The sequence below is a fragment of the Zosterops lateralis genome (assembly GCF_965231275.1).
Source record: "Zosterops lateralis genome assembly, chromosome: 2".
Lineage (NCBI taxonomy): Eukaryota > Metazoa > Chordata > Aves > Passeriformes > Zosteropidae > Zosterops > Zosterops lateralis.
In genome coordinates this window covers 60361592-60602283 of record NC_139763.1, presented here as the reverse complement: position 1 = coordinate 60602283, position 240692 = coordinate 60361592, and the positions used below count along the sequence as shown (strand labels likewise).

Genomic DNA, 240692 nt, shown 5'->3' with positions numbered 1-240692 from the left:
GGGGGCGGCTGGGCCAGTTAATGCCAGAGGATGACCCCAGGGGAAGGGCAGGGGGCCGGGGACATGCAGGGAATGCTCAGGCACAGGAGTCACGGCCCCGGTGAATCAGCCAGGGGGTTCTCTGGAGGGCTTCCCTTGTTCTTAGGACGAAGATTCCAGCACTTATCCTGCAGTCAGGTAAATCCGATGCTTGTACATGCCACAGCTATGGAGTGTTGCTCCTGTGCTGTCTCTTGTTCATTTTAAATGTGAGCCGCCTGAGCAGCTGAAATACCAGCTCTGTTAAACACTCATTGGGGAAGACTCTGTCATATTTAGTTCTGGCCAGAAATACTGAAAACAGACATCAGGTGCTATTCCATGAGAAAGCATCAGGAGTTATGATTATGTTTGTGTGCTGATGAAAATATTTAGAAATAGAGGAGTCAGGGAGAGGTAAGAAAAACATCTCTGAAACTTTTTGACATTTTCAGACATGCTGTCATCGCTCCTGCAAGATACAAAATGAGAAAAACAATGTTCTAGACAATAAAACAGATTTGTTCACCTCTCCTTACCAACTGATATGGAGGCATTTATTTATTTTTGCAGTGAATCAAAAGAAGTTCTCATGGTGAAGTTCAATTGTTATTTATTCTGTGGCTTCCTCCTCTCTGTGGTCTTCCTCTGTTTTTCTTTCTGCTAATAAAAGTGTCTACAAACAATCCTTTTTAAAGAGCACAGTGACACAGATGGAAAGCAAGGTTAAAAAGTGGGGGACAGGGAGATAGAAGGGCATGACGTCAATAGCACGAGCAGGATGGAAGACAATGGATGCAAGACAGAAAGGGGAATGTCGAGGACGTGACCAGGCACAGCTCACAGCCCAGAAAGAGAAGGACCTGGCCCTGCAGCTGATGTCAGATCTCTTTTGCTCAGTCACATCTGATCAACCCTACCTGTACCACACACACCCACCAAGCACTGTGCTTGGTCTATAGCACAGCCTGGCTTAGGGGCAAAAGGTGTTTGAGGTTAGGCTTGAATCTGAGGAGTACATTTTCTGAGGAATACAGCCAAAATAACCAAAGGCTAGGAGTACTCCTGTGCCCTTCCCCTTGTTTCTCATAAAGATGGTCAAGCAATCTCACAGCCTTTTGGGACAGGGTCTGAGGTCACATCACAAAGAAGGGCACAAAGGGGGATGAAGCTGTACAAGGCTTGCCTTGCTTGGGGCCTTGCTGCCACAAAAACGGGAATGACCTCCCTACTTCTCTCCTCTTGTGATCCCGGCCTAGACCTTCTGCATGTCTTTTGAGCAGGTTTTTCTCATCTGTTGCTGGGCCAATTCAACACATTAGAACAGCAGAAAACTAATCCAGCAAGAAAGTGAGGGATTTTCTGTTGAATTGAGTTGAATGGGCTCAGCTCAGGGATCTAATAAAAAGAGGGTGTGGATCGGTAGGGGAAAAAAACAACTGTTTCCTTGTAGTGATGTAAGAATTTATCCCTGGCATTCTCTTTAAATTATTATCTTACACTCAAATCGACCATTTTCAGAATAATTTCTAGGCATGCTGAAGCAATTATTCTATAAACTTCACTTCTTTACAGCCATGTGTTTGGGAAGTCTTATTTCCTTAAGAAAACCTGGGCTTAAAACTACTTAGTTGTGTTTACTGTTCCACAGACTAATCTCTTAATATTTTTTTCAGCAAACACTCATGTTTTCTCCTAAGCAGCCTTGATTCTGCTGAATGCAACTGAGACAGCTGGTGAATTTCAATTTTCCACATAAACCATTAGCTTATACAAGAGGAAACAAAGATTTACTTTTATGTTTCTTGGTTCTATGGAACCACGTAGCCATGCACATCCATAAATATTCTTGAAAAGCCCCAGCATGCTCCAGCTGAACTGGCTGCACTTTTGCCACAGATGCCAACAGGAGCAGCCCACATCTGGCAAAATGAAGAAGTCACTTTTAAGTGCAGTGCCCTGAAACGCTGCAGGCTGACACGCCTGGCTGCTCATGTTTATGGGGAGAAACATCCAACACAACTCCTAATGTAAACCTCAGCTACTGAACCCCTCTCATTTTCTAGGCAGCCATCCAAGCTGTACTTAGAGTGAATTTCTTCTTGAGCATTCGACACAGTGTCTCCAGATCCTCCTCAGCTGGTGACGTGATGTTTACAGTGATTTCCTACTGCATTTTTAACCTCACAAACTTGTGAGCCACACAGCTGTTTAAATCAACAAATCCTGCCTGTAAATACACTTCAGGGAAAGGCTTTTAAAACAGGCACTTTGATATAGTCAAGCTGCAAGGCTCATGAAGCACTGGTTTTCCAAACAAAGCATGGAGTAATTTGGGACACAACATATTTTGTTGCAATATCAAAGAGACTCTGAGAATGGGTTTAAAAAGGCATTGATGCTGCAGGTTGAATAATCTAGTTGCTTTCAAGGCGTGGCCCAGAGATGCCCACAGATCCATGAACAACTTCTGAGGCATTCATATAAAACAGAAAAAAAAAAATTTGAGTGGAAATATGTCAAAATTCACAGTACAGGTGCAACACCATATGCACATACACAGAAACTGGAACTGCAGAAGGGGGAATTTGCAAATCTGAAATGGCTGAAAAGTTTTTGTCTAATAAGTACCATATTCCCACAGTTAAAAACAGATGTATTGTGAAACGTACACCTGTCTTCTCATTGGTATTGATACTAGACAAAAGCCAGAGTGCCAGATCCCTGCCCCTGGAAGCAGCCTGGAGTTTTGAATATTTAATTTCTACAAGTCCTTTAATATATTAGTCTGTGAAGATAGTAATTCTTTACATAAGTAACAATACCAAGTTGTTAAAGTAGATAATTTAAAACGTGTGAATGACAAACAACAGCCCATCATTGCCAAACTTCTAGCTGAAGGAAGCAAGGAAACCCAAAATTAAGACAGCTGTCAAAGAGAAAAACGAAAACTGCCAGAGGATGAAAAAGCACAGGTGCCAGCCAGACTGACACACATGGAAACCCAACTCCTTGGGCTGCAGAGCAGGAATAGACCAAACATCACCAGCACAACTTGTCTCCCTGTGCAGCACATCACAACCCTGCCCTCAGGACGCTCATTTGAAGGGAGGCAGTGGTTGACACTCCAGTCTGTTTTATCCTTCACACTGCAAGTGGAATTGCTTATGTGAGTCAATTGCTAAACTTGTTTGTGATGAGGAGACCTGCCTAATTAAACCTTGTCAGAGATGAGCCATGCATTTTACATAGGATCAACTGCCATCCAAGGTGTTTTGCTACTTTTGCTGCTAGCTGGGCTAAATAAAAGCCTATGACCTGTAGCTCAATCCACACCACCAGTGGGAAGAGCGACTTACAGTGATAAATTAATCTTGAAAGATTGTCAAATAAAAAATCTTTTGCCAGAGGTCTTTCATAGAATTTTACCTCCTCTTCTCTGAACACGCTCTGTAGACCTTGAACTGGAACCTGGAGTTATTACAGACTGATGCATTTCCTTTTGGATTTCTCTGTACTCTTGACTGATGCACAGTGGATGCAAACTCATGGACCCGCTCAGAGCCATTCACAGCTGTGGCCTTGTGAGCAAACCATATACCTTCCTGCTGAATTCTGCCAAAACCTAAACTCACTTTCTCTGACCCATTTTCCTTCTAAATTTGCTGCTTGTCAAATTAACCTCCTAAATGTAAATACAATATGGTCTGTGTCTCTTTCTCTGTCTTTCAGTAACTAGAGGCAGAATCTCTTGGAGTTTTGAATGGATGTCTTTAGATAAGTTAATGAGGCTGAAACATATTTATGGCAGTTTGGATTTAATCACTATTGTTGTAGCTGGATTGAAAGTAATTTAAACTGATAAAGTAGATTTGTAACCTATATTGACATCACTGGAATGCAGAGTTGAATGTTGAGCTTCTGTCCACAGTAAAGTGACACACAAAACCACTCAAGACTGAATGTTCTGGGTCAAGGGACTTTGGCTGAGCACTGTATGGGAAAGGGAGAGAAGTTCAGGTAAGGAGAGGGATGGTCGTGAGTAAATAAGAGGTAAAGAAGTTTCAAAATAACTGTTTGCTGCCTTTTTGAGAGAAAATTAAAGGATTTGTGTCTCTTATTGGAAAATACGTTCATACTACCAATTTAACTTGGGACCATAGTAATTTTATCTTCAGCTGTCTTCTGGTGATTTCAGTTTCTGTGGAATTTTTTTTTTTTTTTTTTTTGCTTGAGCTGATTTCTTTCAGAGTAAACTGAACTGGAAGGCCAGCCCGAACGTACCCCAACTCCACAAGAGACATGTAGGTCCCAACTAAAGTCTTGGAACTGAAAACATGAGGTTTTTTTCCTTTTGTACTCAGGAAAGTACTCCCAGAATGCATGCTGTTCTTCACATTAGTGTAACTTAAATTTTAACTGTTTGGGTCAAAAGAGAGAACTGCAGACAACCTAACTCCTGGTCACATTTGCAGAAACACCCTTTATATCAGGCTGGATGACAAGACCTTTTCTTCTTTCCTCACTGGTCACTTTTTTTTTCCAGTGATGCCTATATTTGCTTAGTTAGCACAAAACATCAGCCAAATCCTGAAAATAGAATGTGTAGGAACAAAGCAAACTGAATAGATTGCATTATAGAATTGGAGATACAAGAGTTAGTGAGCTGTTACAGATACTACAGCTAGGTTTGAGGCAAGCTCCAATCTTGAATTCACTAGAAGTCACAGTAAAGCTTCATCATCAGAAAATCCTCAAAATCCAACTGCACAGAGCATGCACTGACTGTAAAGTATATAGGCAGTAGATAATACAGGAGTGGCAATGGAGAGAGGTAAGAAGCTCCTTTTCAGAGTGAGATCACATCAGATGTTGGAGAAACCAATGAAAACACTGCTTGAAAGCTGTACTAGTGTTTCTGGATCTCAGTGCAAGGAGGTGGATGTTGCCTGGTAGTCTTTTCCCTGCAGTGCAAAGGAGCCACCAGAGAACAAGCAGAGAGAAGAGGACGAAAAGCCAAGAAAATGTATGCAAAGGGAGACCACGGCAGTAAGCCAGGAGGGGGAGAGAGCCTGGCATTTGGAGTGCTGTGTGGCAATCAGAGGTGAAGAAATTGCCTCCATTCTGGCTCTGTTTTCGGGAAAACAAGGCTGTGCACATATCCTTTCCACAGGGAGGTTGCACATGAGACTCTGTGCAAGGCTGAGTGGAGGAAAGGATTTCCTCTTCTTCCATTGAGTCCTCTCTCATCAGAAGTCATACAAAAAGAGTCCAGTAGCAGTAAATACCTGTTTTAAAGGGTAGTGTGGGGAGAAAAAAAAAAAAAAAAAAAAGGAAAAAGGATACTTACAAATGCAGGGTAACAAATTTATTTCCTGTGTTATGTTGTGGACTCAAGCCCAGGGCAAACCACTATCTCTACCTCTACTTGATGTTGCTGCCACCACACCAGGGTCCATATGTATGGATCAGGAACTGGAGATGCTGAATTCTTTACTCTTCTGCCAGTTTTGCTTCAAAACCTTTCATGACTACCACTCCATCAAGAAACTTGTATTATTTCAAATACAAATGAAAAACAATTGTTGTTTTCCACCTACTTTGACTCTGAATTGTTGATAAATGGAGGAGTTAAGATTACCGCATACTCTGCTACTTTAGAAAAAAATGGCAATTCTGTCTAAGGAAGAAGGAACGTTCACTCAACAGTGTGTGATTGCATACAAGAAAAAAAAAGGCTTAAGAGGCTTGTATTTCATGAAAAATATCTGCCACACAAACCACATTGGAAGCAAATTTAAGGCCTTGCAAAAGCAAAACATGTAACAGAGCTCTTATGTATTGAAACAATAAGACATCTCTCCTAATTTGTCTCCTCCATTAGTAAAATAAAAGGCAGTGATTTTTTTTTTTTTGGTAGATTATATTGCACATAAATTCTATTTGCTGTGACTAAAAATTACACATTTCATATTTTTTCTATTATATTTCACACACGCGCACACACAGAGCCTGTTTGGCTCAGTCATCTGGTACTTCCTCTTCAACACTGTTTGTGGACTCTGTCTTTCCAGAACCTTAAATCTGGCAAGGAAATAGAGATTCTAAATATATGCAATTAATAACTACAAGGATAGTAAAGAATACATGTGGCCAAAATATCTAGCCAAAAAGATATTGACCACATCTGAAGGAATAAAAACACTTCTTGCCAAAAAAATTGGATTAGATTTTCCTGGGAACACTGAATACCCTCTGGGTTTTGTGGCAGCTTTTTGGTTTGTTTTTAAAAATGTACATGGATTTCCATTTTGTTGTTTCTGCTTGTCCCTGTGTTATTAAACAAGTATTTTGAGTGTTCTATGGTGTATTGCATCAATCTTGAGGAAACTTAGACCAGTATAGCCATAAGAACAGGGGAAATTAGGAATGGCAGGAGGTGTTGGGTGTTGTTCCCATCCATCCCACTGAAGCAAGCTACCAAAACAAGCTGAAAAAAATCAAGACTTACTCTCCCTCCCATGCTCTGTTGGCTGAAAGGCAGTAGGAAGCAAAGGGAGAAGCCAAGAGTGCTTGTTTGCTGAAGGCATGTGGGTGCAGAGGTTAGAACAGGAGAACTCTTCAGTTATTGGTGTTGCTATATGCCAGTCATAGACCAGGGCCCCATTGAGTCAGTCACCATACAAATGTGGAACAAATGCAGTAATCCTTGAGCGTTAGTTAGTCAGTAATTCACACTCCTTTAAGGGATGGGAATTTGCATGTTTATGGTTGGGAAATAAAAATGTTTGAGTCTATTGGATCCTCTCCTGTTACTGGTGCACAGGGGATTGTGTAGATGGGAAGAATCGGTGTTACAGCCAGTGACCATGTACTGCGTTCAGTCCTTTCCTCTAAGTGAGGAAACTGCACTTCATTTTAGGAATAATTATTGAGCCCTGGGTGTTTTCCCCATTTTTCTCAGCTTCAAATAATTTTTGTGACAAGCCATAGCAGAATCCTGTTTTCGTCACAAATGGAAGCTAAGTAAACCATGCTCTAATTCTCCCAGCCAGAGGGAGGATCTGTGACAGCAACTTCTTCCATATGCCCATTTTCTATTTTCAACTCTTATTTCATAAATAACAGGCTTTCAGAATTGCTCACTCCATACTGCTCAGCTCTACTAGCTGCATGTCTACATCAGAGGACTTACATCCAAAACTAGAGTTCTGAGCATTTACACAAGAGGGAGGCAGTTTAAAAAAATAAAAGAACACAAAACACCACTGAAAAGCAGAAGCTTTGCCACTGTAGACACTTAAAAAAACACACCTCTGCACAGCCAGATTTATCCTGCCATGGCACTGAGAAACATTTGTATTGTGCCATTGTATCCAGGCTTACTTGGGCTGTAGGTCTCCCTGAAAGCAAATTCAAGGAGCACACATCTACTCAACACTTCCACAGCAGGGTGCCATACTTGGCACTTGACACAGATGTGAGGTTCCTGTTATTACAGGAAGGTCACAAACCCTCAGTGAGTAGGAAGAGACAACAGAGGAAAAGAGGTGGTCACCAGAAACAGAAATAGCTTATGGTTTTTGGAGGATCTCTGCAGCAAATTTATATCATGGTAGGTAGGCCATGTAACTGGTCAAGCCAGCACAGCCACTGCCCCTTGCTCCTCAGGCAGGTCAGGGCCTCTGTCAACATGGTCAATGCTCATGACAGTGTCTCTAGTAATAGAGAGCCAAATGCAGCGACGACTTTCTTCTGATCAGTTATTTGTTGCTGCCAGTTCCACAATGCCCTTGTCCCCCAGCCTGGCTCCTCTGAGATAGCCAGGATTGTGAGAGATTACCTGGGAAACATGGTAGGAAGAGCCAGGCATAATCACAGCAAATACAGTAGGATCACAATTTCTTCTAGAAAAAACATACTTTCTATGAAGGAAGATGATTGAGAGGAATTTGTACCTTCCTTGAGTGGAAGGCCATGTACAAAACAGCCTGATACAGCTATGTGTGGACTGCTCATCAAATACTTGATTAGCCATTGATGTCTTTTCATTGTCTATTGGTTTGTAATTGGTAGACAACAAACCCACATTTGCCAGGTAAAGCTCATGCTAAGCTGTTGACTTGCATCTGTTCACAGAAGCAAACAGCAATTGCCAGAGCCTGAAGTGGAGAGAGAGACTGGAGAAATACAGTGAGGAGAACATAAAAAGCTTTTAGCAACACATTGTCAGATAAGCTCAGGAAATGACATGGATATACATCTTTCAGCACAACTTGTTACAGTCTATGTGGCACTTCAGAAGGAAAAATAAAATCAAGAAAGAAAATCAGCCTTCCAGATCTCAGTACTGCAACAACTATTTTTAGATGTCCGGCATCCTGAGGTGCCCATAGCTTTGCACTGGATATAGAGGTGCCCCTTTATATCACAGAGTTGTCCAGCCTTCTGATTTTTTATGAATTCTTTGCCTATTAAACCAGAAAGTCTTTAGTGAAGGTGTAAGCTCCCAAAGAGAAGATTGACTTCAGCTATTGATAACATTACAGGGCTGTTAGTTTTTCATTGCCTGTCCCCTAGAGAATCACCTTCTGGGTCCTTCAGTGTTCCCAAGTGACACAGCTGAGTGCCGTGGTCCTGAGCAGTGCAGGAACAGCAAGGGACTGCTGACATTCCTATACCACTTGGGGGATGGATGCTCAGCGATGCCTCAGCTAATCACCTCAAGGCTCACCACCTGGAGTAGCCCTCCAACCGCCTGAGCAAACAAATCATGCTCTCTCTTATGGATGCCAAAAAAATTTATCCATCTAACAGCTTCATCCCAGCGGTCTGAATTTCCCTGGACAGGTATTTAGACAAGCAGGGAATGTGCTCCTAATAGAAAAGTTCCTCCAACTTCAAGAACTCTCAGAGCTCATTTTAAACACAATCAAAGCATGGATTAGCTAACATTTGATTAAATGTCTCCAGTGACAGCTAACAGACTCCTTTGGAGCTTGAAGCCTTTTGTGGATTCCTGGATGTCTCTTGCACTACTGTTTACAGAGCCTGGCCTCAAGCAGGTATAGTTTGCATTTACAGATAGGCTTTATGACAGTTTATACCCTGTGGAATAAACCCTTGTCTCAAACTAGGAGTTCTCTGTGCCAGGCATTGTATGGGGAAGAGAAAGACAGCTCTTGCTCAGGTCCTTGCCATGTTGCTTTAAACATGAGCATTTATCATATGAAATCAGTCCTAAAACTACCATGTATTAGTTCTTCCATCTTACTGCATACCTAAAATACATCTAGGAACTTCTCAAAACCTGAGCCTCCTCCTAACTGCTAACAGCACCTTCTCAAATACTTTGTCTAGACTTGAAATATGTTCAAGCAGCAAAGTTCAAGTGGGAAACAGACATGTTTAGTTTACAATAAATTAACTGGAGTGAAAGCTAATCTTCAAGGCTAACACCTTCTGCCTCTCTTCAACAGTCTGAAGGCAGGAATGGGGTTCAGTGAAACTTTTTGCACAGAACATGGGATTTCCCAAAAAGGCCACTCTGATCATCTGTGGCTCAGACATCTTTTCCCAGTATATGTATTCTCCAACGGTATGAAATAAACCCAACCAACTGTGCTCTCAATGTGAAATGCCCACATCAATGTCTACAGACAGCTAGGTTATACAAACACCAGTCTAATTCAGACGTTTAAGCACATACAAAACAACAACCTCTCTCCAATGCCTGAAAGGAGGAAAAAATATAAGCATTTTCCTACACTCTTACTTCAAAATAACACCTACAAGACTTCAGCGTTTTAGTACAATGAAAATATTCCGGATGCAAGGCTTCCCTCTAGTGGAAAATCCACGAACTTTTCATTAGGAGCTGCAGTTAAGGCAAGGAAAAACAAATGCCGTAAATACATTTAATGCTGCTGTTGAAACAGCAAGTGGCAAGTGCATTCACACATGCCAACACGATTATGCTCGAACCTTCTATGTCACACTTTATGCTTGACCCCTTCCTAGACACTTCAGCTGCAGATATGTGAGAAATTGCCCCTTTCACCTTAATTCCTAATTCAGGACTACATGTTTGCTATCCATACACGTAGCAGGTCAGGATTTTCCATTAGGGCCTGTGTTTTGGAACAAGCTTATTTTCTTTCTCATTTATGATGAGAAGTTCGTCAGCCTTAGGGTATGCCTGCCTGCCTGCATGAACAGAAGGAAAGAGCGCGTGCTGTGTGAGATTGCAGGACTCTATGTGAGATTAGACACTGAGTCAGTGAGTTCTCTTGACATTTATGCTGTTAACATGATTATTTGGTTGGTGCAGGGATCAGCAACAGGGATTTTAGAAAAGCCACAACAAATCAGCTCAAAACAAAAGGTTTTCAAAGATGTAGAAAACAAGACAGGTAAGTAAATAAACGTACTACAATTAATAGCAATCATTATCAAGGCATCTATAGCTTCACATACAGCCTGTGAAGGAAATTTGAAGGTGTTGCTAAGACTAGTAAAGACCTAAATAACCTATATAGCAACAGACCACAGAATACTTCACACAATCATAGGGCTGCTGTATGAATGCAAGGGCTCCAGAACATCTGCTGGGGGTGGGCAGCAAAGCCAAGGTCAAGTCATTATTGTGCCCAAGCCTTGTTGCACACATACCCCACTTGCATTGGTCCTACATTCATCATTATGTATTCAGGAAGCACTGCTGCTACTCCCATTGTTCTCAGCTCCTCCTTACATGGTTTCACAGACCCCCAGGAAGGGCACAGCCCCAGCAGATCTGACTGAAATGCCAAGCCAGAGAGGCAGCTTCTTACACCAGAGGTGCAACATGCTTGATACCCTGCTAGTCAGCATGAATAAATCTTGAGCCATGATAGTTCACAGTGCTGGCACAGTGTCCCAAGCAGCAGCAGTGCCTGCACTAAAAAGGAAGAGGAGCTGCCCTACCTCAGACCACTGCTGCCACACTTCCCCTGCACTGGGTTCTTGCCATGGTCTGATGAACTCATTAACCACCAGGAATCAGAGCAGTCAAAACAAACATTCCTATCAGTTCAACAAGCTCAGTTTAGCTCTTCTCTCTGAATGAGCTAATGCTGCCAGGCTTGTTTAGATAAATGAGATCCTGCATTCTGCCAGCAGCCCTGTGCTGCATTTGCATCTTTTCCTTCTTTCTGCCTGGACACCTTAAGGTAGCAGTAGGTAGTTAGGGTACACAGCATGCCCTGCCCATCTGCAACAAAAGTAAAATCTGGAGATCAGATTGCCAAGCATTTGCTACCCCAAGAAGTTGACACCTGCAATGACAGTCCTGAGGAAAACTGCAGGCTGCATGCCTCCAGAAGTTCTAAGAGAAAACCAAACCATGCGCTCTACATTATCAAGGAATCTACTGCTGAAGAGGTACTCTGGGTGTTTTTGCTCAAGTCTGACTTCAAGTATCAAGCTTAACAGCACAGGACTGGATATGCAGTCCTATCTAGAGTGCCACAGCCTTCCTTTGAAGGCCCGAATTAAATCTCCAGCAAAAGAAGTATTATCACTAAAAAAGGCAGAAGACACTATCACTTCATGTCTTCACTGTATGCTGCCAATAGGCAGTTCTCAGATGCTGCTGAGCCAAAACAATCCCAGTATGGTCCACTACCTTTCTCTGCATCTTTGAGCAAGTTGTTTCACAGCAAAAGGCATATGGTGAACACTTAAGACAAAATCACATCAGCATTTCTCAGAGGAGTGTGTTACTATCACAAAAATCACAGAACAGTTTATGTTGGAAGGGACATTAAAGACTATCTGGTTCCAACCCCCCTGCCATGGCAGGGACCCATTCCATTAGACCAGGTTGCTCAGAACTCCATCCGACCTGGCCTTGAACACTGCCAGCGATGGGCCCTTCAGGGCTTCTCTGAACCTCTTCAAGTGCCTCACCACCCTCACAGGAAAGAATTTATCCCTGTTGTCTGATCTAAACATACCTAATTGCAGTCTGAAGCCATTACTATTTATAAATACACATTTCAATCTGCTACATAGTAATTTTTTCTTAACTACTTACAGAGTTAATGGTAAACCAGTGAATGTTGCAACTCAATAGAAAAAAAAAAGAGAATGATGGGCCAAAGTTTGATGTCCATAAATATGCAAAAAACCCAAACCAAAGGCAAGTGTGTACAAAATAATTTATTACAGCATAACATATGTTGGCAATATTTTACAGTGAATTTTCCATTCAACATTTTTTTAACCTAAACAGATGACACATAAAGGAGAATTTTAATTAGAACAGTTTATTCATCTTAATAAAATCCCCTCTTCATGAACTGGTACTTGCCTTTGAGGGGCTAGTTAATACTACTGAAATTATTTATACTGCAGTGAAATAAAAACAAACTGAGATTGAATAATTCCATTACAGTTTCCAGAAAACAGATTTTCTGTACAAGCCACAGTATAATTATGTTTTGATAGCAGTTCTTATAGAATGTAAAGCTGTCATGTGATATGTAGCCATTTTGTCTAGCAACGCTATGCTTTAAATAGGTATATTAGATTTAAACTTCCATTTTGATGTGTTGTATATTTAACAGTTAATGCACCAGAATACAAAGTAAGAAAAAGGTTCATTATGATCTGTAGTCAGCCTCTTTGTGCTCCCTTAAACAGTTTTAAAATGTAAAACGTATTTCTCACACACTGTTTTGCCTTGCAGCACCTACAGAAATAGCATTTAGGCAGGAGAAGTTCTGGAGTATTGGCCATAAGTAGACAACTAAGACTTTTAATGGAGGTAATACAGCACACCCACCAGTGAGTTTTTATGATGTAGAGAAAAACTGTATTCCCCGTTACTGTACCTTCTGCATTTGTCCAAAATTGGAGCAACTTTTTTCAGCCTAAGTGTCAATGGGTGAACAGATGGGGAGAAACCAGAAGGAAGAGAGGAAAGGAGAGATGGAACTAAGGACAAACAACAGTATTCAAACTCATTATGTCTTCTCAGGGAATTGCTTCAGAATATTTAAAACTTTAAATTGTTAAAATAAGGATCATAAAATTAAGGAAACAATAGCTATGGAACACAACGTAGAGGGAATAGTTTTCAAAAAGCCATAGATATTTGTTGTTTTGGGTTTTTTTTACACAAACCTTATCTTCATAACTGTCAACACTGGTTCCATATAAGACACACACCTGACAAAAACATGCAACCCCCCAATGCTTTCATTGTTGCTGTGCTTCAAAAGAAACCAAACTGACCAAAGATTAAAAAAGAAATCCAACCAAAACAACCCAGAAAAAAACCCCTAAAGAACAGTAAAGACAAATAGGGCAATTCAAGCAGCACTTCAGTCTTAATCTGCTAAAAACTCTCAAATGATAATTTATTAACAAGATATGTTCACATATATCTGCATATGTGACAACACTTAAGTGAGAGCAGTCTTTAATATCCATATTATTGTGAGGGAGGGCTGATGAATTATTAAAAGACTTAAACCTGTACAAGTATAAACAAGAAAAATGCTGATTAAAGATGTTTACATAAATATTGGCAGTTTTCATTGGGAGGGGAAAAAAAACCCTAATAGCATACTCCATTTAACTATCCAAATATTTTGTTTTAGATACTTGTTAAAGATATTAAAATACAACCTGGAAAAGTAACCCTGATCTGTATCCAGCCAGCATGTAATGAGAGTCAGAGTTTCATATACATGTGTGCATGTAGGTATACACACACACAGGGGCTTGCACAAACTACTTCAGATTTCGTTGGACAGCAAATCATGGTTAATGGCCGTGTGATTCACAGATGCAATGCTGCTGTTGTCCTCGTTTGTGGCAGGCATGAAGGCAGACGTAAAAGGAAACAGTTTATGACATGCTGCTTGATATTCTTCACATTGAGCATGGCAGCTTCCAAAACTGCCATCAAGCAATGCCTCAAAAACCTTTGTTAATGTCTAAAGAAACAAAAGCAACAGTTAATAAATGCAATTTACAATGGTTTTGTTTTTAAAGGTACATACTGTTAAACAATACTAGTTGAGCAAACATGTTGCTATGTTGGTATTTACATATCTTTTACTTACAGGACAAATTTGAAACCTTGTTCTTTCAAGTATTAATTTATCATGATAAATGAAGCATGCACATTATCCTATATTAAATTATACACTATTTAAGATCCCACACGGTGGCTTTATATACTGTATCTTTTACCTTCACATTTTTGTCTCTCATATTTTTATCCAATCTAGTTGCAACAGCAATTGCTTTTTCTTGTCTTGATTTGTCCAGGAAATACATCATCTTTGCACCTTATCACAAGACAAAACCCACAATGTTTAGTTTTCCTAAATGCCATGCTGCATATACAGACACAAAAAACCTGAAAACTTACACATAAACATGAATTAGACTTCTTATAACTTCCTCCCTGATTTGTAACTGAAAACTAATGATACTAATGCCATTTTGAAATTTATTGGAAACATAAGGATTGAATAATACAGGAGACTTGTTCCTGCAAAAGGGACATGCCTCACTTGACTGACAGATCTTCAGTAGAGAACAATAGCACATTGATGACAAACCCTTCAAATCAGCAGGTTAAATGAAATCCATCCGACAAATGCAGAAGTGAGTAGTTCTCAGAGACATATGAACCCTCTTTAGAAGTACTGGAGGTAAGTGAATAACAGTTAGTAAACAACTGTGGAACATGGCCCAGTAAAGTCCAGGCCAGTCCATAGGGCAGAATACAGGGCCATGGCTGCTCACTCGGAGCTAAGGACACAGCTCGGGGACAAGGAAAGCGCAGCACAAGTTTGGTGCTTTGCCTGGACCAGACTACATTGCTGGAAAGCAAAACACTGCATTATGGAACTACACAGCTTCTTATACCACAAACAGTTTACCAAAACTGGCCTGGGCATCTCTACAAAATTCTGCTCCTGGTTTCGTAGCTGCCTTTATTTAAAAGCTCATTTTAATGATTGTGCTGGCATTTCATGGACTTTCCTTTGCCCGAATACTAAGTCCAGACCCACCCCACTATGTAATCTACTGCAAAACCCAAAAAGCTCAATCATTTTACTGGAAAGAGCTGTAAGAGGAAAGATGATAATGCTTCAAAACATGAATATCTATGGTGGTTTGACTGCACTTTTTGAAGATAAAGAGTAAGTTCTTTATGCATCTAATAAAAAAGTGAAGTACATCTTAAAAAAATGGTACAAGCAAATAGAAAGCCCCCCCAACGTAAACATGCAATTTTACATTGCATTAGAATTTATGTATGAATTCACAGAATGATTTAGGTTGGAAGGAACCTTAAAGATCATCTAGTTCCACATGCCCTGCTATTCCCAGGGACACCTTACACTGGACCAGGATGCCCTAAGCCCCATCCAACCTGGCCTTGCAGACTACAGATAAAGATTCTGGATTTACATCACTTAAATCCTTCTCAAGACCACGAAAACATTAGACAAACCTGACAGTTGGTGCTGAATGGAGGTAGCATTGTGTTTGAGAAATTCTTCATTAAAACTCTCCAAGTTTTTATAAACAAAGATTTTCTGCATTTCTTGAGTTAGGACCTTGCTCACAATTTCTGGGAGGTTACTATGGTCAGACACTGGAAAAGGGAAGGCAGGGGGGAGAGAAGCAAAAAAAAAAAAGCCATTTAAATAAATGTAGAAAACACTGAAACCACACACATCACTGCTAAAAGTCCCAGTTTTAAAATTTGTGCATAGAAACATGAATCTCAGATCAAAATGTGTCAACACAAACAATGCTGATGCATTACAGAGGAAACGTCCATAAAGGGTGCTCTGTCACGCAAACTTTCTATTACAAATTCACCACACAAATTGTTTCAGTCAGAATCTCTCTCCTGTATCTCCCACTTATTTTCTTAAAACTGAAGGTTTTCCAGGATCCTCAGAACACTCACTTTTCTGTATCTAGTCAAAATGAGTTGTTGGGTCCACCTGGTGGACTGATGGAGGAAGGAGTATAATATAATACATACACAGTACACTGGGTAGCACAGCCTGTGTTTTCCTTGGTATTGCCATGGAAAAAACACCATTTGGTTTTTTTTTCTATGTATCGGTTTGTGTTTCAAGAGTATACATCACCAAATACGTAATTATGTCCTTGCAGAATGTAACTTCTTGTATCTTTATAATTACATAATTCCTACACACATACCAGCTTTAGAGAACTTAATCAAGCACTCATGTAGCCATGGGTTATTCCTGTTGATAGCAAAAGCTCTTTTGACAGATTGTAACATTAACAGAAACTTTCCTGTGGGAAGGAGAAACAACAAAAATTAGGAAATCAAGACTACAAGACTAAGAATACAAAACTTTTTCTCTTCATTATCAATTACTGTTTTCTTTAGTAAATCTATTTAAAAATACTAGAAACATCAGATTCTATACAGAATTAGAAAGGAAGTTTATTTTCCCATTCAAATGGCTTAATAAAATAAGTTCTTGCTGCTCAAACTCTGGCAACACTGCACAGATGTTGCCACCTATTTACCTTTGGTTTCCTCTAGATAATTAAAGATCACACCACAAGCACTCTTCCACAGTATTTATGGGTATATATCACAACATAGTCTGCTCTTAGGGGTTTTTTTGTTTAAGCATGACTAAACAAAAACACTATTTACTCTATTATTATTGGATATGATGCACACCTCAGCTTCAGTCAGGTAAGTATTTACTCCAGATCATTTTCCACTACACTTGGATAGCACAGGCTGCACTGAAGGACTAATATTTTGTAGAGCAAAAATAAAATTAAGCAGTACTTTACCTTTTCTGAAGTATATTTCAAATGCTAATAAATGTGTTTCTATATCATCTCCAATAAGATTTTTAAGTGGTATAAGGAACTTAATGGCTTCTTCTAATGGATTTTCTACCTGTTTTAATAAAAGAACAGTGAAATGTATGGCTTAAAATAAATGTCAAATAAACCCCATCAATAGTTTCTGTTATTCAGAGCATTTAAATAATCAGAGGTCAAAGGTGAACTGCAGCTAGCTTTCTGAATTAAACTACACCACAACATTTTTATTTAAACAGCAAGATTTTTAAAAGTGCTTATTCCTCATTTTATGTTGATGAAGACAGCATCACTGCTAACTCTGGCACTGCTTGTGCACTCAGTGTAATTTAGGAAACGAATAAATACAACCATCTTAGACAACAAGCCTGAAGTTTACTGTGGTAATGGAGGTAGTTCTTTGTGCATAACAAAATGCTAGCTCATGTCTTCAAACTTTGTAAATTGCAATAATTTCTGTTACTTTTTCCTCTATTCACTGTATGAAAAGCAGATATCTTCAGGCCAAAATGCATCTTTTTGTTCAGTATTTATTTTAACCAAGTATGGCCTACTCTTTGGAAAAAAAACCTGGAATTTAAGGAAAGTAACAATATTAACTTATAGTCTGTATTTATTGAGGAAAAATTCTTCTCTTTACTGTAAAAAGAGATGGGACTACAAAAAGGTACCTCTGCATGCAAAAATGATTTTATAAAAATATCTAGACTCTTTTAGGAGAATCTGACAGCAAATCCATATTATAGCTTTTTATGATAATCACAAGAGTTTAACATGAAAGACCATGCTAACCCTTTCCAGTTTTTCAGGAACCAGCTCTTCCCTGGGTCCACTAGTTTCCTCTTCCTCTTCATCTCTTTTTTTCTTTTGATTTTTTTGCTGTCGTTCTCTTTCTGCATGTTTTCTTTCTTCTTCAAGTTTTGCTTTCTTCTGTGCTCTTCTTTGCTTACTAAGCATTTTCTTCAATTCTTTGGCTGAGAGATTTTCTAGAGATAACAGTAGCAGGCAACATACAAAGTACTTAATTCAAAATCTTGTCTCTCTCAAACAACTCAGGTCATTATGCTTCTCCCCGTGTCAATATGGCAAACTTTTAAGTGATTTCAATAACTACCATCAGTCACCAGAGTATCACCACTACACAGGCTACACTACACTGCTGCTGGATTACTATTTACAGCCTAACACAACACTTAATCTTGCATATCTTCTCTTAAATGGCCGTTACAGAAACCTCAGTGATTTCAAAGGTTAGCTACATAAAGTTGTTACATCTGTCACAGGTTTTTACCGTAGAAAATCAACACTGGTAATGCTAAGCTCTCATTTTGACTGTAGCTCAGCTTGTTTGTAATGCCACCTAGAAACATCCAGATGGATTTACACTCCATCTGAAAACATGCTAAACTTGCTATTTTTCATTTAAGTGTCTGACTAATATACAGCCATGATAACTCCACTGATTTAATGCAAATGCCATGGGATAACTAAACAAAAATGATTGCTTTAGCCAGAATAATACTGCAGCTTCTAGTCTGTTTACTGTGGTGTTTCACTGAGAATAGGATTTTTGCTAAACGTGGCAAGGCACAGAAAAATGGGCTCCCAAGGGACTAACACACCTTTTCTGTGGCTATGGCAGCATGAGCTCCCTGCTTGGGTCATCCCTATTCTGACACAGGGAAGCAAGTGTTCCTTTTACCCCAATCACACAGTGCTGCCTCCTCCTCCTTCTTCTCAGAGAAGCCTACTGAATCCCAATGAGCAGCAGGCACATGAACCAACATAACTTCTTAGACACCACCCACCTTATGATACATTGGTATCCTCTGTGACAGACCCTCTGTCACACACTGATCTTACATTATACACAAAACCAAATTAAAGTTGGAGAGAAAAAAGGTGCAAGTTTGACTGTTCAAATAAGCCTCTTCATTATTCACAGGCAGGTACAGAAAAACTTACCTCTGAATAAAGGTAAGATTTTATTTGCAATATTAACAGCATTTTAGGGTTAGCTTTCCTTTTTCTCCATACCAAATATTTTTCCCTTTGCAAAAAGCCAGGCATGAATTTCACTGCTTTAGTCAACAGCCACTGCAAGGCTGACAGTAACTGCAATTCCACTAAAGGAGAAGCAACTATTTATCTTAAAGTAAAAAAATTTCTTAAATAATCTGCTACTGACTCCTCAGATTTCCAAACCACGCCCCACTGGCTTCCTAAGAATGTCTGTTTTCCATTTAATACTAGTTTTAAATAATGTTCTAAATGTATTAATATTGCTAATACATTTACCCATTTATTCTTTGGTCCTCAACTTGGGTGAAAAGTGGTAAAAGTTAATGCAGTAGAAACTAGTATTACCATGTAATAAATTAAATACAAGACCAAAATTAAGTTCTTACAATTCAGACTGCTTTTTCACAAAATCTATCCATTGCTTCATAATTCATTAGTTAATAATATTTATTTTATGGCTGAACTGAATCTGATTTTAATGTTCTGAAATGTCACTCCTCCTCAAGTACTCCAAAACTACAGCTAGGTTCATTCATGTTCTAGTTCTATACAGTAATGAGATGTGAACAGAGAGAACTGTAGCCTGTTATCTATGATCTCTTTTCAGCTATTGTCACAGAAAAAAAGAAAAACTTGTGTTCTATTTACTCTGTAACACGTAACTTACTTAGCTTAAGCTTTTACATGTGTCATAGACATATGAGCCTTCATTAAAGTGTAGATACCTGAATTCACTTCTTGCTCTTTGCTTTCATTGGTAAGAGGATTATCATGGAGCTTCAAGTAAATTTCAATTGCTGATCGGGCAGCCTTGAAGTAGAAGGCATGTTTCCTGAGCACATCTTCTAATCTCAGAAGGTCTACATAGGCACGGAGAGTCATCTTTCTCATGCAGTATGTGTGGAAGTCAAATTGATCATCTGTTATCTCAAAAAAATGCTAAAAAAGAAAAAGAACACACTCATATACTCATCCTTTACTTAGTCTACATTTTATTAGATAGAGGTGAATAAAGTTACAATTGCTATTATTTACAGAAAACATTTAACAGGTATAGACATATCCTTATAATGCCAACTGTTCAAAAGAACCTATCAGTAGGGAAAAATCCCAGTTAACAAAGCCTATAATGTGATGATTCCAAGACTCAAGATACCCTAAAATGTGACTGTTCTGATTAGAAACACAATCGCCAAAAATCAGCATAAATTTAATGTATGAATAGCTGCTTAGTTAGGAGATACGGTATTTTATATTGCAACCTTTTCACTTCAATCATAGTCTTTCACATAATAGAGGAGACATCTCCTGTTACAATACATCATCAAGCATTAACCTGTTGTTAAAAGCCATTATACAAGTTTTGTATGCTTCTAGCATACAAAACTGTGCTGATTACACCAACAAGTATCTTCCTTTGCCTAAGAGAAATACTGGGGAAGTAATGGGTGGTGTTTGCACCTACTCACCCTTTCTACTTCATGGCATTTTTTCAAGGCATCACCGTACTTCCCTAGCCTTTGATAAGCTGCGGCACATTCCGTCTGGAACCACATACACTGCATCTCATTAAGGTTCTCCATAGCAGAAGTTCCTTCCTGAAATAAGCATTATCATCAGGTTTTGCTGCTGTAATTTACAAGCTGTGTCTTTCAACTGTGGCTGGTTTCAGGCCATCAGGAGCAAGCAATCAATCCTTCAACTTATTTGGAATAGAACAGGAAATGAACACCCAGTGACCAAGAATAACATTTGTGATGTTCAATGCTCCCCCAAGTAGAAAGTAATAGACTGAAATGATTAAAAAAACCCAATTATCTGAAGATTAATGTCTCAACAGGTTTTTAAGATTAACTCATGCTTGTACTGACAGTCCCACTTCTATAACTTGGTGGCAGAAAAGAAGATTATTGAAAAAAATTCCTTGAGTTCAGCAAACAATTTTAGGGGTTTTTTCCCCACCAGGTAAGTGCCATCCACCAGTCTGAAAACATACTAATATATTCACTGCTTTATCACACAGTATGAGCAATTATGCATTTCTTAGAATGTTTGTCTAAATAAGCGAAGTTAGATTTATACTTGATATTTTGGCAAGAAAAAAAGTCCTAGGATTGAGATTTTATAATACAGTTATATGGTAATGCTCTAAGTGAACTGGAAAAGCATCCCAAATATCATTAAATTAGTCATTAGGTTTTCATAACAGTTTTTACAGTAGAAAAAAGATCCAGTCACACTCAACATTTAGTTACTGAGGATGGTGTTTATCCTGTCTTTCCAGATATCTATGATAAAGCTCTGTCTTTCTTACTTTAACACTTCCAACAAGCAAACATGATGAGTTTTAGTAATCACATTTTCAATCACTCCTAGAAATACCTAGCAAGCTTGAATCCAATTTCAAGTGTTACCACACCTAAAATTCAAAAGAATGAAAGAGCCTAATTTATGTACTCCAGGATATCTCACAAAGTAGTCCTCATGTTTAGTTCCATAAATTATACAAAAATCAGGTATTTATAAATTCAAATTTTGTCCAATGTAAAAAATACAATTTAAAGTGGCTATCCCATCTTTTAGGGATAGAATATGCTTTGACCAAAGTTTTGTGTGTAATACTAGCTTAAAGGAAGGAAATGTTCAAGTCTAAATTAATTTAGGTTAATATTAAATCATAAAGAATATAGTACACACATGTGCAGTTAGATCAGATGGTATCAAAGGGAAACAACAAGGTATCCATCAAATGCATTTCAAAAATGGTATTTTGAAGTATGGCAATAAAAAATGCTCCTGGACAACTACATTTGAACAACCATTTTTTCCAGTATTTAGTGGATCTAGACACCTGGAGTACTGCATCTATCTCTGGGGGCCCCAGCAAAAGAGGGACATGAGCCTGTTAGAACAGATTCAGAGACAGGGCATGAAAAATCAAAAGGCTGGAACATCTGTCCTGTGACAGAAAGCTGAGAGAGTTGAGGTTCACTCTGGAGAAGAGCAGGCAGGCTCCAGGGAGATCTTAAAGCAGGCCTGCCAGTATATAAGGGAAATTTGTAAGGCAGAAAGGAAGAGACTTTTCACCAGGATCAGTAGCAACATCAGCATAAGCAAAAGATTTGAACTAAAAGAGGGCAGCTTTAAACTGGATGCAAGGAAAAAAAAAAAATCTTTACTGTGAGGATGTGGCAATACACTGGACTGTAGTTGCCCAGGAAAGTTGCGGATGCACTGTCCCCAGAAGTGTTCAAGACTGGGATGGATGCAATTTTGAGCAACCTGAGTTAACCAAAGATGTCCATACCTATGCAGGGGCATTGGACTATTCCTTCTTTAAAAGGTCTTTTTCAGTACAAACCATTCTATGATTCTGTGTAGGTTCTTACCACCAGGCATAGGAGCATCATAATAAAAATGGATATTAATAAAAAGATATTTGATGAAAAGTTATGAGTGAAAAACCACCAGAGGCAAGCAAAACACCTCTTAATTAAAGCAATATACTTGCCCTTGTGAATTTCGAGCACATCTCCTCTGCATCCTTCACCATATTTGCTCGCAGCATGTATTTAGCACACTTAGAATTGATAAATCTGTCTGCAGTATCCAAAGACTGTGCTTCATCCATCCATTTGGCAGCTTCCTTGATGTTACCTACATGCTGTTAGGGAGAAATTAAATAGTTAACTTTCAGTAGAGTCCTGCTCTAGACCATCTCCTGAAATCTGTATTTGTAAATGGTATTTCTCTATCAGAACCAAAAGGCAGTGCTATTCTCACTCCCCCCACTCCCAGATTTTTTTCAGAATTACAATTCGCTCTAAGTTGTGACTGGCTTTGCAAAACCCGAACAAAAGAGTTTTCATTTTCTTCCTGACTAAACAGTTCCCAAAAAGAAACCCACATGAAAACTGATGCCCAATAACCACTGCTAACTGAAATATTACCCACACATTCACACCAGTTTGATGGGTTGATTTTTCTTTTATACACTAGGTACTCCACATGTCCAAATTCCCCTTTTACCTTGTAAATTTTTGCTTTTAAATAGAATAGCTCTATTAATGTTGGAGTGCTTGCAATTGCAGCATTAATGTAATCCAAGGCCAAAGAACACTGGCCAAGTTTGTCAAAGTGCTGTGCCAGGAAATACCGAACCCAAAGCAGTGTTGTTGGGGGCTCTTTCTCTCCATTTTCTGCAACAAAATGGGAAAGGTTACAATAACCAGTAACGCTGAAGACTGCATTTGAAAAATGAACACAAAAACAAAGCTTGGCAAATTCAGCAAATATTTCTTGCAATGAATTTTTTTTACTAAAAAATATATTAACTATTTTTTTTGCAAAAAGTATCAGCACTTCAACAGTTCTTGATAATGTCCACAAACAGTATTAGTAGTTACAGGGTAATTAAGGTAAGACCATAGAAACTTACCACACGTACTAAAAAGGTCACAAGTTTTCAAAGAGGCTTCATAACCAGTAACAAGTTCCTGGATTGTAGAAACCTATATATAAAAAATAGTATCTGCTTAATTTTTGCTTTACTATCATTTTAACAGAAACTAATACACTGAAAAGAACACTTGAGCAAGTTAGAGAAACCATACAAAAATCACTACTTAATTCGGAAAAAATACTGGATATATCTTCACATAGTTTACTTCACCTTTCTTAAGTATTTTTGATCACCCATTTTAACTGGTGATGTGGCAGGGAAACAGAATTCATGTCAGGCAGCTTACAACAGAAGGCATTCAAGTGCATATGATTAGAATCTTCCATAAAAAATCCAAAATATAACTTATTTTGTGCTATTAATTTTTAAGCATTGAAAGTGAGCCAACTAAAAATAGGGTGCTCTGAAAAAAAACATATGCGAACTTCCCATAACAATGACGGAACAGAGACTTCTGTTTTTTCAGCAGGTTGATCTGTACTCTTAATGATTTCTATTTTGTTTGAAAGGCATTGTTGCCTAGAATGCAGGTTCTATCTTTTGACAAAAATCTATACATTGATTGACTGAAGGCTAATGCTGAAATTAGACCTTGTCAACAATATTGGTTTTATTCCCAGGTTTAAGACTCAAAAGTCATCCATACAGTTTTTAACTCATACTATACAGGTTTGACATTTACAGTAAGTACAAATGTTAAGATCTGTGCATTTCATGACAACTATTCCAATTCCAGGTCCATGGCTCAAAAATGCCACTTCTTACTTCTAAACATTTTATGAAGTTCTCAACCTGTTTGCAGCTTTATTTGAAACATGCCTGCTATATCCAGCAAAAAAACCAATGAGCCTTTTTAGATAACAAGAACAATATGACAGTAAAAATACAATCTATTTTGAGTATGTATATACTCAAAATACAGAAGGGATTTAAAAACGTAAGACCTGACTGTAAGCAGAGCAGGATAATGGTTACATTCACCATTAGGTAAAATCTCTAGAAGTTAAAAACCTAAAACTTCAATGGTTAAAAGTCAGTTGATCCTACATTTAAAAAGCTGATTGCAAGAGTAAAATAGAATTGTAGGGAGACAGTAAGATTTAAAAAACTACAAATTGACAATGCATGCATTCACTCCAAGATATACTTTGGGAGAGAAGGGAGAAGAGAATAAACCTTGTTCTAAAAGATCAAAGTATACAATTTGAAGGATACCACTTTATTTAACCTGATTCAGTACAATGGGCAAAAATGGTTTCAAAGAGAGCAGAGAAAACGACACGCCCAAGTCACACACAGCCACTGTAAATATCTCAAAAGTGTAATAAAATGTATAAACACACATTCTGGAAAGCTCTGGGCAAATCTCATAAGAAATGAGTTTTAGTAGCAAAATCTCAAAATATAATAAAATGTTACTGGACTTCAAATAACTACAAAGTGATAACGGAATGTGAAGAAGTCACAAGTAAATGAATGAAGGCAAACAAATGCATTAAGTTGTTTTCTGGCCTGCCTCAGACATCTGTTCACTGGAAGAAGTCAACACCTTCAGAAAATATTTGAAGATTCTTCTCGCTGAGAAAAAGTTTAAAAGCAGAAGCATCTGCTTCGGGTAGCAGGGTTGCAGTGTGTATATCCAACTGTGTAAGTGTTACTTCCCTGCTGATTTTCACTGCTATTTCCAAGTATTCCCAAAGTCATCCTCATCTGGCTGGCATTAACCCCATAATCAGTGAACTGTGTGTAAAGGAAGAAAGACTGCTTCATTTCTTGAATAAGCACACCCCACCACCAAACTCTACATATAAATGTTTTAATAACTGCACACTTCAGAGTACAGCTTCACATCTGGACAAAGAAACAAGCTACCACCAAAAAGAATGGTATCACCATCCCTGAGCCAACACGTGCCTAGTCCCTGCTTTGGCTGAGTGCTAGTGACTCTATCCAGGGTTACAAGTGATCTCCTCCCTGTTTCACTTCTGTGAACCAATGCCCAATTTCTCATCCCATCAGCAGTGGGTACTGGCAGTGGACAGACCTCGGACACTCTCATATGAGGGTCTTCAATCAGCTGACATTAACAGTGAAATAAAATACACTGAATCTTGAGGGAATGGAGAATACCAAAATGTATTCTGTTGTAAAAGATGCTACATTCTTCCAAATTCAGAAATCGGCAGAGGTTTTGGCTTTTGCAGCTCAAGAAAATACACTGTAATTGTCATTCTGGAAGCTACTATGAACAATACATTTGGAACCAAGTATTCAATGAAAGCAACAGCTAAGAAAATGCAAATGGAATAGCTGGATTATTGCAGACATACTTAATGAAAATGGCAGTATCTTTTCCCCTTACTTTTTATGCTTCAATCTCTTGCTAGCAATTTAGGAAAATAATTCCAGGTTTTTGTGCTGCTTTAGGGAGCAAATGATCTGGAAATATGAACCATAATTTCTGCGTCCATATGAACTGCAAATTTAGTTGCAAAATCTGTCTCTTGAATTTGCTATTATCTGTATTCTAGAATTATAATTGCCTTCTTCAGGCAACAATATTTTACTGTTTCTAAAAGCTACAGCATTCTTCATAATTTTATAATTTGCAAAAATCGAGCTGAGGTATCTGGAAATACCATGATATTGACCAAAAGCTAATTTCAAACAGAATTATTCTAGGAAAACAGTGTGTTTCTTCTCTTGCCATTGAGTTGAAAAAGCTTAAGGTATCACAGAAGTGTAGCTGAAGACATCAACACATCTCTCATTTCATTACAAAAAGACCGAATTAATTCCTGGGGTCACCAGTTTCAGAAGCCTCTTAATCAGAATTCAAGCCTCAAACCTTTTTATAGATCACTATCTACACCTTTCATTCATTAGGGAAGAACAATGAGCTGAGCAGTAAGAATCCAAGGAGGAAATGGGCTTTAGCCTTCCTCATTTTTCGAACAAGTGAAGTGCTCATTTTTCTTCCTATACTCTTAAAGATTAAAATTGTACATGCTTGCAAACCATTATATATTCTTGTCAACTGCAGTAATCTTGAAAGTTAAAAAGGCATCTTCCACACTTGGTACTACTTCAAGCAAAAACTCCACAAAGGTTGCAATGCTCTTCCATTCCTGTGTAGTTTATTTCTATTGGAAAGGACAATTTTGTAAGCAAACTTTGAATCAACGCCTTAAAATGAACAGCTGGGAAATACAAACGGACTGGAATAAATATAATGCACACACACCTTAATTTCTTTTTAAATTATAAGTAACAAGAATCCAATTGACTTGAAGTTCGAGTCTGAAATATCTTTTTCTGTGAGCACTAGTTGGTAATTATCTGATTACACCAATATGTTTTGTGTCCTCTTTTGTAAGGGACAGCCTAAGGGAAAGTGAGTGTTTTCTAGGTAAATAGGTGCTGACCAGAATTCTTCTACCATCTTTTGTAGCTATCACAGCGGCACCTATGGGCCAGTCATGAAATGGAAATCTCTGCTGCATGCTATACCATACACAAAGTGACTCCTGCTACACAAATTTTTCTTTAGACAAAATGAGGCCTATCAAAGGTAAGAACAATAAGTAAGAACTACAGTAACCTAAATTTTAGCTTGAGGTTTTTTTCTATATTCCATGTTACTACCTGGAAAGTAAGTTGAATGAAATGACAAAAGGAATAAAAGTAAGGAAAACAGCAATACAGAAGGTTAAGAAATATCTGTAACAAATGTGAGGTCAAATACATAATGGAAGACCAACTCAACAGCCCACTATCACAAATCAAGGATGCAAATTTTTCAAGTAAAAGGCTTATGTTCTCTGGTTTATTTATGGAACTTAAATAACTACATTGATTCCATATCCTATTAAAATTATAATAGACTTCTGTTTCAATCAGAACCTTCCAAACACCAATACAGTATTTCCTTCAATGAAACAACTTCAAGAAAAGGAACTGAATTATTGTAATGTACTATGAAGTGGTTAGACTTAAGCTGCGACAGTAGTAATTTTTTTAAGACTTCAGCTTGTTAATTTACCAAGTTACAAACACTTCTTTTAAGTATTTTTGTTTTCAGTTGCTCCTATTAGAATTCAGTAAGAAGTTACCAGCACTTCCAGTGCAGACACAAGTCAAAAGCTACTGTAAAAAGACAGTTTGGGAAGCAATCCACGTATTGACATTCGGCACAAGTTTGGGTCCCTGCCTTTTGATTTCCTGAGGACACATTTAGTATGATCTGCTCCGTTTTCAAAGCCAAATTACCAAACGGGAAACTTTGAATACTGGTATTGAGATGTAAAGTTTCAAGGTGCACCCATGTAGCTGCCCAAAAAAGAGAACATGATACTGATCTATAGATACAGATCCAACAGTGATCTTAAGCTTAGAAAAATTGGTTATGCACCAGTATAGGCAAATCTTCAGGTAAATCCCAAAAATATTTTAAGATTCGTGTTCTGGTATGTGCTTTTATAGAAAGATTTCACTCTTGAAAAATTCATACATAATTACACTACTGATTCAGGCAAGGGGTACATTATTGTGCCTTGAACACCATCAGCAGTGAGAAGGACACAAAACCGTGAGTGACGCTTCAAACACTGAAACGGTCCATCACCATGCATCAAATGGATCACTTCTGGGTATAATCACACTGTAGGAGACTGATGCTGTACAAAACCACTTTGAATGTTTCCTCCTTATGGAATGCCTAATAATCACACATACCAAAAGGTAAACAAGTGCATGTTGTGGGCTGTTTTGGGATTTTTAAAGAGAACTGAAACTTTCTAAAGACCAGCTATTCACAGTTCCGTACTGCTTCCAGAATAGTTTTAATTGTTCAGTTACTCTAATGAAAGTCACTCTATTCTCTTTCAAGCACAGTTCACTGAAGGCTGCTCCTAAACAGAAAACAGTGTCTCTAAGATGATGCTGAGAAAATAGTCTCATCTCAGTGTCAAGTCTACAAGTTTCTGAAATATCAGTGTCTCAGGTTGTACCTTGTTCTTAAAGAATTCAATGGATTCTATAAGTTTTAAACCCCATTGAGCTGGAGACTCTTCCAGTGGGAAAACTTCAGCTAATCCTTCTCATAACCTCCTACAAAGGGCTAGAGAAGTAAAACTAGACAACAATTTTTCAGCAGGTGACCTAACAACGCTTCTCTTAAGCGATTTCGGGGTACTTATTTAGCAGTAATTAGAGTAGACAGGTACTAGAAAAATAAAAATTTCACAAGAATCTCACGTACTCATGTTCATCTGTCTCACAAAACTCCTGAATAAAAATGTAAAAGAAGGATGACATAGAAGAATCATTTTACATTGAAAAGCCATCTAGTATCAGAGAGGAAAAAACAGAATGAAAGTCTGGGGGCTTCTTATTCCCCACCTACACAACAGAATGTGTTTGAGACATCCAATCCTGAAGTATGTAAAACCTTCAGTTGCGGAAGAAGACCTGTAACATGCAGGAATCAAAACTGCCTTGGTATTACTGAACAGGTATCTTCCAGATTGTTATGAATCTGAAAGTTCAAATACTAACTATATTTTGGCACAAGAATCATATATTCTCTATGGACATGTCCTTCATTTTGGGGACAGTGTTAATGGAGCATTACCTTTCTGAATTTCAATATGCAGATAATTTTAAAGACAACTGTAGCGCTTCCTGGTGAGGGCAATGTTTGCTGCAAAACTTATATTGATAAAGCACATCTACTGTTCTAGCAAAAGGATAGCTAATGCAGAGAAGCCTGAAAAAGACAGGGAAAACAACTGGAAGGACAGGATACCCTCCATGATCTTGCTCATCCTTTACAGGATGAAGGTCTACTGTGCTGGAAAATAAATAGGATGATTCCTAAAACAGATAAATGTTCTCTAATCTGGAATGTGACAGTCTGACTCAGATGGCAGGCAGCTTTTTATGATCCAAAGTGTTGATATGGGTGGTCTTCACCACTGGGAAGATGGATTTTTCAGGTGGTTCTGAAGATCTGGAGCAGAAGCAGCACTGCAGAAACCAACCCACAAAGGCAGTATTTCCGCAGCATTTTCACTTAAGGCAAAATGATGTGTACAGGGAAAAAAGAGCATGGGTACTTGCCCTTCAAGGAAAGGTTATGTCATCTGTCCTTGAAATTTGGGAGTGAACAACATTTCTCCTTAAATAGAGAATTCTCCACAGAAGCATCTTTCCTGACGAAAACTTGTTTATTGCAGATAATGCATGGTGCTGACAACACTGGCCCTGCTGGTCACAGAAACTGATCCCAAAGCAGCACTTTTTTATCATCAGCAGATCAAACATCTCCAAATCAAATGAGTACTTATTTGAAAAACCAACTCCTAAAGACGAAAAAACTCCACTTTAATAGCAGAAAAGTACATCTCAAAGCCGAATAAATCAATCCCTTGATTTACATCTCAAAGTACAAATGAATTTTTACATTATCTCCCTTCACTGGCTTTGCTGAAATTGAAAGCTGTCTGGTTCCAGAAGAACAGTATTCTTTATTCAGGAATATGGGATTTTCTTGAGTTTGTGACACCACTCTTCCAGCCCAGCAGAAGCAGCATCCATTACATTTATCAATCTTATGTCTATTCAAGAAATTGAAAAATAGCTGTACTTATCTAATAAGAATATCTAAACCTCCTATATCTAGATAGCTCCGTATGGACAGATTGAGGTTAGAAACCATTTGCAAATGACTTTGCTACATAGTACCCAAAGGAAACTGATGTTGTGCAAGTTCAAAATAGTCAGTCCTCATCATGTAGAAAAACGGGATACCTAGAGACTGAATGACAAAGAGCCTTTCAACAGCAATTGAGTGCCATCCTTGTGCCAGAAATCCATTTTGACATTAACAGAAAGTCCTTGTGACCAAATTAGGAATATCTTTTACAACACAAAGAAACATCTACTGCATGCCCTGAAGCAATACTCTAAATACCTCATGGGAAATAGAGAAAGAACAATAAAAACAGTCCACAAGAGTACTATGTCAATACTTGAAGTCTTTGCTACACCAAGATTTTATCTAAGAGAGTGATGAGAAGGTGCATGAAGTGGTGTCAGTATCACATCAGGCAGAAGTGGTATCAACACACCCTGAATAACATTTATGAGCTTAGTACCAAATAAATTAAGACCTAAAAAAATAAAATGCGATTGCTGGCTCAGTTCTGGTGAAGGCCTTTGATGACAGTATTTTGAACAGGGTTTGCACCTGGTCTGTGGTACACAGCACCAAACTAAGCCTTTCTTGAGCTGTCCCAATATCAGTCCATTTCTCAGACATTGGTAATCATTCACGCACACGCAAAGCCAGCCAAACACAACAGAGCTGAAAGCTGGACCCACAAAACAATGAAGATTACCACTATAATAAGCTGGTTCCTTGATTTTCTTTTGATTCTATGGTCTCCACACTCTTCTAAGCAGAACCTTCCCCAGAAACAGCTTAGCACTACAAAAAGCTCTGACACAATGACAGCACAAACAAGAGTGTCTCCCCTTGCTCACAAAGACACTTCCACAGCCTCCCTGAGAAGGGTTACTTGATTGCTTGTGATGAATGAGCCAGACTTACAGCCTGGCATGGAACCTGTACTCCCTTCTTGAGAAGGTTCTCTAGAAACACTGTGATGGAGGATCCCAGGTTCAGACCCAGGTAAGCTCTGCCCATATGGCAAATCTGCAATCTGAAGTTCCCATTCCCACAAAAGCTGATGATTAGATGTGAATTTTCAGGCCTGCAAAAATACTTAAGAATGGTAGCAGAGGCACACTTCTGATAATCTCTATCTAGCATAGCCTCTTGACATGATTAATGGTATTTCAGTCCAGGGCATTTTGACCATACCTTTCTGAATGGAAAAGGGAAGCAAGTTTCAAATACAAAAGCTGCCAATAGACTGAAAAAGAAAAAAAAGCTCATAAATTCCATGAGCTACATGGGGTGGAGGGAAAGGACAGGAGGAAAGGGCAGCTACACTTCAGAAAAAGTGTTTTACTACAGCTTAATGAAGACAAGAAGCATCTTCATCTACAGCCAAGAGGTGACTGGCATGAACTGAGATCTACTTTTATCCAGACAAAGAACAAAACATGCCAAACACATGAGCCAGCTGGCACACTTGCACTGCGCTAAAGGTCTGAGTTCTTGCTCTCCCAAATGTAACCCACACAGGAAGGTGTTTATGGGCAGCCACCCAAAAAGTTGCATTTCCTATGACTTATAATTCTATGTAAATTAATATCTACGATCACAGCATCTATAAAAGTTTAGACAGTTTACAGAAAAAACAAAAAACTCTGCAGCAAGGCTCAGACTGGTTGATTTTGATTTTTAAAGCAACATTTCTCCACTATTTAAAAACATGCCCCATCTACCTGCTTTCAAACATAAGATACTAACATTCAAATTTATCAGTGTAAAAAGTAAAAGGTGTAGGGTATGCAAATGACTGAATATTTCCATTTTTAGTCAGAGCAGCTGCACACTAACTTACTTGCAACTGCTTCTTTTGTCACACTTGAAAAGTTTCTGCTCCACAACTTTTTATCTAACAGATATAGATTTCCCCCACCCAGTGTGGTGTGTATTTTCACCCACAGAAAATATTCAAATAACTAACTCCAATTGTGAAAGCCTAGTCAGCCTCATACAGAAAACTCCCATTGCTTACACATTAGGCTAACATCTGAATGCAATAAAAAAAAAAGTCACAATCAAAAAAATATTCTACAACCTTGACACCATGGAAATAAAATCAGGAAAACAGGACAAGCAGCCTTTTACTTAACACAATTCACCCTAAATTTCTTGTTTATCTTTGACATACTGAGATACAAGGATGAACCTTTACTGTTTTGTGTAACAGTCAATTAAAGAGTTGTTTTAAAACTAACAGCAGTTCACATGTAGGTACATATCTGTTTTAAAATTTATTCACCTGAACCATCAACACTCTCTTCTGCTTCCTAAGAAAGCCATTCTTTAATGTATGCATATGCTCATGTTACACAGGGAAAGACAAAGACCTGTAAACTGCAGTAGAACACACATCTTATGGTATCATGGTTACTCACCAACTTCAGCATTTCTCAGAGTGTGGTGGTTAAGCAGGCATTTATTCTCAGGAATTTTGCCACAGAGCTACCAGGCTGCAAGGACTGGCTAACAGTCCTGGACAAAGCAGTAATTTTGCACTACCAGTTAAAACCACTGATGTCCATTAGCACTGCTGATGTTCGCACTGCTAACAGCTAATCTTGAAATAAAACAAGTGATACTTTTTCTAGTGTCAATAGCCAGAAATGAACACACAGGCTCTCTAAAACACTAAACTCCAGAAGAAAAAACTTCCTTCATTTATCTAAGTGATTGTATTTTCCATATGTCATTCAAAAGTAGCTTGTAACAGCTGTTCTATATGCTTGCTCTGCTGAAGCAACATGCCCTCAAAAATAATGCTACAAGCATAATAAACTGGAAAGTTTACAGCAGCTGTAGAACAATACAAACACAAATTCAGAGCAAACCAATACTCTATCTAAGATGACAGTGTGGTCATCACACAACTCATTTAATGAGAAACTGCAAGCTTTTGGACAAGTCTGGGGACTGCACTAAAGAAAGCAAATCCCTTCATGTGAGCCAAACATCAGTAGGAGCAACTATAAGCAGAGGTATCTAGAGCATTTCTTGTGGGTCTCCAAATGGGTTATTTGGAGCAGTTAATCCCAATATAGATCACTCAAACTAAAAAAGCTCTTTTGATAAAGTATTTCATAAATCAGCTGCTACACCTGTCAGCTCCTGGCTTACATGTTACCTCACAGACCTAAACTGTCAGTCATCAGCATGTTTTACATTCCCCATTCTCACTGCACAGTGGAAGCATCATATCCTTGCTGTACCTACAATGAAATTTCCAAGCCTGCTCCTTCCTCTCCTTATTACTCCTCCTTATGATCCAGTTGCACAATACAAATGCTATCTTTCACTATGAACGTACCAGTTGTCAGCCAGATCACCCCTCCTGGAATTTTAACTCAGAGACACTACTTCCTAATGCTTGAAATGATGGAGCCAGGATGAACAAAGGGTTGTCCTTGGTTAATCTTACTGAACTATTTCTTCTTAAAATGCAGAGTTTCCTAAAAGAACCAATGTTTTTTTCCTTCCTTATGTAATCCACCAACAATCTGCAGAGAACATCTAACTAAAAAAAAAAATAAAAAATAAATCAACCAACAGTGGCAACTTGCTTTATACTGCTTTAGCTTTCCACATTAAGGAAGAAATATGCCTTCTTTCCAGAAAGGTTAAAGAAAGATCTTCACTGAAGACAGCCTACCTTCCTGTGTAGACAGTCTTACACCTTTTTTGAGACTGTTGTTTCTGATGTTTCTTCCAGCCAGACATTTTCTCTCATCCAGTACTTCCTCACAGTCTCCATGATTTTAGATACTCAGAAAAAGGGCACATGTGCACTAATGTCGAGCTTCAATGGAATCAACCAATGCACCTGCAACACAATCGACGTAAACCTTGATGTTGACTAATTTAAGATCTTCACTCTTTGGATTTTTTATCTCATGGATACAGAGACCAGCATGTATGGGGAACCAAAGAGGATTTCTGAGCATTGATCAAGTACAAAGAGAATTTTCTAGGGAGGAGGTGAAGGTAGCACTGCAAGATCCATTTCTTGTGAGGAAGAGTAACAAATGAGGCTGTTCACATATATTTCTAATACATCTGGACTGTAGCTTATAGAACGTGAATATTACTTTATCTCATGTAATTGCTTATACTTCAGGTTATTAGCTTCCAGCAGAAACATTCTGCCAAGAGCCACAGTTACATTCACTCTGGGCAGTAACTTTGTATCAACAACAAAACTCATAATAAACTGGCACTCCTAAATGCTAGTTTTTGCTTCCCAGACGTACAAAGCCTAAAGCTTGCTCCTGACATAAGAATTATACCAACTGTGCAAATTTTATTCAAGCAGAAAGATATTAGTAGGGCAAATGTCATTTAAATAGTCAAGTACTCTTGCTAATCAGAAGCTAAAAAAAGACTGATAAAAAGATTTAATAATCCTCCATATTATACAGTAGGCTTTTTAAATTAAAGATTTCATATAACTCAAGGCAACTCAAGGAAAATGGCTATACTTTGCTGATATCAATATTTTAATAATAACAAACTTCAGAGCCTAAAGAACTAAGCAAAGCATAAAAGCTATGAAACCACTTGTAACATAAAAGAAAAGCCCAGCAGCTAGACAGGAAATCTCTGCCTGGACACTAAGATACCCATATCACAGTACTTAAATTTACACACAGACTATATTGTGTTGAGACATTTTCCTTGTAAAAGCTCCATGTTTCTTAGCATATAAAAACCCCCATATATACAGTCACATTTCAAAATCTTTCATTCACACAGTAGTAATTTAAGTGATTATTCCAAAAAGTCTCCACAAATGATGAAAATCAAATTGTTCATACCATTACAGAAATACCAATTGTAAGTAAAAAAATGTACTATATTTTTAAAAGCTCCATCTAAAGTAACATTTCAAAGTTGTAGAGGAAAGCAGATTATCTTGTTAATAAAACCCTCCAAAACACAACCACATAAGTTTCTTTATGTTGAATGAAGTTTTCTTTATTATAGCCCCACTACTATCCTCCCATGTATCTCTCCTGCTTAGAATTAGTTCACTGTAATTTGCCACCTACAATTCCTACAACTTAGTCTTTGGTTAAAAGTCACAAAGACCAGGAATTCACTTTAAAATACACGTTACCTTCAAGTATGTTTATGACTTGATGATGTAAAAACCTTAGTATTTTATGGCAGGATCAAGAATATCAAGTGAATAAATCTCCAATGGCAATATGAGAACTACATGTCTTAAATGTTCTTAAACTACTTTTTTTCGGAAATAACTACAATCCTTTAAAACACATTATCATAGTTGGCCCCACTACACACAAGCACCTCTTGTAGCATGTGATTTTTTAAAAAAATCGTTCTGTGGACTTTGCAAATTAGTTCAGCAAGTATTTTTTTTTTTAATTTTGCTATGTTTAATCCATCCATCTTCTCTAGTTTGGCATTGCAGAAATGCTTTGTCGAGCAGCTCCTCTTTTAGCTTAATAGCACAACATACAAAGAAAAAACTGAGTACAAATGTAAAGCTTTACAAACTCAGACACTGGTACTCAACCACTTGAAGTGTTCTTTCAGCAAAAATGGCATGGTGGAAAGACAGTGAAATGGACAACTGGGAATGTGAACCACTCTGCCCACAAGTCAGGGCTCTTAATCCATTCTGAATTGCATGACAGACTCATAAATCAGTTCCCTAAGAATATAATCTACTAGAGCTCTATAAATTCTGTGTCCTTTATTCTCCCCTTCAAAATACACAGCACAGAAAGAAAGTGTTTCTGATGCATAATTTCTATATATTAAAACCCCAAGATGAGGATGACAGCTCATAGGACTTGTTATCACCTCACATAAAGCTAGCTATTTTTGGGTTAAAGGCCATCTTCTCTTTAAACATATGCCATTGTAGCTGTCACTGTAGATCACAGTAAGGCACCAGGTACTGGGAATAGTAGATATAGGTAACAATTGTTAAAAACTGATCTCCAAAGCACAGCACCTCATTTATAACCTTGCATATGACATCTGTCAAGCCTTAGACAACCGTGCCACTGAGCACCTCCCAACAGCTGTGCACTTACAGAGCACAAGGGTAGGGGCAACAGCACAGTGACCCCCACCAGGGTCACACCAATAGTCCTTGCTGCATAATGCTACCAACACCAGCAGCTTTGCTAGAACAAACTGACTCCATCAGCAGAAACCTACTCAAAGTGAACATGAGCTATCTGACCTGAGAAATTTATCTGGATGCAATTATGACTTTACTAGACTTTTGTCAGTATTTTGTCCGCCACTTATCCTTCACCATCTAGATGGGGACAAACTCATCTTCAGTGAGCATCTACATCAACTGCCTGGCTAAGTGATTGATGATTTCTAAGCTGGAAGTAGTCATTACACAGCTCTTTTTCTCTAATTGAGACTACAAACAGATGATCACTGACAAAATACCAAATGCACAACACTTTCTATTAGAATTTGCATTGTGAAATTTTGCAGAAATAAAGATGGATGCCATATGTGCCACTTCGAGAGCTCTGATATCAAGACTGATAAAGGACTGTACAGAAACAATCATATGTAATCTTCAGACCACATCCTCAGCCTAACTGCAGTGCATTCTTTAATACAAACAAGCCATTCTTTGGCAAGTGCCTACCTTGAAGCATCAGTTTCACGTGCTTCATGTGACCTGTGGTGAACCATGCATTTACTCACATTTAACATAAATCTAATGTGGGTGTGCAGTTACCCAGCCGTGTTTTGAAGTTAATCCATCTTTAAAAGGCAGATTCTGTGACAAGTTTTTCCCTTGGTGAATAGCCTGAAGCAAGAAATTCTAGGAAGTGATTAGGGCTCTGCTGGCAAATCAATTTAAAAATCACAACTGGAGATTTCAAATAACAGTATGTGGGTTAGGGATCTCAGTGCTTCTGTCTACAGGCATTCATGTATATCAGCATGTCAGTCTTTACTGCGCCCTTCTGCAATATTTGCTGAAGTGTCTCAGTGCTGCCAGACTTACATAAAATGTACTTGCCCTGGCACCGCAGTAGCAGTTCAGATGAGCTTGCCTACTGCAAAGTAAATGGCTACGAGCTGGTCCTGGACTTGAAGGTGAAATACAGTAAAAAGATTAAGAATCATGAAGGTTTGAAGAGACATCTACAGACTGCCTAGTTCAACACATTGTTACAGAACATTGACTGCTGAAGCAGAATATTCCCGGCCATGTCCAGTCATATTTTGACCATCTACCAAGAAGGCAACTTCACTATGTCTCAACAACATGTTCTCATATTTGACAACCTCGATGACTCCAGTGTCTCTCTTTTTCTCAAATATTCTCTTGTATTTTAACTTGTGCATATAATACCTTGTCTCTGGGCACCAATGAGAAGCACCTACCTGTCTTTTTTCATTCTTGCCTTCAGTTAGTTACATACACAAAATCCCATCTGAGCCTTCTCTTCTCCAGAGTGAACTAAATCACTAACAAAGATATTCCCCACTAGTGGCCCCAGTGTTATCTACTTGGGGACACCAGCTGGAGCTCATACAGCAAAAGACGGCACTGAGCCTGGCAGTTCAGTTAGTTTTCAGTACAAATTACTGTCTAAGGTGTACTTCAATACGTTGTCTGTGTCGTCACAGATGGTGTCAAAAGCCTTGCTGATACACAGGATCAACTACTGTCCCCTTGTATGCTGAGATAGTAATTTTGTTACAGAAGGCTATTAAGTTAATCAAGCATGAATTCCCCTTCATAAATCCATCCTACCTACTGTCCTTTGTGTGTTTGGTAATTGTTTCCAGGACTGTTTGCCTTACCAGCTTCACAAAGATTCAGATCAACCTGACTGACTCATAGCTCCTCAGATCCTCCTTTTTCTGCTTGAGAACAGGAGACATTCACTCTCCTCCAGACCTTAGGAAGCTCCATCTATCAAGATGATCTCTCAAAGACTGAGCAGAAGTGCAATTACATTGTCTAGCTCTGCTAAGAGTTGGAGATGTAGCCCACAAGTCTGATGCGCACATCCAGTACATTGAGACATTCTATCCTCCAGTACCAAGACGTGTGTATTTAAGAAAGCAATTGAAGTGACACATGCATACCCTCAAAAAATCACAAAAGTGGTGTACATTCTCTGCTGCCTTGATATATCAAACTTGCTACTTCATCAGCAACTCTTAGAAGGCTACCAGAAGATTTACAGAAGTGTTGAGCTTGAACTGATAATCTTGTTAGAAAAGATGACAAAAAACAGTATCACGGAAGGTGCTTCAAATTACTGGATTCTGTCTCATGAAGAAATGTGGAGTTGTATTTTCATTTTTTGCCTTTTTTTTTAGCATAACAGTAAAGTTGTCAATGAAGTCACTGACAATTGGTATCTCCTGCTACGCCTTGATACGTAACAGGAATCCACTCCTGGACACACGAAAGAACAGACACACAAAACATCAAGACAGCACTACACGCACCAACTAGACATCAGCCGAGCAATGCACTGCTGTTCTGTTGAGCAATGCACTACTGTTGTGTTGTGTGCAGTCGATTACAGAGTATACACAGGTGCCTTAACTGAGTCTCCTGATTCAAGAAGTGTCCCATCACAGGAGAAAAAGAGTCCTAGAAGACGAAAAACTAGGTATCACCATATCCAGTGTTGCCTTGGTGCTAGCATAAATGAAGATGCAGGTTGAGAAGGTAAAAGAAACTTAAGTATCTGCTTGGGACAGGTCTCCACCCAGGAGGACAAGGCATGTGCTGTACATATCAATTAAAGCCACAGATGCAATGCATGAAGAGTAAAGGTTAAGCTGCAGATTTAGTGTCAACATCACCATGATGCTGTTTATCACAGAGTGCTTTGCCTTTACAGGTAACTCTTACCCCAGAATTCTTCCATTTCATGACAGAAATTATCCAAATAAAGGTAACAGAGGGGGAAAGGTCTGAGAAACAAACAAACACAGAACAAACTTAGAGAGTTTTTGTAGAGCAGTAAGACATTCATAGGGTTCCTTCAGGATATCTTATACAATAGCCAGAACCAAGAATGTGTTTCAAGAGGAACTGTACGAACAAGCAAAGGCTGGTGTTTGAGAAGGTGACTGAATCTCAAGATTAGGTGAGAAAAATTAGTATCAAGCTCAGAATGCAAGTTCTGTAATGCCAGTAACCACAAAGAAGCTCTCAGCTCTTGTTCAGATCAGCCATTTCCCTTCTCCAAAATTCATGGGTGAGTAGAATCTGGTGAAATGCTTTTTACACTTGTGAACTTTGCCTTTATATAGCCAGACTCATTTACACTACTTCATTATGACCATGGGTTTTCACATTTAAAAAGCCTCAGGCTTCCATATAATGAATAGAAGGAAAGCATAGCTAATTTCTTCACAACATACATTGGTTACTTTAAGAATCATCTGAAACCAACTGGTAGTGATGAACATTACACTTGAAGCATTTTTTAAAACACAAAGCCATCAAGACAGTGTTCTATAAAATGATTTCTCTAGTATTTTGCAGATAAAAAGTGATCTATGAGTATCAGCAATGATGTACCACTGAACACAGTCTGTATGGTATTATAAACTTCCTTCGAATGAGACACTGAAAAAAAGTGTAAGACTGAGTCTGGCAGTCTCTATCACCCTCCAACTGACCTTGTCTTCAGTTGGCAAGAGACAGAATCTGGTTGTGTACCAGTGTAGCAAGTTAGGAAGTGATTAGTGCATGCCTTTGGTATCTGCAAATAGGGAGCACAGTAAAAATTATCACCTGGAAATAACTTGAACTCTTTATATCCTAACTCCTTTTACTCATTCATGCACATACCCTGCACAAAATCAATTGCCAATAGTATAAAAAAGTAAGTACACATTGACTCAAATGGCCTTTGTCCAACTGTTCATCCTGCAATTCAATGCCCCTCTCCTTATTCCAATACTAGAGTAATTTTTTTTTGCTACAGCACGGTATAGAACAGCACTCAGGGTACTGAACAGCTGGTATGATTTTCTTAAGTACACAGTATTTTTATAATCAAAAGTTCCATCCACAGCACAATACATTGATCAAGTTAAAATCACACTACAGTTTCTAGGCAAAAGACAATTGTTATCTCCTTTTCTTATGGCTTCTACACCCTTCAGCCTGAACTACTTATGTCTCCTCCAGCCTAGGTGGCTTGACAAAGAAGAAACAATAAAAAAGGAAACCAGTTCACATAGTTAACTTTCACACAGTTCACTTTATCGCAGCAGCAGAACAGCATAAAACCTGAAGAAATCACAACCTCATCTGAAGAGCTTTGAAGGATGTCTTGTGTAACACTCTTCTAACCATGGAGAAAAAGCGTATGTCAGATCACTGACTTGCAAGCAGTGATGGACCACAAAGTCTTAAACTGGGTCTTGCTGCAAAAGCATGCACAGTAATTTACAGCAAAGCCAGCTTAACACTTTCTACTTGTCACGTTCTATAGCTCTTTTAAAGTCTACTTTAACATAATCATCAGTGGCTTAGCAATTTCCTCCTAAGAGGCAACAGTATTGCTGGAAGTGATGAAATCCAGCACTGCTTGTCCCAAGTTTCACCACACCATCTCTGTTACTTTCTCAAGCCTCCAAGTTTCACAGCTACCAAATCTTGAACAGTTTCCTTTTCAACCCAATCGTGTAGTCAAATATAAACCTCTGCACACCACAAATTGAACACAAGGCCAACACACGCATAATTTCTTCTCCTCCAGAATTACAGGAAAGACATAGATTGCATAATACAATATGAAGCATATTTTAGCTCATGAGAGACTTATTTATTAAGGAATTATTTACCTCAAAACAAGTATTTGAGTATAAATAGAGCCTTATTGCTTTTTGGCAGTCCTTCTTTATTGAGCATATTTCAGATTTTTGTATCTTTGGTTGCTGAAAGAAAGTCTCTTCCTTAAGATTATTTCTTTTATGAAACAAAGAGCTTTATATTTCTCACTTGTGGCACCCCTCTGAGACTTCACCCAAAGGATCTTAAACAGTTCTACTTACACTGTGAAGGAAGATTAAAATCACCTTTCCTACTTAACCAAAGTAATGCTTATTCTTTTATGAAGTGATGAAGAGCAAGTTATAACCCACACCCTTCACCGCACCAATATTCACACAAATGTATGCAAACAAATTCCAATTCAGTAGCAGAAAAAAGAACATCCCATGCACCCAGTTGGCACTGCAATGATGTCAGTTTTATTTTTGGTGGGGCATTCATTAATTTTTTCCAGAAGCAGCTGGGAAAGCTTCCTCAATGTTAGTTTTATAGATATGAAGTGCTCATGTAATAGATACTTTGGGAAGAAACCTACCTAGCCCAGCCTAAAGGCTGAGTACCAACTTACAGCAATTAGATCATAAACATCTTCCTGAACACATTAGACAAATGTTTGCCTTCTATACAACCAGCCTTTCCTCCGTGCTGTCCATGAAAAGTCACAGACTCACCTGGAGCTCTAGAAAGAAGGAACTTTCTAGGCTTAAATACCAACTCTTTCATCAAGTCTTCATATCTATGTCACTTCAAAATCCAACTGCAGTTGACCACACCAAACTACACTGGTTTCCAAAGAAACACAAGGGGAACTTTCTTCCCAACTAGTAGAGAAATCAGATTTTTACTAGGTATTTTCTAGAAGGCATAACACAATACTGACTACAATCCTCTTTCAGTCAAACTATACAAGTAATTTATGTGAGAAGCTAGTACTAAGCTTCAACTTCAACAACTTAGATACCAAAGGAGAATATTTTTCTGAAAGATGTAGCACACGTTAGTTTGTTATAATTTTCTGCCCTCAACCCCCAAATTTTAGTAATTCTAAAATTAACTGTGAGGGACTAAAAGTTTTTTTTAGTTTCAAAGATTGTTCTGTCACACTATAGCTATATGTAAACTCAATCAAGTGAAATGTAAAAGACAGCCTGTCTTGGTAAGGAAATTATTTGAAATATGACAAAAATGCTTTTGCAGAAGTTAGCAGCACAAACAAATCCCAAGAATGTTTGGAAAAGGTGAAGCTCTTGATTAGAATTACTTTCTAGGATAAAGCTCGCAGTTTTGAGCAGCACTGATTTGATATAATGAAGATGACTATCAGAAAGGCACCTTTCTGTGTAAGTCTGCCCCAAAATATGGTAGCCCTCCTTTTTTACCCAACATGTCAAAAACCAAGTGCTAAAAAATCTTCTTCAGATGCCAAGTGAGTTTATACCTATCTTTCAACATCCAGATTCTTCACACTTCAAATAGCAGAGGTAAAATTTCCCTAACACTGACTGACTGTACTTGTATGTAGGTACCCTGTGAATCACAGTGTAAAAAATTTCAGTTCCGTTTTGTTTACATTGATAAGTGTGCATTAGCAATAAAAAGGCACTGCAGAAAAGCCTGTACTATACAAGTGTCCTGTTTTCAGCTGGGATAGAGTTAATTTGCTTCTTAGTAGCCAGTACAGTGCTGTGTTTAGCATGAGTATAATGCTGATAACACACTGATATTTCAGTTGTTGCTAAGGTGTGCTTACACTGTTCAGGTTCCCATGCTCTGTGAGGCAGCAGGGCCATGAGAAGCCAAGAAGAAGCATGGCCAGGACAGACGACCTGAAGCAACCAAAAGGATATTCCATACCATGCAGTGTCATGGCCAGTATATAAATGGGGGAGTTGGCTGTGAGCTGTCAACCGCTGCTCAGGGATGGGCATGGCACTGCTTAATGAATGGAGAGTGACTGTTCTGTGCATCACTTGTTTCTCTTGAATTTTATTCCTCTCTCTCCCCTTTTTGTTACAATTATTAGTATTATGGTTTATTTTGATTCAACATTGAAGTGCCCTTATCTCAACCCACAAGGCTTATGTGTTTCTGATTTTACTCTCCATCAGGCAGGGGTGGAGTGAGAAAGCAGCTCCGTGGTACTTAAGTTGCCACCTGAGGTTAAACCGCAACAGCATGATACCAGAATTTACTAAAATTATGTTAACCATGGAAAAAGTAGAAATTACAGAAGTTATGTAAGGACATGTTAGGACACTAGCAAGGAAACTCTTTGAAAGAAGAATAATTTTAGTCCAAATAAAGGAGTATTCACTTCTCGTTGAAAAGCTGCATCACACATTTAGGGTTTTTCCACATACAAACCCCTCTTTTTACCTAGTCATGAATGGATTAGAATACCCATAGTGTTTGTAGCAAAGATAATACCTGAAGAGACTGATCTTAATGATTCTGTTTTCTACACACTTTAGTAATACACTTTAGTTGAAAAATTTATTTTTGGTATTTCTTACTGTCAAGTTTGGAAGGAAGAACTACATTTGAAACAACAGTTCTTATGTGACACGATTACACAAAAACTGAGTTTAGAAGCGCAGAAATTATACATTGAAGTTTCAGCTAAAGACTGAAACAGGAAACAAGCTTTTGTGGTAAATACTAATGTATTCATGCAATTCAGAAATGAAGATAGAACAATAGCCACCTGTTATCTTAAAAGCATTACTTCTGGTGACATCATAAACCATAAGTTGAAAGAGTCCTGTAACACTTGCACACAAAGTTAATGATAATTTTTGATTTTTCAAGAACCTCAGTGCACTCTGCACCAATCTGACTTCAAGCATTTTGACATCAAGTGATCATTCACATATGACAAAACAGCACATTAGGGAAAAAAATGTTCAACAAGTCTAACTAATAGGTTACAGGAAAAGCTACATAAAAACTCTAAGGTAGTCTATTAGAAATTCAATACAGAAGACTTCATTAAAACCAAATAAATACTAAATTTTACCTTTTCTGGATTGTAATATAAAGATTTCAAAGTGGTAAACAAGGGTGGGCAGCCTTTACTGAAGTTAACCCTCAGGAACTTATCCGTTAGTTCTCTAAATTTTTCACCTAGGAACAAAAGCGTGTTTGGTTATATGTCAGCGATTGCAAGTGTTATATAAATATATGCACTAACTGTTCTGCAACTCTGGATAACAGAGGAACTGAGAAACTGCAATTAAGGGCTTCAATCTTTCCTGTTATTTAATAAGACAAATATGCTCCAGATTTAAAAAGAGAAATAAAAAAATCAGAGTAAAATGCTTCAGTTGCTAGTGTTCAGGATTCTGCTAGCACACATGGTAACAGTCATCAAACCTGCAGTCTATTAAAAAGAGAAAATATTAAATGCTGACTACAGAGTATGTAGCAAAAAGCTATTTAAACTAACATTGGAAACACTCTATAATATTAAGTATAACAATGGAGATCTTACAAAAGCTCCATCGTTGGAGGTTTTTATAAGTAAGCTAGACAAATATGTGTTAGGTGTAGTGCAGATATAAAGTATCCTGATTTGAGGAAGAAGGATGGATTAAATGAACCCTCTGCCTCTCTTCTAGTCCTATTTTTATTATTAGGACATGACTTGCGATATGATTGTTCCTGGAACTAGAAACAGGACTTATTGTTTCAGAAACAAACTCCTTATCAGAATCACCTGTATCAAAATGTACTGCAGAAAGCTAAAGATCTGATCTAATTATATTTTCAGTTAAAAATTACAATACTTGCAGTAAGTGCTACCTTTCTGAGAAATGCTGGTTTCAAAAAAAAGGAAAAGCAGTACTTCAAAGAGAAGACATTCAACCAGGAAAATAGCTGATTTTCATTTTTTTTCCTATGATGAAAGTGATTGTGATTCAGCTGGGGCAGGGAGTGGGCTGGAGGGGGGTGGTTGATATTGTTTGGTTGGGGGTTTTTCCATTATTTTTATTGACTTTGTTTGCTTTGCATAAGGATGAACTTTTTCCCCACTTCAGTGTCTCCTCTGTTGTGGACTTCTCTAACTTTCTCAACAAGGAAGTAACACACCCATAAAACTGACAAAATATGAAATAAACTTAACTTCAATAAGAACACATTAAAAGTCTGATTAACAGATTGTTTTTAGATATTCAGAAAATGCAAACAACTACTGCTCTGTATACAACATTTTCATTTATTTCTACCACTTCTCAATTGTCCTTACTGTTACCAGTAGTGTTGCTAAGAAACACTGAGACTAATGAAAGCAATTCATGTTCTCACCTTGCTGTATTAACCAAACTGCTGTATATAGAAACTCCTACTACCTGTGGATGGGGATCCATAACTGGACTGTAAGCACATGCTTTATTACAGATAGATTAATTAAAATGTGCTGTCTCACACTACAGAAACTCCTATTTTAAATTAAAGTCCATCTCAGCTTCTCCTATTGAATTCTTCTAATTATTATCTTGCTGGAAAAATCATAATTTAGCATTTAGGAAAGCAAGATTCAGGTTTCCATTAAATAGCTATTTACTTATAGAAAGCAGAACAGTTTTAAAACAGTAAAAAAAAAAAAAAAAAAAGGCACACAGCTGGGACCCCCACCTAGACAAGAAGCCATGTTACAATTTAGCCAGGAGCATACCCAAATTTAAAACTGCATGCACACAGACGTGATCAGTGAAATTGATGGTAACAGCCTTCCTCCACAAAGGTGGTTTCCAGCTCAAGCGAGGAGCTGATTTGTATTAGATACAAGGTTAGAATCCAATGTATGGCAAGATCTGGACAAGAACTTGTCCTTTTAACATAAGCCTGGGTTTTAGAGTATTTGAATTTTGAAGAGTAATTTAATTCTGAATCAAACAGTGATGGCTGTAACTAGTCAGTGACCAGTAATTGCTTTTAACCAGAAATTCTGTCCTCTTGAAACTTGCAAATATTTTTCTGTAAAGATGTTCCTTTCTACACCTCCACATTTTTGCTATCAAATTTCAACCAAAATAAGTTCTTGTCTCCTGTATTTGTAAACACAGAAAATAATTTAGTAAGTAGAATAACCTCTACAGGATCAAAAACAGTCTTACACATTAATGCCTGACAGGCTTAAAAAGTAAGTTAGCAGAAACAAGTTTTAATTTTGAAATATTCTTATTTCTTATAAAGTGCTACAGAAAGTAGCCAAGATATTTTTTGACCAATCTAATAATGAATTTTGCTTTATCCTATTGTTACAGCATGAGCAATTCTTATTACTATACATATTTCTACTTAAATGAACATAAGCTGTGAAACTACACTGTCAGATATAAGGCAACGTAGAGCAAGACACAGTGAAATGAAGTCAACAGCAAAACACTATTAGTAAAGATACAGGAAAGTGTTTTGCAGGTTATTTCCTTGATTGCTGTGTTACCATAACAATCTTATTACATTAAAAAACCCCAATTACTCATCACCCAGCTTTTCAAATCTAGCTGAAATGCCTTAAAATTTGCCCCTGTATCTTCAAAGAAACTGAAGTATATAGGATGATAAAAGGCACAACTGGCAACTTCTTACGAAGCAGCTAAAATCTTTTGATTTTATGCAGGAAATGTGTATGCACATTCACACGTGAGCAACGACAGGGGAGTAGGCTAGACGTGCTCTGGAACATTTTAAGGTACCAACAAATGTTGTGCTCAATAAATGAACTAAACTAAAAATTAACCTTATAAATTTAAAAGGATGAGGAGGTATGCTGGGAATTTGCAGCTGATCTCAAATGTGTTGACACTTGATATTTAACTTACGTATTTTCTTAAAGTTTTCTACTGGACTTTCAGCAGCTAGACAGCTACATATTAATTATATATTTTTATGGTATTTACCATTTCATTTAGTCTCCTTCCTTCTATTTTGAAAGAACACAGTTTTCTATTTTAACAAGTACATAGACCTTTTTCTTACAAAATTGAGGGTATTTGTGCACTGTATTTCAAAACAAGTTTTGAAAGGGCAAAGTCACAAAGAACTTAGCAGTAAAATGAAATAATCTGGGCTACATAATACTGCAGATCTTTTTGTTCCTTTTCTTATGAAAATAGCAGCACAAAGGTAGTTGTTGCCAAATTAAGTTCTTATGGTTCTACAAGAAAGGAGGTGTACATTTTTACAGCAAAAGTATGCATATTAAAGATACAGGAGGAGGTATGCATATATATACACTCACACCTAGAATTAAAGTGTACTATACCCTACATTTTAACTCATGATTCTTAACTTGCATAAGGAAGAAAAGCTATGCACAGGAATTCCTACAACCTACATACCATTCTGTACTATAGTTTAATCAACATAAATAGTACATAGCTCATATAATCTTATTTGAGTGTATGAAGCTTTTCTATCAACTCCTAAAACATAAAAGAATTTAGTCTAATCCAAGAGAAATGCATACAGTTGATTTGTCTTCATGTTCAAGTAGGTATTAAATACACATTAAACAACCTGATGAAAACTTCAGAAAAAATAGAAAAAAAACGATTACAGAACAGATATGCAACTTGTTACCTGAAACAAAGTTTAAAGGTAATCTTCTAGGTGAAACTGCTCTGGGATGTCTTTTACTAACTTCTTCATAAATCTGAAGCCTCTCTTCTAAAGTGCCTATTATCAGCAAATACAATAGATATAAGTAACAGACATAAAAACCTATTCTTTTAAATGTCTTTAAATGTTGAGAATTTAAGTGTTGATAATTAATTGAGCTAGACTCTTATGTGGATTTGGAACAATGTGAGCATTTCAAGTTACTTTTTTCCAGTTAATAATAAACAAAAACTGTACTGAGAACACACCGTATATACAATACACAACTACCAGCATTAATCACTCTAAGGATAAACTGTAAACAGGACCATTACCATGCACATTCAATCACACAGAGCTGGAGTTTGGTTTCTTTCAGCTACATGCTGTTCAGAACCATTCACACATTGTATTACATTCACAGCTTCAATTAACCCTTTTTTTCACTAAGCATCCATTTCAGACACACTTAAAGCATTCAGAGAAACATGGTGCATTTCTAAACCACAGGTATACAAACAGCACACTATACAAGCACACCTCTATTATAGGTCCTCTGGTGACAGCAAAACCAGGGTACAATACTGCCAGTGTAAGTACTGCACACCAGAACTCTTTATACCTCAATGTTTAACAAAAATAAAGCTACTTGAAGATTTTCTGCCCACTCCTCCCCTTTCCCCCATAATATGCTTTGGAGCTCCAATGTGGTTAGAACGTAAATAACACTAATCTTTTGCTTTAAAATGCCATTTTTTATATAAATAGAAGCAATTTTGTTTAAATATTAAATTCAAACAATTTAAAACTGAATGTACAGATCAAGGCTACAATACATAATATATTAAATAAATCTGTCTTCCTTTAATAAGAAGAACAGTTTATCTTGTCACTGAGCTCAGATGTTGGGGAAGGGGGGGGAATCTATTACCCAGTGTCTCCAAGAGATGTAGAGTTATAAAAGTAGTACTAAAATATTGTTTGGACTGGAACTAAAGCATACAAAATCCCTAATTGAAGTCACAAGTTGGAGCTCCAGAACTTACCATGGGGGAGGAAATAGTCCTAAGACCACCTAAAAAATAAAGTAGCATTATTAGTTTTATAGAATTAGTACAGTTTTAGTCTACATAGGATTTTAATATGTCAAAAACTACTGGACTGGTTCTTTGTTAAAAACTACATGCTTTCATCAACATACTTGTTGTATCAGAGAGAATAACTGAGCTCCTGGGTATTTTAATTTCTGAGACAATAACCATGTGATTCAACTTTGTGAATACACCAGGAAAACCACTCCAAGGGGAACATTACACCCTGAATATATGTAACAAATTAAACCCTTTTCATTACCCAAGCACTAGCTGTGTTTTCACACCTCATGAGACCTAATGGTAAAACTTTCTAGAAGAAAGTTGGTTGAGAAATGTAACACAGCTATAACACCTACAAATAATGTAATTGTAAGCTTATGATTTATGATGTCATCAGAATAACTCCAATAAACTTTCACTAAGTAGTGAAAACCTAAATACAAAGAAACCATTCCTGTATAAATGTAGACACTCTGGAAAGTTATCACTGTAAAACACTTAATATAAATAGTTGCAATATTGTAGTTTTGAAAAATGAACTATTTTTTCCTGGAAAAACACACTAGCAGACACATGAGCTGGCATTGGAGTAACAAAGGTTTTAACACATTTATCATCTTTACCTTCTAAAGTGCCAACTTAAAAAAAAAAGGGAAAAAAAGAGGGGTTTTTTCAGATGGTCCATCTTAAATGGCCATCTTAAACAGATATTTGAGTATTTCCTACATGCCCCTAGAAAGAGGTACCATCTAAACAAGTTTCAAAATTACAGTTTTATGTTGTGGCATATGATAGCACTCTGACAATCAACTACTAGATAGGAATTAATTGCCATTTGGTCTCCAAGTTCATATGTGGCAAAGGAATGTTCTCTGTATAAGCATTTCAGCAAATGCCCCCCTTAATTCCAAGAAGATAAATACTTGCCGTTGATAATTTCATGCAGACACGTTTTTCAGTGAATATTTTAAAAATAAAAGAACATACTACGTAATATTCAAGATCAGAAGGTACATAATTTTCTGCCAAGTAGAACTTTCTAATCTAAAGCAGTACCATATCAAACAGGAGCAGTAAGTGTATCCTGTATCATACATATTTTCACTGTATCTGTGCAGCTTAACTTACTGGGTTGTAGGGCCTTTTCCAAGCCTTCATAATAATACCAGTTTTCTGCATTACGCTCGATCAGCTCTTTGTACACTTCACCAGCCTCTTTCAGTCTTCCTAACTTGAGTAACATCTCTCCTAGAAACAACACAGTACAGAACTATGAATTACATCAGAAAGCACTTGTGAGTAAAGTTTACAATACTAGATATATAAAATTGTTCTTAAGCATACAAAGATTCTTAAAGAGAGGCCTTCTTTTCCCAAAGGCATTTGCTGTGTGTTACAAATGCTACTTGAAGCTACCACATATAGAGCTCAGAACATCCATCACCTGTGAAAACAAAGACTACCTGAATGTCTGTATCTGAGTATCTAAAATAGTTGTTGGGAATATCAAACAAACAAGCAACATCTCCTTCCAGGACTTCATCACACAACTAGATCAGTTTTTATCAAGCTGTATACAGAGGCACGTTTTTCACATTAAGTAACCAGTTTTTATCTGATTAAATCAGACTGGTTTGCTACAAAGTAAATGGTTCTACCAGGTCTAGCTTGCAGGGAACTAAATTTCTTCACAGCAGGCAGCTCATGCTGAGCTTTGGGATGTTGTGTTTTGGGATTTGTGACTATATGTTTATAAATACACCAACATTTCCACAACTGCTAAGCAGTACTTGTAGACCATCAAGGCTTTGTCTTTTTACTACCACTGTCACCCAACCCAGCAAACAGACAGACCAGGATGGACAATAAGGCAAGGAGTGGACACAACCCAAACAGCTGATCCAAACTGGCTAAAGAAGTATTTTATGTCATTTAGTTTCATACTAAGCAATAAAAATTGAGGAGGAGTGTTGGGGCAGGTAGCCATTGCCTGGAGACAAGCTGAGCATCAGTCTGTGGGAAGTGTACAGAGACTGCATCAGTGGAGGATCTGGGTTTCATTTTCCTTCCTTCCCCTTTCCATCACTCCAGTTATCTTCATCTCAATGCACAAGTTCTCTTGCTTTTGTTCTTCCTATTCTCTCCCAATGTGACAAGTGAGGCTGATAAAGTGAGTGGGCAGCTGGGTGGGGCTTACCCCACTGGTCAGTGCCAGCCCAAACCTATGCAAGCAAGGAGTAGCTGAAGAACATGTGCCATTACTCACACATATTCAGAATTCAGTATTAGCATTTCACATCCACAAAACAACTGTACATTAGTTTTAACCAAAAAAGTTAACTTCAGTATTCACTTCTGTCAGTAAGTGCATTAGGAAGCTCGAAAAGGTAACAAGAACTTGATACTTCCATCAAAAAGGAAGAAAAATTTGTGTTTGTACTTCAAACAGTATTCTTTATGAAATTCTTTTTCATAACATTAAAACTAGGTTATAATAGTTCTGATTAATGAAAAGCTACTCTAGTGTACCAATATAATCTGAGATTTCCTCTATTCCTGTGTCAAACAAAGACGGAGTACCTGCATTCACAACCCACTTTGGCAGGAAAAGTTATTTACTTGTGCACAAAATTGTAAATCTGTTAGTACCAGTTTTCCTATAATAATTATTATAAATAAATTAAAGACTTTACATGCTGGGGTTCTTTCCTTTTACGGCTTTATCGTATCTGAAAGCCATTAAAAATTTCTAACAAAATTGGCTAAGGGAATAATAATAGTGACTTACCTTTGATTTCTTCTACTATTAATTTATCACATATTTGCTTTTCATATGTCTCTATATGTTCTAGAGACTCCTGAAAAAGATCTGCCTCTCTCATCACTTGATTCTGATATAAAATCAGTTCACTATATTCATAATCTATTTTATTAGGAGGAACCTGGGGGGGAAGAAAACAATATATTGGTTAACATTTACCTGCACCTCAAATTTATGCAGTATTACAGAATACAAGATTTAAGCTACAGAACATAATCAGGTCTGTTTATATACACCATCTAAACATTCAAAATATACAACTCCATTACTCACAATCAAATCAGATCAATTTAAGGATATCCTTTGTAGTTAATGTTTTAGAAGAAGTGGCAAGCTAATTAAAAACTGAATTATATGAGAGAAAGCAAAGATCTTCATATGTTTTCTTTCTGAAGCACTTATGCACTACATAACAATTTTGACATAAGTCCTACAGCAGATGGCTGGGGTCTAACAACATCGTTTTCAGTATACCACAGTTCTGGATCAAACTATTTTCAAGAGGAATGACCCATCCATAGCTTGACAACTGGAATTTTTCTGACAGAAAACTTAAACTATTTCTCTTACCAAGTGTTCTCTGTACTAAGCTTCAATCCCCTAGAAAAATACAGTGCACAAACATACCGAGTTTCTCAAACAATTGATAATTATTTTTAGGTCTGCCTGCAGCTGCACACCCAGGACTTCCCAGAGGCTACAGTAGAACTAGTGCCTCATCCACCTTGCAGTGCTACAGCAGCCAAGGAAGCAGGGTGACATCCAGAATTATTCCTTTCAGAGATAAGCCCCTAAAGCAGATTTAGGCAATGAAAAGTCTTGCCAGAGTTAGAGTAATTCTTTTCATACTAAATGCTCTTCACTAATACACAAAACGCTACTCCAACTGCAAGACTGTTAGAGAGCAAATGCAATCAATCTCCAGAAAATGCCCAGCAGATCAATAAAACTGTATGAAATGTACTGTCCCAACAGAAATTGTGAGAGCGACTTACAATCTAACATGATTTTTTACATAATAAAAGATGAGCAGTTGAGTTGACAAACGTTAATGGTATTTTTCCCTCTGACACTACATACTTTGTTTCTTCCTGAGCAACCAACACTTTAAAGTCACATTGGTCACTAAACAGTTTACTATTATTTTCTGTTCCCTGAAAAAATATTTTCCTTGGTCTTTAGAGACAAATAATTTAATAAAAAAATCCAACACAAAAAGCCAAAACATTACACAGGCTGAAAGTAGCATTCTCATTAAGACTACTGTCCTAAACCACTGCTTCCAGCCCTTCCCTAAGCACAAATCGATTTTATAGGATTTAACATGTCTGATTACATGCTCTTCAGATTTTGAGTTAACTTCTACAGTATTGTTGGGCATTTTTAGGAAGATTTGCTTTTACATATAAGCAGTCTGAAAGATAGTATAACTAAATAAAATAGTATAAAGATATGTGTATCTGACAATGAACATTACTATGAAAATAGTATCATTCAAGTACTTTTTTTAGCAGTAATACAGTATAGCAAACGATCACTAATGGAACAAGACTATACTTTACACACACTAGTCAGCAGGTAGCATGAAATTCTACCCACTTCTCAAAGTAGCTCTCGTATCTACAGCTCCACTTCCATTTCCACCTTTGCTCAATTTTTAGTCTATATTATCCACAAATAAAAACATTTACCAGGAAAGCATTTTTAACTGCTTCACAGAACGGACTGACGGAACAGGGGCTAAAGCACGTCTTCCTGTCTATCTTTACTGCAATACCACAAAACAAAACTACAAAGCACCAATTTAGTTCTTTCTCCTTCACCTCCTCCTAAAAATATCCTTTCCTCCAACACAATACACGTATCTAAATTCCAAATTCCAGAAGCAGCACAGCTTTTTGGCACAACATGAACTGGTTTTAGGCCTTCAAAACAGAGATTACCCAAAAGCCCATAAAAAATATATACACTATACACAAACAGCTATCAATTGACCTCCTCATAGCTGTTTTGGCTCAGCAGAATAACAAACCCAAACAAACTCAAAAAAAAAAGCACCAGAAATTCAAATTAAATTATTCTTACACATAGAGTAAATCTACTGCACTTACTATCACTCTATTTAAAAAGCTATTTTTAAAAGTAATTTTAAGAAAAGTCTGTCTTCAAAGATATTTTGGAATGTCATCAATTTAATGATAGTTTAAGTCTGTAATTCATCAGAAGGCAAGCAATTAATAAGCCCAGTAGTTAATCTGAATAATCAGATTGTTTTATAAATATTGTTTTAAAGAATGAGATATTCTATAAAGAGAATGTCCACACCACTGTTACTACTGCTCAATACATCTTTACTCCTCCCTCCCTCAAGAAGAGTTACAATTCTTGAACAGAGGATGTCCAACTTTCTCCTGAACTCAGTTCTGCTGTTTCAGAATAACTTTCTCCCTCTCCTCCTGGATCAAAGAAGGATCAATTCTTTAACCACAGGTCCCCTAACAACTGTCACTTAAAGAATGTGACAAGATGCAGCCAAAACATACCTAAGAGCAGACCCCCAAAACTCCAGAGGTTTTCTGTCCATATCTGTATTTGTGGGCCTGATGTGAAAATTAGGAATAAAATAAAAATTAAGAATAAAAAATTGTTCTGGAAAAGAAGAAAGGAAAAATGGGACATACAACAGTAAAGCAAATTGCATAGTTGTTTTACACCTTGGTTCCCAAAATTTAAATTCTGAACTGACTCTTACATAATTGTGACTCAACTTGGGACAGCACAAGCTGTTACATTTCCTGCAGTGATGTCTACCTTTAACCTCATAACCTGTTTTAGACTGAAATACCGTGCATCTGGCCAATTTACAGCTTTCAGATGACAAGCAACATTGATCTTAATACATTAAGAGACAGAAAATTCACCATTTCCAGTGATAACTTAGCCACGAGAATAAAACTGTCAATGACAAAAAGCAATTTATCACTTTAATTTGTTGATCAGCTTCCTGACACTACTCCTTCCTTTATTTTCCCTGCTAAGTAAGCTTCCCAGTTATTATTCTTCCCAAACCCAGCGTACAGTTTGTACTAAAACCACCTAGGTTTTTTTCTGTTTATGGTAAACAAAGACCCTCTGCCCTTCATAGACAGCTTTTGCTCTAATCAGCTTATCTTGCCATATTGTTCTTTTCATTTTCTAACTTTTTTTGACAACAAGCTCATCAGTAAGTCTTGACCTCTCAGTAATGAGGGCTTTATAAATAAAATCCCTGCTTGTCAGAATGAAGAGTGTATTTTACTTTTCACCCATAAGCTTGCCCCGAGGGATAGTTTTACAGTAAACTAAATCAGACTAACTGCAGCCTGGATCAACAAAGGCAGCTCACTTCCCTCAATTATTCTCCTTCCTCTTTCCCCTCTCACCTCACAGTTGTTCAGTTCAGCCAATCAATCCTTCCAAAGAGTGATTATCTTTTTGGCACTTAGGCTTCCTGAACCAACCCTCCACTAGTCAGCCAGTGCTGCACAAGGAAACGATGCAAGCACACAGGAAAAACTCAGATTGCTCATTTTGGCAACAACTTGTAGCGAGATTAGCTGCATTACTTTTTAATACTGCATCTTCAGATATTAATCAACAACCACTAAAATGAGAGTTCCTTGATTTTTTTCTTGGTTTTACTGCTTGGTCTTGGCTGTTTGCATTCACATCTGAAAGGACAGAGCTGCCTGAGTAATCAAGTACATAAATGCCATCTTACATTACCATTATTTATCAATTATTATGACAGCAGTGTTTTATGTAACATGTTACATTTCTTTGTCTATTCATTAACATGAATGGTAAACAGTATCAGGCCTAATATAGATTGCCATAAAACTCCTCAAAAACATCTGTTTGTTGAAGAGTCCCATTCACAAGACATTTGGATACCCTCCAGTCTTCAATCCTCCTTTTAAACTACCACTCTTCTATTGCAGTCAGATGCAATATTCTGTGAAGTCCATCACAGACGTTCATTTATCCACTTGAATGCATACAAACTACAGGCCAAGAAGGAAGATTTGGGAAGGAAAGTAAGCAAGATGTGCACCTCCTCAAAGATCCAGGCAATGTCCTGAACTAGATTATTTTAACTGCAGGACTGAAAAATCCAGACATGCAAAACCAGTCCATTTGGGGAGTACTGTGGAAGAGCCAACACATGGCAAAACTGAGCTGTGAGTTTGCCTGGGCTCTCCTGACCGCTCTGAATCCAACACATTGATTCTCTCTTCCAGGGTCTGGGGTTCCACCTGGGCCTGCACTCATCAGGGAGCTGGCACAACAAAGCACAAGACTATTTTCAAGAAAAACGGAACGAATGTGTTCATATGTATTTTTAGTGTTTTGGAGGAGAAAAGACAATATACCACTTAACTGTCTCTAACAATCTCAAAAAAAGAGGACAGGCTTGACAGGACTAATTTCCTATAAAACCATGCTATCCAACATTTGTAGCATATTTCTGTCCTTCAATGCTTAAGCAGCTTTTCCACCACTTGTCTCTGACTAACAAGATGCTAATCAACAGTTAAATCAGCTCATTGCACAAGTACAAGCAGTCTTCCTATTTACAGGAATTTCCCAAATATCTCCACTTTTATCAGAAAATGGCATCAGTGCTTGCGCTCATCTTAGGCTCATCTCTGTTTTAGGGTGAGATTTGAGATGGTAGTAACTTGCACAGCTGACTCTGATATAAACTGATATAAATGCATTCATATACAGTATTTAGATCTGGCTTAGTCACTAGACTGAACAGTATATCATGACAGCCCTCCAACAACTATGCTTACACACAACCTTTTAGAAAAGACAACACCAACAGCATCACCTCCATTCTCTCCAAGGGGCCAATACCACTAACTGAGCTCTCTTAGTCCTTGAAGAGCCTCAGTTTTTTATGCAACATGTGCTGTTTTTCCATCTACTATATATTCCTTCTTTCTAACTTGAACAGTCATTTTGACACTAAACTCAGACTGGGTGCTGCTGACTCATTTGAGAATGACGACTTTTTGGTTGTCAAACACTCACAGATGATGACCCAATTTTGATTAAAACTTAATTCTTTTCAGTTTTTACTCAACACTGAAGTTACAGCTCTTTTGAAATATCAAGCTATGTGTACACCCAGCATGCAACATCCTTTTTTTGACCATGATATGCGATCAAGACAAACACTGGTCTCTCGAGCCATTTATTTCCTTTCTTACACTTAATCCCATATATAACAACTCAGACAGGATATGAGATTTTTGTTTTAAAAACACACACAGTCTAGAGGTCAGGTAATACCTGAGTATTTTTACACAGTGCTTCCAACATGCCTCCCCAGCTGAATGGCTCTATAAACATGTTTCTTTCCACATTACAGAATAATCAACACATCCACTCTGTTCTGCTAATTTAGACTTTATAGCTCTGCATTACCACCAACAGAACAAGGGAACAGTCTCTCTCAAAAAAAGGCTATACTCAGTGATGTTAGGATTGTACCATTTGATTTACTAGGGTCTCAGTAACATCAAGTCTGATAAAAGAATTTTCAGCTGCATGTTCATGTTACTCTGAAACCAAGCATTGATTTTAAGTTTACTATATACAGATACACACAAACCATTGACAATATTTCATTCTGTGTAGACACGTAATAGAATCCAGACTATAGCAGGAGAAATGGCAAATAAACACATCCAAAATATAAAATATTTTCTATACTTTCACCTACTGTAAAGAGGCAGGATCATCACAGGTTTTCTCTAGCTACAAGTCTCACAAACCTGAAGTTACTGCACATGAGACTATCATATCTTCAACCCTAACAGTTTATTGAGAGGGGGAAAGCTATTTCTGTATAATTTGTGTCTGCTGCTAAGCTCCTGGAAATCTTTCTGCTCAAAGCAAAAAGCTCCACAAATAACAAATTTATTCCTAATTCACAACTGATTTCTATTTCCAAAGAACTAATTCCTCAGATTCAATCCCTTATACAAAAACGTGTTCTCTTCCCAGACCAGGAAATCTTACCTGCTGGGTTTTCCTGAACTCTTCAAGTAATTTTAAGGCCATATCATAATCTTTTAGTAAGTGGTATGCAATAGCATACCCAATCCAGGAAGCACGTTGTGTGGGGCGCAGTTGAAGCAGCTGGTATCTTGTCTCCTTCAGTAAAAGAAGAGCAATTTTAAAAGAAGAATTTTTAACCAGAGTTACTACACATTTATCATGATTTAACACTAAGACAGCTAATATTTTAAAATAACTTTTAAAAGGCTTAGGCACCTTTGAAATGCTAACAGAATAGGGAAAAGCAGCACATTTCTGTTTGATAAATTTGGAGGTTACATTCTAAATACACAAGTCATAAAATATATACAAATATATTTGTATATATAAAAATGTATATTTGTATATATAAAAATATATACAAAGCATAAAATCTATTTGTGGAGACACTGAAGGTGTCATTTTCAAAAGCACCTCCTCAGGGCCTAAATTATTTCCAAAGATAGCGCTTTGAAATCTCAGAAAACCCCTTACACCAGAAAGCAGGAGCTCACTGCCACTGAAAGAGTGGCATTCGCTCTCCTAGGCACACACTACAGCAACACTTCTCAGAACTTCCTCCTGAGTCAAATGATATCCTTGGGTCAGTCAGTGATTCCATTTTCCCTTCGCAGCAGCAAATTCATGGGAATTAACATCCTTAGTAAGAAGACCAACTAACGTCAAGCCCGCAGTCCTGTCCTCTACTTCATGTAAAACAGACAAATCCGTTCAGCCATACTGAAAGTACTCACTGTTTTTGGACAAGTTTTAAGGTTTTATTTATAATAATAATAATCATCACTGAGATTCCAGAATCAGTCATCATGAGGGCAAGTTACTCACGTGCTAATAAGAAACATGATAGTGTATTTCTTACCAAAACCACCTTCAGCATTTGCACTCAAAACAGTTTGTAGGGTTCATGATTGCTTAGTAAGTACTACTACTGGCTTATTTAAGTATTGTCTCCTTTTCTTATTATTTTAGTAAAAAATGGGTTAAGAACTATTTTACAAAATGACTGATGAATCCAATTGCACAGAACAAATATTTCTAGTTCTGTTCTCTTATATAGAGCTTTACTGCAGTATCTCTTCCTGCTTTCCTAAACAATAGCTTCAAACATTTTTGAAACAGAAAAAGAGTGGCAACAGAAATACTACCAATGAAAGGCTTCATGGTGGAATAGAACAAGAGAAGACTGACAACAATAAATGGGAATTCCAAGAGAATACTTACTCTATACCCTTCTAAATCCCTCATCTGAATCTGCAACAGAGAGAGATCTCTCAAGATTTGTAGGTTATCTTTATCTAGTTTGAGTGCATTCCGGTAACACTTGATGGCTTCATCATATTTCTTATCCGAACGCTGCAGAAGACCATAGACATGCCAACCTAATGCAGGTTAAGGAAGACACATTAACAATTTTCACAAAGTCACTTCAGTTACAAGCCAAACAACCTGACATCTTCCTTGAAGATAAGTATCTTTACAAATGAAGATGGATTACTGCAGCCAGACTTTACTAACACATTGTAAAATATTAAATGCTTCCAAATATTTTTGTAATGAGATGTTACTGCTTAAGTCACATTCAGAACCCCCTGAGCATTATTATACAAATTAAATTATTCAAACTCCACTAGACTGTAAGAGTTAGTCACAGATTTATTGTTTAAAACATGCTACCATAATTACAGTAGGAATTCTTACTCACAGAAGCGTTTCATTCTAACAATGGAATTTGTGCATGATTTCTACTTTTCCTCTCTTGCCTATCAGTAACCTCAATTAGAGACTAGATTTTTACAGTAAGAAAAAAACACAGAGCTCCACTTGATTCGTTGACAAAAGGGAAACTTAGCATTTTGTGCATCAGAAGTCTTTGTCACAATCTCAGCATCTTAGATTTCCATCACTAGTGTGCCACAGCAGAACGATCAGGTTCTGTACTCCAAAGGATACAGACGTGACTCTTCACATCGTTACGAAGTCCTTTGCGAACAAATTCATACGCTTCCTCCTTCTTCCCTAAGCAGTTCAAGGTCAGTCCTTTCATCGCAAGCGTCTCTGTAAGAAGTATCAGATACTTATGTTTCTGACTTCCCATATGCCACTTCACAGTGCACATATCCTTTGAAGCTGTTAAACAGTGAAGTCCCCCATTAAAATATAAATTTAGTTTGGGATAGCAGCCTAGCACAGCTGAAGACTATTACATGGACGCATTTCCTTCCTTGAAACTGGTCTTAAAAATACCACTTGTAGAGCATCATACAGATGTGATGAACACAGACAACACAAACTTTTACTAATTAAAAAAAATACACTTAGCTGACTTCGAGGGAGTTAGCATTAAGCTAAAGCAAACTTAGAGAGCTCCTTAATGTGTATTAAAGTTCCAGATGCAAAGACCAAGGAAAAAAGCTGTATCACACCACAAGAAATAAATCTCTGTCAGAGTCAGTTCCCCTGTAACAGACTTCTTACAAAGCATTAGTTACGGGAAGCATATTTACTGCTACCATATTAGGAGTGTAAGAGACATCAATGCAATAACATTTTAGTGAACATTCTGAGAGAGATAGGGTTTCAAACAGTACATTGGTATGACTACTGCTCTCCCTCTTCGCCCATTCTTCAAGGCACACAACAGACAAGCAAGTTGCATGTAATGCATGCACTGTGCCTCAAAGCTGTTCCAGATTTGTATTTCAGGTTTTTTGTTAAATAAGAGGCCACTTGTTTTGGTCCCTGCCAGAAGATTAGTCACTTTTTTCACCATAATGCTCTGGTTTTCCTCCAGCTACCACCTCTTCCCCAGTATTAATGGCAACAGACTGCGATCTCAAAGTCAGCTGTAACAGCAGTTTAAGTTTTATTGATAGACTCATTTAACACTTTTTCTGTACAGTACACTTATAAGTGAATGATGATCCAAGATTAGTCAAGGGTGGGGCTGGGGGTTGTTGTTTTTAAGTTGTCCTACATCCACACTGTAAGAACAGAGAAAAGCCAGAATGATACCTTACAAATAATATTAAGATGCGTGAAAAGGAATATCCACACAGTGGGAATGGGAGCAAGCTAATCCTGCCTTCACATGCAAGGGAGATAACTGCCCAGCCACACCAATCCATCTGTTTTGCCACCTTGTCACTAAACTTTTGAAACTCCTTTTCTCTGAGGCTAAGTGTGACAAGTGCAGCTTTCCATCAGATCATTTCACTGGCTTAGTTCTGCTTCAGCTGTTCATTCCAGGCTTTAGTCCCAAGCTTCAAAGCCATTAATGGCTCAAATCCACGTAGTATGTGGACTGCCAAGGCAGCTAGCTGTCCTGGAAAAGTTTAAGAGGCAGCAAGAGGAGAAAAGACAGATCTGTATACTGAGATGTTATAAAAACCGAAGTGCTAGTGGAGACAAATGCATTAGGTCAGAGCTGAACAAACCGCTCGAGCTTTGAAGCAATAAAAAAACTGCTTTTATCTCTACGGAAGTAATGAAGACAACAAAGAAGCAGCAGACATGGATGGAAGCATGAAAATGATTAGTCAAACATTTTGACAAGATTCGACAACATCAAATAGGAAAATAATTTTAATGACACAGTACATGCACACTCAGTGTTAGGTTGCTTCAACAGTAAAAAAAAAACCACAAGAAAAATTCATGGTATCAGAAGGAAGCACTGTCTGAATAATGTAACAGAAGCCTGTAATACAGTAAGATTAGAGTATCCTATTGAGGATGTAAATAGAATTTAATAGATGTAAATAGAAGCAATATTCTGCTGCCCTGTTTCCTACAATATTTATGAAAGCAGGATCACCAGGTTCCGTCTTCAGCTTCAAGTATTAACAGCAACAGTAATGCACTCAACTCTGCTCCCTTTAAGCAGCAACTTGGAATGCAGTACAGAAAATTTAAGATTAAGAACTTGACACAAAAACCCCCAGATTTTTAATTTATTGGCAGAACACATTCCTATAATATTAACAAAAAAAAAAAAAAAAAAAAAAAAAAAAAAAAAAAAAAAGCTGAGCTTGCTTTAAATAGGAATATAAGAAAAACCACACTAGCATTCTGACCCAGAAACCTAGAAAGGCAAGTTGGAAGCTTCACTGAAGTGTTGCTTCCACCATATATTTTCATATTCAGCATCTCACCTCACAGGAGTGTTTGACCAAGGCAAAGTGGAAATCTGATCTGAATGCACAAAGACTGAAAATCCAGAGTAATTATTCAGTCATAACAACAGAATCACACACCACAACAGGCTCTTCTCTTTCCCAATATTGTGATATATATATAGACTAATAATACATTTAAGCCCTTGACAGGACACAAAAAAAAATCTTGAGTCTGCACTTACCTCCATGTTCAGCAAATTTTGGGTTAGAAAGGATCATCTTGCAGAACTTGAGTCCATTTTTGTACTGTTTTTGTTCGTAACATTTCTGTAAAAGAGATGAAATAGAATCACTGAAATGCATTTAAAGCCACAGTATTTAACATACTATTACAAATGCAGTCATTCATCCAGCAAGGTATGGTGATCAGATCACTAACAAACTCTAGGCAAATATACCTATTCATATTAAATTCTTCTTAGCATTCAGAACGTGCAATCAATACTCTCATGGTCTACTTTTTTATAAAAAAGTAATTCCTTTTCAACAGAAATAGGAAAGGGAAGCAGCAATATCTACTTCAATTCAGAAATTCTTAAAACAGAAAGCACAGTTAGAACTCTTAACCCAACAGAACTTTTGAGAAGAATTAATCTCAGAATTTACACACGCCTTTCAAAATCCCATTTCCCTGGCGTGGTGACTTCCTGGAAGAAGACATCTCAGGACAGGAGACTTTTCTAGTTACCAATACAGACTTTTGGAAAGAAGAGAGAAAGCATGAAGTAGGATAGACTAATTATAACTTCAGAAATTGATATAGGGGTATCAGGGTAGGAGAATTTACCTGGGTATGAAAAAAATAAAACATTTAATTTCTACCTGGAATAGTACAGCTAAGGGCTGATTATGGATTTACTTAGAACACAATTTACATAACTAACTGGCAAACAGTGTGATTCAACTGTGGGAACACATGGAAGAAACCAAATGGGAACATAGGTCCCTTTTCCTCTTTAGAAAGGTATTTCCTAAATCACTAAGGTTTTAATAATTTAAATCAACTACTGATCATTACAGTGGATCACTAAAACAAATCTGTTTAAACCAGTTAAAGACATGCTTGTGTCAGTAAGCATGAAAGTGATTTGAGGTCACTTAAGCTTTTTCACTGTAGAAAAACCACCAAACCAGGCTTAACTTGGCACCATGTTTGGGTAATAAGGAATACTGTCCTGCTGTAATTTAGATCGCTATTCTCAGGGGAAGATATGTCATTTCAGTTATGTGCTTGAGTGCTTTAGCAGTGCTTTCTCTCATGGATCATTCCCACTCCATCAATCTTCCAGGATAAAGGCAAAATCTGTGTTAAATTAATACAGAGATAGTAACTCCTTCGCAATCAGAGCAGATCATCCCATTACTTCACAGGGTGAAAGCAATACAGAAACATACCTATGTTCACTTTGGGGTAATTGGCTAAGGGGGCAAAACAAGGGTCCTCCCCCAGCCTGTGAGGAAGGGCTTAAATGCAGACACTTTTTAGGTTCTTGTTGCCTGAAACTCAAGACACTTGCAGTTAACCATGACTAAGTGCATATTAAATCACAGAACAATTTAGGTCAGCAGGAACCCTTGGAGGTCACCAAAATCAACTCTCAAAACAAAAGAGAGTCAACCCTGATATTAGATCAGGTTGATCTGCCTGACTGACTTTTGGCAGGATGGCCAGAGTTCCCATCAGATGCAAACAGTTATACTATGGGAATTCACATTTAAACAGCAACAGAAAAGCTCTGAGATTTTTTTTAACTGAGAACTAGTTTCAACTAGTTAGAAATAACCTAGATTGTGGCAAAACTTGGGAGTCTCCTCTAGGGGAAGGTGAAATTCTCCCTTTCATCTACTTTCTTTGTTAACTTACAATGCTTAGTATCATTTTTAAAGAATCCTAGGAAAATACCAACAATGTGCTAAGTATGCTTTCTAAACTTATTCAAGTATACCTAAAAATGTAGCAATAGTGAACATTCATTCATGGTTTTACAACTCTTGCAATGCTGAGCGAGACCTCAAATATACAGCAGCGCTTAACCAGAAGCTATTTGAGTCAAGTGTGCACTTAAAATAGATTAACTACTGGAGAAAATTAAATCCATTATCCTTGTTCTGACATTTTTATCCTATAGAGTTCAGTCTCAGACCTAGAATAAGAACTGAATTCAAGATAATTAGAGACAAATGTGATTTTTGGAGGACAGACAAGATCACATTTTCTAAAACCCAACACATGAATGGGAGAGAGAAATTAATGCACTCCACACTGAGAGGAAATGTAAGTTCAATATTCAGTTTTTTGGCTTGCTGATAAGACAATCAGCATCCTTAGTTTAGGTTGAGAGAAGACTCAGAGCCCCAAGTCCAAGCTTTAATCCAGTACTGCCAAGTTCACCACTAAACCATGTCCCTAAGTGCCACATCTACACATCTTTTAAATATCTCTCAGGCTGGTGATCCAACCCCTTTCCCTTGGCAACCTCTTCCAATGCTGGACAACCCTTTCAAGTGAAGAAATTTTTCCTCATATAAATTTTAAACCTCCCCTGGTGCAACTTGAGGCCATTTCCTCTTATCCTGAAGCTTCTAGGAGGAAAGGCCAACCCCCCTATGACTAGAGTCTCCTTTCAGGTAGTTGCAGCACAGATGGACATTTCACAGTTGGGAAGCTTGATGTCTCTATGTGTTCTCAAGTCTTTTACTTATCAGGACAAATGTGGCTGAAATGCATCCACTAGAATCTGGCCCACTGCATTAAGTCTTTGGTACACTAAAAGCTCAACTTAATTTGCTGAGTTTTTTTGTTTTTTTTTTTTTTTTTTAACTGTCTTATCTGTAGTGCATAACGTGATGCTCCCCATCACCCCTTTATGGCAGTCATTTCCTGCTAAAGCTAAAACCAAATCATGAATGTTTACACATTGAAACCTCAAAGAGAAATTGTGGCAAGGCCAAAATGTTATCCAGAACTTCTGCTACGCAAAGGATACTACCACATCTGGCAAAAATCTCATTTATTCCCTTTTTCAATGACATGATCTGCTTGTAGACTGCCATGCAATTAATCTAGATACTATTTTGTGTATTTTCAGGTAAGTATCAAGTGCCTCTACAGATGTCAAATTGGCACTGCACCTGAAAAGTAATCGTAATCATAAAGGTAAAAAATCCTACTATCAAGGATACAACAATGAAAACCAAGAAAAGACTTGATTCCTGTATTAAAATGCTTTGCTGCATCTACTTAGCAAAATGCCATTCATAAATTCAATTTTTTTTTGTACGATGTCATTTTTTAAAGACCTAAAATCCCTCGCACTACTAAATAGAAACAGAATCAAGGATCTGAATCACTAACATTACTTGTAAAACAAAGATTTCATATATCACTACTCAATCATGTAATTTACATCTGACTTATGTTTAACTATTTACAACATCAGGATAGTGCAGGGAAGAGTTTACAAACTGTATCTCCCTAGACAGAGCATCTGCAGCTTTGAAAAAGGCCCCACATTAACAGAACAGTTCTATTTTTCACATACATAGTTTGGCAATTTTATGGCTGAAGAACATCCCATCATCTCAGACATTAACACTCATTTCCAAGAAGTCATCTGAACAAAAAAATCTCAGCTGGCTACTCGAAGAGAGACTGCAGCTGCAGCAACCAATTCACTTCCTCACTCCAAGGCCTCAGTGCCTCTGAAGGTATTCAAGTGATGTATTATTTCACAAAGCATTTTTATGTGAAGACTAGATAAAGAGCAGTATCACATTCAAAGACTGAGGACAACTATTGTGTCGAACCAAATTGTGTTAAACACAGCAATCAGACTTCCCTGATCAGCTTAAATGTTTTAATAATTTCAGGTTTTTTAAGATGGTCTGTAACAAAGATGCAGTGAAGTTCCACCCAAATTGTACACTGACCTGTCTGATGGTGAGCTTGTGTAAAGGAGCCTTGTAAGAAAGATGGGGACAACTCTTTAGCAGGGCCTCTTGTGATAGGCTAAGGGGTGATGTTTTTATGCTAAAATAGGTCAATTCACACTAGACAAAAGTAAGACATTTTTTATGATTATAGTGGTGAAACACTGGAAGAGGTTGCCCACAGAGGTGACAGATGACTCCTTCCTGGAAACATTCAAGGGGTTCTGAGCCACCAGATCTAGCTGAAGATGTCACTCCTAATGGGCAGGGGTTGGACTACATGGCCTTTAAAGGTCCCTTCCAACCCAACCTACTCTACAATTCTATGTGAAATTTCGTTCACAACAATACTGCAATTTAAAAATTGGTTCTGCTGTCTCTCGACAAGAACTTAGCAAACACAAAATCCAAACCATCACCAACACTTTAACGTTATTCTGATCCTACTTGCACATTGACATTCTGTTAAGACAGGTCTGCACATCAATAGGCTGCCTTGCCAGAAACATGATGGAGCATCAGAACCACCAATAAGAAAAATAAGCATTTCAAACCAGCTGAGCAATTTCAACATAGCTGCATAAATACATCTTCAAGTTTTATTAGAAGAACAAATGAGAGAAACGTTAGGTTGGAAAAGACCTCTCTAACTGCTAAGTCCAGCTGTCCTGTTCTCATTGAACCATGTCCCCAAGTGCAGTATTTACATGCCTCTGTAAATACTCCCAGAGTACTTCCCTGGGCAGCACGTTCCAATGCTTAATCACCCTTTCAGTGTGAAATTTTTTCCTAATATCCAATCTAAACCTGCCCTGATGCAACTTGAGGCCATTTCTTCTTGTCCTGCTCCTGGGAGAAAATACTGACTCTCACCTCATTACCCCCTCCTTTCAGGCACTTGCAGCAAGTGAGAAGGTCTCCCTTGAGCCTCCTTTTCTCCAGGCTGAACAATCACAGCTCCCTCAGCCACTCCTCAATTAAGACTTCTTTAAGACATAATTTGTTGCAGTCTTGCCTGCTACTCTACTTCCATATAATCCTGCCTGCAGACCTCTCAGCACTCAACAGTTTCAACATTCTTTTTGCCAGGCAGTGTCTTGGCTCCTGTTGCCAAGATTTTGGTGTAGAACTCGGGTAGAGTTTTGGCAACACCTAGGAATCATTAAAAAAATTATTCACGTTCTCAATGCTCTGTAACACTGATGGAAGTGCTGCTTAAAGAAGGAAACCAAGGACTAAATGTGGAACATCAGAGCCTAGGGAAAAAGGACAAGGCTTACATATCAAGCCTTATGGAAAGAACGTTGGAAGTCAGATATGCTGGAAATCTCCCTCAGTCACAATGGTGATCAGGTTCTGTAGTAAAAAATTCTCAGAGGCATCAACGACACAGATTCTGATCAGCACCTTCTCCTGTGACCTGACAGATACTTGGGGCTGATCAAATTACTGATACACAATTCTGACCAAACCGAGGCACAATCAGTATAGGAACATCAGAACACTGCCAGTATTCTTAATTGGCATTTAACACTTGGACCTTTTAAAAAGCCTTGTTTTACTGCACATCTATAAAACAGTGTCATCAGCATAAAACAGACCATCTATTCCCTACTGCAGCTGACAAAATTAATTAAGAACCTTAGTCAAAATTTAGCCAATACTCACTAGCTACTGCCTCTAAGGTAATAATTATCAAATTATTCACCAGTTTGATAGCAAGCTCTGTCCATTTTGTTTGAAGGAGTTCAGCATCTGTGTTGGAAATGTTCCTCATATTACAAACTATATGGATATTTGCAGCACTGACTGAAGTAGTGCAATACAAAAAGAAAGCATCATGACACCACTTAGGCTCAGAGACAGACTAGAAACCTCTCCATGTGGTTTTCCAAACAGCATCCCTCTCTCCACATTGACTTCAGTTCACCAGTGTTTTAGAAAATGAAAAAAAAAAAAAAAAGGATCAGCTGGAAGGGGCTTCGGGTCACAGAGGCCAAGAAAGCCGTATCTCAAGCATCTTAAATTTCTAGTCCCAGGGTAAGCATTCCAGAGCATCAACATGTTTGTCTACCCATCCTCCATATCCTACCAGGATTTTATATATGCACGGCCACCCCATGTCTGCTATTACTCTGCTGGTAAGAGCAGTTAACCTCATCATCTGAAACAAAAAGAGGAAGACAACCTAAATACATCCTTGCTCGCTTTGATTATCAAAATGGACAGGCCACATCATTCTTCCCCAGACCTGGGGACTGAGCAACGCAAAAGAGTGCTGAGTCAGAACACACACAGTGGTGTACAACAGAACAGCAGCCAGCACTACACAGTGTAACATTTTGATCAATGTATTCATGGCACAGTAGTATCTAAGCTTTCACTATTACGATACTCTGTATACAGCAACAGCATTTTTGTCCCTTCACTAGATTCTCAATTATTCAAGTTCAAATCATCAGAAGACACAAAACTTGGTACATTATGCAGTTGGTAGTAACAGTTGTAATCACCGTTTGTATTCTTTATTATTGGCAGAATAAAATTGATATTGTACTTATTATAGGAAAAAACATACAGTAAGAGAATGTTTTTTCACCATTTATTGACACAGACCTCTTTAACAGCCCTATAAACTACACCTCTTTTAAAAGGGGAAGCTATTATCAATAAACTTGCCTTGTGTAATTCTGTGCTGTGCATACACACTCAATACAATCTGAATTCCTAAAATATCCTTTGATTCAAAAGGGCAGAAACAAGAAAACAGAGTAGAAAGAGCTCTTGCTGACAAGTACTTTGCATTTGTAACTTTTACACTGCTTGACTTAATACATGAACACACGTGCCCCTGCAAAGCAAAAACCGTAACAGCAACACTAGAAATGAGAAAAATCGTAGCCCTGACAGGCATTTTCCAGTAATTTTCAATCTGCACTTTGTGCAGAAGTACTGAAGAGACCAATCTGCCACATCTCCTGGGAGGGATTGCAATTTGCTTAGCAAGAACTCAGACTAAGCAGGTGGCTCCACAACCCAGTGAAACTGTCTGAGAGCAATTAAGTAAACGAAACCATGAACACCAGCACTGGTTTATGGGATCTAATGCAATGCACAGTAAAATAAACATCAGGCTTTAAATGTTACAATTTTTTTAGGCATCTTCAAGCAAGTTCACGATAACCACCAACATAAGCCTTCAACATCAACTTAACCTCGACATTCCATACTTAACAGAGTGATTCAGCCAAAAATGGCATGAATCACAGCAGGTCAGAGCTGGGATCAGACACACCCGGTACAGGCCACCAGAGGTGAGATGCAAGTGCTGGATGCAGAGAGAGGCTCATGAGTAAGACAAGCTCCACTGCAGCTTCACCAGAATGTTCTCAGCCTCCGGCCATTTGTGCCTCCCCAACACTCACAAAAAGAGTAAAGAGGGTCCCCACCACACACCCCTCAAAGTATCCAGACCTTTTTATATGGCTAATACATCACGCAGCAAAGGGTTCCACAGTATAACCACCTTTTTGTTAACAACTTCTTGTTTGGAACCTGCTACATTGCAGCCACTGTTTCTACCAAAATCAAAGTGAATCACAATAACTCGAAGATAGACAAGTACCTACGGAACTTTTGAATCTTCTGTTCAGTTTTCTCCCTCTAGAAGGTAATTTCATACTCCTCCTTTTGAGGAGGCTTGGGGGAGGAACCAGGAGAAGGAGCAAAGCACACTGCACTGCAAATGTAGACTTACAGTGTACTTGGGCAGGGGCATAACACCATATTCCTTTTTCCAGGATTCACCAGTTTTCAGTACATAGGGGAAACTGTCCTAACTGAACTTCAAATACCTCTAAAAATCTCAAATCTTGCGCCAATCCATCTCACAGTCCATATGAGGTCTGTATTAAATTAGGATTTCCACGTCTTACATTCATCTACAACCAATTTGACTTGTTATGACTCAGCTTCCTCCAAAAATATGGACGTTTTCAGGTGGCCTCCACTTTTTGTGCCACAAATAGCTTGGAACTGAACTCTTCTTGCTATTCAGTGTTTGTTCTGTTCCACATAAACAGCCAAATAAGAAAGAATTCCAGCACACAAAGGCACTTAACTCTGAAAAATTACCATTTTTTTAAAAGAAAAGTATGAATAAAAGACCAGAATGAAGAAACAACCCACAGCATTCCACAGAAGCCTGCTTTCAGAGCCTTGCATGACGACCTTCACAGACTCCTTTTGAAGAATTAAACCAAGAATATCTGTTTGGGATAAATGCTTCTCCAAAGGAGACTCAAATCACTGACAAATGTGAAGTGTGACTTTCCCTTCTGAAAGCCTTACTGACTTTTACCATTAGCCTGGCATCTATCCTCCACAATTCTGTCAGTTCAGTAGTCTGCAGCTGGCCAGGCATCCTCACCACCTCATTTAAAAGCCTTTGTGGAGGGAAGCACCTACACTCTCCCCAGGCTGCCTGTCCTCAGCAGCACAAGCAACAACCGCACCAAGAATCAATCTTAAGCCACACCAGAAGATTTTGTGACTGCTACAAACTCCATTCTTTAAAAAAAGGGATCTTTAATGTTAGAGACTTCAAACCTCCACCGCTGGATTAATAATGGCTACCCCAGGTACAGTATTTATCTCATTTGGGAGGCCCTAATTAGCAGAACAACATAACTTCCCAGGTATCGAGTTTAATAGTTCAGTAACTCCTCCACATCATTCCTAGGAGACTGACTAGTTGCACACTTATCAACCATTATTATTTCATTAAATATTTTTTAAAATCTTTCAGAATTCTATGCATAAGAATTAATTTAATTAAATCCTACAAACACCTGTATATTTATATTTTATCAAAGAATAAATCTCTTAACATTATTGAAGAAGTTGGAGAACAAAAAGAGCATTACAGAGAAGTTGAACAAGTCCTCAGGGCACTTTAAACAATTTCTAATATTTCCTTACCCTAAAAAATGGAAAATGCCTGAATGAACTGAGCAGCAAAAACTCACTGCTGCAAGGCTATATACTTGCAGACTTCTTGTGTCTTATTAGTTGAAGTCAGCTGCAATTAAAGCAGCAAACCTTATTTTAGGCCACAGCAATATAAGGAATTTGCTAAGAAACCAAAGGATCAGTAATTTACAGGCATGATACTATCCACAGTGCTCTAGTAATGAAACGAACACCAGACCATACCTTACACTGCATGAGCCTGGGCTCACACCAATATTTATTAGAAGATAGTAAGCATTTCTTAAAAACAAAACCAACTTGGCAAGTGAGCCATGAAAGCATGAGAAGAACCCCAAGGCTTGCCTCTAAAGCCTATCAGACTCCTTACAAAGACTACTGCCGTGCCCTGTCCAGACAGAGCTGATTTGATTCCATAAAGCAAATGTCCAAGACTAACTCTGAGACAGTTTATAGTATGGATTCTTAGGTGAAGGAAAAAAAAATATCAAAGCTGCTTAAACTGAAATATACTCTGAAGGTAAGTTTACAACTCAATTTTAAATACACAAAACAGAAGATCAGGCTAAACTTACTAGAAGTAAACACCAAAAACATGCTACCAGACTTCAACCTTAACAAGAAGCATTTCTAAGTTACCATGAGTGTGCTACAATTGGTATTAGTGCCCTCACCATCTAACTGCTGGTTTACAGTCAGCTTGTTCAAGGCTGCCAAGCATGCAAGCACAAATTGATGTGGCTTAAAGACTATTTACTCAGCTTCTCGAGCAGACTTCCCAGCTTACACTGAACTGCAAGAGGCCACCCTAACCAGGGCAGCTTTGACAGCTTTGCTGTTATGTGGGCATCTTGTTCAGAACCTGTCTCATATGTTACATACACACACCAGGTCACTGAGAAGGATTTATCATGATCTCCAAATGAGTTTCCCCTTTCAAAACTGCTAATTCTCTCCAGAGCATTCATAAAAATACTGAAGTCTTAATATATTAATACAATTTCCTTGCATCTGTTCCAAGTGATTAAATCACTACATACTTGTAGGGTCTTATTATGCAGCTCCCACACAACCCCTGCCCCCAGTTTTTGAAATTACTACGGATGCTGTGGGCATTTTAAATATTCCAGCAGTGCCAAAGTAAGCAAAAGCTGGTTTGATTAAAGAGCCTTTAGCACCACAAGCTATACTCTATAATACTCTGAGACATGCCAAGCAACCAAAGGGTTCCATTTGTAGTAAGCCAGTATTAGTATTGCAGAAAGAAGTGTACCATGAAAGAGTCTGAGCTAGCCAGAAAAAAACTGTAAGAAATTAAGTTTCGAGAAGTGACACTATATGAAAAGACAAGCCAGTAATTTTGTGATCAACACTTTGCAACTGGCCACTACACGGCCAGTTAAAGGCTTCTGAAAGTTTTAGAAAGCAAGTAAATTTCTCTATGAACTTCACAGAAGTTTTATCTATCTCTCCTCCTTGCCTAAGCACTAATTTCAACACTTTTACTCACTGTTTAATATTTTTAAAAAACCGTCTAAAATATGATCTCCAGAAAAGCCATTCTATAATCCAATCAAAAAAACTTTAGAAGTGGCTGCTACTGTGAACTTGTCTGCTGCTAGTAAGAATAATCACTTAACTGTTCTAATATTAGTCGCTTATTTTTAGCAGAGAGAAAGAGGAGTGCTAGAATGACTTACTAAGATGCATACCATAAGCATGCAGTAAGCAACAAATCACCATTAAGAACCTTTTTTTTTTTTTTTTAAACCTGCCTACTACACAAAGCCGCCAAAAGAAAAGAGCTCTGAAGCACCTGCTGAGACACACCGGCTCCATACAGAGCACAGGAGCTTACACACACCGAGCTCAGCTTCCTGAGGCCCAAATGTCTGCCTCTGAGCCACTGAGTACTGAAACTACCTCACCAATTCATGAAGAACCAGAGAAATCTGTGCCCGACAGCAGGATTACTTGGTGTGCTGCACAGTCGTCCTCTGCCTGCAGAATGGCAAACTGACACAAAACACCTCAATTCTGTTGAGGCTGGAATTCCATTACTATCACACTGGCGAGTTCATGGAAAGTGGAGTGTGGTGTTTTCTTGTCTCGGGAAAGAGAAGTGGGGCTTTTTCTTTCCATAAAGTGTTAGCATGATAAAGTATACAGTGATTGAGTTAGAGACTCACAGCTAAAGCGAGTCCTTCTTCAAAGTTATCCCACAAACACTAAACGTCCTTTACACCATTAAGCCTGAAAGAGCGGAATCCGCCCAGCACAAAGGAGTCGAGACAAGTCCTCCAAAGGACGCACAGAAGCGGGAGACTTCAATCCACCGCACGTTTTCAACTACGCTCAAAACTGCTGAGCGAGCGAACTACTTTTAACCCGGTCCCTGCACCAAAACCGACGCTCTCGCTGGAGATGAAGCAGAGATGGGAATCGAGCGAGCAACAGCAGACCCTGCTGCGCCCGCACCGTGCCCCGAGGTCTCTGCGGGGAGCGGGGGGCGCACACGGGAGGGGAGCGGAGGGAGCGGGGGGCGCACACGGGAGGGGAGGGAGCGGGGGGCGCACCGGGCTGGCCCCGAGTCCCCGCGGCGGGCGGGGAAAGGCGCTCGGCGGCCCCGGGAGCGGCCGGGCTCCCTCCTCCTTCCCGCCCTCGCCCGGCCGGGGCCACACAGCCCTTCCTGGCCCCGACAGCAGCTCGGCCTGCTCGGCGGGCCGCAGACAAAGGAAGGAAGGAAGCGGGGACGAAGCGGGGCGAGGGGGCGAGGGCAGCCCGGCTCCCCCGGGCGAGCGCGGCCCCGCATCCCTGCGCGCTCAGCCGGGGCCAACTCCGGCCAAGTGACCCCGGGGACACCGAGCGAGGCCGGCGTGCGACAGGGAGGAGGAGGAGGGAGGATCGGCGGCGGGAGGAGGAGAGAGGAGCGGGGCCGTGGCTCACCAGGATCCGCTTGAAGAGGTTGCTCTCCTTGGGCGGCAGCGGCACGGACGGCATGGCGCGGGCGGCCCTGGCACGGGCACGGCGGGCGGGGGCGGCCCGGGAGGGGCGGCCGTCGGCACGAGGGACGGGAGGAGGGGGGAACGCCGGGGAGGACAAGCCCGAACTCGGCGGGGCGGCGGCGGCGGCTCTTTAACTCATGGCCCTGCGCCGCCCGCCCGCCCTCCCCGCCGGCTCCGGGCCCTGTGCGCAGCTGCCGCGGCGCCTCGCCGCCCGCCTGACGCTGCAAAATGGCCGCCGGGCCCCTCGGCGCAGGCGCAGCGCCGCTCCCCCGCACGGCGCCCCTCCGCCCGCCCGGCCCCGGCAGGCAGCGAGGATTCCCCCCGTGGTTCCCCGGCGATTCCCGGAGCGGCGGATGAAGCGCTCCGAGGGCCGCTTTGGTGAGCCAGGCTCCCGCCAGGCCGGCAGGGAGGCGGCGGTGGGAGGAGCGCAGCCCTTGCCGGCGGCGGGGCCCGGGGAGGCTCTGCGGGGCCCGGGCTGGTATTTAAGGAAACAAGAGCAAAGTTGGCGGCCGGGCTGGGCCGGGCTGGGCCGGGAGCAGCGGGGCCGGCTCCCGGCGCAGTCAGGCATTCTCAGCAGCTGGTTATGTAAAACTTGCCGACACCACCGTGCGACGGCCGCGTTTATTCACCGCTTGGCTCCTTCACCCAAAGAAGCCTAAGGTCTATTCTTTTTTTTCCTCGTTATTCCAAAAATCATTCTTAAAAACAAACCAAAACCACCAACAACCACGAAAACTAAAACTACGTGGCCCAGAGCATTACTTAGAAGGAAAATTGGTCAAACTGTCAAGATTACAACCAATTAAAAAGACTGTCTTACAGGGAAAATAAACTAGGCGACTGCAATTAAAATCTCTGTTTACATAATTAACCTTTAAAAATATTAATGATGTTTTGGCATTTATTTGAAAGTATCTCAGTTCTGTAATAATGTGGTTACCCACCCACAGTCGCAGATGATGGACAGGATGGATATCCCCAAGTAAAGCCAGTGTGTGCAGAACAGTAACTCAAAAGAGTGAGTTAGAAAATTTGTGTGCTTAATATTTTTTATTTGGCACTCGGTAAGTAGATGGCTATGAGGCTGAAGATCCCAAACAGCGTGTCCTTGACTTGACACAAGCCTTGCTGAAGCTGACTACGTGAGAGCTGCTTTCCTTTCCAGCTAACAGACCGAATAAGAGAGTAGACAATTTCTTGAAAGAGAGTAACCTGGATTTCAGCTTAACTTGAGGGCTACTAATTAAGGGGAGGGAGAAAAAGAAAAAAAAAAAGAAAAAAAAAAAAAGTGGTATGTTTAGGAAGCCTCCTGAGATGAAAATAGCAAAGATGAGAACAAAGAATATGCTTTCCTATAGTTCTTTATAGCTGAGCCATCAGCTTATGGACACTTTTTGTGAATGGTTGTTGGTTTCTGTAGTGTTTTGTTAATCTGTCTAGATGTATAGTTTATCATAAGGAATATTCTCTATTGTGTTTATTTCTCACTTTTTTGATCTGGCGTGCTTCTAGTGATGCCAGTCAGCAGGGTCACTGATCACAGTATGTGAGCATTCCACAGCAGTACCCAATTCACTCTTTCTGCTGTATGCTGTAGTAGTGCTGTATTGGGTGTCTGATTTTTACAAAGCAGGAGTATTACTGACAGGGATGGCAGCCTTGGCTTTGCCCTGCAGCATCATTTTCAGAGCCTGTTTGCACCATGGCATGTCTTCAGCACCTTTAACAACTAGCTGCAGCCTTGACTCTATGAACCCTAGTTTCTGTCGTAGCAAAAAGACACGTTATGCCTCTGGTTGGGTTGAATGATAAACAGATACATCGTGGAGAATGGTCAGACAAGTATTGTACTAGGTGGACCTTTGATCTGAAGCAATAAGGCTGTTCTTGACTGGAACCTGATAGTCCAAACGCTGGAAAGAATGCTGTCTGAAAGCAGGCAAATTGCAAATAAGAGGCAGGGGTTCAATTTGCATCTAGATGTGTCCATATTAAAAGTCTGTGTTAAAAGCAGCAAGAAAAGGAAAGCAGGGAGGCAATAAAAGAAACGTTTGTAGGCTAGCTGGGAGAGAATAAACAAAGAAATGAGCTTTGTGGGAAGGCAGAGCTCCAACTGAAAGTGAGGTTTGGGACCGCAGTCAAGAAAACTTCTTGTCATTTAATCCCACTGTGCTGGGGCAAAACAAAGCTCTCTCTGCAGGCTTTGTTAATAAACAGGGCTGTATTCAAGACCCGTATGATTCTGTCACCATTTTTTCCTTCAAACAGAAAGATTTCAGAAGTCTGAACTGTTTGGGCTGAAATGGGGGAAGGATATTGAAGTGTTACATGCATTGTAACAAGTTTGCTATTTTTGTGGCGTGTGTCCCTTTGCTCCTGTAAAGTTGCAGGGCTATGCTCGCACACCACTAAACCCAGTTAGGGCCCCTATGTGGGTATGGACCTGCCTTCAAGACAAGCACCTTGTAGGGCCTGGAGCCTGTTCTGTCTGATGAGCCATCCCTTTGCCTCAGTTTCTAAATTGGCAGGTTAAGAGTGCCAGGTTTTCAAGTACAGGACCACCATATCTATCCCCAGCCTGGGAGCCCAGCTGTCTTCCTGCTGTCACTCTTCCCTTCTGCACCCAATGTCACTGTGGGCTGCTGACGAAGGTGGTGGCACCCTGCCCCAAACAGCCCATGCCCCATCACTCCTGATCCTCACCAGCCACATCAGCAGCTGCTGCTTCAGCCATGCAGGTTTTAAGGCATCAAAACAAATATAAGAGGAGTTGAAGCACAGATTTCACATCCTTCATACTCAGTTCCCATAGTGCAGTCTAAAAGCACACGATAAACTTAGGGAAAGTGTGTATCCTACATGTTTTGACTATGAGATGCACGGACAGGTCCTGTGGTGGATGGTCCCTGGCAGCCTTGCTGCCTGCACAGAGTCCAGCCCTTGTCTGGGCTGCCTGGCAGGGAGGGAGCAGGACTGTGTTACAGGCTCTGTTTTCACACTTAAGTTAAAACATTCACCCACAAGGCATAATAAAAACTGAACATGATCATGTTTAATCAGAGGATTTAATGCAAGAACCATTACTGGCTGAAGTAGAAGCTGATTTGATTTTCCTTGGCCTACCCTCTTAAAGCCAATTTTGGAGCACGAGGTCTACTTGCAGTTTCAGGTTATTAGGCTCTTGGTTGTCCTCCCAGAGAGTACCTTCCCAATACTTTTAAGTATCAAGTTGCATATTTAGAGTACCGATGCAAGTATAATTTTATTATTCCATTTCACCGAGTCCCAGAAGTCATAGTGGAAGAAGAGTGGGGTACAATGGGGATGGTGTCTGGCTCATGGCATCTCTAATGGCACATCATCCTGGGCTCAGGCCTGAGGAAGGTTTCAGGGTGCTGTTTGCTGTGGCCCTTTTGAAGACTGGACCAGCTGCAGGGTGGGTCCTGTTCTCTGGAAGTGGTTTTCCATCTGTCTGCTTGTCTCCGTGTCCCCACAGGTGGAGCAAAGCCAGAAGGTCTCCTCAAGTCTAAAAAAGTGGTTAATTGTCAGTCAGGTGCTGAGGTTTGATCCAAATCCTACCCATTGATTGGTCCCATTTTCAGTCTTTTGGAATATCTACCACACCAAATCCCAGTGATGTTTTACGTGCCAAATACAAAAGTTTCACTTTTTTTTTTTTTTTTTTTTTTTTTTTTTATGTATATTTTGTAGCATGACAGCTGGGAAGAAAGGTATTTGGTGATTACAGGTATATTAAAAAAATTGCATAAGTATTTTAAAATTTTTAATTAAAGAGGTAGTGGTATAATGTTTAATAACAGCTTTTAAAATGTTCACATACATAGTATGTTTTAAAACATACTTTATGAGGAAGCTGCAGCTAACTACCATAGTAATAATCATAATGGAAAATGTTTATTAATATTTTGTTTGCCTTTAGGAGCATAGTAATCATTCATTTTAAATTGAATAGTGAGTTTCGACACAAAGTGGAGCTTAATGTTATTTTACTCAGATTTCTGTGAAATTAATTTTTGCTAAGCAGATGGGGAGGGCGGAGGCGGGGGGACGGGAAGCGCGTTTTCCCGCGGGCATGCTGGGACCGGGCCTGCGCCCGCCGCACTTCCCGTCTGCCTCCCGCGGGCCGGGGCCTGCGCACGGTCAGTGCCGGGGCCCCGCCATGCCGGGGCTGCTGCCGCCTCCCCTGCCTCCCCCTGCCTCCCCTTGCCTTCCCTTGCCTCCCCCTGCCTCTCCCTGCCTCCCCCTGCCCGCTCCTGCCCCTCCCCGTGCCCGTGAGCCCCCCAGCTGTCCGGGCCGCCCGGGCGCTCCGGGGGCGGCTGTCGGGGCTCTGCTCGGGGCGGTGGAGGCGGAGGTTTGTGTGCATGTGCGGCGCTCCCGGGGCGCGGCCTCCAGCAGTTCCCGATCCACTCGGTGCGCGCTGGAGAACCTCCTCCTGCCGTGTGCGCGCCGGTAGCATCTTCGGCTGTTAGCTGAAAGAGTTCGCAAGATTGAGAGCTCTTTCCTGTCTTGAAATTATTATTTTTTAAAATTATTATTACTGTTGTTGCTTCCACTTACTGGTTTTTGATGTGCATGAGAGGTAGCTTTAATCACGCTAAAAAGTTATTAAAATCTGGTTTGAAGATCATTTAATAGGTTATCTACTGCTCGTAGTTCTGTGCAAGTTATATGTCTGTTTATTTTTATGCAAATGTGGTGTGGCAAACTCTCTCTGAAAAGGAGATACCTTTTTTATTTAGCATAGCAAAGTGATTTTGAGACTTCTGATCTCCTTGATGGTCTGTCATTTTATTACTTTTTTTTTTTTCTGAGAGCTCAGGCAAAACAATACAACAAAATTGTTGTTATTTGAGTACATTGCTTCTTAACTACACCAGTAAAAATTAGCTAGATGGTTGTTATTAATATGTTTAATGAATTAATTAAAATATAACAATAATATTTTAAATTTGAGTTGATGATGGTCAGCAGTTAGCCAAAAAACAGCGGCCCATGCTGATCTGGAGCAAGTCCATATTCATCAGCAGAATTAGGTCTTTTAGAACTGAGTCCACTCATGCATAAATCCAGGATCATAGAGGATGAACCTGATTTTTGCCTTTTGCTGTGTTCTGGTGAAGGGAACAGGATCCCTCTGCAGCTGGTTTTAGTCACTATAGCAATCCAGGAGGGGTATAATTTGCTTTTTGTACGTTAAAGCAGTCTTGAAATGGCTGCAGTGGATTTGATAACACCTGCTGGCTGGGGTATCTGGGGAAGGTACGGAAGTAGAATAAAGGTTCTTGCCTCCTTCTGTAGGTAGTAAAGCAAGCATTCAGACAAGAAGCAGTACTTCTGGTTTTACTGCTTATTGCTCTTTCTTCATTGTCGATAAATGGATGAAAGTAAATAGGTGAGAATAATGGGTGAGTTGATAGTTAGAGTGTCACAGTAATTTGTTAATAAAATGCATGAAGATGCACAGAAGGTCTTGTCACTGGTGAGTAGAAAATAATTGTGTCAGGAAACTGAAACATGTGTTTCCAGATTTTGTTGCAAAGAGGTTCATGCTCTTATTTTCTCAGAATCCACTTTTTTGTAAAAATCAGTGGGCAGATGGGACTGTGGCACTGGCAGGGTTACTAAGAATGCTTCTTTGTGTGTTAAATCTTTTCTGTGTGTGTAGTCCTAGAATAAATGTGCTCAATTTAGTCTTCCTGGCAGAGCCTTGCACTCCAATATAAAATTTTAGAGCACAATAGTAACATAGTTTGCAGTGTTGATGATATGAAGTGAAGAGAGGAAATGATCTCTCACAGAGCAGCAGTAATGCTAAGGGGAGCCTGGGTCCTGTAAAACTGTAGGCCAAATTTCTCAGAAAATACAGGGGTTCTGTTTCAGAGCCCCTGCTTCTTACTCACTTTTCGGATGGAAAATATTATCTTGCTTAAGTGTAAATAAATCACAGTAAGGAGTATAGAGGGGACATAAAGCACATAAAGCAGTTCTCCTGTCTTCTTCATATATGAGTGAGTGATTTTCTGTAATTTTGCATTGCAGTCCTATTGCCTGTTGTATGGCCATCTACTAATGTCCTCCTTTTATGATAGTGGATATAATTTGGCACATAATTCTGGACATTTCTTACATTCTCTATATAGAATGCTTTACCTCTAGTATTGATTTATCTTCTCAGCAACATTTTTCTTTCATCAGTAAGGCATGAAAGGGTTGGATTTTTCCAATGAGACATATGGCAAAATGAAGCTCTTGTCTGTACAACCTCAGTCACAGGAGCTTTTCTGTAGCATAAATAAACTGTTTGAGGAGGTGAGAGAAAAGACTTTTTCCAACCCTCAGTCAGTACAGGGGTGGTGATAAGAGGTTCTGGTTTAAACAGGGACTAAAACAGGAATAGTTTTGTCTGTGACAGTTGCATTTGTGTTGGTGTAATCAAACCAGGATATGGGCTTAATACTATCCTTGCGTTTGTTTGTTGTGGGGTTTTTTTAATAGAATGCTTTCTTTTTCTAGATAATAGCACTGGCCAATGTACTATGTACTTTTAATTCCAGGTGGTGGAAAAATAAGAAACAAAATGAAACCTTTCCAAAAGGTCTGTCTTTTCAAGAGCCTGCTTGCCAATTGCTGCTGTCACAGCCAACTTGACAGCTGTCTTCTCCCTCCTGTTGCAAAGAAGATAGGCTGCATAGTGAGACTGCACAACCATGGATTTTGGAGGCCAAAGCCTTTTTTGGACACAGCTCAATTCACTCTGTCTTTTAACAGTCGGCACAGGAAAAACCATCAGAATTCTCAAGCTTTGTGGAAGCATGAGGCTGTGCAGAAGTATCTGGAGACTCTAAGCAAGGAGTACCAGCAGGTTAGTCATCAGTTAAGTGCAGACTCATTAAATGACTTTGAGCAAAGAACCCTGAGGAGAAGATGTGCTGATCTGTCCCCCATTGCAGCTGCGTTTCAAGAAATCAAAGAGGCTGAAAGAGAAGCTCAGGAGTTAGAAGCGATGTGCACAGGTAAAGGAAAACACATCTACTTGCTTGCTTCAGAACAGCAGCTGTGGTTGTGATAAATTTCATTGCCCAGCCTTTGAGGAAACTTGTGAGTAAGTTCAGCCAGCCCTGGAACACTCCCCGGTCCTCCCTGCTCCCAGGAGCTTGTGTGCTGTGAGGGCTTTCTGCATCCAGGCACATCCTTCTGTCTTTCATCTCACCTCACTTTAGTTTGAGGTCTTAATATGGTAATTTTGGGAGAGTAGAGATTGACTGGAAGCTCAGGGATATCCATCTAACAGAAATAGTTGGGAAGCGTTCATTTTGAGGTTATTTTTTGGTTGAACTGAGAGCAGTTTGAACTGAAGAAAAAAAATTAGCGAGTCTAAAACCTTTGATAGATGCAGACCTCAGCCGTGTTATTTAAAATGAGATTCCATCTGACCAGTTCAGTGATATTTATTGAGCAAATGACATGAACTTTCATTAGGCTCTGAGTTGTCAGCTTCCAATTTAAATGGCAAAAGCTAATATTTCTTCGAAAATATTTGGGGAGTCCTTTAAGGAATAATAAAATGGTGGTTGTTTAAGAAGCTGCTGTTTTTATACTGTCTGCTACAGTAGAAATTGGGGTAAAAAAGAATTTAAAATTCTCACTGTTTTTTGTACCATTTAGGAATAAGAAAGTACACAGGGAATAAATAAAAGAATTTACAAAATAAGTAATGGTGCAACATTTGGGGAAAAAATCCTCGCATTGTTACGAGTGTGAGGAGGTGCACACAGTAGGAAGGAAAAAATGGCATCCATTCTGCTACAGTGGTAAGTATTAAGCCAAGAGAGGGAAGCAGTGGCTTGGAGAGAATGAGCTTTACATTAAAGCAGTGAAGGAGGGGAAAATCAAAAGACAGGAGAAATCGGTACCCAGCAGCATAAATGGAGGAGGACAAAAGTTCATGGTGCTTTTCAGAGATAGCCAAGGGGTGTGGACAAAACAGGAAGAGCCATACTGAAATAAAGATGTAAATGTAACTTATTTAGCACAGGTAGAAAACATTTGTATACTTTAGTTTTAAAAATAAATAGATGTTTGTGCTTTTGAAAAAAAAAATCATTATTTAAAATATTTTAATCCTCAATCTGCTCTAATTCTCTTCACTGGAGAAAAGAGGAGAAAGAGTGAAGGAGACAAGGTACAAAAATTTAATGCTGAAAAAGAAATGTTCTTGAAAAAATTTAAAAATATTAAGAAAACTCTGGAAAATTCATATTTCAAATTAGAAAGGCTGGTTTTGGATCAAATGAATATAATGAAGAATTTTCCTAATTCCATAAATTATGATGTGGAGGGATGGAGTGAGTTGTAGTTGAAAGAAAGAAAAAGAATGGTAAAATATTACAACAAATAAATTAATTAAATAGAGCCAAATTATTCTGTCTGTATCGTTTATCCTGTGGCCAAGTTAAAACACAGATGTCCCCTTCATTTGGCTCTTCACTGTTTTCCATTTAGGTCCCTGACTGACCCTCTTCTCTCTAGTACCTGAATTCTTGACAATTGATGTAGGATTTTATACTGCAACACTCAGTGAAGCAGAAAAATGTTAACCAGTTTCCCTCTAGTGATGTGAATCACAAGGTAGGTTAAGTGAATTCTATTTTGCAGGGAGGTAGGAATGGGATACCAATTCTTTGAGCCTTAAGCTCGTTGGTCACCACCAGACCATCTCTCAGCACTGTTGACAGTGGTTAATTTGATACTGTTTATCTAACTGATCAATAAACATACTTTTTGGACCAACTAGAAGCAATTGAGAGTCCCGTTTTTTGCTGCATCTGAGACAAACCTGTGGTTTCTGTGCTGGCCACAAGGCAGAGGGTTTTCACCTCCTCTTTTTTCCCCTCACTCTTCTTCCCAGCTGCTCAAAGCTGGCTTCAACCATTCCCTCCTCATTTGTGTTGGTAATTGTCCAGTTGTAATTTGGATCTAGTTAATCAACTTGGCATACATTTATTCAACCAGACTTGCTTTTTTAATTTCAGTGTGTTGAATTGTTTCACTTTCTGGTGAGTAGAAAAGTGGAAAGAAAGATGAAAAGGAGAGGGGGTTCCCTGTTTCAGGAGCACCAAGTTTTCCACTTGACTCCAACTGTTTTCCAAGTTTCTACTTAGTGTGTAATCTATTGCTAACTGATCAGCATTTTTTTGTTACTGTAAGCTGGAGCCTCCATAGCAGAAAAGGCTTGGAGCTTCTGTGAGCTTTACCTGGGAATGTGTCATAGTTTGTTAGTAAGCTCTAAAATGTGGGAAGGGGCAGTCTAATCACAGGTAAAATGGTAAAATATCTGCTGCTCCTTCTAGCACACCTGCAAAGTATGATCATTGAGTTAGCAATGTGCATCCTAGCTTGGGCTGCTCTTATTTGAGTATTTCATGCTGGCAGAACATTACAAGCTTTTCTATGCTACGATGCATGTCTTTGGACAACTGTGTTATAATTTGCTCTAGGTGAGGTTGGCTAACACCTATTCCTGTTGGAATTTAGAGCTAGACAGCAGAGATGAGAAACAACTTCTACAACTTGCCTTAGAAGAGAAGGAAAGCCTGGATAAAAAAATGAACATGTTGTGCAGAAAGGTGAGCCTGAGGTAAAATTTTACAGCTTTGTAAATAAAGATGTCAGAAAACCTTTCCTTTATGATCTTACCAATAGATTCTGACACTTGAGTTTAATGAAACAGAAGTCCAGCTTCTGTATTCTCCCTGAAAAGAAGTGGCAACATTAATTATTAGTAAGCTTCTTAGTGACAATTGTGTCTTAGAAGATGATTAATTGAGTCATTTCTCTTGCTTGCTTGTCTGTCTGCAAATGCTGAAGGGGATTAAAAAAGTGGTGAGTCTGTGCTACTGAGACATGACATGACATCCTGTAACTGTTTGTGGCAGTGGAGCCTGCACTCTTGAAGTATTTCTGATTGGAACTTACAGTCCTTCATTTTCTCTTCAGCTGACAGCACCCCATGAGTGGGGGAAATATAAGCAAAGAGGTTGAAACAATTCAGTGGAGACCACTGTGTTTGAGCTTATTTCTGTATTCACACTGAAATAATATGAAATGTGACTTTCTGAAAAATAAGATGAATGTAAGGATTGGTTGGGTTAGCTAATGACTTTGTCTTCATAGGCAGCTGGGGCTGGGGTGGGTGACCTGGCACCTCACTTGGCAGGACTGGATTTTCAGCTGGCTTTCATGTGGATGCACTAGCATGCTGCATTTCCACGCTGACTTGCAAAACTTGGACAGTTTTTAGTCCTACTTAACTAGCTTGCCAAAGGAGGTCAGTGGTTGTATGTGCTCAGGCTGTGGCAATTGTGCAGGCTGGCTGTAAATTTGATTAAGAGAAGATCCAGGGTCATGAAGGAGATAATAGAATTCTTTATTTTTTTTCAGCTTTTCCAGCTTCTAGTGCCAAAGGAAAAATATGATGGAAGTCCTGTCATATTAGAAGTAACAGCTGGCAGAACAACTGGAGGTCAGCAAAGCCCCTACAGTGAAGATTACTTCCAACCTCCATCCAACTCCATAAAACCTCTTATGGGTTACTCTTAATGCTTTTTTTATATTTTATTGGCATAAAATAATACTTTCTAAAGATGAGCATTAATCTGCCTAATGACTGGGGTTAGAGTTGCAGCTAAAGCTAAAAACTGCTGTTTATGTGGTAATGCCTTTTAATTTTTAGGGGACATCTGCCAACAGTTCACTAAAGAAATGTTTGAGATGTACCAAAACTATGCTGACTACAAGCACTGGACCTTTGACATTGTGAACTATACGCCGGCTGAGATAGGTACAGCAGCTCTTCAGAGATTCCACCAAGACAATGAAATTGAAAGCAGTGTTTCTCTGCTGTATTTGTCACACACTCTTTGTCTCTGCAGGAGGCTTGCATCATGCTGCTGCTCATATTTCAGGAGAGAATGTTTACAGGCATCTGAAATATGAAGGAGGGACTCACCGAGTGCAGCGAATCCCTGAGACAGGCCTGTCATCAAGAATGCAGCGTATTCACACTGGGACAATGTCAGTCATTGTCCTCCCTCAGCCAGAGGAGGTAAACTGTTCACTGGCATGGTAGGGTGGTGCTGAGCCCTTGCTCACCCATTTTGGCATTGGAGTAGGTGTTATTTAAAGGCATGTGACTGTTTTCAGGATTTCACTGATAACCAAGTGCTTTGTGCAAGTCCCAGCAACTGAACTGCAAATGCTCTGACTCTGGGAGGTGATAGCCCTTGGCTCTGTACCTTACATGTATAAATGGATCATCAGAAGCAACTTTGCAGAGATTTGCTGTTGCCTGAAATGGCATGTAAGTGATGGTTTCATTAAGGGTTCCAGCCCCAACACTGACAAGGCTCACTGCTATGAGTAAGCCAATTTTAAATTACATCATGTACTAAGACACAGAATATATCCAAGAAAATACTCAGTGTTGCATAGTAACGTGATTCTGTACATCCTTTTGGTTTTTTGTTTTTTTTTTGTTTCGTTTAAATTATTGGTGTCTTCCTCTGGTAAATCAAGGACAGTCTCCTTTGAATGTGAATGAGTGTGTTGGCTAGTCTCTCTGAGATCTCACTGATACTGACAGTTGACCACCAATTAGACCACCAATTTACACCAAAAATAAACAAAACCAGATCCTGTAGACTTTTCCTGCCCCTTCTCCTGCTTCTTTGTAATGCTTTCCTTGCAACATTGATCAGATCTGAATGTTCCTTTCCCATTCACTGAGCTCAAACTATGATCAAGGTCATCATGGACTCCTTTTTCAAGTGTAGCAATCCTTACTTGAATGGATCTGGATATATCTGTTTTCTCCTCAGATGATTCTAAGTACCGTTGCAAGAATCATTCAGTCTTGACTCATGAAGAAGATCCTTGCACTGCTGTTTAGAGGTGGTTTTAAAATATTTGCTTATTTCTTTGTCTCTCTGCCAAAGCTAGTGATTTTGCAAAACAGTGATTTTGTTTTGTTTCACGCACACGCATACCTTGTTTTGTGAAGGATCTGGAGTAAGAGTTTGAAAAACTTAGTGAACTCTTGAAGACATCATTTGCCTTATGGGGATATTTGACACTGCATTTTTTAAATTATAATGATTGCGACTGTTACTTAGGAACAGTTGTAAAGGAGCAATTTTTTGCAAATTGATTTCTTATTAATGCTGAGTGTCACTGACATCCAAATATTTTTAGAATGAGCAGAAAGTAGTAATTTTCTTTGATTCTAGGTCGATGTTAAAGTGGATCCCAAAGATTTGCGTATAGATACATTCAGAGCCAAAGGAGCAGGAGGGCAACACGTTAACAAAACTGATAGTGCTGTGAGGATTGTGCACCTTCCTACAGGTAAGTCTGGCTGTGCTTTGTACTTTTAATCACACTGAATCTGTATCTTGAAAAGGAAGCTTGTGATCCTGCAGATTGCCTCTTGCAGGGCTGGGCCTTATACCAAAAAAAGAGAAGTAGCCCTTTCTGGTTCTATCTCTCCTGTAGCCAGGCAATGTGAGAAAGGGGCTGTGTACCAGGGGCACATTTTAATAGTGATTATGCCAGTTTTGTCTTCAGAGGAGTGCTTCTTGCATACACTGTCTTTGGAGGATGGAAAACAAATGGAGGGATGGGGTAGAAGATGTAAATAATTTGCGCTGTGTGCTCTGTACCTTCAGCAGTAATGGCCCCTGGCAAGCAAAGGCATGCTTAGCCTAGCTGGGATCTGTGTAGTTACATTACTGATTAAAAAGAAGGCTTGAAGATTTTCATTGAATACTAGATAATGCTATCACATGTTGGATAGAAAGGAAAGTGTATATTGATGGGAAGGTACTGTGTAGACCGGACCACTCTTGTCTTTTTTGATATTTGTTTTATTGAAAACAATCTTCTGATTGTGAGTGTGCTTCTCTCTGTACAGATGCAGAATCACTTTAGGCATGGGAAATACCAGTAGTGACCTGAGAACAGCTGTTCCCTATATCTTTTTCTTTCAGAAATCAAATAAGAAGTTATACATTTCTTTTAAAGACCTTTGTTTCATCTCATCTCATTTTTCATGATTAAGTTTAAGACTCAGCAGTGTTGGACAGGCACTCCTTTCGTCTAGAGTAATGAATTTTCCAGTCTCCAAGAGTGTATCTGGACTAAGATTTTAAAAACTTGCATTGCATTCTTTTAAACATGCTGTTGTAGACTGTTCAAATTGCATGTTTAACATATGACAGCTAACTGGAGTGAACCGAGTTTCTAGAGGCAATGTCAGAAACTTGTTTGCTTCATGAAATTTTAAAATATCCCTGACTTTTTTGTAGCAGAGAACAAAGCCCCCTGGTGCAGCTGTGACAAGTTTAAAAACGCACTAATGGTTCTGGCCAGTGTGTTAAAATGACTTTTTATCCTCCAGCTGAAAGGCCCTACAAACCAGCACTCCAGTAGGTTTCATTTGCCTAATGTGTTAGAATTAATTCATCTTGTTTGTTCTCTGTTATAATGGGCTCTTGGTTGCCTCTGTAAAGGACTGGCAGTGGAGTGCCAGCAGGAGCGGTCACAGCAGCTGAACAAGGAAATAGCTCTGCGGACACTGAGAGCTAAGCTCTACCAGCAGGTCATTGAAAAGCAGCTCAGCCAAGAGCAGAGTGCCAGGAAACTGCAGGTGAGGACGAGTGGTGCCTGACATCTGGAGAGGGTATTGTGTTGTGGATTTGTTTCTGATCTCTTTGGGGGCAGAGCAAGTGAAGAGTGTGTGTCTAACTAGGAGTGTTTACAGGGGAGGAGAATCTTGTACTTTAAATTGGTAAGTCTGCCTTTACTTTACCCCAGTTCAATGCTATTGTAGACTTCCCAGGCAATGAAAAGAGACATCAGCTGTGGCTGGAAAGAAGTCAGAAGACTGGCTGAAATTTTTCAAAAGGGAAAATTCAACAACGTGTACTGAATGCCCCCGTTAAAGCCAAAGTTACACGAATTAGGCATCAGTAAAAAGTTACATTCAATGAAAACTAGGATCAGGAGTTCTCAGAAGTTTCTAAAGGAGAGTATTTTAAGGCGTACAGAGCTTTTGAGAGAAGCAAGTAAATAAACAATCCTGCCACTATGCAATTAAATAGCAGCTTTTTTGATACAATTTAGGTAACCTTTTGAGGAAGAAACAGCTTCTGGAAGAGTTACCTCAAGGCAGCCTGCAAAGTGTGCTTTTCATTGGAAATGTCCTGTAGTTATTTTCCCATTCTTTGAGTACTTTCCCATTTGTGGTTCAAACTTCAACAGTGATCTATTGGAAAATAAATGCTTCAGAATCAGAGAATTACTAGTACTCCAGTTTTCTAGCTCAGCTATTTAATCACTTATTTCAAGTTGCATTTAAATGTATCATCCCTGCAGATTATTAACCCCATCATTGTAAGCAGTGAGCCATTTCTCTTTTGTTATTAATTCCAGTTTGAGAGCCTTCAAAGCCGCATAAAGGATTTATAAGATTTAGATTTATGTGACTAGTGTGGACAATCAGGCAAAAGTAAATTATCTTTCCTAATGTTTCAGAACTTATTCAAGAAATTCCGCTTTCTAAAATACACACGTTGAGTGCAGATGAAATTTTCACCAAAGCCCACTGAAACAGACACCCATTTATTTCTCCAAGCATTTTTTTAGCATTTAATTCTCCATTTTAGCGGAGACCACAGTGTTTAGTGAAGTGTTTAAAGCCAACAGTGCTACGTTTGGGTTTCTGCTTCGAAAGTTAGAATTGCTGTTTGCACTCTCACACTTGACCACTAGAGGGTAACTTAACTCCTTACTCTTAATCCAGGTCTCTTTTGGTGCTAATTTCTGATAGCCACACATTGACTGTGCTGCTTCTGTTATTAATGGAGCCCATTTTCCTTATTTGGTGTGGAAGCTACAATCCCTCCCCCCCAGAAAACCCCATTTGTATATTTTTTGAAGTAAGGACTTTAGTACCTTACGCGACCTTTGAGAGTTACGTGGCTCTTTCAGCTACAGAGGTGGAACAGAAATGTACTGGAGGATGCAGAAACTTGGTCTGTGATACAGAATCACAACACAGTTCAGTAATGCCACAATATTTTAAAAAATCCCTTGTGCCAAGCCAGCAAGTACCAGGTTGGTAGTTGGAACAGGCTGATCCATTACAGTTTAAGTGTCCTGTTCTAGAGAAGAATTTGGTTTCTTTTAGAACCCAACAGATTTTTTTTTCCCTACTTTGTTGCAGTTGGGAACAAGAGCCCAGTCAGAGAGAATTCGTACTTACAACTTCACCCAGGACAGAGTCACTGACCACAGGATCTCGTATGATGCGCGCAATATCAAGGTAAGTGTTGCTTATGAGAGTATTTAGAGACTTATATTTACCATAAGAAGAAAAAATTAATTTAGTAACAACTTAAGATATACGTGTGTATATATATATATGAAGCAAGTAGCCAGTTGTGCTCTGACAGAACACTAGATTTAGGAAGATTAAACTTTTTTTCCTGCCTTCATGTAGTCATAGAGATTACTGGCACAGGCTGTATCTCACTTGCCTACTTCTCTGTGTGTTTTTCTCCTACTATATGAGTGGGAAATGACCAAACACGTATCCTCAATGAGATCCATGAGTCCTTTGGCCAAACTGGGCAAGTGACATTTGAGATTCTTGAAGCATAGTACATCCAAACCAAAAGCCTGATAGGAAGGACGTCTTTTATTTTTGTTAGGCTAATCTTTCCTTCTTCTAATGCTGGAGTAAAGAACCAGAAAAGCTCTTATGTTTGCATAGCAGGCCACAGTTAAAAGAAACTGAAACTGAATGTTTTCATTTTAAGATTATTTGATATCTTGTTTCTGAGTAAATATCTACATATGGCTTGAATCTTACTGATTGTTAAACCTGAGTAAGAGAGTCACCTTTGGGGTAACTAATTGCAGCCTTCCAGTACTCAAAGGGAGCCTACAAGAAACAGGGAGATTTTTACAAAAGCATGTAGTGACAGGACAAGGAGGAATGGCTTCAAACTAAAATAGGGTATATTTAGATTAGATATTAGGAAAAATTTCTTTACTGTGAGGATGGAGAGCTACTGGAGCAGGTTTCCCAGTGAAGCTGTGGATGCCTCATCTCTGGAAGTGTTCAAGGCCAGGTTGGATGGAATTCTGAGCAATCTGTTCTAGTGAAAGGTGTTCCTGCCCATGGCAGGGGGGTTGGAACTGGGTGATCTTTTCTGTACTTTCCAACCCAGGCCATTCTATGATTCTGTTTATTGGGGGGTTTTACAATGGGAAAAAAACCTTAATAATGGAATTTTTTGTATTAAATTTATTGTAAACAAAGTTTAGTTAATATTTTGGCTTAGGTATCCAGTTTGCTGTAAGTGCTGTTGCATAAGGAGCAATACTTTTCAAGCTGTACCCACTGGTGTCCTGGGTAACTCCAGAGAATGCAGGGCCTACTGAATATGGAATGGTTCATAGTTAATAGAATGCAGAGTACCATGGCGGAGAAAACAGTTCCATGATTGCATAAAAGTGACTTTTGTTAGTCTGTTACTTAGTGTTTGGATCTTTCTTGAGTGAAACTGGAATCATAAACTGCCTAATGAAAGTTACTTGAGCTTTGCTTGCAAAACAGCCTCACTCTTGCCATGAACAACTGTATTTGAATGAATTTGAACCATCCTTGATGGTTCTTGCAGGGAATTTTCATGTAAGTGCATGGTTACATGAAAGCAGGGCAGTAGCTGCTTTTGTTGCTGCCAGAATCCATGTGCCTTGCACAGGCAGGCAGCTGATGTCCTGCTGCTGTCCACCACTGCTGCTTTCATGTGGGAGGGACCTGCAAGGATGACCAAGTGGACAAAGTGCATTTTCATTTGAGTAATTAGTGTTTCAGAATAATGCTGAAGGACAGTCAGTAATGCTTTTGTCTGCTTTTTTCATAGGAAATTCTAAGTGGGAAAGAAGCACTGGATAAGCTAATCAACAGATTGCTGGAGTTTGCAGAGGTAGAGGCTGTCACCCATTATCTAGAAAATTTGCAGGCTTTAGAAGGAGGAGGCTGAAGATCTCAAGTAGAATTAAAACAGAATTTTTGTGTTTGGTAGCCAAATAAAACAGGTGTGTTTGTTAGATGATATGTTGATTAAAATCTATTTCTCTGTTTTTCAGTGTGTGATACTGTTCTTTTTGTATCTTGGTGCAAGTGGGTTGAATTTATTGCAGCAGCCCAGCAGAAAAGCATCAGCTGGGAGTTCTGTGTGCACACTTCTGCTTTGGCAGCTGGGCTTTGTTAAGCTGGTCCTTCTCTTGACACTATTGCAGCTGGAAAGGTGCAGAATTGTGGTGGTGGAGCAGAATAAATACCACATCTTGCACTTTTTGTTTGTTGGTAGGATATGTTCCTCTCCAGGTGAAAAAAAACTGAGCTCTCCTAGCATAGTCTAGAACCTGGCCTCATGAATACTATTTTTTTTTCCATTTACTGTGTGAGTTTCCTAAATTAAATCCCTTGGAAATAATTGTATTATGATGCTTTATCTTTTTAGACTAAATATACAAAAACAAAGGGAGTGAAGGGGCCAGAATGTTAAAAGAGAAGCCTGTTAAATTTCTTTCAGGCACTCTTGGGTCAGCCTGTGGTGGGACTGGCCCATGTGCTGCAGTGGCGTGTAGAAGTACGTGCTCTAGTTTTCAATTAAGTTTATGAGATAACAGGCAGCTCCCTGCCTCTTGGCAGAGAAAACGAGTTCATACTGCAGAGGCATTTCAGCAAACTAGGTAGCTCTGGAATCCAGCTCCTGTCTCAGGGAATGTCTGCCTTTGCCTGGCCTTGAGGGGATCCAGATGTCTGCAGGGCAGGCTGGGCTTTGACAGGACTCTGATGTTTTGCCCTGCACAGGAGCAGTGCTGGCAGGCACTGAGCACAGGCAGGCACGGGTTGTAGGCCTGACTCAGGAATGCTCCGTGCTCAGGGTGACACCAGGATTGGTGCTCTGCTCAGCTGGGTTCACTTGCCAGATCATGGCATCTTCTTTTCATTGTCTTGTACCAGGTTCTGCTGGAAAGCTGCTCTGTACTGTCTTCTGCATGAGAAGAACCAGCTCATTGTTACAATTTAAATTATGCCTTGTGGTTGATTTATATTTGCATATTTATTTTGTAATCAGGAATGATGCAGTGTGATGAAATGTTCTTCTGAAGGGTGTAGGTTTTATCACTGTATATATAGCAACAATTGTAACATTATTCAGCTATATTAAGAAAGATAGATAGAAGTTGTAACAGGAAGAAAGCAGGAAAATTATACTCGGTTACTCCATTCTGCAATTACTTTTCCATTCTTTTGTGTGTTCTTATCAGCAAACTTTGTCAGACAATTTTTCTCTGGCTTCCAGCACTTCAATAACAGAAGCTTTGGGGCTTCGGTTGGGTTGGTTGGTTTTTTTTTTTTTTAAATTGGTAGCTCTGCAAGTCAATCAGGGAACTTATTACCATACAATTCAGGATTAATTTGGCCTTCTTTCAGTTGAGAAAAAGGACCTTCCAGAAAGATCTGCAACTGAGCTTATACTTCTTGCAGTGCCAACAGACTGGCAATAACTAATATGATCAGCTATAACAGGACAATATCCAGCTAACATGGTTATGCAGTTACCATGCTCACTTTCATTATGCTATTAAATGCACCAATTAATTTTATTTATTATATATCTCGAACATTTCTAAGTTTCTCTTAGAAACTTCTTTAAAAGATTTTAAACAATAAGATTCCACTTCCAGGATTAGTTAGTGTCTATGAAGTTCATTACTATGAAAAATTATTGAAACACTTAAAAATATGAGCCTTGTTTATTTTACTGGAAGAGAGTGATATTTCTGCAGGACCTTATGGATATTTGTGATTGATTAATTTTCTGTAGCCCTTTTTTGTTGATGGTGTTGTGCAGAGTGATGAGAAGAGGGAAAGCAGACAGCAGCTCCCCTCTTTACTAAGTTTTGGATGTCCCAAATGTAGGTATTGAAATTTAGACGCTGAGCCCCTTCTGCCAGCCTGGCCCGGGAGGTCCTGAAGAGTCTTTGTCCTAAGCTTTTCCTGCAATTGCATATACATGGGTATCACAGTTTGGGATAGAGTGGAGACACTTCTACTGGAGGCCACTGCCTGGAATGCTCTGCTTTACTAAAACCAGATGTATTTGCTTCTCCTCATTGAGAACATGCTGTTTGAAACTGTTTTCTCCAAACTGAAAAAATACTTGAAGCCGTATTTTAAGCTCTTCCACCCCAGCCTTTCTGTGGGATGTGAGAGCTGAGAGACTGTTTGTCCATGGCCTGGCACTTGTCCTCAAGGAAGGGATGTGCAGCATAACCCTCCTATTTCTGAGGTGTTTTCAGGATGGAATATTTCAACTTGGGCTTTTTGGTTCCTACAAGCAATCAGGACTTTCAGCAGCGAAATAAATAGCAGGAAAAAATACAGTAACAAAGCACAGGGAGGAAAAGGGAGAACAATTTCTTGGGGAGGAACAAACAGCCCAGGGCAACAGCACAACAGTGCAAGAGGAGGTTCTTCTGCTCAGAACAGCCTTCTCCTGCAGCTTTCCTTGTCAAATAGTGTTACAACAAACTACCACCCCTCCACCCAGCTTCCCCTCAGCACTGTCTTGGGATCTTACCCACGGTCTCGTGGCACAGCTCGTGCCAGGCACCAACTCCAGCGCTCTGCAGATCCTGCTGATTGATAGGAAATGTAGTTCCTGGATCTTTCATTTCTCTGCCGAGGTCTCTTGCAGCAGTCTCACCCAGCAAGCAGGGAAAGCCAGACAAAAGCTGTGTGTGCCTGGAAGGAGCAGCCCTTCCATGGCAGCGGAGAGATGGATATTTACCCTCTGCAAAAGGAGGGAAGCCTGGGTACCTCGCCTCCATTGAGTCATCGAGTGTGTATCTGACTCTCAGAGCCCTGCTCATTGTTCCTAAGGGCAGCAAACATGTCATACTGAATCACAGTGGGTTATAATCAAAAAGCTCATATAGTCAGCTTTATTTTGAATGTTACTACCAGTAACTGCAGCAAATCTTAACCTGAACTCAATTAAAAATTTTTAAATAAAAAAATTAAACCCAGGGTTCGTTACTCATAACTGGTGCACAGAATAAACCAATTTCCAGTTACTGCTTAAGGTGCTACAGGAAGGCACACAGACATTCTGTTGGTAGCCAAAAGTATTTATTTTTAAGAAGCATTTCCATATTTACAGACCTATTTTAGTTTATATTTAGCCCAGGCCCTATTTTGAACAGAATCTGCATCCCTCAATCTCCCAGGTTGCCCTAAACCCCCTGAAGAAATGCACGGTGGTAACACAGATTGTTCAAATGAAAGCTTTATTCAGTATTTCATATAAATTCCACTTCAAGAGCCTGGAATATTTTGTAATTGCAACTGAGAAGAGAAACCAGCTGTTTAACTGTGCAGACATTACTTATAAACTAAAACAAACGCTTTTCAATCACCCCAAGCAAGCCATTAAAATCCACTGTCTCCAGCCCATGGTCTGTGCAACACTGCTGGTTTTTAACATAGGCTATTTATGGTTTTTACAGGTAAAATCAAATCTGCTTTTGGGAATCCTGGGAATTCCCTAAATGCTCCAGGAATCTCTGAAATCTGGCTCTCTTGGGCAAATTTAGCCTTTTTGAGATGATAATTGCAACACTTTTTTGCCTTTTATGGAAACTTTTATTCAAGTTCTATCCTGAATCATTTCACAAAGCTAAACCTGTTAATCACACAAATGGTTTACACAAATTCTAAGTTAAATAATTTAGCAGGTAAAAGGTAGGGGCACTTAAGAGGTAGATAGAAGTGAGACTGAAGGGGTCTGGCTGACAAAACAGAACCCAAGGGTTGCCACAGCTGCTAGAAGGAGGTACAGAGACAGCTTTTGTACCAACAAGCAAAAGGATCTAAAGGCTGCAACCCCTGTATGAGGAATGGAATAGAATCTGTCTTGGGGAAAGAAATTATCAAGGAAATCAAAAGAGCACATGTAATCAAATCTGGAAACAGCTTGGGTTCTTCAGGCACAGTGCAAACAGGCAGCAGAAGTGCTCGTGGAAGCCGCGACCTGGACACAGGGTGGCTACAGAAGAACACAAAGCTCTCTGGAAATCCCAGTAGAGCAGGGGAGAAGGTGAAGGAGGACACCAGAAACACAGCGGTGATAGAGATTTGCATATCTGGGAATACTGGAGGAAGACAATTCAAGGAAGAGAGCAATAGTAAGAAAAGTACTAAAAAAAGGGGAGACACAACTCAAAAAACAAATCAAAGAAACCAAGCAGCATGAAATTGTTTTTTACTCTCTTTCTGAGATGGCAAAAATTTGCACTGAAATAAAATTTTTTCAGGGAAGAAAAAAAGGAGAAATATTTTTATACATGCACAGGGGTTAGTGAATTTAACTCAGATCCACGTCATGACCAGCTCTCCCACTTCTAAAACTGAGTATTGGAACTGGATGATGCTGCAGGCACAGATTTTATCTATGAGGTTCAAACAAAACTTTATCCTATTAGGAAAGTGTGAATTTCAATCTACAAATCCCCAGGTGAAAGATTAAAATGTATTTTAGCCTGAATAGGAACAAGGATTATTCTGTAACATGGGTAAAACTGAGCAGTCTCTGCACAGCTCTTGGAATAGCAAATGACCAACAAAATAATTTTTTTTTCTGTATATGCAATATATTTGCTTTTGAAAGCATCACCAACTTCAGGCAGGCCCTGCTGTAAAAACACACACAAGTTTTATGCTGTGAAGCTGCCTTTCTAAGCAGACAAAGTGAATGAAAACATGAGGCAAGGAAAGAAAAATACAGAGCAGTGAATTGACTGGCTCAAAATCACACAGAAGAAATCATCATCAGAAATTGCAATGACTCTCCCCCGCTCTCTGGCTCTCCTCATATTGCTCATAATGTCCGACATCACATAAAACTCAAGGAGCTTGCAATAAAAACAGGCAAGTGGGCAAAAACACTGATAAAAAAACAGATCAGCCAGAAAAGACAACACTTGGCTGAAACAGTAACAGGAACATTTCTTTGCCAAAAGCCAGTGCAGCCCAAAGAAAGGTTAGCAGATGAGGAGCGTAACTGTGGCAATACCTAGAGGGTTACTGTAGCAAATTCCAAAAGCAGAAGAGTTTTCAGGGAGATAGGACAGAAGGGAGGGAGATCTGTGCAAAACAGATGTCCTGGAAAAGGAATATCTGCCTTAAATCTCACACGAGACAGTATTTTTGTACAGACCAGAAAATATTTGGTTTAGATACACAGTAAGGATATTGAATGACAGCATGGTGTAAAATGAAATAATGGTTTAGGATATATCAAAATTCATTCAACTGGCCCTTTCTATAACTTACATGTAAGAACAAAGAATTAACAGGTCTTTGACTTTCAGAGGTAGAAGGGAGCAAAGTGCTGTATTTCTTTGTGAAATGCAGGCTTTAAAAGTCACATCAGCTAAAACCACACGTACGGTATTTAAACTAACTTTACTAGCTGTGAGCAAAGAAAACTTTATCTTTTTTCCTAAAGTTCTGGTTTGTCTATTTAACCCAATACAAAGACCTTTGGTTCATATTACAACTAACAGCAGTTCCACAAGGCGGTAAGTTTTGAACACTCATTTTCAGATGTCTTTAAACATCTGCTCAAGAGATTTAGTTACAGGTATCTTAAATCACTGCCTGTGACCACTTCAAAGTGACAAAACATTTTAAAGGAAAGATGCTAATATTTTGGGAACCTTACTAAAAGAGGAAAGCTATCCTCCTCAGAGGATATTAGAAGTAGAGACTGCAAGAAAACCCTATACTATTTGATAAAACTGTACTAATAAACAAAAATAACTTTTCAGAAATCATAATGAAATGCATATACTTTAGGTTTGGAGTAACAGAAGGAGGATGAGTACAGCAGTACAAAAATGTCTAAGGAAATAAAGAATTGTGCTTGAAAGGAAAGCATGACCAGCTGGTAACTCAGCAGCTGGCAAAAAAAAAAAAAAAAAAAAAAAAAAGGAGCAGAGAGAATCAGACATAGTGCTAAGTCACTGGTAAGAGTGCCCATGGCAGACAGCATGTGGGGTCATGTGAAAAGCAAATGAGGTTTAGGGACATATCAAGAATTACTTCCAATATGCTAAGGAAGTATTGGTGACATCATGCATGGCCTTAATCAAGGTGAACTAGCCCAGGGAAATCCATCTAGGCAAGTGTAGTCCAGGCAGACTCAGGCTGGGATGGGTGAAGAGAAGCACTGGTGGCACACTGAAGATGCTGTCACACAAGGACGCTGTTTGTGATTTCCAAGAGAGAAGATGTGATGGATTCAATATGAAGGAAAGCTACTTAGCTTAAGAGCAGAACTTGTGTAAATTGGAAGAGTAAACTGGCCACCCAAGGAAACTTCAAGTTAGAGCAGGCTCCTGGAGTAATGTTCAAGTAAGAACAAACCCTAAAGAATCTGATTAAGAAACCCTCTCCTTGGAGGATCATTCCAAATGATCATGAATGTTGCACATTCCTGCATCTCAGACCTTGAAGCATCCTGCATGTGTCCTGCATCTCTAATGATAATCCAGGGTCAGATATTACAGTAAACTTTCAAATTTATCAGAACAAACATCAGACAAAATACACCAACCCTGAGGAAGCCAAGAAAACACATGGGATTAAATACAATAATTAATTCTCTTCTAAACATACAGTAAAAGTCACAGATTAGATAAAAGAACTTCCACTGTAATACACAATAAACCAGATTTCCTGTCTTTGCACTCCATTTTTAATTGATCCAAGAGATTAATGGTTGTTTTCTCAAAGAAATTCAAGCTCAGCAGTTACCAATGCTGTTTTGCTGGAGTCTTGACAACTGCCTTAGCTGCATTCCTTTTTTTTTTTTTTTTTTTTTGACTGAGACTCTCTTGAACAAAAGGACCTTGAGGTCTAAGAATAGAGACACAGTTTTTAACATATTCATTATTTGGACCTTTATGGCTCACTGTTTGATGGCTAGAGAAGCAACGAGTGCAGCTATATTCTGACACAGACAACAAATTTAGCATCCTGGTGATGCTAAACACAGACGAATCCCACCAAGTGAGGAAATCAAATCTACAATCCTTAAGAAAACGTTCAAGTCATTTTGGACTCTGCAGCCATCAGCTGTGCTGATTTTTTGGTCTCCTCTCCTATGGTACTGAGAATGATGAAGCTTCGACACACTTAGGCCCTCTCAGCTTATCAAACACTGCAACCATAAAACACACATTTCTTATCAACAGAAAAAACACAACTACCTCAAAAATGGTCCTGGATGCTGTAGCAGGGCCAAGTCACTCTAGAGTATTTTTTCATAAAAATATCAGGCAAGTGGATTTTTGCTAGGAAAGAGACAAGAAGAAAGCAAGACTGAAAAAGAAAACTTGATAAGTAAAAGGAAGGAAAGATTCAAGTAGACAACAATAAAGCAGGATAACATCACAGAAATGTCTACTCCAACAGGGGTGGCTCTGATGCTGTTACTACAAGTTAGGATTCATCAGGGTTAAATCTTCTGCAGAGGTTTAATACATTTACCATGCACATACACAAATAATTTTTCAGAACATCGTTTGGAGTAGGTGGCACTGATGTGACTAACTCTCCTAAAAACAGCTTCCAAATGATCAGTTTGAAATGTTGGCAGTCTCACCACCCACTCTTTTGCAAGCAATCAGACGAAGGTTAGTAAGCACAATATTTTACTCATTATTGGAGAAACTACACCACATAAACAATCTTGGGAGATGATTTTACTCTCTAGTATATTCTATTGATCCAGTTCCTCTATGAAAATAAAGACTATGCTTCTTTTTTTGTCAGATAAAGGATTCTTACTACATTCTTACACACTTAGAAAAGGAGTAAAAAACCTTATGAAATGTACTTAAAACAGCATACACAGAGCAAATAGAACTTGGATGGCATGGTTAAAATAAAGAATACATGTATTTACAATATTGCATAAGTAATTTAACACAAAGATCCACTCCAAAACCAATCACATCAAAATAAAATAAAAAAATATTAAACTCAGGTATGCTTTAATATCTATAAATCCTTAACTTCTATCCAACATGTTCTTTATAAAAGCCTGTTTAAAATATTAAACTTTTAATTCACTCTAGCTTAAACAGAATCTAAAATGATTTGTTAAGTATTACTGATCACTTAGTCTTTGTCTTAAGTTTCTAGATTTTCCATTTTCAAATTTCCTCTTCTTAAATGTTGGCACCCCTTCTGTCAGGTCTCCAAGGGAGGTGACTGTCTTCTCTTTAAATATGACTGTCTCCTCTTCAGGATCCTCTAGCACTGTGGGTGCTACATTGTCACTCTCCGTACTTGGAAGCTCCAGGTCCACTTTTTCACTGGGAGAAGAGAGGAAAGTGTAAAAGGGTTAATCTACACGGAGAAAGCAACATGGTGTACTGCAGAGAACAACAGTTATTTTTATTTGACAAAACAGCTTTGAGCTAGATGTAGTCTTCTAGACATCATCATGACAGGCATCAAGAAAAAACCCATGTTCTTTGTTTCTTCTGTGTGGGCTGCCATAAAAAGTAACAAACTAACACCTCATTCTGTACAAAACTTACAGCATGGCCCAAGCACTCGTGCTGTCAACAGTCCTGCAAGAAATAACAGGGCTGTATGTCTGTAAATTTAAGAATACTGAAAGACAGTAGACAGTGAGTAGTAGCAGTGGTTCAACAACATTTGAGTTGTTTTCCTTAAGTGTCCATCCTGAAGGGACTGCATGACAGAGACCCAGCTTATCAAATCAGACAGTGACCCTAAGCTGGGAGAGGCAGCTTTAGAGAGCAGGATCACAGCCAATACTGATCCAAACAAATCAAAGCCAACAACTAAAAATGACCTATCAGTTTCAAGGAGTCAGCAGCAAAGCACTGTGTTCCACAAGGATAACCCGTGGCACAAACATGACGGAGAAGAACCAAAGAGTTGACAGAAAGTTACCTAAACATAGGTCTCACACCTGCACAACACTGCTGCAGAGATATTGGCCAATCCACACTGTTGGGAAAGATCAGGCAGTTCCCTCTCCCTGCCATCCATGTATTCTTACACCACACAACAATATTTCTGCTACTACTGAGTGTTAGTCTGATGTCAGCTTGTGTCCTACATCCAGTCTGAGGTTCCATGCTTCTAGGAAGACATGGATCTGCTCAAGCACCCAGACAGGAGTTACAAGAATGATGGCAAGTTAGGAAAATGTGACCGTTGCAGTATCCCAAAAATGTAAACTTCCTGGAAGTGGTTAGCACTGTGCCTCCTAGACTGAATTTAAAGTCAGAAATGAACAACTGCATTTGTCTCATTGACACATTGAGATGTGTTCATCTCAAGCCTGAGGTTCAATGGCTGAAAGCACTTTTTACTGCACAGTGCTTTCCAAAAACCCAAAAGAATGTTTCAGGTCAGGAGTCAAGGCGCAGTTTAGCTGGTCCAGTTCAGGAGGAGTTATGTGAACATTATCATCACCAAGAAGTGCATCAATGCTTAATTCAGTATGAGCACTGTCAGAGGTCTACCCACTCAATAATGTTGGAGAATGGAGTAAGCATAAGGAAGAAGACTCTTTTCCTTCTCCAAAACCTATTTTTGCCAGACTCCTTGAGGGACCCACAAGAAGAGGCTGAAAATAAAAGAGGATACTTCACAAGAAAAAACCAAAAGATCCACCTCAAGCATTATGCAGAAAAATAAAACAACCCTTCTGATCAGATGCACTTCATGAAAAGATCTGCAGTTCATTGGTCTGACATGGAGGGGAGAGAGAGAGAGAGAGAGAGAGATCACAGGAACTCGTAGGGCAGCTGAATCAGACTGTTGAAGGAGATAATGTTAAGGAACATAAGCTTAGAGTAACAACATTTAAATATTTGACACACAGCCTCTGAAAAAAGGGCATGACTATGATTTTTAAATCACTTCAATTTATTTTGTACTCATGGTGAACTTCTACACAAAATCCAAAACACCACCTCTATCTGCAATGGAGAGCTATTACTTAAAATAATCATTGTGAAAAGAATCGTATTTTGGCAACATTTCCAATCACAGTTGTGCTAATTCTGCCATACTTCAGAGGAAAAAGCTTCAGTTCTTGCAAACAATATGAAAATAAGGATGGTGGAAAGGTACTCACCCTGCTTCTTCTTCTTGTTCTTCCCCTACTTCCTTAAGTGCTTTCCATTTTCCATAAGGGTTGGTCTTGTTGGATTCATCACCAGAGGTTTCTTGGGAAGCTGATGTATTCTTCTCTTTATCCACAGTTTCTTCTGATTTAACTTCCCGCCATTTCCCATAAGGGCTTAACTTTTTAGCTTTGGGAGATTTTTTCCCTTCCTCTGATTCTTCACCATTATCTCCTTTCCTCTAAAGAGGAAAAAACCCATCTTGAGGAAAAAACCCATCTTAAGCAAAAAAGCCTAAATAAAAACATAATGTAGCTTTATTTTACATCTTTTATTTGCTACTATTATTATCTACTATTCACGCTTTTCAACCAAGAGTAACTTGAAACAATAAATTCATATAGTGATAGAATCTACAAATTTGTCTTCTTGAGCTTTATAGGTGACAAAAAAATCTTAAATGTTACAAGAAATTAAAATAGGAAAATCCCATCTACCAAGGCTGAAGTTAACAAACTTACAAACTCACTTGAAAACAAAGCTTAACATATCTTAAAATAAAGAGGAAAAAATTCACATGCAGCTTTCTCTACATGCAGATACACACACTTATTGCTAATACCTGGTAGCAGTTTGTAATGATACAATCATACAAAAGTATGTGCTTTACAATTAACACCTGTCTAGGAATAAATTTTGTATTTGAACTGTCTCTGTCTGTTCTGAATTACCAGCTCCAGGGAAACCATCTAACCAACCAGAGAAATTACCACATCCTTTATCTCAAGCTTAAATTTATGTTTTAAATATATAATTGATACAGATTTTGTACTATGCGCTATGTTTTTTCTGAATTTAATAAGGAAACTACAAACATGCCATTTTCAGTCCAAAGCATTTCCTGAAGGTCTACTGGCAGTCACATTTACCAATGAAAGGCTGAAATCATGCTCACACTGAAATCCAAACCATTTTGTGGATTATTTCAGAGAAATGACAGTGACCTTTCTCAGAGAACCTCACATGTCTTGTAGAATTCAAGGTACTTCTGGTGTATTGAAGGAAAGATCATGCTTTCTATTCTGGAACAGTGCCACTAATGAGCCAAATAACTGAATAAAGATTCATTTTATTAAGAAGTGCAAAACTTTGCTTTCAGTCACATGTTTTAATCTCATTTCACTAAGTACAGCTACCACAAAACATAAAAGATTCAGTTACAGTTTTCTAGTATAAGATCATATATGTAAAATAAGTCTGAAGAAAACGTACCTTGAAGTTTTTTTCTGAACTCTCTGCTTCATTCTCACTGTCTTCTGAGTCTGATTCAGATGTTGTTTCTGCAGGCTTGTCACACTGACCCTTTTCATTTGAAGATGAAACAAAGCCATCTGGTTTCTCCCATGTGGATACTGTCCAAGACATTTGAAAAACCACATTATTTATGCTCCTCATTTTGATCTGTTATTGCTTCAACGACATAAACTTTCAGAAGCAGTGCTGCCTTATGCAAAAATACAAGAAATAATTTAGCAAAAAGCTTTTCCCTTTGTTTGTTTTAATAACCATAATCAGAAAGATAATATTTCTTCCTAGCAGAGACACAGTCAGGACAGCTGAGTTTGCTGTTGATAAAGCTTGTTTTAATTAGCTCTTACAAAAAACATCACACAGTCAACCGTGATCCACAAGACTGTGGCTCTTCTCATCCTTACACAGGACAGACAAATAAATTAATTACCCTGTAGATGTGCCTATTTGATTTGAGTTGTTCATTGATTATAAAGACAAGATAAAGTAAAGAATGATAACTACAAGCTTCAGAACTCCAGGCAGCTAAACTCTTTTCTAGTGCTACTTTCTTAGTAATGTTAGGTCTCTAATTAAAAGACCTCTTAAGCAGATAAGGAAATCTGAAACAAACATCAATCTGAAAAGACTGGAAATACATATAGGATATGTACATACACACATATCCTCATTTTCAATTTAGAAGTAGTATTCCAGTAAATATACTGAAAATAAATATTCATATAAAAGTTGACTCAATGGTCTTAAAACTGATTTTAGTAAGAATAAGGCAAAAGTACACCAACTTTCAGTCTATAATTTTTATATAAGCTTTCTGACGTAAAAAACCCTATTCTTTTTCCTAACTGCAAACAACACAACAAGTAAGTGCCTAGATGTATCTTGAAGAACTAAAGATGTAAGAAACTGGCAATGAATAACTTTGCATGAACAGTGCAGTCTCTTAAGGGTACTGCTGTCACCTGGCTTCAGGTTAGTAACTGTGCAAGTTCTCTTTCCCAGGTGCCACATGAAGAGTGGAGAAGGTGCAGCCTCCCAGACTCGTAGCACCAAGCCTGGAGCCATCAGTCCTCTAAGTTATGTGTCTGATGTGAGACATTTAGAACTATTGTATCAGTTAAAATTTTGTCTTGTCATCAGAGGATGGGATTACTGTTAAAAAAACAAAGAAGTAATTTTCAAGCCCTCCCAAGACACTTACTTATAGCTATATAAAAGTGAGAGATCAATTTGAAATCTCAAAAGCCAAAATTCTGCCAAATGTGATGATTAGAAACATATTCTTCGCAAGCATCATATGTCCATGAAGTACTTAAAAGAACAGCAAATATAGGCATAAAATGTGTCTGAACTTGGAAGGCAATGTTTAAAAATAACCAACATCTCCTTTCCCTTTCAATAGAAATTGCAAATAATTTGGGCAGGGGAGTGGCCCAATGATAAACTGAAAGGTTTTGGATTGGCATTTTTTCCCCTGTCTCCCCCATTCTTGGCATCATTAGCAAAGCCACTTCATACCCAACTGCAGAAGGAACACTCATAGCCAGCACAAAAACCACTTGCTCTCCAGAGAGGCATCATTGACCTTAAAATGATTCAAATAGATTTAGAAAACAGATGCTATTCTGAGGGAATTACCACAAAGTTCCCCATGTAGGGGAAAAAAAGTGGAAAAATAGTAGGAGGTAAGATTCTGTATTTTCTTATCAATGCTGTGTCAGCAAGAGGAAAAGTTTAGGAGGTTCTTAGTCAGTTCTACATGCCTGTCAACATAAAACCCTGCCCCCTTCTAGTTTCCAAATTGTAATTTCAATTTATATGTAGTAAAGATGAATGCCTAGTTTAGAATTAGAAGTTGAATGGTCAAAAAAAAACTCTGAAGCAAAAACATATGTACAGTGACAATGGAGCCAGAAAGCCAGTGCTGACTTAAACAACTATTTTATTTCAACTAAGACAGCAGCTTAAAAAATACTAAGCTTAGTAAAAAATGCAGTTATTTGCAAAACAAGAAGCTTTTCTCTCTCCTGAAACAGAGCTTAACTGGAAAGAAAGTTCTTCTTACCTCCAGTTTGTGTGTTATAGTAATAGGTATGACCATCTTCAGTGACACCTTCCACCCACTCTGCTCCCTAGGAAAAAGATACAGGAGCTCATGAAAAAGTTTCCAGGATCAGCCAATGCATCACTTGTAAGTCTATTCAACCCCTGAGTACTTTCTGTCTGTGATCATCTTACTGGTTTAAACTTTGAACTCCTAACGTCGTTAGAAAGTATTCCCTTTGTCTCCAATAAGACAGAATTCCAAAACTTAAAATACTGCAAATGCACCTACACAATTATTTTTCAAACAGTGGATAATTAGGATGATGATAATAATAATAATGAATGTATAATAGACGTTGCCATACGGTTTAAATTTTTATATAGGCCACTATTTTACATGTTTGTGTTTTCTCAAAGTATTCACCCCTGAGACTGTAATTTCCTACTTTTGTCATTGTCTTTAGTGAAAAAATTCTCTAGGAGACTTAGGTCTTTGTGAGGGCTACAAAAAACTAGTATCAAAAAATTTTATCAAAATTTAAATATACACAAATAAATTAAAATTTATCCCAAAACAGCACATTACAACAAATAATTATAGAAACAAATTTTGCATGCCAACAATTTTACTTTTTTACTAAAGCACCGATTTCAACAATGCACTCTTTTTCCCTACTGATTAATAAATAAACATGAAATGTGGCCAAACTTGCTGATATATCTTTGTGGATATGTAATTTATTTTTTTTTTCCAAATCAGCTACAGCTATATAATCAGTCATTACCCATGCCCTAACATCTTAGGAAACCAGTTTTCATACCCTCTTACACACACAACTACCACCCTGCTACTTAAGCACCAATACTGCCAGCTCTGTGTTGGGCAACTTCACCGTACATTATTTTGGTATTAATAAATGTGTGTGTGTACACAGAGATATACAGACAGGCTTTTGCACACCTACACATTTGTTTAATACTCTTATTAAAACCTGGAGAATTTTTTTAATAAAAACACAATACAATCAGAAGTTAAAGTTCTTGCACCCACTCTGTAAATATAAAAAAATTGTACTGGTAGGTTCAGAGCAGGCAAAGGCACAAAAGCCTTCAGAATCATGCTTTCTCAAGTTTTTGCCCTCAGAAGTTTCAGTGTGCTGGTTTTGACAAAAGAAAGTTTACTTTAAGTATAAAGAGGATAAAACCCCCTGTCTTAAGTATTACTTTTTTTTTTTTTTTTTAATTAAATCCTGAGCATTTGCAGACCTGCTGGTTAGAGGTTTTCAGGCAATATCTGAAACTAGGCACACTGAGTGTCCCATGACATAAATGCTAAGAATCACACTGTCAGTCTAACTGGTTATAGGCAGCATTCAACATGCCCCTTCATGACCCTGTTCTCCTCACCTCTTTTCCAAGTCAGAGCAAAACCTAATGTGCTGTCAAACCAGGAGGGCTTCTGGCACAACATAATGCAAGCATGCCCTTTAATTTCTGGGCAATGAGTCCTTGTTAGAGATCTGGAATGCTCCCAATATCCTTAGCTCAGACTAAATAAGGGAGCAATCAAATGCTTGTTTTTAGCCATAACAAAAATAACTCAAGACAGGAGGAAGTCACTGAGCAGGCTGAGGGAGGAACGGCAAAATACAGCTGTGTGGTGTTAGAGATACTGGGGGCTGAAGGTGTGTGCCTCTGATATGGCTGCGATGAGCGCATTTCAAATTGCTGCCAAGGGAGTGCCTTCTCCCCCCCAATCTGCTCTCCCCACACTGGCATTTTTTCTGATTATTCAGAATGCTGATAGCCTCCAAAGCATTAACCTAAACTCTGATGCCTCCACTGCGTAAACTAGTTCACTGTCAGGGTAAATATGTACCAAGGACCACGCAAGATTAGTTTCAGAACCACATCTTTCAGCAGAAGGCTACAGTAAGACTGATTTTACACATGGCAAGGCTGTGTCTTGACTGGAAAGATAAAGCTGAAGTGCTGATTAACAAGTTGTGCAAACCCATAGAACAAGGGAATCAGAAAGCCAGAGTAGCACGGAATGTGATGGTACAGAGCTACAGAATGTCAAGCACTCTGAAAACACCAGGGTTTTTTTTGAACTCTAGTGTAAAACGCAATACTGGCAAACCAAACAAAACTGACATCAAAGTAAAGTGTATATATGACATGTATCTTGAAAACAGGGAAACGTAACATCACAGGAGTGTTGGAAAAATCCTGGTTTTAATGCTGTGAAGCACAAAAATCCTGGAGTGGTAAGTATCATGGGAAAACCCATTATTCATAATAAGAAATTTTTCTTCCTTTGGACTATTCTGCAAGTTTTTCTGTGCCACAAATAAGGAAAATTAGGTAATGTACTAAATTATTAATTTTTCTGAATAATTGCTTTCATATGGGTTCCATGATTGTAAGAAACACAATTTATTATGTAACTGTATTGTAAAGCAAACACAAGAAAAATGAGCATACCTTTTTTTCAACTACTTGACAACAGTCTCAGTGCTGCCTTAGATAAGGAAGCTTAACTACTTCAACTGGGTAATACTTAGTTTTTAAAATTACATTTCATTCAAAAAAGGTTTAACAGAATTAATTCAGAACTTCCCAAAAGCTTTCAATTTTATGGGTTGGAGCATAAAAGAAGTATATTCTGCAGGAACTCAACCATCACTAATTACTTCTCTTCCCTTGACAGCCAAATTAGCCAAATAGGATTCCTACAGTAAAACTGCAGTTTATCATAAAAAATTCTACATATTCAAAATATATTTTCATAAATTTATGAAGGGGAAAAAATTACCTTCCTCAATCAGATGACTTGCAAATTGCTTAGATTATTTAAGTGTTTACAAGGACAAAGAAAAATATGAATAATTTGATTACCGTTTGTGAGTTTTGAGAGTTGCCTTGGAATCCTTTAGGTTTCTCCCACTGTGACTCTTAAAAAACAAAAGCATATTTTGCCCATTTCACATCATTCAATTTAGTTTATATTTCATAATCTTCACTAAAAACAGATCTAAAGGATATGACACTGCTGTGTGCACACATATAAACAAATCATATAAATATATATACACCACGCTGGAATATGAATAATCCTTGATCAAACGACAGTATCATAATTTCAGCTGGCTTTACTGGAACTAACAACTATCCAGACTCTATTACTATGCCTGATACAGAGATACAGGACTTCTGGTTAAAAAAAAAAAAAAAAAATAAAAAAATTATGAAAGACTACAGTAAATACTAATGTAAATCCTTAAATTTATACAAAACAGTTTGTAATATTCTCAATCATAAAAGAGAGTTGCTTCTATGTTCTAAAGTGAATCACAACATGCAGCTCCTCAAGAGAAGTCAGTTAGATAAATCCTGTAAATGTGGAAAGACACAATCAGTTTATTTCACATTCCTGATCACAAAGCTTCTTCAGGAAGAACACAGCTACCTTTGTGTACTTAACCCCGGCCGGCGAAACATTTCCAGAATTGTAGAATTACTGCATTCTTCCATTATTAATCAACAGCAAAACCAGTCTGAAATTCTGGATACTCAAGTCTCAAATATTAAGTACCAAAACTCCATCTAAGTATTCACATTTTAATCAACAGCATACTACTGAAGAAGCAGAGAAGTAAAAAAAATGCAGGTAGTCTTTTCTCACTTATATTCCATTATTGTATCTGCACTTGCTCCTTAGTAGCTTTTACCTCCAGTTTTTGTGTTGTAGTAGTATGTATAGCCTTCAGGAGATAATCCTTGCACCCACTCCTTCGTTTCAATTTTTGGTGGCATTGAGGCATCCTGAGATGTCTTTTTTTTCTTTTCTTTCTTTTCCTTCTTCTCTTTCTTTTCTTTCTTTACTGTGGTTTCCACTGTGTTACTCTGCGTTTTACTCTGTATTGAACTGGAACCTACATCATCTTAGAGAAAATAATATCCTTTAAAAAAAGAGTACTATTCTGAACTTAAATATTAGTCACTCTTGCACAACAGAAAATAGGAAACTTTGTTCTTATGAGTATTTTCACTAATGAGCAAAAATCATTAGTATTATACTCATAGCAGGTAAGACTATATTAAAAGAATGTTGCTTTGTATCACTACGATAGCATCATAACAACACCCAAATTTAAAATGAGGAGTAACAAAGAGAAAAATCATAATGAGCTTTAACTAAATAACAAAATAGAAACTAAAAGAGTTATGAAAAAGACATCTACTACAGGACCCTGAAATGGCAAACTTGTTTTTAAAGGATAATATGTCTTCAATGTACAGAACAAAGGTACTTGCTGAGCTGCAAGCTGACTGGAGATTCTCATCTCCACCGTCTCACACCAGTGGGAACCCAGCCTCTCCTACTCATGGGAACTTTTGCCTCCAACTGGCAACATTGAAACATAAAATTAATCAAAGGAAGCTGTGCTGCTGATTCAAGGCACCAACTACAGCCTAACTTTCTGTTAATACACTGTTTAATTTTTCTACTCCAATATTGATTGTTCCACGGATCAGGAGATACCATAGCTATTAATACTCTGTATTGCAACTTCTACCACTGGCAATTTGCCAATTTGAAGACTTTTTTTTTTTTTAATGAGCAAAAGTCCTGGAGGTCTCTTCTCTCACTCCTAGACCTAATTTAAGACAAAACTTTCCTATTCAATATTCTTTCAATTCCGTCTTTAATATTCTGGCAGCTCTATGAACTACCTGGCTTAATTCCAAGCCTTTTCATATCCTCTTGATATGCTTTCATTGCAGCCTCCTCCATTGCTGCAAATTCTTTTGACATATTTTCTTCTTCTTTTGCCTTTTCCAAGCTTTTCTTCTTAATCTAAAACAAAACAAACAAACAAAAAGCACCCAAGAGAATAAATTAAACCAATCTGATAATGAGAGTAAAATTAAGCATTTGTGCAATTAAGATATTTGAGTTACCTCACTAATTCTCTTTGCCACATTTTCCTTATGATTCTTTCCTCTTTCATGAAAGTCAATGCTCTTCAAAGTAAGAAAAAACCAAGAAAAGTAAATGTATTATTCAATTTTAAAACAGTTAATTTTACTTGTTTAAAATTTAGTTGGACTAATTTTAGTTGAACAAGCCTAAACGTAACCTGTTCTGAGAGCACTTACAGCAAACACTACAGCTCTAAGATGGCTATTGGAATACAGGAACACTAGAAATATTCAATAGAGAAATTATAAAATCTCATAGTATATTTAGAAGATTTCTTTTTTTTCAAATAATACTGCTCAGCACACATGCTAGAGACAAATAACAGGGAATCTGGGTTTCCCCTTCATGCTATCCTTTCACGTATCATCACAATTTTTTCCCCTGTTCTCACCAAACTTTTAAAAACCATACGGGTTATTTAGTGTTCCAAGTATTAGCTACTGCCCTTAATTATACTATGCTACACTTCAGAAATATCTAATGAATTTAAACTAGTCTGCAGGTTAAAAAAATCTGAAAAATAGAGAGAGAAGGAAAAAAAGGCAAAGTGGGAGAGTTGGATAACTAAGGATAACAGAACAGTCTGCAAAGCCAAAAAGCTGCCAGAAAGACTGAAGACAGTAGGAGCTGGGAGGTATTCAGAAGCTCAGGTGTAACAGTGGTAGTTCTGATGTGGTTCTCATGTAGGAACATCTGTGCTCAATTGGGTGTTCAGATGTTATATGCCTAAGCCTGACCTTTACACAAACTGATGTGCAGAGGATGCACATCCCAGGATGACTCATCTCATTTAGAGACAGACTTTATAAACTGCTCAAATCCCTCCCTTGACATGGATTTCTCTTTACTTACTCTGAGAAGATACCTGCAGTTCATGTGAGCTAATCAGGTATCTTACTGTAAGCCAGAGGAAGCTCAGCTCTAGGACTACCCCTGGCATCCAGTCAGGAATGCAGAACTTACTGCTAAGGAAGACACCAATGTGTCTGATAGTCTGCAAAAGGCATCTGCAAGTCTGAAACACCTTTCTGTAACCCAGTAATGCTTCTGTGGGCTGTGTGAAATCAAAGAAACCTGCTTCAAGAGCTCAGAGCACTGGCTGTACTGTGCCTACCACATACAAACAGTACAGACACCAGGTTTTGCTTTCTACTTGCACATGAAAGCGAAGGAGAGGCGCAGACAGTTTCAAGACAGACCAAATGTTAAGTTAGAACTTGAAGAATAAGCAAGGTCAGATATTTAGTCCTTATCTGTACTGCCAAGGAGAACAGCACACACCATCTAGTACGTGGGTATCTGGCTCTGACGTAATACATTTTAAGCACCAGAGGTATTACAAAGGCATTTTTATAGAACAAATTTCATGCATCGACAGACTAGTATCAAAAAGTGATGTTTAAAGCCTGCAATTCAAATTCCTAATATTTCAAATAATGGACATAGTATGATAGACCATCGTACAGGTCTGTTGTCTGCTATCCAGCACTTGCAGTAATCGCAGAATTTTTTAGGCTGAGATTTCCAGTAATCGGCCCTGGGGAAAGAAAAAAAGAGATGCATAATCTGAAACAATAACCAAAGCCACAGGTGTTCGTATATATTTATATATAGCTTCAGAAACTAAATTTAGTCTTCTTTGGGTGATTAAATAAGAAGAGTTTGATTTTCTTTTTTTTTTAAAAACCAAGTCTGGGGAGCCAGTAAAAGTAGCTGTACTAACAACTGTGTCTCATAAAGCACAGTTCAGGATTGGGATTTTGACCTCCAAAAACTGCAGAATTTTTACATCTGAGGCAGTGCTGCAAGAACCAGAAATATGAGACAAAGCAAGCCAGAGATAAAAACAAGCAGCTCTAGATACCCCATTTAAACATGGAATGGTCAGAAAAGTGCAACTTGCACTGTTTTTTACAAAAATGCTGGATCCTGTACACAGTGAACTCAGCAACACAAAGGTGCAGTTCTGGACAATGCTGAGCTACTGTGGGGAGTGAATCCCAGACCAGATTCTGACCTGTGGGGTCACAGACACAGCAGTAAATTGTTTGGATGTTTCAGTGTAAAAATGTAGGCATCTCTGAACCATGCAATAAGATACATGGAGGAGTTTGGGAAAACTCTTCAGAGCTGAAAAGTTAGCGTATCAAAGTATTTAATGATAAAACCAACAACTTCCAATGGCTGTTTCTTCATCAAAAACCACTTTCTAATGTCAGATGAGACTTGTGTAGAAATGATTCTATTTTTCATTGGTTTGAAGCAACAGACACAATGCTTAGGTTCACCAGAACACATTTGAGCAACAGACTTCTATGTTTTTAAGTTAAAATGACAAAGAATGAGGGACAAAATTTTAAAAAAAATTCACGATTACACTGAGAACATCAGAAAAATTGAATCTTGGCCTTTTGTCCAAAGACCACTGTACAAAGTTCAAGGAAAATACTTCCTGACATCCTTAATCAATAAAACCAAAGCTTCTTCGATGCACAACAATAGCACCCTCGATTCTTACGATACATGATCTTTAATTACAGAAACAGACCTGATCAACTCAATTCCTATAATTTAAGCAAGTATCATATAAACACTCTGTCACCAGTGCTTCACACAAAAATACAATTACCAAGAGGCTATGATTAATTGAAAGTTTAGGTACAAAGGATGTACTCTACAAAAAATCAACCTGTAAGCAATAGCACCTTAGCGATGCACAGCTTTTCAAGCAATTTCCTGGAAATCTAGAAAGAAGCAGCTGGGCTTTCCCCGATTTAAACAGAAATCCGCTCATCCCTAAACGGTGTACTTTAGAACTGTGTGATTACTTAGTCACACATTTAATTAAAAGGGTTTTTTTGAGATTTATATTTAAACATACTGGGGCAAAGCCCAAGAAATCTAATGCTCTGGCTGGAAAACCAGCTGAGTGGGAGGGAAAAATTCAAAGCTCAGAAATACCTCAAGATTCTTTTTCTTGCTTGAGCTATAAATTGTCTCTAAACCCTTTGACATGCTCTACAATAAATTTCCAGCTAAATGCAAGGTTAAGCTTCCTATGGGAATGGACTAATTTTGACAGAAAACATAAACTGTAAAAAAAGCCTCACTGCATGTTTTGGATGTGCAAGAACTTCTGCCTTCTTCTAAGTTTGATCTGAGACAGGAAGCTTTTTCTCTTCAACAGAATCAAATGTAAGTGCTAAAATTAAGACTGTACAGCTGTACTCACCACAAGTCAAGACCTGAGAATTTGAGCCATATTTTCACAGCTCTGTTTTACAGTGATTTCTTTCCTAAATACTGCTAGTCCCCACATCTGTTGCAAACCCTCGTACAAGAAATAGAACAATCCCTCTGAATCCCTCTGGAGAACCTCAGGGCACACCTGTGGCTTCAGTACAAATCTACATCTTGATAAAAGTCTTTTAGCTTCACCTCCTATTGGTTTTCATAAAAACTGGAGCTGTCTCTCTACTGTTACATATAAAATAAACATTAGTAGTAGTGTGCATAGATATCCTAAGAACCTTAAATCCTATATTTCATGATTAATGAAATTAGTTGTGTAACTTATTACCTCAATTCTGTGGCTTATGAGCAATCTTATATACCAAATAATTCTCCTAAAGATTTTCTATTTGAGTTCACACCATTGGAAAAAAAAAGAGCAAGCTCAGCTGAAATATCCATCGAATAATATCTGCCACTGTAACAACAGCAGAACCTGCAAAGTTCCAGTGATGCTGCAATGAAAGAAAACCAAAGAGGAATATTTGGAAAGACACAGAAACTGAAGTGAAACCTCATTTTATTGAGATGCTACAAGTGCTTCATGGGCTCTAGTCACAATTCGTGTCCATGACAATTTTTTAAGTCTGTGATTGTTTTATCAATCTGACAAATACAGGCTTGAGAGCAGATGCTCTTAGAGTAGTACAGAGGTATTTTGTTCTTGAGTAATTGTGTACAAGTCATGGGAAACACAGTTATTTTATAAAGTCATTGCAGTTGAAGTGGTACAACTTTTAAGACTCCTTGTCTTCTGCCAGAAATAAAGTTAAATTTGATTCTTGTTTTGAGCTCTACAGATGGGCTGGCCTCCTAAGGCCTAGAAAGCTGGCCAGCACCAGTTCAACTCCCTTTTATCCTTTCACTAAAAGAAAGGGACAGTCTAGAGCACATCACGTCTGCCTTGTCCAGGTTTGCAGGGCTGAGGTTTAGCACTGCACACATTTCTCCTGGCGTGGCTCCCAAGAGAGAGCTTGGTGACACAGACCCAGAGAGCTGTGCCAGTTCTACTGCAAAGCTCTAACTCAGGGAAAGGGTTCTGGACCAAGTCCCTTTGGAGCCAAACTTTCCAGAGCTGGCTGAGTATCAACCTGATAGCCTGCTCCCAGGGAACAGGGCAGCACCAATACAGATGGGTACTGGGTAACTTCTGGACAAACTGTTAGACCCATCCAGACTTGGAAACCCCATACTAACTCACAATCAATTTGTGTCTTCTCAAGAACACAACTCTTTCAACTTTTACTGGTCATATCACTCAGAAGAAGAATGTACAACATTTTAGGGGCCAAAGGAAAAGGAAGGAAAAGGAAGAAATGAACATCAAGCTGTTTTTTTGAAACTTGTGAGATGACAAAGTCTTGGATGCAAACAGCAGAACGCAAATTGATCAATGTTAAAAACATTTTCAGATTTCTGAAATTAATTTAAAACATCAGAGTGAACAAGAAGACAAGAAGGAACAAGTAGCAACTTTGCATTAACAATGCCTCTCCATTTTCCATTCCAAAAGATATGAAAATGATGAAACTCAAAGTGGAAGCACTGACACTCAGGTATTTATACTCTGCACAACACATTTCTTGAGCCAGGAGAATCACAGAGCCCATGCTGCAGTGACCAGGTGATGCATCCCAGTGTAGGAAACACATGTTTGGGAGTATGCAGAAAGGATAGCTTCAGGAAGTAACCTGCAGAGTAACTCAAGTACTGGAGTCCAGGGCCCTGAACCCTCAACCTGCAGGCTGCCTCTCCTCACAAGTTACTGTACCATTAAGGTTTTGACAGGGGGTGCAAACAGCTTTCCTTATACAGGGAAGCTTAAAAACCCTCATGAAGTAGTGATCTTGGGCTGAGACAGCTTTGCCAAACTTTATGTGGAGACTGGGCTGGAGGATTTTATTCCTACCACGTACTGAAATGAAGGGGGAAGGAGAAACAACTGGTTTAGGTGGTTCTGAACACAATGAAAAAGAATTTTATTGTACAAACAAAATCTGGAAGCATTTGCTTTGAATAGCTCTGTTCTAAAATATCTGACTTGAAATCTGGCAGGGATGCAGGGGGTTTGTATCAGTGATGTATCTGTCCAAATCAGAAGCCCTCAGGGCTAAAAACCAGCATAGATGGGCTCAGCAGTCTTCTTTGGTTTGAGTATCTACAACCTCCAAACACCTCACAGCTTTCTGTGTTTGAGCACTGATGAGCTGCTATGAGCATCATCGCCTCGAATTCACGTTTGTGAGTAAGATTCAAGTTCTTGACTACACAAGCAAATTAATTCAGTTTAAATATTGTGGCTGTTCTATAACAGCCACTCAAAAGGACAGAATCTGCTATTATTTCTGAACACTATTTGGAAATACTGAGTACTTCTGAACAAGAGTAAAACTTCTGTAATGGAAAGAAGTAGGAAAAAAAAAAAGTAATTGCATGTATTTCACAAAAGACCCTCCTCCACATGGGAAGCTGTTCCAGAACAGCTAATTCTAATTCAAATATTCCAGTATTGGTGAGACCTAAAATTGCAATGCTAATATTGGCAGAGAAGAAGATCAAAAATATTTTCCTGTGCTGTGAAGTAGGTCCCAGTGCCATGGCCCCTATTGACTCACACTCCCCAATAATTCACAGCAACTCTGTTCATTCATAGAGCACTAACTGTACCCTAAAAACTCTTCTTAGTTAAATACCCTTAACTTTTTTTTTTTTTTTTTAATATATGTAAAAATAAAGAAGAGTATCCCTGACACTGTGAGTACATGGGACTGTCCTTCTGTCTAAGACCAGCCTGTTGGCTTTCTAACAGATCACACAATGCATGTTTATACCTGGGCTCCTACAGAGTAGAATCAAATGGGGAGTTTCATCCACATGAAATATTGCAGTTCTATGAAGGGCTCTGCTCTTCTGCCTCTCAAGTCAATTACATTTTTTGGAATCCCTCTGCAAATTCTAATTCACAACACAAATGTCTACTTCTTTTTATCATTATATCAGCCTCCTCTGAACTACATATGAATTACAATACCCAATGGAAAACAGAGTCTGCGGAAGCTGCTCAGCCTGACCTGCATTGGCATGAATCTACTTTGCCAGACCTCTTTTCAAAATTGTAAATTACAGAATCATTTAGGTTGGAAAAGACCTTGAAGATCATTGAGTCCAACCCTTAGCAGAGCACTGCAAAATCCACCACTAAACCATGTCCCTAAGTGACACATTTATGTGTCTTTTTACTACTCCAGGGATGGTGACTCAACCACTTCCAATGCCACAAATACTTTTAACATACAAGAATGCACAAAGATATCAGGGAAAACAGCTTTCTGCCTGCATGTATGGAGCTCTAATTCTCTAGGTCATCTCCTCCAACTTCAGTTGTCTAAATAGTGAGGTAGAGTTGTCTCAGTTCCCTCTGCCAATAGATGGAAACTGTCATCTCAAAACCAGCACTCTTTGCATCCTAAAGAGACACTTGAGAAGCACACTGAACTCCTTAGGTGCATGTTTCATCCTCATACAGGCAACTTAAAGTGACCTGCCTGAGTCAGCTTTCAAAAGTTAAATATCTGAAGTTAGGGATATCTCCTGAGAGCAGAGGTCTGCTGCTGTAGATGCAGAAGAAGGATATGGGCTATGTCAGGAAGAATGTGATAAGAATTAGAAGAGAGGAAAAAAACAGCAACATAAATTGGGTCAGGAATCTGTTCAGGTATATTTTTAGCAATAACTAAAATTAAGAACACTGCTGTACCTAGTACCAGTCTGCAAGGCAGGCTCACACAGCTCACCATCAATACTGCCCCACAGACAGACCATTAGACAAATTTTTGACCAGGTTGAGATGTTGTTTGTTGTTTTTTTTTTTTCAGCAGTGAAGTTAGGATATTTTGAAAAGTAAAAGAAACAAGCAAATAGACATTTGCAAATCTATATGCCATTCTCACCTAATAAAGACAGCAGATTGGATTTTTACATACCCCCCCCCCCCCCCCCCCAAACGTGGTCAGTACCAACACAAATTTCCTAATTCACGACTTCAAGCAGGTACTGATGGCCGGATAAAACCACGGCACGGATAAAACCATGGCACGGACAATTCTCCTCCTCACGCCCGCCCTGACCCAAAGGCGGCATTGGAGGCCGCAGGTGGGGGGACCCGGGGGTGGGAAGGAGAGAGGCCAAGGGGGACGGAGAGACGGGCAGGAGAGAGAGCGGGAGTGCAGGGGAGAGAGGAAGAGAGAGCGGGGGTGAGAGAGGGTACAGAGAAGGGAGCAGGGCCCCGGGCCCATCCCCACCGCCCTCCCGCCCCGCCGAGGCCCCGCCGGCAGGAGGCGAAGCTGCCCGGCGTGTGTCGGGGTGATAAGAGCAGCACAGCGCAGCACAAACAAACAACCTGAAGAGAGCGGCAGAGCGGACGGGAGCAGAGGGACAGTGAAACCCCTCGCTCAGGGGGCGGGGGCCGCCGGCACAGCCGCAGCCCCGCTGGCCCCGACCTCCCCCCGGCCGACCCCGGCTGGCAGGGCCAGGGGCCGTGCCCGCTCCCTCCGGCCCCGGCACTCACATCGCCGCCGCTCCGCTCGGCCGGCCCGCGCTGCCCTCCGCCCGCCGCGCCGCTCGGCTGGGCTCGGCTGCGATGGGGCGGCGCCGGGAGAGGGAAGGAGGGAGGGATCGCGGCGACGGGAGCCGGGAGGGCTCAAGCCGCGCTCTCCGCCCCGCCCGTCTCCACCTCCTGCCCTCGCCCGCTCCTCCTCCCTCGCCCACAGGAGGCGAGCGCTCAGCGGGAGCCGCCCGGACGGGGAGCAGGAGCCGCGGCCGCTCGGTGAGTGCCGCCCGCCGCCCGAGCCCCGCGCTCGGGGGCACTGGGAGGCTCAGCCGGCCCCCGGGCGCTGGGGAGAGAAACCGCGGGCCACGGGTTCGAGCCCCGCCGCCGGCAGCGCCTGGTGCCGGGCGGTCCCTGCCCGCGGCTCCCGGGGGAGATGGCAGGTGTGGGGAGAAGGGCGGCGGCAGGGTGCGGAGGGGCTGGGGCGGCAGCGGGCCCGGCCGGGCGGCGGGGCGCTCCCTGGGGCGGCGGCCAGCGGAGCCCCGTCCCGCCGGACGGCGCTGCCAACTTTCTGGAGTTTGGGAGGGCTCCCTCCTCCTGCCTGCCGGCTTCACCTCCTCCCTCTCCTCCGCTGCCCCTCCGCCGCCGCCCTGCCCTCCCTGTCTTCTCCCTGCCTGCCACTTCTCCCTGCCTGCCACTTCTCCCGCCGTCGTGGGGCGGCCGGGCCGGGGAAAAGGGGAAAAGGGGGGGCAAGGCCGGCACCGTCCCGGGGCGGGGGGGGCCCGGGGACGACACGGTCACACTGGGGTGTCCTCGGCACACTGGCCTGGATCGTCCCTCCGCCGCTTCCCCCACAAACAAAACTCTCCCCGGGCCTGTTCCCCCCTCAGCCGCTCCTTTCCCCGGCCGGGCCCGTGTGGCGGGTCTCCCCGCGGCCCTGAGGGACCCGCCGCGGTCATTCCGCGGCCGCAGCTGGCGGCCCGCTCGCCGCAGTCACGCACAGGGGTGGAGGAGAAGCCTGCCGAGTGAGTCACGGCTGAGAGAGGCCCTCCGGTTGTTTATGGCAAAAACAGGGGGTGGCTCGTTCAACATGTGGGAAATACGGGGAGTGAGAGTTGCCTGGATCCTACTAGGACAGGGCAGGGCAGGATACCCGCCCCAGCTCGCTGTCCCGCTGCTGAGAGAGGAGCTGGGGAGGTGCCTTTTCCCCTCACAAGGAGGGCTTGTGGTCAGCCTGTCACAGCTAGCTGCAGGAGTTTTGCATTTGTCAGCATTTCCATTATAAGTGTACTTTTTATGTAGTTCGCGACACGGCTATAAATATACGCCCCGGGTTGAAATTTGGTGGTTGATGGCCTCTTCTCCAGCCAAGCAACTTTTGAAATGATTCTGCTTAGATGCTAAGTGGAAATCCATGGAAAATACTGGCTTTTTATGTTTCTTTCAACTTTAAAGTTTAGCTGCTTACACACATGGACTCGTTTACAGCTGTTAGTCCAAAAAAATTTCCTTCCCCCCTGAGTTTGTTAAATTGGGGAAGAGTTTAAAGGCTTTGCCTCTGTAGCTATTGGTCATTAATTAGTGCAGCAGAGACTCTGAAGACTCTTACAGGGTCCCTGCTACTCACCTTGAGTGAGTGCACCCAGCTACAGAGGGGACATGGGACAGTGTGTGTCCTCACAGCTCTCACCCCTGAGTGCCAGGGCAGCTCCAGTGCCCCAGCACCGGGGACAAAGAACCTGGTGCTAAAATCAAGGCAGTATAGATAACTTCTCTCTGTGGGATTTTGATTTTTTTGTTCTTTCTTTTTACCGTGTCTGTTGAATTGCTGCTTCTGAGACAGGGAACAAGCCCAGTATTTAGGAGCTTTCGTTATGTGTGGCTCTGTATACTCCCTGGACCTGGATCCCGTGAAACATGCCTGCCACCCAGTGGATGTCGCTGATCTCTATACATTCTATACATTTACCGCCTCTCCTCCCCTGTGCCCAGCCCTACCTCGTCGGTAAGTTTGCAAAGCCAAATGCTCAGGATGCCGGGCTCGTCTGTCCACCGTGGGCCTGTGCCCGAGGACGGTGTTGGTTGTGACAGGATGTGACAGTGTCCTTCCTGGCCAGCTCGGGACCAGAGGTGCGTCCCCCAAGGTGTAGCAGCTCCCTGGCTGGGCAGCAGTGAGAGGAGGCAACATGTAAGAGGCAAACAACTGCACAGGAGAGGCAGCTTTGGGGTTGAGACAGCTGGAGAATCAGATTTTGCAGCCCTGTCCTTCGCCGTCGATTTCCACATAAATGTAAAGGTTTTTGCCTGTGATCTTTTGGGTTTTCTGGGAGCCTGGCCTGAGTCCTTGGGGTCTGCTTCACAGTTAGGCTAAACTTAACCATCTGGAACATAAGTGAGTGTCTGTTTGCTCTCTGTGTACAGAAGATGTTTTGCAGGTCTAAGCACGTTAGAAATACAAGCCTTGAGTGTCAGAATGTCTCGCTCTGTGTCCATAGTTTTTTGCTTTAATCCATTTTAGTTTCCCCTATTAAAAAATGTGGATGACAGTATCCTTTATCTTACAGATTACTGTAGTGATGAGAACCATATAAGAACCTGAGAGAAAATAAATAATTTCCTTTGTGGTTTGAAAGTGAGTGGTGATGCTCTAGAGAACAAGGGCAAAAAGAGGAGTTTGTGTGTTAATTATAGCAAAGCTTCAGTGGGAAAAAATGTGACCAGGTCAGTTGCAAATACAGATTGATCTAATTAGAGATTGATGCATATGAGCACTAGGAGACGTTTTTAGTTACTGTAGATCACTTAGTTCTAATAATTTCTAAATTCTGCTTTGCTTATCATGTTTTTAATACTGCATTTCATAAGTAATTTTCTGTATTTTCTTTCATCTAGGAAAAGCACCAAAAAGCAGACAGGCAGCCTAGGGTAGCATATTTGTGTCACTGTCCTTCATCAGCTGGATTTGTAATGTAACACCTGGGACTCTGCTGTCAGAGCCTCCCGTTGAGGGTAACCAGTGGTGGCAGGTCGTGGCTGTGGTGTCTGTGTTGCTGTTACTTGCTCATATCCCTTGTGTTGTCTGGTCACAATGAGGAGCTGGGAAGAATGTGGATGTGGCCGAGCAAACACCTACTGAAAATGCACACAGAGGGATTTGGTTTTGGACATTTGACCAAATGCAGGTGGACTTTTCATGGGGGCAACAAAACAGGGACCTCCAATATATGGGGTCCACCCCTGGTTCAGATCTGTCATCAGGAGATGGAAGAGCATGATAGCCTTTCAAGTTTGCCAGATGCCTATTGCTATTGGGAGACAGCATTTTCTCTGCTTTCCTTCTGAAAACAGCTCAAGTATTTTGGCTGAGTTCTTCTAGTCCCAGTCTGCCTCTTTCTGCACCCCTCACTCAGAGGTAACTTCTACAGCACATGGAACAAAATTTAGCCTGAGGCAGACGTTTAACTTGGAAAATTTCAACCCAAACAGTCAAAGTCTGGCCAAGTTACAAGCAGCTGGAAGCAGCATCTTGCATTGGAACTGTTCAGCAGCTGCCTAATAGGCAATGCTACAAGCTTCACCAATCCTGGGTGTATGTTTATGCACATGGAAATATGCTGCTGAATTACAATGTGATTTGATTGGTTACCTGGTCTACTAACTGTTCTTTTGGATTTTTTTTTTTTTTTTTTTTTTTTTTTTTTTTTTTTTTTTTCTTACTAGAGAAAGGAACCTAAACATCTTTGGTTAATGCTATGAATGGTTTTCTTTACTCACATTATTCGTTGTTTTCCTGGCTGAAAAATTGAAAACTTTAAAATGGAGCCTCTGAAATAAATGACAAGCCAGGGCTTACTCATTCTGAATATTTCAAAATGACTTAATGATTGTTAAAGACCAGTTTACAGTAGAACTAAAGCAAATTGCTTCCCAGCGTTTTGAATTGTAAAAAACCCACATCTCCCAAATTCCTAAGCTATTCATCAACTGCTCTATTGTAGCAGACTCACACTATATTGTGTCCCTGATATATCTATTAAGTCTGCAGTGAAATGTGAGTTTAAAACAATTGTGCCATGGAGTCACTGTGGAATAAATACCACAAACATTGGCAAAGTTGCTTCATAAATCTTTCTTAGTTTAGAGAGGAACTTAGGCGTGCCTTCCTTCATCTGTGGGAGTGCAGCTGTTTCTTGTGAGGTTCCCTGGGGGCTGGATCTTGGTGTAAGGCTGGTTAATATCAGTATATTCACAGCTTTTGTGATGATATCGCATCATTACCAGCACATTATGTGCAGGTTTGTGCATGTGTGGAACAAGTACATGATACTCCAGATAATTTTCTTAAATGATCAGCATCCATCAGAAAGCATTTTTCATGCAGCCACATACAAAGGAATCAAAATTGTGGTTACACCAGCACGATAGGGGACTGTCCTCAGACTGGTAATTTATTGGAAGAAGGCTTAAGAATTCGTGCAAAGAATCATCTCAATGGAAGTTTTCATTGCAGTGCTGCCACTGGAGTGTGGTCTTGGCTGTGGAGCAATATAAATATTGCACAGAAGTAGGAAAGTACGTGGCATTAGTAAGATCACAGGAATTCCATGTCTGGTTTTTCTGCTCACACGTGAGGAAGGCTGTGAAATATTAATAAAGCGTAGTGACAAAAGTGATCCAGGGTTTGGAGACCAGGTGTTACAATTGCAGATTGTACATCTGAGAGAGGAAATGGTGCCTGTATACATCATTCACATGTGTAAGGAAAATACGTGATATTTACTTGACTATCCAGTGTCTGAGAGATGAAGTTAGGCATGTTGTACTTTGAAATAATAATTAGCAATGAGGGCCATAAAGGATTGTAGTGGATTTGCTGTTGCTAAGAATGTTTAAAGGCTGGGGTTTTCTTCTCAAAGATGTGCTTATACTTGCTTTGGTGGAGGATGTTTTCAGTATGTGTAGAAGGGGGGAGGACTTTACTCCATTCACCTGCTTTTTTCTCTGGATTGAAAAAACAAGATTACTTGCAGTGCTTTCCATGTATTATAGCACATGTTGCTATCTTGACAAGATTACAGTAAAATGCTGTACTTCAGAACTTGGCTGGTTTTCTCCTGGGTCGGGAGGACCGTTTTTTCTTGGTGCCTAATTTGACTTCTGGGAGTATGATTAATTATTGTGTACTTCCCTCTAGAGTATCAACATCTGGTGGCAACTGGTGACAGGATATCAGATCCTCACTTTACAGAGTGCCCTCGTATTCCCAGGTTGGTGTATCATCTTTCTTTGTTCAGGATTCTGTTAGTTATATTCAGGGATGAAAAAAAAATTCCTGCCTTTAGATAGGCAAGGACATTGCTCAGTGTTCAGGAGTCAGCTGCTCACTGCTCTCCCCTTAACCATCTCTGTGTCCTTCGGGTATTCCTCTCCTGCAGCCACATCTGCTCAGGCAGAGAGAGCAGGCAATTGCACATGGGCTGGCAGCAGAACACCCCCGGCAGTCACTGAAACAACAGAGGGTATGTCGGTGAAATCATTTTGTAACCTGAAACATCACTGACTGCCTGAACCAAAGCATTACCTGCAACACTCCTTTTCAGGCAGCTTCACAATAAACCTGAAGGTTTAATTTGGCCTGGGAATTGAACTTGAGCCTAGATAGCTGTGAGATGGTGCTTTATAATTCCATAGTCCATTCTTTTTGATATAAAAAACAGACACATTTTTTCCTCTGGCAGCTGAACTAGGACAAAGATACTTTAAAATGTTGAATTATTTCTTTCTGTAAAAAACTTATTTTAGTGCATATACTCTAGTGTATATGGTATCAAAAGTCTGGTGTTCAGTCTTTTACAGTGGTTTTGGTTTGGCTTTTTCATTCACACTTTAAGATATCCTGTGAAGGTTTTAAGGTAGTAAAACATGTTCTGTATAGGATGGGTTTACTGGAAGTTTTGTTGTTGAGAACAACTGAAACTTGAGGAGACCAAGGTCTTGTAAGTCACTATCTTTAGACTTGAAAGCATGTATAATGAGTGTTTCTGACTTGGAAATACTCCAAATACTTGGAAATACTCAAGCACTCCTCTCAAACATGATTTTTAAATACATTTTCCTCATCTGCCATATTGAGATGTTCATGTTCGAAAAAACAATGACAGTACAGCCTTCTAGGGTTTGGCCCCTAGGCCTGTTGCTGTGTTCTGTGGAGTTAATAAAAATGCACTATTGATTTCTAGGACATGCAGGAGCCAACTTAATAATAAAAGTACAATCAGATTGGATGTTTTCAATTTTAAAGAGCTCTAGTTAGACTGTTTATTAAATTTCTTCTCGGAAAATGGCAGAATCAGAGAACAATAAATTTGGCATTCTATTTTGATGTTTCAGTACTTGGATAAAACTTGTGTTAATATAAGATGATAATGAGTGTTGCCACATTGTGTCTGTTTTGAGAGTGCAGTCTTGGGTTGTAGTTTGCCACTTTGTGACATCTTATTGTGTTTGCAATATTTAGTGAGTTTCATTCCCTTCTGGATGTGGGGGGAAACAATGTTTGAGGCTGAGATTAAAATTATCAGAATTGTTAAGTGTCCATCTCAGAGGCATATCAAATTTGAAGATAGTGCTGTTAAATAGTTGAGCTATATAGTTGACTGTATGCTTAACAGCACAAATTTATGTGTGTAGGGTAATTATGCACCCTGAATTAGCAACAGCTAGAAATAATAGTAGGACTGTGTCAGATTTGATTTTCCACCTCACCACAGCCAAGTGTCACTACAACCAGAATAGTCAATAGGTGTTTTTACGGAATGCTTTAGTCTGTACCTGTTGTGCAAACTTCCCATTTGGTCCCTAATCCAGCACACCTGTGGCCAGGGAAGATGTAATTTTGCCCACTCTCCAGAATTTAACTTCCTTCTTTTATTTGTATGTACATACAGAATTTATTTATTTAGTTAGTTATTTAGTTACAATCTAGTACTAAAACTCACTTGTCCACTCTAGGCAGTGGATATCCTGGGTTTTTTTTTTTCCCTCCATGAATACAATAGTGACATTAAGCAGTTACATTGTCTGGAGTTCCTGGTGATACAGGCATCAACAAAATTTAATGAGATGTTTCAGCTTGCTTGACCTTGTTCTGTGACTCATTTGCGTGTCATAGATCCAGGTAGGAAGCCAAGCACTCTCCAAATCCTGGCAGAAGGTTTCTCACACGGTATCTGCTGCTGCAGCTTCTGTTTCAGCATCTGATGCTGCCCAGAAAGGCACTGCCACTGTGCCATTTCCAGCGGCTTGCACATTAGCCTGTGTTGGACAATTCTGGGGTGTGTTTGGGCTCTTCAGAGAGGGGCCATGAGCTGGTGGGGGAGCAGTGGAACTGTTGATGGAAAAGCTGTAGGATTCTGCAACTTGCTGCAGTATTGAACAGCATTCTGATATCTGTTCTCTGTTCTTTCATTCTGTTGAAAGAGAAAGTACTAGGAGAAACTGAAACGTCTGTTGTTTTTAAGGTCCAGTGTTGATCAAGAGAATTACAGCAGATGTGTTTGCTTTACGGGAAGCTGAGGGTGGACTTTGTCACCAGTTTACTGAAGAGGTGATGAGATTATGCCATCCTGTGTCATGGGTTTTGGTATTTTTTTAAGATAAATGACAAGGGAAGTGCTATTGTGGGTAAGAGGACAGCAAGACTGGTCAGAAAAAGGATGGTGACAGTACTTAGTGTTCATGTACTTCCACAGGAACACTGACTGATCCAACTTCGGTATTGTTGAATCCAACATCCAGTTATGTTGTGATAATAATGTGTTGTCCAACAAACAATGAATCTCTAAAGCATAGTCCATAGCTGTGATGTCTGCTTGTCTTCTGCATCAGTCACCCTCACCCCCAGCAGCTGGTCACTCATCTTCTGTTTGCATTTACTGTCCCTGACCTGCCAGTTGAAATCAGGAACCCTTTTGTTTCTACCAAAATTATTTTGCTTAACTTACCTGGTTAAAACAGTGGATTTATTTCACTCAAGACGGACTGGGGAGCTTAGGTGACAAAGCTGAGGCAGTTCTGGTAAATGTGCTGAGAAACTGCTGCGGGAACAGTTAAGGAAATGAGTGGTGTGTTAGTGGAGATATTGGAAATTATATGTATCTACAGAATCTAGAACTGTAAACCTTTCTCCAACTTTGTGCTGGCAGACCTGTGCCAGCATTTTACTCCTATGTTTCTCTCTGGTAGAGGGGAATTATACCCACATGTAGTTTTGCACAGAGAATAGATCCCCCAGTACCTGCTGACCTCCACTGTGGTAGAGCTGAGCTCTTCTCTTGTGTGTTTGGATTTCCATGTGCTCTGTGTAGCTGTCTTTCACTGGATGCCTTTTCAAGTGAAACTGTCATCTTAAGCCATCCAAAACAAACCTCTAGGTTTGGTTTTTTTTCAGGTTTTCTTAGTTGACCTAATTTTGTAGGTTAACAGATTTGGTCTGAAGGATTTATAAAAAGATTACTAAGAATTTTTCAAATTCAGTTTTCAAATGTTATTATCATATAGCAAAACTTGGCAACCATTACAGGTATAATATTTAATTAATGAACAAACTGATTTCTGATTATAAGTATACTACAGCCATGATGTTGAGAGACAGAAACACGCTTTTATATTCTTTACAAATGACCATTTGTGAAAGTTTTCCAGGACGCATATATTGATGTTAAATTGTTTTCATGTCCTTAAGATTAAGTATACTAATATACTTCTACCATTATTGTTACTCTTTTGGGAGGGGAGGGAGTGATTGCAGCATTGTGTACTTCATTTGTGGTGAGTTATTGCAAATGCATTACCTAAACTCTGATGTAGCTGCCTGCTTTGCCTCTGGATGTACATTTCGGGGCAGTCTAAAGCAGAGGTCAGACAGAACAGATTTTCAGGACAGCATGTTTTCAGGATGTTGTTGGCATAAAAGGTCTTCATGTGTTTTCTGTGAGAAAACCATTATGTTAACCTTTGTAGATGTTGTGTTTTGTTTCTCTGAAATAAAAGCTGAATCAGAAATGAGGGTTTCTGTTTTATCATTGTGTGTGACTAGCAGCTGAAAGGTCAAGTCATACTTGAGACTGTTACTGTGCAACCCCTCTATTGTGTTTACCAGTTAGGTGGGTTTTTTTCCTTTTTTTCCCAAATCTGCGCACATTAGTCAAAGAAAATGAGTAATTTCGTGATTTCCTGAAGGAAAAAAAAAAGTTATTTTTAGAGAGAATGCCTTTTCTGTGAAGAATTACTGCAAAATACTGTATATTTCTTCATATACTTTTAGATTCAGACTAGGTTTCAGATCTCATGTCTTTGCCTCAACACCAGTCAAGAATATGACTTTTTAAAAAATTCTTTAATCCTCTAGGTCTCCTGGATTCACACTTTCCTAGTTTCAGATTGACATCCAGACATGTAGCAACATTAAATGTAGTTGGACACTGTGTAGTTTGTTGGAGTTTCTGGTTTATGATGTGGTGGATAACCATATCAACTCTCCCCAACTTTTTTTTGGAGTTGGAACATGTGTGTTCAGACACAAGTTTCCATTCTATATGTGTTATTATCAGACTGAGCTGTAGTCTTACTATAAGTGTTTCAATCGGCAGAAATATTTGTGCAGGTGCTGTTTAAGGGAGAAAACGCATAATTGTGGTTCTTTTGCATAGCACAGTGGTCACGTTTGCAGGATGACTGCTTTTTAGCAGAGCAACCTATCCTAAATGGGTAGTATTAGGGAAACCACTGAATTTGGATACTGTGTTAAAGAAACCGGAGGATGGATGCGAGAAGGTGGCATTATGAGCGCTGTCACTGGTACTTTGTTTGCGTGCTCCCACTTTCTTACCTAGTTACATTTTCAAATCATGGCTTTCAGTTTGTTACTGAAGTGGAGACAAGTAAAAATAAAAATTCTGAAGGTTTATGGTTTTGGGTTTTTTTTCACCATTCTAGGGAGGAATCCCTTGTTTGGGATTACTTGTTTCATCTGCCAGAAAAATATTACTTACCATCTCCAGATAGGCAGGGAGGAAATGACAATTGTGTGTGGATTCTGACTGAAACACGATCAGAGCTTGAGTGGCTTAAAAGCAGATGTCTCCATGCTTTGCTCTGGAGAGCCATCACAATGAAATTTTCCTATCTTTATTACAAAATATATCTTGAATGCTCATTTTTATGCCCAAAGAATAGGGAATAGAGCTGGGAATGAAAGAAATAAGGTAAAACAAATTAGAAAGGGAAGGAAGTAGAAAAAGGCAATCCAAATCAGCTTTCTCCTTCTAACTATAAGAACATGAACCAAGGAAATGACACACAGAAGAAATTGAATAGTCCCACTGGTAAAGTTGTGATAATTTAAACTCCTATTGAATAACTGGGAGCTAGATCAGTGCTTGCAGAACAATGTTGAGTATAATTGATTACCTGTAGTGAGATATTTACATCTCTCTCATGTAGTTTAGTGTGTGGATATTTGTTTACTGAAGATTTGTGTCCTTTTTAAGAACTAAGTGTTACCTTTTGCTAAAAGTGAGAAAAACTGACTCAAATCTGAATGCTGCTACCAAATAACATTGAAGACCAGTTACCTGTAATTACAGCCTGATTTTTTTCCTCTTATCTCCTAAACATAGTGTTATTGTGATGTAGTTTTGAGAACATTAAAAGGATGAGCCATGGACAAGCAGTTTTTTCACCTAATTAATGATCAGATTTTCTAAGTGAATGGTAGCCATCAGTGGAACACCAGAGCTTTCCCAGCTGGATATGACCAAGAGTTCAAACTCAAGATCTTCCAATTCCTTTTAGACAGTCTGGATTTACTTTGCGGTGCTTTAAAAATGAGGAGAGAGGTACAGAAAGCCCCAAGCAGTTCAGCAGTTCTGTGGGCAGTCAGGTGTGGTTGTTAGCTTGGGATTGGTGCCAGTGATCAGACCTGAGGGGACAGTAATGGGGAAAGTGAGGCAATAAGGCCCCATCAGGGATGCAGAGAAAAAGAGTATATGAATTAGTAGCCTGCACCAGCTCTTTTTTATCTCATAGTGATGTTTGTTTGTTTGTTTTTTTTTTTTTTTTTTGTTTTTTTTTTTTTTTTTTTTTTTAAACCCAGAGGATTTCAACTCTTTGTACTTCTGGTGTTTAATAAAAGTGAAAATAAGTGGATGACAAGGAGGAGGTATCTTTTTTGGGCTTTTCTTGCATAGCTAGTAGAAGTATTTCTGCTCTGCTCAGAGTCAGAGAGATGGTGTGGATGAACAGGTGCTCAAGTCAGGTTGAGTGGGGCTTTGAGCAACCTGATCTAGTGCAATAAGTCCCTAGCCATAGTGAATAGGATGGACTAAATGATCTTTGAAGGTCCCTTCCAACTCAAACAATTCTATGATTCTGTGATGTTGATGGCAGAGAGGAGCTTTGAAATGAAACAAAATGTCAGTAGCCCCTGTGGAGAAGAACTTGGGGGTTCTTGTGGATGAAAAGCTGGACATGAGCCAACAAGTGCACACTTGCAGCCCAGAAGGCTGATCACATCCTGGGCTGCAGCAAAATCAGCATGGCCAGCAGGGTGAGGAGGTGATTCTTCCCCTCTGGGAGATCCCAGCTGGAGTGCTGCATCCAGCTCTGGCATCCTCAGCAAAAAGAAAAGACATGGACCTGTTGGAGCAGCTCCAGAGGAGGGCCATGAAGATGATCAGATGTCTGGAGCACCTCTCCTACAAAGTCAGGCTGAGAGAGCTTGGAAAAGAGAAGGCTCCAAGGAGACCTTATAGTGACTTACAGAAAGGAGGGATAGGGACTTTTTGTCTCAGATAGTGACAAGAGGCTATGATTTTAAACTAAAAGTGGGCCAACACAACTACTAAATGATTATATGCAGTTTTCCCCGTTCCTCTGTCTTGCTTTGTCTATGTAGATTACCAGCTTTTTGCTGCATTAATTCTGACCTGCAGATCCTCAGGTCTTCAGCCTATTCCTTTCTGCCTATAAGCGTGAATTCTTCCCTGGGCATTGTACCTGTTGATTGGCACCCAAAGCAGGGTGCTCTCTCCTCTGTTTTCTCTCTATATGATATCCAGCTGCCATTTCATTGCAAAAATGCAAATCTGCATTTTCTGATGATGCAGGTAGCATTTTCCCGGTTTGCTGTGTGGTGAATTATCCGTTGTGCTGTATAATTTTGTTCCATAAATCCTGTATCTCCAAATCTGGCTTTTGCTGGAATGGTGCACAAATAATATACTTGAGGTAGCTTTGAAAACATTCACTGGATAATGTCATATACTTGAGTAGAAAGGGTAAATTTAGTATGTTTTAGTGTATTAAGAAAAATTAGTATATTTTTGGAAAGTTAAGTAAGAAATAATGTGCCTAACGGTGTTGCAATCACCTGGAACCTCAACCCTGAGAGAGATTATTTAGGATCTTCTGGGGAAGCAGCAGCCTGCTGCATGCAAGTAAGGATTAGCAATAAAAGAATTAAAGGGTGCTTGTTTAGGGTAGGGGAGTTCATTTTCTCATGAAACAGTAGCAGGAAGTAAGCTGCTGCTAGCTTATGCAAAGTAGCAGGGGATCATATCATAAAACCAACAAGCCTGAGAATGAGAGCAATTAATGAAAAAAACACCCCAAAAAAGTAATTTTCTTTACTCTTTCTCCTTCCTCAGTGAGATCATTGACTACTGTCTTAAAGGTTGTTTTAGTTAGTTACTCTGATTATTAAAATTAAATTAGTTTGATGTTACTCTTCAGTTACTCACACAGGAAGAATTCTGAGATCTCAGTCACAAGCGGTATATTTTTGTCTCTTATGCAAAGCTGGAAAACATTTCTAATGAGTCTTGCTAAAAATGGGGAGCATTAAAAGGAAGAGTTCAGGAAATAAAATTAGTTACAGAGAAGCAGTAGATGAAACGCTCTGAATTTAGGCTACCATGCTAGAATATGAGCACTCCTGTTCCTTGATGGTGGAGGAAGTTGAAATCACTCAATTCTAGTGGGGTGTTTTTCAGACCACACATATCTTTAAAGCTGATGGACCTTCAATAAATGCCAGACAAAATGGATTATAAGGTTAAACATATATATTGAAATGCTAAAGAGACAAAATTGGACTGAAATAATAAATATAAATTATATACAGTACTTTGAATGTAGCATTGAGAATACTAAATCTTTGTGACAGATTATTTGGGGAGAATATTGAACTGGTTCCATTAATAACAGAATGACCTCTGTTAGTAGAAAGCAGGAGGAAAATCAGATGTGTGAAACTGTGCCTGCCATAATGTCTTCTTGTTCTCTTGGCCTCTGGTTCTCAATTTTGGTTTCAGGGCTCCCTAGACCACAGAACCAAGAAAGATGATTCCTGGGAGGCTTTTGGAAAACACATGATAGTAGCAGCAATTCTCTCTGGAAATGAACTGTTTAGGGTATGTCCAACTGCTGTACCTTGTTTTTATGGGCAAGTTACAATAGCAGAGGTGGTGGTTTGGTTTCTTGGACTGATCCACAGGATCTCAATTCTACAGGATTTGCTGGTAGGACTGCTTGTCTGGCTGAAGATGAGCATAGAGATGGAAGCTGTTGTTTTTGTGACTTGAAATGTAGCTGAGAGATAAAAATGTTGGCCTTCCAGCAGCCAGTTCCCCTTCCCAGCAGCGCTGAGCTCCTCAACACCCCTCCTCTTTGTGTTGCTGCAGTCTTGATTTTTTTTTTCCCCCTCTCTTCTCCATGATTTATGCATTCACCAATTGGTTAATGTAGCGTGTATTTGGATAGGTAAGCCTGCTACTAAAAATATTATTTCCTGAACAAGCAAGTAACCAGGTTGAGTTTCTAGTTAACTGTTCTTTAATAGCCAGGTCTCTGCCTGAGTGAGTTGCAATGGAAAATTGATTAATTCACATGAGCTTCTTTTTTTTGCAATTTATTTTCTATCTCCTGCCTCTTCAAGTTACCACTTTTATCTTACTCCATTAATTAAAGCAGCTGGAAGGGCAGTAATAAACACACTTTCCTTTCCTTTGTGTTCACATCCTGAGCAGTGCAGAAATACCCTGTTGGATTCTTGTAAGCATCTAAAATATTTGTGGAACTCTGGCTCAACATTTTTCTAAAAATGATGTTTATCTGGATTTCCTTTAATTCCATGAATTTGGTCTGTATCCATACATGGAGTCAGCACAAGTGTGTGAGGTAGCCAGTGTGGCCTGGGTGAGGTGGCAGGATTGAAAGGATAAAAGAAATTGGATTAAAGTAAACACTTTTTCATCTGCAAAAAAAAAACTTGCAGCAACCACCCTGACATATGCATCTGTCAGATGCTCTTTTTGTTATTGTCTAAAACACAAATGTGGATAAATAATTCCCTGGTACTTCTTTAATACATCAACAGTAATTTCCTGTAGTGCGGATGTCTTTCTGGGACTGCACAGCCTCCACAACCTCACTCTCTGGTCTTTAAAAGAAAATTAAATTAAAAACAAACAAACAAAAAACTCCAAACCAAACAAAAAAACCAAACAAACAAAACAAACAAACAAACAAAAACAAACAAACAAACAAAAAAAACACAAAAAAACAAAAAAACAAAACAAAACAAAACAAAAAAAAAAAAACAAGAAAAGGAAAAAAAAAAAAGAGGCAGCTGCAGAAGTGCAGCTTTGGGTCCAGAACTGTAGCTAAGGGCGGTGCCTGGCTGTTCTCTCTCAGGAGAGGGTTTGATGGGGAACATGGTGATCCCTCCCCCTCTGCTCACACCCTGTAAAGAGGCCAAACAATAACAGCAATACTGACACGGCTGTGCTGTAACTTTGGCATGTATCTGTGTGGTGTCTGGGTGTACCAAATACTTTGTGATTAATAGCATTCCTTGCATAGAAACTTCTGGAAATCTCAGCTTCATTTTTGGTTTTTATACTGATAGATACAGACATTTAAAAATCCACTGTGAACACTGTTTTCTTTTTTTTTTCTTCTTCCCAGTATGTGTTTATTATTCATGAATGTGTTGCAACATCCAAAAATGTAATGGGTGACTCACAGAATGAGCAGAGGAAAAAAAATACAGTTATAGCTTTTTAATGAGGATTTCTTAGCAGACTACAAAGTGTCCCAGTTAAGAAACCACTGTTGGACTATATAAAATTTGCCCAGTCCTAGACTTAGTGTTCCTTCTGGATGTATTTGCAACATAGTGTCACTTAGTATATATTTCTGTTCATTCACATCCCTGATTTTTTTTCTTTTTTGTATCAGGGATTGCAAGATTCTGACATCAAAAGGAAAAAGTACAGAACAACATGTTTACAAATAGTTCTGTATTTTGTGTTTGTGTGTGTAAGAAAGGAAAAGAGCAAAGGCCGAGTTTACCACTACTGGTAGTCACATCTCTAATGGTTTCAGATTAAAACTGAAAACTATCCTTGCAAGGATTCCAGAGGAAATACAACCATCCCGTTAATGCAGCATAGCTCTGAAGGAGTGTAATAGTGGGGGATCCGAAGCTTGTGGGATCATGTTGGGTGTGCTGTTCAACTTCAAGAACCAAAACTGACTTTCTTTCTGGAAAGATTGGTTCTTACTCTTGGAAAGTCTGGATTTTTCTTTCATTCATATGTTTTTGAATTTTATCAGTATTTATAAATTTTACTTGATGTCTTGTACCCCCTTACCTTTGTATCTTTCTTGCACAACAGTGGGAAATCTCTATTTGCTTAAAAGTTTTGAGAGCAAATCTGTAGAGATAGATAGGCAAACTAATACTTGTCTTTTAAACCAGCTGTACCCACAAGTGATCATTTCCTTTGTAAAGTTAAGGATCTAGCATAATCTTACTGCAGTCAAGATTGTACAGATTTCTATTTTATGGAAGTATATTTTATAGGAATTTTCAGGGCTGATACACATACTGTGTGAAAATTTGGACATGATATTGCTATGCCCTTGTTGGCTCTCTTGGGATATTCAGTAATTCAGTAACAAAAATGAGATCGTTTTGGCTTTGTTTGTTGCAAGTATGTTGTAGTGAGGTGTTCTGTATATAAAAATGTCGCCTTTACAATGCAAAGCTGTACTTGGGCCTTAATTAGAATGATACTATTTTCTGCCTTGTTTCAGAAACAGGCTGTGCCTTTTCAAACAGTAAGTTCTTCTAGATTTAAAAAAATAGTAAATCCAGATAGAGTTAGCTCTTTGTTGGTATAAAATGCGTTCCTCTGTCCATTTCCTTCTGATTAGTTGCCTTGTTTCTCATAGGGTGTGTGCTTGAACAGTTTCTGCAGATGGCATTCAAAGATGTAAGGAAAGTTGGCCTTTTTGCATCAGTTTAGTGACTCCGAATGAAGAACTGAAAATTAGCAAATTATAAGTGAGTTAGATTTTAGGATGCCGAAGCTTTAACTGTCTGAGTGTGCTTACCAATAGCATTAGGTGATGCATGAGAATGTCTCAGTTTTCTCCTGGGAAAACTTGGTAACATTGCATTGTATTTTGCAAATATTTGCAGATCGTGGTTTAACTCTTTTTGTTTCATGATTTTTGTGGGGTCTAAAGCTCACTGAGAGAAGTAGCATGGGGTATAAATTTGTCCAGTCTCTATTTTCATTTCTTTGCGTGACTTGCCTTTGAGCTGTGGGTTTACAAGTGTGACTTCTGTCACACCTACTGACAGGAGTATTTATAGGATGTTAAAGAACTTTCAGTGCACTTTCTGAAACAAATAGGCAAGGATTGTGCAGAGGGAGGACAGAACAAGAGCCAGCTCAGGTCAGAAAGCCATGGGTTAAGCAGTAAAGCAGTACCTTGTCCCTCCCCTCTGCCTGTAGCATTCCCGAATAATGTTGTGGTTTTTTTGTTTTATTTTGTTTTGGTGACTGTTGTGCAATCATGGGTGAAAAATCTTAGGGTGAAAGATTTACCTGAGTGCTGGCCCAGTGTAGTAGTTATTACTGCCGCAGAGGGAGGTTGGATATCCTTGGCTGGCAGCGCTTGTCACAGTCTGATTTAGTTCAAGAGCAGCCAGTGCTCCCCACCCGCCCCAGTCAGCTTTCTGCCACAGTAAGGCATTTAATAGGATCAATGGAAGGCTTGACAGGTACCACATGGATCAGAACTAGTGCAAGAAGAGGATGGGAAGGGAAAAGTGTGATTTGGGTTGGTAAAGAAGTACCAGGGAGAAGTTGGAGCCTGTAGTTTCTGGCTGAGAGTGAATCAGAGATTACCCTGTGTCAGAGCTGTATCTACTACCTGGATTTTTGCAATTCTTTTCCTCCACAACTTACTTGTTAGTAGAAAGGAGAATATACCCAGATTTTAAACCAGTTTCAGAAATATTGAGAAGCATTACTTCTCAGCAGAGGCAAACCTATAACAAAAGGAGGAAGGAAGGAACTTGAAAGAGTGAGGAAAAGTAGATTTTCCTAGAGGCTCGCCATTGCTGGGATGTGACCTAGGAATACCTTAGAGGTGATCCAAGAAGAGTTTGTGCAAGGCTGTACAAGGTCAGGGGTTTGTAGCTGTGTGGGATGTTGCTGTACTGCTGGCAAAGCACTTTTGCCAAATCTGCCTTCAGTAGGAAACACTGGAGGCACAGTTGGAAGGACAAAATGGACAAGTTTAAAAGCTGCCTGGTGCTTGACTGTGAATCCATTTAATTTCAGACACCTCTCTAGCCCTTCTGCTACCACTTCTGGAGACTTATGCTACTACAAACTTGAGAAACACTCCCTTGTGCATTTTAAAAGATGACATTTACTATTTGAAGGATTCTAATTAAACACAAATGGCCAGGATACCTTCCCTCCCAACTTTTGAAAAGTATAGTGGCCTTTTTATATGCACTTTGTTTACTACCACGTTTCCTTTCCAACAATTCAACTAAAGTTCAGAAGATGAGCACAGCGTAAAGGTAGACTATATTTTCTCAAATTCATTGTGCTCTACTTTCACAGTATGCACTAAAATATCACTGAACCATACCTTTAAATTGCAAATTAAGAACCAATAGCTGCATGGACTGCTCTCTGGGTGTCATCCACATTTCTTTTCTGAGATTCTTTTCTATTGAAATCTCTGAAAATGCAAGTTTGTAGATGGCAAACAGTTGTCTTTAAAATATCAGAAGTGTATTTCCTGAATTTGTGATTAAGTTTTTAAATAACACAATGGTAGGAACTTTTCTATGCCTGAAGTCCTAGCAGGGACTTCCTTTGGGCATAGGAGTAAGTTACCTTATAATCTCCTGATGCAATTTCTGCATGTGTAAATATTTAGGTCATTATGCATCTGGCAGCATTAGAAACCCACAGCAGTGTCAGCCTGTGTTGTATGTGGCACTTACACCTCCCACAGGAGGTGCTGGCCTACAAATCCAAAGTACCAGGACAGCAGCACTGGGATAAATGCATATCATATCATATTTATTGGATTAAAATGTGATAGCACCACTACTAGTGTTTCTTGGTGTTGTCCACAAGGAGAAAAAAGGTGCAGGAGTTTGGGTGTTAAGACTTGGGTGAAAGCTGGTTCAAGTGTTGTCCTTCCATGCACAGTGTCATGCTGGGCGTATCCAGTGCTCAGGTGTCCTTTAGGGCTGTGCTTGTGAATGGGATTGTTGCCATTTTTCCTTCCCTTCCACAGGCACCTGAGATGAACTATTTTGCAAAGCTTGAGATACTGGGATCCTACAAAAACAAATGCAAACCAGAAACTTCTTCAATCAGATTTTCATCCAGTCTTGAGACAGAATTTGATGAAGCCCCAAGTCTGTATGAGGTGAGGTGATTGTACGAGCCTGAGCTGGGAGCAGGGTGGTGCAATCTTCTCTTGCAAGAGTGGAAAGGAGTTACAGCATCTTGAGCTGCTTTAGGAATGGTACACAGCTGTCACATAAATGGGGGCTTGCTAGGGCTTCTCATGTGGTGAACTTGTGTATAATGTAGCAGAAAAATAAAAAACTAAGGCTTTTGGATCTAAATTTTCTACTCCCTTTTCTTCACAGTATTTTCTCCTCCCCAACCCCCATCCAAAACTGAAAGCTGAACACAGTCACAAACCTTCCTTTTGGCTTGTTTTTCTGAGACTAACTGGTATGTCTTTCAGGTGGGGCAGGATACCTCCAGAGCACATCATTCTGGTGTGTCCTCACAAGGCTTCAGTTTCAGGCTGCCCCTTGTGCAGGAGAGCTGCTTTGTTCTGCTCCTGTGCCTCCTGGCAGCCCATCTCATGCCCCCCTTGCAGACCTGTAGCTTTCAAAGCCAGTTGTGGAGGAGGGAGGCCATTACCAAAGCAGGGTGTGAAAAGAGAAGCAGCTTGCTTGGGTTCTTGAGGCCAGCAGAAGTGAGAGCCCCATCCAGGCTGCTGCCACCCCAATCCTGCTGGGCTGCTCTGCTCCTCTTGGAGCACTTGATTTGGCATATGTTTCTCTGGGAGCTGGGGCCAATGGCAACATGAAAATCGTCCTGTGCATTATTTATTTATTTATTTGTGCAGTCTTAACTTTTCTGCTGGTGGGCTCCACCCTCTCCACGCTCTGCGGCTGCACAAATATTTGCTCTGGGAAACAGTGGGGGGAGTAGCTCAGTGTGAGGAATATGAGGCTGGGATGGAGTGGAGGGCTAAAGCTGTTTAAATTGGCTTAAGCTGTGCTGTTGGTCAGTGTCTAGCTATGTCTTTTTGGGCAAACGGTGATCTAAGTTTCATGGAAATACTCATCCTGGCAATGGGCAAGGTCACTTCTTCTTCAAGCCAAAATTATAATTAGCAAGAAACCTGATACAGTTCCAGGGATGAACATCCACCTGCATTCTCTCTTGCTAAATATGTTTACATTTTACATATGCTTTAAAAAAAAATACTGCTTCCAGATTTAGCTTAGAAACGGCACAATGTTTGCATAGTTTGTGCTAATACATCACTACAAAATAATTTTTCAATTTAGTTGATTGCCTGGATAAGAATGTGTTGTTTCTTTCCTCTCTAAAACATAACTATCAGACTTTAATTATTAAAATGATGCTCTCCCTGTGCCAATGTTACAATTCCTTGTAACCGCTGTGCACCTGGGTCAGATTTCTTCCTTACGTGCCCCATGATTTACTAAGGGTTTTGCAGCATAAGAAACAAATGCTTTTAGATGTAAGATAGGATTAGACTTAAGTTGTTGGAGAGAAGGAATATACATCTGTTGTGAGAGGTGGAAAATATATACTGACTAAAATAATGACACTGTTTTCTCCCCATGGACTTTTTTCAACTGAGAAATACAAATGAAGTCATATTTTGATAAAGAGCTGTAGTGAAGATATTTTGGTACTGACTTAATTGATACTTATACTCAGTAAGTCATAAAAAGTGTACTGCTGCATTTTTTTTTTTTTAGATCTTCCACTAAAGCAGGCTGCAAAGACCGGATAACTACATCTAATAAAATCATACATGGGTAACTGCCCTTTAAACAATAAACTGGGACCCAATATTGTTTTTCAATGCCATGCAGGAGTCATAAGGACTCAATTACTTGGAAGTAACCCCAAAATTTTCTTCTTGATAATTAAATGTAACCAGTAGTTGGAGATACCAATGTCCATAAAACTGTGGGTTTTAGGGAGCGCAAAACTTGCAGAACTACTGTTTAATTATTACTGGGAATGTTAATGACAGCTGTCCTGAAATACATTTGAATTTATCTCAATGTGTTTGCTAGAAGTAGCTTCAGGTTTTTCTTACTCTTATCTTCCCTGCTCATTGCAAGGTCCTCTCCTCCCAGCTCCTTGCCCTCTCAGTTGGCTGCATGGCTCGGGTCCCTGTGTCATGCCTTCCCTTATGGCCAGTGCACTGCTTTTGGCTCTGCCTTTCTGGGAATTTGTGGAAAACCAGTGCATGTACCAGCAAACAGAGCGTGAGCTTACCTTTCCTACAGAAGCGAGGTGGAAGTAACTCCGTCCTCACCCTCTGTGCCACATTTTCAAGATTACACTTCTGTCAGGTGTTTCGGCGTGCCCTGTGCGATCACAGAGCCCGTCCCAAGCACCTGCACTGCCTGGGCTGGGCAGCTGTCGGCCTGCTGCTCACCAGGCACAAGGGTTTGTGTAAACAACACCAAGAGTCTATCAGACATTTACTGACTCTGGCACTGGCTCTCTGTCCGTCTGTGCCCCATTGGATACTGCACTTTAACTGAATTTTCCCAAGCATTTTGGGCCTCCATAATTGCACTCTTTTCTGGGGATTGACCAGTTTGGTGTGAGCAAGATGAAACTGCATTAAAAGCTGAGATATTCCACAGAAACGTATTTGTTCATTTAATTTAGAATGAGAGGACACAGTCTTAAACCACGCCAAGGGAGGCTTAGGTTGGACATTGGGAAGAATGTAATCACGGAAGGGGTGGTTAGACATTGGAACGGGCTGCCCAAAAAAGGGGCGGCGGAGTCACCGTCCCTGGAGGTGGCACTTGCTGCCAGGGTCTGGTTAACAGGGCATGGTCAGACATGGTCAGACGTTTGGGCATGGCTCAGACACGATGATCTCAGAGGTCTTTTCCAACCTGACTGACTCTGTGGCTCATTACTCGCGGAGGGGAGGGAGTGCTGTTGGGTGGGGACGGAGGCGGCGGGAGCAGGAGGGCTCAGGGTTCTCGGGGCGCGCTCCCCACAGGAGGCGGCGGGGCCGCGCGGGGCCGGGGCGGGTCACCAGGCCGCCACCTGCGGGCCGGGCCCAGCCGAGCGCCGGCCGCCGCCCCGGGGCGTGTCGTGTCGTGTCGTGTCGTGTCGTGTGGTGCCGAGCCGAGCCCCGCCGAGCCGCCCGGCCCCGCCGTGAGTCACCGTCCGGGGCCCGGGCACCACTTCCCCTCTCGACAGGAGCCATTTTAGCTGCAGGACGGTGCGGGAGGCCGGGGCGGCGCCGCGGGCCCGCGGCCGGCGGTAGGTGCTGCCCGGAGCCGGAGCCGGGCGGGCTGAGGGGCCGGGGCTGCCTCGACGTGCGGCCGCGCCCGGGGCAGCGCCCCGCAGCCCGCGGGGGAAACCAGCTGCGGGCAACAGGGAACTTGTGGAAAAGCGAACTGTGTAAATTGGGCCGTGAGTACAGGGACGTCTCGGGGAGCAGCGCCCGGAGCCGAGCCTGGTGCCGCGGGCAAAGGGCACCGCCGCTGTTCTCGGGGCAGCGCTGCACGAGTGTGACAGCTGGCTTGTCGTTCTGCTGCCTTTTGTACTTTTGTCTCCTTTTTAGCCTGCGGGGGTGCCAGGCGGGCTGCGGGTCCGAGCCCTCCGGCCGCCGCTCGGCGGACTGTACAATACACGTATTTTATTTATTCTAGAGCTGTGTGTGCCGGGCTTGGCTGGCGTGGGGCAGAGCAGGGTCCAGAGCCGTTCGGGAAAAGTGCTGCCCATCGGCGCTGCGGCTCCGGGCACCTTCGCCCCGCTGCTGTTCGCCCGGTGGGGTCCGTGGTGACTTTAAAATGGCAGATATAAAATAGTATTTCAAAGACAGATCAGCCTCTGCGCCCTTAAAGTGAAGTTCTCTTTCTGCCGAAACAGAGCCATTAGCGGCGGCCGCCACGGTTTCAAAATAGGAGTTAAGTTGTTATGAGGGCAGGTACTCACCTTTTCCTGAAAATGATGAAGAAATGGGAGTTATGGTGATGGTGTACATGTCAGACCAATTAGAAAATAGGCTTAGTGGTAGTTGTAATGGGAGAAGAAAATCTTGGAGGTAATTGTGGTGCGTCAAATTGCTTCTTAAACTTTCAGTGGATGAAAACCACCTTGATTCCCCTAATTACGTACTTCTGAACTCTAGCAAAATATTTCAAAAAAGAATCACTGCTTCCACCTTTGTTACACGAAAATGTTCTTTAGAAGTTTTGGCTGAGTTTTTGACTGAGAACTTTGGACCCTGTATTTCAGTCTGTCACTTGAGAAATCAAGTTCGATATCTTCTTACTGAAAATGAAATGACAGGGCACTTGAGCTGTTGTGCACAGGGGAATAATTTCCAGGTTCATTTACTGTCTAAAGCCTGTATCTGAGAAGTATAATGGAGTCTTGCTTAGTGCTGTGATCAGTGGCAGGGGAGGCAACCATTAAGTGAATGGTCATGTTTTGGGTGAGGCTGTCTCTTGCCTTCAGCCTTCCCAGTATTCAGCCGTATCTTCCTTTGGCATCTGACAGTGCAATGTGTTTTCACTATCTTTTCGTGTTACATTATCCTTTTTTTTTTTCTTTCTAAAAGAAACAAGTTTTGCAAGTGTTTAGGAGATTTATTTGGTGCTTTGCTACATGTTGAAAAATCACAGATAAAATTACAGAGGACCAACTTGAAAATAATATTTTGAGTTAGTAATAGAAGTTTTTTTCTGAAAAAAATCTTAAATATTTCTTTTTAACATCGTGACTTTTATTTTCCGATTGTAGGGGTCTCTGCTTGCAACTGCTGACCCTCCCTTTCCTTATCTCTTTTCTCCCCTTCTTTCTTTTGCACCAGACGCTGTTGAGACATCCAGCCCTAAAAACTTGAGGTTTTAAGTTTTTCTTTTTAAGTCATCTCCCAGGCTGCAGCTGCTTATCTTGGTCAGAAGGCTTTTTGTGTTCTAAAGGGTAACTGGCTGCTGCAAGTTTCTCTTGATCAGGGCTTCACAGAGCAGCAGTTCCTCGTTGAAAGCAAAAGCTGCCATGTTCAGTCTCTTGCTGCTGTACAAGAACTTTGCCAGGGCTACAAGTGCCTCTGTGGTGCAGCGGTGGAGCTAGGAAAAAGGGATTTGAAAGTCCTCCCAAGACGTACAGATGACGGCTTGGACAGATCTAGAAGGCAGAGAAGTGGATTAGAAGGGACAGAGAAATGGCGTTATTTTTTGTACAGTTAGTTTTGTACTCACCTTTCCCCCACTCCCCCACCCCCAAGGCAGGGATCTTTCAGTTCGGGTTGGGTTTGTGATTGTCAAGAGAGCCATGGGAGTGGTGTCATTAGGTGCCGGTTAGCTTGAACATTATTTCCAGATCCCTGCTTTTACAAAAGTGTTGGGTTTCTAATGTACTCTTTTCAAATCCATTGAATATTAGAATTGTCAAGTCCGTGGTCTTGGTCCTCAAATGAGAAGAAGAAAAGAGGTAGGCATCCAGATCTGAAGAATGTTGTTGGCCTGGTATAGCCTGATGTTTCAGGATTGGTGCAAACTCATATGTCAGTTGTGTATGTTACTTTTTGGACACTCGATGTATGAAAAAAGCCGAATACGTGAGGTGTATTTCAGCACAGCCATTTTCAAGGGAGAGAACTGTGGCAAGACTGTGCTCAGTGAGCTGATAGAAAAGAAAGAAAAATGGAAGATTTCCCTCTCTGTCAGAGGAGAAGCTTTGATCTCCAGAACAGCTTTCCCTTCTTGCACGTGTTAGCAAAACATTCTCAGCTTTTGCTTGCAGATATTGTTGTTTTCACTGACAATTTTGGTAACTCGCTGGAGTTTTGTTGGGTGTGCAAGAAGGAGCAAGGACTTTCCCCCACCACAGTGATTCAGCACAGGAGTGGCAGGAGGTGGAGTTCACCTTTCCAGCCTTGGTTACAATCTGCACCATAAGCTCTGAAACTTTGCTACCATATGCCAGTGATTTATGGTGCTTATAATTTTAATGCCACTGATGTGTTTTAAAGATAATTTGCATTCTTAAATCTTACTTTCTTAAATCTTACCTAAGTGTTTCTTCACAGATAAAGTAGTTGACAGAGACTATACGTACTGGAATTTTAAGTCTTTTGCTTATCAAAAGTCTGCAGCAGCTGTGTGAAAGGCTCTGGATGATTTCACTTTCTTGACCTGACCTGGGTAATCTATGTAGAGGTAAAAATGATTTATTCTTCCGTATGAGCCTGTCCTTTGGCAAAGTTTCCCACTGTGTCAGTGATTGTGCTGAGAGGATCCCATTGGATAGGGACCAAAGTTTATCCATTCTTACCTTGGTGTGCTTTAGGCTTTACCTGTCAGCCATCTTCAGTGTTGGATCCGAGGGCTGGAGCTCAGGTCATTTATTTGTCCTTAAAGAGATCACTCCTCTTGGGTCATGTACTGAGTTCAAGCAGGCTTCAATGTGAAACTGATAGTAGTTTTGTTAGCCTGGAAAGAACCTCCAATTCCTAAATTTGCATGTAAAAATTATTTTTCTCTGTATTGGGGGAAAAGATACTATGGTTAGGATAATTTGCTAGGAGTAGGAATGCTAAGTACATAGGTTGGAAACTGTGGGAAAGAGTTGCTTTGGGATGGATTGAATGCCACTGTCTTCATCTATAATTAGATATTTTCATCTATTTCTGGAACACCCTATATTTAACTCATCATCAACATTTCTGTGTGAATATACCAAATACATTTTTTGTTATGAGAGAAATGTACTGCACTTCTTGAATGTTGCCGTTAGTGGACTAATGGTTTCATTGCTTCACTTGTGAGCTCCTTCCGCATTTCCTTCACCTTCTTGCGTGGTAGTGGTTTGACTTCTGAAGTGGGCTGAGTATAAATGTCACGCCACACAACTCCTGAGGTTCTGCGTTGGAAGAAAGAAGTGAGCTTGGGTGATTCAATTTTTTGTCTGCCCTCGAGAGAAAGAAACATTTTTACTTATTGTGGCTGCATATACTGTTTTGTCATACTGTATGTTCCTCTAGAGTTACTGGTGCTTTTCATGAGATCCTTTGACAGAAAGAAAAAAGCTGACAGGTTAGAAGAAAACTACCATGCTCTTCTGAGCTTTTTATCAAGTCACTTCTGCTGTTCTGGAGTTTTCAGTTATCTTGGTGTTTATTCAGTTTTAAGCAGCAGCTAGGGAAAGAAGTAGCAAAATATGATTGTGAAACTACAGTTACAATTTGTGATACCCAATGCTGACCACTGTCAGAAAATTAATGTTTAACTTGCCCTTCCAACCAGACTCAATTGCAAGTTAAAAGCAAGTTGACAAGGATATTGTCAGTTTTCCCCTCTTTGTGCCTGCTACATGTGCTGCCCTACATAATTTTGGAGCTAACAAGAATAGTTTCCCAAGGATGTGATGACATGGTTTGTTTTCAGTGGAGGCTGTCTTTCCAGCAGAAGATGACCCTTGTAGGAAGAGCTTTCATGAAAACTGTGTCTTGAAGTCACCAGGGCTTGCAGATTGTCTGCTGATGACAGAATTTGCCTGGCATTGTCCTCAGAGGTGGTGGTTACGTTATCCACTCACATCCTCCTGGTGCATTTTCTGTTTTGGGCTGTCATTCCCCCAGCTCCAGGGCCTCTGTAAACTATTTACTCTCTGTAGCTATTCAAGCTTTGTCCCGATGCCTGTAAATTAAGCATGCAAACGAGAGTGTGAGTTATCAAGAAAATAATTGTGACGCTTACGGCCATGGAGGGCAAAGAGTCGCAAACTGCACACATTGCAAGAATTCACTTCACTTTCCCTGTCTCGAGGTGCCTCCAAACCAGCCTGTTGAGAGCTATGTGAGCCCAGCAAAGGGCTCAGGTACTCTTGGTGATGAGCTGTTGGGAGGCCATCCTGTTGGTTCGGGGTTTTGTGTTTTTGGTTTTTTTTTAAAGGACCAATTAATGTTTATTTCAAAGAGAGAAAAGAAGGAACTGTAGAGAGGAAGTGTCCATTTGGGGACCTTTTTTCTGTAGAGAAAAAAGATGGTTTAGTCATATGAATGAAAATGAAACTTGGTGTTGAAAAACAGTCTACAGTTTGCTGAGGGTGGCTTGCAGCATTTTCAAAAGTGCTGGTCCTTTGTGGTGAAAAACGTGTCTTTCTTTTAGTGTCAGTTCGAAGCAACAGTGAAATAGGTTGCTTTTGAACCATCTAAATGAAACACAGTTTGAATTTGTCTGAAGGGGCTGTAATCTGAGGAACCTGATCTAGTTGAGGATGTCCCTGCTCACAGTAGGGGGGTGGACTAGATGAGCTTTAGAGGTCTCTTCTAACCAAAACTGTTCTATAATTCTTATGAAGAAACCATTGATTTAGATCATTTAAATATGGACTATGAAAGGATTTCTGGAGAAAAAAAGCAGCAAGAAAGTTACTTTTGGCAGAATATTTTCCTGTTTGGGCACTTTTGAAATACGTATATCTGATTATGAACATTTGATGTAATGCAACATTCTAACTTATTTTTTAATAAAAACCTAATTTTTAGTCTTTTAGTATGGTCTTTCAAATGACATATATTAAATCTTGTTTCAGTGGTACTGGGCTAGAAATAATTCTCAGCAGTAAGAAATATTGAAAAACTTTTGCCAAACTACAAGCTAAGAGCTTGGACTTGCAATTTTTTTTTTAATAATTAGAATGGAGTATTTGCAGAAAAGGTTTAATACTTTTGGAGTGATGTAGCTAGAAAGATATATTTTGTGTCTAGATTCTGGTGTTTGTAATGTTTAAAGCGTCTCTTATGGGTGCCATGTATTCAGGTGGGCTTTGAAAGCATTTTGTTAATTTGTAGTTTTAGACTTCATAAACAGAAAAGCCGTGATGACATTGATATATGATGACGTGAAATCTATGCATTTGAGGGGAGAGACAGTAGCAGTTATTACTTGCAAATAGCTAGCTGGGTAAAATCCCATTGCCTTGAGAGAGGAAACCCAGGACTACTGATGCATGCATGCTGCACAGATGCAACATGGCAGTAAAAAAAGGAAATAGAAAAAAATCGTTGTGAAGTTTGGTGGGTTCATTTTTGCTGCCTTAAATGCAGATCTCTAGGTGGGATGAAACCTCTACTGTGTGGAGAAAGCAGTTTCTTTCTGACAGAGACTGCCTTCAGAGAACCTGTTACACTGTCTGTCATGAACAAGCCTGGTATTTATTAACTAGATTGGAGAATAATGGTAGTACCTTGGTGCTGGCTCTGGTATTTTCACACACCGTGTGCTTACAGAGCTCAGGTGCACTGAAGGTGCTTCAGTCTCACACCAGCTGCTTTTTCACTCATAAGTGAAGGTATGTTGTAACTTCCCTGCTGGCTTGGTGGCACATCCCATTAAACCCATGCACCAGCAGTTTGCGTGGATGTGCCCTGGAGCACAGGAGGGACGTTTGGGCTAAGCAAGTTTTACTCGGATAGGGAGTTGTCCTGGAGGTGATGGGTTGTAAATCCTTAAAGAGCTCATTTAGCATCTGCCCAGGCCCTTAGCTTGCCCTTAGGTAAGACTCAGCAGTAAAGCTGTATTAGTTGAGGTAAAGTTGCAGTTTAAACTCCAGACCTACATTTCTGTAAACGTTTTTGTGAATTTAATTTAAAATGGGCCTTTAGTGAAACAGTCTGAGGTGGGCACGGTCATTCCCAGATGTTTCCTTGGCAGGCGCACTCCTCCAGCTGCTTGAGGACTGCCATCCTCATTTTTTCTTGCTGACAGCATAGATTGTTTCCTAGTGCTTTATTGCATTCCCCTCCCATCCGCAGTCCAGGCTGTTTGTGAGAGCAACCTTTTTTATTATCTGGTTCAGCCAAGATGAGCCAAGTTGGCAAGTCAGATATCGATGCCACAGAAGTTGCTGGGCTGGTTGACTGAACCAGGTTAGGGATTGATTTCAGAGTGGTGGAGCTGTGCAGTTTCTAAGAGCTGGGGTTGAGCAATAAGGGGAAGGACAAAGTAGCACAGTTGTCCTTGAAAAAGGACCATTTTTCATGGCCAATGCTTCAGCAAAGCAATACTTAGGATGATTGACTAACTCTCTTCTACACGTCGCTTTAAAACTTGTTTTCCAGTGAATTATTTGAACACCACAGCTAGATGCTTCTGATTGAAAACAAGAATGTGTTAACTAATAAATTAAGTATTGCCCAAAGTTATGTACAGGCGTAAGTCTTGATAATGTAAAATGGGAGGAAAAGGTGTTTGCTTGTTAGTTTGGGATCATGTGCAAATAAAAGCTTTTGGTGAAGGCAGAAGCTTGGGCTTTTTGTTCTTTTTACTTCAGAGAAGTAAAGTGAGAAGAAGGGGAAGGAAATGCAGGGATGAGAACTGCATTGCTACAGTTTTGAAAGAATGTTAACTTCTTGCTTTGTTTAAAAATATTTTAGTTATTCCTCTCTGCTAAATCAGGTTATTGAAATGAAATGATGACCTTTGCTCTGAGCCTGAAACAATCCAGAAGGAAAGCAGGTGTTCAAGAAGATTAAACCTCTTACTTCAGCTAAGAAGTGTTCTGGTAGGGCTGAGGTTCTAAGGGTGCCATATTCTTGCTGAGACTAAAAATGTAAGAATGAGGAAGAATTTTAGAAGTTATTATGGTCAGTTGCCAAGAGCAATGCCATGATAAATTATTAACTCGTTGCACTGTACTGCCTTGTAGTGCAAACAGAATAGCTGGTTATTGTGCTCTGCTTGGTAAGTCAACACTGTAAAAAATTCCTCAGTTATCTGGAAAATGTCTTCTTTGGGATGTTTATTAAAGGGATAGGGTAGAATTAAAAATCATGTTCCCCTCTGCCGAAGCTGGTTAAAACCGGTAGAAATCCATGGAAGCAGTTTCTTTCTTTCTGTCTCGGGAATCTGGTCAGCGGTTGTCAGTCAGCTCAGTTTCGCTTTTGCTCCTCTCTTTCCACAGTGCTTTGGTGAGGTGTGGTCCTTCCTACCTTCCCAAAAAACACACCGGAACAAGGCAGTTGGGCTGTTAGGTGCAGAGACATGAGGCAAGTTGACTCACAGCCCTTCTGCTGGAAAAGCTGTTCTGTAGAGACCACTCCTCCCGTGTTAGCTGTAACTGAGTCAGAACAAATGGAGGAGCATGTGGGTACCGTGCTGATGCCATGCAGCAATAGTCTCAAGGAATATATTTTAATCTTTTAAGAATAAAGTCATCCTGATTTTTTTTTTTGCTTTTATAAATGTAAATACCACAATATTAAGCTTTGCATTTTTGCTTAAGCTATATAGAGCTTGGAAACTTAGATGATTTTAAGGAGCCTCAAAATATTTTATAAATGAACATGCCCTTCCCCCCTTGTATCAGCCCAATGCTTCTTGCATTAAATTTCTAATAATATATAATTCATATAATAGATACTTATTTGCATGTAAATATTACTTTCTGTGTTTGTTATGCTTAGATCTAGTACCATAGTAATACACCAGGAAAATAAATATGTATGAGAATTTTTAAATGTTTGCTGTTATAAAATCTGTTGCTCTATAGCAGAACATGGATGAACTTTCAGGGTTAAAAAGAATATCCAGCTTGAGAGCAAACCATTTCTGGACCAGTGTCAGCATCTGCCACACCAGTTTTCTTAGGAAAACATTGAATCCTGCCAGTACATGTTGCAAGATATGACCAATGTGACTTACGAACTAAGAAGCAAATCTGCAAAATGCTGTTGGCTGTGTAGTATTGTTGGAATCTGAGATGGAAAATACTTGGGTTTTTTTTTTTCAGTTCTGCTTTTGCCAATCCAGCAAAATTTAGTAAGGTTCAGTTCGTGCTGCAAGGCTTTTTTGTTCAGAAAGGCTTTTGTGCAACCATTCCTTTTTGTATCCTTTTTTTTTTTTTAAAGTTTGTTGGCTGCTTGGGATTACTTAAGCACTTGTGGAGGGTGGGACATGTGTCTTAAGTGGATGTCAGAAATGCTGCTGAAGCAAACATTCTCTTAGTTTCTGATGGGTCCTAGTTTTGTTTTTTCATTCTGATTTCCAAGGCATGAAGTGGTCAAGCGTTTGATGACACAGAGTGATGTAGTCCTGTCTTTTGAGGCAGGGCACACCTCTGGTTCTATGGAATAACTGAGGTGGTCACAGAGCTCATGTGGGAGCTCATGAAAGCCAGGGAAAAAATATGCTCTGTCAGAGGAATCTAATTAAGGAATATGTTTCTAAGTTAGAAATGGGAAGAATTTGGACCCTGTTCTTTTTCAGGGAATTGCAAATCTCTGACTTTGAGATGTCTGTTCTGCTAGGAGTGCCAGTCACCCATGAAGGCATTTCTATTCTGAACTGTTTTGGGATGGGGACGGAGACCAGGTTAGGATGGAGCACCTCGGTTCCATGAAATGTGTCAGATACTCCTTGAAATCCAATGAAGATGTGTACTGCTTTTAAGTTTATGCAGAAAATTCTCCTAGACTGCCACAGTACTTGATAGTGTAAAATCGACCAAGTATCTACTGGTTGATATATTTCCCAATGTGACTGACTTACTTGACTGACATGTCTTCTGTTGCTTTAATCAGTAACCCTGCAGATAACAGCACAAAATTGGTTTTCCTCTGTTTTTTATCACCAGTTGCCCATTGATGGAAGAAGGATATGAGGCCACCTTAATAATTTCTCATCCTATATGAAAATACAGTTTTTAGGCCAACTAAGGAGATTATATTTTCTGACAGATGATATTATGGGGAAATCTAAGACTAAGCAGAAGACAGCTTTCAGAGGGGCTGATAGCATATTGCTACACATATAGATGCTATAGAAATTATAGCTGTGCTGGAGTTCTGCTTTTCATGAAGTTCTGCTTTGTCTAGCGGTTGGTTTTTGTGCTTACTGTGTGGGTACCAAATGCTTCTGCAGGGTTTCAATTTTGCAGTAGACTAATAGGTGTGTTACTCAAGGTATTACTGTTGGAAAAGCCCTGTAGATTGTTAACCTGCCTCCCTTTCTAGGGCAGGGTGGTCATAGAAAGGGCTGTAGAAAAGACACATATTTGGAAATGGCTTTTTGCCACTGGTTGTGATTCGTATCTGAAGATTTGGGAAAGAATCTTAAAATATTTCATCTGTTAAGTAAAGTAACTTGGTTTCTTGGTGGTGCACAAGCCTGGTTGAGGAAGAACAGACTCAAAAACCTCTACAGCTGGCCCTCCTGTTGTCCTGGCCCCGTTAGATGAGAATGTGCCACCGCTATTTTGTACACTGCTTTGGTGGCCTTCTGAGGCCACGTTTCAATACGCTTGACGTGTTTGCTTCTTTATCCATCCATCTGGCTGGCTTTCTGCCTGTGGGCCTAATTTACTTCTTTTTTTTTTTCCCTGTTTCTTCAGAAGGTGTCAGAGAGTCTCTGCTCCTCGTGGGCGTCCAAGGCCTCGCGGGGGACAGACCTGGCTGTGCAGGCAGGAAGCGCTGGCGGCTGGGCCGGGTATCTTCGGCTGCGCTTCCTGTCGGTTAAACCACGAGCAGGGGAGCAGATGTGCCAGAGATGACAACGCCGCCTGCCCCAGGCAGCCATTGTGTAACCAACTGTCTTCTCAGCGCCGTGCTCTGAGCCTGGGAGCTTGGGGCCCTGTGTCCCTCCCAGCCCCTTCTTTAGACACCTGGGAGTAAAGGTCAGGGTTTATTTAGTTCAACTGAAAGCAGGACTTGAACTCCTGGAGCATGAATTGTGAGAGAGTAACCATGGGAGTTATCCTAACACAGTGAGAGCTGAGGTCCAGTGTTCTGTTTTTCCCAGCTACCAGTGTGGGAGTTTTTAAATGCATTTGAGAAACGGGCAGGTTGGGCCTTAACTCATGCAATTTCACTAATATCTTTTCTGGGCAGGTGATTGCTACTGGTTACCTGACCAGTTTTTATTGTAAAATCTGTGATCTTTGGAGTGTTTTTTTCTTTTTAATTATTATTTTTTTCATCTCAATACACTTATGGTTTTGAGAGAGCTTTGGCTTTCAGTTAAACAGCTTTTAGAAGTGCACAGAAAAAGCACATAAAACCTTGTGTTGTAAATGATGTATTTTTTTAATGTAGGTTGCATGATTTCTGAAGATATGTATATTTTTGCCTCATAATTAATTTACTGAAACTAGAACTCTAGTGGATCTCTCCCTGCATCAGATTTTAGAGAGCTGAGTACTCTGCACATCAAAATTATTTTAGAACTGAAACTGTGCATACATTTTAACCTTTTGTCTCCCTTGGTGATCTTCCTCATGTGACAGCATACCTCCCAGAATATTGTTTTTTTTCTCTTAAACTGTATATTTGTTGACTAGCCAGCATTGAGTAGGAATGTCTTTGCCATGTGATGAAACGTTTCTGTACTATATGCTCTTTAAAATAGAGTGTTTCAGCCTGAAGGGCACATTACTCAGGGTGGGGAAGAGTAGAAAGGTTGTAGGGGCAGTGAGATTGGGTGAGTAAGGGTTTAGGGGTGTTCTTATTGCTGTTGGTTTAGGCTTTTTTCTCCTGCCTTGTGTTGGGCTCTGGGGCACTTTTGCATCCACAGAAGAGCTGCTCTCACAGGGGTAGGCGCCGCTCTGAGCTCCTGGTTCACCAGTTTCTGCAGGGCCAGGAGCCAGCACCACACGGGCAAAACTCGGCATTTTGCCTCTGTGAAAGGCACCAGCTCTGGCATTTCTAACATAGCTGCGCTGGAAGCCTTTCACAGCGACGGGATGGTTCTGCTGGCCTTTCTCCCTTTCATTTTTTGAACACTCTTGTCCTCAGCACTGTCATATTTGAGGAAGGAAAGATACAAACAGGGCACAATCCCTGAGGAGAACACATAGTAAAACCTCCACAAAACCTCTTGAAGTGCATGGCATCTTGAAAAAAGGCATAGATTTGGGAGGTTTTACCCACCCCCACACGATTCTGATATTATTTCATTGTATCTATGGTCACAGTAAACCACTGAGACTTCACAGAAGCAGATGAAATGTTAGACAACAGAAATGAAAAAAAGAAAGGAGGGTGGAGGATAAATTAAAGGATGGATTAGAAACTATGTAAAGCAGCCTGTCTCTGCATTACCTTGTTTGTTGTACTAGTTATCTTCCATCTACCACTCAGCTTTCCCTTGTGTTTTCTTCTTTTGCTTTTTTCATTTGGTCGTTTTTTTTAGTTCTTTATTGTGGGGGGTTTTGTATAGTTAGTTTTTTGTTCGTTTCATTGGGGTTTTTTGCTTTTTTGTTTGCTTGGGTTTTGTTTGTTTGCTAGTGTAGGGTGGGTTGCTATTTTTTTATCTTCTTTTTTTGTTTGTTTTTCTTTTTCTTTTTCTCTTTTTTTTCCTCCTGACTCTGTATGGGTTGAATGTTGTCATGGGAGAGGAAGGAGTGAGTTAGAAGTGATACATAAAAAACATTTTGCCTCTGGTTCCTATGATAATTTGCAGGTTTTCATAACAGAAATGATGAGTGCCGAGGAACTTCTTGTGTGATGAGGCTGTGGTGCTGCAAGAAAAGCTGGAATGTTTGTTTTCCCAGAGACCTGAATGAAAATTATCAGAGGGCTGGAACAGCTATCCTGTGAAGAAAGTCTAAGAGAATTATTCAGCCCAGAAAAGAGAAGACTCTGGAGAAATCTTGTTGCAACCTTTCAGTGTATAGGTGGGAGTTAGGATAGAGGTGTTTTACCAAGTCCCGTCATGCCAGGAAAAGGGACAATGGTTTTTGACTGAAAGAGCATAGATTTAGATTAGACATAAGGAAGACATTTTTGACAATGAGGGTGGAGAGGCACTGGCACAGATTGCTCAGAGAAGTTGTGGATGCCCTATCCCTGGAAGTGTTCAAGCTTAGGTTGGATGGTGCCATGAGCAATGTGATCTAGGGACAGATGTCCCTGCTTCTGGCAGCGGGGCTTCAATGATCTTCAAAGGTCTTTTCCAATCCAAATCAGTTTTTGATTCCCTGCACTGGGGCCTGCATCAGCTCCTGATAATTTAGTGAAGTCAGATGTGACCTAAAGAAGGACCTTCCATCTTCAGGAGATGCAACCTACCTTTGCTCCCATTCATGATATGGAAAACTTAGAGCAATCTCAGTTCTTTCTTGTGGAAGCATTAAAGGTTCTCAGAATGGAGGAAAGGTAGGAACAATCTTTTCCTTGTGGGTTAAAGTGGGGTAAAGCTGCTATAGGAGAAATATGTCTCCTCAATTCCCCTGCTGTGTACGGCACTGTAAGGGTGTCTCTTTTGGAAACCATGAGTGGACAGCCCCATTCAGACAATGCTCGAGAGAGGGTGCAAGGGCATGCTGAAATATCTGTATTACTCCCTCTACAGAACTGAGGGGAGGTAGAAAGAAGCCTCCAGGTTTGTGAGCCACTGGCTGTGGTGAGATTGTGCTGCTTCCTTTTGCAGAATTAGACCAAGTTGGGCACACAACTCAGCGCAAGGTGTTGGGGTGATTTTGTGTTTTCCCCAGGTGATTTGGTTCCCCCTGCCTGCTGCCTTGCTTTTCCCCACAACTGGGGAGTCAGGCTGGCTCACAGAGCCCAGTGGTCGGGGCTGCAGCTGGATGGCACAGGCATATGTGCAGCAGCCACATCTGATGTCTTATTTAGTTCTACAAAAGACATGGGAACTTGAATGATGAAATGAGGCTTGAATTTCTCTACACCTGGTTTGTGGGAGCTCTGAAAATTTCCAGAATACACCGATTCTGTAGATGCTTTCATGCAACACTCATAAATTCTGTGTCAAGTTCATTTCATTAGCAGTGGATTTCTGTGTCTCCCAGGAGCAGGTGTGTGCTCATATGAGAGTGACTTAGGCTTCAGTGTACACTTCCCCAGACATTACGAAATGAGGAATACTGGCCTGTCCAGACACTGCCTTCCCTGGAGGGACCTTTACAGACCCTGTTCCTTTTCCATAACACTCTCAAGAAAAATCTTTTTGCTTTTTTATTTTAGTCTTGTTGGTCTTTAAGTTGTGCTTTGTCACTGTTTGAAATCCCATGGTGGGAATTGTTAGTCTAACAGCAAATCAGAAGATAATTTATATTCTCTTAATAGCCAAGTTCAATAGTTTGAAATTCCCCAGACTAATAGTCTCCCTTCTTAATCCCACCCCATGCAAATACTTTAGAACATAAATTTAGGCTACACTGATCTGTAAAAAGAAAAATGTACAAATGGCATGGGAATATTAGTTTCTGTCTTATTCTGCATAGCTGCAAGTTAATGTATTTATTATTGTAATTATGCTAAACATTATGAAGCACATGCATTTTTAGAAGAACCTGAATGAATATATTGCATTTCAGAGTGCATTAAAATTGGGAGCTTAAAAGCCCAAAAAGCTAACTTTTAATTATGTCTTGAGTGAATGTTCTTCTCCACTGCAACTGTGTAAGTAGTCTCTCACCTTGAGGATGTTTTAAAGGCATGATTTTAGATATTCTTTGTTTGGTTCTTTAACTAAGATGTTTTTCTGCAGACATTTAAATTACTTGGGGCTGTAACTTGTTATGTCCTGGATGCACGTTCAGTACAGCAGAAATGTCTGCACTCTTCATACTGTTAATGCTGCTTCTCCAATTCAGGCAGCCTTCAGCACCTCATTGATTTAACCCAGCATCAACTTTTGAGGAAGGGCAATACTGAACAAATAGGTGAAGGGCATTGTTTCTAAAAAGGCATTTGGTTCAGGACTCTTACTGGGTAGGATTAAGAAGCAAAAACACCATCATACTCCAGGTCCAAGGACTGGTGGATGAAAAGCTGGACATGATCCAACATCATGTGCTTGCAGCCCTGAAAGCCAACTGCATCCTGGGCTGCATCAAAAGCGATGTGGCCAGCAGGGTGAGGGATATGATTCTGCCCCTCTGCTCTGCTTTTCTGGGAACCCACAGTTCTGTGAGTCTGTGAAAACAGCACAGTTCAGTGAATTTCTGACTTGAAACCTGGAAGGTAATGATTACCTTTTGAAAAGCTGTCTGAAATGAAACAAACAAATGCAAGAGGGAAATAAGAACAGTGTAGAAGCATTTGCCTCTCAAAATGTTATTAAAGCATATAAAGTGAATTATGCTGAAGATGCTAGTAGGGAGAAAGAAAGAAAGATGATGACCAAGACGAGAGATAAAAAGCTCAAACCAGCAGCTTCTCTGCAGGGATGAAGGAGTCATCTGTGGAAGATTTAGAGACAAGTGAATTGTGTTGCTTTTTTCCATGTACAGTGGGGAGTTAGTCTGTGTGTCTACACTGGATGAGATTGTTGGTATAACCTGCACATGGAACTCTTTGTGCTATGTGCTCCACACCCATAAGTAGCTGGCTGTCTAGTAACAAGGTGGTTTGTGTACCAAACAAGTTGCAGCAAGAGCCTAAGGTCTAGGTTTTGTTGGTTTAGTTTTTTTTTTTTTTTTTACCTTTGTTTTATTTTGAAATCCCTCTGGCTATGTAATACTCACATTTTCTAACCAAGACCACGTCCCTCCCTCCATGTGTCAGTGCTGCATGTGTGTTGGTACTTTTTTAAAGTGGTATCCAATCTCAGGTTCAGTTTTAAGCTAATGTTTCGAAAATATTCCTTGAGTTCAGAGCAAACTGGTCAGCAGGTGACTTTGCTCCCTTTCCTGCATGGTGCAGATCTTACCTATTGTCTTTTACTTGAGAGAATCTGGAGTATCTTGTTCCATGTCTTTCTCTTTGATGAGCTATGATGCCAGTACAAATTGCCCATGCAGAAAGCACGGCCCAGCTCAGAGCTGTGAGGCATTCTGAGGGAAGATACACAGTTACAGTCTTCCAGCCAAATTAGCCTTCACCTCTTCCACCTGCGAATTTAAAAAACTTAGGTCCCTCAGTCTATAATTTTCAATAAATTTCAATTTTTTTTTTTTTTTTTTTTTTTTTTTTTTTTTTTTTTTTTTTTTTTGTTAGGCTTTAGATGACATGTGAATTGCAGCTACAGTGATCTGTAAAATACAATACACTGGAAATCAGACAGAAGATTTCATCTCAGAAAGGAGTAACAAATATCTTGCCTTGGGAGACTCTCTTAAAGATGTGGTTTGTTTTGGTGTCTTGTTTAAGAGACCAGGTCTACCCTGGCATACATAAATGCTGTCTGAGCTACCACAAAAGCTGGATTAAGCCAAACATAAAGTTGAATGCTCTTGTGCTAAAAAACCTCCAGACAATTATATTAGAAAAGACAGTGAAAAGGTCTACCCCAGACTCATCAGACTTGGAGGTTAGTGGGAGGGAGTTCAGGAGTCTGACTGAGGGCTCTGACTCTGTTCCTTATCAGTCTGCCTGATTGTAGGTATGGTTTGGTACTTTGCACCTCTTCTTAAACTACCTTTCATTGCCATTTCTACAGACGTCTGAATTAAGTAAATCTGCTTTTGAGATGTTAGGAGGTGGTGTCACCTTTTCTTGGGTTGGGCATTTTTGTTGCTTTTTGGGGTTTTTGAATCTATATGAAAGCTCAGTGCAAGTATCAGCTTTGTGATTTTGACAGCAGGAGATGTGTCTTAATTTTTCCAAGAGATTTGCTGATGGAGATTTGTCTCTCCCGTCCCAACATCATGAGTAAATCCCTGCCTGTGTTAGGAATAGTGTTGGACTCTCCAAGCACTTAAAACCAAAAAAAAATCACAATACTACTTGCCTTAGTTCACTTGTCAAACTGTTTTAGAAAAAACTTCTGAAAAGAAGTAATCTCAATTGTTGTGACAGAATGGGTGACAAAATGGACCTTTGGGGATGTTTAGGGAAGGTGTGTTTTGGGGCATTGGTTACATATTGGAGAAAACAGGTAACTTCTTGCCTGGTGCAAAAGTTCTCTCTGATTAATTCCTGTGGTATAACCATTGGAAATGTGTGACTGAGTATTTAATTTCTTATATTTATGGGTAAAGTTAAATGACTATCTTTGTGGCAGATAGATTAAAAAGCTTCAGGCATTGTTTGCAAAAGCATGTTTTAACTGATAAGCTTTATAAACAAGACGGAAATATGTATCTGTATTTTACTTGTGTCATTGTTAACCACAGTGTTAACTTGAATATAAATAAAAGTGTTCTTGTAAATGAGTGGAATTTCTCGAAGACCAAAATGTTTGTCTAGTTGTGAGTTGGAGCAGCTTATGGATAAGTGTTAGTTGCAGTGCTTTGTGGTATGGGCTGTACTCTGAACTGTTTCTCATTACAAGCCCTCTTAGCCATTTATTTTTTTGCTTTGCCCTGATTGGGTCTATGATTCTTATCTAAAGGAATAAAAGTTACTGAAGTAAAGATTTAAGTTAAAGCAGGCTGGAATTGAAGTTCTTCTTGTGTGCTTCAATCTCTGCTCTCTTGAGTTAACTTGCTTGTAAGAGTGTAATGGTGTATCTCAGTTATATATTCTCAGCTTTAACAGAATGGATCTCCAAAAAGGAGCGTGCCTGAGCAATCCTGGATGAGTTGTAAGAATATAAATATATTTGTTTGTTAGACCTCTGTTTAAGTCCAAGATGCATGTAGGAAAGCGAAGGTTCTTGTCATACAAGGACACATAAAGTACCTTGTGTAGTCCTCTGAAGCCCGGCCACTGCAGCTGATGGCCATGGGATGGCCTTGCATCTTGTGTAAAGAGGGAAATAGCTGCTCCTTTTGTTTCAGCATTGCAGGGTTTGACTTGCCACTATCCTAGTCGGTGGAAATAGGGTTACCAGGACACCTTCCAGAGAGGGAAATTAGGCTGAAAGCCATCAGGGAGATGGTGGAACAGCCAAGCCCAGGGCAGCACCACATCGTGGCTGGGCAGAAGGAAGCCGGTGTTGCTGGGAGAGCCGTGGGCTGGAAATGCCATCTCCTTGCACCATTCTGTTGAGAACACGCCTGCCTGCCTTCTGCTCTAGCAGCAGGGTCTGAGGGGAGGCAAGGGATCGGTGTAATTCCATGATCTTGAGCCCAGAATGGGGGTTGGGGTTTCTCAGACCTGCTGAGATAAGCAGCAAGTGCTTCCAGACCAGTGTTCTCGTTGGAGGTAGGGTCTGCAGGTGCAGGTTTGTTCTTGCGGCATCTTGGAGCCTCTGTTCTTGGCATAGCCTGCCTGTGTTCACAGTTCCAAAAGTGAAATCTCACTCCATTCTGTAGCTGTGAGGTCAGAAGGAGAAACTACTCTGCTGCAAATATTTTGTAGGTGATAAAGTCTAGAATAAACATTTCTCTTGTTGGTAGAAAGGGTTAAGCATTGAGGGCAACAGGTATAGGCAGACTTAGGTATGTGATATGTTCGACTTTTGCAAGGTGCTATAAATGTTGGCTCCCTGTAATCTGATACCAGGGTAGGACAGGCTAACCTAATGGAGGAAAATAGACAGCAATGTAAAAGAACTGGAAATTCAAGTCTAGCTGACTAATACCAGCCTGCTCCAGAGGCTTTTGACTGTTCATTTTGCTGACAGCTGACAGCAAATGAGAGGCAAACAATAGAAACATGGCCTAATCTGCTCTGAATTCATACAGATTTTTTAAAGACACTGCAAAGGTAAGACCCTTTATATTTCTCAACCTGGCACATGCCGAATGAAACCTTGAACATAAACATTGCTGACAAGATCTGAGTACCAAACTGAGGCTTGAAGTCTGCTTCTGTGAGTTTGGGAAACAGGAGGCCTCAGCAGGTTCTGTGTGGATTAGTTTGTGCTCCTATCTAGCTGGTGCACATCAATTAAATTCATATTTCTGAAACCACTTTAGTACTAAAACACAGAAATGCAAATCAAACAGCACTTCTGTGGCTATGTCGGAGAGTAATTTTGAACTTATTAAAATATTTCGAACTTATTAAAATAGTTTGTTTGTTGTGCTTAACAGTCCAGTTAGAAGAGTTTTTTAAAAAATTAATTGCACAAGGAAATGCACAGAGTGCTAAAAATCTGTGTTGCACAAGTTGTAATGGGATTTTTACTGTGCTGGGTTCAGTAGCAGATTTTGCAGAATGCTGAAAAACTCCTGTGGGAGTTTAACTCCGTAATCTAGAATTACTGATGCTTGGCTGGAAGAGGTTGCCCTGAATAAGAAACTTTCAACTTGAACTTGATCTCTGATGGTCTCTTATTTCGTTTTCCTTTTACATACATATATATATATATATAGTGCTCATTTATAGAGCAGCTAAAGAAAGAAGTTATTGGGTTTCGCCATCCATTTTTCTTTGGTAAACTTTACTTTTACTTGCAGGTGATTTAAAAATAATGACTGTGCTAATTTATGGGCAAAATAGTTTTTAGACAGTGATTGACAGTTTCATGTCAGTATTGGGTACAGACTGGCAACTGGTTATTTGTGAAGTTTGGCGCCCTTCCAAAGCAATTATGTTTAGTTACTCTGATCTTTCTTCCTCCCACTGCCACTGCTTCATTTTCCTGTGTGTATGTATTAATCAAAAGAGCAAAATCTTTCAGGGTCAAACAGCTCTTCTCCCATCCACCCCTCTTTTACATGTTTCCTCATATCCTGTTTTAGCTGTCTTGGAGCTCAGCCCTTCCGCTCTTTTTGTATTGGGATCTTTCCCTTGGAAATTAGTGAAATTTGACTTATTGGCATCTCTGTTGTTACAGATGCTTATAGGGTTGTGGTCTTAATGCTCCATAAAAGGTGCTATTAAATGCCAGAAATCACTTAAAGGTGCTTTTTAAAGCATTTATTTTGTGTCACTGGAATAATGCATTTGGTTTGCAAAAATTTCTGAACCAGATTTGGGTTTTCATCAATTTACTGTTTTCTTGGTATCTTTTTTAAAAACAGCCTTTTTGAGATTTTGTGCAGTGTAAAAAATAGGAAGATAAATTTGATACTAATGTTACTTATTAATGCTGATAATTTGGTTATCTTATTACAAGACATAAAACCAGTCCTGTCTCTGCAAATTGACTATTGGATAAAATAGCATATACTAATTGCTGTAGGAGAGAGAGTAATGAGAGATCTTTTGTTTTCCTTTCTCTCCATAATTAGTATCACTTACCGCTTGATGAGCTGGGCTAAGTGGACATTTCTGGTGTTACATCCAACTTGTAGTCCATCCATTCTGGTTTTGTGATGTTTAATATATTACTGTTTTTCTGGTGGAGAGTATGCAAATTGAAAAGTGTACAGTTAACAGGAATAAAATGACAGCAAAATCCTGCATTTAGAGACGGGTGATTGCAGTCTGCATTACTGAAGGTTTGTTGTGTGTTAAGACAGCTCTGTTCCATTGTTTAAAAAGAAATTAATATGTAATGGAGCTAGTTTGGTCTAATTACATTGAGCTGTCTTTAAAACATTTTACAATTTTCCTAAGCTTTTGAAATCCGTCATGTTCGTAGCAAGGAGTTTGAGCGAGTACATCTAGGCTGATGCATTTTTAATTGCTTTCCTTCCATCCTTTTAAAACTAGTTACTTCTTAATTGAATGTCTCCTTGTTCTCATTTTATTAGCTGGGAAATATGATCACCTGATTTTTTCCTTTCTTTGCCAATAGTGATGATTTAACTACAAAAGGCAGAATCAAGGGGCAGACCAAGTTAGTGAACTGCTAAGAGTTTTGGAGCAGCAAACCACACTTCCCAGCCTCTGCGTTTACTGGACATCAGCACATTTGTGTACCATTATGCAGCAGCAAGAGGAGAAGCAGCCCTTTGCTATGAATGTTATGTTTTCAGCTGGTCTTTGGATCCATATTGCATTGCTGAACAAAACATGCTTTCAGAAACATTCCCCATAAAAAAGCCTGATGGTTTTGTTAGGATAAGAGACCTTTACATAGTCCTACAGAGAATTCTTAGAAAGATGGGCAGTCATACTGTTGGTTGCCAGGGAGCTTGGTGTGATGGTGTGCTTGTGGCCAGCATTTTTCAGGTGGTGGAGGCCTGACTTACCCCCCTCTTTCTTTTTGACAGTGCCTGTGCACAGATGTTAGCTTTCCAAGACCAATATGTTCATACTGCCTTGAGATGTTGGTGCTGCTCCATTCCCTGGCTGGTAGACAGTCTGTGGAATTCTTGCAGGCTTGGCAAACTGTGTGTTGTCCCCATGGAGGGGACACTGGCCTGGGGGACACTGGCCTTTTAGGTGTCCTTTTAAGGTGTGTGGGGGGATAGTTCATCTTACTTGTTTGGCTTTCAGTGGATGAGGGGAAGATCAAGCCAAGTATTTTCGCAGTGGCATTGGGGTGTTGATGAGCAGCAGTGGGTGGAGGTGACTGAACTGGAAGCAGAGAAGGAGGACTTTCGCATATCCCCTTGTTTTACAGAGATGTGGGAGATTGTGGGTTTTTTTAAATTTTTGTTAGGCCAAACAGCTGCACCAGAAGTTAAAAGTCAAGTCAGTAGAAGGACACACATTTGATGCGTATGCTTTGGTGATGTGATGCATGTGCTCCTGGATGGAGAGCGTGCTGATGCAGCTGCAGCTGCCGTGTGTGTGCCGGGTCCTGTGTCTGTGAGGGCAGGTGGAGCAGCGGCTGTGCACTGAAGCGTTACCTGGCTTTTATCTAACTGTAATTGAAACATGGGATTTATCTGTCACCTGAGGCTTCAGCAACCCAAATTCAATCTGAAAAGTTTCAAAGCTGTGTGAGTAGCCAGATGATGGCTTAACCACTTCCAAAAGTTCACCCTGCTCTTCTCTTCTCAGAGTTGAATGTGCCGAAAGTCAGGCAGCTGCAAAATGATGTTTGAATGCACTAAACAGTTTTGATTGGGATGGAAGGGGAGCTGGGGGCTGGCAGCAAGGAGGAAAAGAGGTCCAGTCTCTCACATGAAATGTGGAGAGGGGTGGGATGGAGTTGTCCTATCATGGGGATGGGTCATGTCCCATCTCCTTAACCTCTTCTTATACTGTGTAGCCAGTCTATGAAAATGCAAAATTCAGTTATTTTCATGCCTGGGGAGTGGGGAAGCAGGAAAGTGGATTTGGACCCTCTATTCCCCCTGGAGTGTCCTTGCTCCCTTGCTTTAGGTCAGCTAACTTTTCCCGTAGAGTTGGCTTTACTTTGCTAGAGCAAACCTTGCAGAGAGGTGACTAAAACCCAGCCTGACCTTTCCTTGCCTGATCAAATTATGGAGCCTTGCTCTTAACAGATACTCGAGTACCTTTTTTTGGAGCTCAGGAGCTTCAGTAGTAAAGCTGGGGAGAGCCTGTCTCACCTCAGTATCTTTTAGGTTGCTCCTCAGGCCTGGCCTGTTGGTGGTATGCTGATCTTTTGTTGCTGCAGCATAAATCAGTTACTTAGAGTGCGCTACATCTGCACACCTACACTGATTTGGGGCTGCCTTGACACATTGACTGTGCTGGCGGGAGAGGATGCAGAGAGAACAAAGCCTCAACCATGCTTTAATTTTTTTCAGTTTTCCCAGCAGTGCTCTGCCAGGTTGCTGGGTTTGTGTACAACAGCTGTTACATAAATGTGCTGAATAAAAGGGACTTGAAAAATATGAGGGAACATGGGAGATTGGAAGAAAAGAGTTTTCAGGGGTGGAGGAGTCTGTAAACAGTGCTGGAGCCATTACTGTTAATAGTCCGGAAAGGAATCTTGCCTCAAATTAAATACTCAGGCTACAAGAGAGGGTTACAAAAAAGGAGATGAAAATGTGATATATATATATATATATATATATTTTTTTTTTTTTTTTTTGTGATGGCAGAGAGTTTGTTGTTTGTGTTTTTTGCTCTCTTTGGAGTAAATGTCTGTTATTATATCAAGTGGGCTCATTTAATTTATTTGATATTGACTGGATTTTATGTCATTTTGGGGTTTTATGTGTGTTTATATTTAACAGATAAACCCTCTTACTCTCTGTCCTCCTTGCTGTATGTGCACTGAAAGCCTGTGGTTTCCAGACAGGCTGCAAAACAGGGATTTATTGATACTGATGATTTCTTTGTCCTTAGTGAAAGCTCAGCAAAGGTCACTCTGTTGGCTTGTATTATGTCAGCTGCCCTTTGCACAGTTTGCCCTAGGCAGCATGGATGCTCTCAGAAGACTTGGTCTGTTCCTTATGCTGTTTCTTTCCTTCCTCAGTGCTGCCCTCTTAACCACGCTGTTTTTCTATCTCCTTTAGTTTGTGTGAGCAGTTGAAAGGCTGAGCTTTCAGAAACTTTTTGTGCCAAGTGACATTTATTAATTTGTTCTTCTTGTCATTTCATCAGTGCAGATGCCCTGGGTCTAAGGACACGTTTCAAATCCCTTGTCCTGTGCAAATCTGTAATATTACTGAATAGTAAAAATAAATCCATAAAGAATGACACAGCATACTAAACTGTTAACATTTATACTTTGTATGGACTGTATATAAAGATCATTGTTGGTCTGGGATTTCTGCATTAAGAGAACTGCAATATCATTCATCTTTGCCCTCTTTTTTAAGAAAACCTGACTCTATGATGATACTTGTTCATTATCTTAAAGGGATGTGACTCTTTAAAAGGTGAATTGACTCCGAGTTGAACTATCCTAAATCTCCACTGGTAGAACGCAGTTAAGAATTCGAGTGAAAAGGTGTGGTTGCCATCCATGTGTTTGACCTCATCTGAGATGGTTTTCATTCCTCCTGTTCAGATTTCCAGGTGATACCTTCAGTCTTCCCTTTCCTCTGATTCAGTCTCCTCTTTTCCCTGTATCCAAGATGGTGCAGAGAAGGAAGGGTTCAGTTTTGCCTTTCTGTTAAGTCACAACTTTGACATTTCTAGGCTAGTGCTAATGCTGCAGACTGTCTTAGGAAATCAATGGGAAATTCCAATCTCAAGTTATTTGTCCCCTTGTTGAACAACTGGAACTGTTTCATCAGTAACTCAGAATTCAGATCGACACTTGAATCTTAAAGCAGCTAAGCTGGTTCTTATTTTAAATGTAGAAATGATCTTATTAATTTCATGGGAAAGGCAGTGCAAGATGATTAGTCATCTTTAGTAACCCTAAATGGGACTGGATGCAGTAGCTTGCTGGAGGCATCTTTCAGCTCATCTGGAATGCACTCAGTACCAAGACTAGCTGACCTTTAGCAAATTTTTAGGTTTCTGCCTGATACTTTGATACCTGCTACACCTTCTCCAGTGTGGTGCCATAATCTTGTTTTCATTACAGTGCTTGAATGATGATGTAGTGTGGCCTGTACTGGCTCATATTATCAGGATTTGAAAGAGAATTTGTGGATTTGTGGCTCCAGCATGAAGTCTAGTTCCGATATTGCAGCTTCACCATTGGCACCAAAAATGTTGATTCTGGGGGTATTTCTTGGAAGCTTTATTGAACTGGCTCAGTTAGTTCTCAGTGGGCTAGGACTAACTGGAGGGTATAAATGGCAAAGAGAAGTGGGGAAAAAGTTATGATGTCTAGGACAGAATCCTACAGTGCATCTTCTGGGATACCAGAGTAGCTTGTAGTAAGGGTTAGATTGACTGAATGTGCTTTTTGACAGACTGATTGAGGAGCTTGTTTCTAGATGTTGAAATCAGTGCATGAGGGGAGTTTCCAGGAGGATTAAAGTAACTTGAGTTCAGTTTCAAGGATTAAGCAAAATTAAGATGTTTGTTTATATTGCTGTGTCTTCATGCTGCTTTTTATAATATATTTGTACAACAATTAGTAAAAACGAAACCAAAATCTTACTTCCACTGTAGTTCTTAAAATTTGATGTAAATTTTATGATAATATATATTGGATTCCCTTTCTCCTAGGATTATTTGTATGTAGTCAAGCTTACTGTGCATGTGAATAGAATTTACACGTTTTATGCTGTTTGCAAATAACGTATTTTCTACTCCCAGATGTATGTAAAATCAGGCCAAAAACCATAGTCATGTTTGTGTTAGCCTGTAGACAGCAGGACCCCATGATAGTTGGAATAATGAAAGCACAGTTTATAAAAATAGATGTGAAGGGAAATATAGCTGGTTTAGAATTCTGCTGGCTTCTGTGAAAAGCTGCTCTTGTTTTCTATATGGCAGAGAAAGTAATATGGATTAAAGGAAAACACTTTTGCATTATTCTGCTGTGCTGGTGTTGCCCAGTAGATTATTTGCTATTACTATACACTGCAACAGAAATAATGAAAAATATCCTGCAAACAGTAATAGTCTGAGTCCCCAACCTTTATACGGTTAGATACAAAAGCTCACTAAAGCCTGTTCACTCAGTTGTCATTGGATTTGGTGCTAATGTTGTGATTAGATGTTTCTTTTGTAAAAAGAACGTATCACTCGACTTTATCGATAGAGCCCTTGGTGGTTTTGGGGAGAAGGAACAGTCTTGCATCACTGCATCCCCACAGTGGAGAATTCCTAAAACAGCTTTTGACTGACCATTGCTACAGTGCTATCAGATCATTAGGAGTTTCATGTTAGCATGAAGTGTGACTGGTTTAAGCAGTGTTTATGTGGATCAAATGGATTATGCTTCTGCAGTCTCTTAAATGATATTAAATCGGGATAATTAGTTTTGCATCAAGAGTTTAGTTGTTTCTTTTTTTCAAATAAAAAGTAAGGAAATATTACTTTATGCCTTTTAGTAAGTTTACTGCCACAGCTTTGTATCTAATGCATTTAGTGTACATTTTGTTATTGTAGTATCTACTGTAAAATATTAATGTTTTACAGAATAATGAATAACTTAGCACTAATTGAAGAGAATGTCAGTTCCCAGTGCATGTGGGGAATGTCTAAAATTTTTGGGGTAGCTTGATCTGCAGTTTTCCTTATATTTAAAGCTTACCTGGTAACCTGTGTCTCCAACATGTCCTTTATCCAGATTTTACATTGACTCAATTAATTGTTATTGATCTTAGAAAGTTACTGTGTCTAAAGAACTTGTAGCCTTTAGTTCATACATGTGGCTTCAGCAGTTTAATGGCCATGATTATAAGCCCTTGCAGTATCCTGGCTCTGGACAATTAGCTTAACCCCCATTTAAACAGAAGTCTCCATTTAGACAACTGAGGTGGTTCTTGTATTTCCCTGTTTGCCTTGTGATCCTTTACAGTGAAGTTGCTCTTCACTGATTAGAGGGTGTGACTCAAAATATTATTTGATCTTGTTGGACGGTTACAATTTATTCTTAAGGAGGAACCAAAATAGAAGTTGTACTTCAATAAATTTCCGTACCTGTCTTCTCTTCTGAAAAAGTTTGTATATCCCTGTTGGCATGGATTGACCCACTTGAATCACTGTCTATAGGGAATATTAAGCTATATATTATATAGTTCTATACTTTATTTTCAAGCTGGTGTACAGGATGGTAGGAGTCTAGGATGGGCCAAGTTGTGCTTACTCCTACCATGCTGGCAACGTGTGTGTCTACTTCCTAATGGCATCCACGTCTTCTAAAAGGCAAACCCAAATCATTAGAGAAGTCACCCAGGGTTATATGGCTGCATGTAAGGCTTTCAGTGCCATAACCCTGCTGAAGTATGGAGAAAGCCTTGTTAATCATTCAAGTCAACCAGTGAAATGGCACACACTGAGGTTGAAATGGTTCCTACAGCACTTCCTTCTCTGTTCATGTGTCAACTCTCATTAAAGCAAATATTATGTAGTTGAGGTTGTGGGTACTCTTACAAACCTTTTAACAGCTAATTAGAGCTCACTTTGGAAGTTGGGGAGGTTCTTCTGTTTGCATAATCTTGGGTTTCCTGATTTCTTAGAAGGGTAGGATCTAGTGACTTAAATGCCTAAATGCTCTGCCATCACTACTTAGGAATTTGGGAATACCACAATTTATATAGGAAAAACAGCTGTTGCATTTCCTAGAGTGAGGGAGTGCGAGTCTCTGACATGATCCTCCCTAATTAAATTGCTTGGCACTGGGCAGAGGAAGATGCTCTTCATTTTTTTGAGTTTCAGCCTACTACAAAAGCAAGGCAAAGTTAAACCTCCTGTACAAAGGCAGATGCTAATCATCACCAATGGCACTGATGCTGATTTTCCTGGGGGTCTCACTCTGGATGGGTACATATTAGACCTCTGCCTTCTTTTGTCACAGCAGCTCTTAATCAAAGGCAGTTTAAAGAAGTTTGTTCAAAACACTAGGAAGCACATATTTTTCTTCCTTTAAAATATATTGATTTAAATTCCTAGGCACTAACATACTCCATAGACACCTGTTCCTGTTACTATTTTGAAATGGTAGATTTTTTAATTAACATCTGGGTCACCTGAGTTGTATCCGAAGAGTTCCTTTTGCCCTTGCCTCTGTCTGCAGAGGTGGTGCAGAAACCTCTTGGTCAGCTCACCGTCACCCAGTTTACCTTTGGCACCGATGAGTAAGTAATAACACGGGAGCTGTGGGCGCACATCTCTTCACTGAAGCTGTTTACATTCTGTAGTTGGGGAATTTTTTTTCTTTGTACTATGCAGTTTTTTTGACGGTTCTAATTTGCCGTGACGTGGTCAGTGCTGTTTCCTTCCGGCTGCTTGCGAGCCTCTGGTAGAGATAAGAGTACATTTACAGTGCATTTTTAACATGAAGCTGAAGATCTGCTTCATGTAGGAACACAGGCACTCTCTGGATTGTACAAAGAATTTTTTAATTGATTTCATCATTTTGACATGGGGATTCAAGATCCAGAGCATTTTATTTGCAAAACAACAACTTTGCTAAATTTGAACTGTGTGTGAAGAAGAAATGTGATATACTTGGGATATCCTACAGCTGAGTAGGTTAGTCTGAGTTTTGTATTTTTACTTTGAATAAGCTGTGAAGATGAGAGGTACTAATGAATATGAAAATGTGCATATCTGAATCAAATTAAGATATAGATTTTCTTTTTGTTAACTTTTGTAACTTTTCCTTAGTCTCATGATTTTAATATGAAACTGATGTCATATCCTGAAACAGTTGTTTCAGGTAATGAAAGTTCTCATACATTAACCAGTAAAGGTAATGTCTTTGGAGACGCAAAAGTGTCTGACTTCCTCAGACATAGATAAAGCAGTTTAATGCATGGAAAGCTTTATTGCCACTGCTACTATTTCACATTGCTAATGCAAGAAGTTTTTAATGATTTTTTTTTTGTTTTTCCCTCCACAGTGGTAAAGGCTGTCAAGGTGGGAAGAACAACTCAGGAAAGAATTTGCCTTGGTTTGTTTTGCTTTGAGAAGAGAAGAACCCAAGAACGCTGATGATCTGAGAAACACGAACATTGATACTCAATTCATTTTATGAACCTGCCTTTCTGCCCAGCTGGACCTCAGTGAAACTCTCTGTTCTTTCACATTCAAGAACGTTTTTCTTTGTATGTGGAGCTGAGACCTGGGAATGCGTTATTATGGCAGCAGTTGTACAGCAGAATGAGCTTGTGTTTGAATTTGCCAGCAACGTCATGGAGGATGAACAGCAGGTATGGGATGGTGTAAGAAACCATATTTGTACAAGTTGGTGCTAACAGTGTTATGAAACACGAGGAAAAAATGTGGTGTAAAACACAAAAAGGAAATATTGAGGTCATTATTGTTGCAGCAGATCTTTGTGCTCTTTCAAAAGCTTCCTGTTGCTTCCTGTAACTTATATGTGCGGAACAGAAATTGGTTTAAATGTTATAACCTCTGCAGTATTGCAGGGACATCCTCCTCCAAAAATATTTTTCCCGTTTTGCTCATTTGTGCCAGTAGAATCCATGCATGTGTGATGTAGAATTCCCCCAATTACAGTGTTTTATAGTAGTTTGAACTTCTCTAGTGTGCTAGGATAAAATTCTGAGTAAAAGTAATGGTCACACTGCAGATGACTGGAAGGGGCAGTATGTACACCTGCTTGCTGTTATTTACAGATTGGTTTCTGAATTGTGTTACTGCATGCTGGTTATTCAAAAATAAGCTTGAAAGTAATTTAAATTGGTTTCTTTTTATACTACAGGGAATATATGTATGTTTTAACCTGAATAGACTCTGTTAGGTGTTGATTATTTAAACCACATCCTGTGAGTCCTGAAGCTTCAGTGTAGGATTCCTATTTTTAAAATCATGCAGCTCCTCTATAGCTGGTGGTTAATATTAGAGCTTGCATTTATTAACAAGAAATTGGGTGTCTGGGCCTTTTAAAAAGGCTAAGTGCCATGACAAACTGTTCCTTTTTTGTTAATGTAAAAAGCATTTACTCTCCTCTCTTAAAAAAAACACCCTCCTTTTGGCTTTATAATCTTGTCTCTGGTTTTCTGTAGGGCCTAATATCTGGCTGGGTCACTGGCCTGTTTCTGCTGTCAGAGTCATGCGATCATTTCAATGAACTGAGTGTTGTCTGTCTGAAGTGCTAACTCAGTTTTGGGTGGAATTAGTAATGTAACTTCCTTCCCTGTATTTTTCCAGAGCTTGTGGTAGCCTGGGGATTTAGATATGGGAATTGCACAAGCATAGTTGAAAATGAGCCTTACTTATTACCTCTGCTCGTTGTTCATTGCTGGCTTTACTTCACAAGCTAATAGGAGAGGGGAGAATTGAGGTAGGGAGGGCTACTTCAGTGTGGTTCCTGGGAAGGGTAGTGCAGGCAGACATGGTTTTGTCTCATTTAGCTGTGCATTCTGCTTCTTGCAATTTCTTCAGATGCTCACCTGAGAAACTTGAAAAATACTAAAGAGCGCTCAACAGGGCAGTAAAACCTTTCTAAACAGACCTTTCTCTAGCTTCAGAACAAACTCAGCCTTGATGTTTATTTCATAATTCAAGTCTAGATGAAGTCTAAGAAAAGATGTCCTGTAGTATACCCTAAAGGTGGTGAAATCAAAGATGTGAAAGGCTGGAGATAGAGGGTGCATAGCAGAAAGTGCTTTTCTGCAGTCAGATGCAAGCTCCTTTTAAATCACTGGGTTCACTTAATTCAGATATCAAAGATGCAGGTAGCCAGTTAGCTGGCTGCTTGAAGGTAAATCTTAAATGCTCAGCTTTGTAAGAGAAGTCCTGCACAGGCAAAGACCTGGGAAACTGGAGGAAGGTTTAGTTTGGCCGAGAGCTCATAGCACATTAGCCCAAAAAGACTGCTTCTTGCTTATACTTGATTGACCTGCTTCTTACGACACGGAAGCTATTGCTACTCCTAAAGTTTTTAAATTCTTAGATTAGTTGTATTTAGGGATGGATAACGTAATTTGTGTACTTTGCAAAAATTTTAGCTGTGTAAGTGCTCTTTGTTGGGCATTTTTTTGGATCTTCATCATGTACAAAAGGTGTCATTTAACTCATCTTTGCGTAATTATTTTTACAATGCCCCCACAAGCTGGCATTTTAAGAACTTTGGTACCTTCATTCTTGTCAAATCTTTGCCTGCAGCTCTCTTTGCCAAGAGCTCTTGGGACATGGAACAGCTGTGGGGAGAGGTTCAGGGTCTAAGTGGCAACTATGCTCAGTATTTCAGGGAAGTCATAATTCATGGCTATTTTGTTTAAATTTTATTTTTTTTTAAAGTCTTGGTTAAACAACCATAAATTATGAACAGTCCATTTGCAAATGTAAGCATTCAGCATTCAGTGGCAGATGCCAATGGGAGGGGCTCAATCACATGGACCCATATGAACGGGAATGGCTCACTCTTATCAGCTTTATCCTTTGCAGTTTAGAAAAGAATGATTTTAAATTTTTTTGTTATTCTTGGATCTTCTGTCAGTTGGAGGGTTCATTTATCACACGGTAGATTTGTGGTGAGGAAGAAATGAAGTGAAAATATCCTTTTAATTTTTAGAAGGGAGCAAGTGGCTTGGGCTAAGGGTACTGATAACCTGTCTGGCTTCTGCTATGTGTCAGAAATCTGGTTAAAATAGAGAGTTTGCTTTCCCCCACCCCCTCTTTTCTGTGTTTTTGTTTTGTTTGGGCTTTTTTGTTGTTTTGTTGGGAGACAAAGAGAGACTGCACACATAAAACTGGGCAGGAGTTCCTGCAGGTTTTGGCTGAGTCAATGCCACTGCCCAAACCTGCTTCTCTCCCTATCTGCAGCTTCTTCTCTTAATGCCTTTTCTTTTAGTCCTTTGTGGACTTACAGCTAATGTGATATTTGATCAGAACATTCTTAGTTTAAAAAGCTGAATAAAAGCAGCCACAGTGGCTAGATCCGTAGTAGGAAGTTTTAAATGGTGCCAGGGAGAAGTTGAATCGTTACAACCATTAAATTGCTAACATTGTTCCCAGCATGACTGCTCTGTGTTGGGCTGTGCTCTCTCAGGTGCCTCTGATGCTTGTAGTAACCTGTGCCTGAAGACCCCTTCTGTACCCCTGGCATTTGTTTCTCTCTTCCTTTTTTCTGATAAAGAGGGGTCTGAGACCTTAGGTTGAGTCATGACTTCTGCACCATCATCTCCTGCCTACATTTGCTCTTCCATGTTCCCTGATATTGCCATGGGCTTTCAGAAAGATTAAGCCACCTGGTCAAGATGAAGGTCTACATTTTTTTGGCTACTTTGAGCTCCTGCAGAAGGTTCCTCCCCCGTATCCACTTGCAGTTTTATGAAGACTTTAAGGAAAATGTGAAATCTGTAATGAAGTTATCTTCCCAGAGAAGCAAGCATCATGTGTCTGCCTGCAGCACCCCTCTGTGCAATTTGTCCCTTCTCAGGTGCTGGCAGTGGGAACACCTTTAAACTTGAGAAGCTGCCTCTCCCTCTGCACAGGGACTGTCAGCAAGGGAAAACCAAAGGCTGTTTTCTAGTCACTAGAGGCACTTTTCCTAGTTCTGTTTAGTTTCTTGGGGTGTTCTATTTGTGGGTTTTTTTGTGGGGGGAGGGTTGTTTTTTAATATAAATGGTCATCTGTATTGCAAGTCTGAATGCTGTTATTTGGTTAAAAAGACAGTTGTTTTTTTCCCTGCGGTTGCTTTCTCCATTTTCCCCCCCATGTACCTTTTCCCTTCTACTATCTATTGCATGTGTTTCTTCCCACCCATCACTCACTTGCACAGAATTTATTCCATACCAGTTAAAAGCTAGTCATCTTATTCCTGGGACAAGTTGACATCCTTAAAGACTTGTAGTATGAGAAGACAGTACCTCCAAAGCAGAAGAAATCCCCTTCCTTATTTTCCATTTCCTCGGCCAGGATGGTGTTTTGATCTTCTGTCAGTTGATGACGGTTCATGAGACAGTTTTCAGAGAAAAAAAGAAACACCTTGTCAGCATGTCAAACACACAAAAAGAATTATAGAGCAGTAAGGAAGATGGCTGCTTTTAGCCCTCAGAGGAGGACTGGGTTCAGTTTTAAGGGGCTTGTGGAATATAACAAATGCTTTCAGGGATCTGCTCACAGGACTTTCTATGGACTTCAGCATCTGTATGAAGTTTGTACTCCTCTGAAATAGTAAAGGTCAGTCTGCAGGGATGTGATGTCTAAGATTTGGGAAGATTTTAGCAGTAGCTCAACTGTTTTATGTGCCCAGCAGACATGGGAGGTGGGTTGAAGTCAAATCAAAGCTTTGCTGGAGCTAAGGTGTCATATTTTACCTATATTTTGTATGAGGAACGTTAAGCAGCAGAAGTAGGAGAAATTTAAAAATACACAAATTTTTCTTCTGTGGATCTCTGTATCGATTTCTTGAAAATCTTTGCCAACGCTTTAATTTGGGACTTTTTTAAAACTTTGAGATAGTTTGCACTCTTTGCTAAGGTGTATAGAAGCATGTTTGTATTAGAAATAAATTATTTTGTGATCTTGCTATTAGAGAGGTAATTTAATTTGTGTTAATTTAATCACTACCTTATAGTTCTTAATTTAATGTTTTTCCTGTATGTAATTCTCATAACACACTAGATTCAAAGGGAGCTGTAGTAAAAAAGGGCTCTTTTGCAGTTCCACATGTGTACAGTTATTTTCATGTCTTGTAAAACAAGAGCTAGAGGAAGATTTAGCTTGGCTCTCAACTGGGATTCAGGTGCTTTCAGTGAAATCAAAAACATTATAGAAGTACCAAGGTGAGATTACTTCACAACAGTCATGTGTACATCTGTATTGTAACTGTACATTAGTATTAGCTTTTAAAAGCAAATGAAAGGCTTGTTAATGAAATCATAACCAGTAGCAAATACTGTACAAAAAACAATGACCACTTCCACAAAAATGCATTTCAAATTAAATTTGTTTGCAGTTGTGTGAATGCTTTTCTCAATAGGAGCATATTAGAGTTTGTTCTTTAGTTTTCACAACCATGGCAGGAAGGAAAATCCCTACATTGTACCACTGTAGGGTATGAGTTGGAAGCAATTATAACAATAGTTTTAAAATGAAAGGCCACAAGAAGTGATGTTTAGTCTCATTCTTGCAGTTCAAAACCGTGATTAAATTAAAGAAAAGCACATTTAACATGTCTTACCATGAGTGAATGTTTTTTTGTTCATCTCCATTCTTTTGGAAGCATAGTGTGTCAGCAGCTTCCTTGGGTAGTCCGGCACCAAGTTCAGGTGAAGAGGTATTGCCCTGCCATGGGGATTTCTCTACCTGCAGACAGACACAGCAACCATATCAGAGTGTGTGTATGATGGATGTTTCTAGATATGATCAAAATACAGTTTAACCTTGCAGAGCAGTTAAAATCTGATCATATGGACCAAACCAAGTACTTCTGAACCGCATGAAGCATCACAGTTCAGTGCCACAGGAAATGTTCTGGTCAGTAGTGAAGTGTATTTTAGAAATATGTGGATGTTTGGGCTTTTGTAACTAGGTCTCATAGCAAAGTGAGTAGGGTGTAATAAAAACAGGGCTTTGAGAAACTGATCTGAAAACATGTGACAATCAGTTGATTTTATCTGTTTTGCTTATTATTCTGAAGCATTTTTCTACAACTTATCCTCTCAGAAGCCAGGCCAGTGGCATGAGCATCAGTCATGAGAGACGGACAGTGCTGAGCCAAAGTAATTTTCTTCTCCAGAAGGAGCTAATGTCAGGCTTATCTTGAGCACAGGCAACTCGATCTGTGGCTGCAGACACTGCGGCCATTGAGCTGGTGCACGGCAGAAGCGGGGGAGAGCAGCGCGCCTCGCTGCGCAGACGTACTGAGGAGGAGGAAGCTGGCCACTTGCTGGTGATGAGTATGTGGGACACAGATGCCTACACCAGAAATGAGCACCCCAATGCCTCCACCATTTCATAGTCAATGCACAGAACTATGTGTTTGTAGGGCACGGTGTCCTGTTGTAGCATAGGAACCTAAAAGTGGGCAGGTAAATTGTGCCCTAGAAACACCATTTTGGGCTGTTGGCTGAGAAGGAAACTTGGGGTTTGTAGCTCATGTCCAAGTGCCTGCACCACAGCTGTCTGTAACTTAAATCCTAAAAGTTATGTATTGTGGTGTATTACTGAAATGGACGTATTTAAACTATTTTTAGAACATAATTGTATCTCAGGAATGAGGCCATAATGGACCATCTACCTTGTAGCTTATTTAAAAAATAATTTTTTAAAAATTAATATAATTTTTTGGTTTTCTTTTCTCTTTACAGTGCTTTATCTTTTTTATTGATGTGACTTTTATTTAATCAAATCTGTTTGTTTATTCTTGCCTGGAAGCAAATAGAATCAAAGATGTTAGGGTCAGCAAACAAATTGGATGCAAAATGTGAACATGACTTTTTCTGAGGAGCAGTAGGGACCTCTTGGCCATCAATGATTTCTGACTTCTCAGCTCCAGCACGATACAACATTGGTTAGAGGTGCCCACAAAGGTGTGGGGTAACAGCTGTCCCATTGCTTGACTTGATATACACCTGTCATCTGGTGATAAGATTGCACAAGAGGGCTTTAACTGCTCTGTACTTTGTTCATTTTTATTGATCTTCTACCATATTGCTGTCTTTTGAAACATGTTTCACAGAATAGGTCATATTTGTTGGGTCTTCTTTTGAATTTTGGTTTTGTTGATTTTTTTTTCTTCTGTTTAGGAGACTGTCTATGATAGAAGCCCATTAAAATACTATTTTTGGGGGTTAGTTCTTTTTTCCTGGTTGCCCTTTACCACAGTTTTGCAGAGACATGTTTTACAAAACACAGAGCAATTTAAAGTGGTAATTACTGCCTTTTAAAACTTCTAATTGCATTTTCTACTTTCAGTGCTTAGGATCCAGACTCTTCCCTAGGGGAGGTTTACTCCCATAGCTGGTGTCTGGGTTGAGCAGATAGCTCTGATACCATTTTCTTTCAGTGGCAGTGTGCATAGTGGCAAGAGTGAGAGATGAGTAATTCTTAAACAAGGGCATAATCATACAGTTGATTTTTTCCCTTGGGTTTTTAACTTGTGTGGTTAAAAAAACTACTTGATCTTCCTTCCAATACCTGAAGGGAAACTACAGGAAAGATCGAGGCTATTTACAAGAGTGTACAGTGACAGTACAGGGGGAGTGACTTCAAACTTAAAAGATGGTAGGTTTAGATTAGATATTGGGAAGAGTTCTTTACTGTGAGGGTGGAAGGAGACTGGAACAGGCTGCCCAGAAAAGTTGCGGAAGTTCCCATCCCTGGAAGTGTTCAAGGCCAGGCTGGGTGGAACTTTGAGCAACCTGATGTAGTGGAAGGTGTCCCTGTCCATGGCAGGGGGATTGGATCTAGATGATTTTAAAGTTTCTTCCAACCCAGGCCATTCTATGATTCTGTGATCTATATCTGTGCTCTTCTGTGGAGGGTGGGACCAAATGTACATATACTAGTTTTCTCAGAAATATGCTTTAGCTGCTTTTTAGGTTTATTTCTTGTTTTTAAGCTTGACACATTCATAATGTGTTTTATTTTTGTAGTCAAGGAACCTAGAGTTACACTAGACTTTCTTTGAACCTGTTCTGCTATCAGTCTGCTATGACTTTCTTCCTGCAAATGACATTTTAAAATACTCACTTCGAAAAATACAGTGTCTGTAGTAGATGTTATTTGCTGAAAACCTCTTCCTGTTGAGTGGTTGCCTTTTCAGAGAGTGTGCATCTTGTTATTAGTGCTAGTGAGTTTGATTTTTTGTTTACCAGCTGCCCCTTTTCTTCTGTATCTGATGCAAAATGACTATCAAGACCAAAGGATTATGTCTAAAAGCAGATTTAGGAAGGAGAATGGTGAGGGGGGTGTGATGTGAGTAATATCAAATGACTAAAGCCATAAGAATTAGATAGGGAGTGTATTACAGCACTTACATCACCCTGTTACACCCCTTCCTTCTGTAGTAAGCATCCCCTAAAGTAGTGATTTTCAAATAGTGTCTCATAGGAAATTTGGTGCCTATGAGAGCTTTGTCCACTCCTCACAGCCACAGGACTCCTTCACTCTCAGTTTGATGGGAAGAGAAAAGGCAAAGGCGTTTGCAGCAAGTTGCTCACCCAGTATTATTGCCAGTGAAGTTTAGCACTCACTGCAGTGTGCCACTCCTCTGTATTGTCAGCTTTAATGCTGCAAAACTGTGTCATGCAAGTCTGGTGTTATGTACTGAAGTACAGTCAGTACAGTAGATACTGCTGCAGTATTCAGCCTCTGGCTCCTGGTGGAACACTGCTGCTCTCTGCTTTCAGGTGCTAAAAATCATCTTGTCCTTTACTACTCCCTCCTGACTGTTTAGTATCCAGTGGTTTAGTGCTGGTCTGTTGAATTGTTAGTCGTTAAGTGGCTAGATTGGAGGCAGTCTAACTAATATTTTGTTGTTTGTTTTTTTTTCTCCACCCCCCAGCTTGGTGATCCATCTATTTTCCCTGCTGTCATCGTGGAGCATGTTCCTAGTGCAGAACTCCTACATAACTACTCTGGCTTAACCTGTGTGGATGAACCTAGTGACATGATCACTGAGAACTCTCTGGATGTCGCAGAAGAGCAAATCATAGAAGATGATGATATCACCCTCACAGGTTGGCAATACAAACATCTCTGTGCCATGTCTTTGCACCAAGATGGCTGTGGCAAAAAGCAACAGGGAGCAAAATGAATTGGTATTGAATGCTGCTAATTCTGTACAAGACAGAGGAAATGCTATTAATATTGTTAGCAGGTGGATTGCAATGCCAGTTGCACAGCTAATGATGGTGAAAAGTTTCATCCATCAACAGTGATAAAGGCTGAGTCCTGCTCAGAGTACCAACAAGGTTTTTCTTTGTTCTTCATAGCTTTGTTTGCTTTTACTTAATAGGTGGTATGTTCCTAAGTAAACATACATACCAACAAGCAAGGATATGCAGTTTGAGTAGATGTACTGCTTTTAACTTCTCAAGGGTATATGGTTATAAATAAAAATGTGCAGGCTAGTGTGACTTGCAGTGTGTAGTAAGTCATAGTATTAATTTTGCATCTCTAGTAATGATTCACACCTAAAATACAGATTTTTTTTCTAAATTCTGTTAGAAAAGATAGCCCTAAAGAGCAAACAGTTCTCAAGAGAAATGCTCAAAGATCTGTCACATATTTTAAAAACAACCCCTCACCGAATGCATGTATTTCAAGCACTTTTGCAGAGAAAGTCTCAAAGGTGGGCTAGATACTTTACAGAAAGAAGTTTTCTTTCAGCCACTAGGCTCCACACCTGGAGTGTTTCCAGGGATGGAGACAGCTTGCTGGTTTCACTCATACTTTTGACATTATTTCCAAAGACATGCTCTGATACAATCTTTTACTATCAAAAGCAAAACAAGGACTCAACATAACTCGACATGAGGAACAGTTCTCAGAATAAATTGACATGAGCTGTTCTCAGTAAATGGTTTTATCTGATGAATATAGCTTTTTTTTTTCATAGTAGTGAATTATCTGTGAACAGACTGTGACCATACAAATAAGTTAGGTTATTATTCAAGAAGGTTTTCCATACTCAAACAATATTTCATGTTGAAACCTCTTGCCAGCTTGCTGTTCAGATTAATTATTCACACTACAACTGGCATTTCCCCAGTGTGTTACTTAAGCACCACTTAATGTGTCCGTGTGAATTTCATAGCAGATCATTTTTGTGAATTCATATTCACTGTAATGTATTGTGTGTGAATTTTTACACGTATGAGTAATTGTGAAACTCCACTTCTGTGAATACTCTTGTTAACCTTATCTTTTTTTGTCGTTGTTGTTGCTGGTCACATGAGAAGGGTTTGCAAATTGTTGCCAGAAACTGAAAATATTTAATCCTTGTAACCGATGGTGTCCAAGGGTTTCTGGGATACTTTGGAGGCAGACAAGTACAGTATTGTTCCCATCATCCATGAAAGTTCAAGAAATCCGGTTTTCTTTAAAGGCAAAGTCCTTAGAAATTGAGAGCTGCCACTTTGCAGAGATGATTGTTGGGAAGGAGGTGTTAACTAATTATCTGTTTCACAGTCTCCATCCTGTGCATGCTGTGGATTTCTTCAGAAGAGAAGGGGGATGAATGCAGGCTGAGCTGGGACTTGTGCTGAGGCTGGAAAGCTCCCGCTCAGGACAAGGCAGGCAATACTGGTAGCTCAGCCGCTGGTCTGTGGCAGGAAGCTATCCAGCCTGACTCTAGTGGGGCAGAATTTGAGGCCCAGGGGTGTGAAGGCACCCCACAGAAAGAGGCAAGAGGACACTGGGGACGGAGGCCCCTGCTACCTCCCTGCCCCCTGCAGACAGGCCTTGGCTGTGGCCACAGCTGCCCAGGTGAACTGCAAGACTGCTGTGAGATAGAGACCCCCGTTCAAGTATAGCTTGCTGTAGGCTGCCTCTGAAATGGGGCTAATCATAGCTGAATTTTCCCACCTACTCTATTTTCCAGCTGTTTTTTTTTTTCTTTTCTCCCTTCTTTGAAGTTTCCTTCTTGATTTTGTTTGCTCTCAATAGTGAAAGGAGTTGTTTTGCTCTTTGAAGTTAGTACCAGTCTTTTCAGTCACTTCCACATTATGCCTTTGAGAGAGGATCAGACATCATAAAGACTGTACTAATTCCACACTAAAATATTTATGACACTGAAGTTCACAGTGAAACAAAACTGAAGTCACCATAATTTATGACTAAACATTACTGAGCGACGACTGCTTAATATGGAGGATTTAGGCTTTTTTAAGTTGCTAGTTTTTCAGTACTATTTTGTGACTGTCATCCACTGGGCTTCTCTTTTCTCCTAGATTAACTGAAATTAGCAGTAGGCCTCATGAAACTGAAGCAATCATTTTTTCAGGATCTATCTGCAGAACAGTGGATGCTGATAGTTTTTTTCATCTATAGGATGGAGCTTCAGCCCTTCAAAATCACAGCTATCAAATGTTGGTGATTACTTACTTGTCATATAATCTGCAGAAACATATAAGAGCAACATCTGTTGCATATGAAACCCTGCTGAGACATGGCCAGCAATCAGCTTTTTAGCTATGTTTATCCTTGTGGTGTGATTTCTTCTGTAATGAATAGGCAGACGTGCCTTATCACCCTCCTTTTTAAAAGCACTTTCCCCTGGAAGAACTGCAATGGCAATATTATGGTCAGTTTGTTGCCAGTCTTACGAGATTTTAAGTGATTAACCATCAGGTAGTAAAGGGTGATTAACAAAATTAGTTGGGACATTTGGCTTTGAATGAAGTTTTATCTCTAAAGGGAATATTGAAATACTTTTTCTCCGAAAAATGCAGGGGCTAGTGTTTTGTGCAGAAGATCTCCAAGCCAACTTGACAGATGCTACAATTTGCTACACTTTGTATATCTTATTAATTGTGCTAGTTATGGATATAAGGTGCACAGGAGGAAGGAACTAGTCGAATTACGTAATTCCTGAAAACATTTTTTAAATTCTTTTTCTAATTTTTTAAAACTTTGGCATGTTTGGTGAGTTTAATTTATTGAAAGCCACAGTTAATCAAAGTCTGCAGTTTGGTGGTTCACCTGTTCTGGCATTGTTTTCATGGGATCGGGGAAGGGGCTGCACTGAGACAGTTTGAAGGGGAGGGCTTGAGAGAGCAGGGACAGAAAATTTGCGTTTAGATGTCCTGTGCCCTGGTCTGAATAGGGAGCATGGAAGTGTGCATTTTCATAGGTCGGTAATGATACTTCTAAGCAGTTTATTTTGCAACATTTTGAAGTTTGGTACTATTTGTCTAGTACATTTTGTGAAGCTCTAGCAGTCTTGCACAAACACAGCTTCTTTGGTGGTAATTTCTGATGTTCCAAAGAAATCCAAAGGACTAGTTAGGTGGAAACTGAACTTCATAGTGTTAGTCTATGAGGATTGTGAGTTGATTAGATGCCAGTTGCAAAAAAACAGGTTTTGGTTTCAGTTACTTTGTAAAGAAATTATTCACAGCTGCCTGTAGCTCTGGTAAAACCAGAGGGATTTTTTTTTTTATATGCCTGCTCAATGACATAATTTTCTTTACAAATTGCAAAGCCTTATTTAAAAAAGAAAATGGTGATTTGCAGGTCTCGTGAAATACCTGTGTTTTTGAACTCAGTTTTCCAGTGTCAGATAACAATCAGCTAAGAGTGGATACTAAAAAGTAAGTGCTCAAATTTAACAGCCAGCTATTCTGCAAAAGAGGGGTCTCTCCATGTCTAATGGTTCTCTTTCTTCTTTTAGCAACTTTAGATTTCTTCTGACATTATTTTGAGGTTCTGCAGTCCCTGTTTTTGTCTCTAGTAAAACCAGCAGTGAATTTAAACACAGTTGTGACTAGTGCAGCCTTTATCTCGGCCTGGACAAGGAGTTGTGTTGCCCACTCTCTAGAGCTTTCAGCCACCAGAGGAGCAATGGGAGTGGGATGGAATTGCCCAAAGTGGTGTAAAATTTTCAAAAAAGGCACTAGACAGGCATAGGGAAAGCAGGGCTTTGAACTAAGGTGGGGAACTTCCAACATGAGGCATAATTTCAGAGCAGAATGCTGTGTTTGGGCAAGCCTTGTGCTAATGCTGATTCATAGAGAACCTGGATTTGCAGTAACTGGGCAGAAATTGGCATGCAGATGCAGAGACTTATGTTTATGGCTTGCTCAGATAAACAAAAACTTGTAGAGTACCCTGAGAAAAAACTGAAAATATTTTTAGGTGTGGGTTTTTTTCTCTCTTTTTCTTCTTTTTCCTTTTTTTCTTACCCATTTTTTCTTCCCTACCTCTTTTCCCCTTTTCCATTTTTTTTCTTCCAATTTTTTCTTCCCCCTCCCCTTTTCTTCCTTTTTTTTAAAAGAGCTTCTGCCTAGTTCAGATAATGTTTGAAACCTGATACTTTGTAGAAATGACACTCCCGGCTGCCCCATTTTTTAAGCTCTGCCTTTGGCAAAGAGGAACAAATAAGCCATTTAACTCCAGTTCTTCTTAAACCTGGGACTGTATCATAACAGCCAGTGATTGGAATACCATTCTGCAGCATTACAGAAAAGCTAAAATAAGAGACACCAGCTTGCCTTTGCTAGCTAAGCTAGTTATCCCTGAGCACTGTCTCATGTTAAAGGATGCAAATTAGCATCTTGCTGTTAAAAGGACTAAGAGGTGGTCCTCCACTTTTTCTGTGAGGTGCCCCACACCTTGTTCGTATTAGCTCTTTCGTTCTTGTATTTCAACTTGGTAACCCAACAATACCCCCAAAACCTTTTCAGACGTTTTATAAATCTCAGTTACCTCACTATGTGATCAAAAAAGTGTGAAGCCTGGCATGTGTTAAGTGACAGAAGTTTGGATCATGAACTAGGGGCAGAGATGGGAAGAGAAACCACAACCCTTTCAGCAACAGGGAAATATTTTCTTGTCTTAAGCCACTCTGTGATGTCATCTTCTCGGGAGATGCTTGAAGGGTGTTGGCAAGAGTAGTGGAGTGGTTAAGAAACTTAATTTTGCCATCTTGTGTTTGTGGATAGGAGGATAGTGCTGCTGCTGGTAGAGGAATACATCTGGTCCAGGTGGCTCTGCTGGCAAGCTGCAGAGTGAGATGCAGATTGAGTTCAGGGTGGGAGCCAGACACAAGAGTCTGTGAACTGCCAACCTTTGGGGTAATGAAGAGCACCGGGGCCAGGCAGGCAATGAACAGTGAGGGAGACTGTAGCAGTGGGGAATTGCTGGTCTTTGGGATAAGAAAGGAGAAGACAGATGATAGCAGTGGCACGAGGTGAGTGGGGACAGAGAGGAAGAGAGAGACTTGCCTGTGGATGGACTCTGAGGTTATAAGACCCAGGGTCCTTGGTTGGGGTCCTCCTTGGGGGCACCAGCTCGGGCTGTTTCTGTGTTACTGTGCCCTGAATAAATGGAGCAAGACATCCGAGACTGCCATGGGAAACCTGGGGCCAAACTGGTGAGGAAACCTGGTCTGATTGTGGAGTGGGTGTGTGGGGAGCCAAGGGGGACACATTGATCACGGGAGCTGCCCATGGCAAAGGGGCTTTGACCTACTGGTGGCAGGCTCTGGCCTTGGGATGTGACTGCCCGGGGGTCTGGTGAATGGTCAAACCGGGAAGTTTCCTTAACATGCTTATATTTTTCGTGAGCAGCAACTTATATTAATTTCTATGTTTACATTATTTATATGGCTATTATAAGTTCCTTTCATTAGTCTTGGATAGGAATAGTAAACTTGTAGCTGTATGGTGTAACAATGTTGTAAAACTGGTAGCCTCTTCCTCGCCTGCTGTTATTCAGAGTGAAGAATTGTCTCTGCTCTGTCCCCTTAGTTACCTGAAAGCCAGCAATTAGGTTTGGTCCTCCTGCAGCTCTCTCCTCTCCTCTCGGTCTGCAGAACCGAGGACCTGGGGATACCACTGCTGGCTTTAAAATTGTATGTGGTAAGCTAGCCCTGCTCCAAGACTTTGGCTGAGCTGGATTGTGGCAGGCTAACCTTCCTGGTCCATTCAAACGATGTCAGAATTGAGAACAGCTGCTTTGGCAGTGCTGTCTGCATTTATATTTGTATGATGTGACATCCTTCTTGCGGTCTTGGTAATGCTGGTAGATGATATGGGAAGTTCTCATCCAGATAAAACTTGGAACCAGAAGCATCAAGTCACCAGCACCAGCCCAAGAGTGTACAGGGCCACAGACTGAATGGGATGTGCATGCTCTGTCTCCTCCTGATGGTCAGGCATTCCCTAGGGATGCTGTGTGGCTCTTGAGGCTGAGGTGCCCTGGGTCTGAGCTCCTGAGTCTGTCAGCTGTCTGACAAAATTGTCAGCAATTTGCTGCCCTCTCTTGCTTCCAAGGTCAGGATGCCACTGTCTGAATGTCTTTGCCAGATAGAGGGTGGAGGTGGTCCAGCAGAAAACAGGGTGAGTTGCTGTGTGGATCAGGGGTTCCCAACACTTGTCTACCTTATGCTGTATTAGCCTGAGCCTCTTACACAGGGACTGAAGGAGGAATCCAGAAGGTAAGGAAGCTTCTGTAAATCACAGCTGGTGGAAGAGGTAGGGCTGATATGTGGATACCAGCATTCATCTTTGCCCTCTCATAATGATACAACTGCTGAAGCTGTAAACATTTGGGATGAAACCAGTGGAGTTTGGTTGGTTGGTTGGTTTTTCTGTTCTGTAATTGCTTAGTGCTAATTAAACTGATTGCTTTGTTGTTGCTGTGATATTTTAAGGTTAAAATATAGAAATTCTGGCATAAACTTCCTCCTTTTGTGTGCAAAAATATTCCAAGGTCATTACATTTTGTTTTAACATGTATGTTTGCATGCTCTATTAGTCAGTGTGGCTTTTTGGTTTTGTTTTGTTTTTTAATGTGACTGCCCCACCCAAAATTCCTCAAAGCTTAACAGAGAGAGGTGTAAAGCCTACGAAAGTAACTGAGGTTTCTTGGTGTCCTAGAGAGGAGAATATTAATGCAGCCCTTTTTATCATTTTGATAGATGCAAGTGAATTCCCCAAAGTTGCATCAAGTTCATGTCAAAGGATAAGGAAGCCCACCCCAATCAATTCCATTCAGCCAACAGTAATTTCTGAAAAGATGTGTTAGACAGTTTTAAATGTTTATGGTACCAGGAACTGCCATCTATGTTATTTTTCATGCTAAGATTATTTTGAAAAAAATCATCTGGTAAAGTACTTTTCCAGTTAAACCAGTATTATCTTCTTGGAACAGCTGTTATTTTGCAAAATTACATTTTATTCAATTGTTTTGTTTTGTACCCCTAAGTGACCTTAACATGTACCTTAAGCATTATAATTAATACTCAGGAGCTTTGGGTTTATCTAATGACTGCCCTCATAAAATTAATGAGGAATTGTCTAGAAGTCAAAAGTTTGAAAAGTTTGCCACCTTCTATATTGCTTTTCATGTTTCATGTTTGCTTTCCAGTGTGCACTGTTAGTCCTACATGTAATTCCCATGAATTTGAATGGTTTACGATTCAGCTACACCCTTACATCACATGGTCTCTAATAAAACTTGTGGAATATTTTCTTGTCTTTCCTCCAGGCTTAATGACTGGATAGTTTTGGTGTGCATCTCTTATTTATGGAATTCACTTCTGTTCATAGAACCACAGAATTATTAGGGCTGGAAAAGACCTCTCAGATTATCAAGTCCTATTGTCCACTCAGAACCCACCCCCATGTTCACCATTAAATCATGTCTTCAAGTGTCGTATCCGCATGTTTTTCTGTGGATAAGACATTGGAACACCATAAGAAGTTAGCAATATTGTGTTTTTAAATAATAATCTCTGGAATATTGCTTGTGGTAGTGATATTTTTTAGTTTCGTGGGTGTCGTGTTTTACTGCGTGTGCTTTAATCAGCAAAAAGAAGGGTTAGAAAGATGAGGCAGAAACAGACGGTTTGTTTGGGGTATTTTCGTGCAATCTGAAAAATGTACTGTACTAAATAAATGAAATTATTGCAGCGTGCATTTTCTCCCCAGCTAATCTGTTGCTACACATCTAGTAGAAGACTATCTCTATCACTTTTTTTTTTTGGGGGGAGGGGATGAAATAGGAATAAATGTAATGTTAAGCTTTAAGTCTAGTTTGTAGATTCTTAAGAATTTTTTTCTCCCTTGCTTTTAGTTGAAGCATCTTGTCATAATGGAGATGAAACAATGGAAACAATTGAGGCTGCTGAAGCACTTCTTAATATGGACTCCCCTGACCCTATGTTGGATGAGAAAAGAATGAGTAAGTTTTTTTTATGCCAGTCCAATCTATATTTGCCAGGTTTATTTGTGAAAGGAGGAGGGATTCACTGCAGCATGGTTGCATGAAATTGGTAAGATTTTTTTTATAATTTCCAGATAGTCTTTATGTACATAGTTTGAGTATCAGAAATCCAGTATTGTATGCAGTGAAGGATTTCATTGCCATGCCGAAGTTGAACAGGAAAGGAAAGTGTCAGAAATTAGAGAGGGAAAGTGTGAATAAGGTTGGATGGTTTAGATTGCAGTGTTTTGTTTTGTTGATGTTTATGTTGTCAGGATAAAAGAATATACACTTACATTTACAGATTGGCTTAAATATGAATGTGTGATCAGCAGATATTTGTGCTTTTTGTGAGGTGGGTTCTGTCATTAAATGGTTCTATTTTAGTAGTGTTTCTGCTTGTGTAAAATGTTGTCGGTACATACATTGAATTATAAACTAGTTTTCTCTCACTTGAAAGACTTGAGTGTCATAGTTTGATTTTTTTCTATGTTTGAATTTTGCTCTAAAGCCAGCTTTTTAAAGTCCTCATGGCTGTGTGAAAATACTCCTTTTGTCCCTTTCTCTTAAGCAGCTATGTTTGGTGCAACTGAAGAGGAAGAAATGGTGCCTCCTATCACACACGTGTCAGTCACACTCGATGGGATCCCTGAGGTGGTGGAAGTTCACCAAGCCCCAGACCCTTACGCTGAATCACCAGAGACTCCAGAATTTGAGCAACCAAAGAAGAAAAAAGGTAAGATGCTACTGGAGAATAGCAGTGTGGAGCAGGAGAGTAGTGGGGTGGCACGGTCACTTCCTTGTGGGTGTTTGGAACCCTTCTGGGTGTCAGGCCAAAATAACTGAGTGAGCTCAGCCAGAAATGCAGGGGAAGTATTTTCTTCCTGTGTAGTGTGAGCACAGGTGCTTAGACTAAGGATGTTGTAGAGGTAGGAACGATGGCTTATCCTACAGGAATCTCTACTTGTTCCTGTTTGCAGTTTCTTTCAGAGCAGAATTGCAATACAAGCTTTTGCTGCTGTGAATTTGGAAGTACTTTCATTAGCTCTTACTTAGCTTCAACTGAAGACACTTGATCAGTTCAGAATGTGGAGGGATTTTCAGCTTTTCTTAAATATTATTGATTTTTTTTATTAATAGCAGCATGCTATACTAAGTGTTAGTCCCATTTGTAGTAGATTACATTTACATAGTGTAGTGATGTTCTCCTGCAGTCGGTGCTGTGCCAAAGAGTCATGAAGCGATAGCCAGACATTCTGCTCCTGTTTTCCCCCCCTCCTTCAGTGTGGACCCTGTTAGAGGGTCTGAAGCTGGTGTCTGCAGGAAAAGGAAGTCATGCTGTACCTATGGATGTTAAATGCTCCTGCAACAAATGAATATAAAAATAAAACGAAGGAGGTTATGATTCTGGAACTAATCCTAGGTCATCCTAGAGCATGAGGACTTTAACAGGTTCCCCTGTGTAATGGCCTTCCAGAATAAGGCTTCTGCTACCCTGCCATACTCCTGAGGAATAGGAGTGTGTTTTTGCTGCTACTTTTGCTGCTAATTCCAAATGTTGGGAATTGCTATGTGTGAGAGAGACCATATTGGCCTGTGAAGATCTTGAGGAAGGCTCCTGAGCCCCATGTTATGTCGCAAGGTCTCACAGAGATGGGCGTGGGTCAGGAAGTCTCTGATTCCCCTGAGAAAGCTGAACTGAAACTGCTGTGGAGCAAAGCTTTACCAGCAGCTGCCCTGAAAGTGCTGCTGGGGAAGCTACTGTGGCTGTTTACACTACTGTGAGATAACCAACTGTAGGAGGATTTTAAATTGAGGGGATTTTGTTTGTTCTTTTCTTCCCTTCTTCTTTTTTAATGTTGACTGCTGTGTGGGTCAAAACAAGGAGCTGCTGTCTGCCAGACATTTAACCTCTTTGGTTTGGTGTTTTCACACTCTTTCGTGTTGTGCTTCTGCTTACTCCCACTCCTTCCTCCTCCCTAGGTGTAGGTTAGAAAACCAGTTGCTTCACAGAAAATGTGTATTTGTTTTACGAAAAAAAAAGCTAGAAAAGATGCATCAACTTAGTCTTTCATTAAGTACTAGTTTTCAGTGAACTTGAGGCTTCGTAAAGTAAATGGTATGGTCTGAGTGATGTAGAAGTGTTATTTCAAAATGTCTGGGGATTTGTAAGGCATTGCTGTACAAGAATTGCTGCAAACTGTTACTAAGTTTGTAGTGCACATTAGGATAATGTGCAGTGTGTGTGTGGGATTCTTTTGGGGATTTGTTTGTTTGTTGTAGTTTTGTTTTTGGTTTTAAGTACGCTCTGTTTCCTTTCATTTGGTTAGTTTTGAAGCATGGCAAAGGATGGTGATCATTTTGCCCTGTCCATATCACTCATGGTTTTATAGGGTTTTTATAGACTTCTTTTACAGACTTCTGGCACATATAAGCCATTAGCTAAACTTAGAGGGATTTGCAGTGCAGAGCATTGCCAGCTAACTGTGCACGAATGGCACTGCCAAGTAGAGCTCCTCCAAGAGAAAGTTCACCAGAAGCAATGTGGTGCTTCTTTCACTTCCTTTCTTTTTGGGCTTACTGCTGCAGCAGGAGAGCTGTATCCACCCATCTGCTCAAGTCCAAACCCATGTTCAGCATGATGTCTGTCATGAATGTCTGAGCACTGAGCTGCTCAGCCATGGATCAGAAAGACAGAAAAAACAAAGGGATGTCAGCCAAAGAAACTTGGAAATTTGATATATTAATACCTTCAGTTCTATGTTTGCTGTGGAGGATATCTGGCAGCAAGTGGTCACATAAGTTATGTACGTCATGTTTTAGATATATGTCATTTATTTTGTTTGTACATACATTATTTTTTTAACAAAACACACTGAAAATAGTGCAAGAAACTGGATTAAACATTTTCTGGTGTGTTATAAAATATTTAATCAGGATGAACATTTCACTGCCTAATGACACTTTAATTTGTAGCATGAATTTCTAACCTGAAGTGTTTTACAGCCATGAAAACAGGAAAATGAAAATACCAATCGTAAATCCAATTAGCTATCCAAAATTATGGTAGGCCCACATAAAGGCTCAGCTCTTGCACACTTTCTATCCTTCCTCTTGGTAAAATTCTCTCCTAAAAAGGAATTTACTGATGTACTCTGAAAAATAACAAATTCATGCTCTATTGAAGCAAAGGAGGAAGCATGCTGGTGCTTAATGTGCTTTTAAAAAACATCTTCTTTTAAACAAAGGAAACATATCTGGTATGTCTCTGTTAACTGTTCTTTTGATGGTATCAGTCAGTGCCTGGAGATTATAGCTCACAATGTAGTCTAAAACTATCTAAATAAAGTATCTCTAGCCCAGATATGCAGCAGTAACAGAAATACGTTTCTGTAAACAAGTTTCACATCCTTCACTGGTTTCTAATTTTGGATGGGCTTCTTATAGAGTCCTGAAGTAGTCTAGGCTGAAGAAGGAGAGCCTAGACTTGCTCTTGCAGTCATATTCGTATGTAGTAGCCTAGGTTATCTCTTATCAGAAGTGCATAAATTATGTGAGATCAGTACTTAAGTTTCCTGAAGCTGGCCAGGAGTAGTTCAGTCCTGACCTAGTTGAGCTCTCACCCACTTCATTTCCTTTTAAGAACTGAACTCATTTTGACATAATGTCTAAATTAGTGATATCAAAATAACATTCCCTCCTCCTTAATGGCTACATTCACACCTGTTCAAGAGGGAAAATGAGACAACAGAATCTTCCCACAGCTCTAACGGGGAAGGCACTTAGCCAGAGTTACCCTGAGGGACTTCTTGTACATTAGAAGCTCATCCATGTGAGTGACTTCATCCAGGACATTTTAGGTAAAAGAGACATTTCTGCAACCTGCAGTGTTGAGTGGAGAAAAGCTGCTAAAAATATACTCCAGTTGTTCTTTATCCTTTCATATCATGATATATGAAGAAAACAGTGTTGTAGGTTTTCCTCCTGCCTGTCTTCTTTCAAATCCAGGACCACATTACTGGCCAAAACAGTGGGTGTCATTTGTGTCCCATTCTCAGTCATGAATCTTGTCCGGATGAAAGCAAGAAAATTAGAGGACTCCTAATTAGTTTACTCACTATAGGTCTCACAACTATCTGTTCCATGCCTCTCCTCCCCCATGCACTGTCAAAAACCCCAAAAGATAAAAAGATGCACTCGGCAAGACTGCTAATGTCAAAAAGTGAGTGCATAAGCCAGAGTTTCTCATGATTTCTCTGTAGATGCTGGAAGTTTAAGATGAAGGAAATAGTGCATTCTGGCACTGAGCTGTTTTGGGATTTTTTTCAGAGCTAGTGAAAAACCCTCTCTCACTTTGCAGCAGAGCTGTTTCCTTACTAAAACAGCCCCTCAAAACAAAACCAAAACTGGAAAGTTAGAGTGTATGGGGTTGCACAGACCTTTTGGTCTTGCCTCTTTAGAACATCAACTCTTTTGAAATGCAATAAATAGAGAAAAAAAATCTTTATATTTTTAACTATGCTGCCATAGTTTCTGTCTAAACTAGAAATATGTCTCTCAGAGTCTTATATATGCTTAGACTATTCTACCTCTCAAAATATTATAGATAATAATATAGGTAATGTCAGAGTAGTAATGGGTCACTGCAAAACCCAGTAAGATAAATTCTTATTTCATAAGAAAGTTCTGAAGGTTTCTGATTGATGTAATAAATCAGAAACTGTAAAAACTGCCATTGCAGGGAATGAGTACTAATAAAAGAATAGGTTCAAGGATTTATACTGAAAAATATTTCAGCGTGACTTAGCTTTTTTATTCCCTTCTGTGTCGGTAGTTGATTTCTCAACATTTTTGAATGAGTTTTTGTAATGAGTTTTAAGTAACTTCTTTCTTTCAGTCTTCTTCACCAGAGAGCTACCATCTTGTGACTTTAAAAACCAGTATTTTTACAGAGCCTGTTACTGGTTCTTCTGATCTTCATAAACATGTGACTTCCCTTTACCTGTAGCCACTGTAAAAATAGTATAAAATGCAATAGGACTGAAAAAAATGTTTGTTTCAGATGACAGTGTAGTTTGCTGCTGTCAGTGTACACTTGCAATAGATTAAACAAGGAGACAAGCTTGTTTTGTCCCTAGCTTCCATTTTGGCAGTGAGTGAACATGATAGTGCTCTATATTTTATCTAGATTTTTCTGTTTAAGCCCTTGCTAAGCTAATAGCTTATTTTTCTCATCTTGTCTGTTTCAAGTGCTCTTAAGAGTACCTAAATAGCCACAGAAATTTCCAATGTACATGGACTTTGAGAAAGTGTAGTGTAGTCTTTTTTTAGAAGTACAGTAAGAGCATAAGAAGTCCATCCTACCATAGAAAAAGAAGTTCAGCACAGAACTAAGTTCCCAACTTACAAGAAATTGAATCTTTTTTGAAATGGAGGAACAAGTCTCTTCCCTTTTTAGGTCCTTTTCCTTTCTTTCTTTCTTTCTTTTTTTTTTTCTTAAGCTGCAGTTGACTTACTGGTGATTTATTTCAGGGAAGAAACCAAAACCATCTCGTTCTGAGTCCCCTACTACAACTCCAAACATATCTGTGAAAAAGAAAAACAAAGATGGAAAGGGTAAGTTAAAATAGCTGTCAGCAAAAATTTTAGGAGAACATCCTGAGTGATCCATAAAAAGAAAAAAATCACCAGTTCACTTGTGATGTAAACATAGGTCTTATGTTTAGGGGTGGTTAACATCTCAAGGCAAGGAAAAGATGAGCACTTGAGTTTCCTTGGTGAAATACTCAAGTTCCTTGCGAGAATAATGTATTTGTCACTTTAGTTGCAAGGGTTCTTGGAAACTCTTCAACATCCCTGCAGAGTTTGCTGTGTTTTTAGTCAAGTCTTGGGGAGTGCTTTGCATTATATTAATGCTTCTTAGGCTGTGGTTATTTTGACAGATGATCTTTGAAAATGTGTTCCATCTGTATGTGTCTACTTCTGTGTGAGGTAACCAAGGCTGCCAGTTGGCAGCAGGAAGTACCAAGTCCTGAATTTTGGAAAAAGTTATAGCACAGCTTGAACACTTGGGCAGAAAACCTGGGGGTTTGATATTTCCATTCCTTCTGTTTTTAAAAGGTAGAAACAAAAATAAATGCCACAATACTGATACAATGAATCATTTGCTCTGAACAGCCTGAACTGTTCAGTAGTGCCTGTGAGTTTTGTCAACAACTGGGTTGTTTTGCTGTGGGGTCCAACACTGCAGCCGTTCCCAGGCTGATGTTTGAAGGAAAGGCTGATTCCCAGCCCCAGTGAGCTGTGCTGCACTCAGTGGGAGCTGGAAATGAGCATCCCCTGAGTCACAAGTGCCTGCTGGTACACCTGGGTACAGATGTGCTTGCATGCAGGCAGTATTTACCAGGGCAGCAGCCTAGCCAGTCCTGGACACTGGTGACAAAAGAATGTCACACTCATGAGGGAAAATCTCTACTCTGACAAACGAGTATTGTCGGGGTTTCTTTTTTATTTTGAAGTGGCATTTTCTGAAATGACAGGAAGAAAAACCTGTGGGCAGTCAATAAGTATTTTACACGTTAATGCCATCAATTTTAAATATGCATTGTTGCCTTTTTTTAACTAAAACATGATTTTTATGTAAAAATAAAAGGAGTATCAGAGGAACATCCAAGTGGTGATCCAAAAGAAATTATAGAAAATATGGAAGCAGCTAGCCACAAAATTAAAAGGCAGAAGAGTTTAATAGTTCTGTTGATGATAGCAAGGATACTCCATAATTCACATTTGTCCATTGTTACAAAATTGCTAATTCTGGACGGAATAAAATGGAGCATGTTGCCTGAAACTACTGCTTGTTATGAAAACCGTTTGTTTTGCATTTTTAGGAACACAGAATTGAAGTAAAAAACATAGTAATATGACCATCCGTGTCAGGGAAGCAGCTAGAAAATCACAAGAGCTGCCTGTCTATTACCTAGGGGGTACTTGGATGCTAAAATTACAAGCTCTCCGTTACATGACACAATGCATAGAGAAAACTGAATTTCCACTTTTTTTTTTCCTGGTGTGACTCAGAGGAGGTTAAATATTCTGCCTCTTAAGTAAAGCAGACCTATTTTTTGCAGCTCTCTCCACAGTGATTTTTAGGGGCTAAGCAGCTACAAATTTTCAAGTTGCCTTGCTGCAGTTGAGCATTTTTAGTCTAGACTACAACAAAAGCACCCTGGACTAGGTGGTGAATGGCTGGGAATGCTCTCACTGCTGTCTGACATTGTGCCTAAGCAGTCTGTCTTTGCTTTTGCAGTATCTGAGGGCCAGGAGGCTGGTTTATGTAAGCTAAGAGACATTCATTGCAAAGGCAGTGTTTTTTCTCTAGGAATGCTCATTTTTCAAGCTTCCACCTGCTGAAGGAGCTGCTAACATTTTTGTATTGGCAGTGCTGATTACTTTGATGAATATTTGCTAAATATAGTTTATAATATAGTATTATAGGAATTTCAATTTTTAAGAGATCTCTTGCTGAAAGAAGTTCAGACTGATGGGTTCTTAAAGTTGAAAAAAATCTGGTGGGCTAAATTGAAGCTGTGAAAAGAGATCCTGTCACCTTCTGATCTGCTGGGCATAATTTTTTGTGAAACTTCAGCACATGCTATCCTTGCGGTTTTTCCACAGCTACTTGTGGGAGGTGATACAAGAAGTTTTTTCATGCTTTCTCAGACTAACAACTAAGAAGCTTATGTGCAGATTCCCAAAAGAACATCAAACACCAGAAGCCTTAAAAAAAAAAAAAAAAGCAGGAAAAAGGGTGACATTAGTCGTATGAGTTTAGACTCCTTAAATATGGTTTTGGGAAAAAAAGTGAATTTTGTACCATTTTTAAGTCTTCACAATCTGTGATTTTAATACTCTTTCTTTGTATGTGGTAAATACTGAACAGATGTGATGGATTTCCATATAAAAATGTTTGTCCCTGCTTGTTTGTAAAATCAAATTTGAGTGTTGTCTACCAGCAAGCACAAGCACTCACTGGATTAAATTTTTTTTCTGTACTTTGTTGTTGAAGGTTTGCCTACCTCAGCACGTATCACTGATTGCCCCACATAAATCTAATTGTTAAAGGCAAGGATTTTGTTTAGCCTTTTAAAGGATTATAACACCTCGATTTAGCAAAGCATTTAAGCAACAGCTTAATTTCCGGCATTTTTAGGGGATAGAACTGAACATGCTCCTTTTTCAAGGTAAAGCAATAGTCACTCTGCTTCTGTATGTGGATTAGGCAGGAGGGAAATGGGCACATGGGTGTCTGATGCTGTCTAATGTTGGTGGTCTGAACAGAGTGGCTGTAGGTTGCAGGGTGGCTGAGGTATTTGGACACCTAGGTTTTGATAACTCACAGGATTATAGTAATTTCCCTTCCTGTGCCCTTCCATCACTGTTTCCTGGTCTTGATGATATATTATAATGTATTTTGGAAAGATACCAGCTTCTTAATTTTAAGGTTATTTGCATAATTTATAAAATATGGCCAAGTAACTTCTTCTTCTTCTTTTTTTTTGTTTCGTTTCTGAAATTCTTTAATTCTAGGAAATACAATTTATCTCTGGGAGTTCTTACTAGCACTGCTCCAGGACAAAGCTACGTGTCCTAAATACATCAAATGGACTCAAAGAGAGAAGGGCATTTTCAAACTGGTAGATTCCAAAGCTGTGTCCAGGTTGTGGGGAAAACACAAAAACAAACCTGACATGAATTATGAAACAATGGGTAGAGCTCTCAGGTATGTGCTTTTTTAATAGTAGACTGTTTTTGTTGCCTTAGTGTTCGTGTGCATTAAATGCCTCATCTAATTTGAATAACAGAAAAATCTAGTACTCTATTAGTTTGGGAAATAAAAATGTTATTTCAGCAAAATAAATTAGCTGACTAAAAGTAACGGTCACTAACCTCAATTCCAAGTCAGTCACTTTCAGTTTCAGCATAGACATTTTTCATAGACATTTTCATTTGCTGCAAAACTGCATCTTCACAGTCATACACAGACTAAGTAAGAGACTGAAGATTTCAAGTGGGGCAAACCCTTTACATAAAATTCAAATCTCTCTTCAAGAAAACCTCACCAACATTCATGTGTATCCATTAAATTATTTCTACTTGTTGCACATGATTCCATCTCCAGTGGAAAATACAGTTTTAGAATTCGGTTCTGGTTTCACGTCTCTGAACTTGTATGCACAGACAGTTCTAAAACATAGAATCGTGTGCCACTGCCTGTCATGCTAGGAATTTTCTCATACATAAAAAACTGTGCAAAAGAAGTAGACAACTATGGAGCTTCAGTCTTATCAGCTGATGGATAATTGTCCAGTTGATGCATTTCTTTTCATTTGCCCTCACCTTGGTGCGTGTAATTTCAAGCTGTCCAACTAATTTGTAAATATAACAGAAATAGTGCCCTCCTGTCCTGTTCCCTTTGCTTTGTTGTAGCTAAAATGTCTGCCTGTGCTCACTGGTGAATAAACTCAAATTCAGAAAACTGAAAGAACTGTAAGAGTCAAAAGGAGAATTGAAAGTTTCATGCAACTTTTTACATTGTGAGTTGATAGCAGATCTGCCAAGTCATGGAGTTCTTCTTTTTCTCCTCAGAATTATCTAAGTTGGAAATTTAAAGGTGCATGAAATATGAATAAAAAAGAAGTTTTTTGAGGAAAAAAGTATACTATTAAATTGGCCACTTTTTATAGTGAAGAAACTAGTCACAAAAGTTTTTTGACTTGCTGGTGCTGTATTTATTTTCTGGGAGTTTTGTTGCTTTGTTTTTTTCTTGGCAAAAACCTGTGTAACTTGATGTGGGTGCACTTTAAACAGATACTATTACCAAAGAGGAATCCTTGCTAAAGTAGAAGGTCAGCGCCTGGTCTATCAGTTCAAAGACATGCCAAAAGATCTCATCTATATTGATGATGAAGATGCGAGCCCTAGCACTGAATCATCAGATTCAACTCTGCTCTCACCTGCTGTGGCCAACAGAAACCAATCAAGCAGAACTAGAGCATCTGCAAACACAGGAACAAAGGGAGGATCAACCTCACTGGTGAAAACAGGAAACTCAAAGCCTGCTAAGCTGAAGGAGCAAATAGAAGTTGTACAGCAGCAGACACCTGGCTTGACTTCAGAAGTTTTGAGGACAATGCAATCTCCACAGCCAGTACAACCCACTCAGCTTTTTCGGACAGTTCATGTAATGCAGCCATTGCAGCCCCTCACAGAAGGACAAGCAGCTGTAACCAGTAATGTTCCAGATGAATCATTAAATTCCTCAGTTCAGAATATAAGGTAAGAAAATGTACAGAAAATAAATATTTGAATAATAATAAATTCACTGGATGATGGCTAGATAGACGCAATTCTTTGTTTTGCTTCCAAGAGATGCTAGTCTTCCGGTTTGGTTGAAGTGAAATGATGTATTTGTAGGTCCTAGGAATTTAGAGTTATTACAGCATAATATGACAGGTACACACATAACTGTACTGCCTATGGTGGAGGGAAGCTCATCTTTTCCATGGTGGTAGGCCTGATGCATATCATTTAGAAAGGAAAAATATACAACTTCTCTTTAAAATTGATATTGTCAGTTCTGTCCTACAGCAGAAGCTGGGTTTTCATGTCTGCTTTTACACTGGTGTCTTTGCTTTTGAATTACATAGGATGGGTCTGCATGATACCTTCAAAATTATTTTCTTCTTGCTTCTTGATTTTTCTTTGTAAGAATTTTTTGTCATCTTTTGCATCTTTTGTATTGTCCCCAGTTACAAAGAAAAGCTCCACATTACCTGCTCTAGCATTTTGCTGATGTTACAAGAACAAATTCTTCTGATTGTAGGAAACAATTAACAAAATAATCCTTTGGGAGCTATGCATCTGCAGACATTTGGGAGACAGTCATGCTTTCATGCTTAATTAGTGAGTCAGCTGGCTAATAACACTACGCTGCACTTAAGCATCATGGCTCTCTTGCACTTACCCCTGAGTAGGGGTAGCAGGAGTAGCAGGGTTTACTTGTAAAAATGGACAAGGGCAATATAATAAAAGGAAAGCAGTACAGACATAATTGAGGTCAGCAGAATAATAAGGCAGCAGAACAATAATACTAAACATGAATGGGAGAAGGTTCAGCAATTTGCTGAGTTAAATCTCTCTAGGCTAGACCTACACTAGCTTATGGATCACAAACCATATCAGTAGTATGGATAGTTTAAGGAATTGTAATAACGAACAGAAGACTTAAGGCAGGCAAGAGTCCAGTCTAACATTTGGAGAACTATTCAGTGACATTATGGCATCCAATTACTGCATTACAGTATTTCCCAGTCAGGCCTTGAGTAATAAGCTAAGGGAAAAAATAGTAGAGAAGATACATGTGTGAAGTTCAAATGAAACAGAAGCCTTAAATCCTTAGAGTTTTGTATTACGTTGGTTCACATCCACTGTTTTTAACCAGAACATTATTCCATGAGGTCTCTAACTGTGCTTAGACAAGATGACAAAGTGAAGGAGTTAAAAAGGAAGCATCAAACCTTTTCAGAATGATACAGAAGTACTGCTGATTAAGAAAATTTATGCTAAAGGGTCTGAGCAGTTAGAATGAAAATAAAAACTACAATCCAGACTTCCTCCGTGTGCTTTTAACCAGGTTGGGACAAGCTGCAAAATAGGTGCTGATGAGTCCTGTGCAATAGACACTGCCCATTTCAGGCTCTCAAAATACAATTTATGACAGCTGTATTTCTGCTCAAAGGGCAAGTTTCAAATAGTTGAGGTAGAGTGACACATTGAACAATTTTCAGGGTGTATGTTCTAGGTCTTGTTTTATAATAAGGCTGAAACAGAAGTTTCATCTGCCCAGGATTTACAACTGTCTGAACAATGTGTTTGTGTACACGTTCTGAATTGCGGCAGCAGGGCTTCCGTAAGGGTTGAAATGAATGGTCTGCATGATTTGAAAATGTACAGCAGGTATGACTGCCATTGTAGACTAAGAATTGACAAACATTCTGATGTATGCACACTCTGTGGGGTTGTGGTTGGAGTCACTTTATAGTGTGGGAAGCGTGAGGACAAATAGCAGCTTTGGTTGCCATTTGCTATTCAGTAGCTGGGGCATGTAAACAGTCAAGATCATTTGGGCAAAACAGCAACCAAGATCTGGTAATGATCCTCAGAAGGTTTTCTGTTGCATAGTGGTTAATTGTTGGGCTCTGCCTTGAAGCATGGACATCTTGAACCCATATAATTTGTCTTATGCAATTTAGTTTCTAAAATTTTACTCATGTAAATGTTCATCCTCTTCTTTATGGAAGTAAATGTTTTTCTCTCTGCAGCAATTTGCTTCTGTTCTGCTGCAAGAAGAAAAACATAATAGAGAAAATATTAAGCATCTTTGAGGTCAAAACAATTGGTTTCCTAACACTTAATCATAGCCTTCAGAGAATGTTTTAACATGCATCTTCTCTGCTAAGGAACTTGGTAAAAGAATCATACTTGAAGATTGTTGTGAAGTGCTTATGTGATCATCATCCCTGACCTGCACGAGGCAGCACTGCCTGGTACAGACTGCTCCCAAAGCATCACGGGGAGAGTGTTGCAGCCCAAGGGCCAAGTTCCCTAAGGCCTTTTGGCATTTCTCAAAGGAGTGGGCATGTCTTTGTCAATCTGTGGTTGGCTCTTCATGAGACAGGCAGTGACTTCTTTTACAACTGCACAAACCTTGTTTCTTACTCTGAAATGGAAAGGTCTTGGCTTTTGGATGGCTTTCGATGTGCTTTTTGGACAAGTTTTGGTGCTGCTCTATGAAAGAGAGACAAGGAGAAGTGTTACTTACAAAGGATAAAAGTCTCTTCAGCCCCAGTGCTTAAACAGAAAGGCTGTGATGTGCTAACTGAGGCTTGGGAAACAGGGCAGGAGCAGGGTCAGGTCAAGCAAACTAGGTTTTGCTGACTGAGGAAAACATCTAGTATCCCCAGTGGGAATATTTGGAATTGTAAATACACTGCTGTTCTGTAGGTCTAACTGTTCTAGGTTGGTGTACGCAGGCACAGTAACTGCAGACTCCAGTCTTGCAACTGGTAGCTGAATTTGGTACCACATGTTTCCAGTAAGAAGACAAAACCAAAAATACCTCTCTAGATGAGCATTTTATTGCTTACTTTTTCCAATGAGCCAGTTTGGTGGGGTTTTTTTGTTTGTTTGTTTTTTGTTTTGTTTTGGTTTGGTTTGGTTTTGTTTTTTTTTTTTAATAAGGAAGAAAAAAGTTTCTTTAATTTTCATGCTTGTAAAATTATTCTGTTTAAACCAGAATAACTGACACAGGTTAACCAGAATACCTTGATTATTGGAGTAATTGTATTTTGTCTTGGAATTAGGAGGCACTGGCCTGGGATTCAGCTCTGTGCACGTTGGCTCATTCTGAGCATTAAAGGGCATTTTTTCTGTTGCTGCAGAAAGTGCATATCTCCTGTTGGGCTAGTGACTTACCTTGGCTAGGGCATCCTACAGTGCTGAAAGGTGTCCATATTTGGAAAAGTAAATTTCTCCCTTAAATGATGAGGACTGCAGATAAAGAGAGATACATTGTAATTTACCTTTAATTTAGAATAGTAGTAATTTAAGATGGAGTGAAAAAAGATTCTTATGTTACTTATGGTTCAGAGAATATCATATATGGAGTAATTTTAAGTTACATATCTGTTTCTGTTTTTGGCTGTATGGGACATGGCTGAACCTTCTAGCTGACAGCTCTGTATACCAAGAAACTTAGCTGACTTCTGACAGAACCTGTGCAGTGTTTTAACACACTTGAGGTTTTAATCTGTTTCTGTCGAAATTCAGCTTACAGTTTCTTTTCTGTACTTGCAAGTTGTCATTGTGATAGCTTGGACAGAGCATGTTAGGAAGACCAGAATCCTGACTCAGTTCTGTACCTGGGGGAAAGCTGATACAGACCACAGAGGACCAATGGGATATGCTCTCTGTGTTCACTCCTGAACGAGAGAACCTTGACGTGATGAATCAGCCACAGTTTTCCTCTTGCAAGGTAGAAAATTACTTCTGAAGGTGACACAAACATGGATTGCAGTGACAGGATCCTGATTCAAGAGGAGGGGGAAGTAACTGATCATGAATTGTGTTTTTCAGGGCATGAGCATTCTGTGTAAGAAAAAGAATTTGCCAACACCGTGTATTGGTCCCAGTAAGCAGAGTCAATTGCCTTTGAAGGTCAAATGAAGTGTCCTCATTTCATACCTTATATAGACATTGTCTTGTGTAAGTTGCACAATGAACGTCGCCATTATTTTCTGTAATCATCCTTCACACCCTGTCTCTATTGGCTTTGCTTGAGCTCACATAACCCCACAGACACAGGGAACCAGTCTGGCACTGAGAACCAGTCCTACTGAGACTTTGCAATGACCATCTGCTTTCAGTCCCTTTTTCTTGAGTAGGAGCAAGAGTCCCATCTGCGTGATGTCAGCTAGTGTTGTAGCCCATCACTCCTGTATCATTTCTGTAGGTCTCCTGAATAAAAACCATCACAGGTGTAAGTCTTGGTAAAGGGCTCCCTAGGTCTCCCTGGGACTTGATGAGGAATGTGGGCAAAAGAGGACTATGCCAGCTGAAGACCTATAGATAATCAGAAACAACTTCTGAAGACCTTCCTTTGATTTGCCACCATCATTACACGTGCTTTGCTTCTGTCAGTGCTCTAAAGGCAAGCCTGCAGTTTTAAAAACTCTCCAGCACACTGACTAGTAGGTGTTGTTGGACCTGGCTCACTGCTGCCATAGCCTTCCCCAAAGGAAGGGAAATGAGACTGTTACAAAGAGCTCATCCCTGTAATCTCTTAAGCAAAGGCTTGACTGCAATCCGTGTTTCAGGTTGGTGAGAAAAATGTCCTTCCTGAGGGAGGTGCTGGTCAGAAATAGGCTTTCAGAAATGTGCTTTCAGTGAGCTTCTCCAAGAAACTGTGATTTAGCTTACAACAGGGTGTGTGTCTCAGAACACATTCTCAATACGGACAACTTCTATCACAGCAAAGCCTTTGGTTATAACCTAACATTTTGTTTTTCCTTTAAGCCCACTTCTGATTTAATTTCTGAGATATGCAAGAAGGCAGTTGCTTATTGACAGAATGTACTACAGTGTCATCTAATCAGATTAATTTTGTTTCTGCGCAATAAGAAGATATCCATAGGAGCTCTCCTTCCATGCTTTGGCACTGCTGAAAGAGGTGGAGGTTATGCAGCTCTGTTAGCAGCAAAGTTCCTGAGTTTCAATTCAGGTGACTGTGCAGTTTTGAAAAATTCTGGAAAGAAGACTGTTAGACTTTGTGGTGAAAAGGACAGCTTGAGAATTGAGTCCTCTGCTTCTCTTCTCTCTTACCTTTCCCTATTTATTTCTTAATATTGCTTTGTTTCATTTTATTACTGTACTGTGAAATACTTGGTTTACTTTGGCTTGCAGCTTCAATATTTTTGGTATCTTCTCCATATCATAAATTTCATGTAAATTACGGTAAATAAACTTGTTTTTCTTCTATGTTGCTATTTGCTTCTGGATGAGCTAATAAGATATTGCACAATTCCAGGCCGTTAACAGTAAAAAATGGCCAAAGAAATAGATGGTAATTTTCTTCCAAGCTAAAATGACTTCAAAAATTTTGTCATTCTTTTCTCAGCTGTAATCAGATTGTTTTATGGCAGCATTTCCTTTCCATCACTGTTGCTCAATGTTCTTGTTCTTTTTGAAACCTCAGCAGCAACTTTAAAAATAATCACCCAAAAGATCTGTACCTTAGAGAAGAAAGGCTGTTAGCAATATGCAGTGAAATTCAGAAACACGGCAAAATACACCTTAAAAGCACCTAAAATAGTGTAGCCCAATGTTAATAAATCACCTTAATTATTGCGTACTTCTTTTTTGTCAAACAGAAACATGATTAACCAAGTTGTATCTTTTCCAATTGTATTTAAAGCAAATTGTTTAGGCAGATAGATTTATTTTTTTTTTTTTTAGTTAGTAATCAGGTTTAACAATTAAGGGAAATGTCTTGCTTGGCCACCATCAACATAAATAAATAGTTATGGTGTGTTTGTACAGATACCTGCTGCATGCTTCCCTTGCAGCAAGTTCACACTGTGTGTATGCATATATGTGCATGTACAGGTTGATAAATGTGTTTATCATATATTTGTATCTTGGCTGATGGAGAAGAGAATGCATCTGGAGTAAACCTTAGGCACGGCACTGCCTTTCAAGAGAAATAAAATGGCTTAAGATTAATATGCAGATACTAACTAGAGTGTGCTGAGGCAAATGGTCTGGTTTTGTCTCTCAGCTGTTTCTCCTAGCACTTTGCAGATACCTGCCTTGCTTAGATGCAGTTCACACATATTGAGCTTATCCTTTCAAGTCACTTGGCAGCTAGCAGCTTTTATTTTTACAAAACAACTACAGAACAAGGAAGTAGCTTTAAGGTAGTACTTGGAGGGCATACCAGCACAGGCTAGCAGCTTCAGTCCCTGCTTTTAAAAGTGTAGCTATTGAGTTGTTCTTAATCTTTCAAACTCAGATAAGTTTCTTCATCCATTAAAGGACTGACTTGGTATCTATTCTGATACTTTTGATGCTTTTCTAATGGCAAGTGTCAGTTATTTCTTCGTTTTATAGCTGTTCTGCTTGCATTGCTGGTCTCTGTAGACTTTCCTGGGTTGAGCTGTACCTATCTGACATTTTGATTTTATTACAAGTTTATTTAACTGTAGGTAGTTTACTTTTTTATTTTTTAAACAACCTAGTGGATGCCCTCATCCTGTTGCTACTTCTGACACAGACATTAGTGACTTTTCTGTCAAGATCCCAGGGGAATTGCTGGGGGAAAAAAGTAGTTAGCACTGAAAACCCTTAGGAGACTTGGTATGATCTTTGGTACTGTCATTCTGAGCCTTGCACTTCGGGCTTGGTTGTTGGTATTTGCTGTGCCAGCAACAAGTTCTCCAGAAGTTTGAAAGAAAGAAGCAATCATTCTAGTTGGTGCTTCACCTTCAACCAGCCCCATTTCCATGAACTTCTTCCTTGGGATTTTTTCTGTTGTGTGAAAAAGGATCTCAAGATTGACTCTGGCACCAGTCACATCAAATTTGGTGTCATGGTTATAATGGCTGCTGTGATGAGATCTGCGTGCTAGCCTTGTTAGCAAGGATTTGAATTTGGTTTGCTGTAGCAGCATTGCTGTGCACTGCAACTGTCTTTCTTGGGAGGAAGAGAAAGCTACAGATGGAAATTTTGTTTCTAGTATTACCAAGCCATATGAGAGGAGGGGAAAATATTGCAGCTTGAGAATGCTCAGGGAAGCACCCACATGCTCTGAGTCTGATACCAGCAGGGTTACTGGGCCTGCTCTTGCTAGAGCAGTCTTTAGCGCTCAGCTAGAGGCCTTTCCCAGAGGACTGCACTGAATTGGACATGAGAAATCCTCTACATATATTCCTGCACTTGTCTCTGCTGCTGCACTGAGAAAGGGAGAGTGCAGCTCCCTGTGTGGTTGGACTATGGCCAGCAGCAGCATCTGCATCCACATCCACATTGTCCCATAGCTTCAGCAACACCTAAATCCTGCTTTGGTAAGTTTTCTGTTGTGACTGTGGTAGCCAGAGTATGGTTTTAAATTGAAGTTTTGAATATGCTGAATGGATTGGACTGGTCAGTGGCTAAATGCTGACATGTAGACTTTCACAGAGCTGTGACAAGTAAATCCTATATGGGTAGAAGGTCTGTAGATGGAGGACATTCCATAGTTGATGTACGGCAGATAACCCTTACAGCACATCTGAGGTCCAGTCTTCAGAAAAAAGAGCAGGAAATACTGTGCATGGATGTCAAAGTACAAATGTTGACAGTAAATTTCTTTCCATCTAAAGTGATTTCAGCAGAGGTAGAAGTAAGCTAGGAGGTGGAGATAGTTTTGGGGTTTTTTTTTTTTATTTTTGAGAAACCACAAGGGAGATCTTAAGATTAAAATGGGGGAAGAGGAGCAGGCAGGACTAAACATTGAAGAGAAGCAGGAAGATTGGAGAGAACTCTGCATGACAAACAGAAGGAAAGAAAGATTGCCAGAGACAGTGTGGCATGGTGGCATGGAACAAGCTGTGGCAGGGTCTCAAAGCAGTTACCTTTCCCTTCCTCTCTCCCTCCCCTGGTAACCATTTATGTTTTCTGGGGGTTTTGTTTTAATTTGTGTGACTGGAGTGTGTTTCCACGTTTAACTCACCACTGTGTACTGCAGTAGCTGTGTACTCCAACAATACAGCTCTTAATCCTCTAATGTTGTCCCCACAGCTCTAAATCTATTGACAGTAATGTGGTACCCAAGTCTGTTAGCCAATGGAATCACTCCTAACTTAAAATGATGTTTTAGAAGCAGTTTCTGATCAGTTGTTTTACCAGAAGGTGTGTGTGAGCCTGGCAGAGAACTCTGTGTCCTGGGCGTGTGGCAAGGTTGTGACACCGCTACCATGTGGATACTTTTGAATATAGTTAAATGTATATGTGGATGTCAGGACAATCAAGGCCTGACATACATAGTTATTTAGGATCGTGATTTCTTAATTACTTGGTGTAATTTTTGAAACTGATGGCAGACATCTAGTGTATTTATGCTTTTGATGTTGGTCAGTGCTTGAGATGGAGGTCCTGGATGTGATTCCCAGGTTTCCTGATGAACCACTGAGTGTCTCAAAGGCAGGCTGTTTGGCTTGGCAATGGCAGTATTGTTCGTGTGGGGTACCTTTACTTTGGGAACCATCTTGCTGAATTCAGGGGTCAGGTCCAGGTCTTGTTTTATTAGAGGTAGCAGAGAGATTCTGTTACCTCTTTTGGAAATGTTGGGTAAATTAAATGTTTATGATGCCAAATGTTTTTTCTGTAGTAAATCTATAATTATTTTTTCAAAATTCAGTATGCAAGTGTTCTGACTCAATAATCTTCTCTAATCTTAGCAGGACTTTACAGACTCCAACCCAGGTTCCAGTGGTTGTTTCTCCTGGAAATCAGCAGCTGCATACTGTAACACTCCAGACAGTGCCTCTTACTACAGTGATAGCCAGCACAGATCCAGTAACAGGAACAGGAACACAGAAATTCATTTTACAAGCCATTCCTACTTCCCAGCCCATGACGGTTCTTAAAGAAAACATCATGCTACAGTCTCAGAAGCCAGTCTCGCCTCCTTCCTCGATTGTGCTGAGCCCAGCCCAAGTTCAGCAGGTGCTCACCAGCAGCGTGCAGACAGTTTGCAATGGAACAGCCAACATGGCTTCATCTCCATCCTTCAGTGCCACCACCCCCGTGGTGACGTTTTCGCCCAGCAGCTCGCAGGTGGTGTCTCAGCCATCGGGCACGGTGATCACTTCGGTCATTAAAGCACCAGACACGAAGCTGGTTGACCTACAAGAGGAGGAAAAGGAGGAGAATGACAAAGTAGAAGATAGTGAGCAGTCAGAGCAGAGATTCCAGCAGCAACCATTTGTGATGGTAGTGTCCAGTTCGAATAATTTCCCATCTGATGTACAAGTGAAGCAAGAAAATGAGCCGTTGGAACCCAATTTGTATTGATAATTATACAATTAAAAAAAAAAAGACCCTGTGGATGATTATTTTCATAAATGTGATGGGACCTTTTCAGTTATGTATATATGATTTGATTCTGAAGCATGTTGTTGCAAAGCTACTTAATTTCTGCAGTTAATTCTTAGAATTCATTCTTTAGGATGGATTTTGATTTTCTGTTAATTGCTAAATGTTATCATATAAATAAAATTATATATTACTCATTTTTCAAAGTACAGGCATGAAGCAACATGCTTTTTATGCTATGAAGCCTTTCTCCTGAGGTTGTTGGCCAAAGTTTCAAACTTCTCTCTTACTTTGTTGTCAGTCTGTTGCCGATTTACATTGCAGTAATGTTATTGTAACCTTTTCTGTTTAATCTGTATGTGTATCACCTTTGGAAGCAGCAGTTAGTTTTAGTAAGACAGTTTCATTCCATGCGTTTAAATTTTTATGATCGAGTATCTGTTTCATATCAGTGAATGACATCAGTTTTAGACTTTGATAACCAGGTATCCTCTTGCATTTTTTGCAGCACAAGCTCTTGTGTGTGCAAAATTGAATATACACTCCTATTGAGAGTACTCGAAACATATTCCAGCAATGGACAATGCCATGTCTATATTTTATATGAAAACATCAGATATATTTAATTACAGAAGCTGAAGCATCACTACAGGTGCAAATGTTTCATGCCATTTTCCGACTATGAAGCTTAACAATCTTGCTTTCTACTTCAGATTATTTTGTAAGGGGGGAGGGAAATTAAATATATACAATTTATGCAGGTTTTTGGAGATTAATACTGCTAAGAGTTCTTGTTTTTGATTGTAAATACTGTATATTCAATGTTGCAGGGAAGTTTTTTCAGCTAATTTTTTCCATACAAATTTTTGATAGATGCAAATAAGATCAATAAGATCGTTATGTTTAGAGGTCTAATGTTATATGTATTCATATTACTGAGTGACTTTGTATTTAAAGACAAATTTTTAAATGATGGAGCCCATTGAACTTTGGGTCCTTCTTTTGTATTTTAATTGGTTTATTATGAAAATAAATCAAATGGAAAAACATTTTTCTGTATTTACTCAGAAATGTTTTTATTGTAATGTTTTGGCAATCATCAGAAATAACTAAAATACATTGAGAAACAGGACAACATGATTAGTCAGTGTGGGTCTGTGGTGAAACATGAGCAATTCACAAATCACTTCTGAACAGACTTGAACTCAGTGTGCTGTCAGTATCCTTTGAAACAGCAGTAATGTATGTTTTTGTAGCTGAACTGAAGGTTGAGCTAAATCCAGGAGCTGGACTTAAACTTCCATCACTTCCCAGTACATTACAGACAAAACAACACAAAATTTTGAGCATAATTCACAAAGGTTGTTGTAGCTTGTATGATACAAGTGACAGCCCAAACAATTGGGGCTTCAAAAACTTGCATGTGGCAGTGTTTAAGCAGAGGATAAGTTAATAATAAATATGATGCCCAGTATTGTGATTCTATCAGTAAAAAGCTGAAAGGGAACGACTTTCTATGATTGAATTAATATTGGAGTTTTCTTGATTGGTTGGTAAGGTTAAATACAACTTTAAGCACTAGTACTGAAAAAGCAATAGGAGCAGAACTGAGGCAGAGAGAGTATGGTCTTGCTGCTTGACAGAAGAACTATGAACTATTGAACAAGCAGTTCTCTGCCACAGCTGCCGTGTTAGTTCAGTGTTTCTTCCCTCTTGACTCTGCAATCAGGCTTCCACCTGCAAACCCAGCACCTCACCCCATTTACAGGGAGGATGGTCAAACCCACACCAGTGGTTGTTTGTCTGGCAGCGCTCCCTGCAGCTGAGGAGTGCTGGCAATATTTTCAGGAATGTGCATAAGCATTGTGGAAGCGTATCTGGTAACAGTCCTCATCCCAAGGGCTATGTTAGATTGACGGAAGCACTGGAGAGGGGCGCTAGTTTTTTTTTTTTAATCAAACTATAAAATAGGGATGTTTTCCTATACTACAAGTATTTCATAATTCTAGGAAACCTGGAGTGATAATGCTTGACCGACATTAGTGTTTTTAGATACAGGGAAGTTGCTTCGCTGTTTACCAGAAATGTGGGGGGAGGAAAAAAATTGAACCATAAGGTTACAGCTTCACTAACAAAACTTCATGTTATAGATGCAGCTATTACACGTGGAAAATGATTTGTCAGTTTCGTTTATGTCAGTGGAGAAGTGGAGAAAATCTCCAGCAGCAGTGATGTGTTTCCAGCAGCAGACTGTTGTGTAACTGTCAGTAAATGGAAATCACTCCCTCCCCATATCCCTTGGGCTCTGCTGTGCCAGCCGGGTGGATCTGTACTTCGAACTCTCTTTGGTACGGCAGAGGAAGGGAGAAGCCGGAGTAAATCATAAAACATTGGGAGTCTGAGCAACCCCTCCCCTGTCACAGCTGCCTTTGTGCCTGTGGCAGCAGCCAAACAAAACACAACAGCTAAAATCCCAGCCACTTCTGAGTCAGAAAATAAAAATTGAGGCTGCAGTTCTTTTCCAAATATGTGTAGCCACGGAAGAGAAAAGGGCACTTTTTTATTTCCGAGGCATTTCAGGGAAGGAAATGCTATCCTCCTCCTCTGGAGGATTGCATGGAGGCCTCAGGCTGCCTTTGGGGAGCCCTGTCCCCCACCCTTTGTCCTGAACATGGGCTGGGTACCTGGTGCACAGCACCAGCTCACACACTGAGCCCTATTCCTGGTTTTTATTCTCATTTGCACAAAGTAGGGAGCTAGGTGGTGACCCACAAAAGGCTGGTTCTCTAATTACTAAAACTTCTTACTGGTTATAAAGTTTACCAAACAAAGGGATTCACCTTCATTGGTTACAGATGATACAACTTTTTCCCATTAATTAGTGGTACCATAACCTGCAGCAGGGGAGGTTTAGGTTGGACGTCAGGAAGAAGGAGGGCAAGTTCATGTTGGAACAGGCTTGTGCAGGGAGGCGGTGCAGTCACCGTCCCGGAGGTGTCTGAGGGAACGCTGGACTGGCCCAGCACACGGGGTGTGTTCAGGCAGGGCCGGACTCGATGATCTCAGAGGGAATTTCCGACCAAACTGATGCTGCCATCTCTCGCTGCTCACGCCTTGTGGCGCACTTCTCCCCTCCCTCCCTGGAGCCTGGGCTCCGCTCCGAGGGGGTGTCAGTGTCCCCGTGTCCCCCTGCCGCAGTCACCTTCCCCAGTCACTGCCCGGCCCTGCGCCTTCCCTCCCGGCGGGGAGCTCCCGTCCGGACCGCCAATTCCTCCGGGGATTTCTTCCCCGTTCTTTAAACCAAAGCTCAGCCACGCGTACGCTGCTCACGCCGCAATGCGCAGCTCCTCAGTCACGGCTGTCCGGCCGAGCTGCGGGGGGACGGGAGCGGCCGCTGACACTCCCCTCGGGCCCAGGGCGCAGGCGCGGGCGGGAAGGGGCGGGGCGGGCCCTCTCGGGGGCGGGGCCGCTCCCGTCCCGGCAGCCCCCGCGGCGCGGCCTGGCGCGGTGCGAGCGGCGCGGGCGCCTCGGCGGCTCCAGAAGTTTCCCGGGGGCGGCATGGAGGAGGAGGAGGCGGCGGGAGCGGCGTCGGGAGCGGCCCCGCCGCGGTGAGAGCACTCCCCTCCCCTCCCCGGCCCTGCCTCCCCCGCGGCCCCGCCGCCCGCCCGCTGACGGCGTTGTGTTTCCTCGGCAGGTTCTCGGACGCGGACGTCGACCGCGACCCGGGGGCGGCGGCGCAGGTGAGGCCGGGGCGGGCCGGGGCGGGCTGAGGGCGTCCCCCGGGAGCCCCCCGGGTCAGGGGAGGTCGGGCTGCAGGGGGGCCCGGCCCAGAGTGGGCACAGCACTCGTGCTGCCCGTGTGGCACACAAGGGGTGTGTGGGGGGGAAAGCAAAACAAACCAACTTTCTCTTCCGTGTAGGTAGACGATAGTTCACATCAGCTAAGATTTGTGGGTATAAAACCCCCAAGCCTATTGAAGAGAGCTATTCCATCTTGGTTTCTATTCTGCCCTGGTCTGTTTTTTTCCTCTCCCTGTGTATTGTGGGCACCACCACTGATGTTCCTTTCATCTCCACAGAAAATAATTTTTATCACTCTCTGAAACACCCTCCCCCCGGAGGTGGTAGAGACCCCATCACTGGAGGTTTTCAGACACGAATGGGCAGGTTGCTAGATCCTCCCATCTAGGCAGGCTCTCCCGTCAGGGGTTGGATGAGATGATCCTTCGAGGTCCCTAACAACCTGGCCTGTTCTATGACTTTATCAGTTAATATGTTTTAATGTGTTTTCTAAGGTTATTTTTACTTAAAACAGGCGGTTGATGAGAAGACAGAACTGGAGGGTGGATAAGTAATTCTGTTTAACTGCTTGGGAGGGGAGAGGATGTAAGTGGTTAGTACTGCTAGAAGAGAGTGGGCGGTAGAGCCATAAAATGATACTAAATTATCTTTCTGCAGAGAAAATGGTGAAGGTAAATTTTTCATTTCTTTGGGATTTAAGGTGTAACATGTAGAAGTTTTTCAAAAATTAAATGACATTTAAAAGCCAGTTTGGAATAGCCAAATCTATATGGTATAATAAAACTAATTCAAGATCTAAAGAAAAAAAAAGTAAGTTTTACATTTTGTGCTTGGTGGTCTCTGGATTGGTAAGTCCCACAGCTCAGAGAAGCATTTTGCTGACTTAGGGGCTCAGGGCTCCTGGTGCTACACCGTGTTTGCATGGTCTTTTGTGTGGTCTCCATGTTCATATGTTCATGTGCTTAATATTTCTAATCTGGGAGACAGTTCTGTAGGAATGGTGCTGTGTAATGTTTTCATACCTGGCCAGGCTTCTGTCCTGTTGGCCTGACATTTCTGCACTGTGTCCTCGGGATTTTTGATGGCTTTAATTCCTGGAGATTCTGCTTTGGCTTCCTGCACCAGGATCTGGTGCAACTGAAAGATCATCATCCACCTTCTCATGCTGTCTGAATGATAAAGCTGTGAACTCATGACTGACTTCTCATTTAAAGTTGAAAATGTAGGCTACTGTGTGGAGACAGAAGGCACCTGAAATTCATGCAAACTCTTAATCAAAATTTCCAGTCTATTTAGAAACAGATCTGCAATTTGGTCACATGGTGAGGTCCTCTAGAGTCAAAATATGCAGAAAGCACATACTTGAGTGTGAGGACAAAGTCTAAGCTTGTTCAGAGTAACTGCTGTCATAATCTGGAGTTCCCGGTGCTAGTCCAGCATTACTTGGCTTCTCAGATAGTTTACAGGAGTTACTTGCTCCTTGTGTGTGCCTGAACGAGGTGTGGTGACTTACTTCTCTCCTTGTGTGCTTTTTATCAGTAAGTTTCTCACTGTTGAAAATGCTTGGCTTTGCTTTGCTTTGCTTTCCTGGTGTGAGGGTTAGTTTTGCAGGAGGACTCATTCATTTGTTGGCTCTAATCAGTGCATCTGTCATCAGCATAAATCACAGGAGATAATGTCTGTGGGGAGAGGTGATCTGTCAGAGCAGTACCTCTGCACCTGCATGTGCCTGTGATGTTCAGTGTCAGAGTCAGACCCTGCTTGGTTTGGAATGTCAGAGGTACTTCACCTCTGTGCATAGTATGGACCAGCTTTAATATCTGCATTGCCTCACGTCCCTGCCATGTGGAATCCCTGTAGCTGTGAGTATTGCCCTAATGACAGCTGCTTTTGGGTAACTTCAAATCTTAGCAAGGCATTGGTACAAGTAGATGAGTTACTGGTGTCTACTGCCTGCTCCTTTCTTCAGACACCTCCAAGGATTCAGAGTTGTGTGCTGCCCCTCTGTAGAGGTGTGTGTATCTTACACAGGCAGAGCTGGTGCCACTGCTAGAAGCAGCTGTTCTGTAAGTCTGAGGTGCCATAAACACTTTATGTGACATCTGTTAGAGAAAGACATCGGTCTGAATTAGAACTAAAACAAGTCCTCCTTCCCTTCTTTTTTCTCTGGCTTGGTAGGACAGAGTTTTGGTAACTGTGCTATACAAATATTTCTACAGGTTTAAAGCTTGTACCTTAGCTATGTTCATGCTTGCTGGATTCCAGGTGGAAGTCTGAGCAGAAGTCAGCTTAGCAAACAGAGTTACTGTACTGTAGCAATGTACTCTAGTTACTTTTGGAAGACTGACTGGCTTCTGGCAAAGGGGAGGATTTCTCTCACCAATAAGGAGAAAACTGGAGATGCTCTTTCCAGATGTGTGCTTCAAGTCACTGTGATTTTATTCTGTGTGTAAAGTTAAGAACTTTCCTCAGAGAGAGCAATGTGTTATTACTTCAATCCATATATCCAGTGATTCCCTTAACAAAGGACTACTTTACGCTGATTTCCATTGTGCAGTAATATCTCCTCTGAGCCCTGTGCTCCATAAATCTTTCCTTCTCCTGCTTTTGTGCTCAGCATAAATTGAAACAATCTCTTATGTTCTGTAATATGTGTTACATGGTATTTCATAGCATCTCATCTCCACACAACACTTCTGGCTTACTGTGCCTTGACTTCCAAATCCCTAATTCTGCACTGCTCTCTCAAATCCAGCAGACCTGTGTACAAGTATGCTGAGAATTGTAGGAAGGTTTTTGGAATAGAGAGGATCATCTGTGTTAGACTTCATGTTTAGAGCATTTGAATTCCCACTTCCTTTGCAATAAGAAACAGTCTGCTTGAATTTGGGATAATTGGCAGATTCCTTGTATTTCAGGCTCTGATGTTCAGCTTCGTGCTTGAGAACTAAGCAACAGGTAAACAGAAATGCCAGTTAGGATTATATCTTCTGAAATGTCTCTTAATTGACAGAGTTTGATACTATGTTTTTTATGAGGATTTCTGAAGTACCTTTTTTTTTTAATGTGTGTTTACAGGAACTGACAACAGCTTTGGAGAAGAATCCAGATGATGCCGAGTGTTACTGTCAACGCGCTTATGCTCATATTCTTCTACAGAAATATGCTGGTAACATCTTCAGTCTAGGAATGCTTTTACAAGCGTGTCATAACATGTGTTTTACAGGAGATGTCTTCAATCTGAAGCCAAATACAGTAGCAAGAGAACGTGTTATCTGTAACTTAATGTGCTGGTTTTGGTTAGTGCATAATCTGGTCGTTTTCTTAGATTTTGTTACAGCAAAACCTGCAGTGAAATGGGTTTTCTAGAGTCCCAGCTTTCTATTTGAATCCAGTCTAGTATTATCTTGGCAGCTTTTTATAAGCAGACTACTTAGGCAGATTTCAAGATTTTTGCATTGTGTCTTCCATCTTGGTGGAGACTGAATCCTGTCATGGTAGGAATGTGATAAGTGAGTAATGCCTGGGAAAAAGATTGACTGAATAAGATCTGGTTTATTTTTTCTTTCCAGTAAAGACCAAACAAACAGAATCACACTTCAGATCTAAGCAGAGGATTTCACTAAATGAAAGGCATGCTACATCTTACATAAGAGCTCTGCAGCTCCGTGAGGGATTAATGCATGGCAGTTGTGGCTAGACTTAATTCAAACAGTGTGATTTGTGTGCAAGCTAAGAAAGATAACATGTGTCCTAGAGAAATATCACTACCTAAAGACTTGACAGTTCACTGCTTTTTATAACATTATTGTGTTTCTCAACTTTAAACTGACTTTCAACAGATGCAGTTGCAGATGCAAAAAAGTCTCTAGAACTCAAGCCAAATAATGCTGTAGCACTCCTTAGAAAAGGGTATGTATCATTTATGGTACTTTGGGAATATTGTGATAATCTGTAGGTCAATACTAGAGTTTGGATTGTGGTTCTGTGCAAGCTTTTACAACACTGAGAATGAATAAATTCCAAGCCATGCTGGTTGCAACCCTTATGTAATAAAGCCATTTAGTTTGGGGTGATTATCTTAATGCCCTCGCCATTTCAAAACCACACCTTTTGGTTAATTTGAATTCTTACACGTCATTTTAACCAGTACAGCATGCTATCTGTAGAATGTGGACTACACTGAAAAGTAGTCATTGATTTCTTGTGTTTTTCTTTATTTGTGTCAGGTTAGGTGAATATCACATCAAAAACTATGCATCTGCTTTAGAGTCTTTCAGAGAGGGACAGAGGCTGGACAGTAAGTATTAAAGTTTCTTGTGTATACAGTACTTTTTATGTTAATATGATGGGTAATGTGTTAGATTTAAATGAAGACCAAAGTTTTTTTAAAGGCTAATATATTGGGTCCCTACATCAGCTGTCTAACTTTTGGGAACCTTAATGCAATCACTGCATGAAAGTGTTAAACTGTTTAAAAATGTGTATCAAAGTTCTTAGCAATTAGTAGCTGATTTAGTTTTTTCTCTATAAAATGGGGAATGTTTTCCTGCTTCCTGGAGGTCTTGAAGATAAATAGTGGCAATGTTGTACTGTTAAGTGTTGTGGAAAATTTTTTGAACAGAGCAGGCTCTTTACATATAGCTGGAATTTCTTCTTACACAGTTTGATAGATCAGTCTTTAGAAAGAATATGCAGCTTGGTGGGTATTCAGATTGACAAAGGGGATTTTTACCTTACATTACACCCCACTTAATTACAGAAGCATATTTATTATATCTCTTTTTTTCTTCTTACGGTGTTGGCTTTCCAGCAGGACTTGAGCACTTCTTAGTTTGGGAACACTTAGAACTTTTTTAAAACCTGACTTTATTCAATAAGCAGGAAAGGAGTAGTTTAAAACAGAAAGTTTTGGTAGAACACATGGAGAGGCACAAAACAAAGCAATTGCAAGATGGTTGTGATGTCTTTTTCTTCTGTCTTATTCCCCATTATTGATAAAACCTCCTCTATTCCAAACAGCAAGAAAAGATGGTAAAAAAAGGCACCTTGAAAGGTTATGCAGAGCAAAGTGTGCTAATCTGATAAGAATTGTCATGGTCTCATATCTTTTCAGTGTGTTGTCTTATCTGTAATAGTGGTGCCTGGGACATGTAGGCTTAGCCAAAATTTATACTTTGCATCTCCCAAATAAATGATCTAATCCTCTGCTTTAAAAGGGGAATTTCATGGAAGTGTAAGCTAGCTTATGCTTGATGCCAAGTGATCATACTCCTTATTACTCTTGTGCTTGTTTAGCCTCTTCTTTCAGTGCGTTAACTCTGCAGAAAGTTACTATTTTTAGAGTCTTTCCTCCTGATCAATGTGTTGAAATGGCCCAGCGAAGGGTCTCAGTGCTGAAGCCATGAAAAGTGAAGTGCAAGAGCAGTGTTGGGGCTGTGGTAGAAGGGGGATGTTGTGAAATTGCAGCAACTCACAGCTGTCAGTTTAGGCTGAAACAGGAGTTGAAAATAAGACATTTCATGAAGCTCTTTATTGGTAGTTTGGATAACTAGGTGGTCTCCATGAATTTTACAGCAGAGAGACAAGTTTGTCTTTGCAGACTAGTCAAGTTCTTTATTTAGTAACTTTCTGTGAAAGGAAGAAGTTCCTTCCATGACTTACATTGCTTTCCTTACTTGGTAGATAACTTTTTGTACATCTCCAAGCTCATCACTGCTGAATTTAATTGAATGACTAATCTTTATTTTTCATACTCTTGCCCCACCCCAGGCAACCAGTATCAATTTGAGGTTTTTCATGTGCATGGATTACCTCACATTCTGTTTATATTGTAGAGTACAACACAAAGCTGCAGATATCTTTTTAGATAAATCAGTGAATAGCAGGGTCCTCTTTGTTAATTCACAATCCCTGAAATACACATTTTCCTGTGTTGAATTGCTTCATTTCTACCTGTTTGAATTTAATTTTCTATGGTTTTGCTGCTTACTCAGTTGAAGAGTTTCTGAAGCCTCCTAGCACTTCCTGATGACTCTCTTATCTGGAGATACTTTCTGCTGAGCTTCCTCTGTCTCATTACAAAATTCTGTGACCTGCTGTGAGATGAGGAGTCTCCTGAAGGCCTTTTTAAAATTACAAACTTAGTTGATTCTCTTTCATATATTACCTAATTTGCTGGCGAGTTTGTGTCAGTAACAGAATTTAGCTTTGTGGAATGTTTCATGGATCCCACGTGAAAACAATTGTGAGCATAGGCATTTTAGCAACACAATTAACTCCCAGTTTTCAGCTAGTGCAAAATGAACAATGCACAGAGGGAAAATTTGCAGCATATGCTAAGCAGGTGATGAAGAGAGAGTTCAGCTGTTGCTACCTTGGGAAGAATTGCTGTGGTGGGGAATTCTTCGCTGGCAAAGCTGGTTTCTTTGCCACACAAGTGGGCAGAAGTACATGGGCACGGGTTCCTGTTCTTCACTAACGTAAATCTCAATCTGCAATGCTGACAAGGATGAGCTTCCTACTTGTGCTCATCACTGGTAGGACTGACAGGCCCAGGCTACCACAGCAACCCTCCCATTACCCACCTACAAGGATGTGGAAGTAGGACTTGATGTGATGAGCTGTGGAATGTACAATGTTCCTTAATTTTATGAAATAACATTAGAAACCAATACTCCTTTCTTTCAGCCATGTGATGCATGCAGATTATTGCAGTTCCTATTGCCTTAGTTGTAGAACAGTTGTAATCTGGTAGTCTTCAGTATGCTATGTGTATTTAGGACAGTCACTTTCAAATTTTCTTGGGTTTTTTTCTGTGACCACTGAATGAATTTAGTAAAGCTGGAATGTGGCAGCTTTTTAAAGAAACTTCTTATTTTCTTGTATTCTAAGAGTTAGTACATTTTTAGTAAGTGAAGACCTAGGAAGGTTTTCTGAATTACAGTTATTAGTAGAAATAAGTTATTTGGGAGGATAATAGAATTTTAGAAAAAAAAATTCATTTGCCTCAAATTATAAAATGTGCCAGGATGCAGGGAAAGAGTGTGATCTTCTAGGAAAAGAGGGAAGTTAACTCTGGATTTTTCTTTTTAGGTTTGTATTGCATAGCAGTCTAATCACAGGCCATGGTTAAAAAGAGAATTCCTCAGCTGCTGATGAGGGAGTTTAGATCAGTGGAGACTTTGCTTAGACTGCAAAACTTGGAAGTCTTTTTAGGTTATGGTGTTAAGTTTTGAAAATATTGATTAACTTAGGTTTCAGGGAAGCTTTGGAGTTCAGGTAATTCTGTGCTCTGGCCAAAAGTAATATTAATTTGGAACTTGCATATGTTTACTTGGGACTTTTCACTGTTGTTTTCCAAGTATCTCCAAGACTGAAGATTCCACAGTCTCTTTGGGCAGCCTGCTTCAGAGTTTGCCCATTTTTTTAGTAAAACATTTAGATAACTCTTAAGATGTCTGGTCAGATGGTAGAAAAAAAAGTGGAGATGAAATGTCTTGAGGACTGGGGTAGTAATTTTATGACCTAAGTGCACCTTAAAATTTATGTACATTTTATGTTTGGGTTGGGGTACGTTGTGTAGCTGCAGGGGAGTCAGACTTGGCGTTAGGTGCATGTCTGCCCAGGGCTCTTTTGTCCTTTGTCTCTTCGTGTCCTTTGCCTCATAGTGAACTATGTGAATTCACTGGTAAAACGAGAAAACAATTCAGCTATTAGTAGTTGGTCAGTATTTTTGCCACTTTTTTACTTCCTTCACTGTGAAAGGTTTTTTAGGAATATTGTTGAAATAAGATGATTGCTCTGTTGTTACACTCTCATCTTTTTAGGTATTTTGCAGTGAATTAATTTCTAGCTGGGAGGCTTGCTTCCAGGAGAGAAAATACTTGATGTTTGTCAAAAGTTGCGCAACTTTGGGTTGTCCACACGACAGACCATTTCTCTGGAGAAGAAAAGTGTGACTGTTTTGAAAAAGTAATTTAAAGAAAAATGGAAAAATGTGTAAAAGTGTACTTCTTGGTTTCTAAACAGCTACATAGGGGTTGAACAGACTGGAAAGCAATAGCATATTTGTGTCAGACAGAATCTAGTCTCCTACAAATTAATTAGAATTTAATTAAATAGAGCACATAGCAGAATTGTACAAATTAAAAAGCCTAAGTGGAATGACAGAGTTTACAAGAAGGTAATAGGAAATAACACCTTTTCTTGGTAAATTCATACAAGTTTGGGATGGATTTGTTCCATCTGGCAACTGAGAGGACATTACATGCAATACATGAAATGCTTGAAGAGTTTTAATAGTACTGTGTTTGATCTCTTTTAGATGTAGATGATACCTTTACTATTTGGATTAAAAGATGTGAAGAAACACTAAATGGTAAGGAAAAACGTTTACTTACTGAGGGCTTTGATAAGCCCTGTGCTTGGAAGCTGTGTTATGTTTTTCAAAGATTCACTTCTTTCCTCTTATTTAGAACAAAAGAATTCGGTTTTTCTTTTTTAGAAGTCATGTTTTCTTATCTCTTTTCTTGGAGTAGACACCCTTAGCACTTGTATGCTTCATTCAGATTTACAGGAACATTTATATTGGGTTTTTAGTGTAATATGTGGCTGTGCCAGGAGAGTACCTATTTAAAAATCAGACAATCATAATTAATTTTAACTTCTTTTCATACCCAACTGTGAACTAATTTTAACTGTAGAAGTGTGTGTCAGCTTGCTGTATAAAGCCTACATCAAAATAAGTTTTCAAGTCTTGCAGAAGATCAAGTTGTAAAGAGGCAGAAATTTGGAGATTTTACTCCTTGATGCCATGTGGAAAGTTCCATAGGTGCTAATGGCTGTTCTGGTGACTTATCCATGGTAGTCATTGAGTGTGAGCTATGGTAGCTTCCTTTCATGCCTTCCTACAGACAGACAGCCCTGACAATTAACTCATCCACAGAGCTTCAGCTGCCTGGGGATTTTGATGAAGGAGAGCAGAATAACTGGTGTAGTTTTTTCCTCTACCTGTTGTGACTTTCCCTCCTCTCTGTGCTGCACACTGGAGAATGGGACAGTGGAACAAGTCCGTATCAATGTGTTGACTAAAAGCCAAATGGAGGAGAACCTTTCTGTGTTGTGTAGGGATGAGCAGATTTCTGCTTTGAGACATTTTTTGCTAGGTTTAATTTTATTTGGAGGAATTAGGTTAAGTGATTGGCATGTGTGGTCTTTTTTGCAAAGAGTTACTTTGGGTGACAATTTCTTCTGAAAGAAGTTATAATACACTTTTTTCTTTAATGTCATATTTATATTTTGCAGTGCTTTGTCTGGTCCAACTAGATTCTCCTGTTTTATCCTGGATATTTACTCTCTTGTCTTTCTTGAATCATTTTCTTAATCCTCTGATACACCAGCAAAACAAAGCACAATAACCAGCCAACAAGGCAATAACTCTGATTTCTTCATTGCAGCTGAATATTTTTTTTCTCTTTCTGTCAGTGTGCATTATTAAGAAGCAAAGGGAGAATTTGTTTCTTTTCAAACATATTTAATCTGAAATATTTTAGAAAAAATACTTAGAAGAGGGGATACTGACCTATAGTTTAGATATAAGTGCCACAGTATATTTAGGGTTGTGTGAGTGAATTTCTCTGCCATATTTCCACCTCATTCCCCAGTGGGGTTTCCCTAGCATGAAATAAAAATGTGATGAGAGTTTTGTGCTATTCATGGAGATGGATGGATGATAAATCTAATGCAGGCTCCCAGAAAGTGATTTTTTAAAAAAACTTTTGTTTCCTGTGATACTGTTTGCATTTAAAAAGGCCTGTATCAGTTTCAGGTAAGCAAGGGAATGTAGTGGAAAGATTGTTGATTCAGTTAATCAGAGCATGCTTTATATTAGGATTGTTGGTTTGCACAAGTTGTTGATTGAAGTCTGATTAAAAAGTAGAGTGTCATGAAGGCACAATACTTGAGGTAGAACTGACCTGGAGTAACTGAAACAAGCTAGGGTAAGAGTGTGCCTTGTAAGTTCAATATGTCTTTTTCTGAAAACGCAATTTTTTTTTTTTTCAGCATCACAGACTGATTTGGTAAGATGTTTTCCTTAATATGTTTGCTATTTTGATTTTTTTGTTATGCTAGAGTATTTTCTGCTTCAGTGGCTTCTCTTCCAAGCTTTAAAAAGAATCTTTCATATTGCATGCAATTCTGAAACATTTAACTTTTCTTCTAAACATGAGTGCCTTTGAGACATAGGCTGCAAAATTTGAACCCTGTAAACTCTTAGGAATGGTTAACAAATCTGGCAATTACTGTGCATTCACTGAGGTAAAGTTTAACTTTCTGACTTGCACTCTGCAGCCTAATTTACAAATTAACTGGTTCTGGTTAATTGCATTGTCACTACTTAACTTGATTGGGACTGTTAGAAAGTTAACTTTTTTTTTTTTTCCGGAAGCTTGCAAATGGTTTGTGTAGACATTTTTTCTGTTGTAACCTGCTCAACTTTCAGTTTTCTTTTTTTTTTTTTAATTGGAAGTCTTAATGAGAAATGTTGAAATTGGCCTCTCCTGTTTTTTTTTTTTTTTCTTGAGACAAAAAAAAGGGGAGGGCTTTGCATTGGATATTCTTCTCCCTCTTTAATAGTTACCTAAATTTTTTACATTTTAGGAATAGGGTAGAAGAGAAAAATGTACAGGAAGCATGATTATAATATGTTAAGACAAATCTTAGATTTAGAAGGATTTTATGTTTAAAACTTAAACCTTGAGTTCTCAGACCTATTTCAAGTTTCCTTCATGACTTATAGATTAGCACCATAGTCACTGGATGTTTTCCAGGTATACAGCTTATCCAGGAAGAAATAAGTTTAAGTTGAACTTAATTGCTGTTTATAAAATACATTCAAGTTGCAGACTGACATATTTAATGTAAATTGAGACATTTTAATTTGTAATCTGCCATAAATGACTAAACAGTGAAGAGCTTCACCTGTGAGTAAATGTTCACATATAAATCAGGAAAGGGGAGCAAGTGGTGGAAATGATTTGTGCCTTGAAGAGTTTATATATGGTGTATTTTCACTTACACTGATGTAACTTTCTTTCCAATTGAATGTGCTTCAACTAGAATACACAGCAGCAGCCTCTGCCACCAAAGATCAAGTAAGTTCACTTCAGCTTTACTGTGAAATTTAAAGTAATTGACATATTTGCTCTTCGGCTTGGGGATTGGAGAAGCAGGATAATGACTGTAGGAGTTTTTTTGGGGGTAACTTTAGAAATGTGGCAAGCCCAGGTGAAGTGTTTCTCCATGCCATCACTTTTGTTCAGACTAAATGGTACTTGCAGGAGGTTAAACCTAACCAGGAGAGAGGGGAATAGTGTCAGCATTCTGGCTTCTGTTTTCTCATTCTCATGTTGAGCTTAATTGAAGGCCTGTTCCATTGTGCCCAGTATAGGTAATGTTTTTGAGATATATTAAGGATTCTGAATTGAAAAGTGAATCTAATTTTATATGCTGTGTGATCTAAAAAAAAAAAATGTTCCTTCTTTTTTTCTTTTTAAAAGATATGACTGGTACCAAACAGAATCTCAAGTAATTGTGACCATAATGATCAAGAATGCACAGAAGGATGATGTCAGTGTGCAGTTTTTGGAGAGAAAGGTGATTTCTGTTGGTTATTGATACTCATCCCTAAATTCCTGAGGGGCAATACTCAAGCCAGTGAACGCTACATGCTGCAGTAGCATGAAAAGAATGTGGTGGGAGCTGTTCTGCCTGAGCTTCTCTTCTGTACAGTTGTGCTGCACATGAGTGTATGCCCAGCCAGGGGATCTGGGATCAGTGGCCACAGCAGTGTCCATAGGACTTAAGCACAAGCAGTGTGAGGTGTGCATGCTGCAAGGGAACACCCTGGGTTTCAGCTGCCTGTGTGGAGGGGTGGGGGAAGAAATTACTTGGATTTAAATGTTAGACTATACGTGCATCTGGAATAGGACTATTCTCAAACCAGATATTCTCAAAATAGGTATGAATGAGTAATATTTTGCTCTAGGACAGTTAGAGAAATAGACTGAATATTGGTGGGTGGGTTTTTCTTCCTTTTGGCACCACTAAAATTGTGGCAGCAAAATATGTCTTGAAGGAAGTACAGTAATCTCTTTAATGAAGTACCATATGTTGTACCAATGAATTTCATGTTAATTTAGCTGATGATACTGAAGAACTGGGTTCTTCTTCTCAACTAACTTGATACTTCATGAAATACCAGAAGTACTTGGTTATTATTACCTGCTTTGGGTTGTTAAAATAGTCTGAGCACTTGCTCTGTAGTTTGCTTGTATTAGAAGAGAAGCTGCAGATTGTTTTCATGTTTCATTATTAATATGTTGGTACTCCATTTGTTGTATAATTCCTTAAAGACTTCAGATCAAGCTGGCAAGATTGTAGGGTTTCTGAGTAAGTGTAGCGAGAACTGAAGTCTTCTGTTCATTTTCTAGTGTATCTTAGAAACATCTTGTCCAATAATGCAGTGTAATGTCATGGTCTGAAATTATACTAATTTAATCACTTAATCTCTGTGTGAAATGACTGTCCTTTACTTGAAAATTGAGCTGCTGTTGATACCTTAAGTTCCAAGTAGCCTCTCTAGGCATCACTGTCAAAGATGACCAGAGATGTGTTTTCAACTTTTTAACAGATGAATGCATCAGTGAGACTTCCATCAGGTGAAGACTTCAACTTAAAGCTTGATCTTCTTCATTCTATAGTGCCAGAGCAAAGTACTTTTAAAGTGCTTTCAACAAAGGTAAGCTTCTTAAAGTGTAAATTGTTTCTTTGACTGTCACAATCCTGAAAATGTTTCTGTTCTATTGTCTTGTCTCTCTGCAACAGTCATAATATCTTGCTTTTCATATAGAAAAGCTTTTTCTTTATTCAAGGTGTCTCTCAGCTGATGGGAGGCTTTCTAAACTTGTGCAAATATCAGAAATAGTAATATGATGGTGCTTATTGAAATGCAAATGACAGAGTTATGTTGAAGATTCTTTTACTTGTTGCTAGAGAAAGAAGACTCTGATCTTCACTATTAAAATTCAGGTATTAGGAAAGCATGAGCACCCTTTTACAAAACCTTCAGGAGCCAGTCTTGCCTGGTGAAGCATTCTTATCTTTGTGTGCCCAAGAGATAAAAGTCACACTCGGAATGTTTCAGTGAAATTGTTCTCTACCATGAAAGGGTAGAGTTAACTGTTAACTCTTTGTGGCTTTTCAAGAGTGGATTCCATGCTATTCCATGCTAGTGCATGCCTAAGGACACTAGAAGATGGCATGGTCTGAGAGAATGCTTCTGTCTCAGCATTTTGCTTCTTTTATATTACAAGTATAGAAAAATAAGAAACAGTGTTCTGGTATAACTTTTCTTGTTGGCTTAATGGATAGACAGACATTTGCTGTGTCCACAGAGCCAAACCTGAATCCCCAATTCTGGAATATGATGTCAATTCCTCTCTTGTATTTCAGCAGTGGTTCTGCAGAGCTTATGGAAATTCTCTTGTGTACTCATGTTCCATTTTACCTGTTCTATTCTCAGAAAGGTACCTATAATAATCTTTGTATCATTTCACGGAAGGGAATGAGAGGATTGCCACAGAAAGTTGGTATTGTTTTTCCACTCCTTGTATAAAGAAACATGGGCAGGTTGTGTGATGGAGCACTTATCTACCCACAGTGTAAGAGCTTACATGCTTCAAAGTATGTAGAAAATCTGGTAGTCCATTAGTATTTGTATAAATTTGGATGGAATGAGGACAGACCTTGTCAGGAAGAGTAGCTGTGAAAAGTCCTATTTTCTTTATGTTCTTATCTAGGTTGTGTTACACTTTTAATTTTGTCTTGAAGTTTACCATTACTTTCTTAGGAAGCATCTGCATGAACTGAGTGCTGTGAAATTCACTTGACTTTGTCTTTTCCACACTGCCATCTCTAGCCTTATCTCTGAAATAATCTCTAGTAGTGTTCCTCCTGGTTTACTTTGGGGTTCCAAAACCGGGGTGAAAGCCTGAGTTACATTCAGGCAGCATCTGAACTGTAAATATATTTCATTTATTTTCAAATACTATTGTTCCTAAATACTTGTGAGAGACTATTTTTGAGACAAAATGGGTAAGATGTAAACCAGAAGGTGTTCTAACTGCAGAAGTCAGAGCTTCAGCATATCCAGTCTCCTTTTGCAGAAAGGAGTAATAGTGTAAAGCTCTCTGTGAGGGTGTAGCAGAGGAATACAATTGAAACCAAGCTCCAGCTGATTCTTGTTCTGACCACCAGATGGAGTCTGGAAGAAAAAAAATTAAAAGCAGCTCTATGTTAAGTATGCAAAGACTTCTTTACAGATTTAGAATAATAGTATAGTATTTTCCTTAGAAAAATATTAAGAGCTTTAAGGGAGTGATGCAGCCTTAGTGTTTGATTATCAGAAATTCAGTTTTCTTTTCTTAGCTTTGTGTATATACTTGAGTTTTATGAGCAGCATGGAAAATAGGCAGATAATATTTTGAGCAAATTCATCTTACTGACTAAAACTTCTCAAACCATTCACATATTATTTTGTACTGTTTACATGAAGTCGTTTTGTAGGGACTTGGAAAGAAAGACATAATCTCATTATCTTCCCAATTACATGACCTTGTTACTATGCATTCCTAAAGAGGTTGAGTTTTCATGGGGTAGAAACTTATCTGTTCCTGTGGATTAGTAAATTCAGGTGATAATAACTTGATTTGTTCATACTGCTTTATTTTGTGCTGCTGCTTTGAATGTGTGAGCCACGTTGCCACTACAATCAAATAGTCATTACTGAGCAACAAAGACTTGGGCCTTTCTTTTTCACTTCTATGAAGAGATATGTGAGGAAACAGTGGAATGTATGAGCAGGCTGTGTGGTGGATAGTTTGGGTCCGTGAACTTTGTACAACTAAAAAATTCAATGGGTAGGGAATAAAACAGCAGAACTGGCAGAGAGTAGAACAGTCCTGCATGTTTTGGAACTAAGAGGAGCTGTAGCAGGTTTTCTCAATACTGCTTGAAATTCAGCATCACTTGTCAAGTGCAAAGGAATGAAGGTAAAGATGCAAATTCAGGAGGAGAAAACAGCCTTAACTGTGTTTGCAGAACTACAAATTCTAAAGTGACTGCAAAGAGCAGACAGAACTCAGACTCCTGAATTGGTTCTTTCAGCGAGTGTTGACAGTGGTGAAAAATACGATTGCTAACATAAGGATTGTTTCTTTCCCAGCAAGGAAATGAAAATTATACCTTTCTATCAATCCATGCTGTGTCAAGCTCTGAGATACAAAGTCTGTTTGGAGAAAAACAGGACTAGCAAGTGTTACAGAGGTAGCATACAATAGATGTTTTGAGCTGTTTTAATAGTTTCTGTTAGAGCAGAAATAAATTAGTGTTTGTCATCTGCAGACTTCGACTTCAGCTGTGAACTAGAAGATGTAAAATATTTGATGCCAGCTCAAAGATGGCATAACGTGTGGATGAAGTCCAGTTTTCAGATAAAATCTTGAATTGTCTTCATGCATCCTCTAGTATTTTATGTTCTCCAATTGTCAACAGTTTTACAGATGATACAGGCTGCCTTTAATAGTGACTGTGTCTATTATTGCTATACTTGAAGCCTTTTTTTTTTTTTAACCTAATGAGAAAGTTTATTTGATGTTCAATAGATAACACTGCTGGCAAAGTCAGCTTTTTATGGTTCCTGCTCACATTTAGTGGCAAGTTACTTAGAGTTGCCTCTTCTTGTTCAGCATTTAATTCAGAGGGCCTAAGAACTCAGGTTTGTGTTAGGAAGTGCTGAATACCACTGAACTGAGCCCTTCTCTTGCAGGTACTGCTATATCTGCATAGCATTTTGTAAATAAACAGCACAGTTGATAGATCATAACTGATAGATCAGTTAATGTTATTGATTGTACTCCTCATCTGTGAGAGGTGTCTAACTGTTTTGATCAAGCAAAAAGTAGCAGCTACTCCTAAAAGCAGTTAGAAATTTGAGATTTGTGTCTTAAAAATGGAAGCTTGAAAACTGTGTGGCAATCAGGATTTCACAGGAGGAAGGCACCTTTAGTAGTGCTGCTTGGTTTTTTCCTTCTTGCCAGAAGAGGGAGCCAAAATGTAAAGGCTGGATTAGGTTTGCTCTTAGCAAGTTGCCTGGGTGCAATTATCCTGTGCTCAGTGTGCTTACTGTCATCCTGCTCACTTCATAGAAGGAAAAAGGCATAAAAAATTAAATGAGTGACTAGATATGTTTAGGAAAAAAATAGTCAAATTCTATCTGTCCAGAAAATACGTCAGGAAAGTAGAAATGTACAAATAGTGAAAGGATTTCTGCTGTTACTAAACATCCACAATCAGCCTCACTTGCTTTTCCCTCTTCTGCTCAGTCTATCAGTCAGTGTATTTGGGATTCCAGGGGAATATTCTGTAGTGTTCTGGAAACTCGTGTAACATGAGCTGTTTCTGTAGGTTTTCTGATGATTTCTAGCTGGTTTCCTTCTCCTCAGACTTAGAGGAGGAGAGTGAAAATGACTATGTGCTTTTAGCACTTGCGCTTATGACCTTGAAAGAAACTTGAGGTAATGCTTTCTGGTTTCCCCTCTATCTACAGATAGACTGAGGACAATTACTGTGACTTTCCAGTTTGTAGTGCCTTGGGCTTTTTGCAAGCAATGACCTGCAGCAGTGTAGAGCCATTTGAAAATGTGCTAAAAAGTGGTTTCTTTACCCCAGAAATGTCCTTTAATTAGAGATCAAAGTTGTGCCGCAAACTGAGGAGGTGTTAGAAAGCTTCAGCCTCTTTTACAGTTGACATTTGTTGCTTAATAGAGATGTCTGAGGTAGAAGCACACTCTCAGCAGCTTCATGCCACGAATATGGTTGTGTACATCAGTGAAATGTTGGGTTTTTCCCTTGAACCAATATTTTGCTTTGCAAATGCTGAGATACCCTGTGAAGCTAACTGGAACTGATGCCTGTTGCTGAATGTAAGGCAAAAGGTAAAGACTGGAACTGTTTCACACACTCTTGGACTGTCATCAGAGTCTCTATTCAGAGGCAGATGTACACAAAGAGATAAACAGAGGAACAGATTTATTTAAGTGAAGTTGGGTCTTACTGTTGCAGTCTGATTCCTAGAAGATACTTTCCTGTTTAGAGTACTTGCATTAAATTGGTTGTAGGCATTTGAATGCAGACTTGGCTGCTCTGGTGTACTTGTTTTTTCTGTGAGGGTTTAATGCAGGTTGGTATCTCCCATGTATATTCTTGAGAATTTTCTATAAATTATAAACTAATATTTAAGAAGAATGGATAATTTTCTGAAATTTATTGCATCTTTTAGACAGGGCTAGTTGGACTAATTTCTTGGATATACCATATAGAAGCCTTCCCTATGAATAGCGTCATGTTTACTTATTTAACAATGTTTGATTTTATTCTTTTCCTTCTCTATGAATGAAGAGGGATGTGAGACAGATTTAAACTTGCTAATACTCTGAGAACTATTTTATATATGCATATAAGTCAGTGCCCATGCTTTATATAAATGCATAAAAGAAAATTATACTTAAGGGGGTTTATCTGTCTTGAGAACTATTGGAATAATGATGGTCTACATGGAGAATAAAGTGACAAATAGCTTTAGAATACCAGAATGATCTGTGTTGCTAGCTTCTCCTTTAAAATTCAAAAATTTTATGTTGGCTATGTAATATCAGTCAGAGGAAACTCGAACCTTTTCCCCCAGTTCCCCATAGTATACAGCTGGCAAAGAAACGAAATAAATCCCTTCTGTTGCAGTATACTCCCTATAGAATAAATTTCTTAATTATCATTTGTATATGATAACACTGTAAAATTATTTTCATCTTAATATATTTTGTTTAAAGTTATGGACCGAAAATCTTGAAATTTAGACTGCAAGCAATATATAAAAGGTCTTTGAATAATTAGGACACCAAAACTGTAGGCACATGTGCTCTTAGAGGTACATTTGGATAGGTTGTATATTTTTAGAAGATTGTTCTATTTCGTCCTACAAAATTCATGAGATGATCACAAAAGGACAACTCTAAACACTTAGAGTTTTCAACTCAGAGAAGGCAGTCAGTAGTTCAGTAATTAACAAAGAAGTTGATTAGAAACACTGAATTCTTGTTTTCATATGTTTGATACAGCAGAACACCAGAATTGAAAAGAGCATTTTTGCTATGTCTTAAAATTAATGGCTGGACTGTTGCTTAAGCTTTTCCTGGTTTCCTTCATCCATCTGATCAGAGCTTGACTGAAAATTGCCAGTGGTAAATGAACTTTCCCTCACCATGGACTGTAAAATATGCAGTTTACTGTGTATTTCTACACCGTAGAAATTAGAACCACTCCCCCCACCCCCCCTTGCAGTTTGTCAGTGTATACCAGAATCTCCTTTTAGGGTGGAAGATAAAAATTCTTCCCCTTTTAATGTATCTCAGTTAGACTGACACTGCCTGTCTCAGAATGTAAGTTCAAGTGAAATCAAGTTCATTGGAGGTTTCGACTTTTTAACAGTAAGTATCTACCTAGAAGATAAATGTTGGCTAACTAGTGTTGTGTTGATCTTTACTAAAGGAGAGTAATTATTTCTTAAAACTGGATTAAATGCTCTATTATGCCAGTCATCTTAAAGTAAGGTGGTGTTTTATTTATATGCTATCAATGAAATGGTTCAGAACAGCTTTTCAGTGTAACTGTGGTGTCTTTTCTGATAACTAGAATTTGCGTTAAGCTGCAAACAAGCCTGTCCAAATCTCTGGTAGGCTTTAAAAAATTGATTACTTTTGTGACTAGAAAACTCTGAGTAGAAATTTACCCGTGTCCTTTCACTGTGGGTGGCGTTTCTTCTAGACAATAAATCCCTCATTTGACTCTCTTCTCAGAGGGGTAAGTTTCTTGTAGGAGGGTATTTCAAAGAAGTAGTGCATGAAATACTCTCAGAATGTTTTTCCTTTTTGCTTTGTTCTCTTTGAACCCAAAACACAAGGGACTTCAAAGAGAAAGTGTATTATATCTACATTGGGTTTTTTATAGGTCTGGAGTACAGTGTCCCATTGTAGGCTTACCAGTGCAAGAAAGGCACTGATGTAGTGAAGCAAGTCCTAGCAGAGGGCTGCCAAGATGGTCAGGTGGCTTGAGCTACAAGGAGAGGCTGAGGAGTTAGGCTTATCCTTAAGTGGCATGCAGAGTGTTTAATTTGCAGTTGAATTTTCCTGTCTTATATACTAAAGTTGGCACAAGGCACACAGGCATACGTTTTATGAAATATAAATGTTGAATCAAAGTAGTTGGCAAAGTGTTGATGTATTTCTCTTGCCCAAGTGAGTTTTTTTCAAAGGAGAGGAAAAAGCTAACAGTACTTTTTTGATAGACATGACACAAATGTCTGTGCTGATGTGTTACTTTTCTGTGTGATAGCTATCAGTATCTGTACTAAAACCTTCATTAAAATGTATTTATTGCCATTTGTGCACGTAATTGGGACTCACAAAATTGTTCCTTCTTAGATCAAATAGAGCTCTCAAGTTGAAGAAACATACGCCTTCACAGAACTTTATAGCTTTATATTTTTGGAAAATGTGGTTGTATAATGGTATGAAGTTAATGATTTCCCTAGCTTTGCTCCTGCCTGCCACTTCGCCTAATGAGTAACTTCAATTGAAGTGGATGTAGTAGACAGAGTAGAAGTTTAATCATGTCAGAAATATATTCTGTCTCAGTTCTTCAGCTGTGTGCTCTCCCAGCTTGGCAGAGTTGAAATGGTTTAGAGTTAAGAAATCTGCATCTTACACTGGGAATTAGTTTGTGTCATTGGCTTCTCCCTAGGGATGTATATCGTGCAGTACTTGTTTAGGGACAGTTACAGAGAGGAACATGTAAGAGCTAGCAGATGAAAAAAGAAGAAGGGGGGATTACTGGAGCGGCAAAACTAAAGTTCCTTCCTTATTTTCTTCTTTTTATGCATGGGCAGAGTACTGTGATGAATAGCCAAAGGACTGTTAGCCCATAGTCTTTATAAGGACTCGTTGAGGAGGATTGTATTGTGAGAAGAAATAAGTCCATGTTTAGCAGCTCACATCAAGCATTATATTGCATTAGAGGTCATCTTTGGTGTGGATGGAATAATCTGTGTTAGAGATACACAGATTATTACATCAGGAGGGTGTTGGTGGAAAGCCTGAAGTGTAAGAGCAGGAGAGAGATTAAAGAGGTACAGAAGAAAGCAGATTCAGTATCAAGCATCTGCTTTTTTCTTTTCCCTCCCCTAAAACATGTTGGGGGATGCACTAATAAGTAGAGTATAAAATCTTAACATTAGAGCCTCAACTGAAATGTACAACTCATTGATAATAGAATCTCCTCAGGTTGAGGAGAGTTTATATAAGAAACAGAGAAGAGTGGTTTTAAATTAATACTCATGTTTCACTTGTAACTAATTAGTTCCTTTGTAAGTAGCTAATTAACTTAAATGTTTGGCTCAGGAGATCCAAATCCACTGGGGAAAAAAAACCTGCTAGTTCTGCCACTTGTGGAACTACTTGATTGTCTTATATGTAGATATTCAAATATTTTTTGCTTCCTTAAGCTAATCACAGAGCATTAGATTTATGAGTGTAGATGCTAAAAAATGAAGTTTAAGGTTGCAATTTTCAAAATGTTTTTAAGAGTCCAGTGGAGGTAGCTTTACTAACTTCTTTTGTTTTGCTGAAGAATAATTCTTCTGCATAGTTTAACAGAAATCTCTGCATACTTACAAATTGTGATATTAAACTCTGGAATCCACGCCTTTTTATGAGATGGTAGCTTGGTCATCCAGACTAATAGCATTTTGATTTTATTTGGTTATTTTTGATTCTCTGATGTTATTTTAAAAATAGGTGCTCTGATGCCTAATTTGTGATTTGTAAAGTGGCTGAAAATATTGAAAAATCCAACAGATGCAAGGAGCAGGAAATCAAATACATGTGGGTGTCGGACTTAAAAGTTTACTGAAGCTCTCCCGTGCTTTGAAGGACATTTCATGCCTCTTATCTTAAGCTTTCTGTTGTTCTCAGTACATGGTAGTGGTGGAAAATAAGTATTTAAACTTATCTTGGGAATTTATAGCTTCCTGAGGGATAAAAAATAAAAAGAAACATTCATAACTGAATATTCCGTTTCTTAAAATTCATCCTGATTGCAAACATGGAAGCATTGAAACTTCAATGAACTTTTATTATTACTATTATTATTTTGGTAAGATACCTCAGTCTGTTGCTTACCAGTGATTGATTTCAACAATGGGTTAAATAAACTTCACATTTCATATCAGCATAATTCTGTGCAATGAGCTTGCTGTTTGAGTCTAAAGTTAGCTTTTACAGTGCTGCCTTTGTTCCTGGGTCTGCAGGGATCCCCAGGTTGTCGTGGCTTTAGGTAGAACTGAGAACTTGCTTCTGCTGAGCTGCTCACAAATAAGGAAGCACTGAAATTTAGCAAGCACTGATTTCAGTTAATTAATAGCATGGTATGAACTTTGTGACAGCTTCTTAAGTGAATTGGAGTGACATTAGACAGTCCTTGTTTTGCAGACAATGTTTTGCAACTTTGTAACCCTGTAACCAAAGGAGAAGGTTAATTATGAAAAAAACATTTCAGTATGGTTGTCTAAAGGGATTGTGTGAAGTTGTGAATAGGGCATGACATACTTCACTTAATTTTGTTTCTCCTATGATAATTGCAACCACATCCATTTTTAATTGCTAGTTTTGTCAATGAATACTCGACAATTTTCTCCATAGCAGTGTTTGTTCATTGAACCAAATGAGTACAGCTTCTGAATTTCTCCAGTGGGAAGATCTGCATAGTCCCAGGGTGTTTCTCTGGTTTGTGTACTACACATCAAACATGGAATTTTTTGGTAAATGAAATGTAAACTTAGATAAAGTTGGATTTTGTAGTCTTTCAAAGCTGTTGCTTGTTAGAGCTGACTGCCAAGAAAGGGATGTTTGAAAGGCAATACCTTGGAGCTTGGCAGTGTGGAGACATTGGGACTGATCATTACCTTTGGGATGCCATAATTTACAAAAAGAATCAAGTGAATAGTAAGCAAAAGAAAGTGAAGTGGTCCTAAACAAAAAGGTAGAAGTCTGATACAAAAGCTTGGCAGGCACATGGGAGCTTGTTTGATGTGTGATTTGAACTGGAGTAACTTTGTCTTGTAAATCAGGTAAATTTGGCTGTGATACAGGCTTCATATTAGAGGCTGTAGAGGTTTCTAAAACCAAATGTATGCATTTTCTTATAGCTACAGGATCCAACTACTTTGGAACTGCTTGGCAGAACTGTTTGCATCTGGGTTGATTTGTTCTTTGTCTTGTGTTTTGTAGGTTGAGATAAAAATGAAGAAGCCAGAAGCTGTAAGATGGGAGAAGCTGGAGGGCCAGGAAGATTCTCCTAAGTTAAAACAATTTACACCAGGTTTGTTCTCTGAACTGTTAAGTATTAAATGGTTTATTTATATTGAGTGAGTTACAGTTGTTAATAATAGCTTTGCATTAAATAGTGTTTATAAAATCACAGCTTCATATTTGCAATGAAAAGCCTAATAGTCTTGTTTTCACTGCCAAGAATTGACAGAAAGTCTGCAAGCCATTAATTGAAACATAGTAATTAAATTTAGTCATAACTTCTGTTAATCTGATGAATTGATATCAGGGTATATGCTTGTCATTAATTCTTCTTATCCGTTTGGGTCCCTGTTTTGCAGTTCTGCATGTTGTTAAAGTGTGTGTGTTGTGGTTTAGGAATGGTACCTCCCAAATCAATGCCCCATTGGAACTCTCCCAAAGGACACTGCCACACTCTCACTCTGCTTCACCCTCCCCTTTCTCACTGCAGTGGGATGGAGTTGAGACTTGGAGGCACAATAGGTGAAGGGTTGAGATAAAAACAGTTTACTGGAAACATCAATTAAATTAGAAAACAAACAGTAACAGCAACAACATTAATAGCGAAAGGCTACAAAAGAGAGAGTGATTTACATGCAAAGTGCTCCAGGGGACCCCGGGAGGTAATGACCTGATGGTGGATGGTTTCCCCCTCCCCACACCTTTTTCTTGACTGGAAGCCCTGCCCTTCTTCTGGGATGGCAGAGTCCCTTACTCGATCCCCAGCAATGATCTGCCCTAGTGTAGAATATCTTCCTGGCCACAGACAAAACTACTGCAAAAAATTAACTCTGTCCTGGCCAGACTCAGGACAGCAGTTGTGTTACGTGACCTGTTGCTTAAGTATTGGATTTCTCTTGGAAACTCATACATTGGAGTTTTTCAGTACAGATAAACGTCCTGTTTTTGACAACATTTCAATTTCTTGATTTGCTGATTTCAGATATATTTTTTAATTTAGCTTAACTTATTCTGTGACTCTAGGCTGCTGTTTTGGTTTTTTTTCCTGTCAGCCAATATCTTTTGCCTCATTTTGATTTAAATTATCTGTGTTGCTGTTGGCCACCTTTTTTTGTGTGTGTTGGATAACAAAATTATATAACGCTGTTTACCTAAAAATAAACTTCTGCATTTCTTAGTTTCCTTTATTTTTGTTACTGCAATGCTTCTATCAGTTGGAGGAGTCCATTTGCATTTTCATGTCCCATTATCATCTCTGATTCATCAGGTACATGTGTCTGTGTTCTCTGCCGCTCTCAAAGTCGTGAGAAAATGCTGAGTTAACTCACACTTCTGTTTGCAGATACCCAGCACTTATACCCATCATCGTCTCACTACACAAGGAACTGGGACAAACTGGTAGTTGAAATCAAAGAAGAGGAGAAAAATGAGAAGTTAGAAGGAGATGCTGCTTTAAATAAACTCTTCCAGCAAATTTATTCAGATGGTACAGATGAAGTAAAACGTGCCATGAACAAATCATTTGTAAGTCTTCATTCTTTCCTCTGAAGAAATGTGTGACTTTTGCACACTGATATGATTTACTGAACTTTGCACATGGTAGGAAGAGCCTCCATTACCAAAATTTTGGGCCTGTAAATGAATAAATTTTGGCCATGGTTCTGTTGGTGATACTGGTACAGCTACTCTCACTGAAAGCTGCTGGACTGTACACCAATGAATGTGACTCTTGAAGTCCAAGGTTGTGCTTTGTCACTGGTCTCTTCATTTCTATCAGTGTTATCAAAGGAAGTAGAGGTTTGGCTCATGTAGAGCTTGAAGACTTGCCAGAGGGTGAAAGGATCAAATCCCTCATGATTGCTTGAATCTAGTTTAATTTGTAGTCATCACAGGCAAGAATGTGACAGGCCCTTTAAAAGCTTCTTGTTAATGAAGCGGCATCTCACTGTGTCCAGTAGAGATAAAAGTACTGTTGGGCTAGAGATTATGGAATGATGGCTCTGTCAAATTTTATTTCATAGGTACACAATTTCTGTGTAATCACTACTCTTTGAAGTTTGCTGTAGGAAATGTGGCTTTTATATTACTAGAACTCTCAGGAAACTAAACAAGCTCTCTCTCATATTGCAGATGGAGTCTGGTGGCACAGTTCTGAGCACCAACTGGTCTGATGTTGGTAAAAGGAAGGTAGAAGTAAATCCTCCTGATGACGTGGAATGGAAAAAATTCTAATCCTATTTCTGATCTTTACCATCCATGTGTTGCCATAGTCATGTACTGACCACTATGTATGGACATAGCATTCTTGGATTCAAAGCACTGAATGTTCCCTTGAAAACAGGAATTGTCTGTACATTTTGCGTGCTTTAGAAATTCCTTCATCTGCAGATCTTAAAGATATACTCAAGAGTGGAACCCTATTTTTATCATCTGTCTTAATTTCTGGGAATTGAATCCATCAGTCCAAATTTTCTACCACCTTTATCAGCTCTGCTCTTTGGGATAGGGTGATCTCTAATGGCTGGTCAGGATTATTGCCTTACACCTGGTATTTCTGTTCAATAACTTATTAGATCTTGGCAATTTTGGGTAAAAACACTTCTCACAGCAGTGTTAAAATTGTTTGCTCCTTAACTGCTAAATAAAGCTGTAAATACAACTTTTTCTATAAGGAAGCTGCTTTATTTCATTTTTAGTATTGTTTTTTGATAGGGGAATCACTTGAAGCATGAAGGTAAGGATGTGAATGTACTGCTTCAAAAGAAAAGCTGGCATGTGTAGGAGCAAAATGTGCATTCAGTGAAGAGGATGAGATTACTATGCTTGATGCAGACACAAAATACCCACTTTGGAGTCCTTCCACCTGTGTGATAAGTTTAACTGTAGTCAGTCATGGAAGATAGCAAATTTGTTTTGACTGGAATTTTTTACAGAAAAGTAGGTCCTCTGTCTACCTTTTAAATTCAAAATAAATTTACCTGGAATCAAAGCCAGTAAGCAGTTCCTTCAAGTTATGTAATTTCTGAATACTAGAAAGAACAAATTGTCTGTCTTTAATTGTTTCCATCAGTGCAGCTTTATTGTCATGATCAAATTGTAAATAACAATAGAGAAAAAGAATTGAGAATCTCTGTACTGTCTGTGCTCGTACTTCCTGAATACAAATTTGCAGGGACCTAGAGATGCTCAAAAACCATCTGGAAATGCTCCTGGGCACCTGGCTCAAGATGCCCCTTCTTGAGTGAGGGGGTTGGACAAGTGCACTTCCAGGGGTGCCTTCCAACCTCAGCCTTTCTGTGCTTCCATGAGAAGATGAACTCAGAGAGTTGTGCTGAACGTGCCTCATCCATGTGCCACTGTCTCTTGGGAATTCAGAGATAGCCAAATGTTCTGTCATCATAGAAACACCATGAGTTGCAAATACTGTCAGCACCATGAAAGCCACTTCATTCCTTGTGAACCACTGGATACTGTTTAAAGTTTGCTGCATTTCCTTGCTTTCCTAATTATGTGGGGTTTCTGGATCGTTTGTTATTCTACCTGTTGTCTTTGTATTGGATGTGTTATTTTCCTACAGTGTCAATTGGATGAGCTTGGTAAAATAGAAAGGCTGTTAGAACAGGTGTTTTTAATAGGACTAGTGAAGTCTGCAGCTGTTAGGTATTAAATGATGATTGAAAATTAAAGAGGAGGAAGGAAGGAAGGATGGATATATTCTGTTCCTCCTGAGGAATAGGAACCTAGATTTTGCAGTGATGCTGGGAAAGTGCAGTGTTTTTTTTCCCCCCACTATTGTTACTGTGCCTGTGCAGTAGAGAGATACCAAGACTAAAATCTCACAAATGTTGAAAGGAGAGGGGTTTTTGGGATGTAGACCATGACTACAAGTCTTGACATAATTGCAGTTTCTTGATGCACTGAGGTCATGATTATCCTGCAGTGCAGGCTGGGCTGTGGTTTCTTTTGCATCACTTCTGGCTTCAGAATTGATACATGTTTTTCAAAGCTCAAATTTGATAACCTTCAGAATTGTATGTTACCATGCTCTTAGAATGCAATGAACCGAGGTGGATTGGATTTAGGGAAGGGTTTTGTGTGCCTTACCTCTTGACATTTACTGAACAGTGTCTGCTTCTTGGAAGAGTTTCTCAAAGCATATACTTGGGACATGTTTCAGTGAAGATTTTTTTAGCTTTGTTGTGAGGCTTTTCTTGACCTTCAGAGAATTCTGAGTAGCTGGTTGCTTAATATGTAGAGCATTTGCCCATCCATATGGGATGCTAACATTGGAGTTGATTTGATTTGGAATAGGTACTTGGACTCCATTCTCCCAGATAAGTGCTTTGCTGCTTTTTATTTATGCACAAAAGCATTTCTTCCTTTCTAATGTAGAAGGAAGACAAATGTCTGAGTGCTTCCCTTTGTCACAAAATTGGGTTCTTGTCTCTTGGCTAGCCTTGCTTTATAAATGTCATTCAGAGTACTTAACAGAGCTTAGCAAAGGCTTGCTGTGGGGAAAAGCCTAGGTAAAAATCTCTTAAATAGAAATTAAAAAGTAATTTGAAGATGTTTTCTGCCAATCAAGTTGCTCTTACTTACTGAACAGGACATAGCAGAGGTTCCTCTGTCTTTCACTTACTGAAAGACCATGGGAGTATTATGTCAGATAAACACAATATATTATTGTATTAAGTGGGTAGTGTTTCACTGCTTTGAGATGCAATTCACTTAGCTTAAGGCAAAAAGTAAAATAAAATGCATTGCTACTTAGTACTCTTGAGGCATATGTAATGCAAATATAATGCTTTAGCTTCAGGCTAAAACTTGTAGCAATCAAGTGGTAGAGCTCCTTGTCCATCTCAATCCTGTAAACCAAGTTTGCAGGTCTGGGCTTAATTCCAGCATGTTTCTGAGCACAGGCAGATAACCTGTGTGTGTTCCTCCTTCAAGTTTAGGTTAATCAATAATGGCAGGTGTTGTTGCCTTAAAGGCAGAGGGGAATGTGTGTGGGGGAGAAATGTTGGGGTTTTTGTTTCGAGGGGATTGGATTAAATCAGTAGGCAGAATTTCCTTAGAAAGCTGGGGAGAAGGTGCTTCATGAACTTTGTGAACAGCTTTATTTTGTTCTTGTCAAAACACACATGCGCAAAATGGTAGCAGAAGCTGTAGATCAAGAGAATGCTAGGAGTAGCTTGGGCGTTGAATAGAGGCTCTGAAAAAAAAAACAGTGACAAAGGGAATTTTCTTTGGGACTGGAGAGGGTGAATGGAATAAATAGCAGCACTGATAATGAGTTGGCTGGAGCAAGAGAACTGCCTGCAAGGACAGAGTGGATGATGTTTTTTAATTGTGTTTAAACTCCTTGAGGGTTTTTTTCCCTAAGCCTTTTGGTCATCTGTAGATAGAAATGTCTGGAAGACCAAGGCAGCTTCACCTCTGTGCTCTGATTTGTACTGATGCAAATACTGCAACAGGCCAGCAAGATGTAACATTTAATACCAGATGGGATTGCTGTCTTGAGGAAGATGCCTGCTGCAGGTTAAGGCTGCCTTTCTCATCTTTGGTCTGTGTGCTTGTGAAAGCCCAGTTTGTAGATGTGTGTTTGTTAAAGGCCAGCTGAGCCTCTCAGAAGCAGAAGATGGTGCTCCTGGTTCAGTTGGTCTTTTGCCCTTTCTGAGCAGAGATTCTGTCCACCCAGATGTGTCAATCAGCAATCAGTTCATTGCCAACTGCAGTTTTATGCTTCACTACTTTTTTTCCCCTGCACTGCATGGAACAAATGATTAGTCTGTTCTTCAGTGAAACTTTCTTGGAATTTTTTTTGTGCTGCAGTAGGGATGAGTTGTTACATAGGAGGTAGAAGCCACATCGCCCCCCTTCCATGCCTCTCAGCTTATTTTTTGCTTTCTCAGTATAGATACAAGTGGAGGGTGATTCCTGTATGAAAAAGGACAAAGGGTTCATGTGTTTTTAGTGGGGAGAAGGGGAACTGTAGATTTAGAAAAAAAATTACTCCTGCCTTCCCATCCCTGGCTTTCAATCTCTTTAACCATATGGGATTGCTTCCTGTTTTCTGTCTCTTTTTCACCAGCCTGTTTTTTATCCCCTTTTTCTGCTCTAATCTGCTCTGCCATTCTAATCCTCCTAGTGAAATCACATGGGTAATTAAGTTTTAAGGATAGTGGAACTGCAGTGCTGACAAACATCCACCCACCTGTGGTGGGAGACAGTATTGATGACAAACTCATTCCTCTTCTCCTTCCCTAAACTTTGGCCAAAGGAAGGCTTTCAGCTGTTTTCTGCTGGCCCCGGGTCAGATTCAAGGAACACTCTGCTCTATACTTCCCCAAATGCTGATATGTTGTAACCTCTTATGTGTGCCAAGGTATTACATTTGTGAGAAACTTCAACACTGATAGTAAATACTGTACAGTAGTGAAAGGGTCACTGTGGATGGTTAGAGCTGGAATCTGAGCCACAACTGCAGGGAATATCACAACATCTTTCCACACAGTTGGCTTTTTTGTTTTACTGCTGTCCCTGTGTTGCCTCAGAACTTTTCCTTCAAAATCAGATGTTAGGCTGAGGTAGGATTTTTTTCCAACCTTGTTGCAGCACGAGATCTTTACTTTTCTCTCTTTGAATCCGATATGAAGGTAAATAGGAGTTTGCTTGCTTGAAGCTTAAGTTGGAGAAGGCATTTTGTTGCCTATCTTTTGGAAATAGGTAAATTTTATGGTCACTGGGGCTTTTGTGGCATGGTGTGTACAGTCGTGTTCTCGAGACATACATGCCATGTGTGACAGCTCTATATCCATGAGCAGGGTGATGATGCTTTTTTTACTTCTTACATGCTTTGTGACTGCCTATAGAAAGCAAATGATTACAAGCTTTTGTAATCATTACAACTTAATGTTAAGTATGCGTAAACATGGAAATTACCTACAAGAAAGTTGTTTTTGTGTCTTCAGAAGGAGGCTGTTTGTTGTATTGGGGGACTCAGAGAAGCAGATGAGCAAAAGTCTAGTTCAGACATACACACAGTTTCATCTCTCTTTGCTTCACTTGCTGATGCCCTTCTTTTCCTCTTCAGACAGTTGAACGAGTATGTGAAAGAATTGTTACACCTTCTACATTGAAAAAAGCACAGAAAGCAACTGGGTTTTTAAAATGTGTTTGTTTAATCTGCAGTAAAAAAAAAAAAGAAAACTGACTTTTCTAAGCATATGATAGACGTACTTCTAAAACAACATAATGATCAAGGTCATTTTCAGTTTAAAAAGCAGAAACTCAAATTTAACAGGCCTTGAAATCCCACTTTAAGAAGGTTATAATTTAAATATTTCAAAGCAAGTCTGTCCTTCAGATTAAGGGAAGGTGAAGTTTATACTAAAAAGCTACAATAGAACAAAGTACTGAATTCTATTCTCATCTTATTCTCATTTAACACTTTGCTTTTTAGATATGCAGTTTAGCATTCCACATGAGGTTGTCTTTATTTTCTTTAAGCCACGATTATGTCAAATTAATTCCTCTTTTCTGTGTGTCACGCAGTGTTAATAACATTACTGGGCTTGCAACATCTCAAGAGCTGTTTAGTCATAAAATTGAATGCTCCAGAAAGCAAACTTTAAGAAAAATTGAACCATTTTTGTTAATAAAGATGATTTAGATGGCTCCATAAACTGCATAGTATGGATAAAGGTGGTGTAATACCACTATTTCTAGGCCAGAAATACTAAGTTGTTCCACCTTTGAGAGTGTTTCAGCTTAGTACCTTCCTTAGAGATTTAATGTGTAATGGAATCAACCCCAAAAATTGCAGTTTGCCTCAGCAAAAAGGGTGAGGTGAGAAAGGAGGGGGGGAGGGGGGAAAGGAAGGCTTTCTCTTTTTTTCTCCCTCTCTTCTGGTAAACAGTCTCTTGTGAGGAAGGGATGTTAGCTTCAGCAAAGCTAAAGGAACTGGTGTGAATGGCTGCTATCCATGAGAAATAAAGAAGGGTTGTAATCTTGTGTCAAAAGTGTCTAGTTCAAGGATTTATAAATAACAGTGGCTGTTGTACATTCTGAAGGGTCTTGAGACTCCTTGGTCTGCAACTGCATGTAAATACTTTTGCTGTAGTAGCTGGATAGCAGATACTTGTTAGACACTACAGTGGTATCATGGATACAGGATTCTTGATGCTGGGGCTTCTTTGATGTTGGGATGTGCGAAGGGTTTTGATTCTGTGGCCACGCACATTCCCTTCCACAGCCCCTTTTCCTGCTGTTTGTTTCCGATTTAACACAATGTGTGCTTTCCCGTGTCCCCTGGAGCAGCTTTGTGGGAAAGGTATGCTGTAATTGGTTTATAACCATTCATAATGACCTGGCAACTCTGAATAGCAACAGGGAGCAACTTAACTTGTGATTTATTTAAGTAAGCTACATGGATTAAAGGCACTCCCAAGTGTTCAAGTTGATCTAGTTGCTTAATTGGACGTAAATTTTCATATATAGCTTGGAAAGAGAGGGGTTTGTTTTGAAAGGTTGAATTTAGATGTATGGGCAAGCTTCTGGACTGCTAAACAAATTGTGAGCAAAGTTTAATACTGTCTTTTTTTGGGATGTCTAAGTTTTTTAATTCAGCAAGTTAAATTGCTGAATTAAATTCGTTCGGCAAGTCTGGTATATACCCTGGCCTCTTGTAAATCTAATGGAATATTAACTTGAGATTTTAACTTGCAATTGGAATATCTGACCTTGCTTTCGGTTCAGAAAAACAAGTTCTGAAGGCAGGATCGGTACCGCTGCTTTGGTTTTAGTCTTTTACCAGTTCATTGTGTTCCTGCTGATTTTGTCAAGGCTCCAGTTTTGGATCGTGGTTTTTATTTTGGTGAAGAGATTTTCTCACACAACGCCCATGATACGGGCAACCCACCAGCTGCAGGGCATGATGATGCGGCAGGCAGTGCGGCAGCCCTGGTAGTTGTAGGGCCAGGGGTGGTAGCCCATGAGGGGCTCGCAGATCCGCTGGCACTGGGTGTAACTTCGCCGGCACTCGATGCAGCACACGCCCAGGTGATCCAGCATGGGGTCAAAAGCCATCCCTTCACCTTCCAGCTGCTGGAATGGAAAATATTAAACGTCATCCCGGTGCTCTCATTCTCATGGAATAGCAGAATACCGCTATAGCAGAATACTGCTCCTGTTAACCCCACAAAGGGTAAAACCTGCAGTCTTGGGCCTGTGGAAGTTGACAAAACTCCCACTAAGTGACCCATGCATCTTGCTTTATTATTTTTTCTCTTGTCTTCTCTCTTTGGCAGTAGGGTAGAATTGGTGCAATCACCCTTATAAAATGGAAAGAACAATAGGCAGCTCTAACCTCATTATTTTTATTCTTGCAAAAACTCCAGCACAGTAAGCTCCTCTCAAACTTTAAATATTAGGGATGGAGAAGATTGCAAGATAGTTACCCAAATCTTTTATGTAGGTGAGAATTCCTGAAATATATGATGTAGTTTTTATGATTAATTTTAGTTTCTGTATTTTAATGCTTTTTACAGCATTTTTAGGAAACTATTCCTCTGGTCCCCTGCAGTTTTCTGAGGATTTGGCTTTTGTCTCTCAATCTGGTTCCTTCCCTCCCACCCCACCACACTTGCATTGTGGAAAGTAAGAATTCTGCCTGTTCTGTGGCTGACAGTAAGGAGTTAAATGGAGTGAAGCATGCACAAAATACCTAAAAGCCTTTACCCTTCAAAATTCCTTTCCTCATTTCTGCAGAAAAAAAGGTAACTGGATATTCTGCTTTTGGAAACTTGGGTTGTTCTTTGCCCATTGGTGTTATTTCAAGAAAAGCAGCAGTAATGCACAAATGCTGAAGTAACAGCTTTTTACTTGAGCATTTTTCATTCATTTTCAAAAAGTAGCAGCACAACAAAAAAAAAGTGACATAGAAAGGTGCCACTCTTTGTCTGGGCTTGTACAGGACACCAGTGACAGCTGGGTGTGTGTAGGAACTCCAGCAACTCCTTCCCAGTCCTGAGAGCAGGAGATGTTTTCTTGGTCAGGATTCATCATCCTTCAGTTCAGATACCTGCACCATGAACTCCACCTGAGCTCATTGTCCAGACTCCACTTATAATGAGTAAAGAGAAATAAATAGCTCTAGGGAGGATTAATTTCATCCTTCAGGAGAGGCCTAGAGCATAATTAATGGTCCTTGTCAGCCCAACGACTCTGTCTCTGAGAAAGCCTGGCGATAGGCATTGGTGCAGTAGCTGCTGGTGAAGGCGAATCCCACCCCGCAGGCTGAGGGAAGTCTGATGGCTGCATCTGTCTGGCTGTTCTCCATTTGGCCCAGCTGCCCTCTGGCTGGAAAAGCAGACCTGTGGCAGTTGTTCTGCCTCCAGAGGCAGGGCAGCTCAGACCTCATGGAGATGGTCACATTAGTAGCTGTGAGGAGAAGCTACATTCCAGTGCCACTGCTGTTTTACTGACCTCGTGAGAGAGTCGATTTAGATCCACTTTATTTGGAGTGATTAATTTAAGTTTAATTAAGGGATGTCAACTCGGCAGAATGCTGTCACAGTATAATGATCTCCTGCTGTTGCATAAATGTCAAGTCAAAGCTGGGACTTACTTCCAAAGCAGGAGGCATTTATCTTGTGACAGTGTTGTATTAAAATGACTTACTCCTGCTGCACCAAATGATGGGTGTAAATTGTCTGGCGCTGGTGCAGCAGACTGGAAGGTGCCTCCTGCACAGCCAGTGTTCCTGCAGCACGACAGAGGTGTTGGGACACAGCGGGGTGGCTCCTCTGCTCTTTCTGGGGGCTGCTGCTTCTTGAAG

General features: G+C 39.7%; 6 protein-coding genes across 29 annotated transcripts in view; 3 read left to right on the top strand and 3 right to left on the bottom strand.

Annotated features, from left to right (window-relative positions):
* Window positions 1-12214: 12214 nt before the first annotated feature.
* On the bottom strand, window positions 12215-73780 carry NAA16 (N-alpha-acetyltransferase 16, NatA auxiliary subunit). Of its 2 annotated transcripts, XM_083884938.1 has the most exons (20): window positions 73626-73778; window positions 61943-62027; window positions 59536-59640; window positions 58807-58964; window positions 57547-57681; window positions 51442-51595; window positions 49782-49901; window positions 47542-47637; window positions 43973-44079; window positions 23375-23447; window positions 22966-23135; window positions 22444-22600; window positions 20406-20530; window positions 19662-19875; window positions 17707-17900; window positions 16882-16990; window positions 16264-16362; window positions 15539-15682; window positions 14263-14360; window positions 12215-14003 (listed from the first exon to the last, which is right to left on the bottom strand). In XM_083884938.1, the coding sequence occupies exons 1-20, from the start codon at window positions 73677-73679 to the stop codon at window positions 13803-13805; spliced, it is 2598 nt and encodes an 865-aa protein (XP_083741064.1). In that variant the 5' UTR covers window positions 73680-73778; the 3' UTR covers window positions 12215-13802. The 2 variants fall into 2 exon arrangements, 1 of the variants encoding a protein (XP_083741064.1); XR_014592730.1 differs by lacking the exons at window positions 12215-14003; window positions 14263-14360; window positions 15539-15682; ... (4 more) ...; window positions 20406-20530; window positions 22444-22600 and adding an exon at window positions 33784-33954 and having other exon boundaries at window positions 23097-23135; window positions 73626-73780.
* Window positions 73083-90942, top strand: MTRF1 (mitochondrial translation release factor 1; the record flags this gene model as incomplete). 9 transcript variants are annotated; one of them, XM_083884941.1, is made up of 11 exons in its annotated part: window positions 73593-73643; window positions 79004-79097; window positions 80260-80718; window positions 83240-83331; window positions 84146-84227; window positions 84438-84545; window positions 84637-84809; window positions 85990-86107; window positions 87271-87407; window positions 88986-89084; window positions 90694-90942. In XM_083884941.1, the coding sequence occupies 9 exons, from the start codon at window positions 80283-80285 to the stop codon at window positions 90811-90813; spliced, it is 1365 nt and encodes a 454-aa protein (XP_083741067.1). In that variant the 3' UTR covers window positions 90814-90942. The 9 variants fall into 9 exon arrangements, with proteins under 9 accessions (XP_083741072.1, XP_083741067.1, XP_083741071.1 ...); XM_083884942.1 differs by lacking the exon at window positions 73593-73643 and adding an exon at window positions 74125-74344; XM_083884947.1 differs by lacking the exon at window positions 73593-73643 and adding an exon at window positions 77803-77844 and having other exon boundaries at window positions 80260-80567; window positions 83203-83331.
* A 3176-nt stretch (window positions 90943-94118) lies between these two features.
* WBP4 (WW domain binding protein 4) lies at window positions 94119-117342 on the bottom strand. Of its 3 annotated transcripts, XM_083884791.1 has the most exons (10): window positions 117229-117319; window positions 110835-110907; window positions 109349-109411; window positions 109121-109244; window positions 108115-108327; window positions 107282-107337; window positions 104400-104466; window positions 102296-102435; window positions 101035-101264; window positions 94119-99229 (listed from the first exon to the last, which is right to left on the bottom strand). In XM_083884791.1, coding segments are annotated over exons 1-10 (1176 nt in total). In that variant the 5' UTR covers window positions 117231-117319; the 3' UTR covers window positions 94119-99021. The 3 variants fall into 3 exon arrangements, with proteins under 3 accessions (XP_083740917.1, XP_083740918.1, XP_083740919.1); XM_083884792.1 differs by lacking the exon at window positions 117229-117319 and having other exon boundaries at window positions 110827-110859; XM_083884793.1 differs by lacking the exons at window positions 109349-109411; window positions 110835-110907 and having other exon boundaries at window positions 117229-117342.
* A 22-nt stretch (window positions 117343-117364) lies between these two features.
* Window positions 117365-204623, top strand: ELF1 (E74 like ETS transcription factor 1). 12 transcript variants are annotated; one of them, XM_083884784.1, is made up of 11 exons: window positions 117397-117486; window positions 122402-122474; window positions 135889-136023; window positions 166940-167249; window positions 175520-175694; window positions 183757-183864; window positions 184457-184621; window positions 189418-189501; window positions 192472-192664; window positions 193753-194220; window positions 202938-204623. In XM_083884784.1, exons 4-11 carry the CDS (start codon window positions 167178-167180, stop codon window positions 203551-203553), a joined length of 1881 nt encoding a protein of 626 aa, XP_083740910.1. In that variant the 5' UTR covers window positions 117397-117486; window positions 122402-122474; window positions 135889-136023; window positions 166940-167177; the 3' UTR covers window positions 203554-204623. The 12 variants fall into 12 exon arrangements, with proteins under 12 accessions (XP_083740909.1, XP_083740910.1, XP_083740907.1 ...); XM_083884781.1 differs by lacking the exon at window positions 135889-136023 and having other exon boundaries at window positions 184460-184621; window positions 202941-204623; XM_083884779.1 differs by lacking the exon at window positions 135889-136023 and having other exon boundaries at window positions 184460-184621.
* Window positions 204624-207090: 2467 nt separating this feature from the next.
* SUGT1 (SGT1 homolog, MIS12 kinetochore complex assembly cochaperone) lies at window positions 207091-232514 on the top strand. Its single transcript, XM_083855088.1, has 13 exons — window positions 207091-207182; window positions 207269-207314; window positions 210453-210543; window positions 211217-211286; window positions 211604-211674; window positions 215701-215754; window positions 217440-217456; window positions 218496-218530; window positions 218936-219032; window positions 220069-220176; window positions 229835-229925; window positions 231198-231379; window positions 231986-232514. Exons 1-13 carry the CDS (start codon window positions 207133-207135, stop codon window positions 232085-232087), a joined length of 1014 nt encoding a protein of 337 aa, XP_083711214.1. The 5' UTR covers window positions 207091-207132; the 3' UTR covers window positions 232088-232514.
* A 4260-nt stretch (window positions 232515-236774) lies between these two features.
* Window positions 236775-240692, bottom strand: part of CNMD (chondromodulin) — a 14929-nt gene continuing 11011 nt past the window's right edge. For both annotated transcript variants that reach the window (XM_083882377.1, XM_083882378.1), the window contains one exon: window positions 236775-238960. In XM_083882377.1, the coding sequence (XP_083738503.1) occupies window positions 238745-238960 (216 nt within the window). In that variant the 3' untranslated portion in view covers window positions 236775-238744. The remainder of the gene's footprint in view (window positions 238961-240692) is intronic.

What these genes read in the sequence shown, in the direction of transcription:
- ELF1 (XM_083884783.1), top strand. Translation starts at nt 167,178, where the DNA reads ATGGCAGCAGTTGTACAGCAGAATGAGCTTGTGTTTGAATTTGCCAGC. An exon ending in GTTGGATGAGAAAAGAATGA is followed by an intron (nt 183,865 to 184,456) that starts GTAAGTTTTTTT and finishes CTTTCTCTTAAG; the next exon opens with CAGCTATGTTTGGTGCAACT. An exon ending in TCCTCAGTTCAGAATATAAG is followed by an intron (nt 194,221 to 202,937) that starts GTAAGAAAATGT and finishes CTCTAATCTTAG; the next exon opens with CAGGACTTTACAGACTCCAA.
- NAA16 (XM_083884938.1), bottom strand. Translation starts at nt 73,679, where the DNA reads ATGCCGTCCGTGCCGCTGCCGCCCAAGGAGAGCAACCTCTTCAAGCGG. An exon ending in TGACCTTTTTAGTACGTGTG is followed by an intron (nt 23,136 to 23,374) that starts GTAAGTTTCTAT and finishes ATTTTGTTGCAG; the next exon opens with AAAATGGAGAGAAAGAGCCC. An exon ending in CATTCAGCACCAACTGTCAG is followed by an intron (nt 14,361 to 15,538) that starts GTTTGTCTAATG and finishes TCTTGTGATAAG; the next exon opens with GTGCAAAGATGATGTATTTC.
- SUGT1 (XM_083855088.1), top strand. Translation starts at nt 207,133, where the DNA reads ATGGAGGAGGAGGAGGCGGCGGGAGCGGCGTCGGGAGCGGCCCCGCCG. An exon ending in AGAGGGACAGAGGCTGGACA is followed by an intron (nt 211,675 to 215,700) that starts GTAAGTATTAAA and finishes GATCTCTTTTAG; the next exon opens with ATGTAGATGATACCTTTACT. An exon ending in CCTCTGCCACCAAAGATCAA is followed by an intron (nt 218,531 to 218,935) that starts GTAAGTTCACTT and finishes TCTTTTTAAAAG; the next exon opens with ATATGACTGGTACCAAACAG.
- WBP4 (XM_083884791.1), bottom strand. An exon ending in GGATAGCAGACAACAGACCT is followed by an intron (nt 109,412 to 110,834) that starts GTACGATGGTCT and finishes CTTACTTTGAAG; the next exon opens with AGCATTGACTTTCATGAAAG. An exon ending in ACTCTCAAAACTCACAAACG is followed by an intron (nt 104,467 to 107,281) that starts GTAATCAAATTA and finishes TCTTTTTCCTAG; the next exon opens with GGAGCAGAGTGGGTGGAAGG.